Source organism: Pipistrellus hanaki (genome assembly GCF_964339955.1).
Source record: "Pipistrellus hanaki genome assembly, chromosome: 4".
In the NCBI taxonomy this organism is placed as follows: Eukaryota; Metazoa; Chordata; class Mammalia; order Chiroptera; family Vespertilionidae; genus Pipistrellus; species Pipistrellus hanaki.
This window is the reverse complement of record NC_140506.1, coordinates 74,765,234-75,053,591: the sequence shown is the minus strand read 5'-3', so window position 1 is coordinate 75,053,591 and position 288,358 is coordinate 74,765,234. Positions and strand designations below refer to the sequence as shown.

Below are 288,358 nucleotides of genomic sequence, written 5' to 3'. Positions count from 1 at the left end.
CTTTGCCCTTGTGAGATATCCTCTGGACTATGGTGATCAGTTCTGGGCACTGAGTTTAAGAGAAAAGTAAGGTCCGAAGTGGGGCTCCTGAGGAATATTGGATGGTGCAAACCGCATCCCAACTATGGAGCTACTTGCCAAGTTGCAGCTTGTGAACTGGCCAGCCCTTGGCATAATACAGCTAGAAGCCCAGAAAGATGGCAGAGTTGGAGGTGTGTTGGTGAGTTACCAGCAAACATCACAGGTTCAGGATTGTCTGGCCATGACCATATCCAAAGGCTCAGGTTTGCAGAGTCCTGAAGGCTGGCAGGAGCTGGTGAAGAGAGAATCATAGTCACTAGGACTCAGGAGAAGGACTCTGGCTCTTGCAAGAAGAGGATGGTAGGTGGTGGGGGGCATGGCATAGAGCTAAAAACCCTGGAATTTTCAACAGAGAACAATCACAGGGACTGGGAACTGTGAGGCAGGAAGTGAGATAAGACAGGGAACCAGATATAGGGCAGGAGAACAAGGAGGTCCCTGGGTTTTAGAATTGAGCCTGGGGTCATAGTGAGTCTATAGCTTGTCAACAATGGATGCAGAATTTCTTCTTGTTCGCTATGTGGAGCTAAGCCTAGTTGCAAGGATATTCAGAAATATCAACAGTGGGTATAAGGTCAAACTGTTGCTTTGATTCTTGCTGCAAGACTTAATTAGCCTTTGCATTTCTCAATTTTACCTTTAATGTTTCCCCTTCCAAACCCACACCTTTGTGAGTTTTGGAATCTGCATTTCTATTCATTCCTGCTTACAAACCCACTCCTGTGTTACTCACACAAATGAATCCAATAGAAATTAACACACAAGTTTTGTCTTGCAACTTCTCTCTCTCAAGATACAAGATATTACCTGAATTCTAGGTCATAGCAGGTTTTACCACATATTTCAGCCCTGCATAAGAGGGGTTGCCATCCTTCCAGCATCCAGTCATGGTTTCCTTACTGGAGCCCCCATGAATCCTAAGATAACTCACATACTTGAGGTTTGTGTTATGGCAGCACCTCAAAGGTACCAGTCGGTGTCCAATCAGAATAGATAGATGATTTGAAGTAGCAAGTAAATATGAAATTTTAGTGGATATTTATTTCTTGTTCATACAGTGGATCTCCTAATGAGGAGTGGGGAACTTGGCTCTCTATCCTCCCATTCAAGGCCTCAGATGGATGGAGGCCTTATCCCCATGTTGCCAGGTTTTCAAGTCAGGAAAAGAGGAATATGGTAAACACACTTGCTCTTAGAGTTCCTGTCTGGAAATGATTGCCTACATCTCATTGATGAAAGTAAGTCTCATGCTGTCTTACCTTTTCAGGGGCAATTCTCCTGTGGACCAGGAACCTGGTAGACACAGAGCAAGAAATATTTGTTGAACAGTGCTAATGATGGCTATAATAATAATAGCTGTTTTTTTAATTAATTGCTATGCACCTTTTTCAGTATGTATTAACAGATTTAACTCTCATAACCCTGTGAGCTAAGTACCATCCTATATGATAAAGAGCTAATATCCTAATTAGACTGAACAGCAGAAAGACCATCCAGATGAGCTTCCAGATGAAGCTGAGGCTGCGAGGGCTGAGCCTCTTGCATTAATTTTGTGCACCGGGCTTCTAGTAATAAATAATCTTGCTTAATAGATGAAAAGACTGAGGTACAGATAGGTTAAGAAACTTGTTTAAAGTCACAATCTTGCTAGGTGGTAGAATTATACTTTTAACTCTACTGTTCAGTGCCTCTTTAAGGTGCTGCTGTTGATCTGAGACCATCTTTTCTGAACTTGCCTGGGTACCAAAATGCCATTTACTGCTGCCTGCAAGTAAGAGGTAAATGACCCCAAATCATGAGATCTAAAGGGAGAGAGTTCTGGGGCAGAGGTTCAGCAGAATGAACATGAGAAAAGCAACTATTGTCCAGGCTCATGTGCTCTGATTGCTGCACTTTTCCTGTTTAGCAGGGCGCTCTGTGCATTTTTGCCTCCAGGTGTTTTTGAACCTTTGAGATTGAAGGCAGAGGCTGGCTCCTGCTCCTGGAAATGAAAATGTCATTCATTTCAGAGGCTCATTGCAGTGGTTCCAGACAAACAGGTGATGCCAGCAAGTCCCAGTGCAAGCATCAGCACAAGGAGGCCCTTGATTCTGTAAGACCTCCAGTGCCCTGCTTTGCCACTGGTAATTGAGCTGCCTGACCTCCATGGGAGCCTCCCTTCTCCTCCTCCGAGAATGATAATTGATTTGTCAAGCATATATGCATATTTCTCCACTTGGGCAGATTCATTCTCTCTGTAAGCTACACATCACGCTTTCAAAGTCAAGCACTGAATCCTGCTACAGGCAATCCTGAGGATTGTAGAACTCCCTACTTCTTTTCTTTCTGACATCCCTAAAATGTCAAGATATAAGTTATTTATTTATTGAACTGAAGGTTGGCTAAAAAGAGCATATATATATATATCAGGGTAGTCTAGAACCCCTGGTAGCCACTCAGCACCCTAAAATTAATAGCCTGAAGGGCCTTTGTTAATGTCCACACCCTAATGCAAATCTGGGATCCTTGCAACTCCTAAGGGGGCTGGCAGAGTACCTGACTTTCCCCACCCAACTAGTAATGAATACATTGCACCCTGTTCTACAGATAGCAGCCCCACAAATGTCACCTCTTTGGGTACTAGATGCCCTAAACATATACCCCGTTTTAGAAAACATTTTAATGAAGAAAAATAGATGGACAGAAAACTGCATAAGTCATAAGTAAACACCATGTTGAATTGTCACCAGCTGGGCACACCTGTTTCCTTGAGCACCCAACTCAAGAGACAGAACCTTACCAGAAGCCCAGAAATATCCCCTCCTGTCCCCCTCCTTAGAAATATTCTCCATCAAATGTAACCACTAATTGACAGAGATACCCTGTTGATTTAACCCTTAACAACCTTACCCTTGCTTGTCTATTTATGTCCCCATGGTATGCTCCCCACGTGACAGTTTAGAAGGAGGGACTGGGTTCCCTCCTTGACTCAGTAATCTGTCACAATAAACATTCTCCTTTGATTGCTCACCAGAGAGCTAGCCTTTTTCACTCTTGGAACATCATTAATTTGGGTCATGTAAAAAGCAAGCACCAAGATGGAAGTAGACATCCAAGAAATTTATTGAAGGATAAGGGAAGAGTGAGCAAGAATAGGTTTGGAGCCTTCAGACCAATGCTGGCCTGGTACCTATGAAAGGACTGGGGGAAGGAAGGAGGATGCAATTGAATAGGAGAAGCCTTGGCTTGGAGGCAGGTTGTCTATCAGAGGGGACCTGCTTCATCAGATAGGAATAGCTTGGCTTTAGTAATGGCTCAATGGTCTTGGTCATTGGCTAGGAGTATCCTGGGGAGAATGTGTCCTCAGAGCCAAAGCTGCAGAGGAGTTGATGGTGTGGTCATTGGACTCATCCCATCTCATAAAGGGGGATCTGAGTGGTGCACCCCATGACCACCCAAATGGGCTGTTTTATGGTGGATATATTGACTTCTCCATTTATCTAGCAGTTCTGCAAAGCTCATTGTCATTGCACACATTTCTCTATAACCCATTAAACAGGTTAAAGTACCCAGAGAGTGGAAAATTAAACTGATGTGGAGTGGAGTTGAGCTTAGCTTTTTTATTTCCTTAGCAGTGCTGACACTCCTCTGAGCCACAGTTGCCCCATCTATAAAATGGGGAAAATTGTTCTCACCTCATGAGGTTGCTATTTGGACAACAGCAGATTATTTTAAGTCAAGTACTGTTTGTGATGTGAAGTAGAGGGTCCCATAAAGTCAGTTCCCTTTATTCCTTCCCTTGTAGGCTCTTCATTCCCCAAAACTAGTGGGCAGAGTATACACCCTACATTGAGTATCACTTTTCTCTTGGGTTGAGCATATGCTGCAACGCCAGGTCCTTGTGCTCCAGGCTCTTCGGCGACACTGCAGCCATGGACCTTACAGGCTGGGTAGCTGATAGACCCCTTCTCAGAATAACATTTCTAAAGAATAAAATAAAATAAATTGGATTGAAGAATAAACCAATTATGTTTAAACTGTTTAGCACAATATTGTAAAAACAAATTGGTGACATTTTAATGGGCCCATTTCTTTATTAACATGTCAGGTAACACATTCTGGCTGTGGGGCTAATAATAAGCTTAATTTGAAGTCATGACCAACATAACTGATATTTTGTGGTATCTGTACAAGTGTTGTATGATATGAAAATACCTGTGAGTTTAATAGGGATAAAATCTCAGCTACTTACTGAAAATTCTATCACAGATTGTTGCTGCATCTCCGGTGGAAGGAAATGTTTGATTTCAGTTAGAAGTAAGAGAAGATTACAGATGTAATTGTTTTTCCTCCATCCAAAATGATGACAAACCCAGCTAAAGACATCCCGACTAGAAGGGTGGCTCCTGTCACTCACTTTGGAACCCTTAATTCCCAGTGGTGGGGATGCCCCCATGTGTCCTCATGTGACCTCTCCTAACAGGTTCTCCAGGTACCACATGCTTACAGGTGTCCATAGTGCATTGCCAAGGCAGTCCAGAGCCCTTCCTTAGTGAGCTGTGCACACTCAGCCATCTCATTTTGTCCCCCCAGGTTGGTAGGAGTAGAGGAACCCTGCACATATATGGGTAATTCTAATGCCCTGGAGTTCCTTTCCCACTTATCTTTAGAATGTGGTATTCATATTTATTCATTTTTCTCCCTCCCTTCTTTCCTCTCTTTTACTCAATGAAGACAGCATGTTTCCCACCATTCTTACTCAAGTTCTAGATCAGATTTGCTTTGAAATCTACCCAGTGGGTCTAGTGTGAGTTCAGGGCTTAACCATCCCCTTCCCTCCCACACCCATATACATCTGTAAGATAGCTGAGAATCCTATAATGGAGGGGAGGGGGGAAGTTTTCATACCAATGGGAAATGCTATACTAAAAGCTGATCACAGTTGGCAAGCACAGATTATATTGTGCCAAAGGCAATACGCTAGGTGTGTTTCATATGTTTTATCACTTAATTCCATGAGGAATCACTTTTTTCATGTTTCAAAGAACAAACTGGAATCAGAGAGTTTAATAACACTCATAAAGTAGCACACTGAAGACTTGAATTGGGAAGGAGCTCTAACTTTTTCCAAATCATTGAAAAGAATATACCAGCCCTTGTTCACAAAGTCTTCTAAATAGGCTCAGGTATAAAAAATGAAGTAAAAAAACTTGAGAAATCAAGTATGAAAATAAACATATCAGTTTTATTTCCAGGCTGTGTTTAAATCCTACATTTTCCAATTACCAGCACTGTGAATTTGGACAAGTTACTTAATTTCTCTGTGCCTCAGCTTCCCCACTTATTAAACAGATAAGTGGTATCCAAAGGAGTTGTCAAAAATTAAAACATGTATAGCATAGAGAACAATGCCTGACTCATTGAAACTTTCTCAACCAGAACCCTTTTGAAATTTGGTGTGATCACTCTTGATTATACACCAGGAGCTTAGCATCTTTGGCCTTATCTTCGGTCATTGTACCACCTCACCTTTTCCACATGCCTCCTGGAAGGTGGAGACCAGCCCTGACTAGTTGAGATCTAAGGCTCAATGGTTTTCAAAATTTAGCATGCAACTGAATCGCCTGGAGGCATGTTAAAACACAGATGGCTGAGCTCTCACACCAAAGGTTTTGATTGAATAGGTCTGGATGAAGCTCCAGAATTTAGCATTTTTAATAAGGTCCCATGTGATGGAAACCTAAGTAGTTCATTATTATTTGCTCTCCCCCTCCCTCCCTACCCTGCAATGAAATATAAAGGAACCTTCCTACCTTGGATAGGACTTTGGCCCCTCCCTGTGAAAAGTTGCCCAAATAATCCAAGAATATTTGGCATCACCCTGTCCCTCAGACTCTGCCCAGGTCCCAGGAGATTCTGGCAGTGAGGTTCCTACTATGTCTAGTTCTGCTGAATTTTCTGTGGTTTTGAACTCTTTCTTTTGAACACTCAGATGAAGAGCAATTACTGCCTCACTTGGCACTTCTTTGTGTCCGTTTAATCTCCCTGTTTTGTTTCTGACATCTGCAGTAATCGGACTCTGCCCTCCCTATGCCTACAGCAGTCAGCTCAGGGAGCAGCTCCTGAGGGTGCAGGTTTATTTGCCACATGCTTAAGGCCCAGGATCTTGTCTGAGCTCTGCTGTGGAATGGCACTAGAAAGAAGAGATGCTGATAATGGCTTCTCTCTGCATTCCTTTCTTTGTTCCTCACCATCTGAGTGTCTGTAGGGAATTAAAAAATGATTAGCGGGAGGCAGCTGGATGTTTATATGGCAGAAAGACAAACTCAGAGCCAGAGAGAGAATTGTTTAAAACAGGCTCAACTCAAACCACAACCAAACAGGACAATTTGGACACCTAGCCTTGAGTGAGCCTGAGCCAGCTCATTTTTAAAGGCCCACGTGTGTTCATTACATTTATAATAGTAATGGCTCCATTTACGAGTGAAGACTTTGTGCAAGGCAGGTTCTAAGGACTCCATGGGCATGATTAAAAATCAATCTTTATTGGAGTGCAATGAGGTTGGTGACATTATTGTGCCCATTTGACAGGTGATAAAACTGAGACTAAGAGATGTCATATCTCCATGAAAAGAGCCATCTGAGATTCAGATTTGCTCTAAGTGATTCCAAAGTTCATCTTCTTAAAACAAAATTAGCAGATAGTGTGGATGCTGGTTAACTCATTTTCTTATTGAAAATGGCCATGATGTCCTTCCAGTTAATAAACAGAGGCTCATGCATTATGTCTGTGTATGAGAGAGAGAGAGAGAGAGAGAGAGAGAGAGAGAGAGAGAGAGAGAGATGGAGAGAGAGGTGGGTGATGGAGGTAGAGAGAGGAGTTGATATTAATTTACTAAGCTTATTTCAACCATATAAATGATATGTGGGGAAATGATGACACATTAACTTTGGCATTCTTAAATATATTTAGATTAGGATAAAAGTAATTATAATGTTAATGTTTGCTTTTGAAAAGTCCATGGAGTTCCAAAGTGAATCTAATAAAGGGCAGAGAGTGTGACGGACAGATAGAGGATATGGGACTATTTGAAGTGGGTTGGTGGGTGCAACAGCTATACATGGAATTGTCTGCTCAGCAGCCCTATCCTCCAGATGCCCTCCCCACCCCTCCATGAGATATTCCACAGAGCTGTTGTATTCAGTTCATAATGCTGTTTACAGATCTCCACAAACCTAATGGCCTAAAAATACCTTTTATTAGCTCACAACATTGCAGGTTAGAAGTCTGGGTGGAGTCATTTCTTTGTATCCCACTGGCTGCAATGATGATGTTGGCCCAGCTGGGGTTTCACGGAGAGGGCTAAAGAAGAATCTGCTTCCAGATTCTTTCAGGTTGTTGCAGAATTCAGTGGGTCATTCTTGACTCTCTCTGATTCCCCTTTCTGCTAAAACCCGGAGAAGGCTCCCTCTTTCAAGGGTTCATCTGATTGAGTCAGGACGACGCAGATAATGTCTATTTCAGGGTTAACTGACTTGGGACTTTAATTGCACTGAAAAAATCCTGCCACAGCTGTCCTAGATTAATGGTTGATTTAATAATCAAGGGACAGGAATCTTTAGTAAAAGGTGATTTATGTGATATGAAGAGAAACCAGAGAATTGGGGAATCCTTAGAATTGCGCCAACTGCAGGTGCTTTCTCTATAAATGACTGTGTCCTCTCACAAGACCAATAATTGTCTTCTGATCCAAAGCAGGCCAGTTAGTTTATTTCCTGGGATATTTGAAAGTACCCCACTCTGCCTTGAGAAATTGGGGGGGGGGCGGCTTTTATAAGCAATGGGAAGCTTTGGTAAAGCTTTGAGGCAGGAACTAAGATCATGGAAGGAGATGTGTCTGGGGAGAAGATGAGTTCTCTGTAGGAAGTGTTCGGTGAACAAGTGTAAATGTGAGTCTGAGACTTGGTGGAAAGGAGGGATCTGGGGCTGTGGTTTGGGGTCGTTGTGTACTATAGGAGGCTGAAATCCTGATGATGAGTGACCTTGGTGGTGGAGGAGGGGTTCAGAGCAGGATGATCTCCAAAGTGAGCAGGGTGGAGAGAGAAAAGGAATCAAGAAAGCAGAGAGCAAGGAGAGAGGACACATTACTCTTACCCTTTAAAGTAGTGACTTAATGTACAATACTTTGCATTGGCTAGCCTCTGGTACCCCTTCTCTTCCACAGAACCACAGATGCTTCTTTTTTGGTGGTTGTTGTTGGTTTTTAATTGTGGTAAAGTATACAGAAGATCAAATTTACCATCTTAGACATTGTTAAGTACATTCATGTTGTTGTGCAACTATCATCATCATCCATCTCCATACTATTTTCATGGCGCAAAACTGAAACTCTGTGTCCATGAAACACTAACTCTCATCCCCTAAGCCCAGGAAACTACCATTCCACTTTCTGTCTCTATGAGTTTGAAGATATCATATAAGTGTCTCATATAAGTGGAATCACACAGCCTTCGTCTTTTTGTGACTGATTTATTTCACATGGCATAATGTCCTCAAGGTTCATCCAAGTTGTAGCATCTGTCGGAATTCCCTTCCTTTTTAAGGTTGAATAATATCCCATTGTATGTACACATTTGGCCTATCCATTTCTCCATCAATGGATATTTGGGTTGCTTCCACCTTTCGGCTATTGTGAATAGTGCTGTTATAAACATGGGTGCACAAATATCTCTGTAGGGTCTTGAAGTGGGATTGCAGATCATATGATAGTTCACTTTTAATTTTTGGAGAAGCCCCCATCCAGTTTTCCACGATGGCTACATCATTTTGCGTTCTCACCAAGAGTGCATACAGGCTTCAATTTCTCCAAATCCTTGTCGACACCTATCCACTGTGTTGTTTTGTTTGTTTGTTTAATAGTAGCCATTTTAATGGGTGTGAGGTGGCTCATAAGTTTCTTTGTGTTTTTTTTTTGACTGAACATTAGTTTGTGTTGTCATTTTGTGTGATCAAGCATGGTGCGTCCTCATTCAGAGCATCTTCACCTAGACCAGGTGTATCTCAGAGAGCCCAGACCCAAGAGAGCCAATGGATGAGTTGATCACAGTGAAGGGAAAGTGAGGCACTCGTGAATGTTCATAGAATTTGTTGAATCTGAGACTTAGGTCAGCATCTGGTTGTATCCTGTGTGTGGATTTGCCCTAGAAACTTTTCTTCATTCACAAGGTTAAGAGGCAGCGTGAAAAGGACATAAACCCTTAATGGACAATTCAGGATAAATACAATACTGACCAGATAGACATGGGGCACATTATTTCCTTTGCTGAATTAATTCCCTCCAAGGTAATTGCCATACCTGGAAAATTCTACTTCTCACAGGGCTCCAAAGTGAACACAAACAGTTGGGTGAAAGTTTTTATCAATTAACAAAGAATTTGCTAATTCAGGTTCCATGTGTTATCTACCTGCTTAACTTTTATTCTGCACTAACAGCATTTCCAAAAATATATTTCCCGAATTACCTGCCTTCACTTTCAGTAAATGACTGTAAGGTCATTTAAAATTTCAGGCTCTAGATTCTCTCATGTTATCCCAGATGCCATTTCTGATAGAGGATGATTGCTTACCACTTTGAGTCAAATGGAGACAGAGGAATGGTTCAATAACACTTTCTGCCTCTTTAAGAAGTACTTCAAAAGGAGAGGCAGAGATGGGAAATGGGCAAAAATCCCCTCATCTTGGTGTTTAACTATAGAAACCAGGGTGGCCCTGATCCAGAAATGCAATTAATTGTTAAGTTCATCTGTTCATTCATTCCCTCCCTCATTCATTCCAATGCCATTCTGATTTATTGCCTGACAAAGGGTGGGCTTGTTGAAGATCATTGACGTCCTGGAGAGATGGTCTAAGAAGCACTGAGCTGACTGCTAATTTTCAGATGCTCCCCTCCAGTATCAGGTGGGACCCAGCAATCTGTACACTTGGCCTCCATTCCTCTGGATGCACACAGAAATGCCAGCGACTTCACATTATGTTTTTGGCTTTCACTGGGGGAACAAAATGCTGGCCAGAAGAACACTGCTGCACTTTTACGGTAAAACAAAGGACATTGCTGCACCTTTTTTGGTAAAGCAATGTTCTTCTCAGCTCAGGACACCATTATTTTTGGATGATATCATTTCAACAGGCTCATAATTGGCCACTGTGCCTCCATTCTTGTCCCTTCCTCCACCATCATTTTCCACACCGAGTAATCATTCTAATCATTCTCAAATGCATATTTCATCACATCGCTCCTCATGATTACAATGCGTCAGCGGCTCTCCCTTGGTTACAGGATGAATTCCTGGCTCTGCTGCATATCCCCCCAGGCCCTCCATGGCCTGTTCCCAGACTGCTGTGTCCCTCACACTCTAAACTCCAGTAAGACCAGCAGTCAAGCTTCCCCTTACACATTCGCTCTCCCTTTCCACTTCCTCCAGCCTGTTCTTCCCTCCTATTCCCTCCTGCTTTGCCTAACACCATTTCTGCTTCACAGGTGGACTCTCTATGGAAATAATCTCTCTTCTCCGCCCCCCCCCACCCTGCCTTGTCTCCAGTTATCAGTCTGGATCACAAGCTGCTCTGTGCGCCCCTGTAAACCCTCTCCCATCTCTTGCCCTTGACCTTTATCACACACTTGTCTGCTTACTTGTGCTTTCCCTCCAGGCTGTGAGCATCAGGCAGGGCTGTCTTCTCTGCTTCTTTGTGTCCCCTGTGTCTGGAATAGGCAGACATTGAGTAGCCTTGCAATAAATGTTCAACATAGAAACCCCTACTGTCTTCTGTGCCACAAATATGTGCCTCTTTATCTCATTGCGAGAGTCACCCTATGATGAAAGTGTTTGTCCCTGTTGGCAGTGAAAGAGACACTCACAATAGAACCTCCCTGATTATGGCCCCTGCTGCAGTCCCAGAAGCCCATGCTGCTCAGCGGGGGAGTGAGGAAAAGAAAGTTTCCTGATGGGCTTTCATCAGTAACAGCCTCCTTTCTTTTTGGGCTACTGCCTTTCACTTCCTGAAGGTGTGGTCAATCCAGCAATCTCCTGGGCCATTCCTTCGGATTCAATCCTCCTCATCCCTAGTAAAGACTAGATAGGCACATGATCTGAGTGCAGCTATTTGGAAACTCTATCCTGGGGCTTTCAGTCATTGAAATGAAGGAATGGGGAGAAGAAACAGTCCAGCTGGCCCTTGAGCTGATGGGGAAGAGAAGAGTGGAGAAATCAGGTGCATGAGTTAGCGTTTGCCTGTTTATGACAAAAACAAAACAAAACAAAACAAAACAAAACAAAACCCCTTTTCTCACCCCACAAAAAACACCACAAACAAAACCAAATATCTTAATGAGATGAAAGTATATTTATCTCTCATGTAAATGAAGTCCAGAAATAAGCAGCCCATGAGTAATAAAGCCAATACAAGAAGATATCAGAGACCCAGACTCCTTTCACTCTTTGTTCCCAGGCTGTGAGCCTGTCCTTATAAGCCAACACGGCTGCTACAGTGCCAGCATTCACATTGTGTCCCAGGCAATGAGGTGGGGGAAGTGGAAGAAAAGGGAATGCCTCCCTCATTTTTAAAAAAAGAGGTTTCCTGCCAAAACCGGTTTGGCTCAGTGGTGGAGCGCCGGTCTGGTCTACGGACTGAAGAGTCCCAGGTTCGTTTCCGGTTAAGGGCATATGCATTGGTTGAGGGCACATCCCCGGTAGGGGGTGTGCAGGAGGCAGCTGGTCGATGTTTCTCTCTCATCGATGTTTCTAGCTCTTTATCTCCCTCCCTTCCTCTCTGTAAAAAGTCAATAAAATATATTAATAAAAAAAAGAGGTTTCCTGGAAGTTTCACACCACCTTTATTTATATCTGATTGATCAAAACGTAGTCAAGTCTACATGTAGCTGCAAGGGAGGTGTGGAATGTACTCTTTTAAGTGGGTGACAATATTGCTGGTGGGAAACCATGATTCCATTACTAAAGAAGAGGATGATGCATATTAGGAGTTAAACATTTTTTGTTGTTGTTATTTCCAGAGGAGTCAGGAGTACAAGGATTGTTTCAAGGTAAGTTTGAATGGGTCTTCATGTATGTACACTATTTAACTCTATTACCATCCACATTATACAGATGATGAAGCTTGTCCATGACTGTACATGCTAGAGCTGGGGTTGGAGCCTGACCTGACTTGAAAGCTCCCCTTCCTTCCCCTTCCTCATCTGGGTGCCTGGTCTGTGACATCACAGAAAACCACTTTGCTGTGAAGTGCTAAGAAGTCCTGCTTGCCTGGACACTAGCAGGCAAATGCCCTATCCAGGATGGAGGCCAGTGGTGGATCCTCAGTCCTGATGCATGGGCCAGGCTATTTCATCATTGATGAGTGGTGAACTCATTTAATTTCTGGAATTATAATAAAACTAGAGGCCTATTGAACATTTTGTGCAATAGGTCTTCCTTTCCCTGGCTGCCAGAACCAGTTTTCCTCAGGCACCCAGGACCTAAGCCTTTGCTCTGGCCACTGCCTTCCATCTTTGATCAGGCAGTCAGGCAGGAGTCTTCAGTCTTTGCTCTAGCTTGAGCACTGCTCCTGTAGCATGTGCCCCCCTCCTACCTCCCCCTACCTCCCCCCCCCACTCCTCCTCATAGCAGGCATCCTGCCCTGCTGGGTCTCTCAGTGCCTGCATATGTGCTGCCCAGAGGCCTGGAGCGGCTGGGGGCAGGCCAGCACCATCTTTGTTGGGTTAGTTTGCATACTCACTCTGATTGGCTGGTGGGCATCATGAAGTGACAGTCAATTTGTATGTTTCTCTTTTATTACTGTAGATAATAATATAGCTTTTATCTGAGAACCATTCATTGACTGTTTGCTCCACCTTTCAAAATGATGACTGATATCCTAAGAACTTATGGTGCCCAGTTTGGGAAGCTCAGAGTGAGTGTTGAACAGGCAATGGTTTACGTATTTAACATTATCAAGAATTTAGTCCTTTCCTTCTTACAGGGGAAAAGTTACTTAAAGGAAAAACTGCATGGAAAGTCATATGAAAATAAATCAGGTGTGTACATACACATGTTCCCTGATGAGAAGAAATAACCAGTTCAAAATGATACTGGATAACTGTGTGTGTGTGTGTGTGTGTGTGTGTGTGTGTGGTTTATAGAGGAGGATGTCAGACAGAAGAGAATAGAATTTTATTGGGTGAACTTACTGAGTTAACACAGTTTAAAAATGTACTGACTCAAGCTGGTTGGAATTGATACTAATAATTAAAGGAAACCGGCAGCTAAAAACAAGGTCATGGCTTAGATTTGCCAAGCCTGGCAGAAATGCATTGAAAATCCATATGACAAGAGAGGCACGTGATAGGGATGAAGTGATTCTGATATTGGCAGGTTTCCAATTTTTAGCCTAAGTTGCCCAGCGGAGACGTGTGGGCGCCACACAGTGACAGCTGACAAAATAAATGTATTGATGGAATGATCGGCCAGTTCCCTGCAGAGTGACAGAGGGATGCCAGAGAGATTAGAGGTCTTTGGCCAATTATCTGAATTGGTCATCATCCAAGCTAGTCATCATTTTCACCATTGAACTAAACTATCTTCTATTGCAGCTTTTAAAGGGAAGTTCTTTGAGAGCTGAACACAACTCTCCAGTCCATTAATTTCTACAGTATTAAGGCCAGGACATGCCCTCTGAGAATAGCATCCTATAATATAGGGCATTGTATGCAAGGTGTGGGGCTCAGAGGACTGAGCAGGAGGGAATGTCTTGTTCGATTTAAAGCAGGGAAAGCAGAATCCCAGGCACCCAGGAAACCTGGCTTCCTTTCCCGCTGGCATGCACAGTCAGGATTTTACCAATGCCAGAGTAAGCATCTACTGTGTGGTTATAACTTGCTGCAAAGTGAGGTGTGAAGAGACTGCAGGCCGGATACCGAAGGGTTGGGCTTGTGCTGGATGGAGAGAAGAGAATGGGCATGAGAGAAGCTGGCAGAGAACTCAGGGTGCTCATTGGGGACAGGGTCCAGGACGGCTGTGTGCTGGAGGGAGAAGCAAATGTATCGATACTACCAAGTCCCGTCTGCTTGCCTAGCATGGTCTCTGCATCTGCATGTGTTTTACTCATATGATGCTCAGTGAACAGAAACACTATATAACATGTGTCACACTTCTTAATAAAACTTCATAGTAAGAGAGATTTTCAATAATTTAGATATTCTTTGTAGTACCAATAGAGACTTATGCTTCTTAGTGATATTTCAAAAAGCTAATTATATGGAGGAATTTAAAAATAGCATGTGGAGTCAGAACAAGAAGAATAGAGCCATCTCTCCCTTCCTTCCTTCCTCCCTCCCTTCCTTCCTCCCCTCCTTCCTTCCTTCCTTCCTTCCTTCCTTCCTTCCTTCCTTTTTTCCTTCCTTCCTTCCTCCCTCCCTCCCTCCGTCCCTCCCTCCCTCCCTCCCTCCCTCCTTTCCTTCCTTCCTTCCTTCCTTCCTTCCTTCCTTCCTTCCTTCCTTCCTTCCTTCCTTCCTTCCTTCCTTCCTTCCCTGAAAAAGATTCACCTCAGTAAGAACATATGGCAAATTCATCTGACAAATTTAAAATAGAAATCTAAGCACATTCTGCCCTTAAGAAGCCTATGTGAGCAGGAGATTATTTGCTTTATGAAAGCATTTGCCATATGACTTGTCCATGGAAGAAATGTCCTTGGTAAACTTAGTTATCCTGTGTGCCTGCCTGCACACTGCTTCAAACTATGCACACATAGTTTACAAATGCATTTCCTTAAAAAGCTCACACGGGGTCCAAACAGTCCTGCCAATAAAAAGACAAAGGTCATGCCTTGCATTTCCCAGGTGGGAGAAAAGTCCCCTGAAATGTTCAGTGGTGTGACCAACCCTGGAAGAAGCAGGAAATCTAACTTCCAGCCCAGTGGTCGCTCTGTGTTCTCATATAGTCTATTAGGTAAATCTGCTTCAATTTGGCACCTTGTGGCTTACATCTTCACACACATTACTTCAATTACCTTCGCAGCAATCCTTTGATACAGTAAATTACATCATCATGAATATCATCACCTACAGGCTCACAGAGGGAAGGATCTTCCTCGAAATGGAACCAGTGAAAAGCAGCACATAGTGGGTGGAATTAGTCAGCTGCAGATGCAGTATATTCTAAGAGCCTTTTAAATGTGTTGCTAAGGAGATCTGGGGAAATACCAGATAATTCCATCAGACTGGCACCTCTTTCGGTCTAACCGGGGTGGCCAGGGTGCTCAGGATGAGCCGGTAAAGGAAAGACAGCTTCAGCCTGACCCGTCACTCCAAGTTAACCCAGACAAGGACTCTAATGGTAGACAGAAGGCATTTGCATCCAGTCTAGAAAAGGGAAGTGAGTTAAAAAAGATGTCAGAGCTAATGAAAGACAGTGCTCTGTCCAGTCACAAGAGCTCTGCTGGCTGGCTGATGAATTTCTTCTTAGAGTTAAGTTAGAGACCCCAGGCTGCCAAATTGGGTGACTTTGGCTTTAAGGTCACCCCAGGCTCTGATTGGCTATAGGTGCCCTATGTGACCTCAGGTGGGAGAATGACTTCCCTTGGACTCTTGCCTTGAGGAGAGAGAATGGGATGATGATGAGCAGAAATGCTTTTGTGATGCTCCACCAAAGAAAGAGGTGTGCTGGTTTACCCACTGACCCTCCTATGAGTTTGGTTAGTGGTTGTTAGGACCTCTGACAGCCTAACAAAATGGAGCTCCTCGTCCTCAAATTGAGTCGATTCTGAACTCCGCTGGCCTGGCCACAGGCAGTCGCTGGAGGCAGGTGGGCAGGTTGCACCTGGATGTCTTTTCCGCACAGCGGTTAAGCGTATCAACTTTGGAATAAAGATAGCTGAGTTTCAATCTGCATCCTGCCACTTAGTACCTATGAGACTTGAGCAAATCATTTCTCATTTATGAATCCCGATTTCCTAATCTGTAATATGGGGGTGAAAATATTCCTGTGTCCTCTCCATTTCTCTCAAGAATGACTTGTGTGGATGAGAAATATGATACATGGGAGTAGGTGCAGAGCGTTGGGAGCCTCTGATAGTGTTATCCAGCATCCCATATGGGAGCATAGGCAGGGAGTTCATCTGGTCATCGATAGCAATAGAGTCAATGAATAGACCAAGCAGGTTAGAAGTGTCAAAATGGTTCTATATAAAGGGGGTCTATTGGGAGATACAGGCAAATATACCTGTACTGAATGATTCTTAGCTTCCTTTACTTCTTCCTGACTTTGGTGGAGAGACTACTGATGGACAGAAAGGGGCCTTGAGCTTATCTGGAGCATGAGCCTGAAACCAGGGTCCACGAGCCTGGGCAAGCAGAGTTTAGCACAGTATCTGGCACAGCAGATCCTGAAATGCTCCTGGGAAGGAAGGGGGAGCCATGGCCCATGCTGGTGCTAGGGTTTGGGGTGAGAAGAGATTCAGGAGTTGGACTGAATGTTCGTTTCCCCCCTGAATTCCTATGTTGAAATCTAACCCCAAACGTGATGGTGTTAGAAGGTGGGGCCTTTGAGGGATTAGGTCATAAGGATGGAGCCCTTGTGATTGAGATTAGTGCCCTTATAGAAGGGACCACAGAGAGCTCCCTTCCCCTTCTGCCTTGTGAGGACACGGTGAGAAGACAGTTGTTTATGAATCAGGAAGTGGACCCTCACCAGACACCAGATTTCCTAGTTAGTGCCTTCATTTGGGACTTTCTAGTCTCCAGAACTATGGGAAATAAATTTCATTTTTTTGTAAGCTACCCACAATGTGGTACTTTGTTATAGTAGGTCAAACTGCTCAAGACACCACAGGAAGTTCCCAAAATACAAACAGTTACCAGGAGAGGACATATAGAAGCCAGGCAGAGTTTTGCTGGACACCCCAACCTGCTGCCAACTTCTATTCCTATTCCCTCCCTAGTGAGATGGTGTTGTCCCCAAATGCCTTAAACACACTGCCTGCCTTCTGACAGGAAGCCCAACCAGAGGAAAGCTAACGCTGATGTCTGTGAGGGTTATGCATGTCTCCAGTCCCCACATGCACCCCCAGAACTTCCCTCTCAGCTCCATTCCTTAGCCTCTGTCCTTGACCATTTACAGCCACGTGGCCTCCAATGAAAGACTAGAGCCCAGACCTCTTCCCATCACTGTGAAGAGGTTTAAAGGGGGCTCAGGGGGCTCAGGTGTGTACTGCTCACCATCTGGGTGAAGGCACAGAGAGAGGGAAGGCAGCGTGTGTGCTGATAAAAATTATTATGGGGACAGGGTAATAGAAATTATTATGGGGAGAAGGTGGTGTGAGCACAGGACCAGAAGGATAGAAAATTAGAAAATAAACTACATGTGGCATCAATATGCAAAAATGGGAGCGTGCCTGTTGGAAGAAATTACAGGTCTACCAGCTTAATATTAATTAAATATAGGAGAATGCAAGCTTCCTGTTGTACATGTGGTGTGATTAAATCAGGGAATTGCACTAAGACTGGCTTCAGGAGAGCCTCAGGAATTGATAGCAGATCCTGAGGTGACTTTAGCCCAAGCCTGGAGCTGGGGCCTGTACAGAAACCATCTCACTGTCATGGGTATGGGGCCAGCCTCTTACTGAGTATATATTTACCTTAGTTCTCCTTTCTTTTTTTGTCCATCTAATACACAGGCCCAATTGTCCTCCCTCTATTTTAGGACAGAGGTACATGAAAAGCCCAGATTCTGGATTCTAGGGGATAAAATGTGCCTGTTTTTGCAACTGGAAATTGAGAAACCCCATGAATGAGGCACGAGCTGAATTCCAGCTCATCATGGCCCTCTCTGTGCAATGCTGTGAAGCAGTAGAAGTCAAGGTGAGCAGCCCTGGCACTGAGACAGCGGGGTGGGGATTGGGGGGGGGGGGGTGATGTTGCAAAGGGAGGAGGCAACATTATTCAGGTTGGATGTTTTGGCTTCTTTGGCTTCTCTTGTTTTATGGATGGTAATCTGGACCCTGGACAAACCATACCTCTGTCTGAGAGCCTTAAAGGATGCCGGAGCTTGGTTAGTGTAATTGCCTTTGCTCCAGCGTCTGTTTCTGGCAGTTCTTCCATGTCCCTGGCTGCATTTTCCTTGCCTCTAAAGACTTGACTTCTGGCAATGCTGGGTGCGAATCCCATATTTAGAGTGTTTATATTGCTTAATGCAACAGCCAATAACTTGCATCATTAGGTCCTGGAGTTACAGTTCTATCTACTGTTCTGCCCGCTGGGATACTCACAAGTCCCCTATTTCACAACTTCCTACCAACGGCTTACTCTGTGTGGGTCCTAATGGAGAGTCTGGAGATTTAGAATTAAATAAGACATAGTCCCTGCTCCTCAGGTTAAGTGCCCATGTGGAGTTAGATACGGTGGGAAGCAGTCACAGTGTAGCAGCTGCAATCACTACAGTAGCCTCCTCTTATTAACAGTTTTGTTTTATGTGGTTTCAGTTACCTGTAGTCAATGGTCTGAAAATATTAAGTTAAAAATTCTAGAATTAAGCAATTTAACTATTGAGGATCTAAACTACCAAGTCATCTGTTCTTGACATCCAAGCATCCACGTTGCCTGGCTCAGTGATACAGGAGCATAAGCATATGGTCATCACTCTGACATATTGTCAGAAGGTCAATAGCAAACTCACACTACATCACAGTTCCTATGTCATTCACCTCATTTTATCTCATCACGTGGGCACTGTGTCATCTCACATCACCTCAAGAAGGGTGAGTACAGTCGAATAAGATATTTTGAGAAAGAAAGAAACTACATTAACACAACTTTTATTCAATATATTGTTATAATTGTTCTACTTTATTATTATTGTTGTTCATCTCTTACAGTGTCTGATTTATAAAGTAAGCTCTATCATAGGTATTTATGTATAGGAAAAAAAACACAGTATATATAGGGTTTGGTACTACCCATGATTTCAGTCTTCAGATGTGTCTTGGAACATATCCTCCATTGATGGGTTGGGGGGGGTATTGTATTCCCATTTGACATATGAGTAAAGTGAGACTCAGAAAGTTTAAAAGCTTGCTCAGAACCTAGGCTCAATGCCATAGATTCTAGGACTTCATGCTCTGTGGTGTCTATTCCCACCTCACCGGCTTTGCTGGGTGTTCCTCTCTTTTCCAGTCAAACTTTCACCTTAGGGCCTGTGAACTGGCTGTTTCCAATGCCCGGGGCAGAGCTCTTCTAGAGAACTGCACGACTAACCCTTCACCGTCAGTAAGGTGCTTTTCACTGGGGAGCTGCGCTCACCCCAGCACTCCCAATCCACCTGCCTCTGTTTTATATTGTAGGATAGCTATCCCCTTCCAATATAGTTCACCGAATTATTACTTTTCTTAGAAAATGTCTTTTTTCTTTTACCAGAAAGTAAACTCAAGAGGGCAGGGTGTTTTGTTTTGTTTTGTTTTGTTTTGTTTTGGTATGTTTTTATTCACAGTTGTAGTCTAGGCATTTACAGCCATACCTGGTATACAGAGGGTAGGTACTCAACAAATATAGCTGGTTGCATGAACCAATTAATGAGCACTGTGAAATAAAGCTACGTAAAGATGTTCAGTCTTAACTTGAACCCCTGCTCAAAGTTTACTCCAAGAAGTAGATTTTTATTGTAATGTTGTTGGGAAACTTGGCTTCTGTCTAAAATTCTTGGCCTGGTACTGGCAGCCTGCTTATCACTTGGGCAGACATTCAGCTGTTCAACACCCACCAAACACGGTGGGTGCCCATGACCATCATCCAGCCCAATTGGCTGGTGCTGGTGCTATCCTAGTGGTCCGAGGTTTTGGATCTGACACATATTAACTCCTCTAGGAATGGACCCTTCTGTTTATTAGCTCTGCCTCTCTTTTAATTTATCTGATCATTCTGTATTGTTAGCTATCCGAATTACCACCTTCCTGTGTTCTGCCCAGATGGGGCCATGGGATCCATGCTGTATTCCGTTCGGCTGGCTATGGAGCTTCCTGGTTGTTATCCTAAGTGAAAATGGATTTCCTTGCTGGGCAGGAACAAAACTGCCATGATTCTTCCTAGTAACTCCATTAAACAACCCTCCGGATAGCATTAGCTCAGGGGTTGTTAATGTGCAATCAATTTTGTATGGGCTTTCAAAGGACCCAGCTCCGTCTCTGGCATGTAATGTGTCCTGATGAATGCTGGTGGCTTTCCTTTTCTTCCAGCTTCCCTTCAGCTTGTCTCAGCTGCTGTGCTCCTCTCTCCAGAGGCTCTGCCCTGAAGGAATACATATTTCGGCCCTTGTTGCAGAGGTTTTAAATAGCAGGGAGCAGGTGGCAGCAGGCTCCCTCCCTTCCCCTGGTGGATACTACTCCACACTGGCAGCTTCTACATGGGTTTCATGTGAAACATAAAAACCCGCTTGGGGGTTTTCCCATGTAACCTTGTTGTTGATTAAATGAACTAATGCATGTAAAGCACTTAGAATAGTACCTGACAATTGGGGGAAATTACTCAAAAAGGGCTTATTAAAAGAATGCTTCTAGGTAATGTTTCTTGGGGACATCGATGACAAAGGTCCCGGTTCCCACAGATGTAAGGACTTCCTATCAAGAGGGATTGGCCTGCAGATTGGTTTTCAGCCTATGCTTGCCTCCACCATACCAGCAGGATCAGTCTGGGTCCTTCTCCTGGATATTCCTCAGGGTCAGTGGAATGTTTCCTTTCACTATAGTTGTCACTAATATGTTAGTATCCAGAGTTGCAAAGACTTCCAGTCGAACCCCCTCCCCCAATCCAGTGGAGGCAAGTAGACCCGTTTCATATAGGAGGAGGTGTCATGCAGTCTGGTACACCAGCTAGCATAATCTTAGGCACCAGAGCTCCTCTGTGTAGTTGGGGGAACTTGGACAACTGCCTACGCTCCTGATAGTCTCCTCATCTCCTCATTGACATATAATGCTTTACCCAGGCTTGTTTATCCCCCACATACTATAAATAATGCTTATAAGCCCCAGGGTTTAAAATAGTCCTGGATGATTATAAAGTTACTAGTAGCCTTGAGCACGAATCCAAGTGCCAGTAGCTCCCTGACGCCCTACAGTAGCTCTCCGCCCACTGCCTTGCCCTCCTGTAGTTCCCCCTGCCCCCTCCTCTTGCTACCTGCTCATAGCTGCTGCCCTGTACCCTCCTATAGCTCTCCATCTGCTGCCCCGCCATCCTGTAGCTCCCTCTGTCCCCCAACCATTACACTTTATAGCATGACGACCGTTTGCATATTACATCTTTATTATATAGGATATCCAAAGTGAACTTCCTAGAGCCACCTTCCCAAACCATGTCCCTTTTCTCTAGCATATTTCCATCACAGCTCATTATCTTTCTAACTCATTACATCACTCGCATACTTAAAACCTTCATTGGTTTTCTAATCTGGCTTCCAAAAGCCTTTATAATCTAGTATCTTGCTTCTGTTCTCATCCTAACATACCACCACTTCTGCACCTTCCCTTTCCTCAAAACCAATGCCTTTTTCATGTTGAACCACTCTGGTTCCCCCAGCATGCCTTGCTTTTTCATGCTACCCAGTCTTTGCAAGTGCTGGCCCTCAGTCTAGTCTGCATCTCACCACTTTAAGCCCCCCACCCCACTCCTCCCAGAACTCCTGTGCTTCCACGGGAACTTGATCTAAATGTCATTCCATGAAAGAAGTATGTCTTCTCAAGGAAGAAGCATGACCTTCCTTGATCTCTCCCACTCCAATAATAATTCCATCTTCCTTGGTAACCTATATATTTCTTTAGCTCTTATGCTATATCTGTTGGGAATATGTATGGCCATATATCCAAGTAACAGAGAGCTAGATGAATAAAGGACTAAAACAAAAAAAGCATTTTTTTTCTTATGTAACCATACATCCAAGTATTAAGGGTAATTGGTATCAACTCAGCTTTTTAGTGTTGTCATCAAGAAGCTGGTCCCTTTCTGCTTTTGTGTTTTGCCATTCTTTGCTCGTTCTCACTCATTACCTCATGATTGCAAAGTGGCTACTCCTGCACCAGGCATCACCTCTGTGTTTAATGCAAAAGGTGGGAGTTAGGGCAGCAATAGCCATATTTGTCCTCTTTATTCAAGAGAGCAAGAGCCATCCCAGAATCGCCCAGAAGAATTCTGCTTATTATTTTATTGTTCAGAATTCTGTCCCTAGCCTACTCCTAGATGCAAAGGAAGCCTATCAAATGAGTATAGGGTTGGGCATATCATTGTCTTAAACACAATTGGCAGGCATTTGCAAGAAAAACAGGGGAAGGGATTGACTATTGGATAAATGATAACAACATCAGCCACATACGACATTATAATTCTTTTGTTGACTGTTTTTCTCCTTACTCGACAGTGAGCTCCTTGAAGACCAATGCACGGCTCACTGCCCTCTCCCTGAGACCACCAGTGCCTGACACAGAAGGGGCTCGTGTAAACATTAACTGAATAAATAAATGGGATTTACACAAATCCCCCAAATCCCATCAGCTTATATACCGCATTAAAGGCCAGTTTGATTTCTGCCCAGAAAAGAGTCAGGTGTGTGGCTCAGTTCATACCACCACTTGTTTTGACATCAAGTGCTTGCTGCTGAAGCTTCCCGTTGGGGCTTATATAGCTTTCCCCTGGGGAATGCATGTAATGTCTCGGGTTGCCAGTTCCCAGAAGCTGAAATTTGGTTCTAATAATACAACACTGTGAAGTTTTTAACTCAGGAAGCTGCCAGCTTGCAAAAATAGCATTATATTAATTGTCTGTTTAATAAAGCACCCTGGAACCCTCCACACGGGGTGCGTGTGCCTGCCTGGAGATAGAAGAAACACGAGGCAGCAGTTCACTTAAGGCGGGAGGACACGCTAGATAAAGGGAATCTAATTGGAAGTGTACAATATGCTTATCATGTCGCTGCTGATAAAACATTACTGCTCCCCCCCCCACCCTTGCACAGTACAAAAGATAACATCAGAGCCACTAAATCAAAATCATATTTAACCATATCCTTTAGTCCAGGGCTGTGTCCCTCTGTGTTTTGTAAGGGATTGCCGTGTGAAAGGGGAGCTTTGCAGAGCTCCTTGCTGAAGGGGCTGCAAGGAGGCCTAATTGTGGGCTCCTAGGAAGGAGGCAGGGATGTTTAAAGCAACTCCCGGCCAGAGGGAGATAGCAATCTCTAATTTGTGTGAAGGCTGAGGTTCAAAGTTTACTTGTTATAACTCCAAGGAATCTTTTAATTTGGCTTAAAGAATGCATGTAATTTATTCTTAATGTAATGAGCTAAAACAGATTGTGGTTAGATTATATATCCAGATTCCCTCTATGGGATTTTTTGGCCACTAAACTGAAAACGTGGCTTAAAAAAATGTTTTCATTGATTTCAGAGAGAGGAAGGGAGAGGGATAGAGAGATAGAAACATTGATGAGAGAGACATGGATTGGCTGCCTCCTGCACGCCTCCCACTGGGTATGGAGCCCTCAACCTGTGCCCCGACTAGAATTGAACCAGTGAACTCCTGGTTCATGGGTCAATGCTCAGCCACAGAGGCACACTGGCTGGACTTTTTTGTTTTGTTTTATTTGTTTGTTTCTTTTTAGTGGTAGTTATAATCAGGACTAATCTGAGAGGGATGTACTGACTAGAATGTGTCTTTTCTTTTGTCCTCACCTCTTCCCACTGCTGATGGAACATAAAGAAAAATATAGCTTCCCCCCACCACAACCAATGGAATGAAGGGGGAACTGTGGCCTGCCCTTTCTCCTTATGTCAGGCACACCCAGCAAGGTCCCCTCCAGCCCCTTGGAAACAGTGCTGGTTGAGGTTGGATGGAAAGTTTTCTGTGACCAACAGGAGGCTGGAGTGGGTCCTGGAACCTCATTTTAGGGTTGTTGATCAATCATATTTGTTCAAGGTAATTAATACCCTGCCCGTCTCTTGTCTCAGTGGAATTGGTCATCTTTTTTTTTTTTTTTTTATCTGGCCCTTGAGGTCAGAGAAAAGAGAGCTTTTTAATTTTTTTTTTTAAATTACTTAGTTTTAACATTCAAACTGACCATTAGCAATTCTAAATGCCAACAGATTTGTACTCCACATTAACATTTTTACCTTCAACATTGAAAATTGTAAGGTTTGTCATAAATACATGGTGAGTGAGGAGGAAGAACAAAAAGAGAGGGATAAATTGAAATTGAGGATATTTAAAATTGTTTTTGTCCCTATTCAGAGAGCAGTCTGTGGCTAGAGATGAAATTTAACTACCTCTATTCATCATTTCTTTCTTACTCAAAGGAAATCTCAAAATCACTACTTTTTGCTATGAATAAAGATTATTCTAGAGAAGACCAACTTTTACCAGGTTCTCCAAATTAACAGTTTTCAATAGCAGCTGTAATTTCAGCAGCTTTATTTTATTTGGAGGTAGAGCTCAGTTTTTATTGCTAAGATTTGTGAATAGCTACTCTCCTGTAGAATTGGGGTTATAACTCTTAGTCTCAGCTCCTGAAGGCATGGACCATTTCTTAATAAGCTTTCCAATAAAATCTACTTTATTTCATTGACTAATATCTACGGAAAATATACAGTGATTTCCTATATGCCAGAGGGTTTTGTAGGTGCTTAATAAGTTTGCTTAGTTACCCCTCATAATAACCCAATGAGGTAGTTGTTATTATTATCTCTGAATCATAAATGAGGAAACTGAGATGGAGAGAATTTAAGTGCAAACTCACATGACTTCTAACTGGGGGTGTTGGAATTGGACCTTTTCAAGTAAAACTTCATTCTTAGCCACTGTCTTCTGCAGCTGTGACATAGCACTGTGCACAGTGTCTTGTGTAAGTGCTGGGGACATCTGCATCTAGTAAATGAGCCCAAGACTCACTTCTGAACTGGGGTTTACTGTCTGGGTCCATACATGGCTTTAAAGTCAACCTTGGATGACTCAGCAAAGTTGTATCAGTAATAAGATGCTTGCGTGCAGGGTAGGACATACAGTGGGTGCTCACTAAGTGCTTACTAAATGTAATGTTTTCAGAACAAAAGTTTTCTGTTTTTAATGTGTTACTTCTTTTCCTGTTCTATTTCCATTGCCTTGCATTCACATAGGCATTTCCTCGGGTACAGCCACCTCTGATAGTTCATGTCCCACTGTGCATTGTCTTTCCTCTACTTGGACTGTTCTTTACCCACCCTACTTGCCCAGAAACCCCTATTCATCCTTCAGGACACAGCTCAGAGTTAATTCCCTAACCCTTGTGTTCCTATGGGCTTCTATTCTAATGTCTCTGCTCTATGGAATCCCATTTCTGTGTCTATGGTTCAGTCTGTCTGCACACCCACCTTCTTCATGATGTGTGGCTATTTGAATGCAGAGACTGTGCCCCAATTCACTTTAATATACCTGGTACCCTGCATCCGATACTCTTAGTGATGCATAATGATTCAACGAATGAAAGGAGAAAAACAGGAAACCAGAATGCAAGATTGCTGGCATTTCACTATGATGCCCTGAAAATTCTAAATAATTTAGGGCTCTTCATAGTGGAAAACTATAAATAAGGAAAACATCAAATATATTTGAGGTCAGTACAAAAGGTAGCATCTGGGTGGAATTTGCAAGGTCAACCTATTTCATTAGAAATTACCTCATTTGCATTTCAATAAAATAAACCACAATCAAATTAGTCTTCCCACCCTCACATTCTATCCAAGGACATCCTTTCCCCTGGATCCCAGGTAAACTAGTGAACAACTTTCCTCCTAAATGGCACCAAAGTAAAGATTATGTAAAGCCAGGCCCATTTCTAACATATTTTCTCCCCTGCAAGATGCAATCTAAAAACTACTTGCTATTATGGTTTGGAATAAGATATGTTAGTAAGTGAATGACAGAAAAACAAGAAGACATCCATCAAAGTGTCTATTTCATTCCTATATACAGAGCTTTGCTATACCCAGAGGGCGTCAAGGCACAAATCATGGGTAACAATATCTTAAGTAGAAGGAATAAGAAATACAAGAAAAGACTCTTATAAATTGTGTCCTCTTGCTCTCAACTTAATTGTTTCTCCTTTGGCATTGTCTTTAAGAGGAGAAAATGAATAGTTTCCCATGGCAGGGAGAAATTAAGTATTTTGAGACTGATGCTCAGCATTGTACAAATGAGTGATAGCAAGGAGCCAGATCTAGCATGGCCACGAACTCGAGGTCCCCCAGGATCTGCTACCCTCATCAGGAAATGCCACAGGGCAACATGCATCTCATCAGAAGGCTTACTGGGAAGAGAAGAGAGAGGCTGGGAGTCAAGCTCTATCTAGCAAATATCTATTGGAAAGGGATGGTAGCTATCTCAATTCCCCTTCTCTAACAAGTACACAACAGCAGGTGTGAGAGAGAAGAAAAACAAATGTTGCACAAATGAAAATTCTCCCCTTTCTAACAGTTAAGGCTATTGAAAAAGTAGATTTCAGAGTAGCCCAGAGATCCAAACATGCCTCCTGAGGATGTCCTGAGATGACAAAGCTGACTGCAGTAGGACCAAATTGAGACCCACATTCGAGGTAGGTAAAAGCTGGGATCCAAGAACACCTTCAGCCTCTCTGTGTGTACTCAAGAGCAACTATAATTTTGGATTCTGGTTGCTTAGGAAATATAGCTTCCACATAGCATAGGCTGACATACTTTTTGTGTTAAGAAAACTTTTTAATAACCTTGAAGTAAAAATCCCAGCAAACTCATTAGGAAGGTCCTATTTGCTCTATGTTTAAGATATTCCTGGGATAGTGGGAATGGAGGGCAGTGATGGAGGAGATATACAAGAAATATGGGAATGCTAGCATATGAAAGATTCCTCGAAGCAATTACCAGGGAAGTCACGGAAGGTTTCATAGTAGAGATGGCACATTTAAATTTTAATCCTGCTTATTTCCAAAAGGAACTTGAAGGTTACTATCAATGTTGGTTGTTTATTGGGTGCCTAGTATGCACTAAGCTCTAGACCAAGCAATTCATAGATATAGTTACATGGTCTTCTTTAAGGCTCTCAACAATTCTATAAAGTAGGTATTATATATTATATTATTGATCTTAAAAATAAAAGTCAGCCGAAGCCGGTTTGGCTCAGTGGTAGAGCGTCGGTCTGCGGACTGAAAGGTCCCAGGTTCGATTCCGGTCAAGGGCATGTACATTGGTTGCGGGCACATCCCCGGTAGGGGGTGTGCAAGAGGCAGCTGGTCGATGTTTCTCTCTCATTGATGTTTCTAGCTCTCTATCTCTCTCCCTTCCTCTCTGTAAAAAATCAATAAAAATATATTAAAAAAAAAAAAGTCATTTTACCTACAAAAATGGGTTTGATCAGGAATAGCAGAGAATTACAATTCAGGACATGTGAGATATTGCTAAACCATAGGAAAGTCCTGAGGAAAAAATGATAAGAATTTTCTTTTATAGAGAAGGGAAGTTTGGAGGGGCTGTTATAATCAAAGTCCATTGGAGAAAACTGAGAGTTCAAAGTGTAGTGGCTTTTCATTGGCTAGGTTGTGACAGTCTCTCATTGGCTGGGTCATTGCTGGGGGAGGAAGATATTCCTTCTCCCTGTTGGGGTAGTAGAGTAGAAAACTTCTTTCTATTTGAGATGCAAGGCTCTTCTCTTCCTATTTGGGGTAATGGGAGAATGAGTGGTAGTGGGTAAGAGTTCCCCCTATAAGCCCTCCTGACTCTAATTTGGTTAAAGTCTATTTTATTAATTTTCACACCATTTTCATTTTATTAGAGGAGGTGACTGAGCTTAGAGAGATGCGTGGACTTGCTAAGTAGAAGAGCTGAGACTTGCACCCAAATGAGCTTTACACAGTCCTGGCACTTCTGCACTGCTCTGTAGGAAGTGTCAAGCCTCTAGGTTTAGGAAGGGGTGGCCTTCAAATTGTATAACTAAATATTTCTTCTTCTTTGTCTTCCTTTTCCTTTTGTTCTTTCTTTCCTCCTCTTTTTGTTCCTCCTCCTGCTTTCTTCATCTTCCTAGGATTTGGTGTTTTTCTTTTCCAATAATTATTTAAGAATTATGATATGGTGATTTATAATATTGCTTTTTGTCCATTTCTGACACAGAGCTCCTAAAACCTTCGGGATATTCTAAGCTATGAGCACACATGGGTGTATTTTTGTTGTTATTGTTAACAGATTGGTTGCCAGGAGAATCAATCATGTGATTTCAGGTTTAGAATTCTCAAAGTTTTCTTTTTCCCCATCTCTGCTGACCTTGGGGAAGTGGGGAGAAGGGCTGGAGGTCGATTTAATTGTCAATGGTCAATGACTTAGTCATTTATGACTATGTTATGAAGCTTCCATAAACCCCTAAAAGGATGGAGTTTGGAGAGCTTTGGGTTGGTGAGCACATGAGGATTCAGGGAGAGTGGCATGTTCAGCGAACTTGTAAGCTCCATACCCTTTCCCTGATCCTAGCACTATGGGTCTGTTTTATCTGTCTGTTCCTGAATTGTATCCTTTATAATAAACCAGGATTCCAGTAAGTAAAATGGTTGAATTCTGTGTGCTGTTCTAGCAAATTAATTGAACCCAAGAAGGGGGTCTTGGAAACCTTCAATCTATAACTAGTCTGTCAGAAGCACAGGTAACAACCTGGGTTTGAGATTGGTATCTGAAGTATGGGGGAAACAGAAGGGCAGCTTTGTTGAATTGAGCCCTTAACCTGTGGGATATGATGCTATCTCCAGGTAGATAACTTCAGAATTGAGATGAGTTGTAGGTGTCCAGCTGGTGTCAGAGAATTGTGTGGTGGTGTGGGAAAACAGCCACACATCCCTGCACAGTGTAAATGGGAGCAAAAATTGTTAATCATATTTTATGTCCTAGGCATAGCAGAGAGAATATAAAAATTAATACAATGGTGCTACACATTCAAGGACTATTTATTTTGGTAGGAGAGATGGATATATAAACAATTTACTGTAAGATGATAGCTACTAAGTATTAGATCATATGGAGGAGGAAGAAATGATTAATAAAAAATGAAGGATCTGGTAACATTTTATATGTGAGGAACATATGGAAATGGAAAGGTAAGAAGGATTCCTTCATATTGCAAATCTGGAGTAGAAAATGAGAGATACTCCATTTTCTTTGGAAAAAATTGACCCAATGAAAAACTACAGGTGCAAAGGAACTAGAATTAGAATTGTGTTCATAGAGCAAGTTCAGTGGGCATGAGGAGGAAGTGAAGTAAAAAGACAAAAAGTTGAAAAGAGAGAGGAAGTTAGATTGAAGCTACAAGATGAAGTTTTAGCCGTAAGTGGTTGAAGAGCTTTATAAAAGTGTTAAGCTAGAGATTTTAGGTGATTGAAGCCAGGATATTGGATGGGTTCTTAAATGATTTTAAAATTGTCCCGTACAATTGGAAGTGGGAATGGGGCAAGACAGAGCAAAGAGGAAAATTATGATCTAGCCCTCTAGAAACAGGGGAGTATGTTGTAAGCTCATAGAATGTGAAAAGTATCTTGAGGTTAGTAAGAACAGATAATAGCAAAGCATGGATACTAGTACTTGCTCTTCTGGAACAATTGTCTGGATATGGTGGGAGTGGGTCAGTATATTGCCTGTCTTTTTTCCTGCTCCAGTATGGAAGGTGTGGCATAGAAAGCCTCCCTCAATCAAGAAGGCTGGGGCAGCATAAGTTTCTCAAGGTTCCAATTAAGGCAAAGACATTAATGAAACAATCCAGGAAAAAGTAACTCATACAACAGTGTCTTGACAATATAATGGGCACTTCAGAGGGTACAGGGCTGGGATTAGGGGAAGGGATGTTGATGAGGGTGGGCTAAGGGAAGGCAAGGACCAAACTGGTGGGACATCATGTGTAAGGGAGGTAGCTAGCCAGAGGTTCTAGAAACAGAAAATGAAATTCAGGCAAAGAGCTGGTGTCTCTAGATCCTTGCAGAATGCATGCTAATGGTACTATATAGAAATAGTATGACTCAAAATGCAGATTGCTGGCATTTTGATCACTGGAAGTAAGGAAACCAGAAGATAGCACTAGGATGTGAGCTATACTAACTACATCATTAAAATGTACCTCTGTATTGAAATTGCTTTCAAGGTAAGATGACTGCTTTAGCTGTAGATGTGTACCATGGCATTAGAAGTGTCCCATAGCCAAAGGGGATGTTCATAAAACTCATAACCTGGGCCCAGGAGGTCCCGTGGTTGAGCACAGAGCAAGCTTAGACAATCACAGTGCATGTGGGGAGGAGGAATGTGGCATTCAGAAAAAGAAGACAGAGGATGGTGGTGCTGAATGGGGTGTCAGCAGTCACTAGCAATTGGTCAGGTGAATGAGGATATGTGGGAAAAGGCAAGCAGGGAAAAGTGACAAGAGTGTAAGAAAAGGCAGAATCACATGGGGCCAGCCTGGGTGCTCTTTCCTGGGCCCTGTGAAGGTTTGGATGGTAGGGTGGGATTTGGCAGTGAAGCCTGACACTGTAAGCTTTCCCATGACTGTCTTCCCCTGTTTCTGCATTCAGTATCATAATGTAATGTCAGAGGTGTTTTTAAATATATTCTAATATGCTTTTTTATTGGGATACAATTGGCATTTTACATGGTGTGAGTTTAGTATATAACATTTATTTGATACATTTATATTACAATAGGATTGTCATTATAGCTCTAGCTAACACCTCTATCACATCATGTCACTTAATTATAATTTCTCCTAGTGGAGGGAACAATTAAGATCTAGTCTCTTAGCAAGTTAGATGTTTATAATACAGTTTTGTTGTCTTTAATCAGTGTACTGTATATTAGACCTCCAGGATTTACCAACTAGTTGCAAAAATGTACCCTTAAACAGCACTCCCCTTTCCCCATTCCCAGACCCTAGTAACACTATTCTTTTCTCTGTTGTTATTTTTTTTAATTTAATATATTTTTACTGATTTCAGAGAGGAAGGGAGAAGGAGAGATAGAAATAGCAATGATGAGAGAAAATCATTGATTGGCTGCCTCCTCCATACCCCCTACTGGGAATCTGGGAATCCAGCCTACAACCCTGACCAGGTATCAAACCATGTCCTTCTGGTTTATAAGTCAATGCTCAACCACTGGGCAATGCTGGACTTCTCTCTCTCTCTCTCTCTCTCTCTCTCTCTCTCTCTCTCTCTCTCTCTCTGGTTTTTTTTTTTTTTTTTTGAGTTTGTTTTTTTTTTAGATTCCACATATAAGGGATTTCATACAGTATTTGTGTTTCACTTATATAATACCCTCAAATCCTCATACAATATTTGTATTTCTTTGTCTGATTTATCTCACTTTGATAATGTCCTCAAGATTCGTCCATGTTGTCACAAATGGAAGGATTTCTTTTTTTTCTCATGGCTAAATAGAATTCCAGTGTGAGTGTGTGAGAGTGTGTGTGTGTGTGTGTGTGTGTGTGTGTGTGTGAGACATAATCTTCTTTATCAATTTTTCCATTAATGGACATTTAGACACTTAGATAGTTTCCATATTTTGACTACTGTGAGTATCGCTGCACCAGACATGGGAGTGCATATCTGTCTTCAATAACCAGTTTTCATTTCCTTTGAATAAATACCCAGAAGTTGGATTGCTGGATCTTATGTTAAATCTATTTCTAATCTTTTGAGGAACCTCCATACTCTTTTCCATAGTCCCACCAACAGTGTATGAGGGTTCCCTTTTCTCCACATCCTTGCCACCACTTATCTCTTGCCTTCTTGATGACAGCCATTCTGACAGCTGTGAGGTGACATTTCATTGTTTTATGGTTTTGATGATTAGTGTTGATGAGCACCATATGTTTAAAAAATCTTAAATTTTGTGTGATCTTTAGGGCTGTGTGTGTGTGTAGTAATCAAAGGAGAAACTGAAAGAAACCCTGTCAGCTAAAAACCTGAGAAGAAGGGTAATGAGGCTTTCCTATGGACTTGTTTCGAGTGCCAGAAAATACCAAATTAAAGAGGAGCTTAAGAAATTTATTTTATAAAACTTCCAAGCTCAGCCTTTGTAGGTCCCTGTGCTCACAGAAACAAGACTCTTCATCTGAATTTCATCAGAGAGTAGACATCACTGCTTCAGAGTGTTGGTAAGAACGAACTCAGTAGGAGCGATACTTTGGTCCTCACCAGTGGTGGCAGCCAGTGTGACTGAGGCTGCCTTGATTCCCACCAACTAAGTAGGTGGGCGTTGACTGCTATTTTCTACCTGTAAGATACCAAATCACCCATGTGTCAGAGTTTTTCCCTTTCCAGCTAGAACTTTGGTGTGATATATAGTATATCAGTTATAAACTAGAATGAGTTTTCATGTCAAATAGTTCAGAAATGATAACTTCAGTAGGATTACATTTTGGTATTTATCAACCACCACCTTTGTGTCAGATTCTGTTAAATGTTTTCACATAGTTCTGAATGTTAATATTTATGCAACCTGTCATGTGGGTTTTTTTTTTTTTTTAATCTCCATTGCACAGATAAGAACATTAAGGCTCGAAGAGATGAAGAGATATGTAGGAGATGGCACCTCCGAGCCGGAGCCTAACCCTTAACCCACAAGCCTTCTCTCCTTGTCTGGCAATAACTAAAATCCAACAACAAATGGCCTTCCCAACACATGCAGCTGGTTTTTTCCACTGTGCTGTGTTTATGGCTTGAGTTTCAAATTAAAATGACTTGAATGCGGAAAATGAGATGGTTGCGGGAGAGCCGGCTTTTCTCCCAGGAGGCTATGAATAATGAGGGGTGTTCTTGCTTATCTGGTTCCATCATCATTTCACTTCCATATATAATAAGGGATATCGTTACTCTGACTCACTTGGAGTGTTTGTGGATGGGGATGGAGTGACTGCCATTGATGACAGCCAGCATGACAGACGTCAGTGGGCACGACAGTTCTGCTGTGGGGCAAAGATCCTGGCTCTCCCATGCCACACAGAGGCCAGGCCGGCTGATGTGCTAGCCAACTACTATCCATGAGTTTCCTGTTAAGAGAGGCTCTGGAATTCTTTTGGGTTGTTTCCCCCTACCCCATTTCTATGTTTAGGGGGAAAAAGTGACTCATACATTAAAGCTAAATTTACTTTAAAAAAATTCAAGTCAGTGTCTACTCTCCCCTGTTATTATCAGGGAAGGAGTTTGTAAAAAGTTAACGCAGGCAGTTTTGCATAAATCCATCCCAGCTTAGCAAATTCCCCGGCTGGTCGTCTGTGCTTAATGCAGCACGTCTCATCAAAACTAGCCTGTTCCAACAGTCTTAACTAAAGGCTGCTGCTCACGATCTGAGGGGGCTGAGAATTCATTCTCATCTACTCAGAAGTGGAACTACAGACGCTTGGATAAATATTTCACGCTACTCAACAATGCTTCATTACCTTTTCATCTGTTCTTGGGTGAATTTATGAATGCAAGTAAATGGTGATCACATCTTTAACCCAAGTAAATGGAAGGTTTTCAAATAAATTCCAACATGTTAGAAATCCTATTTAAATCATATATACAGGGTGTCCCCAAAATGTATACACACTTTGAATAATTATTAATTCCAGTGGGTTAAATCTGAAAATAAAGAAACATCAATTGAGCTATTAATTGTTAGAGTGAATATACATTTTTTGGAATATATATATATATATATATATATATATATATATATGCAATGATATAAGCAATGAATTGTCCCCTTTATATAAGTGTGTTTAATATGTTTTTGATTCTATTAGATCCATGGTATTATGCCAGGCATGTTACAGTTATACTAGCCCTTGGCATTGGAGGACTATGACTTTTGTGATTTTGAATACTTTCCACTGAGCCTGATGCACCACGATGGCGAGGCTTGGATTTGTATATTGCATTCTGTGAATGAGCAGGAATGGAGCAATTCATCCAGCTAGTGAGTGCCTCTGGCCCTTAGCACCAGCATCAGCGGCACCAGCACCAGCAGCACCAGCACCAGCACCAGCAGCACCAGCAGCACCAGCAGCACCAGCACCATCACCATCACCAGCACCAGCACCAGCACCAGTACTAGCACCAGCACTAGCAGCACCAGCACCAGGACCAGCACTTCCCTGTAGCTTTGCTATTCTTTCCTCCCTTTACCATATACTGGTAACTGTGTCCTGCAACATTTTTTTTTAATTTTATTTTTTCAATTATAGTTTGCATTCAATATTATTTTATATTAGTTTCAGGTGTACAACGAAGTGGTCAGACAATCACTTTTACGAAGTGATTCCCCCCATGTTTCAAGTACCCACTTAGCACTGCACAGTTATTATAGTGTTACTGACTATATTCCCCATGCTGTACTTTACGTCACAGGCACTATTTTGTGACTAGCATTTTGACCCTTTTAAACTTGTCCCCTTTTTCACCACTCTCCGAACTCCCACTCTTCTGGAAAGCACCATTCTATTCTCTCTGTATCTATAAGTTTGTTTCTATTTTGTTTGTTAGAAACCTGAAATATTTTGTAAAATATTTTTGTGGGGGAAAAAAATGGTCCTGAAAAAAATGTTACCATTTTTCGTGGTACAAATAGTATGCCATCGATAAATGGCCAATTGTGACATTGGCCAATTGAGGAATTGGTAGAGCCTCTAGCATCGCCACCTGAGCTTTTCAAGGGTTTGAAGATTTTCATCTAAAATATGTCTAAACTTATAAATAAAAAGTACACATATCCATCTCAAGATTTTAACTGTGAGAACCACATATTCACTATTTTCATTACTGTTCCTATCTAGTCATCCAACCATTTGTTCATTCAACACATATTTGTTCAGCTAGCAGGGGAATTGAGATCTGTTGCAATTACAACAATGGTGACTATTATTTATGATTACTGAAAATGAAATAGGTCCTGTGTGGATGCTTTCAATGCATCATCTCATTTTTAATCAACACATCAGCATGTGGCATAAAATGGTGTTTTGGGACTTCAGGAGAGATATAGGTTATTGGCCAGTGCGGTGAGGACCAGCTTTGAAAGACAGAGCCTCTTATCTTGAGGTGGCTAAGCTGTCAGGCACATTGGGAGTTCAGCAGAAGGTGGAAGAGAGGAATGGGAACTAGGGAGCAAGCAGGGCTGGAGCTAGGATCACTCTCTGCAAGAGGTGACCCCTGTCATCTAAAAGGGGCTTCCGGTAACCTGCTGTCTACCCTGCTGATTAGAGAAGGAAGGCACTGACAAGTAGGAGATGAATATATTAGGGAATGCAGGATGTTATTTATTCTAGGCAGAGGAAACCACGCAATAGAAGCTCAGGGATGGGAAGGCATAGAGAGTATTTATGGGAAGGAATATCAACCAGTTTATTTGGAATGCATGGTTCAAGCAAGAAGGTGGGAGGGTTGACTCAGGTTGCAGAGGGTAGCTTGATTTCCAGCAAATAAGATTAATTTCTTAATAGTCCACAAACATGTTTGAGTAAAGAAATGGCTGGATCTAAGTGAGATTTTCAGATCCTTTCTCTGGTAGGAATTTTTCCCTTAATAACTGAGCCCAGGATTGAAAAGTAATAAGCTTCACCATTCATCTGGTGGTGAGTGCTTTTGTATGGTTTCAAACAAAAAGATAGAGATAGAGATAGACAGCACCCTTCTTCTTTTTGGGTGCACACCTGCATTTTAATGTGGGTGGGGGTTGCTTATCACTCACTCTCTCTCTTGAATGACAGGGGTGAGTATGTAACTCAGTTGGGTTAATCGCAATATTTTATTGCCATGGTCATAGTCATTAGTCTGAGCAGTGAGCAAATGATCCAAACCAGGATATTCTAAATCCTTCCCTGGGGAAAGAAAATACTGTGGGAGGTAAGCCCCTGTCTCTAGAGCACAAAAGACATGGCACAGAGTGACTGGTGCCATATGTATTTTGTGTAGTAGGGAGAGATGGGAGAGGAGAGAGACAGAGATAGAGAGCTAGACACAGAGAAAGACAGAGACAGAGAGGGACAGAAAGCTATTGACTTCTGATGCTCTTTGGATCTTGGAACTGGCCCTCTCTAAGCCAGCATTAATCACCCTGGCCTGCGTGTAGTTTTGGTAAATAAGTCAATGCAATCTTTCCCTTCTGCTTAAGGAAGTTTGAATTGGTTTCCATCATTAACAAGATGGCACATTTTATTCGCTTGGAAAATTGTCTTGAGAATTAACATTCACACACACAACAGTAAGAGAGAGAAGGGCAACATTATGGAGCCTGGTCACACCTCTTTCACTGGAGAGTGAAGGGGCATCTTTAGACTCCTTGTCTCATGATCTCTAGATCCTAACCTGGTGTGGGTGGCACACGGGAGTGGATGTCACGCAGGGGACTTCTGGTGCCAAGGAAGTGTCTCAGGGGCAGGGAAAAAGAAGATGGGTAGAGCAGATAGTAGCCGAGTGGTGAGGGCCAAGCACCAATATTCTCTCTGGGCTTTGAAAAAGCTATGTGCTTTTGCTTTGTTTTCCCTGGGTGAAGAGCTTGAGCAGTTGAAAGGCATGAGGGAATTAGAAATGAGTTTTTAAAGTTTATAGTGAGTTATGCCTTATGAATTCTTCCAGTTTCCTTAAGAGAAGCATGTAGAGGTTGAAATCTAATGAATATCTTTGGCTTCTGAACTATGTCTCTTTGAGCAGGACGGCATATAGAAATGGGCCATGGGACTCATTTGGTCACCTGTTAGTTGTCACAGAAAGGATCCTGATTAATGCCACTGCATAATGCAACTAATGTAACTCTTTAAAAGTATTGGCTTTGAGTTAGCTTCCAATTGATCTTTACCATTTTAATTTATTAGACCTCACCCTTCTCTGTGCTGTCCCAGAAGTCAGTACGAGACAGTCAGTAGGAGAACATAGAGAAAATTGGAATGTAATTATCAGGACAGAGCGATCCTTCCTGAGTCTGCATCTGTACTTCTGTGTGCTCACCCTCAGCCTGTGGACGGTGCCAACAACAGCATCTGCTTGGCCATGCCAACATCACTTAGGACTGAAAGTTTGACCCTAGTCGCTGCCTGCTTTGCATTCAGCCTTTTAATGTCTTCCTGCATTTTCCTGCTTCCTAGACTCTTGCTTTATCTTCTGTTTTGAGCCTGCCCTAATCCTGGAACAAGGCAGCATGGTGCAGGGTGAAGGTCAGCTAGAGGCCGCATGGTTTCATGGGACAGGCAGGAACTTGAAGCGGCACAGTCATTAAACAAGAATTTACTCTGTACGCAACACACTGATCACTGTTTGGAGAATTTGAATTCCCACACTGCACTTTTAGCTCTGTGAGATTCCACGCTACTTCAGCTCTCCGAGTCTCAGTTTACTCATCTGTAAAATGGGGTGATAACTCTCTTGTACAGGTTATTGCAAAGTTTAATGTGACAACATAAGTTAAGTACTTGACATGGACCCTGGTCCCATGGTAAGCAGCAAGGGATGGGCTTTATAATCAATCTGTTTTGAATGCTGCATGTTTTCTGCTGGATTTTGGAATATGTCTCTCTCCCGGTTTTTGTCTTTGGAGGACTTCGAGCTGCGACAGGTAATCACCCAGCATGCCCAGATGTGGAGTAACTCTGCACAGTGGGCACTTCTGGGGTTGCCCTAGCTCTCTGTGAAAGGAGCTGGGTTTTCCTTTTGCTGTTGCTGTTAATGAGTCATCGCTGTGGGAGAGGGAAGGGATGTAAGAGAAATAATAGATCGCCTCCCCTAAGAGCCTTCATTGAATGAAGGACAACACACGTGCACGCGCGCGCGCGCACACACACACACACACACACACACACACACACACACACCACATGCATTGAACAGCAATATACTGTTTCAAAGGAAGCCTACTGCAAGGTCCACTGGATGGAAGCACGAATGGTTCTAATTGGCTGGTGTGTGACTTTGGTTCCCTTGACTAGCCATCTACAAGCAGAGCCAAAGGCAGCAGCTCTTAACCACTGTGATGTGTACCAGCAGAGGGATGAGGGGATATTTAGTTAAAACATAGGGTTTTATCACCATTACATTTGCTCCCTCAATTCCAATGTGCACTTAAATATAATGTGCTTATTTCTGTTGATGCTTAAGCTTAGATTATCCATGGGCATTTACTCAAGGGATCCATTCTACTCCACCATTCACGGTGTTGGGTGTGCTCCTTCCTGCCGGCTCATTTGCCAGGGACCCGTCACATTTCTGGCCTTCCCTTCGTCTGCTGTGCCACAGCCCTGTGACTGGCAATGACTGGGAAGGAGGGATGATCGTGTCTCCATCACAAAGCTCACTTGGCATAAAGCCAGCAAAGACTAACGCCAGCTAGTGGGCACATCCTTGGGAGATTTGAGCTGCCCTGGTTCCTTATTTGCAAGGCACAAAAACAATTTTAAAATCTGCTTTATTTCCTTTCTCTACCACAACCACCATAAAATAAAAATATTGCTCGGCAAGGCTTCAGATGGCAGGTTAAGAACTGCTAGTCACAAAGGCAGTGCTATGACGAGCAGTCCCAGGGAGAGGGCAATTCCCCATCTTGACAACTTGAGAAGTTGTTTTCGGGCTGGTTCTAGAATCTTTTTGCCCTGTTGCATAGGTGAGTACAGTTGAAGTAACTAACAAAAACAATAATAAGCATTTATTGAGCAAATATTTTTATATAAAGGCCCTTTCAGGTAAATCCTCAAATATTATCAATTGAATCTTCACAACAGTGGTCTGAGTTAAGTGTCATTTCTATTAAAAAATATAGTAGAGCCGAGGCTGGTTTGGCTCAGTGGATGGAGCGTCGGCCTGTGGACTGCGGGGTCCCGGGTTCGATTTCGATCGGGGGCATGTGCTTTGGTTGCGGGCATGTCCCCGGTGGGGGGTGTGCAGGAGGAAGCTGATCAATGTTTCTCTCTCATCGATGTTTCTAACTCTGTCCCTCTCTCTTCCTCTCTGTTGAGAAATCAATAAAATATATTTTAAAAAATTAAAAAGAGAAAGATAGTAGAGCATCATGTTAGGAGAGCAGGGTCCTCAAACTTTTTAAAGTGGGGGCCAGATCACGGTCCCTCAGAGAGCTGGAGGGCCGGACTATATGAACTACTAATTCCTACTGTAACACCTTGGCTGCGCTCACTGCCCAAAAAACCTGGCGGGCAGGATCAGACTCCCCTGGGGGCTGTATGTGGCCCGAGGGCCGTAGTTTGAAGACCCCTGGATAGACTATCCAGTATTGAGCTCATGGTCTCTCAATGAATAGACACGGGCTGGGGAAATGCCATAACCTTCTGTGCTTTAGCTCCTTCATCACTAATGTGTTGGACAAACTATATGCCAGGTACCTCACTAGGCCGGTGTGAGGATTAAGCAATCTAATAATGTTAATATTAGCTATACATATTAGTTATTACCATCAATGTTGTATGACAAAGATGAACCTCAGAGAAGTTATTTGACTTTCCCAAGATCACACAGCTAGTGAGACACAGAATCAAAATTCATCCCAGCTCCATTGGCTCTAATGAATGGCTGCTCAACTTGGTGAAGGAAGATCTTTGGTAGTGGTAGTGGGGTGGGGGTGGGGAGTGGTCTGGCTAGAGGAGGTGAATGTCAGCAAGAGATGGCGCACCCTAGGCTCTTTAACAGGGATCTTCTGAAATGGCCCCATCCTCTCTCGCAAGGGCTATTCCTCTGTCATTGTAGAGCAGATCCCCTCCGAAGGAAGCCTGTGTGGAGTGAAATAATTGATGCGAGGCCACGTGTCCCTGTGGTTACCATAATAACACATTGTGTCTGCAGAGAAGTCCGGAAAGCCATTTCCACAGAGCAGCCCATTAAGCAATTGTGACAGGGAGCAAAGTGCAGCTGTCCACAAGCTGGGCCCTGCTGCCAGAGTGGTGCCGGACCAGGGAATTGCTAATGGTTCTGCAGGTGATTAGCAGCTGGAGGCATAAAAGAGGGGCTGCTTTTTCCTGTTCTCCCCACTGCACAGAATCCTGTTCCTACCGTCCCCACTGGGCTCAGCAGGGCAGGCTGCTTGGTCTAGGGTTTCACCCCTCATTCCTTTCTTTCTTTCTTTCTTTCTTTCTTTCTTTCTTTCTTTCTTTCTTTCTTCCTTTTTTTCTTTTTTTTCAATTGAATTAAGTTTATTATGGTGATATTGCTCAATAATATTATACAAGTTCCCGATGAATAATTCTATAATATAGCATCTGTATATTGCATTGTGTGTTTACCATGCAAATTCAAATCTCCTGTCACTGTATGTTTAACTTAACCTTTTAACCTTTACTACCCACCACACACCCCTTCCCTCCTGGTAACCACCATACTACTGTCTCTAGTCTATAAGTTTTTGTTTGTTTGTTTTTCTTATTTGTTCATTTGTTGCTTTCAGTTTTATATCCCACATATGAGTGAAATATATGGTTCTTGACTTTGCTGTCTGATTTCACTTAGCATGATATTCTCAAGATCCAGCCATGTTTGTTGTTGCAAATGGAAATATTTCATCTTTTCCTATGTCTGAGTAGTATTCCCTTGTTTGTATATATGTACCACATCTTCTTTATCCAAGCATCCCATAGAAGGACATCTCAGTTGTTTCCATGTCCTGGCCACCATTAATAGTGCTGCAAGGAACACAGGGGTCCATATGTCTTCACAAATATATGTTTTCAAATTTTCCCTGTAGATACCTAGAGAATGGTTTCTGTGTCATATGGTAATTATATTCTTAATTTTTTGAGGAACCTCTATAAAATTGTAGCTGTCCCAGTTTACATTTTTCATAATGTTGGTACCAGTATACATTCCCACGAGCGGTGAATGAGGGTTCCTTTTTCTCTACAACCACTCCAATGCTTGATATTACTTATTTCTTGTAATTCCATTTCATTACAGTGAAATGTGGGTGGCAAAGGGTGTCAATACCAATCACCAGCTAGCAGCAGCCCTCATAAAACCTTCATCTCTAGGCCACGCTAGCTTCCCCATTTTGGTCCCCAAAACAGGCAGAGGACTGTTTCAAAAAGCTGCAAAAATGGGCGTTTTTCTTCCTTCCTGGGGAACGAGCACAGTGAGGCACTTTTTAAGATAACTTGTCAATATTACTATGCACAAAGTAGAAATATTTTTTATGGAACCCAAATAAATTGTAAACAAGCAGAAGAAAACTTTTATTAGCTATAATCTCGTGATCTAAAGATAAGCATACTAATGTTTTGCTACCTACATGTGCAGAATGCTTATCTATGCATATATTGTCTTTTTAAAGAAAATGTAAATGCAGTCATTCTATGTTTATCTGTAGTCGGTTTATTTCACTTGCTGGTATGCCGAGGGTGCTTTTCTATGTTATTAAGTGTTCTTCCTCATTATCATTTAAAGTAAGTGAATAGTGATTTATTGCATGGTTATCCCTTAATTGCAGGGCTAGTCCTCTGTTGAACAATATTTAGGTTGTTTTTAGGGTTTCACTCTTTGCTCCAGAATAAAAGAACAATATTTGACTTCTGTATTCCCAAACTGAATTGTAGACTCGTGGTAACAACACTGTTGGAAAGAGGCTGTTTGATTCTGGCGCAGTGAATTAAAGGAACTGGTATGTGGAAGTCAGGCTGATTAGACAATGTTCCGATCTCTTGCCCAGTCACCCTCATGAAGTTTATCATTCCTGGTGGCAGGTGTTTCCTGCCCAAATGGCAGCCTAAAGTTGACTCCCGGTGTCCTCCAGATGGGAAAGACTTAATGGCAGTAGGACACACATGGCTTCTTGGTGTGCCACGTCAGGCTGCAATTATTCTTTCCTTTATTCATATAGTTAGCAAGCACATTCAGAGCCTGCAAGATGCTAGGCCCTGGGAATTTAGAGAGAAACACAAAGAATATTTTTATTTCAAGAGAAACTTGGGGTCATGTTTGGGTGACACATTCCTTTTCTTGAGGAGTTGCTGACTGCTTGTTCATAACATTGGAACATCTAATGTGGCCCAGACCAACATTCACCTCTGTTGTCACGGAGTAGCTTGCCTCAGACCAAGAATAACTGTAACAGATGACAAAATACCAAAAGCAAACAATCAAGCAAAAGCCCCCAAAGCTGTTTGAAGGCATTGGAGAGGACCAAGGAAGCATGACCAGAGGGAAGCAAAACCCATTTCCTGCTGTTTCTCTCCTTGAGGTATACGCCCATTTCAGAGTGACTATTTTGTCAAAATACTCCAAACCCATTTGCACAAAAAAAGAGCTGCTAGGCCATGTTTCTTCACATACCATCTTCTCAGACATCCCTGACAGGTCTAAGGTTTAGAAACAAATAGAGAATATGATGAAACACATTAAAAAATTTCCCCTCACTGTTTGGACTAATTCACCAGAAACTTTCAAAATATTGCTTGCAAAGTATTTCTAACAGTTGGTAATGGCCATTACATATTCAGAATCAATTTGTGATCATTTTAATCCATTTTTGTTTTTTGTGAAGAAAAATGATCAATTTAAGTTTTTTTCCTCACTTAATAGACTAGAGCAGCCTTAACATTTCTTTCACAAGCCACAGAGGGGATGTGCTCAGCACGGCACCAATCAATCTGTCCCATGGTGCCCTGTTATTGCACACCAAACCATGGCCAGGTCAGTCATTTCTTTTTCTTGCAACAAACTTTAGGGTACTAGAAATGTAGGTTTTTGTCTAAATACTGAAGTTACGGGAAAATAAAAAACAGATTATTTTTTATGTGTAATTCTAAATCTCAGCCACATAAAAAACAAATGACTTCCCAGTTTTTCTTATCTGCCCACCTCCCCATTCTGTGGAGTTAAAATGTTGACTCCTGACACTGTATCTTCATGGAGTCTAATAGCCTAATTTTTAGACTGCACAAATCACCAATCAGCGTGTCCCAATGTCCTGTTTTCTGGGAGGCATTTTTGCTTTATGTCTTTTTTCTGGTAATAATTATTAATAGTGTCCTCTCTATCAAATATGTGTATTTTGCTGATAAGTTACATAAACAGTTAATGAAAATGAAAATAGCTTTTCTTCTTTAAAAGAAGAGCCCTGAGAGACTGATGCTTCACTACCATGTTGATGGAATCTATAATAATAAAAGTGTAATATGCTAATTAGACCCCACATCCTTCCAGATGTCCTTCTGGATGAAGCTGGGGCTGTGAGGGAAGCCCGGGGCCCGGGTGCCAGAGGGAAGCCCGTGTTGGCAGCCGGAGGAAGGAAGGCCTACTCTTGCATGAATTTCGTTCATCGGGCCTCTGGTTCTATACAAAAGCCATAGACTGCATTGAATGCACTTTATCAGCTCCTTCTGTGTTTACTTTGTATTTTTAATTTAATTTACTGGGGTGATATTGGTTAATAAAATTATACAGGTTTCAGGTATACAATTCTACAATACATCATCTGTATATTATATTGTGTGTTTACCGCCCCAAGTCTTCTTTCCTTCACCATTTGTCCCCCCTTTATCTTCTACCTCTCTGCATCTGCCTCCCTTTGGCAATCACCATATTGTTGTTTGTGACGATGAGTCTTTCTTTTTCCCCCTTTGCTTAATGAGTCAGTCTCTTCTCTGTATCCATGAGCTTGTTTCTTTTTTATTTTTTTTAATATATTTTTTATTGATTTTTTTTTTTTAACAGAGAGGGAGAGGGATAGAGAGTTAGAAGCATCGACCAGCTGCCTCCTGTACACCCCCTACTGGGGATGTGCCTGCCACCAGGGTACCTGCCTTTGACTGGAATCAAACCAGGGACCTTTCATTCCACAGGCTGACGCTCTATCCACTGAGCCAAACCGGTTTCAGCATGAGCTTGTTTCTTTTGGGCAGTTCTGATGGCCTCAGGGAGTATTCAGATTGCATGGTGTTAATCAGGGTGGGATCCGGGTGTGGCTATATTGGTTGCCTGGAGACTGGAGGGTGGGGCTATCTCTTAGGAGAAAATGGCGACTGGGGACCTGATGTGACTCAGCACCAGAAGGCTTCCACCTCTCCTGGACCTTCCGCCGCCCACTCTCCCCAGACTCCACAACGCCCCCGCTTCTCCTGCACCTCAGCCACGGGTGAGTGTCTGTATCCAAAAGGTCCTCCGAACCAGGTTCAGTGGAGAAAGACGAGGCCGCAGCGCCAGGAGGGACCGCGGCTTAGTCTACAGGCGCCTCTCTCGCCAGCACTGCGCGGCCCGGCAGCTAGCTCTTCGGGGCTGCCTTTCAGCTCATATCCTTAATCCAGACTCCAAGGTCTAAAATCCACTACCTTGCCGAAACCGGTGTTGCTCAGTGGATAGAGCGTAGGCCTGTGGACTGAAAGGTCTCGGGTTCCATTCCGGTCAAGGGCATGTACCTTGGTTGCGGGCACATCCCCGGTAAGGGGTGTGCAGGAGGCAGCTGGTCGATGTTTCTCTCTCATCGATGTTTCTCTCTCACTGATGTTTCTAGCTCTCTATCCCTCTCTCTTCCTCTCTGAAAAAAATCAATAAAATATATTTTTTAAAATCCATTACCTCCTGCAGTCCCGTGGACCCTTCTTCCCATAGTCAGATGCTTTGCCTGTCCTCAGCAATGCGGTTTTAGCACCTTGTAGTCTCCCCTTACCCCCCCCCCCCCTCCCTCACACACACACACACACACACACACACACACACACACACACACCCCTTCTGGACTTAGAGATCTGGCAGATTCTATTGCCCAGATCCCCGATTTTACCCTTTTCCCAAGAGATCTCTGCCCTTCCCAGTTGCAAACTGTCTCACCATCTGCGTCTCCTTTGCCAATTCGGGCTGGATTCCTCTCATTTTCCCTGCTCTCTCTATCTGCTCCGGGACAAGGCTCAGGACACGTCTGCCTACTCAGCCGCCATCTTGTCTCTTGCCTCCATGAGCTTGTTTCCATTTTGTTTAGTTTATTTTGTTCATTAGATTTTACATATAAATGAAATCATAGGGTACTTGTCTTTCTCTGACTGGCTTATTTTACTTAGCATCATGCTCTCTGGGCCCATCCATGCTGTCTCCAAAGAGGACATACAGATGGCCAATAGGCATGTGAAAGAATGCTCAATGTCACTAATAATCAGAGAGATGCAAACTAAAACGACAAGGAGATATCATCTCATACCTGCCAGAATAGCTACTATCAATAAATTGGCAAACAAGTATTGGCGAGGATGTGGAGAAAAGGGAACCAACCCTTGTTCTCTGTCGGTGGGAATGGAGACTGGTTCAGCCCCTGTGGAAAGCAGCATGGAGTTTCCTCAGAAAAATTAAAACTGGAACTGCCTTACGACCCAGCAATCCTGCTTCTGGGAATATATCCAAAGAAACATTAATTTAAAAAAAGATATGCACACCTATGTTCATTGTAGCGTTATTTATCATAGCCAAGATTTGGAAGCAGCCCAAGTGCCTATCAGCCCCTTATGTGTCCAAATAATTGGATTTTTCATTTTCCAGTTTGGCAGTTACTTGTGTCCTTATTTGATTAATCCCTCAACTGGATTAGAAGCTCTAAGAGAAGAGGCAGCACATCTATTTCTGAACACAAGTTCTATAGCTAGCACAGTGCTGATCAATAGAAATACTTGATATTTAATTGTATACTTAATGAATAAGTAACTTTTTAAAAAATATATATTTTATTGATTTTTTACAGAGAGGAAGAGTGAGATAGAGAGTTAGAAACACCGATGAGAGAGAAACATCTATCAGCTGCCTCCTGCACACCCCCTACTGGGGATGTGCCCTCAACCAAGGTACATGCCCTTGACCAAAATCGAACCTGGGACCTTTCAGTCCACAGGCCGATGCTCTATCCACTTTTGAGCCAAACTGGTTTTGGCAATAAGTAACTCTTTATTGGGTTTTCAATTTTTCAAGGAACATTATATCATTTGATTCTTCATCTACATTTTTAAGTCTGTTAAGGGTTAGTAGTATCAGCTTTGTTTACCAAATGTTGAAAATGTAACCTGTATCCTGTGGTATTTAATGACTTATCTATTATTGTTTACAAAGCTGGAGGCAGAACTGAGAGTCTGTTTTAGGAATTCTGGTCTTTAGATGAGTACATACACAGCTGCAGTCTATAAAGCTTCACCTAATAGTGGGTTAAATTACAAGAACAATTATTGTTTACTTAACAAGAAGTTTAAAGGTTGGCAGTTTCAGAGTGTTGTAAGTTACTCTTTGGACATCTCTATCATTTTGGTCTCTTCCCCCATGGTGGCAAGGTAGCTGCTTTAGTTTCTTACATCATATTTTGTACCAACATCCCAGGCCCAAAGAAAGAGGATGACTAATACAAGAACAACAACAACAAAACTATGTTACTCTAGCGATGCCAAATGTTATGGGTTAAACCGAGTCCTGCAAAAATGAAAATGTAATCTTTTTTTTTTTTTTAACACTTCTTTTTTAATTTTTTTTATTTAATATATTTTATTGATTTTGTACAGAGAGGAAGGGAGAGAGATAGAGAGTCAGAAACATCGATGAGAGAGAGTCATTGATCAGCTGCCTCTTGCACACCCCCTACTGGGGATATGCTCGCAACCAAGGTACATGCCCTTGATCGGAATCGAACCTAGGACCTTTCAGTCCCCAAGCCGATGCTCTATCCACTGAGCCAAACCGGTCCCGGGGAAAATGTAATCTTAACCCCCAGTAACTCAAAGTGTGACCTTACGGAGATAGGTTCATTACCAAAGTAATTAAGTTAAAAAAGAGGTCATTAGGGTGGACCCTAATCCATATGACTGGTGTCCTTATGCAAGGGGAAATTTGGACACAGAGACAGACATGAACAGAGAGAAGACAATTTGAAGAAACGAAGGGGAAGACAGCATCTACAAGCCAAGAAGGGAGCCCTCTGAGGGAATCCACTGTGCTGACACCTCAGTTTTGGACTCTGTTGTTTCAACGTTAAGTCTGCGGGACTTCATTGTAGCAGTCTTAGCAAACTAATATGCACCCCGAAGGTGCAGATTTTTCCACTATGTCTTCTTAGATGAAAGACTTACAAAGGGTTTCGGAGAAATGCAAGTCTGTCATAAAGGAATGAGATAGCCATACGGTGGAGTTGGTTACCTCTGGGTTGAACAAACATCTCCTGGGTTTGGAAAGATCATTATCCTGAAGAGAACCTCATTTCTATTGGCAATAAAGAAAGGCATTATGACTATAAACAATGCATCAATGTGTCTGCCACAGCCTGGTCCACTTACAGCAGCATGTAAATCACATGAGATTGGTTATTAAGAAAAAAAAAAAAGTGACAACTATATGCACTGTTTGGCATAGCTAGATTAACAAACCATCCCCAAATCTTAGTGATTTATACAACAAAATTTTGATTTCTAATTCATGCTACATGCCCCACATAGATTGAAAGATTCTGCTTACACTCTTGAGGATATAGGTCGAGGCTTGAATGCTGGGCTCCCTTGGTTGTCACTGCAAGAAAAAAGACCACTGAAGGCTCACACGCTTGCAATTAAATGCTTGACTCAGAAGTGACACATGCCCTATACACTCATTGAGCAGTATAGTCACATGACCCCACCTAACTCCAAGGCAGCAGGACAGTAAAGAAAAGCCAGATACAGGTAAGCACCAAAAGACTAGTGCAAAATGCTAGCGATGCACCTACACTACCATGTATTAAAGTACAACTATCTTCATCAGTTAGAAATGCTTTGGGCTGCAAGTAACAGAAAACCTTGCCAGCAGTAGACTCAGTTGTAAAGATATTTAACTTTCTCACAGAACAAGAATGGTGCACAGTTTCAGGATGGGTGTAGCTGCTCCACCATATCATCAAGGACACATGATCACTTTTCATTCTCAAGATAGTTTTTTTTTATGAGCTTAAGAAGGATGCTGCAGCTCCAAGCGGTAGGTACTCACTCAGTCTGCTCATTGCAGGATGAAGGGACAGGTGGAAAAGCAAAGCGTCTCCTTTCCTCAAAGAGGATAATTCGTTCTAGGCATCTCACCTGACATTCTTTTATGTCTCAATGGCCAGTATAAGGACCACTCTTCGAAATCATATAGCTGCCGCCCTGCCCCCAAATATAGGATAGTATTTCTTGTCCTAGACTAATCACAATTCACCATTGGAGCTGCCGTGCCACCCCATTTGAAGTTAAGAGTTCTAGCAACAAGGAAGGAAGAGTGCTTTCGTATCTTGGCTAGGGTAAATAATAGTGCAACACACGGGTATGTAAAATGCCCATTTGATAGTCAAATGGAAAAAGAAGATTTGGTGCATACACACAATGGAATAGTACATGGCCATAAAAAGAATGAAATCTTACTATTTGCAACATGGATAGACCTAGAGGATATTATGTTAAGTGAAATAAATCAGACAGAAAGACAAATATAATATTTCACTTACATGTGGAATCTAAAAAACAAACAACAAAACAGAAACAAACTCATAGATACAGAGAACAGACTGATGGTTGCCAGATGGTAAGGGGTTTGGGGCCTGGGTGAAAAAGGCAAAGGGATTGAGAAGTACAGATTGGCGATTACAAAATAGTCATGGGTATGTAAAATGCAGCTCACAGAATATAGTCAATAATATTGTAATAACAATGTCTGGTGTCAGGTGACTTATTGGTAGGATCACTTAATAAGTTAAATAAATATTTAACCACTGTGCTGTCCACATGTAACTAAAACATACCAATGCAAACTCTTAATTTAAAAAAAAATTAAAGGAAGAGTGGATGTCTCTAGGCAGTGGTTCTCAACCTTTCTAATGCTGCGACTCTTTAATACAGTTCCTCATGTGGAGACCCACAACCATAAAATTACTTTCATTGCTACTTAATAACTGTAATTTTGCTATTGTTATAAATCGTAATGTAAATATCTGTGTTTTCCAATGGTCTTAGGCGACCCTGCTAGGGGTTCTTAACCTTTGGGTCATGACCCACAGTTTGAGAACCGCTGCTGTAGAGCCTAAGACCATTGGAAAACACAGATATTTACATTACGATTGTCTTGGGTGTAAGATTGGTGGTTGCCTCAGGAGTATGACCGGCCCCACAGAGCCATTGGTACAATGAATCCCTGGACATTCAAGTCAAATTCATCTGCCATCTATCTTCTCCATGGCTATTGGGCACAATCTACCTCTCCTCTGGATACACCTTAGGTATGGTTGGGAATCCCATTGGATTGGACACACATGCTGTCAATAAACAGAAAACTTTAGGGGCAGAGCCGGGACATAATTTGCAGCAGTGCACTGTCAGCTGTTGCAGGGACCTATTTTCCCTCCATGTTCTCTCAGTAATAACAATAATAAAATGATATGCCAACATGGTCCTGCAAGATGCTCTTATCTATTAATATATCTCCAATCAGAACTGGTATCACATCACATTCTGAATGTCTTCGGGGGCTGACAAAGGAAGCGCTGTCTGTAAGACATGAGTCCCTGACCCTCATATCAAAACCTCAGGAGCAGATGCTTGTTCTGGTCTAAATTTGATAACGATGTTGGAGCTCCATTTTGTTTCTCCCTCGCGCAGCACTGCTTTGGCAAGATGAATGAGCTGAGCTCAACTTATATTAAAAATAATGACAAGGCAGAGGTTATTTCTTCCCTCATCAAATCTGAAGCATCTGGAATTCTAGCTGCCATGGAAGAATTTTCATATTTAGTCTGCAGTGCAACATGGTGACTCTGGTTAATGCCAAAAACAGTTTAATCAGTGAAAGTTTTAATGAAAAAGATCTTAATGAAAAAGATAGAGATATCTGTGGCTTTGGTGTGTATTGTGCATTTAACTTTTTAAAACCAATTTTACACACTTCTATTTAATGTGACATGACCAACACACTAATATATAATTAGTAGAGATATTTTTCTATATAATTTGTACTCACCATTGAATTGAATAGTCTGTATCATAGTATCAGGAGTTGTTCCAACTTGAACCCAACAAAGGCTTCCAAACCACATCCGAGGACACATGAGAGGTACAGATTTGGAAACATGATCAGATTTTGTTTACAAAAGATTAGTGATTTCTGTTTGGGAAATAAAATAGGAGGCAGCAGAGAAACAGGCACCTGAATCAAGGAAGTGTAAGTGGAAGGATGGTTACAGAGAGACAGGAGAGATGGACAGAGATGTGGGTTAACAGGTGTAGTATGAGGTTCATTGTTATATCCAGGTGGTGGGTACATGGCTGTTCAAGGCATAGTGTTTTTAACTTTTTCTGTTTTTAGAAATAAAAGAAATGAATAAGAAGCATGGATATGAGTAGACCAGTTAGGGCATTAACAGTAGCCTAGGAAACAAATGAAAGGTTTAGTTTATGTTTTAAAAATGGTAAAAATTTAAACCAAGAGGTAACAAGGGTGGCAAGAGATGAGTTGGACTAAATTAACTTGTGACAGCTGCAAATCATTCCCTTTCTGGCCATCCAGAGGACATGTGCATCTTGCTTTAATGCCACAATCCCTTGATTGTTTGATTTTTGACTCTTCTCATTTCAATCTCAATATGTATTCTTTCCCCCCACTTTCCCCGCTCCTATTCCCAAATATACGTAGGGAATAAAAGAAACAACTCTTTATAAATAGACTAGAGGCCCAGTGCATGAAATTCATGCATGGGGGAGGGGAATCCCTCAGTTTGGCCTGCACCCTCTCTAATCCAGGACTGCTGGCTCCTAACCGCTTGCCTGCCTGCCTGATCACCCCTAACCACCTCTGCCTGCCCACCTGATGCCCCTAACTGCTCCTCTGCCAGCCTGATCACCCCCAACTGCCTTCCCCTGCCAGCCTGATTACCCCTACTGCCATCCTCTGCTGGCCTGATCGCCCCCTACTGCTCTCCCCTGCTGGTCTGATTGCCCCCTAATACTCCCCCCTGCCAGCCTGATCACCCCTAACCGCCTCTGCCTCGACCCCTGCCACCATGGCTTTGTCTGGAAGAACATCCGGAAGATGTCCGGTCTAATTAGCATATTACCCTTTTATTAGTATAGATGCTTTTTTTCTTTAGGCCAGTGGTTATCACATTTTTAAAAAAGATATCAGGCTTCAAAAAGCCAAGAAAATATTCTTGGAACTCACCAGATAAATGCATATATGTACTTATAAGAAAATTTGCATACCCTGGGGGCTCTGGGCTTTTGGGAACCCTTCATTCTCACTATACAGGGACTTAGGTTGAGAACTCCTGCCGAGGTCTGAAGGAACGTGGGACAGGTCATCCACCTGCAGACATCATTGTGGTTCCTCCCTGCCTGGGGTATCTGTGCAGGCTGCTGCCTGATACAGAATGCTTTGTGAGCAATGAAAGAATAAGTAGAGCAAGGCAAGTGCAGGGGCTTCTGTCATTTCATCTCAGGAAATGGCACCATCCCGCAAGCCTGAAGGTAGCCCAATTAGCATACAGTAATTAGAATCACAGCAATAATGCCGCCTGCTCATTTTCTTTTGTGGGTACCATGGAGGTAATGGAGGCTTTGCAGACTGGGCTGTGAGAGGCAGCAGATAAAGCTGTCTGCTTGCACCCCTTATCTGGATGATGCATGGAGAGACTAGAGATCAGCTTCTGTGAGAACAGACTGAGATAGAATGAGGCTGGGAGGGAGGAAAGGCAGGAAGCAAATGTTAGCAGGAGAGGGCTGTGCCAAGCACGAAGGGGGCTCTGCTCTGCTCTCCTCTGGAGTTTACTTTGCTACCTCCTCTGTTATGTAAATAGAACAACAAACAACCTTAACCTTCTTCCCTTGGAGCTATAGTGTGGTCTCCAAAAGGACAGGGCCAGGAGGTCAAGCAGTGTGTAGGAGGGGAGCAGAGGTGGGCGGGGATGTGGAGGTGGGGCCTTGGGCATGTCCTTTCTAGAAGGTGCTTTTGTTTTGGCTTTCTCCTTACCCAGAACAGAAGCAAATGTCCTCTGAAGTAGACACAAAGTCTAAGTGACATTGACATGAGAATAGACAGCTGGTGCGCGTGTAGGTGTTGAAGGGGGAGGTTTCAGACACCAACACATCCCGGAAGGAATGAGCTAACAAAACCAATTGAAATAAGACATGTGGCTTAGATTGCCTGTATCCTAACGGCATGACCGAGGTTGGGTTCTACATGTGATCTTTCTTGGTTATGACTTGGGAAAGCTTGTATTCAGGGCTTGGCAAACTGCCATCCAGGTGAGCCTCTTGTGCGGCCTCTTACTAAATGGGCTGGCAGCATTCCAGAATCCGGGACTCATCCTCTCACCTCAGCCCTCAGATATTATGTGCTTTGTTTTCATTGCCTACACAGTGGCTTAGCAGGTTTGGTAAATCGCTGGTGCCAACAGTTGCTAATGGATTATCTGCAGCTATAGTGCTTCTAACATGTGTGTTGTAAGAGAAGATTTAATGTCTTAACCCCCAAAACACGATGTGTGAACGTGTGCTGCTAAAACAAAACAAAGACATAAAACCCTTGGGTAGCTCCTATTGATTTGTGTGTTTTATATTTCAATTTCCTTAACAGGACATTTGGGACCCTGGGTGACAAGCATTGGAGGCCCATCTTTCCCAGCTTTTCCCCTATGTGATCTCTCATGCATCTTATACCCACCTGCTGAGGAATCCTTTGCTGCTCTGCACATTCTTCCCATTGCATCTTTCCTCCTTGTGTCTGCTGCTATAGGGCCCTTCTTCACCTTCTCTGGCTCCTGAAATTCTACTTTTTCTTAAAGACTCTCCTTTTCCAGCACCTCCTTGATCAGACACCTCAACGACTCTTCATTCCAGGTGTCAGTGGTGACCTTTTTCTCTTTTGTTAATCTCTTTCTTACAATGCCTCCTTTATTCATCCATCCATCCATCCATCCATCAAACTGTTCACTCATCCACCCACTCATCATCTACCCATCATCCCTCTATTTATCCATTCATTCATCCATCTATCCATCCACCCATCCATCCATTTGTCCAGTCATTGAGAAAATAAATGCCATGTTAAGCCGGGTTCTGGGGATAAACCGACAATCAGACACAGCTCCTGCCTCCATATAGTGCTTATAGTCTAGTGAGGGGTGGGAAAAGGGAAAACAAAAGTAATTAGATTGTCATGCAAAGACATCATACTTAAAATTGAAGATAAAGAGACAATTAAACTATGCCTTTGACCTCAAAGAGATCCAAATCTGATGGGGCCAATGTGTTGAGGGGAGAGACCAGAGGTTTGCTGTGGCTGGGGATGGGGAGTGTGAGTACAGGTGCTGTTTGCTCAGTCTGACCATCAGTCAGCATCTCTCCTTCAGTCCATGTCCCAGTTTGTCCTGACATCTAGTATTTGTGCTGACTGTGTCAGCCAGCTCTGCCATGGGGTTGGAGGTCCCCTCTGGCCAGTTTGAGTTTGATTCTGGAGGCTGCCTGAGTCCTTCCCATGCACTGGGGGCACTGAGCATTGCTACTGCAGCCCTGTCACCCACACCTTCACGGTGAGGTCCTTTCTGTGGAGCCGCACAGCTTTGGGCAGTGAAACAGCTTCTAATGTGCGTGGAGCGTCTGTTGGCTGTTTGTCTCCATTGCCTTTTTTGTGGGGGGACACGGAAACTGTTCTGATGACCTGGAGTGTGAGATCAAGAAAAGTGGCTAGATTCTCAACAGTGCACTTGCAAAGCCTGAGCCACATGTTGGGGTCCTGCAGTTTAGAGGGCCTGCCACCAAATGGGCTGATCCCATCCAAAGTGGTCCATTTTTGACAGGTGGAGCAGAAAGCTTTTATTCCAATGTGAATGATTTTTAGACAAAAATCTATGTTTTAGGAAGTACACACTGATTTAAAGGGCTAGACTGAGGCATTTTTTGTAGTAATATGGGTCTATGCTGGAGGAAGAGAGTGGAAGGACACATGCCTGGTCAGTATTGATTGAAAAGAGCAGTGGCTGTTTCCTTATATAACCCAGTGAAAGAGCAGGTAGGAAAAAAAAAAAAATCAAGTGCATTATCCCACAGCTAGCCTTGCTGTTATTTTTGTTACTTTTCAGAATATCTGTTCTGAAATTAGTCCTGAGGGGAAATCTCGTCTTACACCATTGTCCCTTTCTCCCTCTTGAAGTCTAAGAATGCTGCCTTGTAATGACCAAAAGATTAATTACAGTGGTTCAGACGCTGGCTAAGCTATAAGCATTTCCGTATATTATCTCATTTAGTCATCATAGCAATGCGAGAAGGTAGGGGCTAATGCTATCCTGTTAATAGCAACTGGTCTAAGAGGTCACATTGCATATAGGGATTTGCCTGTAATTTCCAGTTTAGTTCTATCCTTTGACAAATAAATAAAGAGGCTGCTTTCTCCAGCTAAGACATGCCATTGAATAGTTGAAGACAGACATCACAGGCCTGCCTAGTTTCTCGTTAAGTTCATTTTGGTCTTGGCCCCTATTGTCAAATAGTTCATATTTAGCTAGGTTGTCCCTTTCTTCTGGATGTTAAGGATCTTCTCCCTTATTCTGAGTATCATGCTCCTATTCATGCAGCCATACCTGCAGTTTAGCAGTCTTGTCACTAACAGGGAAGGGTTGCAATATAGGGATTTCTGGTAGGAGGGAAGAAGAGGGTTTCCAGGAGCTTGGCTGTCTGGACTGCGGCTGCCTGTGTCTGCTAGCTGCTCTTCTCACAATCAGGGAGTCCATCGTGCCCTGACTTTCCTGGGGAATGTCTGTGGACTATGGATTGTGGAAGCTCTGAATGGCTCTACCCTTTACTAAGCCATGGATGTGGGCAAGTTTAAACCTCAGCTATTTGCTTTGTGTTACATTTGGTCAGTCTTGGGTAAGGATGTTGGTTCAAGTGTATAAAACCCTGACAAATTGCCAGCTGCAGAGTAGGTATTTGACAAAGCATGAAAATAGTTACCATTCATTCTTTTCTTGGTTCAGAATGGGCGAGAGACATATGACCTTTGATTCAAGGGTCAAAACAGCTAATGGCATGGCCTTTGGTGACTTAGTATCCAAGGGGAGTGAAGCCAATCCTCTCGCTGGATCCTTGTCATGTGGGAAGGCAAGTGTACTGTGGTGAGGGCAGTTGGGCAATGCATTTCCCCTGGAGGGAGTGTGAATAGTGACTTCGGTCTTAGCCAGGAGAGCAGAGCATGCAAAGCAATGCAAACGTGCTCTGTAAACTGTAAAGTGCAGGGCACATGTTTATTGTTACTTTCACACGGGTCCCTCTCTCTATCATATAAGAACCTATTAGATTAATACTAAGAATTTCTTATAGAAGGCTATCTTATGCTGGCCAGGATGCCAGAAGCAATAGAGACATTTTTCTCAGGAAAAAAAAAAAAAAAAAAGTGGCTGAAATCCCATGGTCTTTATTGATTTACATTTGCAAGCCATAACTCCTTATCTCTTTTGTACTCCTGATATAATGATGGTCGTTTGTGTAATATACTAGTCTGGCTAGCATTGATGCCAAGTCCTAAATAACTGGAGAGAGAGTGTTGATTTGTGTTGAAAAGCCGGTTGGGAATGCAGCTTATTGGGTTCAGTCTCCCTTTTCACCGTCCCTGCAGAGAAAGAGAGGACAGCCTTGCTTCTCTGTGGGGGCCCAAGGATGAATCATTTGTGCTATCAAAGTTCTTTGCGATCCTTGGATACTACATAAATGCGAAGCATAATTATTATGAATTATAACTGAAGCAGACGGAGGTTTTAAATTAAATAGCACCATTGTGTTATTTTTCATCAGGATTCAGAGCAGCTGACCTTCCCAGCAGAAGTAACTTAGATAATTTGATTCTCTCACTTAACCAGGACTGATCACTGCAGGGATAGAAATTAATTTCTTGAAAAACAGCTGTGGGTTTTCCTCCCCACCAGTCTCTCTGTGAGCTCTGCAGATGCGGTCATAATGAGATCTTGGTGGAGGTGCCACTGGACGACTTGTTAATTCAACAGGAGCCTGATAAGTAGTTCTCCAATTTTTGGTTTACCTGGAAAATGGTCATGTGAGTGTCCTGTGACAATGACCATCGCAATCATGTCTGCTCACATCAGCTTGAATCTTTAATGGGAATAGCTGTGCACAAACCAAATGCTTTGGAGCTTTAGTGAAAGGAGACTCAGTCTAGCTGATGATTTGTCTAAATTCAAGTCTTCCAATGACCCTGGAATGGGATAGATTTGGCACTGCCAGGACCCACTGTTTAGCCACTTGCCAGGGAAATTGAAAGGAGGGTATGTGTGAGTTGAGCTAAACGTTTACACTTCTGTTGCTAGTTTCAATGGCAGCTTGGCATTGCAGAATTGGTTGCCAGGCTGGATAAAAAGCAGAAGATATGAACCAGGACAGAGAGAAGTCTGGACAGATCCAGGGAAGATAGACATTAATATTTGCTGAATACACAGCCTATGCTGGGAACATCCTATGGTTTGCTCATCTTTGGGTTCTGCCACTCATTGGATGTGCATCTCAGGAAAGTCACTTAACTCCTCTGAGCCACAGTTTCCTCATCTATCAGATAAAGGCATTGGAGTAGGTGACTGCAAAGATACTCTTTGCCCCTAGAATTGTCTAACGCAGTCTGCAGGTTTTATTCAAGAAGAAGGAGGGGTCTGAAGTTCTTCCAAAGGCTGAACTGTGCACATCAATCAGCCTCAGTTCCTGTTGGGTTCTGGCTATTAAAATCAGGCCTCCTTGCACATTTCTGGGTTCCTAGATCTCAGGGCTCCAAGCATTAAGCTAGAAATCAGATGTTCTCAAACAGGGATGAATTTGAAAAGTAAAATGAAAAATAGCATTAGTGGCTAGATGAGTGGGGAATTTCCCCCCAAATTCAAAATTTAGGCCTGCCTTTACTTCTGGCTCTCAGAGAAGTAGGTCAGAAGGCAGCTTATAAATAAGTTGCTCTGTCAACTCTAGCCATGAGGTACAGTCACATGAAAACAATTAAACATTAAGGTTAATAAACCTCAATTCCTTCAATCTGCCTCCAAACACCTGTGCACAAAACAAATACTGTACATGGTCATATGGTCCTTCCTTATGTGATGTCTTCCCACATTCCAGATTTCCTTGAAGTGAGTGCTCCATATCTGAATATGATATTTTGGTACAGTTTTGTGGGGTAAAGGAGAGAGGGTGTGGCAGAGATAATTAACTTTCCCACCAACATTTGTATTTCTTCTACCAGGACGAAGAGTTGTTCCTGGGAAGTGACTTCCCAGAAGGGCTACATGGCCCAGCCTGAGTGTCTTGGTGTTGCCATAAGGTGAATCTAGCTCCCCAATAAAATGTGAACAGAGGTGACTGATGTCACATAAGAAACAGATGCACATTCTCAAATGCATTCTTTCCTTTTCTGCTGGTTGGATATGAATGATGACAGGAACTTAGGAATTGGAAGAACCACAAGGTACTAGGAGCCTGGCTCCCTGAATCACAGCATGGAGGAAAGCCACTGGCCAACCAGGAACATCTGTCAAAAATAAATTTATTTTTATTAAACTATGAAAAAAACATTTATTTTTCTGCTGCAGTAGCCAGCAGTAACCTAACTAAATCCAAAGTGTGATTTGTCTCGAGTCTTATGAAAAAGAGAGGTTCTATTCCCCCCACCACCACCTTGTTAACTGAAAAAATGGACATGTTAAGTATGATCCCAAATAAGTCTAATTTTCTTTCTAATCTTGTTTTCTTGCATTTATACTTGGAGCAAATGCGTTTTCAGCTTGCCATTGCTTCTTTGGGGAAGTAGCCAGTTGGATAAGATTGTAAAGTCCATAGGAATAGGGACAGTGTCTTTTTGGTGTTCATCCATATTGTCAGCAAGCCAACACCCAATGGGCCTTCAATAAATATTTGTTGAATGGATGATGTATCAAAGTTCCAACTATATTTGACATACAGGCACTCCACAATTTGGTCCTGATGTCTATTTCCAACCATGTTTGCCTGTACGGCTCCCTTCCCAGGAAGACTACTCTGCTCAGAGAGTCCATTAGGTGTGGTGGCTAAGAGGCTGGCTGTGGCATCCACCTGCCTGTGTGCACTTGTGGCTCTACCTCCCTTACTTTACCACCAGATGTGGGACTTGGGCAATCTGTTAATTAGTTTGTGCCTCCTTTCACATATAATATGAGAATAAAGATATCTATTTATCTATGCCATAGGGTTGGAGCGAGGTTAAAATGCAAAGCCTTAGAATACATTGGAATAGTACTTTCTGAGTAATAAGCCATTGATCAGTGGTTTTCTTTCCTCTTGTCCTATCTTTGCTTATGTTCTTCTTTAATGGTTTATTTTATATTTCACTTTGACTGGGCCATGGCATGGCCAGCTTTCTGGTTAAACATGATTTCTGGCTATGTCTTTGAGGGTGTTTCCAGAAGAGATTCGTATTTGGATAGTGGATTGAGTAAAGCACATGGCTCTCCCTAATGTGGGTGAGTGTCATGCAATTCATTAAGGGCCTGAATAGAATTAAAAGGCAGAGGAAAGATTAATTTGCTACCTGTCTGCCTGCTTGAGCTTTGTACATCGATCTTCTCTTACCCTGGGCACTTCTGGTTCCAAGCCCTAGGAATCAGGTGGAATCTCTGCCGTTAGCTCTCTGGCTCTCAGGTCTTTGAACTACACTACTGGCTCTCCTGGTTCTCGAGCTTAGAGATGGTAGGTCACTGGACTTCTCTGCTTTCATGACCACTGGCTCTAATTCATATACATATATACATATATATATATATATATATATATATATATATATGTGTGTGTGTGTGTGTGTGTGTGTGTGTGTGTGTGTGTGTGTGTGTTACCTATTGTTTCTTTTTTTTCTGGAAAAACCTGATTAATATACCTCATTTTATTAAATTTGGAGTGCTTCCTTCAAGGCTGTTTTCAGATTTCACCATCTACATGAAAACTCTGCTTGTCAGCTCCTCTATAAAAGAATTTTCTTTCTTCTGAACCCATTTTGTATTTATCATCTACCTAGATTCTGTGAGTTTGACCCTCTACTCGCAGTACCTGGACTATCCTTTCCTGTGCAGTGCCTTCTTGTTTCTCCCGTGCTGGACCCTTTATCCTCACCCACAAGGCTCATTTCCTTTGAAGTCACAGCATCTCGCCAAGTGGAGCAAGAAGCATTAGTTATAATAACATCCTTAGGAGCCCCAAAAGCAAACCCTAACTTAAAAGACTGTGTGCACATGATTTATTGGGGACAAGATCCTGGGGAATTCAGTAAGGGAACAGGAGCACCAGAGCAGAGCAGAGGAAAGAATCACACCAGGGTGTGATTTCAAGCAAAGTCCCATCCTGATTCTTCAGGGGAGCTCTGGAGTATAAAATATACCTGACTTTGCCCTGACTTGAAGTTTTGTGATAAATTTTAATAATGAGCCTTTAATTGCATTCATTTGAAGCAAGACAAACTGTTAACTTAGCATGCAACCTTTCCCAGTGCCCTCACACTTCTATCATGCTAGATGAATAAATGAATATGCACATTGAATTGTTCTGACATTATGTGGGCCCAGACTTAGGCTTTTCAAAGGTTCTGTTAGCACGGGGGATTTTGAAGCTGTCTGGGAACATGGCTTTTCTGATTCTTCCTTCCTGGTTTATAGTTATAATTTGGCAAAGAATCCTATTTCAGTTTGTTAGAGCACGAAGTACTAGATGGTAATGGAGGCAGGAAGCTGATTCAGGTGGGGACTCAGAGCCAATGTTTAACCCTAGAAGGAATGTCTTTCAAGTGGAGATTTTAACATGTAGCCACCTGTGCCAACAACAGGATGCCCTTGTCTTTGACCTGCATGCTATCTGTCCCTTACAGCCACTGATATCTCTGAAGATAAAATTTCTTGGCTGATCCCTTGGTTTTTACAGGCAATTAGCCTGGAAAAGAACTATGGACACTTACAGCTTGACCAAGACTTTCTACTACTCTTTCTGTCTTTGCGTTCTTGATCTACTCCACTTTCTCCTTTTAAGATGCTTTAAAGACAGGCTTTGCTAAAATAATAGCCTGTCTTAAGGAGTGAGGTGTCATACCTGGAGCTGAGTAATGGGACTGTGCTATACAGAGAGAAGATGAATGATGTGGATTGTAGGGCACAGGGGACTATGACAGGTCACTGAAGCTCAATCAGGTGGGATCAGAGGGGTTGGAGATGGCAGAGCAGAACACTCTGAGGTTAAGGAGAAAGTAATGAAAGGCAACTTGGAAGACTAAGTGAGAAACAAAGCATTCAATTGAAATGGGCACCTTTTGAAAGTCCATTCCTTTATTTCTCTACTTTGTAATACACTCATTGCCCCCCCTCAGCCCCGTGCCCCCCCCGCCCTCCCCCCCCCCCCCCCCGGCTCCAATCCTGCCAATTTTTGACACTCTTCCTATTGAGAAATGGGATCTAAGTCCCCTTACCATGACTCTAGAAATGTTTATGCAACCAAGACATTACTTCAACCAACAGGATGCAGTGGCAATGATACTGTAAACTTCTGAGGCTAGCTCACAAAAGGCCAAGAAGTTTCTGCCTGGTTCTCTGAAGAAAACCATCTGTCACATAAGAAGTCTGACTACACTGAGACCCTCATGCCAGAGAGGCCATGTGCAGGCATTTAGGTCAATGGCCCCCATTGTGACTCCAGTGGCCATTGGCATCAGCCATCAGCCACATGTGTGCGCCATCTTGAATTTACAGCCTAAGCAAGCCTTTTATGACAGCGGCCTCAGTCAGCATCTGACTGCAACAGCATGAGAAGTCCCAAGCAAGAACTTTTTAGTTGAACCTTCCCCAAATTCTTGATCCTCAAACTTAAGAGCAGAATAAAATGATTGTTTTAAGCTGTTGATTTTTGGGGTAATTTGTTACTCAGCAATGATAATCAAAACACAGAAAGTGACATCAAATATTGTAGTGGTGAGGTAGAACCCTTAGGTAGAATAGACATCCTCTAAGGTGTCTCACAGGAGAGGGTATTCTGTGCTTAATGTTCTCTTCGTGCCTAGCCAGGAGGTGAGCACTGACCTTCTCCTATCTGGGTGACCTTGGTAGTTGTGATTTAGATTTTTCTCCTATTGGCATCTGCACTTGAGGTTAGGTTTAAGAGGTTTGATTGACATCTTGTTTATTTCCACTACAAAATAAGCTAATTTCTTTAGTCTCACACAAAATCTCTCTGAAAAAAAAGTTATTGATTGTCACAATTCTCTAGACTGGGCAATCAATGCACACCTGTTTAAAGGAAAAGGAATGATGGATGGGGATACCATTGAGTGCTATTCTACTTGACAATATGCTGTGATAATTCAGCTTTCAGAAAGCTGTGCTTTGCTAAGAAACCAAATGCAAAAGCATTAGGGGATTTAGTGTCAAGATGAGTGGTGATGTGTTTGTGGGTTGACATTTGAAGCTTCTTATTACAAGAGGCACTGGTAAACAGAAGACCTGCTGTGAGAGAAGACCAGGGTTCTATTCTTGTGGAGTCTTGGCCAAGAAACTTAACCTCTTTGCTCTTAATTTTCCTTGATGGTTGGTTATTGCCAAGGATAAAATGAGGAAGAGCACACTGGAATTCTAGAATATCTAAGTTAGACGGCACATTTGAAGTTATCATCCACATCATTTAGGAACAGAGCTGGATGCAGATAACGCAAATGTCCAACATTCGAGTGCCTTGAGCAAACTAGAATGTTTTTTCTTATACGTAAAGGTAGTCTAAATATGGGAGTCGGGACTGGAGTGTCAGGTTCTCCAAGTTATGAGGCTCCAGACTCCTCTTGCTACCTCTAATCTGTGATCATTTTCCTCATGTTCTGATATGGCAGCCAGAGCTTCAGATATCACATCTGCATTGTAGATAACACAATGAAAACGTAGGTTCTTAGGAAAGAAGAAGGAGAGAAAGGATATTGGGAGCCATCCGGAAGCTTCTGCCACCAGAAAGTAACAGAAAGCCAAACATCCAATTTGATTTTTGAGTTACCGAAACAGCTTAAAAAACTTTAAATATCTGGGATTCAGAAAGAGTGTAGGAAGTTATATGGTATGTTAACTGAACTCTGAAATCTTGTGTGCTCCTGAAAAAAATAAGCATTCTTTCAATGAAAATGTTTAATTTGGTTAAAGTGACAGAGCCTATTAAAAATAGCAATGGAATGAATTCAGAATACTAGCTACCAACTGAACTCATTTGCAAAAGTAATTTAAGACTCTTCAGGTTACTTTGTACCAATTGATATAACTGCGATTCCTAAATTTAATTTCTATTTTGACCATTACAGGAATGAAGTGTCAACTCTCTCCTTGTTGGTTAATAATGACCACTGGCATGATTCTAGAATAATCTACTTGGTAGTGTATGTGTACCTGGAGTGGGGTAGGGTTCCCTGGGAATGACTCAGAATCACCTAGAAATTTTACAAAAAAGCGATTATCTCTGTATAAATCTCTCAAATTGGGTTATATTGGAAACAGTGGGGGTAGGAAACCCATAGTTTGAGAATGCTTGCTAGAATAGTCTCATGGACCTCTTTGAGTTCTTGCCTCTCATATAAGATCTGCTGATGTAGAATAAAGAATCAGCAGATGTAGAATCATAAACACATTAATACTTTAATAGTTCTCATGAGGCTGATGTGCCATCATGGCCACTGTCCAATAATAGGGATTAACTGGATGGAGAGGAGACTTGGGTTTCATGGCTCTGGGCCCCACAGAGCAATCAGATGGTTCCATCTAGACATATGTTATTACAGTTGCCAAAAACAGGGCATGCAGCAATGGATGGTCTGTGTCCCTTGAGAAAAATAACCTACCAATTACAAGTTTTTATTAAGCCCCTGTTAAGTCAGATACTAAGAAAGAATAAAGAAAAGCAGGGCCAAGCACCTGTCCTCAGGGAGCTTTCATCTCAGGCCCAGGCAGGTGGGCAATTAATAGGGCAGCAGTTCACTAGCACTGGGTTGTCCTTAAACAACACAAGGCTTATTTCTAACTATATTCTACTTGCTTTACACTGGGGTCCTAAGAAAGATGGTGACCCCAGAGGTTCTGGAGAAAGCACTTGACCACACTGTTTCCTGACAGTCCCCACCTTCTGTGTGTGGTTGAGGCACATATACTATTGGCTGGCAAAGTCCATATTCCCTCTTGTATGCTTATCTTTGCTCTCATTAGCAGGGTTCATGTGGGGTGACACTCACAGCTGGGCTTTGTTTAAGAGTGGGTGACCAGATCTCTCTGTACTTTTCCTGGTTGGAAACTCTGGGAGTGGGAGGTGGGAGGAGGAGGAATCTCTGATAACTGCATTTGGAGAAAAGGCTGAGTATGTGAGAACTTCCCCCAACTCCCAGGGCTTTTGAGAACATTCTGTGAACTCTCTGATTTCTGTAAGGAAAATCTATCCACATGGGAGAAACTGCCCTACTTAGTGAAGTCAACAGCAGATCCACAAATGTAAGCACGCTCTGGTGCCCCTTCACCTGTGAGGACCTTGGCTATGAGCTCAGAAGCTAGCAATTTCTAAAGACCTTGGTTCTGGAGTCACATGACCTGCCTTTTAATCCTGGCTCTGCCCCATAATTAAGAGCAATTGTGTTACCTAACTTCCCCATGCCTCGGGTTGCTCATTGGTAAAACTAGGATAGTATTAATATCCTAGTGGGAGGATATTAATATTGGTGGGAGGCATGTTTCTTACAACAGTAAATGGTTCTCAATAAAACTTGGCTCTTAATATTACTAGGTTCCTACCTGGGTGGTGGGTACTGCTATGAACAGTGATAGAAAACTCAGGGGGAGATTTGGATGGGAAATGGGTTGGCAGGGAGAAATGCAAATGTTGGGTTTGGATTTTTTTTTTTTTTTTTAAGAAGTTTTATGGTTCACTTAAGAAAGGAAATAGACCTTACATAATAGGTGAGAGTAAAGCGCAGTGAAGCATGGTCCAGGCAGTTGATATATGGTAATGTGGTTGTGGTAGTCAGAATTCCAAGGAGGTTCTCCAAGATTTTCACCCTCTGGTACAAAATTCCCTCTCTTTGGTATATAATTCCCTCCTCTTCAGTGTGGGTGGAACTTGAGTGTGATGGGGTATCGGTCCCACAATTATGCTACTTTATCTGGCAAAGGGGTTTTGCAGATGTAATTTGGACTCCTACTCAGCTAAGTTCAAGTTAATCAGGAGGAGGATTGTTTGGGTGGGCCTGACCTAATTTGGTGAGCCCTTCCAGAAGTGAGAAGAATTCCGTGCCAGGCAGCTTCTCTGTTGCTGGCATTGATGAAGGAAGGGGCCATAGCAAGGAGTGCAGGTGGCCCCCAGGAGCTGAGTGTGGCCCTCGGCAGCCAGTTAGTGAGGAAATGAGAATCTCAGTCCTACAACTGTCAGGATCTGGGCATCAGCCAACAACCTGAGTGAGCTGGACTGTAGATTCTTTTCTAGAGCTCCCAGAAAGGAACAGAGTCAGCCAACACCTTGTTTGACCTTATAAAATCCTGAGCAGAGAACCCAACCATGCTGTGCCTAGTCTTGTGACCTAAAACAAACAAACAAACAAGCGAGCAAAACCTGGGAGCTAATGCAGTTGTGCTATTTTCAGGCTGCCAAGTTTGTGGTAACTTGTCATGCAGTCATACAAAACTAACGGTGGTCATAACGAATGGAACAAGACTTTAACTTCGATGGTGATTTTAGTCTCCTGTGGCTGCTGTGACAAGTCATCATAAACTTAGTAACTTCAAAACAGAAATTTATTATCTTACCATTTTGGAGGTCAGTGTCCAGAATGGGTCTTCAGTCAGGTATCTGCTGAGCTTTGCTCCTTCTGGAGGCCTCAGGAGAGAAACGGTTTTCTTGCCTTTTCCAGATTTCAGAGGCTACCTGCCTTCCTTTCCTCCATCTTCAATGCCAGAAATGGCTGATTGAGTCTTTCTCACCTCTTATCACTCTGACATTGACTCTTCTGCTCCCCTCTTCTGTATCTCAGGGCCATGTGATTTTATAGGACTCACTTGGATAAATCATATCAATGTCCTTCTCTGAAGGGCATCTCATTTGCAGCCTTAATTCTATCTGCTTTCTACATTTCCCTTTGCTACCGGAATATAGTCGCAGGTTTCAGGGACTAGCATGTGTATATCTTTGAGGGACATTATTCTGTCTAACACAATAATCAGGGGTTAAAAAACTCAGTTCAGCCATTTATTGACTGTGCCATCCGGTGCAAATTGTTTAACTTCCCTGAACCTAGTTTCCTTATCTATAAAGTCAGAACATTGAAAGTTACTTGTATACTCCAGTCAATTAGAGATCAATTATAAGTGGTCTAGCCTAGTGCATGATGATCACTGCCATTTATTTTATTTTTACTTATTTTTAGAGGGAGAGGAAGAGAGAGGGAGAAAGATAGAGGAACATTGCTATGAGGGAGAAACATCAGTTGGCTACCTCCTGCACAGCCCCCCCCCCCCCCCCATGAGGGATCAAGCCTGAAACCTGGGCATATGTCCTGACTGGACAGCAATCTTGGTGCATGAGGCAACATCCAAGCAACTGAGTCACACCAGCCAGGATGATCACTACCATTTATTGAGTGGTTACTCCAATGGCCCTCAACTTTCTATGACAATGGGTAACTTTAGGTAATAATTCTTTGTTTTATCTTGGAATAAAATTCTATTCTAGATAGATAGTGTTTGTAAAGGGAGGGTAAAATCCTTGCACATTCTTCTTTTAAAATGACACGTGGTCTCAAATGACCACATCATCTGGGGAAGTTTCTACCATCCATCTGCATATCCTGCATCAGTTGGTATAACAGCCATATAAAAGGCCAATTGATTTTTGTCTTTCAGGTTTTCTCCAACCCCTCCCTGCTAGTGGGGGCAAGCCAGCTCAAACTGTGGGTGCCTGGGCTGAGCTACAGCCCAACGGCTCTGGTCTCTGGGCCAGGCTGCCTTGTGTATTTATTCAGGCTTGGTGTTGTGAACACTGTGGGCATTGTTGAGGTTAATGACTGAAGGATAAGCACCTGGGAACAGGATTGCACTAAAGAGTGTGTTGACTGCTTCAGTGATGAATGTGGACAGGGTCCTGGAGAGATATGTCAAACATCTCTGAGTGGCTGCCCTGCTACCGCTTGGTGATAAGGAACAGGATTTGGGAAATACTGTCCATCATTGGGAGAAGAATGGAGAGATTTCTATGGAGATTTACTTTGATGAAGAGTGCAGATGTTCAATGTGTGAAATCCAGACACACTTCATAGCTCTGTCAAACATAGTGAGGACATCGTGTGTGTGTGTGTGTGTGTGTGTGTGTGTGTGTGTGTGTGTGTATGTGTGTGTGTTAGAAAGTAGAAAGAAGCTCTGGGTCACTACACGCTAAGGTAGGAAAGTTTCACCAATTGTGGTGGGTGAATCAGACTCAAAGAGACTATTGTTTTCCCATTGGCCATTTTAGTGATGGCATCTTACCCCAGGGGCTGGCACAGATAGGCCACCATGAACAGTGATGTCCTTGTGGCTGGCTCACTGTCACCCAGAGGCTCTTGCTCTCATCTCCATGGTTCCAGACTCTGGCTTTCAAATCTTGCCCCTGGCCCCTGGATTGGAAGCCCTTTCTGCATTCTTTTCTGGCTTCCTTAACGGGCACACTTGCTTTCTTCTGCTCATTCTTCTTTTCTCCTTTTCCCCCTGCAGTGTTCTGTAAGAAATTGCCTTTTCGAACTTGGATGCAGGTAACTCACTGCCGCCTGCACTAGCCTTAACTTCACTCTAGAAGTGACCATGAATGGACCCAGCCCTAAAATTAGGTTTCTTTATCAGACAAAACTAGCACCAGAAAAAGCTAGATCCATTAGCAGTCACAAAGTTCAGTTCCTCTGATAGGATATAGATATATGTAAAATACACATTATGATGGCTCAGACAATAATTGGTTGAAAATCTAAAGTTTTCCAAATAAGTGGCTAGAGAAAAAAATGGGAAATCTAGTAGCAAGAACTGTAAGTGATCCAAGCAGGGTCTGTATTGTATCTTATCATTGATATCACACCATATCACCATTTATTATCCTATATAGTAAAGATGTAATATGCAAATGTTTATTACACCATGAAGCATAAGGACCCACCATGTAAAGACTGGATCACGGATCAGCAGGAGAGTAGGGCAGTGAGCTACCAGAGGGCAACGGAGAGCTACAGCAGGGGCCGTGGCAGCAAGCTATGCAGGGAAGGTGGGGGGAGGGGGACAGGGGAAGCTACAGGAAGGCAGGGCAGTGGGGGAAGAGCTATTGGAGTATGGCAGTGGGGTACTGGTGAGCTACGGTGCATGGATTCGTGTGCAGGGCTACTACATATAATGTGGTCATTTTCTCATTTATTATTTTTTCACTTACTTGGTACTTTTGATTTTCAGGATGGGACTTCTGTTCCTGGTTAGAACTGGAGTGGGACACTTGCCTAACAGGAAAGAGCAGGGGTGCCCCTTCCATCTCCCCATCCTTGAGAAAGGGTGTTATTGGGTTGCTTATGGATAGTTAAGGCAGTTCTTGAGGTTAAATTGGGGAGGGGATTCCTGTGCCTGCAAAATCTGACCCTGTTTCTCCAGTCAAGTTTATTTCTGGAACCTTGGTGTTTGAGGTCTGCACTGATGGCCAGCCAGCCTCTGTGGTGGGGAGAGTCTGGCTTCAGAGTGTGGGACTTTGGCCAGACCTGGCAAGGAGCGAATGTGGAGCTAGCATGTTGAATTGCATTCTTCACGTCACCAACCATATGTCAGGGCAAAATCTCTCCATCCTATTGGGAATGGCAATGCTCTATCATTTAAGTTGGTGAACTGGCCTCACCATGAAGAGGTAAAATGGTGATAAGTGCTTTCTGATATGTATTTTGCAAAAAATAGTAACGGCCCTATACTACCCACAGGGTTCTTGCTTATGTGGCTAGAGCTACATATTTTTCTTTTGTCTTGAGGTCAGGTAGGAGTTTGGAAGGACTTCAGGGATGTGGGGACGGACTATGGGGAGGGGCTGCAGTTTTGTGGTTTGATGTCCTAATTGGGGAGGAAACTGGGTATTGGAGTCATAGTGGGGATGGCACTTGGTCACTTGTCGTCTCAGTGATGTTTTATAACAAGCCAGCTGAAATGAAAAAGCAAACGAAACTCTCATGATGTGGCTCACCCCGTTATCCCACAGAGAGGCAGTTACACCCATGGGGCACCAGAGCAAACCCCTGAAAGGTGAAGAATTGATTCTTTTAGGAGGGGGTGGAATAAAATAAATTAAAAATCACAGGAAAGAAAACTCCGTTCTTTGAAAAATTGGTGAGCATGCAGAGTTGTGAGTGAGTGTGCCTGAGAATGTGTGTGGATTATGTCTAGATGAACAACAGTTGAAGAGGGAGAAATTGGCTTATACCATTGTTTGTCAGGAGCTGGGAGAAATAGCAGAATGCTCTGAGGCTCCCATGAACGACACAGCACCTCCAAGGCATTTGCCAGAAAATTTGAGATTTATGTGAGGGAGAGGGGGAATGGAGAGTGGGAAGGGAGGGGAGAGAAGGGGAGCCAGGAGGGAGCATGATGTCACTCCTCCATCTTCGGCTTAGTCTTCTCAGACTGCCATAACAACATACCACAGACTTGTCGGCTTAAACAACAAGTATTTCTTTCTTACCGCTCAGGGGTCTGGGAAGGCCAAGACCAGGAAGCTGGAAGAGAGAGAGAGAGTGGAAGAGCTCTCTGTGCATCTTAAAGGCACTAATCCCATCCTGGGGGCTTCTCTTTGTGCCTCATGTAATTACCCCCACCGACCCCACCTCCTAATCCAGGCATATTGGGTGTCTGGGGCTTCAATATGTACATTCTAAGGGGGACACAGACATCCAGTCCATAACACCCTCCAACCCTCCAAGTTGAAAGCCACTGTTCCACGTGGGCTGGGTGGATGTTTTACTTTCGCACTGAATTGACTAAACCATTCATGGTTTGGCTGCTTGTAGACAGAGCCTGGGCTTGCTTTCTAAGTGGAGCAAGTGGCTTCATCTCACCTCTCAGGGGCTGCAAGGCACCGAGTTCAGAGGTTTCCGGCAGTGATTCCCACATGGGAACTTTAAAACATTATTTACAATTCAGAACAGGCCATACTATTAGGAACTGACTTCTAAATTTCAAGATGATTCATGTAATTTGAAACAGTATTCTTTCAAATCACGTTAAAACAAACAAACAAACAAAAAAAAAACAACAACAGCAACCCACAACGGGTGGCTGTTAGTGTGAAAACATGGTTTGCTTTCTTCTGGAAGGCGACAGAACTTTAGAACATGGTGGCTGCCCATTCAGGGCAGAGGGAGGACACGGGAGTTTGCTGAGATGATACAGGTTTGGGGCAACCAGGCCGGCTCACCTTGACCTCCACATACTTTATATTCAGTTCTCTGTAGGTGTAGGGCACATGTGTCAAACACAAGGCCCGCGGGCCAAATCCAGCCCGCCAGGCCTTGCAATGTGGCCCGCACCGCGCTGTCATCACTGCACTCCGCTGTCAGTTTATGACATTGTCAGTTTATGACTGTTCAGTAAACCATTCGGCCCGCGATTCAGGCTGGATTTTAGATTTTGGCCCCTTCTCTGATTGAGTTCGACACCCCTAGTGTAGGGTGTCTCTAGGATCCTGTGAATCCACTGCAGGAGGGTGTTATTAGAATGAAGATACTTGAAAGGGAGGAAAGGTATACAGGATGATGGGTGGAGGGTTTATCTGACTTTTTATTGGCAATGAGATGGTGACAGAGGTGTCAATCAAACATGCTCTGTCCTTTGGCACATCTTCCTTTTAAGTGTCTGGGTTATATTCTGTTTTTTTTGGCTGGTTTGCATTTTGTATATTTGAAATGCTAGAGGTAGGGCTGAGTAAGGATAGTGGCACCTTCATGGCAGGATGAAAGAACTAGGAACTGATGGGCTCCAACTTAGTGCTCGTGCCATCCCCCCCGTCACAGTTCACAACATGCCAAGTGCCTTTTCGGCCGTGTCTAGATACACCAGAGCCAGAGATGGTCTCTGTTTTAGGACTGGTCCTCCACCAGGGGTGCCTTTAAAAACCACCAGGAGAGCATTTCCAAAGATTCATACCTCCGTCGCACCCTTGAGGATTGGAATTAATGTTTGAGTGGAAAATCCACAGCCATAAAGGATTGGCCACTGGAGGCAATTGATCACAGGAGGCAATTTGCTGCAATCTGAGAGGCTATCATTACTCTGAATGATGTGGGTGGTTCCGGGGTGATGGCCGAGTCTAACCCTCTACTTGAAGAGTAAATTATTTCTAAAGCATCGCTGCCATGGGCTTGCCTCGCATCTGCATGAATATGTATGCACTGAAGAGGAACACGGTGTCAGGAGGAAATTCAGTCCTTGGCGTGAGAGGAGAAAACTTCCTCCATGTGGACCTGGTCTCCTGTATGTAACCTACATCCACCTGCAGGAGTGGCGACATATGTGTGGAGTTCAGTGCAAAATGAAAATAGGGGGCCTTTTGTTCAAAATCCTTTAGAGCACATGTGTCAAACACAAGGCCCGCGGGCCAAATCCAGCCCGCCAGGCCTTGCAATGTGGCCCGCACCGCGCTGTCATCACTGCACTCCGCTGTCAGTTTATGACATTGTCAGTTTATGACTGTTCAGTAAACCATTCGGCCCGCGATTTAGGCTGGATTTTAGATTTTGGCCCCTTCTCTGATTGAGTTCGACACCCCTACTAGAGTCTCAAAACAGTGACAGCAGAGCGTCCAACTAAGGCCCGCTCTGCAGCGCCTCAGGTTGCAGGCTCGTGAAGCTGGGGCTGCCCGCTGGTTCCAATCCTGTCCATCCTTCAGATCCAGGTTCCCTTCTCCTGTCTTTTAAGCTTCTTCCTACAGCATCGGTGTCATACAGCAACGGGTTGTGTTCCCTTTAAGAAGCAGGAGGCGTAACTGGAAGTCAATGCGGTAGTACAGCTTTCCAGTTAGAACATGAGTATTTAGTAGGTAGACTGCGTATAATCACTGTATCCGTCAGGTAGACTAGGTAGACTGTGTATAATCACTGTACCTGTCAGGTAGTGTTGGTTTGGGAATTCAAGTAGCTAATTTTTTTAAAGTCACCGAGAACTGTGCATGGTACCTAGCAAGTGCGCAATAAGTGTCAGCTGTTTCCACTCAATGGGAACCATTTCTATTTTATTCAGTGGTTTATGGCATCCCCCATCTCCAATCTTTTGTTAATAGATTTTTATTCATTTCAGAGAGGAAGGGAGAGGGAGAGAGAGATAGAAACATCAATGATGAGAGAGAATCATTGATCGGCTGCCTTCTGCATGCTCCACACTGGGAATTGAGCCCATAATCCCAGGCATGTGCCCTGACTGGGAATTGAACCCTGATATCCTGGTTCAAAGGTCATTGCTCAACCACTGAGCCATGCCAACCAGGCCACCATCTTTAATCTTTAAAAGCTAAGCTCTGATGGTACTCACCCATTTCCATAGTTTTAGAGTTACCCATCCTTCATAATCTTGCAAGGTATCCAACTGGTGCCACCCCTCCTCTCTCACTCTGCTCCTGTCTGTTCTTTTCATAGCAGCCAGAGTAAACTTTACAAAGTGAACACCAGACTATGTCTGTCCCCACTTCAAACTGCTTTCCTTCCAGACAAAGCCAACCTTCCTCAGCTGGCCCATGGATTTGGACTCCAATACCCTCCAATGTTGTCTTGCCCTCTTGCTATTTGCTCACTCATTTAGTATTTATTTATTGAACACTTTCTAGCAAAAATTTGTATCAATGTTAGCTATTATTTTTGTTGTTGCTGTTGTTGTTATTCAATAGCAGGTATGTATCGGGCACTGAGGATGCAGAGGTGAATGAGAGCAGAGATTCTGCCCTATAGCTCTTGCTGCATAGAGAGAAAGACAGACATTTAGCACGTTTTCTGAGCCAATTAATTCTGCAAACAGGCATGGTCGTGTTGTTATGGTCCCAGATTCCCCAGACCACATGCTGTTTTATCTGGGGGATTACTCTCTCCCACGATTTATCTTACCTGCTAAATCGACTTCCAGCTGTTTTCAGCTGGAATGGGAAGCCCTTCCTGATGCCATAAGTGCCAGGTAAGGTGCTGCTTCTCTGCGGCTCTGCCTCCTGGGACCTCTGCTCAGTTACAGATCAGTTTCCATCTGAGACTGTCAGCTGCTCACCGGGGCCCTAAGTCTCAGTGTATCTGGGTCCTCAGCACTGAGCTACGTGAACAGACTCCACTACCTGTCAGAGACGCTTGGAAATGTGAATGTCCTAGAAGAAGCCCGTGTGTGTCTGCGCTCCCACATCTCTTGTGCTTTGGCTCTTCCCTTTTCTGCCTGATAATTATTCTCCTCTTCCAATGAATAACTGTGGGACCTGGGACGTTGTCTCCCTGAGGCCCAGTCGTTCCATCTTTAAAATGGGCTAATAACACGTCCCTGCCTGTTTCGTGAGGCCCTGGTGGGGACTGGGTGGAGACATTTGTGGAAAGAGCTGGTTTGAGGCAGAATGGCAGAAGCACTGACAGGAGATGGAAGCAGATTGCAATCAGGTCCATCTCAGTCTCTCCGGCATCTGCCATGCTGCTCCTTGCACCGCCTGTAGGAGACACACTTTCCACGTTGTTCTGACACCTCAGATACACGCCCTTTCCTCCCTCCTCCCTGAGCTCACATGGGAGTCCTGTAACCACACAAACCCATCTTTATTTGACATTTCTTTTCCCCCTCATGGGCATCTTTCAAAGGTGAGTAAATCACCATCTTTAGAGCCCCCTGAGCCCCTTGCAACACATTTCATTGCAGAATCTCTCAAGCTTTTGCTGTTATACTCCCATTCCTGTCCCCCCCACCCACTCACCCCAGTCTAAGTCTTTTGAAATCTATGTTCTAGAATCGCAGGTACTCTCTTAATGTGACATATAATGAAACCAATTTTCCCCATAGGCTAAAACTGCTATAAACAAGAGTTAAATTCCTACGCATCTCATCAGATGACCTGCTGTACACACCTGACTCTCCTCAGCCCACTTTGCCAGGTGGTGGAGGACTGGAGCATGACATGGGAACTGTGTGCCAAGGCCCAGTGTTGGCACCAAGGATCAATGGTAGTGAAATTGGGTCTAGGGCAGCAGTTTCAATTCTTATTTATTTATTTATTTATTTATTTTTTTTAACCTTCCTCGGCCAGATAAACTTGGATTATCTATCAATAAAAGATAAATAAATAGTTTCAGTGTTTGAACTCTGATTTGCCCTTTTTACAGACTGCATATTTACCCTAAGAAGAGTGCAGGATGGGGAATTAGTCACTGATTTAGTCATTCAGTCAAAATGTACGAAATGCCTGTGTGCCAGGGAGTCTGAGGTAGTAACAGTCGCAGACACATCTGGCTCTTATCATATGCTGTGCCACGCCAGCCACAGATTACCCCATTCGGTACTCAGAGAATCCCTGTGAGGCACCTTATTCTTTCTGTCCCCATTTCACAGGTGGATAAACTTAGACAGAGAGAGGCTAACTTGCTTCAGGTGAATGGGCCATTCAGTGAATCTAAAGCCACACAGTTTTAACTCTACTTCCTCTCTCCATGTATCATTACATCCCACAGCCCTGAAGGCCATAGGGCAAGACAGAGAAAGTCCCTGTTCTACTGCATCTGTCATTTCTGGAGGTGAAGAGGGTCACAGACCAGAGCAATGAATACAGACAAACTGGCCAATCCCAGATAGTGGCAAGGAAATGGAGACACATAAGAAAATATGCCATAACCAGTTTGGCTCAGTGGATAGAGCATTGGCCTGCAGACTGAAGGGTCCTGGGTTCGATTCTGGTCAGGGGCATATACCTTGGTTGCAGGCACATCCCCAGTAGGAGGTGTGCAGGAGGCAGCTGATCGATGTTTCTCTCTCATCAATGTTTCTAACTCTCTATTCCTCTCCCTTCCTCTCTGTAAAAAATAAATAAAATACATTTTTAAAAAAGAAAACACTATATAAAATAAGACGGGATTGATGGGGCTGGGAGGGGTCTGGTAGCTGGTCTAGTAAGACCTCACTAAGGAGATGACATTTGAGGCAGGACCTGTTGAGAACGGGGCGGGGGGGGGGGGGAAATATGCTAAGCGGAAGGGATGCAAATGTGAGATCCTATAGAGGCAAAGGTTTACTATGTATCGAGAACAGAAAGGTGGGCAAAGTGTCCGGAGCAGGCTGCAGGGGAAGCATGGGTGCAGGAGGTGAGATGGTGAGGTGGGTCATTGAGGCATCCAGGGCCATGAGCAGGACTGGATTCTAGTCTCCGTGTGATGATAAACGCGAAAGGTTTGGAGCAGGAGACTGATTTGCTTGAAGATGTATTCAGAGCCTGGGGTGAAGAATGAACTATCAATAACTAAGAGGAGAAGCAGTTAGGAGGCAAGTGCACTGAGCCAGGAGAGATATTGCTTGAACTATGGAGATGAAGGTGGAGGAGGTGAGACGCCGCAGGCCACAGGAGGTTGTTGCTTGGGAATGAAGGGGTTAGCACTTGCTGATAGATGAATGCAGGAGGTGAAGAAAAGTGAGAAGTAAAGGATGACTCCGGTGTATGTCCTAAGCAATGGGGTGAATTCTGCTTTCACATTTGGAGACCAGGGTCTGACCCCTGACCTGGCTCCAGATGTCCCCTCTGAGGGACCTTATCCATTAAATTGAGCTTTTGAATCCATGATCTCTGGAGTGCATTAAATGGGGCCTCTCAAAAACTATGTGGAAGTTCTAACACCTGGACCCTGGGAATGTTACTCTATGTAGAAAAAAGAGTCTTTGCAGATGTAATTAAATTCAGGGCCTTGCAAGGAGATCGCCTTGGATTACCCAGGGGGCACTAAACCCAATGACAGGTGTCCCTATAAGGTGGAGGCAGAGACAGTTAGACAGATGGAAGAGGAGGAGGCAATATGAAGACAGAGGCAGCAGAGTGATGTGGCCACAGGCCAAGGAACAATGGTCTGGAGCCCCCAGAGCTGGAAGAGTTGAGGAATATATTCTCCTGTTGAGCCTCAGAGGGAGCAGTGTGTCTGCCAACACCTACATTTTGGATGTCTGGCCCCAGAACTTCGAGAGAATAAGTGTCTGTTGTTTGTGGTTTGTGGTCATTTGTTATGACAGCCCTAGGACACAAATACCATCTCCAAAATCACTTTCAGATGAAATATTCCAGGGCAGCTGGGAAAGTGCTGCTGTCGCCAAGCCCAAGCCCCCTACTCTGAGCCCACGTGCAGCGCCCGTGGAGAGTCTGTGTGTGATGACATCCTCCCACTTCAGCACGCTCAGCTCTTAGGTGCTGTCCCCGGGGCCCTGGGGGCTTGTCTGTTCTGCACCTGGGCAGCCCATGGATGCCAGGCATTTGGCACCTGCAGGGACAACCCTCCACTAGCGAGAAACGAGACTTTGAGTAGATAAACACCCAGCTTTGGTGGGTAGATATTACTTGGCAGGCTGATTCTGAGGAGTGTTCTAGGTGGCCTCTTAGAAGGTCATGGCTATACTGAGCCCAGGCAGCCCTCAGAGGCAACCTGCTCAGGAGTATGCGCTTCACTGGCTTTTCTCTGCTGCCTACCTCCCTTTACTTGTCCCCACAGTTGTTTCCCGGAGACTTCCAAACAAAGGGGCTGCCTCCAACTCCTTGTTTCGGAATCTTCTTTGGGGGTGGAGCGGGGGGTGGGGAGTGAATCCTAACAAAGACCCCGGCCACCATTATTCTTAACAACTCCAATGAAGGTACAGATTAGTAAGGTGCATACTTAAGGCGCCTATGAATGTGTGTGGCATTATGTTCTCATACACAATCTGTGATAATGGAGACAAATAACCACGTGGAAAGTACATTAGCTTTATTCCCTCCTCTCTCTCTAAGCAGAGCAACATTGTTCACCCATTTGGAATTCTAGGAAAATGATTTGGACCGAAGACAGATCATTCCAGGCCCTTTTGGCAGAAATATTAATGCTTATAGCCAAAATGCAAGTAATGGAAACTTTGAGACTTAAAATAACCAAAGTTCCATGTGATAAACGTTTCAAAGTGCCCATCCAGTTAATTTACGAGGCTTTCTGAGATAATCAGCTTTAAACATCAACCTAGAGAACTGGACACTCTCTGGAGACACTGCAGAGCTATCCGCTCGAGCATCCCATTAGTAGTTTGCACTCTATCAGAGGCCTGGGAATCGGAGGGCTAAGATCCCAGGGGCTGTGAGAATAGACTCCTTTGAAGGCTAAGCCAGATGTGTCTCCAGAGAGAAAGGTGCCGCTCCCACAGGCTGGCAGATGAGAAAACTAAGCTGCCTATGGTAACAAATGGGGTGAATGAGTTACTCAAGTGCAGACTTCAAGATCAGGTCACGCTAGCTTATTGAAATAGGAAGTGAGCCCAGCCAAGTCTCAGAAACCATTTGTGGTTTACTCACAAAAACTAGGTATTCGAAATTGAGAAAGCAGATTCCTGCCTCTCTTTAGTTTCCACCAATCGTTTATTTTCCTGCGTTTTAATGGCTCATGTGTTGAGCCTATAAAGTACCAAACAGAACCTGGGATTGGGCACAGGGAGAAGACTCCCTCCTGCACATGAGCAGCCCCTGATCCTATTCGACCTGCAGACATGGATTCCCTGCAGTTCAGAGTCCTGAGTCATCACTGGGGCTGAGTCTTTGCAGCACCTCTTATCTGACTCCCAGTTCTGCAGGGGAAATCTCTGAGGATGTTTGCTTGGTAGAGCTGGGCTTTAGTCTTTGACTGCAAATCACTTAACCTCCAACACCTCTAACCCCCTCCTGATAGGAAGGATGGATATACTTTCTATCCAAGAGAAAAGCACTAATTCCATGGGGGTAATAGCTGTGAGATGGTTTGGAAGCACCTACCTAAAGCACCACAACCACAACATAGATGACCTTAAATATCTTATTTTCACGTTGAGGATTATGTTGTTGTTGTTGTTGCTGCTGCTGTTGTTACTCCACAGCACCTCCAGGATACCTGTGATTGACTGATGTCTCCATGTGTGTTGTGAAGAAACACACATTTTATTTAACTTCTCGGCATTTAAAAGGGGTGACAGAATGAAATGTATGTAAATAAAAAATCACTCTTTGCTGTAGAAATTGCGAATGTGGTCTGACAAGACAGACAGCCGTCACTAGCTATGTGTCAAAATCAGTAGCATGGGTGAGTGGAGTGGGAGGAAGTGATTGGTATTTTTTAGACTAAGTGGCCTGGCTACTTCAGGGGGTGTCCCTCTCACTTCTACCAGCAGCTTCCCCCACCCCCCCAACCCTTTCTGCCTGGAGAAGTCTTTTCCTGATGCTGGGATCCAGGCCCTTACATCCACTCCCTCTCTCTCCCTCGCCCCTCTGCAGAGGACTTGATACTTTATCTCCAGCTAGAAATGCTGGTCAAGCAAGACGTGTCAGGCCCTAAAGTATTAGCACTTAATGGAGGTTAGCATGCAGGCTGAGAGAATGAATCTTTGGTGTACATTCAGGCAAAGCCCCGGAGAAGCCTTTGCTTTTGGTCCATTTGTCTGGCGGGTGAGACAGGCCAGCAGCACCGCACAGAAGGGACCACACCCCCTGGCTGCTTCGATTAGAATTTGTGCATCGCTTTCCCATCAAATCCTTACCGGAATCACTCTCCGAATGGGACTTGGTCTATGGCTCTCCCACGGACAAATCAAACACACGGTCAAAGAGAATCGCTTGCCGATGTTATCTGGGGCTGCATGCATCACAGGAATGAGAGGGACTAAACTGTTTTACAGTCTGGGAACTCCCAGAAGCCTGACTCATGGTCATGAATTCTCGATTGCCTTGTTGGCAGTTCCATAGCTCAGCCGGCGGGAGCAGCTGTTCGGGGCTTAACGAAGATGAATGGCGTTCATCTGAGGATGCGGAGGTGATGGGAACCTGTGGGGAGGTGACCACGCCGCCTTGTCGTTTGTAATGGCGAAGGCACGGAGGCGCTTGCTGGGGCGTATGGCGGGCTCAGGAGAGCAGGTTTCAATAAACCTTAAGAAATGACAGGCAGGAGTTAATGACCAAAACCTCTGCGAGTGGTTTTATTGTGAAGTATGGCAATCACAGAGGTGACCGCTCCTACTGAGAGGGAAGTGGGGGAGTCGTTTGACAGGATTAATGTTTTTTCTCCGGGCATCCCTTCATTGTTCCATAGCTTATCTATTCATTTCGTCTAGGAAATACTTAGCTAATGATACACAGATGTGGGGTCTGCTTCTCCAAATGGGAGTCTGGTTAGCATCATGTGGACCCAGTGGCTGGCCACACACTGCATAGAAGTGGAAGGACCTAAAACGTGTGACAGGTTCTTTACCTTCGTTATCCATTTATTTCTGGAAACAGTGCTGAGGGAGGGGGTCCTTACCCCCCAGCATTTTGTAAATGAGGAAACTAGGGTTCCACGTGATTAAGTGGCTTGCTGAGAACAAAACAGATAGAGACATCAACACATATGCCTTTGAAGTTCCATCCGTTTTCTGGTGTCCCAGTGTCTATGGGTGAGCTATGCCCGGAGAGGCATCCCTTACTGCACCCAGCCCTTCTGGCTGTCACTCGGCCTGAGGAGGCTGACGGGTCCTGGCTTCCTCCTTTCCTGGTCACAGTCAGTGTGGCTGCTGCTTACTGCTGCCACCTTCTCTGCTCTCCAGTGCACAAGCCATGGCTACCCAGGGCAGGCGGCTATTGCTTTACTCTAAATAGCTTGAGAGATGGTGTTATTTGTACTGGCACTGATGTTTGTTAGTGGCACAGGTTTCAAAGTCCAAAGACTCCAGTTCAAGTCCTGACTATGCCACTGTGAGTTGTGTGACCTTGGGTACATTGCTGAACCTCTCCGAGGCACAGGATTCTTTTTTTTTTTGTGCAAAATGGGGTTGAAACATAAATGTACCTCTCAGGGTTGCTGGGAAGATTAAATAAGGTAATGTATGTAACAAGGTTACCACAGCACCTACACCAGAGTAATTGCTCACTAGACAGACGTTATCATTATCCTCATTAATATTATCAGTTGTCCAGTACTCCATATCTGTGTCTAGATGCAGAAGAGCAGGGACAAAGCTTACTCACGGAGAAAACGGTGGACAGGATGAAGAAATTTTGTACCCTGTCATGTGTACCTTTGGGAATGTTTGTAAGAAATTATTTCACTAAAATTCAAATGTGATCATCTAACCTTTTCTTGTGGTCACTCAGGGCTGAATCAGAACCATGGGGAGAGAAGCCTTACAAAAGCAAATCTAGGTCAACAGCACTTCAGCTGTGGGAGAGTTTACAAGATAATAGTTGACCTTGTAGAACTAAGATAACAATGGACCCCAGCTCCCTGGGTTCCTCAGGGATTTGGTGGGGAGCAGATAGAGGCTCCTGCCACTTTGCTATTGCTTAGGAAATGTTAGCTGCTGTGATCATTAGGTGTGCCATGCTTTAAATTTTATTAAATGGCCTGAAGTGAAGTGCTGGGCTGTTGGAGCAGGGATGCTGAGGTGTTGTGAAGATGGTTGGCCCAACAATCCCTCCTGAGGATACCACAACCGGGGCATTGACAGTGAGCCCTCTAGAGAAAACTACTGGAGTTCCCTGGCATTTTCTCTTTCCTCCTTATGATAGCTGAGTGAAGGGCCATCACTTTGAGAGAGATTGACCTGCGTCCTCAGATAGTGAGAAACAAAGGGCCTGGCATGTGATTCCTACCCACAGAGGCTGAAGGCACCATGCCATGGCTGGCACTGCCCCCCCCTGTATCTTCTCTGAAGTCAGGGCAAAGATGAAGGTATGCCATGAATTCTAGAGCCAAAAGGAAGCCTGAGCTCGGTGTGGCCAGACATGGGCTAACGGGAGGGGTGAAGAGGTCCTAACAGTGAGAATCTTAGAGAAGGCAGCCAGAGGTTGAGGGACTGGGGGAGAACTGGAAATTGCCCCAGGAAAGGCTCATCTCTGAGGAGGGAGCTAAGGTCCACAGTGGTGAAGCTCTGAAAAAACAAAACAAAATAAAACAAAACATAAAACCTCAAGACAAGTCAGCACTGGGCATCCTGCACCTGCAGAGAGCCAATACCACAGCATAGCTGGAGCTGCCTCTAAGACATTCCAATCCCCTTTCTTTCTGGGCTGGACACCAAACAGGTCAGAAGTGAGGTGACCATATTGCTTATTGTCTAAACTGGCACATATAATAGTTTGAGAGATGAGGGGCATTAAAAAAAAAGTCTGGCCAACCCACATAAATTGGGGCTCTTCTGGGCAAGCTGGGCAAACAGCACAGGAGACAGAGGGAGGAGGAGGCGCTAGGAGGTTTATACTTTGGCTACTACTCCTATGTATGTATCCAGGTTTAAAACAGGCCACCACCTTCCCAGGGAGGAGGGGAGAAGCTTCTGATAAATAAAACACAGAATCTTATTATGCTAAAATGCTGTTCTCATGACTAATATTGTTCAGTCCAGAAAAGCATGGGAGCCTCCTGAGATTTTTATCCATTGATAGGAAAGATTAATTCTGGGAGGGGGTGGATGCAGAGAAATGTAGGGAAAAAGTTGCTTTATGAATTCACCGTATCAAGAATAGAACCTTCAAAAAAAAATAAAAAAATAAAAGAAGTATGGTGTTTGATTACCATACCGATGGCGTCCACTCCATAGACGAGGTTACATGGGAGAAGACTAAGAGGTTCCAGCACCTGTGTTCTTCCTGCCATGCGTACAGCTTCAGTTTCCCATCAATCCCAGCTGCCATTCGGTAAGTACTCCAGTGCACAGGTGCTGTCCAGGCTCGGAGACAGGTACCAGGATCTGCTTGAAAGGGATGTCAGGGAGACAAGCCAGCCCCGAGTGGAAGATTGGCTTGGTCTGTGCTGATGGTTTCCATCCACTTATCACTGGATCAGTTGCTTTCATTATCCCCAGTTCTCAAACAGCCCTAGGAAGCAGATATTATGATCTCTTTTGTAGATAAAAGGATTTGAGGCCAAGAGATAGTAAGTGTGCCCATGAGCCAGCTTCCACAGCAGCAGGCCTGGAAAGTGAACCCATATCTTTAGATTAGGAAATCCATGGACTTTTCATTCCTCTGTCAGGCCTCTCTGCATTAACCTTTAGAGTCTCTTCCAGTTCTCTGTGAATGTGGTTTTGAAGGAGACATGTTTAGGGTAGCCAATGTTCTACTGGCCCAACACCATTTGTTGAAATGCTTTAAAGCCAACTGTCTTTGTCACCAAAGGAAAGTAGGCAGCTGGGAGTGCTTGGAGGGTCGGGGACACGTGTCATTTGCTTTGCTAATGAGGCTGCTATATTCTGGGGACTGCTTCACCCTGAAATAATAGACAAGAGATTGAAATTGATGTCTAACCCAACACTGTTCAGGGAACATCTCTGAACTGACTTTTGGGATCTGAGCTCTCTTGTCTAATTCTGCAGAGAGGCTGGGTGTCATTTAAAAATATGTCAACACGTTTGTCCTTGGTAGTTTAACCCACTTAACAAAAATCTCAAGGTCAATATAGGCGATGGGGTGCTCAGTTTCTGAAGAAACCCATGCCGCCACTCTGACCAAATTAATAGGAGCACAGTGCCAGGGAGGTGGTGTCAGCTGGACTCATGAGCCCACTTTAGCTGGTGGCCACTTGAAGATGTGAACAAAATAAAGTTCATTTAGAAGAGTGTAACCAGTATTGCAAAGAGTCTGGAATTTGAGAGGTATGATAAATGTTTGAAAGTTAATTAATGAGTTTCCATTGGGGAGGAAAGAAGATCAAGAGTGTTTTCTTCAACGTTTGGAAGGATAGTCTAGGTGCATCCTGGATTCCACGTACTTCTCGCCATCTCTTTTGCCTCTGTCCTCATTCATACCACCTTCATCTCTGGGCCTGGATTACTGGAAAAACACGATCATGTCCCTCTCCTGCTGAAGCAGGAAACAGTGTGCTTAAAACTGGCTCTCTCTCTTGGGCTTGCCCTGCAGTGCTCCTCAGGAGCACACCTTGTTGACTCTTCCATCTGAATCTTCTTCCCTCCCCCCCCTCTCCCTCCACATCTCCAGCTGCTCTGCATGCCTTTCCGGCTTTTGCTTCCTGTTGTCTCTGGAAGTCACCACTTGCTTTTCCTTTGTGTGTGCCACCTCCTCCCTTGGTGCGTGCCTTTCCTCTTTTTGTCTGACTCAGTTCTATTGCTCAGTATTCAGGTATCCCTGTGAAACTCACTTTCAATTTTTTCCTCAGCTAATGTGTATTGAACATTTACTGTAGATAGCGGAGTGGTTAGCCTCTTATATGGATTATCTCATTTTATTCTCCGGGATCTAAAGAGATGGGAGCTATTGTTATTTTTACTTTACATATGTAGAAACTTGACACATAGCTCATGTGGATGGTAAGTGGCACATCCAGAATCAAACCCAGGTCTGTCATCAAGCCCTGTCCTGAACACTCTGGTAGATTACCGCGCCTCCCAGGAAGCTCTCTGCTACTTCTTCTTCCATAGGCTTTCTGCTAGGTGTTTGCGATGTGACCCCGAGGCGTCCTGATGCATTGCTCCCTCTGTCAGACATCTTCATACTCCCTGGGTCCCGATGGGCTCCTTCCACCCCTGCTAGTCAGCATCATGCAACCTCTGGTTCTCAAAGCATCCTGCCCTGTTACAGAGCTGTCTTTGGAGATCAGACAGCCTGGAATTTTACCTGCATCCCACTATTTACTGTGACATTAGGCAATTACTTAATCTCTCTATGAAGTGTAAAATGAAGCCTAATGCTATCTTTTTATACTAAGTCATTATGAAGAATCAATCAAGTAATGCTATCCACTGAGTGTTTGTTCCCCTCCCCTTGGGCACACCTCACCACTAACGTGATGGTATTGGGTAGTGGGACCTTTAGGAAGTGATTAGCCTTTATGAATGACACAAGTGCTGTCCCTGTCCCTCTGCAATGTGAGGATACAAGAAGGCAAGGAGAAGGCAGCCATTTGAAAGGCAGGAGGCAGGCTCTGACCAGACAGCCCATCTGTCTGCTCCTTGATCTTGGACTCCCCAGCCTTCAGATCTGTGAGAAATAAGTGTTTGTTGTTTAAAGCCACCAAGTCTGTTACGGCAGCCTGAACTGACCTAGACAAGTAATAAATGTAAAGCATCTGATACAGCACCCAGTTCTTGGTAAGTTCTCCAAGGTTAGTGGCTGTTATTTTCCCTGTTATTATTATAACCAGGGGCCACAGTGCCTCTAATGCTCTTGTGCAGTGATTCATTTACATGCCCGTCTTTGTCAATAGGCTGTTGTCTTCCTGAAGGCAGGCACCACGTGAAGCCAGCTTTGGTTCTCAGGCCATAGTGGACTGCTGCATAGCAGTTTGTGGGAGGAACAGACAGTGACTTGTCAACCCTGAAGCCCTTTCTAAAGGAGAAGGAGCTGAAAGTCAGGTTGAGAGGAGATGAGCGGCACAGGTTGACTTGACTCGGGAAAGGTCACAGCTGGAAAGCCCAGCCATTTGGACCTCTTCCCTGTGTGGCTGGCTCTGCGTTTGCTCTGATTTCCAGAACAACAAACGAGCAACTTCTTTCCGGCAAAAGGTCTTGGAGGGTGTTCAGGCCATTACTCTGAGAGGCAGAGATGAAGGTGTACTGGTAAATTGCATTTTCTGTGCCTGTGCCATTGTTCAGTTGTCTGAGAGAGCCTGTCTGTGAGACGGCTTACAATGCAGTGGTTAGGCACTGGACTCCAGAAGTCCACGGTTCAATCTGAATTCCACTGCAAAGCACCCACGTGACCCAGGGCTAGCTATTTAACAACTTTCAGCCTCGGTTTCCTCCATTAAGGAGGGCTAATTATTGTTATTGGGACTAATTATCATCATTATAGAACCTCGTTCCTGGAGGTATTGTGAGAATTAAAAGAAATGTCTGAAAAGCACTTCGCACAATTTTTAGCTGGTAAAATTTATGAAATGACGCCAGTTGTTTTCATGACCTGTAACCTCCTTCTAAAAGGGTTTCTCAGTCTGAATGTTAGGGCACAAGCCAAGAGATTAGCGTCAGGCTAATCACTCATTCATTCTGATTTTAACCAATTATTCAGTAATTGCAAGGCCTTGCACTAAATTCTTTAGGGGTTTGAGTCAAATAAGAATGACACCCTCAATAAGCTTCCACTTTTACCCAAGAAGATAAGACAGATTCATATATGAGAGCAGATGACTAAGCCTGCCTGGACCATATTGTTTCACTTATGAAATGGAAGACTGACCAAGAGCTAAAACTCATTGAACAGAGCTACAGTGTTTAGAGGATGCAGGTAACAGTGACAGATGGCTAGAAAGGGGATGGTTTGAAGTAAATGAAGTAGAATTCTAGAGAGTGGAGAATGTTGAAAGATGATGACAGCTGAAACTGGTTTGGCTCTGTGGATGGGTTGTCAGCCTGCGGATTGAAGGGTCCTAGGTTCAATTCCGGTCAAGGGCATGTAGCTTGGTTGTGGGCACATCCCCAGTAGGGGTGTGCAGGAGGCAGCTGATTGATGATTCTCTCTCATGGATGTTTCTGGCTCTCTATCCCTCTCTCTTCCTCTCTGTTTAAAAAAAGGAAGAAAAAAGAAAGAAAGATGATGACAGAGCAGCTCTCCATCATATCACTCTTAGAGGCTTTGCACATGCTATACCCTCCCCAGTGGAATGCATCCCCCTTTGAACTTCTGTCGCTTTCTACATTATAACTTCTGTTTACCCTATAGGTCTCAACCCAAGCATTATTTCCACTGGGGAGGTCTTCCCTGATCTACCTGTACTTTATTTTTATCAGCCTTTTGTGCATACCTCTAATTATAGAAGTTACTATTCAGTACTTTAATTTTCTGCTGATAGCCAGACTTTGAATTCTTCAAGAACCAAAATTGTCTTATTCATTAGTTTTTTCCTGACACCTGACAGGCAGGTATTTAATATTTAAGTAAAGGACTAAATGTTATCTCAATGAACTAATAAATAACTGAATGGAAGAAGTATTCCATCATAAACTGCCCTTTTAGTTGAGGAGTAGATGTCTGCTGTTTGGAGCTTCTAGATATCTATTCCTCCTTCCCTTTGTGACAGCGTGCTGTTTTCACGTGTGTGTGTGTGTGTGTGTGTGTGTGTGTGTGTGTGTATGTGTATGATACACCATCTTCCCCCCCCCCCCCCATGTGACCCATGTCTTCTAGGATAAAAAATGACACCATGCTCTTCTGCGTTAGTTACTGAGTAAAATCCCACCCCATACGAGCAGAGAACTGGTTTAGGAAAAGACATGTGACTGCAGTTGTCTGTCCAACCAGACTACATCTCAGGACATTTGATGGAGGAAGTGTTCTTAGTTGGATTAAGAAGACCATGGAAGGACAAGGTTGCAGCTCAAGTTCGGTGATCACTGGAGCCAGGGATTCAAATTGTGTCAGATTTCTCCTGTCTGTCATCTTTGTTTTTCTCTGCTGTTCACTTTGTTCTCTCAGATCAGCTTTTTGCACACGTCAGGAGACATGGTGACCACCGACCTTGTGCTTCCCACCTAGAGGAAGGAATCAAAGTGCTGGGCTGCAGCCTCGCAGCTGCAAGACAGCTGGTCTGAATGAAGTATTCCAGGCCTTCTTGTCTAGGAGGAGTCTAGAGAAATGTATTAATTTTATCTTGTTTAGCCAAATAGGGGAGTTAAAATTTTGAGGATGGCCACTAAACAATTAGAAACTGAATATGTCACTTTTAAGCAGTAGAGGGAAATAAAGTTATAAAGGAAAAGGTATAAATTAAAATTAATCCAAGGTCAAAGGAAAGAAAACATAAAAAAAAAAACAACCCATAAAACTAATGGTGAGAAAGCACAAAATAGAATGATAAAAATGAATACATAAAATTAGTTTTCACACTTGATGGAAATGAACTCAACTCATAAATTGAAAGGCATATATTGTGAGATTGATTGAAAAAAGAAGCACTCCATCTCAGTGCACATTACAAGTGGCATATTCAAAACCTTAATGCACACAGAGGTTGAAAGTATTAGATGAAAAAGTTAGACGAGGCATCTACTGACTAAGATAAAGCTGTTATATTAACATTGGACAAATGCTTTCTAAGGAAGGGGACTACTCAGGCATAATGATGGAATCTATATGATGATAAAGCAACAATTTTAGACATATGCAACAATTTTAAACTTTAAGTAGTGTTATAGGCTCAAAATTACATGAAAGCAAAATATGACTGAATTATAAGGAGAATTGGACAAATCCATAATGATTACAGGGGATTTTACATCACTAACAGTATTAGATGGAGCAGCCAAACATTCATAAGGACATAGGTTATTTAAATACCTTGTAAAGTGCTCTAAGATAAAAAAAGGCATACTCTTTATCCAATAATTGGCAAGTTTATTTATTTTTAGCATACGTGTCACATTTGCAAAAAGGACCATGTATTAGGCTGTAAAATAAATTTCAGAAAATATCAAATATCAAATAGATCACATTCTCTGCCTATAGTACAATTATTAGATAACAGTTTTTAAAACTTGAAGAAATTCCATGCATTTGCATTTTAAAATGGTACTTTGAAATATTTCATGGGTCAAAGAAGAAATCTTAGTGGAAATTAGGATATATTTAGAACTGACCGATCGCACAATTATTATATGCAAACACTTGTGGATTCAATTTGGGGAAAACTGGGTACAGGTACATGGGCTATATCTGTTCTATCTTTACAATGTCCTGCGAATCTATAATTATTTCAATATAAAAAGTTCAAGAGTAGCTCAGTACATACACTTCTTGTGTCCACATGCTCTCAATGTGACACTTTTGTGGGATGTAAATTTGTATTTTTTACCTGAATGTGAGGCATCTCAGGTTCATGACTTGACGGATGCAGGGAAACAACCACAGGGAGTCAAGAGAAGGGGAAGGCCTAACACCTCTCTTGTGAGAAGAGACTTCTCACAGTAAGTATGTCCAACAACAAGGGTCAGGCGAATGCAGCTCCCTAAACTTCACTGAGACTCAGTGTCCTCAGCTGTGACAGAGATTGCTTGGCACAACTCATTTGGTTGTTGCCAGATCTAAGGAGAATAAGGTTTATTCAAATATCTAGCATGTAGTAGATGCTCAGCACACTGCAGACTGCCTCCCCTTCCCCTGCCATGACCACACTCCATGCTAGATTATCAGGGCCCATTCCCCAGAGTCCCTCAGTCCTCTCAGCCCCCCAGCCACCCAGGGCTGGCCTGAGGTGCAGGCAAGCCTTGGATGGTGGCTGCCCAGCTGCTCAGGGCCTCCCGAGGCTCAGGTAACCAGGGCCAGCCGAGGCTTGTGCTGCAGGCAGTGGCAGCAGCAGAGGGGTGATGGGGGCATGGCTTTCCCCTGATCACCGGGTCACCTCCCACCTCTGAGGGCTCCCAGACTGTGAGAGGGAGCAGGCCGGGCTGAGGGACACTTCAATGTATGAATTTTCATGCACTGGGCCTCTAGTTTTAAATAATTTGTAAAGATGAAGTCCACAAAAACAATTTGATGCCACCTTGTCACCAAGGTTGTCTAGCACCATTTGGAAGGAATCTGAATAGGAGGCAGGACCTGGAACATGAAGTCCAGTGTAGGAAGCACAGAAGGGTTTTCTCTGGCCTGGAGGCTGGAGGTGTTGCAGGAAAGCTGGCCTTACTTTTCCTTGGGGGAAGGGACAAGGCAATGCTGAACTAGCTGCTGCAGGGCCCAGGATTCAGGACTTGCTGAAAAATGAAAGCCTTGAGCAGCTTCCCTTCCACAGAGGCATGAAGCTGAGTAATTATAGCAAAGTGGTTTAAAAAAATGAAGCCTTAATTTTAACTCATCATGTAAAGATACTTTATTTTCATGCATAATATCACCTATCACTATGCACAAGCTGACATGCTCTGAGAAGATGTGTTACTGGAAAAGTGAGGTTTTGTGATCCCAGTTTTATGATTTGTGTGTGTGTAAAATTGTACTTTCCTTACAGCTTTGCATTTCCACCAAGCAGGGTGTGCTTTATATGCGTAAATCTCCACTCTTGGGCGGAGGTTCATGGGCTTTGCTGGGTTTTCCTAAAGCTCAGGGAAAGGAAAAATGATTTATTTGATCATGGATGAAGCCAAATATTTGCACACCTTGCAGTTCACCTATTGCTCACCTGGTGGTTTGGCCACGACTGAGGAAGCCTGCAGCCCATGGGGAGTAGATTAGCTGAGCCAGCCTGGTGAGCCAGTTCAACTCCACCACTGTTCAAACATCTCTGACCTCCGGGGGCCCTGGAGAGATTAATGAAAGTCAGCACAGATCATTTCACCAAGCACAATGCTTCTGTGGCTGCCGCTGCTCCGGGCCCAGCTCATGGCTGTTGGCACTTTTCCCTGCCCACCCTGTCAGGCAGCTGCCAGGGCGCTGCAGGTAATTGCTTGATGCCTCCAGCCCAGGGTGAAAGGTGGGAGCTCAATCAGCCCTCGGCAGCAGGCGGGGCCAGTGTTTGCTACTTGGTGATTCCTGAAAGGAAGGAAGCCCTGCATTTCTGGCAGCATGAGGCACGCAATTTGGAATTCAATAATACGGGTGATTGGAAAGCTGGCTGACGGCATACTGCTTCACTAGCTTATACAAGCAGACAATGTTTTTCTTTTGGAGGTGTCAAAGAAAGGTGGAAGCCCTGGTTTAGAAGCATAGACATTTAGAGTAGAAAGGACCATGAAACCCAAGCACTTGGTCAAGGTCAAAGCCAGGTGCACAACCTAACTGAGAGAAAAAAAACCTTGTCTGTCTGTACCCAGTTCACATGGTGCCCTTCCCTGTACTCCAGCCTGTTCTCCAGTATCACTTCGATTTCAAGGCACAGCTGGGTTGAACTCTGCCAACCTGCAGCCTCCCAGACATAACCGGGCTGTCACTGGGCTCCCCAGCCCTCAGGTCTGGACAAGAGTGCTTCTCCCTCCTGGTTCCAGCTTTGGGAAAATCGAAAGCCTTTCTAGGATTTTCGTGACTTCTCTGAGACTTGGACTCTTCTGGTCCCCTCTGTTTCCAAGATTCTGGAATTGTGAGGACTATCTTTGTACCTAAAATGTAGTCTTTTCACTGGTTTCTCACACAATAAAAAAAAAAAATCATGTATGCTGTCAATGACCTCGGTATATTGTGATGAATCTTGGAGGCCAAAGGTTGGGGCAAAATTGAGCAGAAAGAGTTCCCGTATATCCCCCTACCTCCACCCTACACACATGTAGCCGCCCCCATGATGAACATCCCCCACCAGAGTGGTACATTTATTGCAGTTGACGAATGGACATTGGCACATCATTATCACCCAAGTTCCATAGTTTACATTATAGTTCACTCTTCGTATTGTACATTCTATGGGTTTAGATAGATGTGTAATGACATCTACCTATCACTGCAGTATTGTAAAGCAGAGTTTCACTGCCTTAAAAATCTTCTGTGCTCGGCCTATTCATCTCCAGTCCCCACCAAAATCTCACAACCATAGATCTTTGTACTGTTTCCTTTCGTAGCCTCTTCCAGAATGTTGTATATTGAAATCATATAGTTTATAGCTTTTTAGATTGGCTGCTTTCACTTAGTAATACTAATATGTTTTTAAGTTTTCTCCAAGTAGTATCAATTCTTTAAATGTCCTTTGGCCTACTCCTCAGACTTACTGCAGCATATAGATTCCTTGTCCTCATTCCCACTCTCATCTCAGGACCCAAGAGTTTCTCATTATTTCCCTTCTGTGGTGCAGAGCAGCTCTGTCTACCCTCTGGTCTTCCTACCAGTTTGTTTGTGCGTGTTCTCTGCAGCACCTCATCTAGTGTCTGTGGGCTCACTGAGATCTTCCAATGACACCTTCCTACTCTGTGCTGGTGCCATATGTCAGCTGAGGTGAGCCCACCTTCCATCTCTTCGTACTCTCTAAAGCTGCTCTATGAGCGGCCAGCAAAGATTCTGGAAAAGATGAGACTTTTATTTGAATTAGAGCCAGGCTGAGCTTCTCAAGAGAGGTGGTTGGGCTGCCTGTCCCCAGAGCTGTGGGAAAAGGCACTATTTCTAAATTAAAGTGAAGACATGACTGGAACTAAGCCCACCAACCATGACCTCTCCTAGAGTCCCTTTGCTTCCCGCACTTCCATGATGCTCACTCCCTGACCATGTGTCTACAATGTTTTCTGGCTGGTTTTTCCCCTCCGGCTCCATCCGTGTAACTTCCTCTAAGGTCCCGTGAATGGCACCCATTCCTTCTCTTGCAACACTCTTACAATTGTGTTCAATCCCAAAGCATCTGCTGCCTTGCAGTATGTTCCAGCCCCACTCTCCTCTCTATTTGGGCCCAGACACATCTCCTGGTCATTCCCAAAGAGTCGGAATCTCAGTATCTGGCAAAATAAATTCACAGTCTTCCCACACAACTCAGTCTTCTTTCAGACTTCCCCTTTGTATGCCAACAAGTATTTGATCCTTTGTCTCACTTTTATGTTTCTTGCCTCCATATGTTGTCACAGCCTAGTCCTGTTGATTCTTGATTCTGTATTTTGACCTCCATTTTCTTGGCTGCTCCTTGAGTTTCAAATCTTACGCTCCCTCACCAGGCCACTTAAAGAGATCTTTGTAGCTGTTACCTCCTTCCCATGTTTCTGCTTCATCCTCCCAAACATAGCTCCTGGATTAAACTTCTAAAGAAAATTTTTATCAGACCTGCTCCTTCTCCCACCACCCTTGCCCCGTGATCTTCAATAGCTCTATTGAAAAAAAGCATTGCCTATTGAAAAAAAAAAAATCCTTATTTAGGCCTTTCAGGCACTTCATCATAGGGTTTCAGCCAACCTTGCTAACCCATCCATTGCTTCTTTTTGGGAGCAGGAAATAATTAGAGCATATACTGTTAGCTCTGGTGGGTGATATAAGGTAAGTGAATAAATTTACCTTGGCAGGGGGGCATTTCCAGGGAAAGAGGAGATAGTGATAGCATCTTTCTCCAGTTTTACAATGTTGCCTCTAGCTGGTCCCAAGTGGACATGGGTAGGGCTCAGATAGAGCATGTGTTGTATTGGATTATTCATTACACTCAGAACAATAGGGAATTCTGCTGGGGAGAGCAGGAGAGTCTGCTGGAAGCCTGTGTTACTGCTCATAATATTACATCCAAGTCTTTTGTGAAATGTAACCCATTATCATATCCCTTGGGTGGCTCAAAGTCACAGAATCATAGAATGGAAGGAAATTCAAAGAGGATCTTGTCAAATCTCCCAGTTTTATGGGTAGAGAAATTCAGACCCAGAAAGGTTAAATAACTCTCTCAAGGTTACACAGAGGTAATAACAGAGCCAGGAAGAGAACTCAAGGGAGAAAAGAATAAACGTTTATCAAGTGCCTACTCTGTGCTGGTGCCATATGTCAGCTGAGGTGAGCCCCCCTTTCCTACTTGCAGGCAAGGAAGTTGCAGCTCAGAAAAGAGAAATATCACAGGTAAGTGATGGACCCATGATTTGGTTGCAGAATCCGACTGACTTCGAAGAGATGGTCTTTTACTATTTGTGTCCCTTATTACAAGATAAGTAGATGAAAGGGAGTACTCGGGGGTTCTTCCTAAGGATCCTGAGAGGCAATCATTATTTCCCTCATGTTGCTGAAGAGTAAATATAAAGTTAGAATGGCCATGGTTGTCCTTCTCATGAGCTATGAGCATTGTCTTTTTAAGATCTGTGCTGGAAGGAGGGGGAAGCATTGCTGGGGACCATGATTTCTTTCTTGGATAGGAAACTGAGGACCAGGAGGTGGTGTTTTCAAGAATTATTTTTATTGATAAATGAGCACCAGGGGAAAGGAGGATGTGGATACTGTCTAGGCATGTGGCGTCCATGACTATAATTTGGGTTTATGGCTCATTCTGAAGGCCTCTTGGCTTGGCATGGAGAACATTCCATGACGATTTCATAAGGGCTGATGAAGACTCCATGTAAATGAATGTGGAGGGGGTGGGAGGGAGGAAAACTACAGTGAATATTATTCTCATGGAAACATTAATTTTGGCCTTGGATCTTGAGCATACATAGGTAATTAAGTGAATTTGAAGTTAAAATACAATCTCACATATATCAATTGATGAGTGGGAAGGAGGTGGTGTTTTCAGAATTAGAATGTGGTCATGGCATAGATGTAATAAAAAAGATAAACACTGTGTGAACTAGATGAGTTCTAAGGCTACTTTGAGAGTCAGTTATTCTTAAACCCTTCCCTAGGATTTCCCATCTCTTAACACAAATACACAACCCCAGTGTGTTCACTGAGTTTTGCCAAACTCCCCATTTATCTGCTGATGAGTATTGGGTATAATTGATTTCTCACACCCCAGATTTTTCTCGCTAACTAGAGAATGGATCATATGCACTCTCTTAAAACTAACAGACACCAGCTATTTAGAACTTTTGGTTTGATTTACAAGTAGCTTCCTGGTTGGGGTCTGGGGCATTGTTCTGTATGCCAACCCTCAGATCACTTCTGAAAGAAAACTAAAATTGATATACCCACTTTCAAACCAAACTGATATAAAAAAAAAAATGTAAGTTACATGAAACTGAAAATACTTGCTATAAAATGCCCATCTACCACCATTTTAAAATATGTAATTTGGACTTTGAATTCAGCTGGTATAAAACTGATCTCAATCACATTGTTGAACTAGAATGGTGAGTAGAAATCCACCATTAGTGGGTTCTAGTTCTAACTGGTTCAAATGGTACAAATTAAAAAACACACACAAAAATAGAAATTTAAAAAAATCTGTCTGAATGAATTGATTGGCAAAATGTGAACAAATTCTACTTTCTGAGCTTCCATTTTTGAAAAATATGTAAGTTTTTACATCTTCTGTAGAAGCCACAAAGACCTTGATTGTAATAAGAATTTCATTAGTGAATGCTATTTATGGAAACATGCACAAGTGAAAACAAGCTTCTGAGTTTCCAGGGATGTTTTTGAGACTTGCATTTCCTGGTTTTCAGAATGTCTTTTTTGATTTAAAAAATAGGTATTTTTATTTTATTTTATTTTAATGTGGCTTGGGTCTCCCTGAGCCCTAAAAAGGATGTTCCATTTGAAAGCTGACAGGTATGTTTTGGCTCAAGACACCCTGTCCCCAACATCTCTCTTCCTGAACCAGCTTTGGCTCCCCACCACCCTCTATCCCTTTTTAGTAGAATATTGCCTACAGCCTTCAGGCTTCCTCCCACATCTTCCCCCATTACATTTACATACTGTTTATAGGAAGAGTTGCTTCTAAATTCAGACAAAAAAACACAAGCTGCTCAACTTCCTTGACATTATAACAGCAGCAGAGCATGTAAGAACTAAAAATGCTCAGCCTCCTTACCTTTCCTCCTTTTTGTCTGATTCTCATCCCATCATTGTCATTGTCCGTACTGATCTTGACTGCTCATCCCAGGTTGCCCTCATTTATTAAATATTCTGCCTGGAGTCACACCATGCAGCCATGCGTTGTTTAGGCTGTGCAATTTTTTAGACATGGAGCTATATCAATAGAATTTCAAATTTAAGACTTTTCTTTTAAACATATGAAGGTTTGGTTCCTCATTGTTAGCCCTTACTTGTGGACTAACTTCTTAGCATCTGTGTAGTAAAGAAACATGGTAAAACAGACTCTGAGAACCAAATGCCTGGGTGTGAATCCTGGTCTGCCCCTGCTAGCTGTGTGACTTGGAAAAAAGTTCTTTAAACATTCCCATGACTCAGTTTCCTCATCTGTAAAATGGGATGATTTTTGTAACTATCATACAGGTTTGTTAAGATCTAGTTCTAGAGTCGTCCCTGGTTTTGCTGGCCCCCTTACCCACTTCCCTGGTCTGTGTTTGGGGAAAGTATTTTCCCTCCATGTAGCCCATGAAGATTGTGATTGAAGTGAATATGTATGGAATGCATAGAATATATTGAAAATCCTTTTGACTTCCTGTGACAAAGTTATAAAGGAGTTATTTTTATTTATTTATTTTTGGTGATGGTGCGGGGGGGGGGGGACTTTGAGAAATTGAGGAGTAATTTGGTGTTGGCAGAATTAAGATGGAAAGTGATCAGCACCTACTTTGAATTTATTCAAAGGCCAAATACTCAGCTGCTTCCTGTGTCTGCCTCACACACTCTCACTTCCACTATTTCCTACTAATCAGATAAAATAGCAGGCTGCCTATGTAGCAGGCACTGTGCGGAAAGCTCTACAGTCTCAGGAGTGTAAGTCAATCTCCTGTGGTGAGTGGGCATTATGGAGGAGAAGCCTGCCAGCCCCTGAAATTGTGCTTCTTGGACTGTGGAGGCTGCCACCACCACAGCTGTGACTTTGACGAGCACACAGTCAAGTGGAGGCTGCATGTTTGAAAACGTAGAAAAAACGGGTCTGGCTGGGCTCTGTCTGACACTTAGGAAGTTATAGGAGTGGGCAAGGTCAACCAAATATGCCCAAAGACAAGATGTCTGCCCATCACCCTCCCTTCTAGTCCTGTCTCCACTCCTTTATGGTCCTCCATGATTTCCTCTCAGATTTCTGGCGCCTCGGTAGGAATCTCTCACTTGTGTTACTGTGCTCAGCACAGGATCAGATCCCTGCCTCACCTCTCTCAGAATGAATACGTTTCAGGAGGTCTTGCTGTCCACCTCAGGTCTCTCATTGTGGAACTGAAGTGTGTCCTCCGTGGAAAACAATTCCAGGCTCCCAAGGACAGGATGTGGTGCAATCATTGGAGAGGGGCCCTCTCAGGTCCCTCCAGGATCCAGAACACACACCAAGTGGGGGCTATTTACTTCCTCTAGAAGGAAGAGGGACCTCTTCCTCCCTTCCTGCCAAAATTCATTTCCCCTTTTCATTTCCTACCCTACATCCTCCTTCTATGGGCTCTTGAGTTTCCAGCTCCTCCCAAGACTGGCCTTGAGCTTGGAGTAGGGTGAGGAATGGAGTGATTAAAACCCTCAGTGTGGAAGCCAGACAATCAGGTGTTCATTCTCTCATGGCACCGGAATACAGAAATACGACATTCATATGTTTTAAATTTGCAGAGAATTTCACTTTAATATAATTATTTCTGAAAGATTCTTCATCGGAAAGGTTAAATAAGAGCAACATAGGTTAATAACAGCACCAAAGCAGCCAATATCCTGTGATAATTGACCTTATTGATGTGTAGAGTGCCCTGTGCTTCACCTTGGGATGTGTGGCCACTCTCCCCAGTCAACTACTGCCTTCTCTGCAGTTCCCTCCCTCCTCCTCAAGTCAGGACCATGGAAAAGTGAAGCAAAGGGAGGTGACATTTATTAAGCACGTCCCATTTGTTGGCCTGGGCTGACTTTTTGACACGCCTGCATCTGTTTAGACCTTATAGCCAGTCAATCTGTAGAGAGGATATGTTTGTCCCACTTTAAAGATGGGGAAATGGAGGTGTTGAGAAGAAAAGTGACCTGCTAAAGTTACAGTTGGAAGCAACTTTGCTGCTTACTGATTTCAGCCTCTGCTGAGGCAGCTGCCTCTCCACCAGGTGGCTGTTAGTGCCCCAGGAAACCTCGGGGCCACAGAGGAGGAGGTGAGGACAGGCCTCTTGGGTCACCATCAGATACTGGGTTCCGAGTGGTGCATCTCGAAGATGGGTGGAGGCAGATGCTGAGATGCAGGGCTGCTGGCTTTCCCAAAGGATCCTAACATTGTCCACGGAAATCCATCTAAAATCCGAGCATCAGCCTTGACTTCTTGCTACCTCCTTTGGCCCTGAATCTGATCTTCTTTGTGAACACTGGTGCTGACAGCCTGACAGGCCCCAAGTGGCTGGTGGGGTACAATTGGTCTGCCCTACACAAAGCAGGGTGCATGACAAAGTGATGACACTAAGCAAAATCACCACCACTGCCTGCCCAGTTTGCATCTTGGAAATTGACCCCCAAGAACTCTTAGACCTCAGTTATCAATTTATAACAATGGGTTACTGATCAGGACCTCGGTAACGAACCTACTGAAGAGAGTACCAGGGCTCCCAGGCCTGTCTGTCCCCCATTGCAGGGGGAGATCAGGGAGCCTGGTTGAGATTACAGGGGTACTCTCTCTTCTCATTTCTGGACCTGGCAGGAGGCAGAGAGATGTCCATGTCTTGGGTCCTGTAAGGGAGAAGAGCAATTTTTTACTAATTAAAACATTTTAGAGTCAATTTAGTACAAATCCAGGTGACCTGTAACCTTGGAGGCAGGGATGGGCTGGTAGGAGGGGTTGCTCTTAGGAATGGAATGCTTGTTTTCTCCTTCCTGGCCTCTGAAATGGGTGTTCACTAGCTTGACCTTCACCCCTCTACTACCATGGTCAGTTAGTTCACCAGTGTTTACTTAGCACCTGTATGGGTGTGGTATAGGGAGACATCAGGAAAGAGGAGGCCAGGTGTGTGAAAACCATGTCAGACTGGGCCCCAGATACTAAGTTGTTATCCTGAATGTCACATTTTTCATCTGTGTGAGTTGGAACAAATTACTTCATCTCAAGAGTTGATCAAAATAAATACATCTAATATTCAAGAAAGGGCTTCACACATGCTGGTTAAATACCTTTCTTGCTTTTGAAGTTTCTAATTTCTAAGTTTGGGAAATAATCTAATTAAGAACCTCCTCCCCCTCATTATTCATATATTATTAAAATGACAGAAAAAAAAGGAGGGCATAGATTGATTCAAAATAGTGTAACATTTGATAAAGCTGAGATTATAGACTGGTTAGTTTGGGGACGATCGTTCAAATAGACTTCCTGGAAGAGGTGAGTTTAAAAAACAATAGAAGCTTAGACTGATGAAGAGGTAAAGTTTCTTGGGAAGGCAGTTGGTGGCTAAACTCCCTGTGAGTTTTTCGGTTGATAAGTCTTCTCTAAAGACAGGAGCCTTCCTCTCCCCAAGCTGGTGCAAAGCAGAGCATCTGAGTGTACACTCAGGCAGCTTGCACTGCACATTTCTAAACTGCCGAACCCTGTTCCTCCCCATTCTCCCCATTCCTGGACACCCGCCCGGATTGGGGGGTGTCACCTCATTCCCACTAACAGTGGAAACACTCCACCAGGGATCAGATGTTAAATGAGGCTATTGCTAACTAGATGGCCTGATTTGATTAAAATAAGAACATCATATGGATTTGGGGGGAGGGGCGGATAGGGTTTGCTGCTGCTGCCATGGACCTACAGTTATTCCAATGCTACTGTGAAAATAAAAACCACAGAACATGGGAGAGAGGGTTAGTGTCCAGGGGTATTTCCAAAATCATGTTCTCTAACTGACGTGGGGCAGGCTAAATTCAGGCTTTGAGGGTAAAATATCTCACTGGTTCAGATCACTGGGCCTGCTCATGCCCCCATGAGCCTGAGGCCCTGTCTCTGTGTCATTGCAGTTCCCCTGGGCATGGGGACGATCCGGCTCTGTAACTGCTGCGAAGCTTAGATTTGGTTTAACTGTACAATGAAGGTGTGCGTTCATCCCATGCCTAATAAAGTTGCTGCTGAATATGCTCTTCATGCTTCATCCCCTGGGAGGCTTTTGCTGCCATGAAAGTGTCTTATGCTAGCCCTGAAGTCCATGGTGGGTATTTGGGGCAGGTGAGGTTTGTGCCCAAGGTCAACATGGCATGACTCCATCCCTGTACTGATGTAGTTGCTGAGGCTGGGATGGAGGGGAAGCTCAGGAAGATTTGATTGGTCTAGCAGTGGCAGTGGGCAGCTGTCATATAATTAGAAATATATGTTTGGCCTCTTGCTGTGGTTCCTGGCACACAGCTTCTAAAACCTTGTCGTTTGCTGAGTGTTAGAGGTCATAGGCTCCTATCCTTATTATAATATTTGGTTGTAGACCTTGGTTCCTGACATAAGACCCTTGGGATCTTTGGAGTGACAAGTGTTTTTCATATGCTAATGAGACGACAAATGCCTGGTGTCCCTAGATAGCTTCAGGATGAGGGTTAGTCATCAGAAAGACCAAGAAGTGATTAGAGGGTTGGAACTTTCAGCCCCTCCTCCTTAACCTCTGGGTATGGGCGAGGGGCTGGAGATTGATTTAATCACCGATGGTTAATGATTTAATCAATCATGCCTAAACCATGGGGTTTGGAGACCTTCAGGAATGTTGGATATATTGAGATTCTGGGAGGGTGGTGCTCCCAGAGAGGACCCCAAAGCTCCATGCACCCCCAATCCCATACCTTTCCCTAAGCATCTCTTCCATTTGGCTGTTCCTTAGTTGTATCTGTTATAATCCAGCATCGGTACCTAAAGTGTTTCCCTGAGTTCTGTGAGCCATTATTGCCAATTATCAAACATCAGAAGAGTGTCATGGGCATTTCAATTTGTAGCCAAGCCAGACAAAAGTGTGGGTAACCTGGGGCCCACACTTATAATTGTAGGGTGGCGATCTTAGGGGCCGGAGCCTTTAACCTATGGGCTCGCACTAACTCTAGGTAGTTAGTGTCAGAATGGCTACTGTGAGGGGGAAACCCACACATGTGGTGTCAGGGTCAGGAGTGCTGTGAGTAGAGGAAAGGTTTTTCCTTTGAGCAGGAAGCAGCGTGCTCCATGTGGACTCTTGCATCCAAGCTTTGCACTTGCTGTGCCATTATCTGGAATTCTCTTTCTCAGTGCTTAAGTCTTAGCCCAAATTTTACTTCCTCACAGAGAGCTTCCCTAACTATCCTAACTAATTCCACCTTGCTCCTATCTAGCGTATTATTCTGGTTTATTGTCCTGAGCAAGCTTCACTATTTGAGTGTATTTATTTACTTTCCTATTCACTGAGTTGTCTATAGATATAGTGACTATTTCTCTGATTGGAATGGAAGCTCCACGAGAACAGAAGTTTGTAGTCGTTAACCCCCCATAATATCAGTTTCTCTGTGATCAGCAAACCATTAGCCTTTGACTCAGCCCTTCCCCTTTGCCCCCTCCCATGCTAGCTATTACACTCCCAAGTCCTGGGGCTGGGCAGGCTGCTCTTACTTCACTGGGACAAATGTGCATTGTGCTGGCATAGGTTTGGAAAGGAAGCAGCTGTGTTTGTGCAATTCCTGCAGAAGCAATTGGCTTTGACTATTTGGATGGATTTTGATGCTTTTTCAAAAACCTGTTAGAGACTCCTTTTACTCAGATAAGCCCAAAAGACAAAAATAACACTAGCTTAAGATCTACATAATATATGCTAGTGGTGGAATTAATTATCATAAGGTGAGTAATTAAAAAAAAAATTACTGAGGTGAAATTCACCTAACATAAAATTAAACACTTGAAAGTGGATAGTTTAATGGTAATAAGTACATTCACAGTGTTATGAAACCACCACTTCTATCTAGTTCCAAAACATTTCTATCACTCCAAAGTAAAAACCTGTACTTATTAAGCAAAGTTTTTCTTACCCCATTCCCTTCCTCCCTTAATTCCCTGGCACTATCAATCTATTTTCTGCTTCTATGGATGTATCTATTCTCAATGTATATGTAGTACATGTACATGGAATTGTATAATATGTGACATCTGTCACTTAGCATGATGTTTAAAAGTTCACTCATATTCTAACATGTATCAATACTTTATTCCTTTTTTTTAAAAAAATACTTTGTTCCTTTTTATGGCTGCAAAATATTCTATTACAAGGATTTGCCACCATTTGTTTAGACACTCATCTGTTGATAGACACTTGGGCTATTTCCACCTCTTGGCCATTGTGAATATGCCTGTGCATGTATTGGTTTGAGTATCTGTTTTCAATTCTTTTTTTTTAAACTGTTATGTATGTAGGAGTGGAATTGCTAAGTCGTATGTGATTCTATGTTTAACTTTTTAAGGAGCTTCCAAAATGTTGTCCACAGAAGAATGAAACATTTTTGTTTGTTTGTTTCCATCAGTTGTGTACAAAGGGTTCCAATTTCCCCATACTCTTACCAACATTTGTTATTTTCTATTATTTATTTATTTATTATTATTACTACTACTGCTACTACTACTCCTACTGCCATCCTACTGGGTGTGACATGGTTTTGATTTGCATTTCTTACCTATTGCTTAATTGAGCAAACTCGCATTTGAATTATTTTCAGCTGGTTAGAAGTACTATTTTTAAGGCAGATGTTGATAATACTACATAGCTAACTTGTTGTCTAGTAGAAAAATAAGCTTCCATTTTGCTACCATAGCAGAACTAGATCTGAGGGTGATGCTAGGGAGCAGGAAATGGTGGGTATTTGTTTATTTGTTTAGTCAGTTAATAGACATTAACTGAGCACATCAGGTACTCATGGCTTTGTGCTAGGCCCTGGGCGTGCAAACGGTAAGTTATGGTCCCTGACCTCAAGGTGTTGAAAGTCTAGTGAAAGGATTAAGCTGTGAGCTGAGGCCAAACTGCAGAGAAGAGTGGTGTATGTCCCACGCCTCCCAGGCCTCAGACTGAGACTCATGCAATCCCATCTGATGATTTCTGGTTCCCTCTTCGACTCCAAGAGTCAGGATAGACCATGTAGAAGCCCTCAATTTAGAGTTGAAAGATGGGATCCATGCAGGCAGGACTGAAGACCATCGATCGCACTCTGGGCTGGAAGAGTCTGAATTCCTATGACAAGTGTCGAAGGCAGCGTGAGGAACTGAGGGTGAGTTTAACTAGCTTTGCTCTCTGGTTCTGAAAAGATCACATCTAGTGGGTAGAGCGTGGCGAGAGATGCTAGGTCGTTGGAGGAAAGGAACATTACATTTTCAGTCAGAGAGAGGTGCTAGCACCTGGGAGACAGGTGGGACAAAGTCTGGTCCCAGAACAGAGGGGTGACAAACCAAGTTACCATGGCAGGATTTTAGCGCTGTCTACAGCTCAGAGCAGGGCTTTTCAGTCCCAGCAGAGAACTACTGTGTAAGCCACAAAACAAGGAGGAAGTTACTGCTCAGAGGACAGGGTGGGTTCTGAGATGCTGCCTGGGGTCAACCTCTTGGTGCTTCAAGCTTCAACCTTGGGTATGGGAAAGATGAGCAAAGAGCTACATAAAAGCAGGAGTTATTCACTCTGTTGCTTTCAATGTGTATTGGGTTGTATGGGTGCCTTGAGGTTTTTAAATGTTAGCCACCTTTAAATCAAGCTGGGCACCTTATAAATCAAAATGATAAATGATTGATAAATAAACCGTCATTGCTACAATTAGATTTTCCATTACACTTGTATGCTATAATTTAAAATGTAATTTCCCTTGAAGCTCATAAGGCACTGTAGTAATAGGGTGTCACAATGTATTAGGGGCATGTGCAAGCATGGTGGCTGAGCACGCACCTCGAAGTGCAGAATTGAGCTGTAGGGTTTAATGCAGAAGCACATGTTCTGCTTCGGGTTCAGGAGCAGATTATATGACATTCAAGGAACTGAGTGTTTCAGTTAGACAAGCAGGAGATTTAAGAGGGAAGAAATCCTTCAAATGGACAAATAAAACGAGTTCGCACAGGAAAGAGCATTGGAGTGGCGGTCGAAGATCTCACTTCCAATCAGGGCTCAGTCTTGAACCAGATGCATCATTTTACATGCACTTTTACCCTTTCTTTCTCAACAAGAATGTAATAGGATTTATCGTGAAAGATAAATATATTTTTCACAACTCAGTTCCCCCAACTGAGCTGTGAGAGGTCTGATCTACTGATGACTCACTAAACACATCTTTGGAAATGGGGTTTTAGAATCTGTTCTGATAAATGTCCCCAGTGGTTCAGATGCAGCCACATCTACACAGTCTTCAAACATTGGGAAGAGCTGATATAATAGTTTAGAATATTAAGATGAATTCTACAAAGAGAAGGCTCAATGACTTTGTCTCCAAATGAACTTATATTTGAATATCCATGAAAACATTTAGTCCTGACTAGGAGATAGATTTTCCCTCCTTACACTCAAAAGGGTTGTGACTTCCCTTAATCATTAACACGGAGAAGCACAATGTGTCAATACACACATAGAGACCATTTCTGTCTTCTGGTTCCTCAGGCACTTTCCTCTGGTCACTTCCCCAAAGTGACTCCATGGATAATTCCCAAATCTTCATGAGGACCATCCACTCATGCCTCCATCAGTTATGAATGTCGGAGTACCTAGAGTGTTATTTCTAAATCAGGATGGATGTTTCACAATTGAAAATGGAGCCCTGGCCTGTCAGAAAATGGTTAGGCTCTACAAACACATTAAATCTCGATTTTCCTTCTCACAGCTTATTAGTGCCACATCTCCACATTACATGTCCACCCACGGAGTAAACTGAATGGATGTCACCAGGCTGGTATTAAATCAACAGTCCCTGTGCTCACAGAGCCCTGTTGACCTGAGCTTTCTGGAATGACCCGAGATCATTATAGACTTAGTCGAGTGTGGCTGTGAGGGTCTGGTTTGTGTCAGAAACCCTGTGGCCATTTATAATTCCTCATGTAGTTCTTTCCTTGTCCCCAAATTGGCCATCAAGAGGTTCAATTGACCTTGAAATGTAGATTGTAAATTGTGATTTGAGAAAACTAGAGATTCCAAAGTGATTTTCGCCCCAATTTGGCCTTAACATGCCATGCATTTATTTTTTATTTTGTAAATTTTTTTGGTTTCATAAAGACTTTTTTCCCTGTTCAGAAGGATGCATGGTATCTTACTCAGGAAGGCCTCATTAGCAAGTGTTCTTGTTCAGAGTGTTCTAGCAACTCATTAAATTTAATGACTCCAGCTTCCTAGATTTTGATGAAAAGTGCATACTGTGCAAGAGAAAGTTGATCAGAATTGTTATTGGAATGGGAGAATTTTCTTAACCTCCCCAGAGTGGTAAAAACCTATGGGTGATATATTCCCTAGACTCATCAGCAGGTACATTTTGTGAGGCTGAAGACAGTGGTCGGCAAACTCATTAGTCAACAGAGCCAAATATCAATAGTACAATGATTGAAATTTCTTTTGAGAGCCAAATTTTTTAAGCTTAAACTTCTCCTAATGCCACTTCTTCAAAATAGACTCACCCAGGCAGTGGTATTTTGTGGAAGAGCCACACTCAAGAGGCCAAAGAGCCGCATGTGGCTTGTGAGCTGCAGTTTCCTGACAATGGGTACAGGGAGACATTAGGAAAGAGGAGGCTAGACTGGGCCCCAGATACCTGAGTTGTTATCCTCCATGTGTTATCCTCCATGAGCAGCAGTTTGCCGACCACTGACCCAGGACAGTGAATTAGTTAACACTTGAGCAGAGCTAATACTATGTTTAAGGTTTTTAGTAGACTGTGCCAAACCTCCCTACCCTTTACCATGCCATTCATTGTCTTCCTTGATGCAAGAATTAGCTCAGACACCTTGGCCAGGTGGCTCAGTTGGTTGGAACATTGTCCCATACACCAAAAGGTTATGGGTTTGATCCCCAGTTGGGGAGCATCAGGAGGCAACTGATTGATATTTCTTTCTTACATCGGTGTTTTTCTCTTTCTTTCTCTCAAATCAATAATAATAATAATAATAATAATAATAATAATAAAGTAACTAGTTCAGATGTTTTCTGAAGTACTTTGTTATCACCTAGATAAAGATAGAGAATTGGGGGCAAATTCTATTGAATGGAGACACCCGAAGGGCATTCAGTTCTTCTGGATTAATCTAAAAGACTGAAAATAACAAATAGAAACTTGAATAATGATTCATTGATTCCTGGGCCTGAAAAATCCAGAGAAGAGATTTAGCCCTGCCTCATCATGTTGTAGGTAAAAAGACTGATGCATACAGTAGAGATATTATTTGCCCAAGGCCTCATGAGTTGATGTCATGACGGCCTATTGATCTAGTTCTTTCTCCATCTTTTAATTTAATGTATGAATCCCATGACATTGTGATTTGAACCCTGAAGCACTGAAGTTTACAAATTCAGGCAACTTGTAATTCAACAGAGATACTGGAAAAATCTCGTTATACTTGTACTTGATTTTTTAAAATTATTTTTTGCATTGAATTTAAAGATAGTTTTCTGCTCAGCTGAGGGAGGGAAAGGGTTATAGATCCCGGCCACTGGGACTGGGCAAAGTGCCAAGTTCCCTGGAAGTATTCAGCAAATACTTATTAGTGCTGCTGTAGCTGCTGGTCCAGAAAATTCAGATCCACCTCCAGAAAATTTCAGAACCAGCATATATTAAGAAGTTCTTTATGCAAAATGCTTTACTGAGGCTTCTCTCCTGGATTCATAATTTTTTCCTTCCTTGCATTCTGGATGTCTTAGGCCAGCATATTCTCCTGAGGATATCTGTCTGGCTTCATCACATCCAAAGACCATGAAATGTGGCAAAACTCATGCCATGTGTGCATGGGCAGAACCACTCACCCAGGAGTGATGGCAGGACCTATGTGTAAATGGATCAGGCAGATGTAAAATTATTAGCAATTTTCTCAGTTCCAAACTCCCAGTGGCCTGATATGAAACTCTTTCCTTTATTTGTGCTGGAGTCTCTTCCTTCTTTTCTTTCCTCTTCCCCATCTTCTACTCCTCAATATCATCCACTTCACCTACAATATATTCTATTCCACACTCTCCCCCATGACAGTGGACTCAAAACTAACAGTGCTTCAAGGTGAAATGAACTGGGCCTGGGATGATGCAGACCATGTGATGCCAATATCCACTATATCAGGGCAGACCTGCATGAGCCATTCAATAACATCCAGTAATGGTTGGGTGCTTACTGGGTGAGGACCACATTGAGAAGGGCATGGTCTGGTCATGCTGGCATTCATTTAAAGATTCCAATCAGGGAACAATTTGATGGAAACTATGGGCTGAATAATGGATGGTTGACTGTATTTTTTACATTCTTTGAAACACACTGTGCTCCAACTCTTTAAAACATGTGCATGCTGCTGGGTTTTCTCTAGTTTCTAAGTATGGTTTCAGTGTGCAACCTGCTAGAAAACATGCCATTGCATGATTGTTCTATCATTTAGAGTTTAATTGTTTCTTTTATTCATTAAGAGCTTATTCATTAAGGGAAAGAGTAGCCTTTGATCTATGGACTCAATTGCTTTTCAAAAAGCAGAAACTCTCTGTGACTTGGAGTGCATCTTTAAGTGATTTGGAGCAGAGCTATCTCTGCACTGAACTGGTAATGCACCTGCAAATGGTTGAGGGCTCTGCCCCTTTGGCCTGTGCCTGTTGGTTTATTTAGTCTTTGATCATCTCTACTGCTCTGATGCTGAGTTCTACTAAGGCCGGCAGCACAACAAGATGCTCTTACAGGGATGCAAACTTCCAGGAACATTCTTCTATAGGGATATTTTTCCTTGGATTGTTTAACAGAGATTCTCAAATCTTGTCCAGGCCCTAGAGAAAACTCATCTTACAAGGAGCTGTAAATACAGAAGTCTGCCCTTCTCAGAACCAGGTGCCAAGCGCAGGGATGGGGAGGCTGGAGGGGTGCATCTGGGCTCTTGGGCTCTGCAGGGTTATAGAGGAAGGGAGGCCAGCACCAGGTGAGCATCAGGGATAAAGTTTAGAAGCCAAGCTTAGATCCCAGGGAGAGCTGGGGAGAACTGAGCAGAGTCCTATGTAGACAGGTTGGGCCAATGGACTTTTAAAGACAGAAAATCCAGGCAGGCAAGCAAGCAGAAATGCTCAGCAAGGCAGTCATAAGCTGTCACCTACCAAGAGAGTAAACCGTGTTCAGAGCAGAACTAGATGTCCATTGGCAAGATGCTCAACTGCTGTGCCAGGTTTATAATTCCCTGAGTTTCCTCTGACCCAGAGCAGGTCTGGTTCTCAAACCTGAATTAGTGTAGAGTAGGACATTGATTTTTAAGCTTGTTTATGATGCTAAATATATATTTGAGAGATGTGGAGAAAGGGAAGGACGACGAGGGTACTAATTATTGAGTATCTGTCATGATCCACACACTGGTTTTAAATACATGTCCTCTTTTACTCTTGCAAAGACCTGCAAGCTGTGTGCTATTGTTCCTATGGAATAAATAAGTAAACAGAGGCTCAGAGAAGCTAAATGACTTGCTGAAGGTCACAGACAGTGAAGGATAGAGTTGGGATGTTCTTTTCAACATTTCATCCTTTCAACAAACAATAACATAAAATAAAAAGTAGATATAAAAAGGCATGACTTTTTCCTGATCTTGTGGTGGTGACAATAACTAATTTATCTTGAGCACATACAGTATTCCAGGAATTGTGCTAACCTCTTTCTATACTTTATTTAATTTTACCATAACTCATGGCCAGAGGCAAACCAGGACTGGAACCCAAACAACCCAACTCAAGAGCTCAGATTCCTAAACACCATGCAATAAGCACACATTTATTGTATGTTTACTGTGATAAATACAAAGATAAATACTTGCTTTTGAGAGCTCACAACCAGTCAAAGGGAAGGGCATGCAACATGTTACAATTATATCCTTTCTATATGTATGTCCAGTTTTTTCAACATCACTTATTTACAAAACCATATTTTCCTTAGAGATTTGAAATTTGTCTTTATCATTTACTGAATTTCCATATGTACCCGGTTTTATTTATAGGCTTTTTATTCTGGTGTATTGACCTGTATATTTATTTGTGAGAACCATGCCGTTTTAACACACAAGCCTTGCATTATGTTTTAATATAACATAGTCATTCTGAGCTAAAATTAGGTTAGGTGATTAGGAAAGGTGCCTCTAAAGAGTGTGTTATTTAACTTGAATTATGAATAGAAAAAATGAGTCAGACACATGAAGAACATTCTATACAGAAGGAAGAGATGGTGTAGATAGGAAGAAGAGAAAAAGCTCAGAAATGATAGCAGGGTTGAAGCCATGGTCAAATATTCTAGGGACTTGGAGACCTGCACAGAGTTTATTAGTAGATTTTATTTCAAATTCAAGAAGTCATTTGAATGTTTTAAACAAGGGAGTTGGGTTAGGAAAGGAGGTGGGGAGTGATTCAACCTAACTTATGTTTCTAAAAAGTCCTTTAGGTTAAAGGCTGAGAATGGACTCTAGGAAAGATAAGATCAGGGAAGCCAGTGAGGAAGCCATTGCCATAGTCCCTGGTGGGACTGGGACAAAGGATTCAGCATTGGAAATGAGGATGTATGGCAGACAGACAGAAGGGCACTGTAGTGGATATGGGGCATGAGAAAAAGAGAGGAACTGAGGATGGCTCCTAGTTTTTTTGGTTGAGCAACTAGGGAAGATGAGGGGAGAGCAGGTTTGAGAATAAAAATCAAGACTTCTGTTTTTATTATGCAGAAGTGGAAATCTCAAGTGGGCAGTGGGGAACACATGTTTTGAACTTAAAGGGAAGAGCATGAAAACATAAATTTGGAAGTCATGGTCATCATGTAAATGAAATTTGAGCCATGAGGTGTGAGTTTACCTAGGGAGACTTTAGAAGTTGGAAGCTATTTTAATGTTCTTATTGATATAGCCCAAGACCATTTAACTAAATAGTCAACCCATTCATTCAACATAATTCAACGTATTTTAATGGGGTATAGATTTTTCAGCAAATATTTATTTAAAACCTACTTTTTAAGAGACTGTATGTATTCCTAAATGTCTGGTACTCTGCTAACCCTTGAGAGCAGGAGTAGAATGAAGATACAAAAGAATTTTAAATATGTATTCCTATCTTTAAGAACTTATATTCTATTTTTTAAAATGTAAAAAAAAAAAAAAAAGATATGGAAAAGCTCAGTAACAGTGTCTTTTTCTATGTAAGTTCAGTGCTTAGAAAAATATTATAATAAGTTCTAGATACAGAGGAACATGTCTTGCCCCAACTCTTGAGTTTGCCTAGGCAAGTCCACATGTGCAAACCATTCCCATAGTTATAATATAGTCAAGGGTCTCAGAAGTGGCTTCCTGTCCTGGGTTAATGAGCTGCCCTGACTCACTCAGTTCAAGCAAGAGGCATTCAGCCCTGTAGTGGGAGGAATGATTCAATTGAGTATGTGTCAACATGTAGACTAAACAATGCTTAGTTTCAGGACAAAACATTGTTGAGTTCCAGGATTGTGTTCTTGGCTCCAAATTTTATTTTCCCTCTGTGATTGCAATCCATTCTCATGGTTTTCATTATTCTCTGTACAGAAATGATTCTCCGCGTGCAACCTATACATGACTAAATGAATCATCACCTTCCGAATGAACAATCTGTCTACCTCCTCAACTCCAAGATTTAGTTTGTGTAGTCACCAGCTACTCTTGCCATGGACAAAGCCTGGAGTCCTACCTCACTATCCCATATCCAATTATCACCAAGCCCTGACAATTTTTATCCCCTAGACATTTTTTGAATTTTTGGATTCTATTGCTCACTCTGAATTTGCATCACTGATGTAATTTAAGCTTTTATGACTCTTACTTGGTCTATTGTTGTCACTGACTAACTGGTTTTCTGATGTTAATTTTGTTGCCTTTAAACCCATTCTTCCCACTGTAGCTAGAGGGAATGGTCTCAATTTCAATTTTGATCACGTACTCCTCTGCACAATGCCTTTTGTGACTGTCCATTTTGCTCAAGATCATCCCTAGGCTTTTTGGCATAGGATTCAAGACCTCACTGTTAGGTTCCTGCCTGCCACTCTTGACTCATATTTTGTCTGTTCACAGTAACACCAAATAGTTTGATGACTGCCTTGAACACATCATGCTTGCACACTGATGCCGTTCCTTCTGCTGCAACCTGCTCCCCACCTTCCTCCCAAGCTCATGCCCATCTTCTGTGACTAGATGGGCCAGGGGGAAACCAGTTTTGGAAGTTACCTAGAGCTACTGGACTCAACTTGTTACACTATTTGTATCTTAGCCATCTGCCATAATGTGTTGAAATTTGCCTTTCATATGCCTTGTGAACTCCTGTAGACCTGTGCTGTCCAACGCATAACGCATGCCTCACAGCCATTTTAATGGTCTGGTAACCACATTTTAAAGATAAAAAAGAAAAAATTGGAATTAATTTCAGTGGTATGTTTTATTTAACCAAATAGATCGAAATATTATTTCAACATGTGTTATCAGCCACATTTCAAGTGCTGACTAACTGTTATTGCGTGGGACAGCTCAGCTCTAGATAGGAAATTCACAAGTGCTGGCATGTAGTCTCTTCATCTTAGTGCCCTAGATTCTAGGGACAATATTTTCCACTTGCACTTCCCTGACTACCTGCTTCAGAATGACTTCCTCAATCAGCTTCCCAAATGTTTTAAAAATGCTGATACCTGCATCACAGCCCACACCTACTGAATCTAAAGCCCTAGCAGTGAGGTATGGAAGTGTGTTCTTTAAACTAGCAAGTCAAGATTCTGCTGCACACCCGGATTTGAGAGCCATAGATCTTTTGAGCTATAAGTTTATGGGTTGGAGTTCTCGCTTAGCTTTTGATCTTTGAGGCTCAGAGGTGAAGTGACTTGTCCAGTTTACTCAAAACAGGGATAATATTTGCTCAGCTTGTCTCAAGAGATTATTGTGAAGATTAAGGGAGGCAGTTGGATATGAAAGCTCTTTGTATGGTACAGAGTATTTTGTTAAAGGTAGTCTTCTGAGACTGCCAGCTCCTAGCAGCAGAAGTTTAGCACTTGCTATTGATTTACCCCATGCGTGAGCCTATTGTGAAGATAAAAGAAAAGGTAGGATGGCAAGTGAGTGGTATTTTGTGTGCCAACTCCCCATAAAGGGTCTTTCCACAATTTTTTGAGGTTTCCTGTTTCTTGGGACCTGAGGGCACACCTTGCACCATGTGGGCTGCCCTCAGGTCAGTAGCTGCTGTCCTCTGTCCTTTGAGGACTGGGTTTCACCAGCTTCCTCTAGTCCAGAGTCTTAGTCCTGTGGTAGTGCAGTGGGGACAGCAGAGATGCTGAGTTGCTGCCACCGGATGACAAGCTCAGAGTGCGTAGCACTCAGCAGGGCTGGCAATCTGCCAGCTCCTGGTTCCCTGTGTTTTGTGTTCCTCACTCATAACTGTTTATTGTGACAGGTAAACACTTGTTTTGAAAGCTTGCAGGCATACTATTAAAATACAAGTGTTCTTGACACAGTCAAGCTGGGCTGTAAAATGTTTATCTTTCTGAATGACAAATGCTGACTTTTCTTCTTTCTTTGCTTTCTTCTCTCCTTTATCTTTTTCCTTTCCCTCTTCTCCCCCTTCTACCTTTTCTTCTCTGCTTGATCTATTTCCCTTTTCTCTCTCCATGCCTTCCCTCCTCCGGAGGGGTGGCGACTGGCAAGATGTTTGGGTCTGTGACTCTGGACCTCCCCCCCAGGTTGCTGTGTGTGTGTGTGTGTGTGTGTGTGTGTGTGTGTGTGTGTGTGTTTAGAATCAAGGGGTTCTTTAAAGCACCTCCTCTTGAAAGGGAAGCGGATATGGCAGAAGGCTCTCTTTTCTGTAAATGGGACTTTAAAGGAAGAATGTTCATGGGTCTTTCTCATTGAATGTGTTACTTCCATGCCACCCTCCCCTCCGAATTCCACTTGGCAGATTCCTCTAAGTCCCACTTAGTTAGGGATTAGCTTTCTGGTTTCATAGGTGAAAGTTGTTTGTGAAACAAATCTGTGCAAATGTGTGAGTAGGAACTAAAGCTTTTTAGGTGTTATCCTTTTCAGATAATCATTAACAGGACACCTCTGGCAAAGCTGGTCTTATCCTGGAAGAATGACATGAATGGTGATGACTTCAAGGAACTAGAAAACGACTGGGGACGTATTTAAAGCAGGCAAGTCCTAATGAGACTCCAGTCTTTTTTATATAGAGCCAAATGGCCCATTGGCTGACATCCATCACCCATCTCAGCTTTAATTTCTGTAGATTGATTTCATCTCACTTTCACATGACAACCCTTGAAATATGAGAAGACCGCTCCAAAGCCCCATTCACATCTCTGTTTCTCCAGACTAAATATTTCCACACCAGTTCCTCAAGGTGAGAAATCTTGTCATTCTCCTTGGTTTTAGCTTCTGTTAATCGATGTCCTTCTTAAACTATGGTGCCCCAAATTGAGGAGAATGATTGTGCAAATGTTGCCTGGCTAGTCTGGATATAAACAGGCCACCTTGTTCTGGATGAGCCTTGTTTGTTCTATACAAGCTCTTTTGGCAGCCATCTAACACTGTCACTCAGGTGTGACTCCAACCCCTCAGAATCACACCTATCCACTTTACATAGGGCCCTGTTAAATTTTACCTTGTAAGATGTCATCCCTTGCTCCAAACTTTTGTAATGCCTTTCCATTATATTTCATGGAATTTAATTATGGGACTTCATTGTGGTAGTAACTGTAGGAGTAATTAGTAGAACATAATTTAAATAAGACAATAGTATGCCATTATTTCTCTCATGTAGTAGAGCAATGCATCATTGTGTGTGTGTAATTGACCCAAAATAACTGAGTACATTTCTTGTTTGTTTGTGTTTTGGCTTAACACAGCAGAGATTTATTCTCTCATAATTCTGGAGGCTGGAAGTCTGAAACCAAGGTGTTGTCATGGAAGCCTCCCCATGAAGGATTTAGGGGAGTGTCTATTCCCTACCCTTTTCTTAGCTCTGGGGTTGCTGCAGCCCTCGGCCTTTGTTGGCTTGCAGATGTATTGCTCTAACCTCTGCCTCCTTTGTCATTTGCTCTTCTCCCATGTGCATGCCTATCTGGGCGTTTCTTTGCCTCTTTGCCCCCCAAAAGATGTTCAAGTCCTAACTCATAATCTCAGAACGTGATTTTATTTGGATATTGATTCATTGTAGATGTAGTGATTTAAGATGAGGTCTTATTGCTCAAACCAGTTTGGCTCAGTGGATAGAGCGTCAGCCTATGGACTCAAGGGTCCCAGGTTCCATTCCAGGCACATATCCAGTAGGGAGTATGTAGGAAGCAGCTAATCGATGTTTCTCTCTCATCGATGTTTCTAACTCTCTATCTCTCTCCCTTCCTCTCTGTAAAAAAATCAATAAAATATATTTTTTCAAAAAGATGAGGTCTTACTAAAGTAGAGGATGGTCAATATTATTGATGTTCTTGTTAGAAAAGTTCATTATTTCATTAAAAAACTTAAACATTCTTCTGATAAATTAGATTTCTAAAACTTTAGATTCAATTAATGTCAAGTCTTTTTGAACTTATTTTATTTTTAATTTATCTTTACTGTTGAAAGTATTACAAGTGTCCCCTTTTTTCCCATTAACCCTCTCATACTGCACCCCTTCGCCCTCCATGCCTTTGTCTGTTATCCATGGGCTATACATATAAGTTTCCCAGTATTTATATTTTAAATATTTATAAATACACAGGAAGATGTAAAACATAGTATGGAGGGGTTTCATGTACCCACTTTCCCCCAATGGTAGCATCTCACAGGACTAGGGCATCATATCACAATCAGAAAACTGACATTAAAACAGGCCTTATTAAGATTTCACCAATTTTACATGCAAGCATTTGTGTACATGTGTAAAAAGTGAAATGTTTTTACACTTGATATTAGGTTGAGTGTGGATACCTTTCAGATGTTAGCTCTGCCTGATATGATGGCATCCTGGTGTTACAATCTCACCAGGACTTGCTGTGAATGACCTCATCTGTAAAATAACCATCATTCCATTGGCTCTGAGTTTTCACAGGGCTGGGATCATGACTAGAAGAGCACGTTGTAAAATGTGAAGCTCAGTATACAATTAGTCCTTATTACTAGACTATATCCTCTTAAAAGACACACCTTCTCTTCACATCACACATAATACATTATACTTGTATTTAGTGTAAGCGAGCTTGTCACATTTGATGCTGCTGTGAAAGCAATAGCATTTTCAGCCCGTTTTTCCATTTTCTTTCATGTACAAAAGCCTTCATCTGGTAATTAAAATAAAACACTCAAAGGAATAGAAAATAAAAGTGCCCTGTTAACATTAAAGAGTAACATGAAGAAGTTCAGGCAAGGTAGAGTTCTGAAGCTCTTGTTAAGATGAATAAAGCCTTTATGGTGGAGATGTTCTCATAGCAATTAAACTAGAATATCAAGTCGGGTTCAATGTCCACTCTAGGGAGACAATAGGAAGAAATCTCTCCAATATTGCATTTTGATTTGATAATGTCTTTTCATATTAGACATTCTGTTGGATGAGAGGAGTAATTAGAGGTAAGTCAGAAGGGGGAGCTGAAAAGGACCTGCTCTGAATGGGATAAGGTTCTCCTTCTGCTTATAATGGAGGAACGGGGCTCAAGTTAGGGCCTGGTGAAAGGGTCTTCAAAGTTGCTGGCACTTTGAGACATTGTTGGACTCTGTTGAAGTCCCAAGATGGAATTATTTGGCTAAGGACTTTGTATAGTAGTCCAAACTACCTTCATAATTAATTGTCTTCTGAGAAATATGACCACATTAGAGGTTGAAGTAAAATGAGCTTCAAGAAAAGGTTTAGATACACTAATAAATAATAGATATAGTACATGCTATTAAGGAGAATTTTCAGAGTGCTATCTTTGAGGTTGACAGGACCCCCCTCCCCCCACCCCGTACCCCACCAGAGAAGTTGTGTGAGAACATGCAGTAGTAACTTGATCACAAGCCCCCATTCTGTGGCATGGCAGGGATGTAATCAATTCACCTTTATCCCAGTCAATTCTAGGATGTGTGTATGTGAAGAGGGTCCTTGGAGGTGCCAGCCCTGGTGGTGGAGGACCTTGTTTGTTATCTATCTAGACTGGAAACCTTGAAATCATCCCTCTGTGGAGAGTGGCTGCAGCGTTTGGACAGGTTCAAGTCTGAGACTAAAGAGAGGGCACGATCCTCTTGTGGCAAAGCCTTGTGTAAGTCCCAGCACAATTATAGCCAAAGGCTATAGTTGTAAGCTTGACCTTATGGTCCAAACCTATGGCCCCAGATGGCTGAGTGATAGGGCTGGGGGAGGTGCAGCAAATAAACAAAGATGATCAGGCACATGTAACTGAGGAGATTTGTAACCATTCCCTTACTTTGCCTAATGGAATCTGGCTATAAAATACAGATCAGCTTACAGGCCGTGGTGCTGTCTCTCAATCAGAGAGGGCAGTGTCCCACCTAAGACCCAGCTTTCTTCTCTTGTCTGTCTGTTCTTAATCCTTCACCACCTCCTCTCAGGTTCACCCATGGCTTGCTGGCTTGGCACATCCCTCTATATGTCTGGACTTTGATATTTGGTTCTTATAGGTCACTCTATAGCATCTCCTTATCTAAACTATACAGAGCCTGCATGTTGAGAATCCCCAAGATTAATCTTCGGTTCAATAGTTCACTGACAATACTCAGAATATAGCTGTTCTCATAGCTATGATTTATTATAGTGAATGAATACAAGGCACAAGTATCTAAAGGCAAATGGGGCAAATTCTAAGGAAACCAAACTCAGGATTCCAAGAACCTTTCTCAATGGACTCTCACAGAACATGTTTATTTCTTCCAACAACAAGTTATGATAGCACATGTGAAATGCTGTAAACCAGGACACCTCACAGAGACTCAGTGTCTAAGGTTTTTGTTGGGGGCTAGCCATGTAGGCACTCTCTGCTTACAACATAACAAAATTCCATACTCTTGGAAGGAAAGCAAGGGGTTAGCATAAACCACATTGTACAAACATCGTAGGTATATTGAGCTACTCTTGCTAATTAAAGAGTGGTGAGAATCCTCCCCAAATCCAAGTTCCCAGATGCCAGCCAAGGCCAACCTTGCAAGGAAGCCTTGCTAAGGAAAGCCATCTCAGGCCTGCTAGGTTAATTCTTTTCTGTACAGCCTCTTAATGTCTCAGAGCATTTTGTACCAAGTTTGTGCTGCTGTTGGACACCCAGGAAACATACCCTTCATGTAAAAGGTTCTGAGAGGTGGGAAAGCCACAAGGCTACTTTGACCCATGGGCCAGTTACATCATATAGCCGTTTGTTTGCTTTGGTCTTGTTGGTGTTCTGAGCTCTGCCTGGGACTGGGCAGCCAAGGTCTCTGATTCCCTAATCCACCTGCTGATTTTGTTGTTGATCTTATTCCATTTCTGGTATGTGGTCAAGGGAGAAAGATTGCAGAGCTCTCTCCTAGGAACCCACCAATGTCAAAGGGTTCTTTCCACCCCTCAGCTATGCTCTTTTTCTTGTTTATATATATATATATATATATATATATATATATATATATATATATATATATATTAAAATCCAGGAATAGCAATGACCAGTACTACAAAGGAAGAATTAGGGAAGGTTTCCTCTTTACCTCCAGCACTATTCCATTATCTCCTTCCCAGCATCTGACAGCATAGGCAGTTGCAGAGGAGCATGTGAGGTGGAGAAAGTGCTACTTTTGAAAACTGCCTGTGGAAGATGATCAGATAGGAGAAGAAGCAACAGGCTAGATTTTCCAATACCAGGATCTCTCCCCTCTCTGACTCTCTCTGGAACCTTCACTCTCATGCCTCAGGCTTTGCAGAATACTAGTACATTTTGCAACCCACTGTTCTCGTTCACTTATCTTCGAGGAGGGAGTGGGCATGGAGAAGACAATTTCCCTTGAAAACCCAAAGCAAAAAATCTGCAAATGACATTGTGTGCTCATACACACACACACACACACACACACACACACACACACACCAAAACAAAAAAACAACACACATACACAAAACAAAACAAAAAAGCAAAACACACATACACACACACACACATACACACACACACCTACCTCTTTTCAGAGGTTGTACAGAGAGAGCCTTACCTTGGGGGAAGTCTCATCTAGAATTCAGTGTTTCATCTTCTCATTATTACATTGGAAACTTAGATAAATTAAAGCAGCTTGAAGACATGGTCCCTGGATTTGCTCCTCAAATACCCTTTTGATTCCGCTGATAGCATGCATAAGATGTTGACAAGGAAAACTAGTGAAATGTGTCCCCATATTGGTAAACATCAAGGTGCAGAATGATGATGCTTCTACAAATACCATGGTTTGATTTGATGGGAAAATAACTCAGTTTTAGAATTTGGTATGCATATGAGAATATGGAATAAAATATCCATGTCTGAGCATGATAAACTATAGTTTGGCATGATTATCAGGGACATTAAACATGTGATGGATATTTAATTTATTGATTAAAAATCCTCTCAACCTTGTAAACATATTTCTTGAAGCATGGGTATTTTGAATTCTTTACCATGTTTTAGATTAAATTTTTATTTTTAATTAAATGATATTTTTTTCCATTGCTTTAGCTCAGTATTTTCATTTTTAAAGGAGTCCATGGCAAGGGTAAATTGCATGATAGTTGCTGAAAAACAGAACAGCTGTGATTAATTCAAGTTGGTTTGTTCAAGCACAGCATATTCATGGTCTTCATCAGAATGTGGTGAATCTTGTAGCAAAACTTCAGTAAAGATGAAAGTATTGCCTCTTTCCTTGAATGCTGTTAAAGATTTAGAAAACATAATAACCAAGATCAGATACCTCAAGCCACAAGGTACCATATTCGAGGTAGCTGGATCTTTCAAGTTTGATAAACGTAAGAGCTGGCGTTTATTAAACACTTGTGTGGGTCATGTCCCAAGCACTGGATATGACAATAATCTGCCTTCCCACACCATTCTCATTCCTTGTGACATGGGCCAGATTCTGAGGAAATCAGAAGAACTCTACTATACCCAATTAGGACCAATAATGCCAGTGGCTCTGGGACTATAGTGATAAGAACTGGAGCCAAATTAGGATCATACCAGTCCAGAGAAAGTTTGGGGGGACCAAACACTTGTGTTGTGTCTTATTCTAGCCACTCCCAATCTCTACCTTCTGTCTGTGTGAAAGCTGCAATTCTCTGAGCATGAGAGCCACAGGTGACCAAACCATCAAGTGGTTAGCATGCACCCACTGATGTCCTCCTTTCTGTCTATGACTCAGTCTTTGGCATCTATCTGTGATCAGGGCTTGCTCTGAGCTGTGCATATACCCATATCATTTTTGTATATGCATGTGTACATGGATGCATGTCTTTTAAGTTGGAAGAAATACCATCCCAGAGATGGAGGCAAAAAACACAGCAAAGAAAAAATAACCTTCATGGCAAATTGTGACATTGAATAAATTATCCCTAGTGATCTCAGATATATTTTAATTCTTCCTCTTTAGAGTCATAAAGATCTTACACAAGTCATTTGAATATTAGTATGAATTTTAGTCCCCAGGAAGTACCTACAATTCCAGTTACAATGGTCACAACTCCCCCTTTCTCTTTTACTCAAGAAAGCAAGTAGGATGGCTAAAGAGCAGAGATATTATCACAGAGATAGTTCATTTAATTCATATTTTTTAAAGCATAATAATTCCTGAGTTTTAAATTTATTTTAAATAACAAATTACCTGCAACTGAACTCATAGTTCATCAGAACACACCAACATGTTGGGCAGTTGCCGAGGAGACTGCTGGTTTAGAGTGTAAAACATAGGGGTCAAGGTCCTGAGACCCAATTTTAAGTGTCCTGGTAAGAGCCACTGGGTTGAGTTTCTTCCTTCACAAAATAAGATAGCTGGACTGTTGAGTTACTTTAGTTAGAGGAGTATAGGACTCTGGTAAGGACCAGAATGATGGCAATCCTAGGTATCTGTGCATACATTGCATTTGCCACTTGCCATGGAGAGTGAATTTCACTGCAGAATGTCCTGGTGATTCTCCATGGTTGTAGAGCCTCAGCCTGGCTTCCAGGCATTTAAACCAGCAGGTTGCCCGGTAGGCATGTCCTCAAAGAGGAGCCCAAGGGATGGTTTGTTGACTGTGAGTTCTTTTCCTTCTTTTGTGGATCAATCTTATCAAAGACATAGCATCTTGGAGCTGTCAAAGAAATGGGCAGACCATATTCTAGATCAGCAGTCACCAACCTTTCAGACCTCATGGACCACCAGTGGTTGGCAATCGCTATTCCAGATAATTGGTTATACCTTTGAGCCTAAACACATTTATTTTCCCTTTCCCAACCAATGGGACAATGTCAAAACCAAAGTCACAAGGCCACAGCAAAAGCAAATTATGCCTCAGCAATTCTGTCAACATGCTGGGTTAATTGCTTTTGCAGACCTCTGTTTGATGCAGAGCAAAAGGAGAAAAAAATGATTTAGACTTTCAGTAATCTCTTGGGGGTGACGCCTTCAGCCACTTAAAGAGTATAAAAAAAATTCTAGAAATTTAGGTCTCTTTTTAAATTCTTCCCAGGCTTGCTCCATCTATCATCCAAGCTGAAACTGCTCTTATGATATATTGTAGATGGAAACCACACTACATCATCGGAGTTCTGACATTGCCACGGTTCTGTAGTAGGTTATAATGTAACGTAACAAATTACAATGGTGGACAGTGACAAATTCAGTTTTTGGGGAGTTTAAATTAATTTTGAGCTGCTTCAAGTTGGTTTAGAAAGTAATTTTTAAATAAATCAGAGGTGGATGGTGGAAAGAGAGCTTCAAAGACTAACATGTGCATAGGAAGTTCAGGGCCAAATCTTGCATTAGTCCTTAAGAGGAGCGGAAGCATCAATTAGACCGAGACACCTTGCCTTCTGTTCTAAGAACAGAGCCAGCAGAGGGAGGAAGGGTTGACCTTACAGGCAAGATGTCAACGTCAAATAATGGAGTTTCCTCTAGAATCCTATTGGCAGCATTAGTACATCTCACTTTCTGGAGACAAAATTATATTTCTTGGAGTGCACTCAACAGAATTCTATAGCATAGTGTCTGAAATAGTAGATAATCCTGAAAATAACACAGTTTTTGAGTGCATGACAGATCATGGAAGTGGTATGGTAAAGTAGGAAGAGCACAGAATCACTCCTGCTTTTATGTGAACCTGATATTTCTGGGCCTCCATTTCTTCACCCCCTACAGAGGAGAATAAATTAAGTGTCCTATGTGCTTCACGGGACTCTTAGAAAGATGCAGAAATGCCTGTGAAATGCATTGTCCTTTTGAAACCACACAGAGAGCAAGGCATTATTAGTATTTAGGTTGTTGTAATTACTTTTGGTATATTTTAGAAGGTGAGCCACTCTGGTTGGATTAGAATTGTGCTAGAGCGATGTAAAAATATATATCCATAACCCCCAATTTTGTGCTGAACAAGCAATGGTGGGAGCAGTGACTGGGTGTATTATTGGGGGGAAAGGAAGATGCTGAGATGGAACCCAGTGGGACATTCTCACAGGAATAACTGAATGGATTCCATAGTTCCCTAAAAAGGGGAAAGATTGTTCACCATCTTGGAGAGATGCTGCTCCTTTTACAAAAACAGAGCAAAGAGAATCCAAATCAAGGAAGCTTTTTATTCCCCACAAAGAAATGCTAATTTCTCAGAGCATGGGGCAATCAATTAGCCACAGTGCCATGTTCAGGTAGACTTTAGATTAGCTTGAGACCACTCCACTATAGATAATTAACCTTCGTACCCAAATTAGCAACGAAATAAGCCAGTTATTAGTTTTCATAATGAACAAAATTGAGTATTTGGGAAAGTTAAACCCCTAGAGCTTAAATTAAAATAAGCATCTGAGAGAAATCCCTAAAGTATACTTCAATTCATTAATACTACAAATTCCACAGTAGATTGAACTGACAATGTGCCTTCTCTAAAGGAAATTGAGTCTCTCAAATAATCATTTGAATTGACCTCAGAGAGTGATTCTACTTGATGCCTGGAATGTCAAAGACCAGCTGAATCACTGAGCTGATGTCCTTTTCTTGCTAAGAGGCAAGCAGCAGGCAGAGAAGGAGAGAAGCTACGTGTGGGACTAAAACAAATAAATGGTATTATTAAAGGTCTAAAAGGAAATCGTCCTAACTTCAGCCCAGAGGACATGCTCTTGTTGACTTGCCTTTCACTGTGAGAGTCAGTAGACGATGGATCATTGGGCTAAGCGTCAGAAGGATCAGTGCTCTTGCTTATGGGCTGTGACTTTGGAAAAGCCACTGAACTTCTCCATGTCTCAATTGCCTCCTCGATAAACTGGGAGCAGTAATGACTGCCTTAGTCATCTCACAGTTTTGAGGATCAATGTACACAAAACTCTGAAAATGCAGAGTTGCTATGAACATTAACCTAGTCTTCCCTTTTAGCTGGAAAAACTGTATTTATTCCCCATCCCATCCTCCTAGAAAAATATGTTAAAATAATCAAGGTCTTAGATTTTAATAAATGTGTAAATAAAATATTTGCTACATACTTCACATGAATTATATTTTTAATCCTTACAAAATCCTGTCTTTCCTATTATGCTCATTGCCCACCTAAGACTATTCAGAAATTTGAACCCAGGCAGTCCCACTCCAGAAGCAAGTGCCTCACCCCAGATTCATGTCTGTGTGCAGACTGGCCTCCCCCAAGTCCAGGATGCCTAGAGAATTCTCTCCTCTGGTGAAAATCCCACAAAATCACCAGCTACAATCCCAAAAATCCGAAAGTCATTACCAGATCAGAAGCCAGACACCATGATGAAAAAACATCCTCTCATTTCATTGCAAAACAATCTAGTCACATGGTATCACTGCATTTTACAAAATAGGATGTGGCAGTTCAGGGAAATTGAATAACTTGCCCCAGACTATGCAGCTAGGAGAGGTGGAGCCTTTGCAAACACAAGGTTCGTGGTGCTTCTTGATCTTTTAGCCACCCAGTTAAGGGCTCTGGGGATCCTCCCAGTTGTCCTGGTGAGGGTTTCCCTGATACCATGCCATAGAGAAATGCTCTTCAGTTGAGATAAGGACAAGAAAATTTCCCCTTACCTTCAGTCCTATGTGGACTGACAAATGATGAAACCCCCCTTTTGGCATCTTTGGATTGCTTGGGGTCTTGTGGAGAGTGAGTGGGGTTTGCCTTAGGGGTAATGCCTGACATTTGAACAATGCTTACATTTTCTCTTCCAAGTACGTTATACTATGTAATATTAATATTACCTTTTGTATTTTTTAAAATTGATTTTAGAAAGGGAGAAGGCGACAGAGATATAAACATGAATGAAGAGAGAGAATCAATGATTGGCTGCCTCCTGCATGCCCATATTGAGGATAGAGCCTACAACCCAGGCATATGCTCTTGACCAGAATTAAATCCTAGGCTTTTCAGTCTGCAGGCCGATGCTCTATCCACTGAACCAAACCAGCTAGGGCTATCGAATGGTCCTGGGTGTATAAACAGGTTTCCCCATCAGCCTCGGGCTTATGAAACCCATTTTGAGACTGGAAAGTTCTTGGTGTAGACATGATGCCTGGGGCCACAAGGGGCCAATCCACCATTCTGCTCAGCTTTGAAGTCAGTCTTCTTGATGTGAGCAAAAAGAGGCTGGAGTTGCCCTGGCTGATGTCACTCAGTGGTTGAGCTTTGACCTCTGAACCAGGAGATCATGGTTCAATTTCTGGTTAGGGCATATGCCGGCTTGTGGACTTGAGTCCCAATAGGAGGTGTGCAGGAGGCAGCAGATCAACTATTTCTCTCATCATTGATGTTTCTATCTCTCTCCCTTTTTCTCTGACAAATATATTTTTAAAAAAGAAATGGGTGAGTTTGTGAGGCAGGTAACGTTGTGTGGCACAGGCTTCTGGGGGCTGGAAAGCCTGAGGGATCTATGCTTGGGCAGTTGCCTTGTTCCCCATAGTTACTCACTCAGGAATTCGATCAGCACAGACAAGGAAAGAACAAAGTTAGCAAGCTTTTCTGTAGGCTGTGTAGTGCATTAATATCAGATAGCGGCAAAAGTATGCAGACTATAGAAAACAGTCAAGGTGAGGTGGCACTGGAGATGAAGATAAATTCAGAGGGATTTTGCATGCACATGCAAAGCCTGGAATTCAGTAAGGAGACATGGTGGCCTCCAAGAGGAGACAGGATAATTTATTGCAAGAGGAGGAAAACAATGCTACGGAAATTCAATGAATATTTACCTGAGTGTTCAAAAGGAGGCTGTAAGCAGATGCTTGGATTGAACACACATTCTCAAGGGAGAAAGCACTACAGAAAGAAATCAAGACCAAATCGGAAAAAGATGATGAAGAAATTAGAAATTCTAAAGACAAACAGGACTCGGACACTCATAGAATCTGGATGAGAATCCAGTGTCCGGGAAAAGGACAAGAATGGAAGTTCTTCCCCCTGTGACAGGCTGGCGGCTGGTCCTCCAGACTGGATTGAGGTGTAGGTTCCAATTAGCTCTCATTTCAGTGTGTGAAGTCAGGGGCAGACAGGAGCCAGAGGCTGGCAGGAGGCTTTAGGACCATGTCCAGCCTGGAAGACCAAAGAGGCCACACAGAGTGCAGGGCAACTTGCACAAGGCAAGACAGAGATCACAAAACCAGGTGTTTGCCAGAGGGATTTGACCTTTGATTTAGGAGTGCGCCCAAATTCATTAGTAAGGTCAGGTCAGGTCAGAACAAACAAATGGCATTATTCATGGCCAATTTCTGCTTTGCTGAGGGCCCTTTAGGAAAGCGCAGAGAACCAAAAAAGTGGTCCATAGCTGTGATCCTCATATGGTTGAGAACAAAAAAAATGGAAGCTGACGTCTATAAAAGCCACTTCTAGTAGTCTCTCTCAAACTGTGGGAATTGTGGTTCTGCCCATCCAGTCCCCAACGTCGCCACCATGGCTGACTTACAGTGGAGGGTTCTAAATCTCACGGGAAATGTAGATCAAGATCAGTAGCAAGCATCTGAAAGTCCCTGGGAACATGTTTTTAAAAAGGAAAAAAAAAAATAGCATTTTGAATATAGAAAATAACAATCTAATTTTATGTCATAATTTAGCAGTATTGCACTGTTTCATTTATCACCCTTCTGTGTCCTAGAAATGTATTACACTCTCCCTTCTTTACACTCTTAAATGAATTTGCTTTGCTTTGCTGCAGTGAATGTACATGCTAAAAGGGACTTACTCTGAATCTGATCCTCCACCCAAGGATTCAATGTGTTTCCGATTTTTCTCTCTTTGATTCTATCTTCTTGGCTCTCACCGTAGCCCCCTGAGTCAGTTGGATGCTTGAGATAGGCAACATTTTGTCCAAAGCTTTTTAAGGTTTTCTAAAACCCTCTCTCCTCATATGCAGGCTTACATGGCAACTTGGAGCCAAAACACCAGCTGGCAGGCCCTTTATTCCCATCTCAGCTCATTCTCCCCTGCAAGACAGCATTTCTAAAGCCTGGGTTTATTTCCTCTCCATTTTCTCTATGTCTTGCTCAGATTATTGCCACACACTCCACAGCTTCCACGCCATCTGCTTTGCTACACAGCTCTGTTCTGGCCTTCAGTGTTCTCATTTTGAGTTCTCTCCAGTGTAAATCGTTATTATACAGTGTTCCTGGGTATGGACTTTTGAAACAGACAGACTTGGTTTGAATCCTGGATCTTCATTCCAATAGATATTTGTCTTGGCTTCTCAGCACCCCACCTGCCATATTAGCTCTCTATGGCTGCTATAACAAATCACCACAAATTTATTATCTTACCTTTCTGGAGGTCAGAAGTGCAAATTGGGTCTCACTAGGTTAAATCAGGGTCAGTAGGCATGTGTTCATTCGTGTAGACCCTACAGACAAATCTGTTTCTTGTCTTTTCCAGCTTCAGAGGCCACCCACTTTCTTTGGCTTGTGGCCCCTTCCTCCATGTTTGAGACCAGCAATGGCCAATTGAGCCTTCCTCACACTCCATCACTCTGACACTGACTTTTCTGTATTCCTCTTCCATGTATGAGGACCCCTTGAACAATCCACGATGACCTATCTATTTCAAGGTCAACTGATTGTAATCTTAATTCCATCTGCTGCCTTAATTTCCCTTTGCCATATAACCTAACATATTCATAGGTTCTATGGACATATTTGGGATGAAGGACATTTTTCTGCCTTCCACAATTGCTTATATTTCAGAAAGTTCTACTCCTGAGACTTGGTGATGTTCAAAGACTGCCTTCTACTCCAAGGGCTGAAAATGCTGGACGCTTGTTTTCTCAGACTTGGTCCAGTCCATCAGAGGTACACACACTGGTCTTGGTCTTGGGACACACAAGAACAAATGAGGGAACTTCTGAGTGAAGCACTGGGCATTCTCCCAGCTGCATAGACTCAAGACTGGTGCTTCCACCCTCTCAATTATTCTGTTTGCCTCCCAACATTGTTCCCTAAATTATTTTCTGATATTTTTTCAATATATTTTTAATCAATCCTTTTTCTGTTCACTCACAGTAGTCATTAGGTGCTTAAAACTAAGTCTCAAGTGATACAATCCTACTAGCTGTGTGACATTGGGCAAGACTCTGACCTTCTCTGGTGCCATTTTCTTCATGCAACACCTACCTCAAGAGTTTTGGGAAGTGTAAATTAGGGTGTAAAGATTTTGGTACAGGGCTTGGCACCTGAAATCATCTAATATTGGGTCGGCAGCTAAGTAATTGCGGATTTTTTAAAGAAAATCAAAGACAATTTTTTCATGGAACTAAATAACTTTATTCTGTAATGTATTGCCCATTTTGATCAATGACCTTTTGCCATCTTTCAGGAAGCATCATAATCCCACGTTCAAAAAACTTCTGGTTTTTATTAGCAAAAAACTGAATCAGGTACGATTTGACATCATCATCATTATTGAAATTTTTACCATTCAAGGAGTTTTGTAAAGATCGAAACAAAAAGTAATCAGATGGTGCAAGGTCAGGACTATATGGTGGATGTGGCAAAACATCCCAACCAAGCTCCATTAATTTTTGCCGAGTGACCAAAGATGTGTGTGGCCTTGCATTGTCATGATGGAATACAACACCTTTTCGATTTGTCAATTCGGGCCGCTTTTCTTCAACTGCATTGTTTAATTTCGTTAGTTGTTCAATGTAGACATCAGAATTGATCGTTCGGTTGGGTGGTAAGAGTTCAAAGTAGACAATTCCTTTGTAATCCCACCAAACTGATAACAAAACCTTCTTTTGATGAATATCAGCTTTTGATGTTGTTTGAGTTGGTTCACCTGGCCTGCTCCACGATCTTTTCCGCTTGATATTGTTGTAAACAACCCATTTTTCATCGCCAGTTATCAGTCGTTTTAAAAATGGATCATTTTCATTACGTTTCTTTAGCAAATCGCAGCTGCTAATGCGTTGCGTTAACTGTGATTCTTTCAGTTCGTGAGGAACCCATGTATCGAGTTTTTAAACATAGCCAAGTTGTTTTAAGTGATTTTCAATGCATGTATGTGATACATGAAGCTTCTCTGCAATCTCACGTGTTGTACTGTGACAGTCCGAATTGATTATTGCTTTGATTAGAGCGTCATCAACTTCAACTGGACGACCAGAGCGTTTTTCATCTTTGAGTGAAAAATCACCAGAACGAAATTTGGCAAACCAATTTTGACACTGCCGTTCTTTTAAGGCTTCGTCACCATAAACAGCACATAACTTTTTATGATCTTGAGATGCGTTTTTCCCTTTGAGGAAATAAAAAAGCAAAATATGCCGAAAATGTTCCTTTTGATTTTCCATTTTTCAACGAATGCCAAACGAAAACTACAAAACAGATCAAAAAACTTTTTTTACTGATTAACAGCTGAATAGCCAACTATCAAATAACAAAATGTGTTTTACATTTGTACTACGTCTGCAAACCTAAAAATTCAACTGAAGCCATATGTGTGTGAAACCGCAATTACTTAGTTGCCGACCCAATAAATAGTGGGAAAAGAAGGAGAATGAAATAATTTCTATGTCCTGCATTGAGGAATTAAAATCTAAAAATGGCCAAATGCATACAGAACTAAATTGGCACATGAAAGCAGCAATAGAACATTTCATTTCTGAGTTGTTCATATATTTGGAAAGCACAAAGTGCCATTCAGAAGTTATATACAAACTCTTGCTATAAAGACAACTGATTGAGACACAGCTGTAAAACACATAAACCTAGTCAGTTGAGACTTAGTGAAATACGCCCAACAGACAGGTTACTGTCATGTAGACAAAGAGTCTGGGGAGAGCTCATGGGATTTCTGCCTCTTTGGGGACCACAGTGCAGATAATCTGGAGAACCCGTCCCAGTGGAGCCAGGGCTCCTCAAACACCTGATTCTCATACAAGCCGAGTGCCATCTGGAGAAAGAAACACTAGAGAGTGGTCCGGGTATTTTTGGCTATGACTGACACACAGATCAGATAATGTGGCTGTCAAGAGGTCTCCTTTGAGATTGCATCGTGTAAAATCTTTGACCAGTAGAGAAAAGTTAGTTTAGTTGGTTAATCACTTAACAATACTGCTTCAACTCTTCCAAACACAAAGCAGGATAAGGATACAACAATAGCTAATATTTATTGAGTACTTACTATGGGCCAACTCTGTGCTAAGTACCTCATCTACATGAACTTCTCGAGGTCCTTCCAGTTAAGTACTATTAGCGGGTAGGCTCCTGAGCTCTTTGTAAGCAAATGCTGAGATAGAATTAGGAATGCAAAAGGTTTAGAGGGAGAGCACCTGTGAAAGGTAAAGTGGAAGGAAGCAGGATGGGCAAGGGAAGCTGTGGAGACAAGGCAGAGGTGATACAGTCTCCACCAGCCCAGTGGGGGGTTCCAGGGCACAGATGACCCTAGGAGTCCTTCATGGGGTGGAAGTGGCCTAGCCTGAGTCCTATGCCTTACTTAACCATTGGTCAACCGAGAACAGTGTGACCGCAGCCCCCTAAGCTGAGGGGGACCCTGGAGGCATTAATAACTGGAGGCTGTCAGCTAAGCAACTATACTCTTCACTGCATAGCCCAGTCTACCACAGTGCTGTTATTCCCCTTGTCCAGGTGATGCCAGGGATGGGTGTATTAGTTAAGGAACTTACCTGTAGGTGCCTAGTCAGGAGTAGAAGAGTCTAACCCTCAGGCCCTTAACCACCTACTGTACCTGTAGTCCCCTCAAGAATTTCAGAGAGGCCTCACAAAGATGAAATAAGATAAGGTATTCCAAAGTTCTTTGAAAAGAAAAAAGCCCATCATGTTCAAAGAATTAAATGAGTGGATATTAAAGAACAATAACCAATATCCAATTTATTAATTTTCCTCAATTTTCCCTGCCTGCTTTTTGAAACGTTTTGCTCCAGTTCCCAGAGAGGTATGAAGAAAGACTTTTTTTTTTTCAGTATATGAAAAATATTAATAATTTGGCATGGTCTTAATTCATTTCATGATTCAGTTCTGCCGATTCTACAGAGACTGCTTCCAGCCTAGCAATTATAAAGGTGCTTCCAAATCAGTTCTGACTTGATCTTACACTGTTTGATCATTTTATTATTCCATTTTACTTTATTATTCAGTTTGATTTGGTTCTGTTAAGAAACCTAAGGCTGCATAAACTGTATATTTTATGTCTTTAAAAGTTCTCTTGAGATAAAATTCCATATAAAAAGGCTCTAATGATAAATCAATGTCATTTATTTTTAAATGCAAATATATTGCTCCAAGAGCAGAAATATTTGATACCTGTTATAGGAACACATGTCCATACTGTACATACAATGGGCATGATTGAATTTGAGTTATGTTTTTAATCACAGATAAATGAATCAGCAATTCTCAAAACATAGGTTACTTTGTGCTGATGTCAAATTTGTGTCTAAGATACAAGTTTGTTCTATAGCTGTTTTATATATATATATATATATATATATATATATATATATATATATATATATTATTGATTTTTCACAGAGAGGAAGAGAGAGGGATAGAGAGCCAGAAACACCGATGAGAGAGAATCATCGATCAGCTGCCTCCTGCATATCCCCCATTGGGGATGTGCCCGCAACCAAGGTACATGTCCCTGACCAGAATCAAACCTGGGACCCCTCAGTCTGCAGGCCGACACTCTATCCACTGAGCCAAAGCGGTTTTGGCCAGAAATACTATTTTTAATTGCTGATATGGGCCCAGATGAAATTCACACTGGGTCACCTGGAGCTGCAGATGTTCCCATTAACCACCATCCTCTCCTGCCTTTGATGAGTAAAGATACCACCAGAGATGTCTTGCAACTGACTGAATAGTCAAATAATATTTTAAAAATAGATTGACATATCAGGTCATTTTACTGGTTCTGTTAAGAAGCCTAAGGCTACATAAACTGTATATTTATGTCTCTAAAAGTTCTCTTGAGATAAATTCTCTTTATTCTAAAGCAAGAATGTCTTAGCAGCTCTGCAACACATACATGAGCATGTGCGTGCATGCACTCGCGCGCGCGCACGCACACACACACACACACACACACACACACACACACACATTTGTTGCCATTGCATCACTAGCGGTCCTGGTTCATCTGGAAGTCACATGAGAACTATTCACTCATTCCATCATTCATTTATTCATTCCTTCAATAGTGTAGAAAACTGTTTGAGTTCATCCAGTCTACAAAATATAATGCTGAGTACTATAAGGAACAGAGGTAGGTAAGACCTATTTTTTGCCTTCAAGGTAATTATAAACAAACTAAGAAATAATTCAATACATTTTACAATCTGATATCTTTCAGTCTAATAAGTACTTAACAAATTTAGTCTATCCACTTCAAAATAACAGGGGTCAGTTAGGCCCATTAGGTCAAGTCACCATTTGAATTACATAATTCTACTGAATGAGGTTAAGTCAAACGCAGGTCAGTTAAAACTGCCATCAGTGATTAGACTTGGAGTTGCAGTGAAGGGGGAGGGAGAGGCAGAGAGGTTGATGTTTACAAAAGCTATTTGAGAACCAGCCACACTTTCTTTCTGAATGCTCTGTGTGTGAATAAGCCTCTGCTCTGATAACAAAAGAAGTCTTGATATCATTATGACAAGAAAGGCTCAGTGTTTTGAATTCTGTATTAGTACATGTACATATTTGGATACCTGCTCAAGCACCTGTACTCTTGGAAAATACCTCTAATGTTTGATAGTATACTGACAATAGAGTACTTATTTTAAAAAAATAAATAAGCATTTCCAAAGCTTCTTCCAATTCATAAATGCATTTGCATCTCAAAACACTCCCATGCAGATATTATGTTCTTATTTGGTAAACAGGTAACGGCACTCAAGGAGGTAAGCAAATTTCTCAAGGTAGTAACTGTTTTTGGTGGAGCCACCACTAAACTCCCAGTTTTCAGTCTCTGCCCTCTGGTCATTTCCCTTATAATACTCTAATATAAAGCTGATTTATCAACTAGACCAGTGTTTCCCAAACTTTTGACATATGTGTACCCCTTCTATAATTTTCGTAACTCTGAGTACCCCTCGTACTCATGAGAACATAGAATTAGGCGGAGCTAAGCACGGTGCAGTGCATATCCCCACCAAACTCCGGTGCAACGTGTACCCCCACCAAACTCTTCCCGTACACCTGGGGGTACGCGTACCACACTTTGGGTAACACTGAACTAGACCAATCTTCATAAACAAAAGTCAATTAGATGGAATTCAGAGTAGATAGCTCTGACCAGGAATGGCAAGTACATATGGACATGTCTCCCTTACCTATGCCCAGGGCAAAGTGCACTAATTAACCCGTCTCTCTCTTCCGCTGAATATAGATGCAGCCTCAGAAACCCTCTCAGTATTGGGGTCCAGGCAGCCACCACTGACTGGGGCTGAGCCACTGATCTTCTTTCTGGGAATGTTCAAGCAGAGACTGGATGCCCGTTGGTCACTCAAGTTATGTAGGGGATTTGTGCCTTGAGGAGGTGGTTTAGGATACCAGTGGTACCCAAATATGCTTGTTCCACAGAATCTTCTGGTGGCATTCATAAAGATATATATATATATATATATATATATATATATATATATATATATATATATATATATATTTTTTTTTTTTTTTGAGATATCAGAGATCCAACTAAAACCTGTGAAATCAGGATCTCTGAGGATGCAACCAAGGAAACTACCATTTGTAAATTGTCTTGAGCTGATTATAATGCTACAGGTCCATGAGCCATTGCTTAGGGACAGGACTAAATGACCTATAAGATCAATTCTGAATTTAAAATCTGAATTTCATGACCACACACCAGCACTGGGGATTTGATGCATTGTGAGCACCATATCATAGGCATGGAGTTTCTAAATCACACCGAAAACAATTAGCCAGAGCAGGTGAAAGTACCAACTAGTCTGCCATCTGCATATTAGTGGCAAATTAAACTTCCCCCGTTAGCCGTGTTCTTGGCGATATTAGTGTTACAAGCCCTAATGTATTGTATTTTATACTTCAGAGAGCTGGAAGAGAGTGCTAATTACATGCAAGTTTTCCAAGATTTCAGCTGGGAGTATTTCACATAAAAGTTAATTGTTCTTTTGGGGTTTTACTACTGGTTTATCCAATTAGCGTGGAGTTTGCCTATATATCATGGTTTTGCTTACGGAAGGGAAACCATGCTATTCGCTTGGATAAAATGGAGCTTGTTCTGAGGGTATTTTGAAATCAGCTGGAGAGCTTCTGGATCAAATACACAGCGTGTTCACCTGCGGCCTCCTGAGCAGAACAGCGAGCAGAACAGCAAAGCGGCGGATGAAACATCGCGATAAAGAGGCCAAGCAGATTTGCTTCCAGGGCTTTCCCCTTATTGTAATCTCTATAAACTTGGAAAAGGCCTTAGGTCAAGTGCAGGAATAGTACAAACAATCCTCCACTGATATTATATACTATTCAGCTCACAGACAGTTTGTGCTTTCAACTCCTCTTACCTCAGAGAAGACTGTGCAGCAGGCATTATTACACCCAGATCTCTGTGTACTCAGTATTTACCCATGTTTGTCCTTGTGGATTTGGCCTCATATTTTTTAGAGAACTCCAGGCATTGGTGTACTGTATTTTCTTTTAAATGGCCCTATTGTTTCTCAGAGAGAGTAGTGAGTATGGTTGGTATGGAGTTGAGATTGAGGTTACCCATCTTACCAATTCTATCTCTGGTTGGCTGTAGTCAGAACTGTGAATCTGCCCAATTCTCTTTTTCTTTATGGAGGCTTTTGCACCAGGGTGGGCATCAGGAAGAGTTCAAAGTTAGAGTTAACAGGGTCAGGACTAGTTATCCATCCATTCAAGCACATCCATTCCACCATCTGAGTATAGGATCAAGGCTAAGATTAAGGGAAGGGAAACCAGGAGGCTAAGCATTGAGAACTGGGGGTTACTATAGCATCTCATGACAAGAATCTATGGTCATTCCTGGGAGAGTCAACCCAGTTCTTCATGTGGGATTCCTTCTTGCCCAAACTGTTTTTATTGCATAAGCATTACTCACCATCTGATACCTTCAGGGAGGTCTAGGTGAGGGTCAGGGAGATCCAGGTGGGGATGTGCAGTGATAATGCCCTGAAAGGGAGAATTGTTGATAGCATTAGCCCCAGGAGCCTCCAGTTGTGTCTTGTCTGCTGAGCACCATTCTCAATTCATATTCCGCCAGCTGTAAACATCTGTGATTCTGCAGGTCAGGTATCGAGGTATCAGTGGGTGTGAGTGGGAGTCCTGAATGGTGTGGTAATAGTTAAGTTCTTGCTGTTCACCTCCAAACTCACCCTGTGATCTTTTTTGCCACGTTGGGGCTGGGACTCTGCTACCACACATTTCTTTGCCAGTTGACTCCATGTGAGGTCTGCCAGTAGGGGGCACTGCAGGGAGATTGGAAACCTCAGCAGGAGCAGTAGGGTCTGTTGCCTCCTCCTTGTTTTCCTGTTGTTCCTGCCAGGAATGTCACGACTTTCTAAGGAATTGCTAAGGAAGTAATATCCTCTCTGGCCTCTCGTGGAGTCATGAGCTTTGAGAGGGAGCAGTGATGCTCAGCAAGAGCACTGAGCTGGATACATGAACTCCTGTGGTACCTCCTCCAGGGCACCCCTCCTGGGCCTCAAACACTTCCATAGGGACCACTGTCACCCTGGGATACTGAGGTCCACTGGCACATGTCAGGGTTTTGGGGCAGTGCTAGTGGCATAAATATGATAGAGGCTTTTATAGCTGGTCCTTCCTTTGTTGGTAAGTGGTCCCACCACCATTCAGTTATGAAAGCTGATAATCTGAGTCTTAACTCTCTCCTGTCCCTCTTGCTCCATCTGTGAACAATTAACAGACAATTCTAACACAAATAAACCCATGCATCTGGTCACGTCTGCCCACTAACAGCCATCTCTGCTGCCTTCGTCCTGCTGCAGCCACAGTGTTGGGAATGACCGTTCCAGGTCAAGCTGATCACTTTTTCTCTCAGATCTTCAGCGTCCCTTGGAGTCGGCCTCTGTATATAAGCCCCCATCACACTGAATGACATTTATTTGTTTCTATTTTTGACTCTGCAGCTGTGCTTCTCCGTCCCATCTTTGGCTCTGTCCAAATGATAGAAGGGCAAACACTACTGCCTTTCTCCTGGTGAATTGCTTTGCGCTCGCTCAGGGCAGAGACAATCTTATTTTGCCAATTCCTCCGGGTCCTGCCAATGTTGGGTGCATGGTGAGTGCTGGATCAGTGCCTGAAGGATTGGACACAATGAAGCAGAGTGGTGAGGTCTGATGCACAGCAGTGCAGAAGGCCGTGGAGGAAGGGGCCCGTTGGAGTTGCCCTGGTAGGCTCTGGGCCTGAGGGAAAGAGGTGCAGGGCTCGTCATCCTTAGACATGCAGTCTCATCCAAGTTTGGTTATGAGCTGTGATTAACGACCTCTTAGTTTAGGGTAATTTTACAGGAGTGCTAGGAGGGAGCTGCCTAGATTTCTCTTAGCACCAGGCCTTTCTGGGCAGAGCAGCTGCCTAACTCTTTTGAGTCCTTGAAAGACCCTGTATCACAGGAAAGTTCCCACCCTTCTAAGGCCTTGGCTTTCCTCCTAAATTCTTTACTGCTAGACTGCAGTGTGCATCGATGATAAACAGATCACACAATCATCCTTAACATCAGAAGCCCAGATAGCACCAAAGGTTAACTTTTCTTTTGAACCATGTTCCATCCTCATTTAGCCAGGAAAGGGTCCCAATGGCTGGTGTTATCTCCTCTCTAGAGCCTGGATGGCCGGAGGGTCTCTCTGGGAGGATGACAACAGCAGAGACTGTTGCTGCGATTTTGGAAGTCACCACGAAGAAGTCGGTGTTTGCCAACAAGAACCGGCTGTTCATTATCAGACTGACTGAAAGCCAGCTTCCACTTTGTGACTGCCAGTGGGAGGGACGGGCAGAGACGGATAAAGGGAGGGTCAGGGGAAGCAAGGATGCTTTCTCAACCTCCTCATAAAGGTTTTCTTCCATGTTTGGCAAGGAATGAGGGGCATGGTGGCCGAGACAGTGCTGGGCACATGGTTTGCCATTGTGTTACTGATGCATAACTTGGGAATAATTCAAACTGTCAGCTCCATAAATGTGGCTGCAAAGTGCCAACAACAGGTTTAATTTGGGAGATTCTGTTCTTGCCACAGCCATTGTAGTCTGATGAGGACCTCGAGGCCTGATACTAACCCCCAGTTGTCTGCATAAAACCAGCTGGTTTCAAAGACCCCTATTGCTTTCGCTTTTTCAGTAGATTTGATGCTCAGCTGGGAGAAATGACACACTGGGCTCCATGGCATCGCTGCCCTTGTTCCAACAACATACATCTCAGTTCCCTGGAGGCGCCTTCCACATGTGTCAGGCCGATGGTGTAAGGAAGCAAAGATAGAGTGTTAGAACTTGGGGGGATGTTAATCTAGTCCCTTTCCTTTACAAAGGAAGAGAGGAAGTACTTGAAAGGCTAACCAACTTAGCTAATGCCACACTGGTTTTGGTAACATTTCCAACACTCCACAGCTCAATTTTACACCATCAGCAGAAGATCCCCCTCTCAATTGTGTGAATATGTGGCTAGGTTTAGAAATAAAAGGGAGAAAGTGCTCAAAAATGATATTATCTGTTTTGAATAAGCCTAACACAGAGCCTAGAATTATCATTACATTTTAATAACACGCATTGTTTGTTATTATTATAAAGACATTTTCCCATTGTTAGATATTTGAGGAATACAGAAAAAGTATAAAGGAGAAATGAAATGTCCCCTGGAATTTCATCATTAAGAGATAAACACTGTTAACCTTTAATGTCTTTCTTCCTAGTCTGATCCCCTAATGCTTATGGGGCACAATATCATCCTCATCTGACAGAGGGTCAGGTGAGAGCTAAAAGGCTAAGGACACAGAGAGCACATTGTGGCACAAAGACTAGAAATGGTTTCCTGGATTCTCATTTGTTTTGTTTCTGATCGACTAGGCTGCATAGAAGATCTTTCAGACTCTCCTCTGACCTGGGCAGGGAGTAACAAGGAAGAGGCCCAGGTTTTCTCCTGTATCTGTTGGACCTGCCAGTGATGGAGTTTTGCAAAGGGCTGCAAAGGTGAGGCTACCCCTCTCAGATCCCAGGTACCTCCCCTACATTATGCAACACTAGGCTCTGGGCTAGCAGGATGGACAAATCAGACAGAGGCAAGTTGTGCAGAGCTCACATGGAAATGTGTGTGTGTATGTGTAAGAGAGAGAGACAGAGAGAGAGAGAGAGAGAGAGAGAGAGAGAGAGAGAGAGAGAGAGACACCATGTTCTTCTGGTATATGCACCTCCTTTCCTCCTGACCTACCTTTTCCTGTGCACCTGGAAGAATGCAGCAGGTACAAGATCTGCTGGGAACGGAGCCAGGTGGAGCATTTGTGTGTATACTCTGGCCTCTTCCCTTCCGTCCCTGGCTATGATAAAGTGGAGCCACAATGGGAAGTGTTAGCTGAAAGGTTTTTGCGATGATGATCTAGGTCAATCCTTTTGTTTCTCAGGTAAGGAAACCACAACCCACAGCCTCCTCACTAAGTGACTTACCTAGAGAGAGGGCAACATAGACAAGCCTAGAACTTGATGCCTTTTGATGTTCTTACAATTCTTGAATCAGGGCAAGCAAATAAGTTATGACTGTGCTATTAGCAAAGGAGGTCAGCGAGCTGTGTCTGAATAATAAAAACTGGTGGGTATTGAGGGCGTCCAGTGTGTCAGGCACTGTTGCCAATGTCTTACATTAAATAATCCATTTCGCACAATTGAGGCAAGCCCACTATCATCCTCATCTTGCAAACGAAGTACACATGGTGCTCAGAGGGTTAAGGCAGCCACACAGGTCACTCCGGAGGGGTCAGATGTGGAAGTCAGGGGCCTATGTTAAACCATGAGCTTACCTTTCAAAAGATAAGCTCACAGCAGCAGAGAAAAGGCTTAGAACACTGTTTCTGAACCATGTGGACACCAGTTCAGAGGGACTTGTTTACTCTTTATCCTCCCCCACCAGCAGGCCTGTTGGGAGGCTAGAGGCAAGTAGCCATGTGGGCATAGAGTTACCAGTGTTTACAGTGATATTGAGATCAAAGTAGCACAAGGTCATTCACATTCCTCCACAATAATTAAAAAAGACGATTAAAAAAAAATGGATGGAGACTGGACCTAGAATGCTATAAAAAGGGAGATTCAAGTGGCCAATACACAGATGAATAGGTGCTCATACTTATTAGTGATCAGAAATACAAATTAAAACTATTATGTCATTTCCCTAAACATCCACCAGAATGGCTACAATGTAAAGAACAAGTTCTGGCAAGGATTTCGAGCACCTGAAAAAACCACACACATTTCTGGTGGGAATGTAAATTGGTTCATCCACTTTGAAAATCTGTTTGGCAGTGTCTACTAACATCATACTGAATATACGCACATCTTATTAACCAGACATTCCATGCCTAGGTAATTAACCAACAGAAATGCATACATATATTCACAAAAGTCAGCCAGACAGAGAGATGGGTTGTTTGCCAATAAGCAGAGTCCCAGTGGTACCCAGAAATAGTCAGAAAGGCCAGACAAGGATATGTGTTATCAGAGTCCAGTGAGAGGGTACAGGCCCCCTGTGAAGAGTTGGGTAAAGCAACTTACTCAGGTACTACTAGTCCTGGATTAACATAGCTGTGAACAGGTCCTCGACACATCAAATTGTACCTGAGCCCTGCACTCCTGGGAAACAGCAAGGATTAAGGGATGTGCTCAGCCTATGTGTTCTGGAAAACATCCACCTGCAGAGAACCACTGGTCTCCATATGCCTTAGATATGACCCAAAGATGCCCTCCTTGCTTACTTGTGACAAGGCCAGACACAGACCTTCCAAATTCCCATTCCTTGCCCCATAATCGATTAGCTGAACTGTATTTTCCACACTGATCAATTGGAACAAAATGCATGTTCCCCAAATTTGCTTAAGCTTCTCTCCTTCCTCCAGGGCCCTGATCTTTGACCCACCCTCAGCCTGAGCCAGCAGGCAGCCCCTCCTGAGAGCAGGCTAGCAGGCTGGCCTCCAGGTAAAACAGTCTCTGATTTACTGTACAGTCATGTACACACCCCCACATCTGGTTCTTTCTGGCCTTGCCTACTCCTCTCTATTAAAGAAAGTCCCATTCCGCCTAACTCTGAGCTATTGCAGATGTTAGGGTCAGAGTCCAGATTTGCTTTTGTTGGACAGGCCTTGAATATCGGGGCATCTGAGAAGGCTGAGGCGGGTTCATCAACGAGAAAGGCCGGGGACAGATTTTTCTTTGCTTCTATTTGCTGGGAAAAGCTGAGTCCCTGGTCTCCCACGTGGTCAGTGCTCTCCTGTGACTCTTCTGTTTCCTAAAGACCCATGGGCGTGGAGGGGAAATTGGCACAAGGCCTTTGAATGGCCTCGATGGTTATAAAGCGCTAGCACTGTAGAGCCCAAATTTCCACAGAGCTGCTGCTGTGGGTACAAGAGCCCTTTCTGCCAAACAGTTGGGGACCTGGGTAAGCAAGGTTAGCCAGCCCCCTCCCCTGCAGGATTTTCCATGGGCATTTTGTGAAACTCAAGAATACCACAGGATATATGCACAGCTTCCCTAAATTATTTGACCACAAAAGGCTTTTGTTTGCCCAACACTTAAGAATATCGAGTCGAACAGCTTGAGAAATGCTGTTTTAAAGCCTTTCAGATCTTTTCCTGCAGTTGCCCAGAGCTCTGCGTGGAAAATAAGCTTTGCTTGGAGCTACTGGCTCGTAGAGGGCTGGCCACAGATGCAGCTGGCGTCACGTGCGTCTGAGTGTTAGGTAGGAGGTGTCCTAAGTAGCGTTTGTCCTGGAGGAAACACGGTGAGTGGGTAGATTTCCCAACAGGATGCTGCTGTGCTTAAGACACGTTTGATTTACAGCAGCTTTTGCTGCGACCTTGGCTTTCCAGTTTGCAAGTCATGTCACCAGGGTATCTGACTAATGCGTGATTGTAAATTTTTCATGGCAAGGCGTGTATTTGTGCTATTGGCCTCCTGGGCAAGGGGAAAAAGCATGGCATGTCAAAAGCAACATAAATTGTTAGGAAATCTTTATTCCCCCCAGACCTCCCTGCGAAGTTCCCATTATCTGTGTCCCACTCAACCGTTGTTCATTCATTCACAGACATTTATTGAGCAGTTTCCACTTCTAAGGACTGTGGTGGCGCAGAGGCGTGGAAACTGAGGAGCAGACGTAAGCGTGCTGGCAGCAGGTGTGAAGGTGCAGAGAAGTAAAAAGGGCTTTGAGTGTGGATTCCTCATTCGAGTGAGTAGTCAGGCCTCTTGAGAGCTTGCAATGAACATGCTTATCTTGTAAATCTAAGTCTTTTCACTCTTGTAAGATCCACCCCGAGGGATCAAAGGCCAGGTGTTTTGTTGGGTTCAGATCCCAGGTATGTCACCTTAAGTGAGTCTCTGAAAGCTTTAGGATTTTCCCTTTTTATGTAAAAGGAGGTGGTTGAACAGATAATTCATAAAGTTTCTTCAACTCACAAAAATATAGAGATATGGATACATACATATTCAAGATAGAATATAATATACATATGATGCATACACACACACACACACACACATATGTGCATATTTAAACATTGAGATAATAGAGGGCTGGAGTGTGTAGGTTAGACTTGGTGCTGTTGAAAGACAGGCCTTCATGTGGACTTTTAAAGAGGAACAAGTGTTGGATTTGAAGAGGAGGAAATGATAGAGTGGCTCCATTCAGGTTGAAGTACAGGCTCAAAAGCACTGGGGCAGGAAGGAGTGGAGGACAAGTCAGGGTGTCTGCTAGGTGAGGGTGCAGGGTTACAGCTGAGGACCAGCTGCTGAGGCTGGAGGCTGGATCCTAGGGGACCTTGATGTCTTGGCAGCAGAGCCAACTCCCCCTGCTCAGCGGGCTCCCTTCCTCAGGCTGTTTGCTTCACTGTCTGCCTGCTTGCTCTTCCTCATCTCCTGGCTTGAACGTCCTCTGAAGCCTCCAGGTGCCCTCCCTCACAAGAGAGTCCCTCAGAGCCCTCCCTATCCCTGCCTACCACACACCCGGTATCTGTTTATCCCCTCCAGTGTGCTTCTCGATATTTATAATAACCTCGTCACCACCTTCTTTGTCATCTGTGTCCTTGGGAATGGAAGCAGCAGGAGGCAGGGACGGTGCTTGCCTAGTTTATTTTAGGGTTCCCAGTGCCCAGCACCGGGCTGGCATGTGCTCAACAAACCCTGAATGAGTGAATAAATGAATGTGCTGAAATTCACACAGTTGTAAAACACAGGGACATCTGGACTCTCTATTTCTCCACTGTACAGAACTTATATGTGCTCAGTGGAATAGTAGTCAGCTATAAATAAGAAGGTGATTCTGCTGTCTACAACAACAGGAATGGACTTTGAGGACATTATGTTAAGTGAAAAGAATCAGACAGAAAAAGACAAATACTTATAATTTCATATACACGTGAAATCTAAAAAAAAAAAACTGGACTCATAGGAACAGAAAACAGATTGGTGGTTGTCAGAGGCAGAAGGTGGGGGTATTACCTCACATAGTTACAAGGAAAGAAATTGTAACTATGTGAGGTAATGGATGCTAATTAAACTTATTGTGGCGATCATTTATATATATACCTATCAGTGCACTGGTGGGGATGTAGCCTGTAGGGATAGATACTGCTCATCTAGGTCAGCCAAGCGGCTGTGGATAGGCCCTCTGAGCAGCTGCTCCTTGGTCCGGCATCTTCTGTGGAGCTGGAGCATTTGTCTCTCCGGGGGATCCAGTCAAGGCTGGGCCTAGGGAAAAGAGCACTGAGATGCGGTGGAGTAGGCCTCAGTCCCTCTGCAACCATGAACCTGCCTCCCAACCTCCGGGGTCAACTCTGTGAGCCCAGCTACAGCTCTGTGTGGCCTGCAGGCATCTGGAGGAGGTGGCAGGGAGCAAGGAGGAAGAGCCTGGGGTTAGAAGGCTATGATTGCAGATTGCAGCCTGGGTTTCTTCCTGTGGGCCCAGGGTTTGCAGCAGGAGTAGCTGCTCAAACCAGTCAGCCAAGCGATGCTCCTATTGTGGTAGCGCACTAACCATCAGGAGGCAGCTTCTGCATTGAGTGTCTGCACCCCTGGTAGTCAGTGTATGTCATAGTGACTGGTTGACCAATCGTTCTAGTTGTTGTACCGTTTGGTAGCTGGGCTTTTAATATATATATATATATATATATATATATATATATATATAGAGAGAGAGAGAGAGAGAGAGAGAGAGAGAGAGAGAGAGAGAGAGAGAGAGTCATTATGCTGTATCCTGTAAAAATATACAATGTTATATATTAATTGCATATCAATAAAACTGGGCAAAAAGGGGTTCAGAATGATTTAAGATAGTGTCTGTAGAGCCTTTTGGTCTGACAAGAGGGCTTCTAGGAATTTTAAGGGTGTGGCCTTAAAGCAGACTCCCCTGTAGCCCAAGGTAGGCAGAGACCGCACTCGGAATAATTATGGGGCAGGGAGTCAACTGCCATCAGATTCATAGGAATGACATCAAGTTTTCAGGACTGTTGTATTGGTCGCTGGCAGTGAACTGGGACATGAACCAAGTTTTCTTCTATAAAAAATAACTGATATATATACTAAGCGCTTGCCTATGCCAGGGCCGGTGCTAAGCATTTGACACAGATTGCTGCATTTCATCCTCACACCACTGCATCGCCGTGAGGCAGGTACCACTGCTGTTTCTGTTTTATGCCTCAGGAATCAGGCTCAGGGGGTTGTCTGCCCAATGGCACCAGCTGGGAAGTGGCAGCTCCAGCTTGAAGCCAGTGGTCCACACAGTGCTACTTGTTTGGCTCTCACTGGAATTCCACTCCACTAACAGGTGCTGGAGAAAAGTTAAGACTCACCTCCTCCATCAGCCAAGAGTGATAAGCTCCCCTGGGTCTCCCGTGTGCGTGTGCTGTTGTCCTCACCTCCTGGGTGCCCTCCAACTCCTGATGCAAATTTCAGACAGCTTTTTTTTTTTTTCCACCTTCCTGGCTTCTGTGAGCATCTAAAAAAAGGCACGCTTGGCTGGTTTACAGCACCCTGTTCAGACCTGTTAACTGTCTTCGTGCCCTAACCAGCCCCTGCCAATAATAGTTGTGTGTGATTCAAATGGTGTGAAAGACCTCGTGTGTTTGAGAGGATAATTTGTCCCTGTGAAATTGAACTCTCTCTCACCCTCAGGGTTTCGGCGTCAAACTGCCTTTCTGTTGTTGTTGGTTGTTTTTTATTTTTCCCCCTTTCTTCTATATACTGAGGTGGTATTATTTGCTTGTTTTTTTTTTTTTGTTTGTTTGTTTTCTCTTCCCTGGGGAATAGAAACTTGAATTGCTTTGTATAGCAAAGCAAATTATTGAATTACAAAACCATCCCCAAACTATTACTCCTTCAGAACGAAGACAAATGTACAGCTTGTGGTATAATACATCAATTTGAGTAGTAAATACAGAAAACAGAAATGATCTTTATATAGAGGGAAGGAATAGAGATATCACATGACCATAAAGAACAATAAAGATGAGGAAGCCAGGCGGAGGATATATCTGATAAAATTAAACCTGGGCCAGGCCAGTCCAACTCAGGGACCGGATGGGTGAATTTCTACATGATAGGAATGGAGAGCTTTGGGGTTTGTGCTTCTGCTCAGCACCATCAGTCACTCAGTCATTTCAGTGCATGGAATTCAACTCCTGGAAACTCAGTCCTTTAGACAAAGTTTTTCCAATTTATTCAGCACTTATGACGGAAGAAATTTATATATATTTTGAATTTAATCTTCACAACAGGCTAAGGAAGTGGGTACTATTATCGTCACAACTATTTTGTTGATGCGAAAAAAAATGCACAGAGAAGTAAAGTGACTTGTCCAAAGTCACACAGCAGAAAATGCCTTAACCATAATACTTCTATGAGTGTCAACTGGCGCTCTCTCTGGCTCCTCACAGACATGTGCTTAGCAGAGACATAGAAGGGCATGTTCACATGCATGGGCAGGGCACAGTCCTTGAATCCCACAGGAGAGTGATCATGAGGACCACCAAGTACTAACTTCTCCAAATTTACCATATTGTCTAATATTGACTGGGTGTAGAGGATGCCAGGTTCAGACAGAAACTAATTTTTAAAAAAATATATTTTATTGATTTTATACCGAGAGGAATTGAGAGGGACAGAGAGTTAGAAAGGTCAATGAGAGAGAAACATCAACCAGCTGCCTCTTGCACACCCCCACTGGGGATGTGCCCGCAACCAAGGTACATGCCCTTGACCGGAATCGAACCCGGGACCTTTCAGTCTGCAGGCCGACGCTCTACCACTGAGCCAAACCGGTCCCGGCAGAAACTAATTTTTGAAGACACTCTGGAAGACCTGCATCTGATCTACTAAACTATGGCTGCAGATCACCCCACTCTGACCACTGCATGTCAGGGACTGAAGGCATCTGATTATTTAAAGCATTCTTTTTCCTGCTTGGTGTCTATAAAAGGAAGAGGACAGTATTGTTGGGACTTTGGCAGGAATCATTTTACTGGGGCCCGGGCCCAGAGAAAGATAAGGACTGAGATTCCCTGTGGGCTGCAAAAGCACATCATTGCCCTCAGAGGAACTAACCCAGGCGGGAAGTCCTGGAGATGGAGGCAGACTTTGTCTGAAGATGAATGGGGCTTCTCCCTGTGCTCCTTCGTGAGTCCCTCACCAGCTACTGTAATTGAAACCTTCCTGCCTTGTCCTTTAAGACTTCAATGTCTGACCCCTGGCATTGGCTTTTGCTGCTCTGTCCTTGCACATCTGCTTCATCCCTCCAGTCTTGCTGGAGACCCTGGACACCCATTCTGTCTTTTCCCACCCTGTAGAAGCTCTTACACTGGGTTGACACCAGATTGTTTAGGCCAATTTGTGAAATGGATGTGATTACCTACCTCAGACCCCACCCACCTCCTTCCTTCCCTCGACGGTGCTTTATGGAGCTCCTCTGGCCGCCCATTCCAGATGTTAACTTCCACCTTCCTGACCCTTTTCTCTCTCATATGAACGGAACCATCCTGTACCACATCCCTTTGGGGAGATATGTCGATGCTTTCCAAGTGGACAGTTTCTAAAAAAAACACCAAACAAACAAACAAAAAAACCAATAAGTATCTGTACTGATAGAATGACCCTTGGATGGTTTTACAGTGGCCTCTGGATACACTGTAGGTTTGTGATCAGCACCTCTCCTGGTTTATTAGTTGGACTTCTGGACCTTGTATAAGGAATCTATGTCAGAATTCCTTATGCTTCACTCATGCACACATTACTCATACATCTACCAAACATTTACTCCACTTTGTTAGTTGCTGAGTTTGATTGCATATTTGTTTATCAGACTCAACAGATTATGAACTCCTTAAAGGGTGGGATTATGTCTTCAAATCTCTGTAGGGTAGAGATAGTACAGTAACTTGCTTGTCCTTAGTAGGTGATCAATAAAATATCTAACTGTCAAATTTTCATAAACTACTGAAATGTCAACTAGAAGTGAAAGGGCAATGTGTCCATGCTAACTCTGTGCAGCAAGTGGCCACATGCTCCTGAGGGAAAGGCAGGGTCTTGAATTGTGGAGTCCTGCATTGACTGTGAAGTAAGCTAGGCATGAGCATGTCTCTGAAAGAAGTAGAGAAGACAGGAAAAGAAAGGCCATTACAGGCAGGAGGAATTGTGCTAATAAACATATCTAGGAAGGAACCCGTGCATCACTCACCACCATTCTCAGTTGCACCCATTTTTTTTTTAAAAGGTTTTTAATTGATTTTTAGAGAGAGGGGAAGGGAGAGGGAGAGAAACATCAACGAGAGAGTAAAACATTGATCAGCCAACTCCCATATGCCCCCCACTGGGGATTGAGCCCCAAACAAAGGTATGTGCTCTGATGGGGAGTTGAACCCTCAATCTTTCAGTGCATGGACAACACTGAGCCACACTGGCCAGGACAGTTGCATTCATTATTGACTCTCAGCCAGCTGCCTGGCTCCCTCCCTGAGACCACCACATCTCTGAGTCTGGGATCAGTTCTGAGGGGCTAGGATAATGCTTGGGATGGAATACAGTTGAGGTGTGGAGTGAGAGAAACTGGCATGCACAGAGCATAGGGAAAAAAATAAAACCTTGTCATTTTAATGACTTTTTGTTCCAACTGCATTAAATAGTTGCCAAGACAAAATGGTAGGATCAAAATCGCACCTCCATGGTAACCGAGCCTCCCCTGGCAGAAGGCAGCGTGCCTTACATGTGGAAGACACTCATGTTTGCCAGACGAATTACTCCTCCTTTATTATGAAGTTTTGATCCCTATGTTCTTAAAAAGCTTTGATTTGTAATTAATAAAGCTCCTGTTAAAATAGAATATGGACATTGCAGGAAGCTGTAGAATCTGACTAGTCCAACCATCCCATTTTGTAGATGGGGTCCAGAGGGTGTGCCCACGAGTCGTTGAGAGCAGGTGGCTGTGTGCTACTCCCAATCCCCATCACATTTCTGGCCTGGACAGCCAGGGGTGATGGGGTTGATGGCTGATTTGGTGCTGTTTGTTTGGAGACAGATGCCAGCTCAGAGGGATGAAGGAGCCAACAGAATCCTTCTCTCCTACTGTGTTTTTCACTATTGCATTCACCCATACAAATGGCCTCTTGGAATGGTACATTTTTGCATATGGTGACTTGTATGTCAACAGCAAGTTGTTTCCCTCATGCCCGTGCCAGAGAAATTGACTATCTCAGCAGTAATGTTTCGGAACCCACCTCTGGTGCCAAGAAATCCTCAAATGGGCTCACCATTCAGCTGTCCAAATGCAGTGTGATTAATCTGGCCTGCTGGGGAGAAGAAAGAGGGTTAGGACTATGGGAAGGGACAACAGGGAAATTGCTATGTTACCATGCCAATGACTGCCCAATAAGCTTCAAATATGAAATAAGTCCTGCACTGGCCCCTACCGACAGAGGCATAGTTATGCTCAGTCAGTGTTGGAATTTGGAGACATCCTGCTCTAAAGCCCCTTTCTAGGGAAATTGTGGCTTACTTTGCAAGCAGAAGGGCTAGACGGGGCCTTCCTAAAACTTTTCCCTGTGGCCCAGAATGTAAAAAGTCTCACTGGTACCAAACATAACATTAGATATGTAGTTATGAGAAGGGCTCATTTGCCACAGGCAGAAATCAGTCTAGTTTCATTGCTCTTGTCAGTCCTTGGGGTCTAAAGTGAGCCACTGCTTAAGAACTGAGAAATGAGAGAAATAGGATTTCTTCTGAGCGATAAACTTTAATATAGATACATAATAGATCAGAGCAGAAGACCTTAAAGAGACGGTAAGAATAGGTCACCACCTTACAGCTATTCACATATGCAAAGAAAGACCTTGGCAGTCAGGAGAATCCCTACACAAATGTAGGTCTCCTCAGGGGAAGGACTCTTAGTGAAGGTATTTAAATGTTTCTGGTGCTGGAGAAATGGGCACCACCAACATGGGATAGATGTGAAAGTTTGGGTTAACCAACTCCAAGTGTTTTGGTCCCATTTTTAAGGCTAACTGTGCTTTATCATAAGGCTCTCAAACAGTCCATCAAACAAATTCTTTTCGCTCTGATGAGATGTTCTTCAAATATTCTTTTCATGTGGCGGTTACATTTTTTCACTGTAAAATGAGAAACCACTCTTTGGTGTTGACATCAGGCCTACAAGCTAGGTTAATGTGCGTTTTCCCCTGGGAGAGGAACATGCTCTGCATGAACTAACAGTACCACATTTCTGGGCAGCAGGGCAGCAGAGCAGAAGGGCAGAAGGGCAAAGGCAAGGTCTTGGGTGGTGGTATATGAAACAAGGTCAGGATAGCCAAGTCAAGGGGCACTGCATGGAGGAGATCCACCTTGGCTTCCACAGGATGGAGCATATTCCAACCCATTCCATTGGAGGCAAAGAGTGCAACATCTTTTACCTTTTAAAGCCTTGCCTTATAGCAATATACCCAAAGATATTCTTTGAAGGGGCAGCTGTGGTGAAATGCATGTAAAAAGTGCTGAGGAACTTCTAAGTTGAACCCAACTAGAGATAGCTCAGTGCAGTCTGGGGATGGATGAAGGCGAGCTCTGGAGGCAAGGGCTCAGCACCACCTCTGAGAGGACGCTCATCCTGGGCCCACGTGTTAGTTAGTAGAGGCAAATCCACATCATTTCATTTCCCCTAGAAGGCAAGAGTGATTTAAAAGTGAAACCTGCCAAGCTGCTAAATTGCATGGTTCTATGGTTCTATTCAATGGCAAGTGATAAAAGCCAAAGGAAAATAATACACATCCCTCTCTACCCGAGACCAGAATAGAATGATCCTTTATGTTATAAAAATTACAGGGTTAGCTCTTTCTACAACCTGCTCCTTGTTTGGCAGGCATGTCAGCTGCTCAGGGCTAGCACTGTAGTTGTGTGGGGTCATCAGAAACCAAGTACTTTGGTTTAGCTGTGGACTCAATACGGCCCGGCATGCCCCCTCCCAGCTTCCTTCTTTGTCCATGTTCCAGGTAGAAAGAAAGAAGAAGGGTGAGATGAGATGGTGTGTCTCAGCTGAATGAGCCCTTTTAAGGAACTTCCAGAAAGTGCCACTGGACACATGTCTCGTTGGTTGGAATGGTGTTGCACAATTACCTGTATCCACAGGGAATTCTGGGAATTTGTTTTAATATGAGCACAAAGTAGCAGGGTGTCTGATGGGAATGAAAAAAAGGAGAATGAAGAAGTGCTGGTGAGTGGAGATTTATACTACTGTGCTCCCTGGCTACAAACCTGGAAGTTCATCTGGGCTCCTCTATTTCCTCACCTTTTCCATTCAAGCAACCAACAATTCACTCTGACACACCAGCAAGTCACTCACATATCTCTGCTCCTGTCTATTCCTACTGGGCTTGCCTCAGTTTAGGTCCCATTGTGTTTCACACAAACTATTATGTAAGAATATCTGCTGGTTCCACTGTACTTGGGCTCATCCTCAAGTCAGCACTCCTCTGCTCTCAGCCCTTCAATGGCTCCCCATTGTCCTCAGAGTAAAGAATAAAGTTCTCATGCCCAGTTTTCCTCGTGCTCTGTACTTTGTCTATGTCTTCAGCTTTGTGTTCCTCTTGTTCTGTCCTATAGTGAACAGAACTATGTGCTGATGATCAGTGTTGACTTCTTACTTTCAGACCCCACATCTGATCCATCCATATATTCTATTGGCTCCACCATCAAAACGTATGCAGAATGTGATCTTCTTCAATAATACTTGTTGAGTGAACGAACTCTGGAAACATGATAAGTGCTCCACAAATATGAATTCACTTAAAGGTAGCATGATACATGGTGGGGATATTAATCACGGCTAGCACTTTTATGTTTATTTAGTGCCAGGAGTGGCATATATATTATGTCTAATCCTCATAATAATACTTCAAAGTAGATTTTTAAACTTATGATAATAATAACTCATAATCGTTAACACTTCTTTAATGCTTACTATGGAGCAGACACTAAACTAAGTGCTTGACACGTGCTACCTTGTTTAATGCTCACTATCACCCGATGAGGCAAGACTTGGTTCTTACTCCTGCTTCTTTAGATGAGGAAACAGAAGCTAAGCGAGGTTTAATGACTTGTCTAAAATCACAGATGGGTTGGAAAATGCTTCTGATTTGCTGCAAGTATAATATATCTTATGGATGGGGGCTGGAAATTATTGGCTGACAAATTTCCTAGGCTTCTGCTATGAAGCAGGCATTTGGGGATCTCCAGTGATTCTTCAGGTTGTGGTGGATCATTTCATGTCCTCTTCCCCTGGGGATTTATATTTTCTCTGTAAAAACAAATAAAGTCTTAGTGAATACCAGAAGTTTAAAACTTGGGAAGGAGACAAGGAAATTAGTTATAATCATCTTAAATAAGAATGTCTAGATGTTTCTTCTCAGGCTTTTTTCTAGTCCCCAAAGGAGTCAGACAGTACAGGGCAATAATCATGACAGTGGACACTGGAGTCAGACCATCTGATTTCAAATTCTGGTTCTATTTCCTGACCTTGGCAATGCCACTTATCTTCTCTGTGCTTCAGTTTCCTAAATGTGCAGGAGATAATACTGCTTCTCTCCGAGGTTGTTTTAAGGCAAATTTGTTGTTGTTGTTGTTAATCCTCACCGGAGGATATTTTCCCATTGATTCTTAAAGAGAGTGGTAGGGAAGGGGAGGGACACAGAGAAACATTGATGTGAGACACATTGATTGGTTGCCTTCTACAGGAGCTCTGACTGGGGCCAGGGATCAAGCCTTGCCTGGAATTGAACCCAGAACCCTTCAGTCTGACACTCTATCCACTGAGCTAAATTGGCTAGGGCAAAGGACAAAATTTTAAGTGCTTATGACAGCATCTGGTATAGTGGCAACAGTGGCAGCCATGGTGGCTACTATTGTCTTGCACTAGTAATATTATAGTATTCACCAGGAGATATTTCTAATAATTTTTAAAATGTTTTTAAATTGATTTCAGAGAGAGGAAGGGAGAGTGAGAAATATCATTAATGATGATAACGGTGTCCTGCATGCCCGCTATTGGGGATGGAGCCTGCAACTCAGGCATGTGCTCTGACTGGAAATCAAACTATGATCTCCTTGGGTCATGAGGTGACACTCAACCACCGTACAACACCGGCGTGGCATATTTCTATCCTGGCCTTTTTTGACCTCTATCAGAAGCTATATGGTTAATTTTGAGATTAAAGAAGATTTTTGTCACTGTGACCATTTCCCTGCATCAGAGGGAAAACTGGGCACGCACAGTGTGAGTTGTTAATTTCAGGAGGATCAGGCTCTGTTTCAGGTAGTCAATATTTACTTGTTGCTGGTCCCTCAAAATCCAGTCCTTTTTCTTCTTTTGGTAGCGGTAGGCAGAACTTCCTTTGGGAATGTGAAAAAATGCAAATTCTTAGGCCTCCCCGTGGACCTACTATGTCAGCAATTCTGGGGGTGGGGCCTGGCAAGCTAACAAGGTTTTCCAGGTGATTCTGATGCACTCTAAACTAGTCTTAGGCCCACCACGCTGAGGCCTTGCTATTTCAAGTGTGGCTGGTCAGAGCCCAGGAACTTCTTAAAATGCAGAATGCCAGGCCCTTTCCCAGAGTGACAGACTCCGAGTCTGCATTTTAACCATATCTCCAGGGATATTCACATTTGAAAACACTGATCTGGGCCACTGGTTCTCAAACTTGACTGAAAATTGAACTTTAAGAACTACTGAATGGGACTCACTCCCAGAGATTCTGGTGTTTTTGATCTGGGGAGCAGCTTAGATAATGGGATTTTTTTCCTCACTCTCCAGGTAACTCCAATATGTAGCAAAATTTGAGGACCACTGAGCTAGGGGCAGGGTTCTCAAAGTGTGGTCCCTGGTCCAGCAGCACCAGTCTCTCTGGGGAACTTGTTAAAAATGTAAATTCCTAGGCCCCACCTCAGACCTACTGAATCAGACACTCTGGACAGGGGCCCTGCAATCAGACACTCTGGGCAGGGTGTTTTCACAAACCCTGCAGGTGATGGTGATGTTTGCCAGAGTGTGGGAACTATGATCCAGGGCCTGGGAGCCTCTCTGTATAGCTGGCAGGTGACGAGGGCAGGGAACCACTAGGATGACTAAACGTTGTTGTTTGCCAGGCACTGAAAGATTTCCCAGGATGCAGAGCTTTTCAAGCTAAAATGGGAACAATCCTGGGCAAATCTGGATGATCGGTCACCATAGATCTTGGAAGATTCCATGTTAATGGAAGTGGCACATAGCCCATTCCATTAACCAAAACTCAGTTATTGGCTACACCTTACTGCAGGGAATGCGGACACTAATGTGGTCTGACTGTAGGACCAAGAGAAGGAGCAAAGTGTGTTGGTGATGAGCTAGCCAGTCTCTGCCGGAGCTCGAAATCACTCAGTAATGATCTCATTCTTTAAGTATGCACAGGGGTTGCAACAGTCTAGAGATACCTCTAAAGCGTGCTTGTTAGGGAAGGGTAGGTTCTTGCTCTCTGGGGATGCTCTGCTTGCTGCTGACTTTTCTCTGCCACTTCTTGGATTGTGACATCAGCATCTGGCATTAGCAGTTCAACAGGAAGGAAAAAACACACACCAAAGTTTCCCTTAGCAAGTCTGCTCCCTGTTCGCAGGAGGGCTGCAGCTGGGATGTGATAGAGTGAGCATATGGCTTTAGGGAGGCCCATTTGGTTCACTTAGCAGAGTTCTGTGGCCTGTGAATGTTCAACACATTTTAACATTAAAGTCGTCAGGCAGCTGGCCCAATTCCTGCCTCCCTGCGCTGCCTCTGAGGCTGGCTGTGCGGAAACGGAGGCGTCGGCCAGATGATCTCCAGCGAGGCTGATGGACAGGAACAGAGCAAGGGGCTTTCTGAATGCATCGCCAGCTTCAGAGCATCTCAATTCAGGCTTTATGCAAACGTTATGTCATTGCTGAGGCAGGGAGTTTGCACTCCTTTGAATAGGAGAACCGGCCCCGTTAGGTCAGGGGGCTCCTTTGAGGCAGAGAGAAATTAGGACACATGCCAGGCAGACCTGGGTCTGCAATGAGGGAGAAAAGACAAGCTCTGGAATACATTTGAGTGGAATGTGCAGGTGGTAATACATTGGGTCTCTCTGGTTGGAAAAGTTTTAGTGTCATTTTTTTTTCTTCTTAGATCGAGCCTCAAAGCATCCTGATCCTTCTGGCCTGTAGACAGGGAGCCATGGTAGGTGGTGGACAGATCATGGGACAAGGACCTAGAAGACATGGGCTCCAAATGTTGCCTCCCACCACCACTAATGGATGTAGCTCAGGTGTCACAGGGGGTTCTGATTCCCTTTGTGTTACCAGGTTTTAGGCAGTCACCAGGAGTAGAGGGGGTGTGTGGGTAGCATCAGCGTCTGGAGGCAGCTTCCTGGGCCCCTGATCGCTTCCATGAATCACTCCAACCTCTTGCTTCCATCGTCATATCTCCTACTTCCTCCTTTGACCTCCTTGCCTCCCTCATGTAAGCACCTTGTCATCTCATTGGACTCACCTGGATAATCTGGGCAAATCTTCACATCCCAAGATCCTTAACTTAATCACATCTGTAAATCCTCCTTGCTGTAAAAGAGACTGTGCACACATTCTGGGGATTAAGACATGAATACATTTTGAGCAGCTATTATTCCGTCCACCATACCATTCTTTCTTCTTTTCATTCACAAATACTCACTGGGGCCTTTTTATGTGTCAGGCCTTGTGCCTGATGCTGGGGCTTCAGTGATGAGCAGAAACAGACACCATCCCTGCCATCTGAGCTTACACGTTAGAAAGAAAGACATAAATCAGAGTCACACCTGTACACATAAAATGACATAATCATGGAAATGGCACAGAGGGCTACAAGACTGTTATACAGAGGTTTGCTTGATTTAGTCTGGGGTGGGGAGTTCAGGGACCGGTAAGTGGTTTCTAAAGGTTCTACAGAATGCCACCAGATCCTGTTGGGAATTTTGGTCTTTTCCCAAGAACAAAATGGAGCTATTGCAGTGTTTTAAGGAAGTGAGCATAATGACAAGATTTACATTCAAAAGCTCAAGGTAGCTACTGTGTGGAGAATAGGCTGGAGGCAGGCTTTTGCAGTTGTCTGGTTAGAGCTGAGGGTGGCCTGGATGAGCTGTTGGCACTGGGAATGCACGCAGCTGGGAGATGGGTACCTGAGAGACACTTAGTCTCTCTCTTCTCTCTCTCTCTCTCTCTCTCTCTCTCTCTCTCTCTCTCTCTCTCTCTCTCTCTCTCTCTCTCTCTCTCATGCATACACAGGCACTAATAGATTATCTCAAGGTAGGGTGAAGAGGATTATTATAAAATTGAACACATTTATATGAATGCACTTTGAATATTAACTAAGACCTCTGTGACAACTGACAGGATGGCTAGACAGGGACTGCTCAATCTCCAGCAAGGGAGCCAGTTCTAGCATCTATAGAGCGAGCCCAGGAATGCACTGATTCAGAGCTGGTCTGGAAGAAAGTGGTCTGGTAGTCCACATTGTTCAGAAGAGATGAAAACTTCAGGTAAGATTAGAGACTAGGAGAGAATTAAGTTATCTAACATGAGTTTCAAGAGCATACAACAATGACCAAACATATATAAATACCTAGGAATAATTTTAAATGTCAGGCATAATTTAAATAGAAGCCCAGTAGATGTGGAGGGTAGAATGGACACTCATCACACAGAGCCAATGTGATGGACATTATAAAGAACTCAAAGTGTAAAAGGTATAGCTGAGAGAAAAGGAGACTTGGGCATAATCTATACCTCTATTCAAATAAGTATTGCCACATGAAAGAAGGAATAGAACTATTTTGTGTGCCTCCAGAAAATGACCCAAGACAAATTGATGAGCATACTAAGATTTTAAGTCAAAAGAAGAGAAAATACAAAATCTTATCTAACAATAGGATAGTTTAGGGGGAAATCTTTGGAGAAAAACCACATCATTTGTCAGAGTTATTTATTCAGATAATTGGGCTCCTAGGGTAAGGCAAACACTGTTGGAGATACAGAGGTGAGGAAAACATAATTCCTGTTCTTGGTATGTAACTTTGTAAGTCAAATTAGACCTATCGTCATAATTATGGCAGAGTATTTTGCATAAAGAAAGTTTAAATAAGTTACTTCAAGGCCTTGGAGGTGTGTCAGTTGTGTTATATTGACTTGGGGCTTAGGACAGAACAATGAAATTTGGGTACCAGTCTGAGCCTTGGAAGCAGCTTGGGAATGTTCATTCCTTAGGGAGGAACATATCATCAAATTCTTGTGAATGGGGATGTGCAGGATATAGTCAGAACACTGAATTGTCTTCTGCAACCATGGAAACAATGTTGAGAGGGCCTGCATGTGGGTTGTGAGGGGCTGTAGTGAATACACCTCATTTCATTCCCCAGTCCTGCTATGCTAACATTCTGGAAGTGTTGCCTTCTGAGAGTTAAGTCATATAGCAACATCTACACTAATAAAAGAGAAACATGAAAATTAACCATCTCTCCAATATACCCACAAGCCACGCCCACCAGCCAATCAAGAGCAAGTATGCAAATTAACCCAACCAAGATGGCGGCCGGCCACAGAACTGGAGCAAGCAGGAGGCTTGGGTTGCCCCAGCAATGGAGGAAGCCAAACTTCCCGCCTGTCCTGGCCAGCTCTGGCCTCCACTCAAGGCTACAAAGTTTTAATTATTAGAAGATAAATAAATCCTAGATACCAGCTTCCAGCCGGCCCTGGCCTGTGCTCAAGGAGGTGCTGAAAATAAAAAAGAGAAAAAAAAAAAAAGAGGGGCCGGGACCTTGGGTTGCCTGGAAGGGTGTGTGTGTGTGTGTGTGTGTGTGTGTGTGTGTGTGTGTGTGAGATCAGGCCAGGATGGGATGGCAGGTGCTGTTGGGGTAAGCAGACCAGCAGGGGGGCCATTTGGGAGTGAGCAGGCCATCAGTTGGAGGTGATTAGGACAGTGGGGGGAAGTTGGGAGTGAGCAGGCCAGTGGGGAGGGAGAGTGGGGGTGAGCAGGCAAGCAGGCAGAGTGATTAGGGGCACTCAGGCAGGTAGGAAGGCAGGTGAGCAGCTGGATCCAGCAGTCCCAGATTGTAAGAGGGATGTCTGACTGCCGGTTTAGGCTTGATCCTTGTAAACTGGCAGTAGGACATCCTTCAAGGGGTCCCAGATTGGAGAGGGTGCAAGCCAGACTGAGGAACACCCCCCTACCCAGTGCATGAATTTTGTGCACCAGGCCACTAGTATAATGAATAAAAGCAAAGGTGTGTCTTCTCAAAGAGGAAGAATGTTCCCCAGGCCAGATTAAGATGTGATTGATTATGTTATTCTATTTAAATAAAGAGTTGTCCATTAGCCAGTCATGAGGGGTTAGTCACTAAGCAAATGCCTACACTGTTTCTGTCAGCACAGTTCTGTGGAGAGGGCTTTGATCCAAAGATAATATGGATTTGGTTTTGATTGGATGTATATCCTTACTGTGGAGATGATCGCTAAGCCTTTGGGAACCTACTGCCTGAAAATGTACTGATGATAAAACAAATGCCCCTAGTCTGCCTCTCCGCTCCAAAGAGTCTGGATGATTTGGATTCCCTTGCAGTTTTCATAAAGGGAACTAATGTTCAGGCCTCCCAATAGCTCATCAGCTATCCAGTTACTCTGGTGTATGATGCATCAACTTTTTAGATGAATTTCATCAGAGTGAATGTTCATAGAAGCAATAATTTGTGGTCAGAGGGCAACTCTGGGTTGTAGCTCTGAGGACCAAATCTTGCACTGTACTGAGTTCACTGAGGCTCTGTCACTCTCTGTGGGTTCTTGATGGCCATGTAGTTGAACTTTTTCTAGTGGCAACAACCTTTCCTTATGGCCATCTGTGCCAGTCATTTGCTTATATGCTTTCAGACCCATTAAATACCCTCTCTTACTCTGTAACATGCAACAAAACTACAGTTCCCAGGCTCCCTTGCCACCTGGCTTCTATTGTAGCTAGGCTAGGCCAGTGTGTGTGTGTGTGTGTGGGGGGGGGGGGGGGGGGCGAACGGAGGGGAAGGGAGGGAGAGTTTGGCAGAGGGGGGCCCTTAGTGGAAGATTGGAGGGTAGAGGGAAGGAGAAGCCTTAGTTGCCCACTATTGCTCCTCTATCACGCCACCACAGCCCACTGTGGTTTCCAAGCTTTTGTGGGATGGACCTCAGCTTCAGGGTTCTAGTGCTCTGCCTGCTCCCTTTGTCTCCATCCTGGGTGGTTGGTGATGGGGGAGGGTAGCTGATTCCTGCTGTGTCAATCTCTCAGCTGTCTCCCTGTCCCCTCTTGATATCTTAGTTCTTCCATCCCCTTTGTAATCGATTTCCTGTGTAAAATTCCTTCTTTTTATGTTACCTGGACTGTCTACTGTCTTTCTGATTGTGCCCTGGCTAAATCAACTTCAAGTAAACTTCTAGGTTGCCTATACCATGGACTTTCAAATGCTAGACTGAAAAGTTTGGAATTTAACCCATGAGTTCATCCTTATCATTTTGGAGCACCAAACAACCATTGTCCATTTTCTTGGGTCATCTATTTCACCTGTAGATTTGGGACAAACAAAATAGCTGTGATTTTTATTACTAAGACAAACATGGGTTCAATGTAGTGCAAAAGTCACATGATTTAAAAATAAATCAGAAACTTTAAAGTATTTTTTTCACTTGTCAGAAGTCTTTTGTGTCAAAGTACTACCATGACAAGAGATTGGAAAACTTTTTCCTCTAAAGAGCCAGATAGTAAATATTTTATGCTTTGTGGGCCATGCAATCTCTGTTGCAACTATTCTGGTTAGTGGTTGAAACACCAAAGCAGCCATAGACCTTACATGCATGAATGAGGATGGCTGTGTGCCAATAAAACTTTATTATAAGAACTGGCAACAGGCTGGACCTCACCCTGACCCTTATAAAAAGGCAGTGGTGGGTTTATAGGCTGTTTAAGATTCCTAACAGGTTGAAACTGTGATAGGGGAAGGTTGATTGCCGTGAGCATGTTTACTTGGAAAAGAGAGATGCCAGAAGCAGGGGTTCAGTTAAATGACCACCTTGGTATGGCTGACAAATTTAAACCAGGTGCAGGCCATCAGGTTAGGAGATGTGGACTCATTAACCCAATGATAACTAGAATTTCCCCTCCTTTCCATGAGGGAACCCTTAGGCTGTTATGACTGCATTCTTTTTCCCTTGGTTCTTGCAACCTTTGCCAGAACCGCTCTGTTGACTCACTCTGCTCTCTGGTACACCACGTGGATTAAGCCTGGGCTCGGAGCCACTGACCTTCCTGTTGGATTGATAGAGTGGCTCAGGGCTTCTCTTCCACTCCTCAGTGCCTGCTGCATTCCACCTGGGGCCTCCCTGAACAAATGCAACTAATTAATACTTGCAAAGTGATTCCTGTGGTGGAGGTGAGAGCCACCCTGAAGGGCCAGATATAATCACTATTATATCTGTGGCTCACACAATGCGGGGTCCACCCCGGAATGATTTTTTAAGCCTTGGTAATTGGCGAATTAGAGTGTGAGTGCTGAAAACCAGCTGTGGTTTTAAGTGCCTCGTCCATTTCTGTAGGTGGTATAGAGCTGGGCGTAATGTTGATGGATGTGTTAGGGAAATTACAGTCCAGGTTCCCGTGCAGCTGCGATGAGGGAAAATCAGACAAAGGACATTTCTAAGCAGATACACGGTTAGCAATTAGATGATTTAAAACGTCGTCAAATCAATATTTAAAGCTATATAAGGGAAGGATAGTCCTTGCACTTCAGTGATCTGAGTGAAATGGGGACACCAATCTGAGCTGCCTGCATTAAGCTCTGGGTCTCAGAGTTACAGGAAGCAGGAGGAGCAAACCAGAAGTCACAATGTCTTGCACCGCTAGATAGGTGCTTAATAAGAGTTTGTGAATGGGTGAATGATACTACTGAGCCCCTATTTATTACCAACATCTCTTGCTAGGGAAAAAAGTTTTCACTGAGGAGTATTAGACACCAGCAGGGCTCCCTCACTGACTGGATGCTTGTAGATTATCAACTTCAACAACTCCAAGGCTTTTAAGAGGTCCTTTTGCCTGACTTGTTGGGGGACAGCTCCTTAACTACCATTGTCTGCATAGCACAAGTGAACTCTTCAGAGCAAAGGAACCTTATCTGCTCCTGTATGAGCCAGGAATGGTGCTGGGCTCATGACAGAAGAGCTCCTGTAACCTGATAACAGAGCGGGAAGCGAATGCTCAGAAGGCAAAGTGATGTTTCCAAAGCCAGGTGGCTCCTAAGTGTCAGAGTTGAGGATCAAAGCCCAGGTATCTGTCACACTAAACAGGTTTTCGCCACTACCCACGAACTGCTAACTAGCAGCCTCTGTAACGTGGTCTGTGGGTGGTTTTTTTCTGGATAGTAACTCGTATTCAACTTGAATTTGAAAGCCTTTTGGAGGGGTGTACAGTCCTCACTTCTGGGTCCTACCACATGTTATTTTACAAAGTTTCATTTCCTACACTGGCTGTTTCTATCCAGCCCTGAAGGTATCTTTGACCTTCTATGGAATACAATATATAAGCTTTTCACTTTCCACACAGACCTTCCTCCCCACCCCGGTGCCTTCTCTGCACACAATGGAGGAATTTTCTGTCCTCCCAGGGCCTTTTCTAAGACCTCTCTTCGAGGCCAGTGTGTCTAATAGCACCGTGAGCAGTGGGCAGGAACCTTAACCATCCACACTCCATATTTACGAAGAAAAATGATTATCCCTCAAATTAAATGGACATGGTGTTCAATCCAGTATACAACTGGGGCTGCAGTGCCAAGATATCCATCAATGCGAGAAATAAAACATTTGTTCAAGGAAAGCCAGCCAATCGAGAGTGGGCTGGGGGTGGAGGTGGGGGCCAGGAACCTGACAGGGTGAAAAAAGGATGTTGATGGATGTGACTTGTAAAGAGATGGAGAGGCAATGAGCCTGAATTTCCAGCTGGACTGTGCCAGACAGCTGGGCTCCTGACAGCACGTCCCCTGTATTCTCCCCCAGCCCTCCCTCGGGGCAGGGAGGCTGGTGCCCAGAGCTTTGACAGGTGCTGGGAAAGGGCAAGCAATGCTGGAGTTGAAGGAGAGAGCTAGCTTTTTTGGCTTGTTGGCAGTCCACACTTGGATGATTCTTGAGTTTCATGAATAAGGCAGGCTGACACTTCACATGGAATTGAAAGCCATTCACGGGCTCTCTCCTTTGGAAGGCACCATCAAGAGGACGCAATGGGAACAAACTGACAGTGTAATCATAGACCCTCTTGGCTTCTAGTCCTTGGATGTTTCTTCCCCACAAAGTGTGGTTCAGCCTTGCACTTACTCGTTCACCTGAACTATTCAGGAGCCCCCGAATAAAGCCCTGGTTAAGAGAATCAGTTTTGTTCTCTATGCAGACATTCTGGCTTAGGGCTGGACATGGACTAATGCCCATGGCAGGACAGGACAATGATGACATTCATGAGCCAGCCTCAGTTCAGTACTGCTGCTGTCAAGGCTCATTATTTGTTGCTTTAGAGAGAGATGCTTGCCTGCAGCAAAGCCGCCTACACTCTCCGTAAAGGGACATGCATGTGGATTTGCCTTGTGTGTTTGTGTTTTACCTCCTGCATTTCTTGGCAGTCTAGGCTGTAAGAATGGGGGCAGGGACTCAACCACAATGCAGCCATCTGCTGCCAAGGCAGGTGCCGAGCCCTTGCCTCAATCTGTAGAAGCAGGTACCTTCCTGTCCTCTCTTAGCCACACCAAGGAGGCTGCTTGGAGCTCAGGCAGAGAGGACACTGGTCCGGAGTCCTCATGGCTCCCGGTGCTGGCAGGAACCATTAAGGACACATCCAGCAGCACCAACATTCTTGACCTTGTAAAACAGGGTTCTGACCAGTGCGATCTTTCTAAGAACAATTTTGCAAGAAGTGTCAGATACATTTCCAATGTCAGGGCACTTGGATCCTTCAATCTAATGTCTATTAGGTAAAAAAAAGCCAAAGCTTCTTTCAAGGTGCAAGGAGGGGCGGGGGGGCCTGCTGAGTCTGCTGATCCTTTTTAGTTAATCTGTACTCTTACATTTCACAGCCGGGAGTGGTTGGCAGCACAGCCAACCTTGTGAGGTGGGTACAGCACAAGGGTTTCTTTAGCAAAAATACCAACAGTTAAGTATCCAGGTGGACTTCAAAGAGAGCTTTACCAATTTGATTTTGTAATTGCTCTTCCTCATTATCAGAAATCTCTGGTACAAAATTCTCACATCCAATCAACGAAATAAAATAAGTATTCATCAAAACCACTCTTTCCCTGTTCTATACAAGCTAGGAAAACAAAAACAATAGCAACAATCAATATAGCTGGTTCCCCTGTGATTCATGACCAAGAACAGTGCGTTCATCAATGCGTGCGCATTCAACTGGCTTTGTTCTTGAGCAGCACCCTTTTGCAGAGGGAAACATTGAGGCAGAAGAATGGCAGGCAGATCCCTGGGGCCCAGATCTGCGAAAACAACATGGGAAAGATGGAAGTCCAGGCCTCTTTGGCTCCGATCTTGGCAAACAGTTGTTTGTCAGGTGTTTACATTCTGTAGGGCCTGGAGAAACTTGAGCAATTAAAAACAAAAGCCTCTTTCCATCCGTAGCATTACTGGGGCTTAGCTGGTTTTCAGCTTATAATGTGTTATTTATTTTTGGTTTTAATTGCTGGCAGTCCCAGAAACATTAATGTTATATATAGTGCTGGGCTCAGCAGGAGTAATTAAAAGGCGGGGGCCCTCATGGTTGGTAGTAAAATACCAAGTGCAGGCTGTTTAAGAAAAAATGTGCCATTGATTTGCCATCAGCAAAACACAGGGTGGTAGGGGAGGAGAGAGGAGAGACGCCAGGCAGAAAAATCACACTGAACGGAAAGGGTTTATACACAGGCCAATGTGTGCTGAGTTTAGGGGAAAAAAATAACTGATTTGGATCAACCTTCTAAGTAGCACCATTGCTAGAAAGAAGAGCCAATGTTTATTGAATGCAATGTCAGGTACTTAAATCTACATAATCTCATTTAATACTCATGAGACCCTGTCCCGGCTGGTGTTCGCATTCCTCTTCATCTCCATAACACCAGGCACAGACCCCCAGGTCAAAGAGAAAATACAGCACCATATTTTTAGTGACCCTTTCAGGGAGGTGGGTCATGGGTGAATTTTTTTCTTCTGCTTTTGCTCTGATGCACTGGGGAGAGAGAGAGGGAAAAGAAGGGAAACCGGAGGATGAGGATGATAGAGAACGGGAGTTTGTGTAGAGACCCAGAAAGGGAGGGAAGAGCTGGCAGACACACTAAATGAATCGTCTTGTGAAGTTATTGGCCATTTCACAAATGTAGAGGTTGAGCTCAAAGAGCTCAAAAGGAGCTTTGCATAGTGTAAGAAATACGGTCCCATTTCCCTGCCCAGGTGTGATCTGTCCTGTGTATACATGACTCCACTACTGGCACTAAGGCAAAGTAGGAAGGTCTGACCCATATTCCCCACTTAAAATTATTTTGTGACTTCCAAAACTCTAATTTTGAACAACTTTCAACCACACAGGAATACTGAGGGCACATAGTTGGGCTTTAAGTATCCCTTGTTATAAAACATCTTTCATTGGATAAATATAATAACAGTTAATATTTAACAGGTAATGCGTGCTAAGTGCTAAATATTGACTGGGAACAGATACTGTTTAAGAGCTTTTCATGTGCTTAGTTAAAACTCCAAAGAATTGTGGTGAATATTACTATCCTCGCTTTATAGAGGAGATAACTGAGGCAAATATTGCTTAAAAAACTTGCTTGAGTTTGTACAACTAGAACAGGATAGAGCATAAATTGCTACGTAGTTTGGTTGCAGAACAAGGTTCTTGACCACTATATGGTATTGATTATGCACAAGTATTAACAACCTTTCCAGGATCCTGAATCTTAGCATCTTAGAGGACCAGTAGCAAGTCAGCGTGGTGGGCTTGCCCATGGGTGATGATGTTCTTCAGATAGGCCTGCCCAGGGAAGGCAATAGCTAACTGCTGAGTGGAATCCAAGGTCATTTTGGAGGCCAGGGACATCCTATTCATGGACTTAGCCATAGCAAATGTCTGAGAGAGTCTAAAAGAAGACAAGAGGGCCAGCTGTTCCCAGAAACAGGACCACTGCTTATGGTTGAACAAGTTCTCACTTGTATAAGGACACCTGGCTTAGGGGTGAGAGAAACTGAAGTCCAGTCCAGGCCCCGCTTCCTAAGGCATGTGCTTGTGTGTCTATGCTAAAGAAATCCAAAGAATGAGAGTCTGCTCAAGCTGTGGACCCTTGGAGTTCTATCTGCCTGGAGGGGGCGCCTTTTCTAGTTTGCATAATGGATCTCATGGACTAGCCCTCAGCCCACACAAACCAAAGAGAATAGTGTTCCTAACACCTATGAATTCTTTTCCCTTGATCTTGACAATTGGCTCAATCCTTCTCTAATAGTAGTTTAAGAGCCTGGCCTTGAGCCAGTGATAGACTCCTAAATAGAGCTGCGGGCATAATGGGAGAACTAAAGAGAGAGAGACTTAAAATTTGCCTAGAATTAAAAAAAAATTTTTTTTAAATTAAAAAATATATATATATGATATATATATGATATATATATGATATATATATGATGAGATTCATATATATATATCATATATAGAGAGAGATTCAACACATATATATCATATGTTGAATCTCTCTAAAGCTTGGTGACCTGTGGGAAACGCACAAAGCAGGCTTAGAGTTGGCTCCACCCAGGATCCTGAATATTAGCAAGATATACAAGCAGGTAAACATTAAGGCACTAGCACCAACTCAGCGCATCAGCAAAATAGGAATCAAATGTGCAGCCATCATATGTCAGGAAACAGGTCTCCCTACATGTTGATACAGTGCCTCAGGGGTTCCAAGGTCAGAGGCCTGCTTCTTAAAGGCCAATTCCTCAAAGAATTTAAGTGAATGGAGACCTGGATTTTAGGATTTTAGCTGGGTGGAGCACTTACTCCCCTAGCATGAGTTCTGTGTCTGTTTCATCTCTGTATCCTTTCCTTCTCTTCTTTCTCCAGCCAGTGCTTAGCTCTCTCTCACTGCCTGCTGGCTGGCTGTCTGTGGATTGTTGGTCTGTAATAATAGCCTTTTAGGGATCCACTGTTTTTGGGTCTCCCCAGTGCCAGCCCAGAAAGTGAGAGGTTTGACCAGGAAGAGCTTTGTCCACAGTTGAATATTCAAGGTTTGTTAATCTGGGTCTTTAACAACCCAGTGTGGAAAAAGCAAATGTAATTTCTCCTCTTGGTTTTGCCTCAAATGTATCACAAATTGGAATAACTTCGTGTCTGAAGGCTCATTAGAAAATGTTTCTGAAAAGCAATGCAGCCCATTAAGGCTCATTCTGAAGAGCGATTTCATGTTCTTCACATTTGTGTCTATATTTGTTAAAGATCAAGTTCAATTTTTTGAAATTGCCAGATGTCTTGGTTCAGCTACAGATCTAAGTCAGAGCTCTTAGGAGATAGCCCACTTGGTATTAGTAAGTTTCCCTCCCCTTTTAAAAGCCCACCATTTTAGCCAAGGGAATCATCAGTGCTGCTTATAAACCAGAATTGCAGATTGAATTAATTTCATCAAAATCATTTTCTGTAAAATGACTGATCTCAAATTTCAGTGACTTTTACTATCTCAGCTGCATCATTTGGTACTGTGGTAACAGGGTGACTTTCTGGATGTATGCTAATTCTTAGGGCTTATCATTGCAGTTCTCTCCTTCTTCCTCCTCCTCACCTCCCTCCCTTCCTCTTCATCACTTTCAATCACGGGTTTTTTTGTTTCGAGTTGTAAATCTCAGAGATTTGATCTTTCAAACAAACTAAGATGATACATTACAGTGTCCATTTTTTTCTATGAGGAAACTAAAGCAGAGTTAAGAAATAAGCCAAGTCCTCCTTAAGTCCATTAAGTCCTCACCTCTCTTGTAATGGGCTAGGTCAGATTCTCAGGCCTGGTACAAGTGGTCTCCTGGGGGTCTAAGGCCACAAGAGGGTGTGTGGCTGCTTGGAATGGTCAGAGGAGATGAAGCCAAGGGGTCAAGTGGAAATTGTGTGCAAGAAACAGTTCTGAGGGTCAGAAATATAGAGGGGTAAGGCATGCTCAGGACAAATGGCAGGTGAGAGTCTGGGGAAGGATTACCCAGCCAAGACAGCTCAGAAAACAAAACTAGCACCGGAAGGAAGAGAGGGATGCAAGGAGTAGGATAAAACATTGCCTTCTGTGTAAGGATGTTGGGCTAGAACTGTGTGAGGGTATCCACAGCAATTTTTTTTTTTCCAGTCCTGGCTTTGGTGATGGGTCTGCCTGGTTTAAATGCTCTTGCTAGATGACAGGCATCACAGTTATAGCATTCAGAATAGAAATGAGACTTTCAGGCCCTTAAAGTTTGGGTGCTATAGAGCAGTGATAGCATATATTATATATGAACTATTCTCCAGTGTTTCATTCAGTTGGTGGATGTATCTATTTGCTATTAGCAGTTGAAATTTCCAAGAAAGGTAATCCCAGAGGCCTTTGAATCAAACCAACCAAATAAATGAACAAGTGAACAAAGAAAAGGAACAAGCAACATTGCCCGTTTTGTGAACAGAAATTCTAAGTATCATAGAGTGTAATTGGGCCTGTAGAAATTACTTCCTCCAATTAAGCTCATTTTAATCAATGGAAGTAACCAAGAGACTCAGTGACACCAGCCAATTGGTGATGCTTCCTGGACCCAAGACAAGCTCTGCTGCCTATTTTAGATTTCTCAATCGCTGCCTCTTTTAACACAGTTTTAACCCTTATGCCCCTTACATTCTGATGGCATTTGTTTTCAACGAAAGTCTCAGTGAAAATGCTCATCGGAAATTCTGTACATTTGGAACACTATTCTGTAACCACCTGTGACGCAGGCAGAATGACCCTTCCTATCCTTTCCAAGTCACAGTCTGAATGCTCACCTGCGTTTGCATGTACCTTCCTTGGAGTTTGGATCTGGTGCCAGAAATGTGTGCCTGAGCTAAATAGAGCAGAAGGGCCCAGTGGGCGGCGGTCTTAGAGACAGCTATTTCTTGGCTACATATTTGAGATGTGGCTGACCCCTTTTGTGAACTATGGATGATTTTCGTAACCTTTCTTCAGTCAGTGCAATATAAGGAAACAGTCAGTGACCACATCTAAGTGTTTGGGAGAGGTTTCAATGTAAAACATGCAAAAATCCCTGTCAATGTGACTGGTACCTAACGACTGTTTAGAAGTATTGACTAATCCATGTTGTTGTTGTGATTTGTTCAATGGGGGACATTTAAATTTAAGAATTAGTGAGAATATGAAAAAATTGTTTCAAAGTGGTTTCCTTGGAAGGCAAAGTTGCAATAGCACCTCATTTGTTCACAGCTTGCTAGCTGCATAACTTAAGCAAATGTCTTATTCTATCTGAGCCTCAGTTTTCTCAACAGTACAATAGGGAAAAGGCTTTCTCTAGATGGTGAGAAGTTTCAATGCTTACTCTGGAGACACAAGAGTTTTCCTCCCTCCCTTACCTCCTTAAACTCCAAAAATGATTCCCCAAGTGATTTCCAACCCCCATGACCTCAAAAGATCCCCTCCTAGAAATTTGTCTTTCTCCCTCCCTACTAATGGCCCTGACTTCAGGACAGCCCTATCTGTCTGCTTCATGACCTCTTGCCTTCTGGGTTGGTCCAGGTTGTTCTCCTCTGCTGTGGCCCAGACCCGCTATCTTTTGGGAGAGACCCCAGGAAAGCATTGCTATCCCATTACTGAATGGGGTGAGGTGGTGGTAGCCTTGGGACTTCTGTAAAAGGGGTAGTCAGGGATGGCCTCATGGATGGGTGATACACAGAAAGGGCTCTCAATTGATATAATGTTCCATTGACAATGTCTTTAAATGCTTAACAATGTTTAACTTATATTACATGTTTAATATATTTAGGACAAGGGTGTCCACATTTTCATTTTGAACTGGGCCCACAAATTATGTAGCTGATCCTGGGGTAGGTGCAATGTGAAAACTAGATCCTGCTGAATTATTTCATCACTCCCTGCTTGAGTGGCCTATGCACAGAGATGGATTTGTTGAGGGGCAAATCACGTTTGCTGCTCTGTTGACTAATGAGTTTGCCGACAACTGTTTTAGACCATAGTTTTCTGAATCTCAGTTAATGACCACTTCATTCTTTTATTTGCTTTGGAAATAAGAAAGAGAAAAACAACCGTTTACATACTCCACTGGTAAGTCCTATTAACTCTGCCTTAAAATTGCCGCCAGAATCAATCAGTTCCCCACAGTCCTTTGCTATCTATCATCCTGAACCAAGTCACCTGCATTTTTTTTTTCTTCTGGATCATTTTATTAGCCTCCTAAATGACCTCCCTGCTTCCATTTCTGCTCCTCAATAATCTATTCTCAACATAGCACCCAGAGTGGCCCAGGTGAAACAGAACTCAGATCATATCATGTCTGCCCACCACTCCATCGGCTTCCTGTCTCATTCAGGGCCAAAGCTGGAGTCTTCAGAATAGCCCCAGAGCTCTGCATGAAGTGGCCCCTAGGACTTCTGTGTCTGACATCTGTTGCTCCCCTCTTTATTCACTTTAGCCTTGGCACTGCCTGCTCCCTTTGCCTGGAATTTTCTCCTCCAGATAGCCATATCACCCTCACCTCCTTCAGATCTCCGCTTTCTCTGTCAACTAGCAATGTCCCCTCCCCAGGCAGTCCTTTCCCACTACACTGCCATATTTTCCCCATGCTTTGCGTAGTGACCTGATATGTGGCTTATTTGTTTGTCTGTTTCATCTCACCATATGGAAACGCTGGGAGGGTAAGAACTTTAGCTATTTTGTTCATTGTGGATGCTCTAACACTCAGGACATCGCCTGGCACGTAATAGGAGATTGTTAAATGAATGACTAAGTAAGTGAATGACTGCACAGAGAAACAATATTTCCTGCCCTTGTGTTTTATATGAACTCGATTATAGCATAGCGATGCTTCTACAACTTGCTATTTTTTTCTGTTTAATAATAGATTTTGATGATCTTTCCATGACAGTACATAGAGAAACACACTATTCTCTTTTAATGGCAGTAATAGGATTTCCCAGTACTGCTATAACGAAACGTGTTCAACCAGTTTTCTACTGATGGACGCGTTTGCAATTTTTCTCTATTACTAACAATGCTGACTCTGTGTACATTCAGAATATTTCTCAGAAGTGAAATTGCTTGGTGAAAGAGGTGAAGTGAATTTTGACAACCTCATTTGCATTTCTATTCTGTTTCCCCTCCTAGGTGAGAATGTTTATAATCCTCTACTTCTTCCTTCTTGCCTTTTATCCCCCTTATCCTTCCTTGGTTGGGAGAAAATGTCAGTAACTTGCTTGTGGCAGTACAATTGGTGAGAGCACACTATTTTCATCTGCTATCTACATGTGAGGCATGAGTTTTGCAGAATTAGCTGTGATGAATTTTCTCCTTCTCTCAACTCCTTTGACATTTAAAATCTGTACTGCCCAAATTGGGGCTTGATTGTACATTCTCACATATTGTTCCATGGAAGTAATCTCATTCTTCAACAAGATGATTATCTCTTTGATGGCAGAAGCAGTGTCTGCTGCTCTTCGAACTTTTGCATTCCCCTCTGGATCTAACTCAGTGCTAATCATGCTGACAGTATTCACTGGACACTCAAACAATTGTGTCATCAATACAAATAAAGCTCTGGAACAGAGTCTTGAGGGAAGAATTGAAGATTTCCAGATAATTAAATCAGGGTAAAATGTTCCAAACAGAGGGAAAAGAATTTTCAAGCCTGTAGAGTTGAGAACAAGCATGGTGAGGTTGGGGAAACCACAGTGAACTCCACAATAAAAGCTTAAGTGGCAGGTAAGGGACTGGCTAGCAATGAGTTGGGAGGAGAAGACTGAAGCCTGCTATTATTATTAATATCATCATCATCATCATCATCATCATCACTATTTACCTCTAGGAACCAATGACCAACATAGAAAGTTTAGCAATCTCTCTATGTGAGAATAAATACTGTGATAACACTTTTCATAAACCTTGATTGGCCATGTATATTAAAAATACCTCAAAAATCATATGTGCTTCTCCTTTTTCTTTTTCCAACTGATAGTCTTAAACCTTAACTTATAATCATTCAGGACTTGTACAACTTTACGATTTTTCTCCCTTTCACAGCCAATTTTTCAAAAGAGGTTTAAATATGTAATAACTGACTCTCTAAGAGAATAGCATCTGAGTTTTCCAGTTTCTATGGTGTAAATATTCTCACCATGGCCAATTTCAAGTTCTTTCAATGATGTTTCTGATCACAGAGTTGGGAAGAGAGGAACACAATCCCCTGTGCGAACCGGCTCCAGCACACTTACTGGTTGTATAAAGCCTGCTTCTGATAAACTGTAACACAATGATAATTAGTGAGGACACTTTTGATCACAGTGCCAGACACCCAGTGCATCTGGCTGAAGTGAAATAAAAAAGTTACTTATCCATATAATCCGGAATGGCTGGAGAACAACTGGAATATCTGGATGCTGGGGCTCTAGGCCACCAAAGCCCTCTTTCCAATTCCTATCAATTTCTCAGCTTTATTCTCATCATATAAAAACTCTGTCTTGTCCCAGATTCAGGTAAATGGGTTGCAGGGAAAGAACTGACCTTGGATCATTCTCTTTGTCCATTGTTAGGGGGCTAGGTCATGAATCTTTTATTTGAGGCCTACATTTTTTTTTTGTTTGTTTTTAAATATTTTATTGATTATTCACAGAGAGGAAGAGAGAGGGATAGAGAGTTAGAAACATTGATGAGAGAGAAACACCAATCAGCTGCCTCTTGCACACCCCATCTGGGGATGTGCCTGCAACCAACGTACATGTCCTTGACAGGAATTGAACCTGGGACTCCTCAGTCTGCAGGCCAATGATCTATCCACTGAGCCAAACCGGTTTTGACCACATTTTTGTTGGAGGAAGAAGTTTCTCAAATCAAAGAGGACAAACAATGCAACCTATGAAGATCCCTAATGTTGGGTATGCTATAATTGATGATGAAAAGATTTGGCTTTCCTTCAGTGTTTTGAAGTGAAGATGCAGAAGGTCCTAACTTCTTATTCTTCCCTAGAGGACCCCAACAGCTCTAAACACTGATATTTGCAAAAATGAAGCAATTCATGAAAAAGAAGCTTTTCAGTTTCCGAATCACTAAATTAAAAGCCATTTGATATTACTTGACATTATTTTGGATTATGGAGAACTACTTCTGCCTCTGAGATGTAGGTTAGGTCTTTCTCTTTCTTACAAAGCAATTCTTCTGCCCTAGTGTTAAAGTAGGCAGCTAGTTAGATATTAACAAAAGAGAAGGGAGTGGGCATCTAATTAAGCAGGACTAACATGGAAGAAGCAGCTTCAATCATTCTAAGCAGTGGAGTGGACAGGAAAGACAGGCTTTCCAATCTTCTCAGGGACCAACTGGCCTGCTTCCCAGATTAACTGGGGGTGTCTGTGGGGGGGTGGTGGTGGAATAAGCAAGGAGGGAGAAATTCTTCTGCTGAGGTGTGTGCTGTGGGAGCCTGGTGACTAAGCAAAACTATGAGGCATGCACAATAGGAGCCACATGGCGGCCATAAAGGGGAGGAGTCTAGCCTGGGAAAATAAGTGTTATGCTGACAAGGAAGGTGCTGAAATCACCCATTAATAATTAGTCTTATCTTGTAGATTGGGAAAGAGTGTGATAGTACTTGAAGATCTTTGACTGCAGTAACCTCATGCCATCCTAATAAAATCTTGCGTGGAAAGCGGAGAAGCTGGTATCCACATTTTGTAGACAAGGCAGCATGTGAGAATTGCTTATAGCACCTTTGTTTCATTGCCTTTTACATCTGACCTGCTTAAAAGATAACTCAGTGCCCCGAAGTGTCACAGCTCCCTAGCAGCAAAATCAGTGCAGGAAGTCAGGTTTCTATCCCACATCCAGGGCATTGCATCACTGAATGCTGATGCCTTGTGGCCAATGTCTCAAGAGTTAGAAGTCAACGCCCATTGAAAGACCTGTATCTTTGGCAGGGCAGAGGGGCACAAGGAGGCAGGAGGGCGATGGTGGAACACAGCTGCCAGCTGCTGAGTTAAAAAAATAAAAAATGAAATAAGTGACAGCAGAGAACATAATGAAGTATATAAACCTGGGTAAAGCAGTGCAATGGGTAATAAAAAGTGAAATAGGGTGGAGGGGGTGAGCGGATTGCAGTCACATATATCACCAGTGCATTAAGCTGAGTCGGGGAGGCAGGAGGAGGGAGGGAGGCCATCTCCAGGAACTCATTAAAGGAGTTTCCAAGCACTCCTGGGGGGAGCCTATGGCCTGACTGTGGTGAAAGGCTGGGCAGGTTGGCCTTTCTGCTGTTTTCACAAAGCTCTCCGTGCCCTCAGGACGAAGACGAACGCCTGGCTTTATATTAAGGCTGTGTAGACATTACTTGATGTCATGGTTACTGCCAATTTGTCTGAGCTTGCTGTGCCTCCCAAGGAGGCCTCTTGGTACCCTCCACCCCGGGCCTCCATGAAACCCCAGGCATTTCCTGTGACATTAATAAGCACCAGCACACTGGGCTTAAATTTCTTGGACGTCTCAAATTTGGTACCACACAGAGTTCAACCCAAAGGCCATTTTTCAGTAGTTATTTTTAATGGTTTTTTTTGGGGGGGGAAATAATCTTTAACCAGAAGACAAAGAGCTCGCACATAAATCTTACTAAAGCAAACCCCGTGTAAAGTACTGATGCACTTTATAAGCTGTAAACTGGGCTTTTATTAGCCATTTATGAGCCATTTTTTATGATGCAAGTTTAATATTAAACTATAAAGTTCACAATGCACTTATAAAGACAGATAGACTCATTCACTTTATAATTCTTGACTTGGATGCCTGGCAGAAGCTGAGCATGTCATGTCATTTCAGCAAGCCGGCCCAGTTGGGACTTTGGAAACTGGTGTAGGATTAGGCCTGGGAATTGATAGGCACTGGGGTATGTTGTAGGCTGGAGTGGGAGGGAGCAATCAACTGCAGCCATAAAAATAAATGCACAAGCTGGGAGGTAATTTTTCTTCTGACTTTTCTGGAGCGTGGGGCCTTTATAGCCATTTAGGAAAGGAGTATTCTCTAGAGTAGCAATTCTTCTTTAGAGCAGCGGCGATATATTGCCACTTGATTTTGTGCAACCTACCTTTTTCCTAATAGATCAGCATGCCTGGTGTTTCTTAATTCAATGTGATGAAAATGAAGTTTTTTCTGAGAGCTCAATGCCATGTAACTGAAAGGATAGAACATAACTGAAAGTGGGATCAATTTAGGATTGCAAATTTTATTTTCCCTAGGAAAGGAATGTTTGGTGTATGGGAAACAGATGGCCCTTCGTGTACCTCATGCTGAATATATGAATTATCAGTGGAGGATTATTCTAATCACAGGCCACACACCGTATTAAATCTCCAGCTTCCTGTCTTTAAGCCATACTTTTGAATACTGGACAGCTTTGGAGGGGAGGAGTGGAGCATACTTAAAAGGATCAAAGACTCAAAATGACACCCAACAAATTAGCAGTAATTATAGCACTTTCACTCCCAGAAAACCACTCGATCCCTCTAGACTATTAAGTTTCCACATTGCTTCACAGTATATGTGGTGGCCCCTCCCTACTGGGTGACTTTATAACCAGAGTTTATACTTCCAACCTCTCTTGAGGTCAAGTTTTCACATATTTTAGTACCCTGCAATTTTCATTCATTCATTCATCCTTGAGCTTCTACCATGTGCCAGACTCTCTTTGAGGTACTGGAGATATATTGGGGAACTTAAATTTTTGTCTTTGTCATAATTTACTAGAAACCTTTTCTCTTAGAAGCCTGCGCTCTGCTGTGCCCAGTGTCAAATTCTGCATTCATTTTCTCACTGGACTAATACTGTGGAGGATTATTCTAATCACAATGCACATGGTCACTTACGGGAAAACTTAATTGTACCCGTTGATACGAACACAATAGCATGCTCAGCCTCTTCTCATAGACTATGGACTTTAGCCTATATTGGTTAAACACTGGACTATGTCCTATATTGATTACCTCCATATTTAAGAAGCTCTGGGGACTACTCTCGTCCTGTCTCACATTCCTGTGGCTCCTGAAAAACCAAGCTCCCCAGACATCCATCATCTCTTGGTTCTTATTTCCATATTATCCTGTGCAACTTATAATTCTCCCCATTTCCTCATGCCTCCCCCAGTTTTCTGAATTGTTTTCTGGAACACACATTGAGTGAAGGCTGATATCTGTTTGATCCTCAGTGGTGAATATGTCTACCTCCACACCATTTCTCTTGGGAAGCTCCTGCAATCTGATCAGACTCCTTCCAACCAAGCTCTCACTACCCACCATGCCCTCCCTCCCTTCTTCACTGCCTCCTTCCCAGTCAATTATTCTTGAGCATCTGATTCATTGTTTTCTTCTCATTCCTACTCTGGTCATCATTATCAGGACAACATGTCCCCCTGGAGGGTGAGTGGTCTGATTATTTGGAATCTTGGGAGCTGATTTCCTCACAAGCAATTATCCTTTCCTTCACCACACTGTAGCCACTCTCCCATGTTTGTTTATTTTTCATTAACAACGTACCACCTCCAAAATCTCAATGTCAAGGATCTGTTCCTGTACTCTAGTAACAGCTGCATTGAGAATGCCAATTCATTAATTCTAACACTCTTTTTCATGTTCTAATTCTCTGCTCTCTGGAATCTTCCTTTTCTACCAACCAAGCACGCGCACACACACACACATATATGCCTAAGCAACCGAATGACTGGTCACTATGATGCGCACTGACCACCAGGAGGCAGACACTCAATGCAGGAGTTGCCCCCTCATGGTCAGTGTTTCTCCCACAGCCAACCTCCCAAGGCTGACCAAAATACCATGGTTCCTCCCCCATCCAGCCAGCCCTGATCAATCCAATTGGGACTGGGTGAGATGGCCCTAATTGGCCCTGATGGCTGGCCAGGCCGAGGGACCCCACCCATGCATGAATTCGTGCACTGGACCTCTAGTCTATATATATAAAAGGCTAAGTGTCCATCCATCTGACTGGTAGCTATGATGCCAGGGGGGGCAGATGCTCAATGCAGGAGCTGCCATGACTCATACTGGCCATTTTAAAATAAATAAAACCATGCATCTGGTGCTGTCAAACCAACATTCTGCTTTCCCCAATTGGGACACAGGCCAGTCACCACCCCAGAATAACACCCCACCAAATCGCAGCCAGTGCTACCAAGACCCCATGGTGCAAAATGTGGCCCCCAGCCCAGCCCAACCCAGAAACGGTCTCTGTGGGCGCTGGGCAGTAACATCACATAGAAACACCCAGCTTCCTCTCCCTAGTGACTGGCCTCCTTGGAATTTTTCAGCCCAGGAACCTGACTTGCTTTATAACCATGTGCAAACAATGCTCTATCCACTGAGCCAATCCCGCTAGGGCAATTTTATATGTTTTTAACACGACAAGAGACTAAATGAAAGCACACACATATATATTTATATAGTTTGTTATATTAACCTTCATATTTAAGTTTTGGTCCTCCTCATAAGTTCCTATGGTTTTTAGAGTTACTATCTAGGATTATTTTCTTACTCAAGTACAACTTTACTCCCATCCACAACTTTTGTGCTTTTATTGCAAATATATAAAGTATCTATATGTTATAGGTCCAACAATAAATTACATGCATATTTTATACAATTGCTTTTAAAATCAGTTAAGAGAATCTATTACCTCCACAGTAGGTGGCCGCTGGTCTAGTCTCAGTTACTAAAAGTTTGTTGAATAAGTGAATAAATAAACATGCAAAAATGTCATCACTACCTAATAATTACCTTTCCCAGTGGCTTCTGTGTGTGTGTGTGTGTGTGTGTGTGTGTGTGCATGTCTGGATTACTTGCTTCCATTCTGAAGAACTCCCTTTAATATTTCTTACAAATGAGGTGGCTTAGCAACAAACTCTCTGTCTTTTGATTACCTGTAGTGTTTTTATTTATCTTTTCTTTTATAAAGATTGTCTTGTTGATATAAAATTCTTGTTTGACAGTTTTTATTTTTCTCTCTCAGTACTTTGTCTCTGGCCTTCACGATTTCTGATGAGATGTCAGCTGGGTATGATGAGTCAATTTCCTCTTCCTACTCTCAAGATTTTCTTTGTTTTTGTCTTTCTACATTTTCTCCTGTGACATGTCTGGGTGTAGATTACTTTATCATTATCCTACTTAGCGTTCTTGAAAGTTAGAATAATGGTTTCTTCAAATTTTGGAAATTCTTATCCATTACTCCTCTAAATCATGTTGCTGTTTCTTTATTAATATTTTCTATTTGATGATATATTTTCATCATGCCTTTCTTTACTCCTTTAATTATATTTTCTTTTAGTTCTTGGAACATATTTATCAAAACTAATTTTTATCTTTGCCTTTGATCCGTCTGGGACCTCTCAAAAGCTAATTCTGTTACTTGCTTATTCCCCCTGTGTATGGGTTGTACTTCCCTTTTTCTTTGTATGGCTCATAATTTTTTGTTGAAAATTGGACATTTAAATGATTGTAATAATATATTATGACAACTTTAGACTCTGATATTTCCACCCTTTCCTTCGGGCTTGTTATTTTTGTTCTTTGGGTCTTTATTTAATTTTGTGACTTAACTGGACTATTTGAGTACAATCTATTACCTCCACAGTAGGTGGCCGCTGGTCTAGTCTCAGTTACTAAAAGTTTGTTGAATAAGTGAATAAATAAAATATATTCACAACTTCTATTTGTAATTATTGTTAGAAGAAATCTCTCTTTAGATTGTACACACAAGGGGCAAAAGAAGTTTTACAGTTGTTCATATAGAACATAATACAATAATTAATAAATAACAATGCATTAATAAGCTGTTTCATGTACTCACACTGTAAACCTACTTTTGCCCAATCCTGTATATTTACTTACATTCAGATATCTTTTTTGTTTGTTTAATATGAGTTCATTAATTTGAAAATGCAGAATTGTGTGAAAGCTAAGAGATGGGATAGATGGCAGCACTATATCCTGCTCCAGTTCTAACAGAGTCTAAACTATCCTGTTTAACATTTAGCTTCATTGAAATTTTTTTTCTTCAAGGTGTATATAGTTTAGCTTTAAAAACACTATACTACCAGGTGAAAAACCTGTTTCAAATTCTGCCTCTTGAATTTATTATGTGAGTGGGGTACTAGTTGATTTATCAGCAACATAGCATAATCATATTTTTTTCTTTATGCATGCCTTAAAAGAATTTTAAGTGCTTAAAATGATGCCATCAATATACTTTGAACATATTGAAAATATATCTATATGTAAAACATATTACTATTGTTATTAATTAGTAAGTGTTAAATGTTAAATGTTAAATGTTAAAATAATAGCAATCATGTTTTTTGGATCCAAATGTAAACAAACACACATTAAAGAAAGTATCTGTCAAGAAGGATCATGACTTTCTTCTATAATTGGAATCTATACCCATATCTATTGAATCTGGGTCCTAAACAAGCCATTCATGCATGTATTGGACATTCCTAAAGTTAAAATTCATCTTTTGCCAGAAGTCTTCATTGAGATAAAGTATAATGAAAAGATACGTATTTTAGAAATTAGTAGTAATTTGAAACTAAATCCTAATCCTCCCAATCTATTCTGCCTGATCTTTCCCCAGTCACTTAATTTCTAAACTTCTCAGTCTCATTACCAGTTCAATCGGCATCTTCTTTCATGATGTTGTGAAAGAGATTAAGCAAAAAACTTCTCATTGTCATCCTGGAACATAGTCAGTGCTCACTGTTCACCATAGTTCTCATCTCTTGACATTTACCAAGGTCCTTCCTTGTGAGATAATGCATGCAGTTCATTTTCAGATTTCCCATGATTCCTAGCATATTTTGTTAATCAGCTTAATAATAACCCACAACCTTCTGACCAACTTCCTAGCATATTTTGAATAAAGACACTGATCTCAAAGATTGGTTGAATTTTATTGTATTCTCCTGATACCTTCATTGTGTTTGTGAGAATAACTAGTAGAGAACAGGACTCTAAGCATATGGCATTCTGGAATGTTAAGTATTGAAGAGAAAAATGTATGCATAATGGGGAGCCATCAGAAGGAGCAAGTTGTAAGGGGTTCCTTTGAACATTAGAGATGTTCTGAACATACTGGATATTTGAAAGTAAGTTGGGGATAAACAACAAGAATGGCACCCTAGGGGAGCAAGATAGGACTACAGGAAGTTTTGTGAAAAAGTGAGTTTTCTGATTTATTATCCAGCATCGGATCTGCTCCAGTGGTCCCTATCTGCATGGCATCAAGATGCTGTTTTGTTATTTCCTGCTTTAGAAATTATGTCTTGAAAAATGCTATCTACTAAGCATAGTACATCTAAGTGATTTATATTTTCATCATATATATATATATATATATATATATATATATATATTCATTCAGTTGCCAAAGAGAATTTCTTGTCTTTATGAGATTAAAATGTAAATGACTTCTCCATAAATGCTCCCTCTTTTCTGCCTTCCCACAGCACCCGCTCCCTCTCTTCTTTTGGAGTTTGCCTCCTTTTAACTGATCCCCATTAAAGCTGTGTTTATGAACACACTGTGCAAGGGACAGTCATTAAATGCTACTCTATCCTACTTCTCTGCCACTGGTGAGTGGTTGGCTCATGTTCTGTATCTACAGCACAGTCAATCAGCTGTGTTACTGCACCCATGAGGCTTGTGTTGTTTGTCGTGGGCAGGCACTGCTCACTGCTGGCTTCTCAATGAAGGCGGTGCTCTACACACATTAAATAATTACTGACACTGTCATTAAGGTGGTGATTTATGTGCCTCTGAGAAGAAAAATAGAGTGAATTTGGAGGGCAGTGTGCCTTCTTTTACATACATCATCATGTTGGAAGATACTTCTTTCTAAAATAAATGTTGCTATATAATCTGCAACTCTCACAATGAAGCTGTGCAGGATCATGCGACTTTCTGAGTGAAGATGAGGTATGAGTTGTGTTTTTCTCTTAGGTAGTATTTGTCCAGTAAAATGGGGAAAATGTCATCACATAAAAATGCTCTGTTGGTCATTGCTTTCATTAGCTCCTGTCAAGTGGAGTCAAAATTTTGCATAAGGAGCCTCAACTTGATCTCATCTCTGAGTTGTCTATGACTAAACTGTGGAGGGCCTCGATGGTTGGGTCTAGAATTAAAGTAACTTATGCTTCTGAGATGGGTTCTAGTCTCAAGTAATTTTTTAGCCACGTCTATTACAATGCAATTCTGATTATTTATGGTAAAATGATATTTATCACAGAGTGATTAAATAATTCACCAAAGCTCACATAGCTTGGAAAAAGAAAGAGCTGAAAGTAAAACTACAGTCTGCATGATTTCAAAGCCCATTTCTACTTTATACCTTTTCATCTACACTCTATCCTGTCTCAATTTCTCTACCATAGAGGTCCCCAAAGAGTCTAGAGCCCTAGTTGCTTATCCATTTAGCTGGAACAATAATATTCTAAGTTACAGCTGGTTCCCCGTCTTTCAAGAGTCCCTTGGGTTCTTTAACTGCATAACAGTGGCATCTGAGACCGATTTGGGTCCTGCTGCAAATAGACTCTAATTGACAAATTCTGTATATATAATAAATATATGATATGTGCATAAATATAATAAATAGATATTATATGTACTATTTTCTTCCAGTGTGTGGCTATCATTTTATTAAAAAAACAATGTTTCCTTCTGAGGCATGTTTATGGCCCAGCATGTAGTCTGATAAGTGACCCATTTGACTTGTAAAGAAAGTGTACCCTGAGGTTGTTGGATATAGTGATAACATAAACTGATGAACAAAAATAGACCCAGACACAAATAGCAGGGGAGGTAGGAGAGGTGGTTAGAGATCAACCAAAGGACTTGTATGCTTGCATATTAGCATAACCAATGGGGAGGTGGGGGCTTGCCCTCAGGGGGGTAGGGATGACTGGGAGGGGTCAATCATGGTGTACTCTGAGGTTGTTGGATGTAGTGCTCTATTGGTATCAATTAAGTCAAGGTGGTTGATAATGTTGATTTAATTATTGATATGATTAAGTATGGATTTGCCATTTTACTTTCAATTTTTTGTTTCCTTATTTTTGTTGTTGTTTTTATTTATTATTCTTTTCCTGTCATTTGGGGGAGGAGGAATATACTTTAGTTATTTTTAGAATCCCACTTTTATTTTCCCATGTCTTTTAGCTTTACGTTTTGCATTACATTATAGTGGTCCATTTAGAGATTGCAATCTAAATCCCTAAGTTTTAACACTTCTTTCACAGTTAATATTGTACTATTTTATGGAAAGTAGGTCAACTTAGCCACCATAAAGGTCCATTTTGGGTCTTATGTTTATACTACCTACATATATTACAAAGCCACAAGTTTATAATTTTTTAAAGAGTTATATGTATTGCAATAAGATTATAAGGAAAATGGTAAAAATAGTTTGCTATATATAAAAATATTTACCACTTCTAATGTTATTTCTTTCTTTCTGAGAATTTGAGTTTCAATCTGGTATAATTTCCCTTCTGTCTGAAGAGTATCCTTTAGTAATTCTTGTTCTAGTAGATCTGTTTTTATCAAATTCTCTTAAGTCTCTTTTTACCTTATTGTGACTTTATTTCCCCTTTATTTATTTTTTAAATATATGTTTGTAATGCTTTTAGAGAGTAAGGAAGGGAGAGGGATAGAAAGACCTCAGGGACATGCCTTTGCCAGGAATTGAACCAGTGACCTCTTAGTTCAGTGGATCAATGCTCAACTACTGAGCCACACCTGTGGCTCAGTATTTTAAAAGAACATTTTAAAAGAACATTTTCAGTAAAAGTAGAATTTTCCACTGACAAATTTTTCCTTTAGAATTTTAATTAAAAAATATATATGTGTATATATATATAATATATTACTTTCGTCTGGCCTCTGTGGTTTGTGACAAGGAGTTAGCTGTTAATAAAGCAATTGGCTTTCAACTATTCCACTATAATATGTGTCATATTTTTATCCTTCTTAGTGTTTTCTGAACATTTTAAATCTGTAAAAGTATGTCTTTCATCAAATTGGAATGTTTTTGCATTTTTTTCTGCCACATTTGTTGGGTGCTCTCATTTTGAGACTTCAGTTACACATTGTTAGACAGGTATATGTTACTTACTAGGTTCTATAAATCTTTTTCATTCATTTCTCTTTTTGTTCTTAACATTGAGTAATTTTTATTGATTTTTTTTCTCAAGTTCACTTACTCTTTCTTATGTCCTTGGCATTCTTTTAAATCCATCCAGTGATTGTGTAAATTTCAGATATTTTATTTTTTAAGTACAGACTTACCATTTGCTTTTTAATTGTTCTATTTGCCTACTGTCACTTCCTGTGTTTTTGTTCATCACCAGCATGTTTCCTTTTATTTCTCTAAGTATAGTTATAATAGTTGTTTTAAAATTCATTTTGCACCCTAGCTACCGTAGTTTGGCTCAGTGCATAGAGCATAGGCCTGAGGACCCAAGGATCTGGAGCTGGATTTGGTCAAGGGCACCTACCTTGTTTGCAGGCTCCTCCCTGGCCCAGGCCTTGTTCAAGGCTTTTGCAGGAGACAACCAATTGATGTGTTTCTCTCACATCAATGTTTCTCTCCATCTTTCTCTCTCTCTCTAAAAATCAATTAAAAATATCCTTGGGTGAGGATTAAAAATATAAAATAATTAAAAGTAAAATTCATTTTGCTAATTCTAATATATGAGATGTATTGAAGTTGATTTACAGGTCAATTTTCTCTTAAAAATATTTCACGTTCCTGTTTTTCTTATATTTTGAATAAATTTTGTTTTATATTCTAGACATTATGGATATTCAGTTGTGGAGACATTGAGTTATTTTATTTCTCTGATAAATGTTTGTTGGTTTTGTTTCGGTGGCAATGAACTTAGTTGGACTTGAACTGCAAACTTGATTGGTAGCGCTTTAGTTCAGGTCTTTCCTTTTTTAGTTCACTCGCTTTTATTATTTTCCATGCATACATTATTTGGAGGTGAGCCAGGGTTATGGGGAGATGGGTCTTTTTGAGTTCATCTCTGGTGTTTTGCCTTTCTCTCAGATTGCAACATTGCATTTGTCAGTGCAAAAAAAGAAAAACCCAGGTTGGATGGTTTCCCCAGACAGAAAGCTGTGGTTTTTCAAACACGGCTCACTTCAGATTGCCAGCAGTTTGACCTCAAGCTACAAGTTGTGAAAATGGAAAATAGCTCTGTACAACTCTCCTCTGGACGTTGACCCCTCAATGGAATATGCCTGCTTCTGTGTACTCTGGGAGGCTTATTGTTTTGTCTGATATCCACAGTTTATAGTTATAATCTCAGGTGGGCTTCTCTGGTTGGATCTTATTCAGCCATTAACCTCCACAAACATACTTTTTTCATATCAGGTTTGTGCTTGACAGGGCTATACTCAATGCCTTATAAATGAAATTATAATGATCTTTCCAAATTTTTGATAGACATCATTGGCAAGAAAATTTATTCACATTAGTTGGTGATGAAAATTTAAAACCATTTTTACAGCTCCCCAAACTTTGCAGTAGGTAAAAGTGTGTTTAAAGGAGCTCACAGCTTTTCTTTTTTGCACTGACAAATATAATGTTGAAATTTCTTGTGATGAGGCAAATGGGTTTCAAATCCAAGGGAATGTTTTCATATCAAGTACTTCAAAATAATGATGATGTTCTAATTAGTAGAAAACACATGCATTGTTAGAGCAATCACCCTGCAGCTAGCCTGGATGCCACTAAAAAGGCATATTAGCTGCCAAAGCATTGGATATGTGTGATGGCAGAGAGATTCAGGCCCCCTGGAGCTGCTCTGCCAGGAACACCTGGTGATACCAGCCTTTTTAACTCCAACTGCTGTTCTTTTGTCTGTGCACCTGACTGCTTAGGTATTTGGAATAAAAACTGCACTAGTGGGTCTATGGACCCCTCATTAAAAGTGTGTTGAAGTATACCATACAGCTGGCTACAATTTAGATGTTGAAGATATAGACAAGCTCATTGGCAGCTCTTAGAGAATTGTGGTCAGAACAGGTATAATTAACATGGTCAGTGCTCGCTGAGCTATTGGGATCTATTGTCAGACTTACATCTACTCAGCTCACCTTCTTAGGAACACTAGATTCATCTTTTCATGCTTCCGTAAACGGGTTTTGGGTCTCTGTTGACCTGAAGCTGCACTTGGACGCTAAAAAGGCTCAAGGGTTTGTGCCAATATAGAATGCATCTGTAACCCATTCATAGTGTTTTAGTATACTCAGAAGTTAATCTTCAGTTTATGAGTATTTACAATTGATGTTGTTGTTGAAATAGTGAAATACTTGCACAGGACTCTTATAGTAAAAGAAGATTTTTTTAATGTTGGATTAAAAAAAAGCCATGTTTTTTTTTAATCCAACATCCTAACTCCACCCCCTACTGCCCAGCCCTTTCCTGGAATCCCCCTTATGTTCCTCCTTCTGTGTGCTTATTACTAACTAGAGGCTAGTGCACAAAATTCATGCAAGGGGTTAGTGTGTGTCCCTCAGCCCAGCCTGCACCCTCTTCAATCTGGGACCCCTCGAGGGATGTCTCACTGCTCATTTAGACCCGATCCTATACCTGAACCAGGTAGGATCAGGCCTAAACGGGTGGTTGGACATCCCTCTCACAATCCAGGCCTGCTGGCTCCCAGCTGCTCACCTACCTGCCTTCCTGATTGCCCCTAACCACTTCTGCCTGCCAGCCTGATCACCCCCTAACCACTCCCCTGATAGCTTGATTGATTCCTAACTGCTCCCCTGTCAGCCAATTTGCCCCTAACTGTCCTCCCCTGCAGGCCTGAGTCCCCCTCAACTGCCCTTCCCTGCAGGCCCAGTTGCCCCTAACTTCTCTCCTCTGCCAGTCTGGTAATCCCTAACTTCTCTTCCCTGCAGGCCTGGTTCCCCTCCCTCATCCCCCCCCCCCCCCCATCTGCTCTCCCCTGCAGGCCTGGGTTCCCCCCAACTGCCCTTCTCTGCAGGCCCAGTTAAATCCAACTTCCCTCCTCTGCCAGCCTGATCACCCTCAACTGCCCCCCCCCCTCCCCGCAGACCTAGGTCCCCCCATAACTGCCCTTCCCTGATGGCCATCTTGTGGTGGCCATCTTGTGTCCACATGGGTGCAGCCATCTTGTGTGTTGGAGTGATGGTCAATTTGCATATTACTCTTTTATTAGATAGGATAGAGGCCTGGTGCACAGGTGGGGGCAGCTGGTTTGCCCTGAGGGATGTCCCAGATCAGGGTAGGGGTTTCCTTGGGGCGTGGGGTGGCCTGAGTGAGGGGTCTGTGGTGGTTTGCAGGCCAGCTACACCCCCTGGTGATCCAAGCGGAGGCCCTGGTATCTGGGATTTATTTATCTTCTATAATTGAAACTTTGTAGCCTTAAGTTGAGGCCAAGGCAGGCCAGAGCAGGTGGAAAGCTTGGCTTCCTCTATTGCCAGGGAAACCCAAGCCTCCTGTTCTCTCAGTGGCCACAGCCAACTTGGTTAATTTGCATACTCGCTCCTCATTGGCTGGTGGTCACCGCTTGTGGGTGTAGCAGAGGTGCGGTCAATTTACATATTGCTCTTTTACTAGATAGGCTACATTTTGAGTTGTGAAATCTTTCAGTGTTTCTCAAATTCAATGTGCATACTAAACTTTTGAAACCTGTTGTAAAGCAGATTGTTATGATTGGGGGATTGGAGGAGTCAAGAAGAGATTCTGAATTTTTAACAAGTATCTGGTAATGCTGAAGCCGCTGTTCAGTGGATCACTGTTAGAGTAACAGGGATATATTTTGAATATCACCACTGAATATACTACAAAGACACCATCGGAAAAGTTCTGAAATAACCTAGTGTTGGGAGTGTGGGAGATGGGACTTGACTACCTGGGTAGGCAGATTGGAGGTAGAGATGTAGAATAGTAAAGAGAGAAGAGAGGTGTAGTGATGCCTCCGACAAAGCAGGAACTGTAAAGACTTTGGCTTCTCATCTCATGAAGTTGGGGCCATTGGAAAGTTTAAATTAAAGTATGAACATGATATGGCATTCATTTTGTAAAGAGAATTCTAGATCTGTTTGGAAAGTAAAATGAAAAGGCAAAGGTGGAGGCAGGAAGACCAATTACAATGCAGAGATGATGATGATGACTCAGATCAGGTAGTAAGGAAAGGTCAGATTCTGGACATAATGAAGAGGTAGAGTCAACAGAATTTGCAAATAGTATGTTTGTGGGATGGGAGAGAAATCTAATATGTCATCAAGATTTTTGACCTGTGTGTATGATACCAATTGAAATGGAGAAGAATTCAGGTAGAATGGTTGAGGTGGGAGAGTCAGAGTCCAGCGTGAATCTATGATTATATCCAAGTAGAAATGTTGAGTAACAGTTGTATTTACAACTATGGAGTTCTTCAGTGGTAGGGATTTTTGAGTTGTTGATACATACATGGTAGTTAGAGCTCTGAGGCTGAAAAAAAAAATGTAGATAAAAGAGAGCAAAGACTGAGATTTGGTTGTGGGATACTCTAATCTTAAGAGTTTTGAAAGAAAAAGAATCCAAATCAAAGGAACCTAGAGAGTCTGGTATCCTGGAAGCCAACTGAAGAAAGTGAATTGATGAGGAGGAAGTAAATAACTGTGATAAATGCTATTGACTCAAAAAGTAGAATGTCGACTTGAGAATGGGCCATTGAATTTAGCAAGTGGAGGTTGTTAATGACTTGAACAGATTTCTGCAAAACAAGAGAGGTGGAAGCCCAATTGGGATAAGTATAAAGAGAGAAATGGCGGTGAGAAATTGCAGCCATGGAGTAAGATCAACATTTTAGGGGAGTAAGGTCAACATTTTAGGGGATAATTTGGAAGAGAGAATTCACAGTTGTGTGTATGACTTTTGGGCTCTTGATTCTCTGAGCTTATTCTGGGACATACCTGGGCCCATGGACATCATTCCACCAGGTCCAAAGAAACTCTATGGGGATCACAAGCCCCTGGATGCCCAGAAGTATCCTACAGCTAGAGTATCCTTGTCTGGGGTCTTGCTGTCTATCTATAGCAGAAACCATCCTGAGAATAAGAGAATTCATGCTACATAATGGGGGTCTTGCAAAGCGTAACTATCTATAAAGTAAGCAGATAACTTTCTAAATAAATAGCAGCCTTCTATTTAAAAACCGTTCTTCTGTGGTTGACTGATATTGGACAAACCTATTTGTAATTAGCATCGAGTCTATCAAATTTATCACAATCTTTCTGAAAACGTATTAAGCACTTGTTCTGTATAGCATTTTTTTTTAGAGAAACAAATTGCATCTGTTTATTATTGACTGTACAGTGGTGCCTCACACAACGAACTTAATTCGTTCCAGGAGCAAGTTTGTTATGCGAAAAGCTCGTTATGTGAAACGCGTTTTCCCATAACAATACATGTTAAAAAAAATAATTCGTTCTGTAGCATAAAATATGCTAAGATGACATAAAAAAAGATAAATTTTTTGTTATTATTTTTATTTAGATACATCTAAAAACATAATTTTTTAAAAAAAAAAACACACATTTTTTTAATTTTAAGACAGACTAAGTAGAGTCTACCGAATCTTGCACATCTTCATCCATTTTCTGCTTTTTGGCTGATGGTTTCATGAAAAACCTGTCCAAAGTCGTTTGTTTTTCTCTTTTCTCCAACATCTGCCGGAAATAACGGACAAGAGTATCGTAGTAAAGATCGTTGATCCTGTTTGCTTCAGCTGAATCCGGATACAGTGTATTGAGTTTAACTTAAAAGGACGACTGCCGTGATACGTGCGTGATTTAATTCGTAATGAAGAACGATTGCCGCGATACGTGCTTAAGTTAAGCGCAGTGACTAACGACTGCCTGCAGTGCCTGCGCGGAAGGATGCAATACATCGGCAGCGATCGTGGAAGCTCGGGCAAAGCGGTTGTGGAAGCTCGGGCGACTTCGTTGTGTGAAACGAAGTTCGTTGTATGAATCATGAAATGAAGTTCGTTGTGTGCAGCGTTCGCTGTGCGAGGCGTTCTTTATGCGAGGCACCACTGTATAAAGAAGTGTTGGGTTTATTTCTGAGGCCTAAGATTTTCTGGCTCCCATTTGAAAACTGGAAAGAAAAGGTGGGGATAGCTGATTTTATACTTCAGTGAATATTTCCACAATCATTCTGTGAGGCTGAGATACAGAGATTCTAGGAAGCGCCACGCTCTTTGTTCTTTGATGCATTGTTGTGAAAGGTTTCCTTCCAACAGAACATGTTGCTAACTTGGTGTGTCTATTTCCACTCTATCTCTGGAGACAGGTTGGACAAGAACTGGTTGTGAGATCAATTTTTCTGATATGACAAACAAGGTTTGTGATAAATTCTGAGATCTCTAAGAATTTGCTGAAAACAGTAATTCTGATTTTGTCCTTTTGTTTTAGACTGTTGGATGATGTCTTAAAGATACCCATTCTTCTGATGGTGAGTTAACCCTACAAAAGTAGGCCTTTCTGATCAGAGGTGGCTATTTCCCTAGCTCTACTATTTTTGGTGCTTTCAAATCTGAATATACTTTAAGGGGATTATTGGTGTAATCCGTCAGTCTATCCTTCCTCTGCACACCCCCAGCTCCTGGGTACTGTTTCACTATGAGTCAATGCTTTGTTTTGGTGTCTCTTTCTAATCTCCTGACCACGAAATCTGGGAGGTCAAGGTCAGTGACTTAATTTTTACTCATTGCTTCCAGCATCTTGTTTACTCAGAGTTCAATCCTTAAACTGTCTCAACAAATGCATGATAATAGCAGCCACTACTTTACTATGGACAAGTGAGATACTTTTTAAAAGAAAACCATGGATGTCTAAGTTGTTCAGTTTAGCGAGACTTTTATCACTTGTATGTCACATGCTATCCATCGATTCAGAATATACACCAATACTTTAGACTCTAATTGAATAGGGCTATCCAATAAGCAGTTTCTGAGAGGAGGGTTAAGGATGCATAGTTTATTTTGGAGTTGCAGAGACATGGCAGGTTAATGGGTAGGTAAAATGAGGGAAAATAGTCAAAAATCCCAGCAACCACTGTAGACAGCTAAGAAGGCATGAGGAAATGCTGTAAAATACATACTTCAGAATTATCCTAGACAAGGGGCAAAGAAACTGGGATGGTTATATTCCTTCACCCATCAGTCATTGCTTAAGGGGTGTAACCATCCTGGGAAGATGTTAATTTCCAGTCATTTCTATAATGCCTTATGTATGAGCCAAGTAGGTTCTGGCAGCCTAAGGCCAGCCAGCCAACAACCATGATGTTCTAGCTCTCAAAAGTCAGAGTAGGATACACAGAAATGGCAATGGCAAAGGGATCGGAGGGAATGTAGGAAAAGCATAGACAGGGACTGCCACAAAGACCACACAGTGCCAATTCATAAATGATCATTTGTTTTGTTTGTCCTTACTCTCAAGACCAATCTCTATTAATGTAGAAAAATGCCCTTCAATGTGTTGGGTAGCATATGTAAAAGCATCTTAGAATGCATCGTATAGACTCTAAAGTGTGATACAAGTATGTTGTTATTAACATTATTATAATCATTATTATTATGGGATTTGATTAAGTTATCAGCACTTGAAAGTGTTAGTTGAATGCATTTCTGAGAAGAAAAGTGAACTATTTAAATACAATTCCAGTTACACATGATCAATAACTGTCCAAACTAAAGCCCAGTGCCTTCAATCAATTTGGAAATGAGAGCAGAAAGTCATACATTTGTTGATTGTTTCTCCCATGGAGGAAAGTGGTTAGTCTGACCTTTGCCAGGGGCTTATAGGTATATAAAATATTTTTAATGTTGTGGTCTTGGGAAAGAAGCCATTAGATCTGAGTTTGACAATTAGCTCTTTACCTTTTTTTTCTTTAAACCTCTCTGATCCTGCTTTGCATATTTAGTCTTATTTGAATCCAAACATTGACCTCTGAACCATGGTTTTGACTTCCACTCAATGTTGAATATAACTACTATCTAGGATTATGCTTTCCTCTTTGACCCACTCATTTTCAGTTAAACCATTCAAAAAAACATGCTGGTTTTGGATTCAGTTATCTCAAATCTGTGACTTTTAGTGACTTAAACTAGTAGCACCCCATCTCTGAAAAATTTTACCTAAATGAGTTTCTGAAGCTCAAAGGGTGTAACCATCCGGGGAAAATGTTAATTACCATCTATTGCCATAATTTGTTCTTTCCTATCCACTGGAAACTCCCAAGATGCCTTTCTGTCAGGGCTGCCCACCTCTGATGGTTCTTGCTGGAATAAAGAAATGGCAGAGGAAAGGAGAAGATAAGGTGAATATAAAAGCTATGTGGGTGATAGAATTATCAGGATTTGTGATTGATTGGACATGGACGTGAGAGGGAGGTGTCAAAGATGATGGATTAGGTTGACTGCTGGTCAACCTGAGATAGAACATATTAGGAGAGAACAAGTCAGAGCAGAAAGATACCTAGAGAAACAAATGGATCCTGTCCCCCCTCTCCCCCGCCCTCCACTATTGAGTAAAATGTAGCCAAATAGCAGTTGTGGGTAAAACTGAACCTTATTATTAAGTTGCTTAAATTGATTAAAGCACAATTATGGATGAGTGATTATTACTTTTCCTGGTCATTCTGCTAATAGAGCTTAAATTTAGTAATAGTCAAATAACTAATAGAGTACATTTCCTATTGATAACATGCCTAGAGTCTTGAGAGGATTCTCATTTGGTGAAAGGCTCGGGGGAATCATTTCATTGTTGTGAACCAAACCCTATTTAATTATGAACAATATAACCTCATTGTTGAGCAGAAAAAAATACCTAGAAGTATTAGATTGGGTATAATTCAGCCCCATTTCCAAGAACTGAGCCAGGAGACTCACGGAAGGATGTCTGGTGATGCATGCTTTCCATACTAATGGCGCTGGCATTGCTGAGTCAATTTGGATTTAATTTGATTTCTGGCTTGATCCTCTGGATGGCCCATAACTGAAAACCTGGATATTTGTTCATATTACTATTGTCCTCAGACAAAGACCTCTCAAATTCAAGAGCAATCTATAATGTAGCTATCCCTTTCCTATCTGCTCAGCGTGTACCTTAACTGGCAGCTATTCAGGCATTTATTTTAGATAGCAGTGCTTGTTATGACCGAGGGCTCCTTTGAATCTGGGTTTTTGAGATCCAAATTGCTAGCCTTGGAAATTTATTACTCGACAAAGGTCTGTTTAGGGCTCTTCTCATCTGGAAGAAGAGGAAGAAAAAAGAAAGATGCACAAAACCCTCTTTTATCTACAGAATTGCTAAAAATGTTCTTGGAAGAATGGCCTGTGCAGGCTCACCTGACACTTCACTGGTATAAGTAATTTCTGATTATTTCTAGTCTCTCTGTTTGAATCAGTGTGTGACCCAACAGAATCATTTTCCACGGACTGGAGATGATGTGATTTCAAGTGAGATAACAAAAAGGGAAAATGAATACATCAGCTAAGCGCTTCAAAGAATCATCAATTCTGTCTTTGGAAAGGGCAGCTCAGGATGAGGGCAATGGCAGTGAAGACACAATCTTCAGCTATAAATGGCCAGAAAGCTGCGTGCACCATAGCTTTGAGATTAATAGCAGTGCACATTCACAGAGGGATGAATTTGTGCCAGACACAGTTGTAAGTACTCTGTCTTATGCCATGTAATGATTTATATCTTTTTATTTCAAATTTATAAACAGTATTATTAGTTGGGGTTCTTCAATTGATGTATGTGATTACGAAGGCTGAGAAATCCCAAGATCTATATAGTTGGCAAGCTGGAGCTCCAAGACAATTGATCGCAGAGTTCCAGTCTGAGGCAGAAAACCCATGCCCCAGCTTGAAGACAGTCAGGCAGGGAGGCGTGGAGACCCCTTATCCAGCCTTTTGTTTTACTCTTGCCTTCAACTGATCGGATGAGCCCACCCATGTTTGGGGAAAGCAATCTGTTTGACTCAGTCTACCAATTCAAATGGCAATTTCATCCAGAAACATCCTCATTGACAATGCAATGTCTGGGCCGAGTCAAGTTGATACATAAATTTAACCACCACAGATAGGGAAACTGGGGTAAGTAATAGAGGGGTAAGTAACTTGACTAAGGTAATATAGCAGCCACATAACCACGTATTTGAACCCAGGCTGTCTGACTCAGGTCCGAGGCTTTCACTATCATGAGACATCATTTCTCTATGCCAAGATCTAGAACACGTTCCAGAGGATATCAGACATCTCATTTTCCTCAACCCTCAATACAGGACATGGAATTGGAAACAAAAAATCTAGGAAAAGAGGAAGGCTTGGGTAACACCACAAAAATGTGAAGTGTAAAAATGGGGGAAAAATTGATCTAGTATTTAAGTATGGCAAAGTGTTTAATCAATATTTGTCAATTAATGCTTTTTGAGAGAGCAAATGTAATTACTATTGGTAACTTGTTATATTATTACTATAAAAATGCCCAACTTCCACAAATAGATGACCCGTGGGCTAAGAATCTATCTCATATTTATCTGTATTTCCAAGGCTTACATGGTTTATAGGGATTATGGAAGGAGCTCAATAAATATTGGTTGACATAGTTATATTGGTGACTAAAGGTGTTAATCAACTGATTAGTTATTACAAAGGTTAATAAGTATGCATGTTATTTTTTAAGAACAAGAAGGTATAGAAAAGATATTCAATAAATATTCTTATCAAATCAAATTTAAGTAGTTTGCAATGGAAAACATTATTTCTTTTTTTATAGCAGAAAAAAAAAGGAAGGGGAAAATGGGTTTCCTAAAATTTCATCCTGATTATGGGGATGGAGATGGGCTGAGCCAAAGCAGAATGTAATGAGGAGAATGACTTAAATGGTAGAATGGTCGGCTCTTGTCTACAGGTTTACAGAAATGAAATTAAACTTGGGCTTTCTATTGCAAAACAATAAGCAAATTGAAGGCTAATTATACCAGCTCATCAAAAAAAGCTGGCAAACTGAAGAGGATTTTGCATTTCTGAGTAGAACGAGTTTTCAGATGAAAGAATTTATTATAAGAAATTGAGAACATCTGGGCCATCAAAGGCAGAATGCAGTGAATAATTGGACAATCACAGACTAGCATCCATTTGAATAAGAGGCACTTCCTCAGTTCCCTCTAGAGGAAGTGTTCAAAGTTCCTCATCTAGGGGGAAATGAGGCTCAGCTTTTGAAATGTGATTATCCTACCTGGTTGTTATTTGGTTATGAAAGAAATCTATTTTGGAAACCTCAGTTCCAGGAAGTTATTCTTGTGATCAAAATTAGGGTAGAATGGCAGGGAAGTGGCTGGCTCCATTCCCTGTATTTCACCTACTAGCTTAAATCTTATCACCCTCATCTGGTCCTGGCAGGCAAACATCATATTCATAAGACATAACACTCTGTCTTTCCCCATTCTCTGTTTTCTCTCTCTCTGATGTCTCTGTAGCCAGGGGTTACCATGCTGGCATCATTCTGCTGCCAGACAGGGTTCTAATGAAGGGGTTCTTGATGGGGTGAGCCTCTGGGCTGTTGACAGGAGTGGGGATAAGCCAAGTTAGTCCCCATTCTACTCAGAGCAATGCTTTCTCCTTACGTGTGATAGCAGTAATGTCCTATGTTAGTACATCCTACTTTAGGTTAAACACTGAGTGAGGTATTTTACACACATACATTATTTCCATTCATTCTAATAGACTTTCTAGAGCAGGAATGGAGAAACTCTTTTCTGCCCAGGGCCAGATATTTATAATATCTTTCATTGGCCATACAAAATTATCACTTAAAAATTAGCCTACTATATTTGGTCAAACATTTAATTAACTTAACCCTAATGCCTTGGAAGGGCCAGGTCAAATTATTTCTCCAGCCTTATACAGCCAGTGGGCCAGATGTTCCCTACCTCTGCTCTAAGTAGTAGCAATTACTCAATTTTATGGTCAGGGAAACTGAAGATCAAAAAGATTATAAGATCAGTCAGATAATATAGTCCAGATTATATTGTGTATTGACAATACTCAGTGGCTTAAAACCACAAACATTTACTTTTTATTCATGGTCCATGTCCACTATGAGTGAGCAGGGGACTCTGCTCATTACAGTCATCTGGAAACTCAGGTTGGTTGAGCAACTTCCATCTCCAATAATGCCGATCTCAGTGCTTGGGGGCCTTGTGAGAGGGTCTCCCATCACAGTTAACTTACCCCCCACCTTCACCCCGCCCCCCCCCCCAAAAAAAAAAAAAAGAAAAAAAAGAACATGCAATACCTATGCTTACAGTTCATTGGCCAGGACTGGTAAGGGTGGGGGTAGAGGGAGGGATAGAAAATGCAATCATAATCTGCATGCCCAAGTTCAGAGAACTAGAAGAATTCATTGAACAGCACTGGTGAGAGAGGCATATGACATGGTGATTAAGACTAGGTTTAAATTGTGGTTCTACCAAGAACTTATTTGCTTAGCTATGGAACCTTTGACCAACTGCTGAATCTCTCCAAGCTTCAGCTCCCTCACTTCTTTAAATGAAGAAATAGTGATACCTTTATTAAGGAGCTGTTAAAAGGATCCAATAAGATAATGCACACACAGACTTAGCTAAGTAAACTTAGATACCATGAGGCCAGCCCAAATCCTGCATGCCCAGAGACCATTTGTTCATAGTTTTTGGAAATGCAATAGCCAAAACTGTGCCTGTGGAAGAATGCAGGAGGTGCTTATCTAGGTATGTCCAGGAGAACACGCTGTCCAGAGAAGAGTCAAACCTTGTTATGAAGTGGCAGTGCAGGAGAGATGGCCAAGAAGAGGAGAGGGGCAATTTTAAAACACGGCCACAAATTCTTCCATACTCTTTGTTGACTCCTCTTGAATCTGGGAAGGCCTATAACTGCTTTGATCCATAGCAGTGGAAGTACAATGGAATGACATATGTTTCTTCAATGCTAGGCCAAGTTGCTCCTAGCTTATTTGCTGAAACACTTGCTTTTGAATGTCTGAGCCACTGCTTACTACCCTGAAGTCACCATGCTGTGAGGAAGTCCAAGTACATGAGAGTCCCCAGGTGGATCCACAGATCCCACTGAAACTTGTTGGAGTCATCCAGACAAGGCACTGTGAGTGAAGAAGCTGCAGATGATTCCAGCCCCCAGACGTCACCCTCAGTCCACTGAGTCTTCTCAAGTGAGGCCCTACACATCATGGTGTAGGCATAAACCATTCCCACGGTGCTCTGCTATATTCGTGACCCACAGAATCTATGACCATAATGAAATAGTTATTGTATGTATTTTGGCATGGATCGTTATGCAGCAATAGATAACCAGAAGCATGAAAGTAAGGGAAGGGTGATTGTAGGTGAATGGGTGCTAGAAATAAAAGACTGGGTGTTTACTGGAACCTAATAATGTGCTTTTCCGGAAAAAAAAAATGGGTCCATGTAAAAGATCAAGGGCAGAGTGTCCATTTCCTTTTGACTTTGGATTTGGTCACTAAGCTGAGCTTGCTTACGCACTGTGCTGATTTGGCAGCTTCATTCATAAACCTGCCCATACCTCTGCCTGCTCTCTAACAAAATCAGAAACCTGATGTTGATAGCCTGCGGGTGTTTTTCTGCTCATAATCCGGTTTCAGCTTTTGATGGTCTCATTGTGCTAACTTGGCATAGCTGGCATAAATGTTCTCTTTCCCCTTTGCTCCCCATCCTTGTCCTCCTTTGTTTCCGAGTTGGCATCCCACAAAGCATTCACTGAACTTTCTCAATGCTACCTCTGTCACAGCCAAAGTTTTTTTCAGAATACCCAGGGAATCAGGAATATGTTTACAATCTACACTAGCACCACCCAAGTGCAACCTTCTGAGCAGCTTGGAGGCCTCCCTTCCAGGTTAAGAGAGGAGAGTTGCCTCTTCTCACAATGAAGCACATTTCTTCTCCTAAGCCTGGGGAAGCCCCTCTTCTGACTCATGAGAACATCAAAGGTTGAAACCAGAGGGTGAGCAGAAGAGCGTGGACCAGGCACATATGACTTATCATCAATGAGTGTGACCTACCACAAAGGCATGACACTCCTCTTATAAGTCATCCTCAGTAAGTGAAGGGCTATTTTTTTCCATTTTGTAGGTGATTAAGTCCTGATCTTAATATGGCATCACTATGTTATTTTCCCTCAATTCTCTCCCAGATGTAGTTTGGTTGTCAAAAGACTCAGGACTTTTCTAAAAGCTGAGCTTTCCAAGGATATGTCTATTTAATACCTGTTTCTTAATGATTTTGCCATTTTTACCACTACCTCCATGCTTGTGATAATTTCCCCACTGCATTTCCTTTTTTCCTAAAAGTCCATTTTCTCACTCCCCATCTCTCTTGAGAGTTCACACTGCATTGGGAACTCCTGGCTTCTTTCTTTATTCACTCTAAATAATATGATACCTCTTATGCAGACACTCGTAAAATGTTGCTAACCTCTGTTGAATAGTTTGCTAAATGTGATCCTCCCTAAAAGAAAAGAAAGACAAAAACTTCACTTGCATGTTTCATTAGATTCCACAACACCTGACACTTTCCTTTCTGGATAGCAACTGCTTTGATTGGGTTAAGTCAATTGAAAATCTTTCAGAAGTTATGCATCTTGCATTCTCTCTAAGCCTGTTTCTTCTACTGTACACTAGTCACTTTAAACGTGTGTTTAAATGAGAGGTTTCATGTAAAGTACAGCTATTGCATGGCATGAAGTTATCAAGAAATGCTGATTATTATTGATTGCTCCCCTAAGGACAAACAACCTGCCCTCCTTCCCTGAAGGCCTCAAAGTACCCTTGATTGTTTGGCATTATCTGAAAGTCTTCAAAAGCCATAAACTAAATTCTAAGCCCTGAAGTGACAACTGAAACTTTGTAGGGGTTGACACAGGGTGTGACATTAGGGTGGGTCTGTTTTCAAATAGAAAAATGGCCTGAGGTAGCTTCCAGAAGTTAGGTCAGGAGACACTTTTACATCTTCCTTTCTGGTGATGGGGCTGTTGTTAACCTTGTGAGAGGCTCCAGTTCAGGTGGCGTCAGCAGATTCACCAGGGGCACGTTGGAGGCTTGGGAGAATCAGCAGTTTTGCTGCACCAGAGTTTCTCTAAGAGTCTGCTTTTGGCTCATTTCACCCGAGTTCACTGGAACAGGATAATTTCAAGGAAACAGCAATTTAGACTCTTGAGTTTCTCATGGCCTTTGGACTAAATCATGAATCAACTTCTGCTCACTTGAAATGGAGCCTCCACCTACATTTTCCAGAAACTTCAGAAGAGTGTAGCAGACACTGATTAGGCCTGTGAAATTTCCAGACAGGCTGTTAGTTTCCTGCTTCTCCTTTCTCATTTAATACAGGTTAGTGAAGGCTGGGAATAATGAGGCCCTTTATATATCTGTACTTTAGAAGTGAGAAAACTGAGGTTTAGGGAAATGAATTAACTCACTTAAAATTTTAAAAATCTGTTATTGCAGTGGTCAGACCACAACCCAGATCATTTAGCTTGTCTTCCATCTTGCCATGCTTCCATTCTTTCAGTAAATACTAATGTTGCATATTATGTTACCAAGTACAGGGACTTGGAGTCTGATGGCGACAATGGAAAAACCAGAATTTAAAAATGTATATTAGAGACATATGGTTAAATAATCCCTATTTGATCAAAATAAAAGAGTTAGTACTGGATGAAGACTTGAAGGCTGTTGGGTCAAGCAGGTTGGTTCAGGCATAGGGTATAGGGACAGAAGGCAGGAAGGGAATGACAGTGAGGCTGATCAGGTGCACACAAATGGACAACATGACCAATTTCTTCGTAATGAATTGTGACAGTCTTAATGTCAGGTAATTTTTATGATCTTAATATAATATTTCCTTCAGGTAACATGGGAATCAGCTCAGGTGATTGATAGTCACTACCCTCACCAAATGCCTGTCTGTTACTATGGTTCCTCTTCTGGTTCACCTACCAGCTGCCTAGCAGCTAAAAGGTTAATATCTGGCACAGGAGGAAATGTCCAGGACCTCTTTCAGTGCTAAAAGTAGCATCTTATAGGAACGTTACCTTTTAGTATACTATTTCAATATGTGTTTTCCTTATGCTGCTTCAAGTTCCTTGTAGGATAGGGTTGTATACTAATAAATAAATAAAAATATTTTTGTCCAATTATTTCAAATTATTTCATGTAGATTATATGCTTTGGTGTAAAATACAGAAACATTAGAACCTATCATAGTCATCATCATGTCAAAAGATGTAGAAAAAGATTTTCATTACACAAATTTGGTATTTAGTTACTGTTTCTTTAACAATTACTGATAATTAAACAGCCACTCACCCTACCTTCTGCAATTCCCTCCCCCCTATTTAATTAATAAAAAGGATCAAATACTTGGAACTATTCATTGTATAGATTACACTCTAGATATCATCTATGATTTAAATATAAAGCAATTTAAGCAGAAAACATCAGACTCTTTTCATTTCAGACTCTATTCATTATCAAAGACTGATTGTGAGCACACTGTTTTTAGGGAATCTGCAATGTTACAGGGGTGGGAACCTTTTCTCGGCCAAGAGCCATTTGGTTATTTGTAACATCATTCTCACGCCATACAAAATTATTAACTTAAAAATTAGCCTGCTATATTTGGTCAAACATTTACCTAACTCTCCCAGATGCCCGGCAGGGCCAGACCAAATGATTTATCTGGCCTTTATAGCCCATGGGCTAGATGTTTCCCAATGACTAAAAGAATACAACTATCTGCTTTTTTTGTGGCTCTCAAACTGAGTGGGCATCAAAATCACCTGGAGGGCTATTAGAACACAGATTGCTGCTCCCCATCCCCAGAGTTTCTTATCAATAAGTTTGGAATGGGCCCTAAGAATTAGTGTATTTTCAACCAGAGATACAGAAACTGCTGATCCTGGGACAAAACTCGGAGAACCATTGGTTTACAGAAATGTCACTCCTGGGTGAGTTCCTTGATGGGAAATAGAAAAATCAAGTGTACCTTGAAAGGTGGAGTCTTTATTGTGGGATAGTGTGAAGATTTCTTTATTGAGGTTTTGGCCAAAGTCCAAAGTTCAGAGGAATGGTAATAAATCTAAGGGCATCTGGACAATTCTGATCCAAGTAGAGCTGGACTTCAGTGTAATACAGGTTAGCGAAGGCTGGGAATAATGAGGCCCTTTATATATCTGTATCAGGGAAAATCTAGAGGTCTAACCTGCTATCAGAGGTCAGATGTGGAAGGTAGTCACGTGTGCAACTTAGGAGAGCTATAGGCATTTGGCCCTCCTTGTTGAACACCACCACCATCCTATAACACCACAATCTTCTGGTTTCCCCTTTGGCTATACCTGGGATGTTGCCTTCTCAATCTTGTTTTAGGTTTATTCCCTAAGGATAGGTGTTTTATGGTTTAAATCATCAGTCTTTCTTATTTACTTTCATGTATTCAGTTATCACCTACCAGTAATCTCACTCTTGAACTTCAGAACAGTTTTTTCTAAGTTATTCAAATATATTTTCTTTAGGCACTAAAACTTTTATGTATCCAGTAATTAAAATGTTTAACCCACAATGTATCTTAGTTAATGGTCAGTTTATCTACCAAACTGCTCAAGCAAAAATGCTAGGCAACCTTTTGAATTATGTCCTCTCCATCCTTATGTACCATCCACCAATTCTCCAGAACCTGATAACTCAGCAATTTAATTATCTTCTGCCTCTGTCGCCTCTTCTCCAATTCCACAGCCATACCTAGCATTTAGACCCTTCTCAGTGCCTTCCTAGACTACTGAAATAACCTCTCAGCTTCTTGAGTCACCCCACCACTCTGTCTTCTATAACAGCCACACAACTGCTATCTATACTAACAAAAGGGTAATATTCTAATTAGACCAGGTAGACGAGACATCTTCCTGATGTCCAACTTCCTTCCTGACAGTTAGGGGTGACCAGGCCAGCAGGGAGGCAGTTAGGGGGCAATCAGGCCAGCAGGGGGATAGTTAGCGGGCAACCAGGCCAGCAGGGAAGCATTTAGTGGGGGGCCCAGGACAGCAGGGGACAGTTAGGGGGCGACCAGGCTGACAGAGGGGCAGTTAGGAGGCAACCAGGCCAGCAGGGGACCAGTTAGGGGGTAATCAGGCCAGCAAGCAGAGGCAGTTAGGGGCGATCAGGCAGGCAGGTGAGTGGTTAGGAGCCAGCAGTCCTGGATTGCAAGAGGGATGTCCCACTGGTGCTTTAGGCCCCATCCCACAGGCTCCAACTGGCAGTCGGACATCCTTTGAGGTCCAGATTAGAGAGGGTTCAGGCCAGGCTGAGAGGGCCATCCCCCCCACCCTGTGCATAAATTTTGTGCACCTGGCTTCGAGTTTTTATTATAAAAACACAAGCAGCCAAGTGCACAAAATTCATGCACAGATAGGGTCCCTAGGCCTGGCCAGCAATAAGGGCTGATCTGTGGGGTGACCTGCAGGGTGATTGGGGCCCCTGCTTGTTCCCACCTTGGCTGGCCTGGCACCCCCTGCTTGCCAGCCCCACCCCTGCCACCATGACAAGTCAGGGCCTGTGGGATGGAGGCAGCTCCTGCATTGAGCATCTGCCCCCTGCTGGTTAGTGTGCATCATAATGATTGGTTGTTCTGCCAGTCATTCTGCCTTTGGTTGATTTGCATATTAGGGTTTTATATAGATAGATACTGACAGCTGTCAGAGGGGAGGAGTGTTGGAGGACTGGATGAAAGATGATGAAGGGAGTAAGCAAAAAAAAAAAAAAAAAAAAAAAATATATATATATATATATATATATATATATATATATATATATATATATATATATGATATAGATAAGACTGTGGTGATAGCCAGATAGAAAGTGGGTGAGGGGTAAGTGGTTGTGGGCAAAGGTGGGGAGAATGGGGATTTTGCTTAGGGCAATGGGCACACTATGGTTATGCAGATGAGTTGTATACTTGAACCCTGTATGGTTTTGTGACCCCAATGTCTCCCAATAAATTTAATAAAAAACACACATACTTTTCATTTTTTTATCTCAAAAATTTTTCCATAACTCCTTCATGATAAACCCAAAGTTCCTTAGCAAGGCATAAAAGACCTTGCATGACATATAAACCCAAACTATTTTACCAGCCTCCTCTTCCTCATTCCACATGCCCCTAAGTTTCAGTCATAATGAACTAATATTGTTGCCAAATTTGCCATATTTTTCCATTTTACTTGCTTTGACCAGTTGATTTTTCTGCATGGAATGTCTTTCCTATCCTTATCTGCTCCATAAATCTTATTTTCCCTTTCATACCCAGCTGGCTTATCATTGCCTCTATAAACATTTCCTTAACTATGTTATGTTTACTTGGTTATTCTCCCCTCTTTGGTTTCTTGGCAAATCAGAAGTGGTTTGACTATTTTTTATGAATGCCTGTAGGGCAGTGTCCTCAGCTATTCTGTCCCCAGCATCTAGTATAATTTCTGGCATAGAGTAGATGTCAATAAATGTTGAAGGAATGCTTTCAATTTCATGTTCTAAGAAATACAAACCAAAGGGATGTCAATATTATGCCACAATAATTCTTTCTGTGAGTGAGAGACAATTCAATATATAATTTTCATGTTTTTCAGTAGCATAAAATAAGCAACGTTTGGGCATTACCTAGGAAATGTATTCAATTTTTCTCTTGTCTGGATCATTTCCAACATGTATTTGTGTCAAATAGTCCTCTTGTGTATAATCCTCCTCTTGGAATAAGATGTTCATTTCATAATTTTATTGCATGCTTGTCATGAGTTGTAAGCCCCATAAAATAAGCTCCCTGCATTTATCATAAAAATGGAAGCTGTAATTAGGAAATGCACACATGCATGTGGATAGAACCCAAGCAGGTGACCACCAAGACGCAAAATTGAGGACCTGAAGGGCATTTTGGTATGAAAGGGAAACAGACATTTCCATCTTATAGGTAGGTGGGCTCTAGCAGACAAGGGCCACTGTAAAGAACCATGGAAGACCCTAGACTGGAACTAGGTATTTATCTATAGGTAAACTTACAAACCAACCTACCTTCTTTGTGCATGACCTCTAACAAAGTAAAGACATTCTTCACAGCACCAGTACAATGAACTTTCTCAGGCATTAGATGCCTGTTACCAAAGGCTTAAAAGATGGCCAAGCAAGCAGGAATAAAGTATTTTATGACTATCTTGAGCCTAGGGGTCAACATTAAAATAAATGATTGAAATTTATTGGGAGACTAGAGGCCCCGTGCACAGAATTCGTGCATGGGGGAGGGAGAGTGTTCCTCAGCCCAGCCTGCACCCTCTCCATTCTGGGACATCCCTCTCATAACCCAGGACGGCTGGCTCCCAACAGCTTGCCCACCTGCCTTTCTGATTGCCCGTAACCGCTTCTACCTGCCAGCCTGATCATCCCCTAACTACTCCCTTGCCAGCCTGATTGATGCCTAACTGCTCCTCTGCCAGCCTGTTTGCTCATAACTTCCCTCCCCTGTAGGCCTGGTCACCCCTAACTGCCCTCCCCTGCAGGCCTGGTCTCCCCCAACTGCTCTTTCCCACAGGCCTGGGTTCCCCCAACTTCCCTCCTCTGCCAGCCTCATCACCCCTGACTGCCCTCCCCTCCAGGCTTGATTGCCCACAACTGCCCTCCCTTGCATGCCTGGTCCCTCCCAACTGCCCTCCCCTGCTAGCCATCTTGTGGTGGCCATCTTGTGTCCACATGGGGGCAGCTATTTTCGACCACATGGGGGCAGCCATCTTGTGTGTTGGAGTGATGGTCAATTTGCATATTACTCTTGTATTAGATAGGATAAGATCTGGGCTCAAGTAGGGAAGATTTTTCTGAAAACTAAACCAATTAAACTCTGCTCTGTTAGGATGCTCCCATGATTGAGAGGTAGCCCGGATGGTGATTTGACACGAATAATGTAAAGGTGACTTACATTTGGGAGGAATAAAAAGGGGGTGACCTGGAGTTTTAGGAGGCAGGTCATGCTGTACAATCCTGATCTCCTTACCCAATTTCTTTGCTTTCAGAAAAATTGTCACTTTCTGAAAGAAATAGGATGGCTGCTGACCATTTTTTGGGTAACACCATTTTGAATCATGAGCTACTATGGCAAGTCTTCCCCTTTCTCTCTCTTATATAAGGCTTTGTGTGGGTGTTACAGGGATGAGCCTCTTGTAAGAATTCTCGGCAGAGATTTGAGGGAGGCGGATTCAAAGAGCAGCAGAAATGTTCAGTTTTGTTCTGATTTTCATGGCTTGTTGCACAGCCATTCACATGTTTCTTTGTATAAGCAATATAATAACCGGCTTTCAAAAGGACAGACAGTATAATGAATGGATGGTAAAACATGCTCATAAAAACAGCAGAGTGTGTCTAGAAATGTGTGTTATCTGCTTTTGATTTACTGTGCACCCTGTTTTGCATTTCACATCATTTTGCAAGTTTTCTATTAAAAATAAGCATTTAATGGTCATGTAATTAATTTTAATTTTTCTCCCCCCCCCCAGGTTATAAAAAAAAGTATGTATGTGTGTGAGGGTGCAGTGGGGGGAGTATTTAACAGTCATGACAGAACATTGATATTATAGGCATAGAGTTCATTACAGGGTAATTAATGCATGTTAAGTATCTTGTAAATATTATGTGGTAATAGCTCTAAATAAATACACACTACACTTGGAAAGATCTGCTCCACCCCTGCCACAGGGACTGCGATGTTCCTAATTAATGCCTTTAGAAGAGGAGCCTGTGTCACCTTGAATAGTCTTGGGAAATTACAGCTTTAGTTTGTGAAAGGCAACAGTGAATGGTTAATTATGGAAATTTGACATGCCCGGTGCCTATCCCACCTGGGCTATGTGGGTTGGACAGGCCCACCTGGTTTGCTCTCTTCCTCAGCAGCCTTTGTTAGAAAGCAGGATGCACAGCTATAGTTGTATTGCTGGAAGTCATTCCAGTCCCAAGAAGAAAAGCTTTCTGGGAAAACCTGCTGGCAAGTGCTGGTTCTCCTTGGACTCTTTGCTGAGTTCCTTAAGGCAGGGCCTGTGGCTGTCTGGTAAATAAGAGGCACTGCTGTTGGTGGTATTCATAGGTGTGGGTGTAAATTATATTTCCAGTTTGACCTTCTGCTTGGTTTGCAGATGGGTTTGCAGATGGCCTCTTCCAGGTGTTGGTGTGTGGAACTTGAGATCTCTTAGCACTTGGCTGCAGTTATCATAATCAGGCCTCTAAGTGTTTCCATGGTCATTTCCCCAGAGACCTTCAGAGGATAGGAAAGTGACAGAAAGGCTCTTGCTCCTCTGATGCATTTCTTTTTTCAAGTCAGCTGGGCTCAGGCTGATGGGTCATAGACCAACGTCATGGTATCATGATAGTCCTTGGGGTAAAATTTTTAACATAAATGAATTCTTGTTTATACCTAACCACTTCTGCACAGTACATAGTGACTCCCCTTTTCCAAATGTGTTCATATCTTGACTTGTCCAACTATGACTTCTCCACTCATAGCTCTCTAATAGCACAGTAATCAGTGGTAATCACCCATACAGTGTATGTATTGGAGATCAGGTTATCACGATGGAGTGGACTTTTAAATGCCCTGGCAAGGCTTTTCTCTCCTTTCAAATAATACCTCCCCTAAACCTCTCATCTGGTACTTGGAATTCCTAAAGAAGGAAACCCAGCCTCCACACCCTCAATGAGAGAGATGGTTTCAAATGTGAACCTCTGGAGTTGAGATTCACACCTATGTAAATGCAGGCATGAAACCTGTTCTTTAGCCACAGTTCAACAGTAACGAGATCCTGAAGGCTTGGGATTCTGGGAAGCATGATACTTAGAATAGGAAATAGAAACCTGCTGGCATGGCTGACAGGACCCAAGAAAAACTTGACCCACTTCAAGTTGAGGAAGTCCAAGTGCTATGACATCGTGGACATGGATATTCACTTAGCAAGAAATGGTGATGAGTTCTCTGAGTACCGATCTCAACAGAGAAACCAAATGAGGATATTGAACTCAAGTTGCAGGCAGGCTCTCCTAAAATTCTGGGTAGAAGTATAGGGCAAGGAGATCATCCTTGTACAGTACTTAGGGCAGAGTCGGGTAAAAGTGAACATTCAATATATACTAGATTGTCATGATTAAGGAAGGTGCCCTCTTCTTCCAGTATGGTAGCGATGCTAGAAAAAGCCACACCTCTTTCTCTGATGGAAACATAAAGGAAACCTCATGGAGACAAGCAAGGGCAGATATTTTGGAGTATTGTTAAAGAAAAATCATTCTGATGCTGTTTAAAACAGCAAGAAATACTTTATTTAAAACAATTGCAATAAAGGAGAGAGATTGACCTCAACTCCAAACAGGAACAGGAATAAATGGGGATGTATAGACAATGGACTGGGTGTGGGAATGGCTGGAAAATTATTAGGAAGAACTTAATTAGGTGTCAAGAGTGAACATCTTATGCTGTGGGTGTGTTTTTTAATACAAATTAAAGTGACCATAGTCTCTGAGTCCACTGAGATGGCATCATCCAGTGATATGGGCAGGTACCTGCCAAGATGGGTCTGCACATGGAATTCCTGCTCTAGGCAAGAGGCTTGATAGCACCTCTCCCACACAAACCTCTTCTCTTGGTCTCTGGCCTGTGTAAAGAAAGCATACCATTCCACAGTGTGCATTTGCATCCCCTCCCACTCAGCTACTCACACCTACAATTGAATTGCCAAGCAATCTGAACCCCTGCTGATTCCACACAATGCAGGCAAAGCACATGGGAGCCCTTCCAAGAGCCAGACATGCTACAATCAAGCCACTCCACGCACAGGTCTCTAATAGTACAGTAATCAGTGGTAATCACCCATACAGTTTATGTACAGGAGGGCCTAATAAGATTCATGCCTCTGTGGTGAATACATTTTCATTTATAGGACTAAATGCAGGCATACATTACCTGTTTAATTAAAAACAAAATTCTCCAGCTAACAATTTGTTCCCTCTCCTGGGTATATGCTATATACATTACCGATGTTTCCTTTAAATCTACTGATTACATATGCCTCAAGTAATGTGTCATTGTGTGTGACTGCCTACCATTTGCTCCTGGTTTCTCTTTATTGAGAAATCAGGGCCCTGTTTATGTTCCCTGTGTGCAAATAAATGATGGAGGTTCAGATAGGTAGACTGGTGCTGACTCCTTCGAAGTGTATATATGTACAGAGGATGCCAGAGGGCAGTAGCTTCTAGGGCAAGCCATAACAATCACGGGCAGCTCACTATTTATAGGAGCTTTTTCATAACTCTTTCTTTTTCTCTGGTTCTCCTCTTTTTTTGTTTTTTGCCTCATCCTGGGTCCACATAGCTGCCAATGTGAGTAAGTTTGGAAGGATTCTCTTATCTAAGGAGAACAGGTCCCTCAAATGAATGGATAACTTATTGTCAGTCTTGCTGAACCCCATGCACTTGAGAAGATGGACCAGGGTTGAAGGGATTAAATTGAAAGCAGGGTCAGGTGAAGAAAATGACATCACCAGATGTCATCTGCTATCACCAAACCTTAAACCCTCCCCTACATGCTCCTCCATGTTTTCAGGGCTGTCAACTGCACTGTGTTTCTGATCGGGCCTAAACAGGCAATCGGACATCCCTCTCACAATCCAATACTGCTGACTCCAAACTGCTCGCCTGCCTACCTTCCTGATTGCCCCTAACCACTTCTGCCTGCCAACCTGATCACCCCCTAACCACTCCCCTGCCAATCTGATTGATGCGTAACTGCTCCATTGCCAGCCTATTTGCCCCTAACTGCCCTCCCCTGTAAGCCCAGTTGTCCCCAGCTTCCCTCCTCTGCTGGCCTGGTCACTGCTAACTGCCCTCTGCTGCAGGATCAATCATCCCCAACTGCCCTTCCCTGCAGGCCTGGTCCCTCCCAACTGCCTTCCTCTACTGGCCATCTAGTGGCGGCTATCTTGTGTTCATATAGGGACAGCCATCATTGGCCACATGAGGGAAGCCATCGTGTATGCTGGAGTGATGGTCAATTTGCATATTACTCTTTTATTAGATAAGATCATAGCCATTAGTATGACTATATGCTGAGTCTTATCACTGCTTCTAGTAAATCAGTGAGCCTGGAGATGGTCTTAGGGACCTTTTCCCCCAAAGTCAACTAGAATACCCTTCACCTATTTGCTCTGAGAAGGGGTGGCACAGCAAATATCAACTGTCAACTATTGGCTTTTGAGTCTCAAAAGTCTAGATTAAGAGGAGCAGGTGCATTAAATGACAAACATTCATGATCAGCCCCTTTCCCCTCCACCAAATTAATACTCAAATGTATTTCTAGAAAAAAAGGCAGAGAATAATGAAAAAGTAGACACTGAGATTAGAGTCGCTGAGGGTGCCCCTCATTTCCTGCCCTCCCTCCAAATGAGCCCTTGCTGGCAGGCAATGAGAAAACAAGTACAGTTTTGTGAGATCTGGAAGTAAAGGGACATGGGAAACCCTTCATAGAACCTGAGGAGATGCCAAAACCCAGGACAGGCTTGGGAGAATGGGAGCTTATGCAGTCTGTCCTGATGCAGTCTGGACTGAGGAAGCCTTGTGTCTGGATTGGTGACTGAAAATAACAACAAAAAAATGATTTCTTAATTGGATACCAGTTGGGACAGATGGCAGAGATCCCAACCCCAGCTCAGGCTATCTGCTAATGCTTTGGTACCAAGCAAGCCCCTCACAACAATCATAATCCTGGGGAAGCAGAGAAGACACAGTAATAAGGAACATTGTGTCTTGTGCACAGCTGAGTTTGTAGCATACAAACTTGTTGCTACTACAACATTAACTCAGTAGGTTATTTTGAATATTAGGCAGGCCTAAGGAACTAAAACAAAACCTGTTGCATTGTAAACACAACAAATGTTTACCATATTCTTCACATTAAAGAAAAGACTCAATGAACTTCAGCAAATGATAGCTGTTACAACAATGATGGCAAGCCATAGTGTTGCTGGCCCTTCCAGATCGAGGGCCCAAATGAAGGTTCTTCTGCCCAGTGCTGTTCATGCCAATACAATGGACTGAGTTCAGTAAAGCAGAGCAGAAACTTTATTCTTTGATCAAGGAATGGAGAAGGGTGAGTTTAATCACTCACTGCCTATAAATACAGAAAGTTCCTTCTCAGCCTTGTTTCTGTATTTTCTGTATTTATAGGCAATGGAGTGGGGTGATTAAGTTATTTTAAGCATGCGTGGTTTTTCTGCGTTGCACTTGGGCATTTTGCACATGGTCCGTTTTGCACAGGATGCCCCATTGCCATCTTGGTTTTTGCACTTGGCACCTTGGTCTTTTGCTCTGCACTTTGGTCTGTGTGCTTGGCCCTTCTCATTTTGGAGTCTATATCCTTTTAAGTTCTTGTAAGCAGCATAACTTGTGACATAATTTAGATATTGAGAAACGTTAGCATCTTTTGGGTGATAGCTCATTGATAGTATAATTGCTCACATGTGCCTCGATGGGATTTCAGTGTCCTTGGCAGCGCATGGAAGGGAGAATCTGATTAGCTTAAACATCTACTGGGTTCATTAACAAGTTGCACTGCAATGTTAAAGCTGTTCCTGACACTAATAAATGAAAGACATTTCTCAAAAAGATCTTCATGAAGGTAGCCCTGTTCAAAAATACGACTTCTTATAAACATATTATATCATTAGGAAACTCTTCATTGTGTCACTTGTTAGGTTCTCTTAGACCTACCAATCTTATAGACAGCAAAATTCACGTCACTGATCTGGGAAGTAGGGATGTGAGTGGATGACAGAAAAGCAAGCTAGCATTTATGCTTCTGATGATAAACTCTGTAGTGAAATTATGCCGAGGTCCTGGGAGAACAAAATGAAGTATTTAGTTTAGGCTTGGATGGTGAGAAAGTTAGGAAAGGCTTCCTGGAGAGGGTAGCTAAGTTGTGAAGGAAAAATGGGGATTATCAAGGTAGATGATTCACAGGAGAGGAAAAAATAGAAAATTGAGCAGTTTCTCCAGAGGTGACATTTATTGAATAAATATCTAGTGTGTGCCAGGCATGTGCTAATTTCTAGTGATCTAGAGGTAAATAAGATGAATTCAATTTCAAATATCTCCAAATATAAGGAGAGAGTTAGTCCTACTCAGAGATGGTGGGACAGGAACCTTTGGAGAGGAAAGGTGGCAGAGAGATGGTGATAGACAGGATTCATAACACAGAAGGCCCTGAGTGCTGGAAGAAGGAGTTTGATTAAAAGGGGGCCACTGGAAGAGAGTGATCAAGTGTGCAAAGAGTTCACTTTGGCATCTATATATAGAATGACTTCATGGGGGACAGGACTGAAAGTGGTGAAGAGTTCGAGGGTCTGATCAATGGCCACACTGATAGTGAGAAGGAGTAATATTTTAGAATGGTTAAAATGTAGATTTGACATTGATTGTTGCTAGATAGAATGGGTGTAAGGGAATGAAGATTTATTAGGTTTATTTACTGAATTACGGTTTGGATGGTCAACTGCATATATGGGGCTGCTATTGATGAAGATGCAAACACATGATCTGGTTTTGGGGGAAAATGATGAATTCAAAATGCATTAACTATATTGAGTTCCAGGTATCTCTGGGATGAGGTAATGTCAGCACAGGTGTAGAGCTCAGGGAAATGATTGAGGCTGGGAATTATTGAAATGGAAGCATTCAGAGTAAATCTGAAAGGTGAGCTTCAGCAAATGGTTATGCACTGCCAGGTCTTGAACCCACACCACTCAGAATTGATCTTTTATCTACCACTTACTCACTTTTATGGCATTGGACAGAATACGAATTTCTCTGTGCCTCTCGGTTTTCTCAGTTTGTAAAATAAGATATTGTTGGTAAATATGTACTTCTCAGGTTGAGGGTTAACACAGAAAAAGCTTTTAGAACAGTATCTCACTATCATCAAAGGTAAGTAAAGAAAGGTGAGCAAGAAATCAAATATGAACATTGGGAGTATCTTCGTCCTCAACACATGGGTGAAGGAAGGGGCAACCTAGAGTGTGAACAAGTGGCCATCTAAGAGATGATGAAACCCTGGGAGAGGGTAACACAGGAGCTAAGGAGTGAGAGAAAAAAATAAGAAGATTAAGGAAGCAAAAATAGTACCAGACATCTCAGACCAGAATAGCACATATTTATGGATTCACTGTACAAATATTCATTAACATCCAAGATGGTGGCACCGACCAAATAGACAAAAACCCCAGCTTTCATGGAGCTCACAGTCTCATCAAGGGATGCAAATGATAGAATAGAAAAGTGAATTGCATAATATGTTAGAAGTTGATAAGTGCTATGGAGACAAATAAATCAAGAGAGGGGGATGAGAATGCCCAGGAGTGAAGCAACTTGCTATTTTAAATTGCAGTAGGTTGGTATTCTAAATTGAGGGGTTAGGGAAGGTCTTCCTGAAAAGGTGGTGTTTGAGCAGGCTATTAGTGACCTTCGGTTGTAGCTCTTTTAGAGTAAATGAAAGCGAAAGACGTGAAAGCAGAAAGTGCAAAATACTATTTCCAAAACTGGACTCTAGAGAAAGAAAGAGCGATATTGAACTGTAGCTGGAAAGAGACTTGAGGTGGAAGAAGAATTTGTACTTCAGCATGAAAAGAGTTTAATTCATTTATTAAAATCCCCATTTTAGGATGAAAAATTTAGTAGGGAGATGAAATGATTTGCTCAAATATCCATTGAGCTAGGTAGTGATAGAGCCAGAATACAAAGCCAGGTCTGTAGGATACCAAAGCCTATTAGATTCAAGTGCACAACCACACCTGTTAATGTCTAAAAATGTATTGCTTTTAACCTTAGCTGAGGTGTGAATGTCATTCCACATCTTTCTCAAAGTCTGTTCAGCTACCTTTCTCATTCCCCAAGCAGTTACTCAAATCGGCACTTTTTTCTTCAAAATCATTTGTAGGGCTGTTGGAAGGCATGAATACAGAGTTAAGGAATTAGAATATATTGTCAGGAGAGGTTTTAAAGAAATGGCCCCTTGAGTGTGGGCATCATAGAGACAGTAGCACAGCCATATGCGTATGGAGGCAGTACAGGTCTCACTTGCAGTCAAGCTTGATCAAGGGCTTCTTAGAAGAGTTGGTATTAAATTGGACCATAAGGCAAAGGAAAGATATTGCTGAAATGAAATGATTAGGTAACTCTTTGCACTGTAGAGAAAGTTTTGAGCAATGGTGCAGAGGTATTAAACACTAAATTGGCATTAAGCTATTTTAGTTGCTCCCATTCTGTTTAAATTTCTCCAAAGCTTTCTCCCATTCATCATATTGCTACACCTCCATATTTTGCATCTCTAATTTCTTTTCTTCTCCTTCTTTGAGACCTGAAACTTGTCTCCTACATCTCACCTAGCCTATATCTTTAAATGTGAGGGGATTTCTTTTTCCCCCCCAACTTTAATCAGAATCAGTAAGAAGTGCCCCCAGAACTCCATTGGAATGAATGGTACAAGCTCATCTCTCCACCTGTCTGTTGGATCACATATGCAGACATAGCCTCTTTCCATTTGAACTTCATCTAAATACATCATCCTTTTTCCAAACAGAAGAGTACTGGGAAAAAACACAACTCATTAGACTAACTTAAAAAGATAAGTATAGAATTTATTTTGTTTTCTGCCATTGTAATTATTTTTTGGTTTTATGTTTGTAAGTATGTTGTTTTTTTTAACTAAAGCATCTTAATTGAACAGTTTTAAAGAATATATTTTTATTTCTAATCATAAAAGATGAAGAAACCAGAGTACCAATATTACCTTTTAACTTACTTCTTTTAGCTTTTGTTTTTTGGTTAACTATATAATTTCCAACTTGTCATTGTTTATAAAAATTTTGGATGCTTTATACTTAGTCCTGCATTACTTTGGAGTCAGTGTTTAACTCCAGTATTTTTGTCAACATTTTATTATTGCCCATTTCTTGGCTGAAGTTTATTCTGTGGCATCTTATTCAAGAAAGGCTCTTATTACCTAAGCTCTAGTAGGACCAAAGGTATTGGTGTTTTAAATACTTGAGTGGCAGTTTGGCTGGATATGGAATTCTTAAATTATACTCTGTTGATATTGCTCAAGTATTTTCTAGTGATGAATGATGGTATGGAATGATAGGAGGCCAGATGATATTTTTTTTATTTTATAAGAGAAATTTTGTATTTACCAGGTAGATTCAGGTGTTTCATTTCCTACAATTTTTCTTGAATTATTCCTTTATATTTTATGCTCTTTTGTTTAGTTCTCTTCTCTTGGGCACCAGGTGGTAATAATGAAAAGCAATGTAGCCACTTAGTAGCTACTATATGAACTTAGGCAAATTGCCTAATCTCTCAGTCCTCAGTTTCCTCGTCTGAAGTGTGGAGTACTAAACCTCAGAACGTGGTTGCAAAGATTAAATATGGTAATACATGTGAAGTGTCCAGAACTGTGTCTGGCATGTATTGTGTACTGTTATCTCTCTCTCTCTCTCTCTCTCTCTCTCTCTCTCTCTCTCTCTCTCTCACTCAGCCTGACTTCAATATCAATAATTTTCTATTTCATCCAATGGTAAATACTTTAGACCTAAATCCCAAACTGACAGTTAACAGGATATCCATTCTTGGTGGCCCCTGGACTGGACCCTAATTAATAAATAGATTCATTCTTTTTCTTTCTTTTGGCTTAATATGTATTTTCAGAAACTTTTTTTTTCCTATATGGCCCCCCAAAATTTATTCATCTTATAATTGTCAAACATCCTTCCCAGTTCAATCAACCAAGAGAGTTTATTGAGTACCTACTATGGTCCTACAATTATATTAGGTACTATTAAAAGATAAATTGACGCATATTAAAATATTTAAGAATTTATTTGAGCACAAATTGATTCAAATAAAGCAGCATCTGATCTAGCAGATAGAAAAGAATCCTGAAGAGCTGCACAAAATGACAGACTTACCAGGCAGAAGGGAACAGGAACAAGGAAACTGTATCAGGCAAGAAAAGTGTGTTGGTTATTGCAAGCTCACTTTCCTTTAGGCCTAAGCAGTGTTTCCCAAACTTTTGACATATGTGTACCCCTTCTATAATTTTCGTAACGCTGAGTACCCCTTGATCTCATGAGAACGTAGAATTAGGCGCAGCTAAGCACGGTGTGGTGCATATCCCCACCAAATCCGGTGCAACGCGTACCCCCACCAAACTCTTCCCGTACCCCTGGGGGTACACGTACCACACTTTGGGAAACACTGCTAGGGATGACAGAGGACTATCAGGCAGATTACCTAAGGAGTGGTGATCCAGTGATTCCTGATTGACTGGCTTAAGATTCCATTTCTAGGAGAATAAAACTGTAGTTAAGTCCATGTTAGGTGACATGGGGCTTAGCATAAGTGACTATTTTGGCCCTGTTGTCTTATTTCTTAAAATCACTTAAAGAGGATAAATAAGATGTAATCCCTGTTTTCAAGAAATTCTAAATCCTGTGAAGAGATATAAAGCAATAATAAATTATTATTTTAGATCATGATGCTACTCACTATAATTCAAACAAGAACATAGTTCGCCGAAACTGGTTTGGCTCAGTGGATAGAGCGTCAGTCTGCGGACTGAAAGGTCCCAGGTTCGATTCCGGTCAAGGGCATGTACATTAGTTGCGGGCACATCCCCAGTAGGTGTGTGCAGGAGGCAGCTGGTCGATGTTTCCCTCTCATTGACGTTTCTAGCTCTCTATCTCTCTCCCTTCCTCTCTGTGGAAAATCAATAAAATATATTAAAAAAAAAAAAAAGAACATAGTTGAAGAGAGAAGAGTGAGTGCAGCTTTATGGAAGCAGTAAATTAGAATTTGAACATGGAGTGTGGGTAAATGAGTAAAAGGAAAGGGAAAGAACCTTCCAGGTAAGTCACGATGAAGACAGTGAAAATACTTCTTGTATTAATTCAGCATTTGCATATGTTAAGGACACAGGGTTGGCTCTATGTGGACCATGGAGTAATATAGGAAACTTAAGAAACCAGACAAGCCAGGTAGGCAGTGGTGCCTGGTCTTCACTTGTGGACACAAGGCAAGGCAAACCTTTTTGGAACTTGCACATGAAAGAAATGAATGACAGAAAGTTCTAGATGTTGAATAAATAAGGCAGGATTGGTTCCTCAAGCTGCTACAGATGATGAAAGGCAGTAACTGAGTGACAAGAATCCTGATCATAGCAAGGAGAAGTGAGCTAAGGGCTAAGAGTTGAGGCTGTAATGAAAGTGGGAAAAGAAAAAGTTACACAGCTGGAAGGAACCAGTAGTTAAACACAAGGGGTTTATTGAGGAGAATAGATCAGAATTAGAGATAAATGTTGCATTTTCCTTTGATAACTAAGGATCAATTTTGTAGGATTTCACATATTCTTACTAAGAAAGGCATCAGGGCTGGAAATGTCACAGCAACAGCGAGTAGGGACCCACACAATCGCTCTTGCGGGATCCTCAGAAGCCACAGGTCTCCACACTACCTGCTGATTGCTGGACCGAGTTTGCAACCTAAGAACTGGTTCACTTGTTGGGATGGCATAGGTGCATTAATTGTGTTTGTTAATGAATTATTCCACTTACTTTTTTCCCCCCACTTGCTTTTGGGCACAAGTTTTCCTGGGCGATTTATTCTGAGGAATTCAAAGATGCTTTTTCTAGCTCAGCTCTCAGGCTAAGATCCACAGAGGAATCAGGAATGAGACAGGATTGAGTTCAAGGATTAGTATTATCCTTGTCTCATAGCTCTTTGCGCAGACACTGAAGGAAAATTCCTGTGGACAGATGGATTGAAAGGGAACCAATGCAAAATAAACAGTGCTTGTCATCCGCAGTCTGGTTTTTAAGGATTGTTTTTGAGATGAGAAGCCTGAGCTGATGACTTCTAGTAATTGAGGCAATACTTCAAGTGATATACGCATATTCCTACTTGATAGATCTTCCTCTCTAACTAGCCATCATCCTGTTTTATAATGTTATCATATTTTTAATTATAGTGTACATGCTTGTTTACAGCTACTTGCTATATATCCAGAGTGACAGTACAGCAAATTAGTTTTTACCTATTGCCTCTGACTGTTTTTTGCTTCAAACCAAACCATAAATACTGTACCTGAGAAAGGCTGTTCAGATTACTTGTCATGATGGCGTGTGACCACAATAGAAATGCCCTAAGGCAGAGTGTCTTGAGAGCTGAGCTACAGAAGCCCTGGGAAGGGAAATGTCTACATCCACACAGCAGCATCCCACACTAACACACACTCACAGAGCTGACTGCCTGCTCGACTATTTGGAAAGGAATTGGTTCTTCTGTGTCTTCATTGACTGTTGTGAGGTTGGGGTAGGTAGAGTGAAAAGCAGTTATGAAGCCAACAGCTCAGAAAATGAAAGTGAAAAGTACCCAGCATGATGGCTGGTGGATAGCAGATTTTAGAAAATGGGAACATCCCTTTTTCCTTCTGCATTGGCAGAAGGAATGGACCAGAAAGAGACAACGCCAGGATATTGAAATGCCTCGCCTGGACTGCGTCTTGGTGCAGCCAGAGTCTATGTTAAACACTCAGCTGGGCAGAAATCTAATTTTAATTCTCTGATTTTTCTAACTGTGGCTTCACTGTGTTAGGAACTGGACTCCTTCCTGTTCCACTGGGGCCAAGGCCCACTTTACAGCATCATTTATAATTATAAGAGCTGTTTGAATTTATTGAGTATGTTTTATGAGCCAGATGAGGTGCCAAGTGCTTTATATAAAACATGTCATGTAATCCTTATAGGAGTCTGTGTGGCTGAGACTTGGGAGGTGTTGGGTCTTTTCGCTCTAGGTCACCTGTGGAACCTGGATTAGAACCCACGTGGGAATGGCTCCAAACCCCATGCCTCTAACCACATATTACTCTTCCTGTTCTGGCTTTATTCCATGTCATAGAGTATCTGCCTGGAGATTGCCTTTCTATCCCTCAACGATAGTGTTGCTTTTCTGTTACCAATACCCATGGCTCCATCCTCAGCATTTGCAGTTTTCGCTTCCCTAGCATCCAAATGCTACTCTAGCGCTGGCATGGGGGTGAGAACACAAGAAAAGGGTGTCATGTAACTCATGTACTACTGAGAGGTGGCAGAAGGCTGCCTTATGACAGCCAAGTACGCTGGGATGATGCAACTTAGTAAAAGCATGAAAAAGAGAAACAGGGATTATAGCAATAGTAAAACTGGATGACTGGGGATCATGATTAGAGAAATGTAAATATTAGTTTCTGCCTTGGAAAAAGGAGACAGAATGAAGAGACAAAACTATATCCAGCGAGGATGTTAAAAGCCACATGGTTTAGGAGGGTTGACAACGGGGAGATCAGGAGGGATATCAGAAGCAAATGCAGGGCAGCCTATTACTTCTGGTGAATATCACGGCTCTGGCTTGGACTACTTTTATAGGACTAAGAATCTTCCCACTCATAAATGGGACAGTTTTAGGGACCCTCTCAGTATCTTAAACTCATGTAAACTGGAGGTCTGCATTATTGCCTTTTCTTGTCAAAATTTTTGAGAGCAAGAGCCTTCCACAGAGCTTACAATTACCCTAGGTGCATCGTAGGTGTTTAATAAATATGTAATTTTATGTGGATAAAGAATAGCACCGATTCCATGGTCTCTACCTCCCTCGACGGAAAATTATCAAAGGGATGTTTGAACATTTTAAGGGCTGATTTCAGATGCTCAGAGAAATCTGGTAATGCATTACTTCTCTGGCCCAGCAGTGTCTGTGATAGATTCACAGCAGGTCACCTCCTGCAAAACTCTGCCATCACCTGGGGTATGCTAGTTGAGGGAAGCAGGTAGAAATTCCAACAGAAGTTCTAGCAGAAGAGAAGTGTGGAATTCAGAAGCACTTGTTACTGAATCAAATCACACAGACAGGAAGCCACTGAAGGAAGATGCTGACCAATTACGGCAGCATCCAAGCTCAGAGATGTAGAGAGCTGGAAAGAGGCTCCTTCACACTCTTACAAAAGAAAATATCCTAAATACTGAAAATTAATTGCTTTTCTTGAACCCACCAGAATAGAGAGGTTGCAGGGCAAACTACTAATTTGAACTCTGGAGAGAGATGGATGTCTTAGGAAGAAATAGGATCTGAGCATTTGCTTAGCTGGGCAGATGTCACAAATGGGTAAGAAGATTCAGCTAGAAAATGTTGAGAACTTGATAAAACTTAGTTCAGGCTAGTGTGTGAATGGAACATGAACAATGACTCAGAAGTTTACTGATAGAAAATTGGCATTAAAAAATGACCAAGTTAACCTTTGTTTACAAGCCTTCAGCTTCTCTGATCCGTGAACCCATAAAGCAAAATTATTCACGATGTGGGACCTGAGCCACGTTTAAATCTTCATTAACCAAGTGAACCTCAGGAATACCTTAGCACGTGTAGAATTTTAATGGAATCCTCTATAAAGGCCTCCAAACTCAAAGCATTGGAGAGTGTGATGATGTTGGTTGCTAGCTTACAGCTCTGCTCTGAGTTGGTTTCACTGAACAGAAGGTTCTTCTTGGAGCTACGTTGCAATGATCAGAAAGTTGAAACTTTGACTAAAACTCTGTCAGGCCACAGACCACACCTGGATTCTTATAGGCACCTCACTGCTATGCTTCTGCATGGCTAGGTTAACTGAAGGGGTCTTTTTACTGGGGGAGCATGAGGCTTCTTTGTGTCTCTCACTTTCTGTTCTATTTTTCACTCCCCTTGCCCACCTCATCATCTGGAGCTCTAACCTCCATCAGGAAGGCAGGGTGATTAGTGGGAGCCTAGAGAATTTTCCCATCTTAATCTCCCCTTTTTAGAATCCTGGCTTGCCCTGTGCATGCTCCGTGGGACATTGAAGCATGTTAACCAGGTTGCAAGAGTGGCTTTGGAACTTGAGGATTGCAAATGTGTTTATAAGGCAGGAGCCTGATCAGATGAACACAGAGGTGGACATAGATGAACAAACAGACACATCAAGGGTAAAACTCTGCCTCACAATTACCTGTTCATACATTTTTTTTCTTCACTTGGAAGAAAATTAGTCCACAAGGGCAGAATCTGTCCTTTTTTTTTTTTTTTTTTTAAATATTTTCCCAGCTCTAGCACTTGCATAATGTTTTCTAAAGAACAAGGCTATAACAAATGGTTGTGGAATGAATATTAAATGCACTCACACATGCACACAAAGGCCACACTGCAGGGACTCTTCCTCCCAGTGGTTTAGCCCTACAGGAGGTGCGTGTGCTATTTGGCTGATTCAGCGAGCTTAGTGTAGCTATGAAGATTTGTTTATGTAGCACTCATTTTACACATTATTCTATGCATAACTTTGCTATCAAAACAAATAAAGAGCTGGGACAGCTCTTTCTCCAAAGGAGTGAACCAACTCTTCCTCTTCTTTGTCCATGTTTAGGACACGTCTAAAGTATCCTCTCGTTGTCAATCACCCCACCTGGAACTGGCTTTTCATTCTCCCGATAAAGGGCATCTGCCAGGTAAGAGGACTGAGGCTCTTTGTCACTCTTGGGCAATTGATGAAACCGTGGTCTGAAGCTTCAGTGTCACATACCTGAGGACAGATAAGCTGCAGGAGTGGTATAGCTCATCGATATGGTGGGACATCAGTGTTTAAGTTTGAAGATGGCGCCACTGCTTGAAATATTAACTTTGTGGAGTTGTTCCAGGAAGCCCCTTCTGTATTCCTACTGTGTAAATATCTGCAGTGCCACATTCTCTAGGAGGTTCACTTATTTTTAATATTGGATGCTCCTCCCTTCTTTATTGCCCCAGTGGCCATCCTCCATAATAGTAATAAACTACCTGGTTGGACCATTTCCTTTGGGACTGTGAGGCATTTGCTGTGGCAGCACATTTTATTTATTTATTTATTTATTTTTACCGAGTAGCAATGGCTGCTTTAACCCTCCTTAATGATGCTAATGCCTTGAGCTAGCTCCATAGAAGCAGGGAGGAGCCAGCTATACTGAAAAGGCTACTGCGTATAACTGGTCATTCTTGTGGCCAAAGGCATGAACCTGAATATGAGTGTGGCAGACTGCATTCATGTCACCAATCTTCATCCTTCTCTAGTGTCATGCCATTTGCCATGTGACTTTCTAGTTTGTCCCTTGAAGAGGCTGAATCTAGTCCTGGCCACTTGACTCCTGGTTTAAACTTGAGCTTTACTTTGGTCAATAGGGTGTTAGCACACATGACACAAGAGGAGGCTTTTTTAAAGTGCCTGTGTATTGCACTAAAACCTATACAGCCCTGCCATGCCCAGGAGAAGGCTATGCCTAGGCTAGCCTTCTGGTCCCAGGAGGAAGGGGAGAGTCCTGAGAGCACGGCCAAGGCATTCCATTTGAGCCCAGTTGGATGAGCCACAGATGTCAGGGAGCTCAGTCTGCAGGAGCCCACCCCTTTGTCACTCAAGTTTTAAATTGTGTATGGTTCTAAGCAGTGTGATAAAATCTTGTGCTGCTCCACTCTGTCCAGCCCAGGACTAGAGAACTGGTGTTTTAAGTCACTATATTTTGGGTTTGTTGGGTAGATAGCACCATTGTGACTTGCTATGGGCTGAATGTTTGTGACCTCCCCCCCCACCCCCAAAAAAATATTCCTATGTTAAATCCTAGTCCCAATGTGATGATGTTAGGAGGTGGGGTCTTTGGGGGAAATTATGTTATGAGGGTGAAGACTTCATGAATAGGATGAGAGCTCTTATAAAAGAGACCTCGGAGAGCTCCTTTCAATGTGTGAGGACATAGAAAACAGCCGTCTATGAACCAAAAGTGGGCCTTCATCAGACACTGAATCTTCTGGAGCCTTGATCTTGGACTTCCAGCCTCAAGAACTGTGAGAAGTACATGTTTATTATTTATAAGCCATCTTGCACTCAGTTATCATAGGCAGAATGGACTGAGACATAACCCTAGTTAACTGATACAATGAGGAATTTCAGAGCAAGTAAATGCCAAGATTAGGTCTGTAATTGGAATGTCTGAAGTCTATGGATCAACTTAGGTCTGTCTGCCTGACCAAGGTTCCCTCAGTCTGGTTACTCTGGGCATAGCGTTCATCTCTATTGCCTTATGCTGATCCAAACCATCACCATCTCATACCTGGATTTCCACAAGAGGCTCCTACCCAATCTAATCACTTTCAGGCTTGCCTTCTTATGACATGCTTACTGCACAACAACCAAAATGATCATTTAAAATCTAAAGCAGATCACGACATGTCTCTGCTTAAAATCTCTAATAAATGAATGAAACCCAAACTCCTACATAATCTGGCCTCCACCTCCCTCTTCTAATGTTCACTGACCTGGTTCTTTCCATTTGTTCCTTCTGCTGCAGGCCTTTGGCTTCCTACTTCCCACTTCCTTTCCTCGTGTGCCAAAGCAGATTTCTTCCTATTCCCCATTCTTGGAATACTCTTCTGCTAGATTTCTATCTTGCCAACTCTCCTGCCTCCATCAGTTTAAGTTCCCCTCCTCTGAATGTCCCTCCTAAACTACTTATCTATTTAACACCTCCCGACCCTCTGCCTGATAACTAGTTACTTGCTATCCTATAACACTGCTTTGGTTTCTTCAGTGTTTGCAGTAGTCCCCACTTATTTACAGTTTTGCTTTCTGTTGCATGCATCCATGGTCCGATAATAAAAATTTCAGAAGTGAACAATTCATAAGTTTTAAATTGTGTGTGTTCTAAGCAGTGTGATAAAATCTCATGCTGTTCCACTCTGTCCTGCCCAGAACATGAACCATTCCCTTGTCCAGCATCTCCACACTGTAGACTCTCACTGCCTATTAGTCACTTAATGGTGGTCTAGGTTGTTAAACTATCATAGTATTGCTATACTTGTGATCAGATAATTCTATCTTACTTAATAATATTTTACTTAAACTTTATCAAAGGCATGTATGTATAGGGGGAAAAAAACCACATAGCATATAGGGTTTGGTGGCTTTAGACATCCACGGGGGCTCTTGGAACATGTCCCCTGCAGATAAGGGGAACCGCTATCTATTTGTTTCTTATGTTTCTCCACCTGGACTATGTGTTCCTAAAAACCAGAAATCTTGTCTTGTCTTGTCTTTGTAAATTCAATGCCTAGAATAGTGTCTATTTAATGAATAAATAAAAGAAGGAATAAAACAAGAAGACAGAATTCGAATTTGGATTTGCTCTTAGCATCAAACTATGGACATTTGTTAAACATTTGTGTTGGGAAAAGCCTGAACCTGTGCCCAGAGTTTAAACAAAAGATGAGATAAGAGGGCTAAATAAAAGTTAGGTATTAATAAGCATTTCAAGCAACTTTAAGAAACTTGGGCCTTCTTTTTTAATTAAGATATAATTTACCTAATGTGCAATGCACAGATCTTAAATGTTCAATTTGATTATTGTATGTCACCCATACAAGAGGCAAAGCATTTTCATTATGCCAGAAAGTTCCCTTGATCCCCATTCTAGCCTATTTGTTACCCTTCACTGTGCCCCTTCCCAGAGTCAATTACTTGCTGATTCCCACAGACTCCTGTTCCCTGTTACTGGACTCCACGGAAACAGAATCATGCAATACACTTTCCTGAACCTTCTTATACTCAGCACAATGATATTGAAGTTCATTCAGGTCATTGCTTGTATCAAGTGTTTCTTATTGCTAAGTACTATTCCACAGTTCTGCTGTGGGTGGACGCTTATTCCCTTCCTCCTGGTTTGGAGTTATTATCTATACTAATAAAAGGGTAATATGCAAATTGGTCAGGACGCCCTCACAGTAACAGCCAAACAGCAGACTGTGTGAGGTGACCAGGCTGGCAGGGGTGTTAGTGAGAGACAACCAAACCACTTGACAGCAAGCTGTGTGAGATGACCACATTGGCAGGAGGGGCAGTGAACGGTGACCCAACGACTGAGCAGCAGGCTTTGTGGGGCGACCAGGCCAGCATGAGGGTTAGTGAAGGACGACCAAATGAATGAACAGCAGGCTGCGTGGGGTGACCAGGCTGCCAGGGAGTGGCTGTGAGGGACAACCAGGCCAGCAGGGGGCACAGTTAGGAGAAACCAGACTAGCAGGGGGGCATTTGGGGGCAACCATGCTGGAAGGGAGGCAATGAGGGGCGACCAGGCTGGTGGAGCAAGGCAGTGAGGGGCTACCAAGCCGGGGGGACGGGGAGCAGTTGGGGGTGACCAGGCCAGTTTAGGGGATCAGGCCTAAACCGGCAGTCAGACATCTCCCCAAAAGCAGTTAGGAGCCAGTGGTCTTGGATTGTGAGAGGGATGTCTGACTGCCGGTTTAGATCCGATCCCCTAAACCAGCCTAAACTGGCATTCGGACAATCCCCTGCCAGCTTGGTCACCACATGCACTCTGCTGTTCACTCGTTTGGTCGTCCTTCACTAATCCCCATGCCGGCCTGGTCACCCCATGCAGCCTGATGCTCACCCCTCACTGTCTCCCTGCCAACGTCATCACCCCACACAGCCTGCTGTTAAGTGGTTTGGTTGTCCCTCACTAACAGATTGGAGAGGGTGCAGGCTGGGCTGAGGGAACCCCCCATCCTCTTGCATGAATTTCATGCATCAGGCTTCTAGTATATAATAAATAAGGTTGCTATGACAATTTTGGTATGTCATTTTTGTGGTCATATGTTTTCTCTTTTTTTGGGTAATACCAGGAGTGAAATTGTTGAGTCATGGCCAAAAAATGTTTAACCTTTATATAATAACCAATTTAACAGTTCCTAAAAGTGATTCTACTATTAGCAATTCTACCATAGTTGCTTGAAACTAAATATGGATAAGGTTCATCCTTTTGTTAAATTTTAGTCATTCTAGCATGTGTGAAGTATCTCTGTATGTTTAATTTGCATTTCCCTGATGACTATAGACTGATTTGTCATTCTTTTATATATATATATAAAACTAGAGGCCCAGTGCACAAAATTCGTGCACTGGAGGTGTGTGTGGGGGGAATCCCTCGGCCCAGCTTGTGTTCTCTCACAGTTCGGGATCCCTTGCTCCTTACCACCCACCTGCTTCCTGCTCCTTACCACTCAGCTTGCTGCTCCTTAGTGCTGCCATGGAGGCTCCTATCACCACCACTGCACTTGCCAGCCACGAGCCCAGCTTCTGGCTGAGTGGCGAACCCCCTGTGGGAGCACACTGACCACCAGGGAGAAGCTTCTACATTGAGCATCTGCCCCCTGAAGGTCATTTATAGTGACCAGTCATTCCACCGTTCAGTCGATTTGCATATTAGGGTTTTACTATATAGGATGTTATTGATTTTTTACAGAGAGGAAGGGAGAGGAATAGAGAGAAACATTGATGAGAGAGAAACACCAATCAGCTGCCTCCTGCACACCCCCTACTGGGGATGTACATGCCCTTAACTGGAATCAAACTTGGGACCCTTGAGTCCGCTTCCGATGATCTATCCACTGAGCCAAACCCATTAGGGTTGATTGGTCATTTTTATGTCTTCCTTTGTAAAATATCTATTGAAGTCTTTTTCCCATCTCCTATTGGATTGGTTTTCGTTTCTGCTGATTTGCATTTTGGATCTGAGTAGTTTGTCAAATATGTTTTGCAAATATTCTCTCCCAGTCCATAGCTTGTTGTTATTTCATGTTTTTTAATGTCATCTTTTTATGAGCCTAATTTTTTATATTTTAATGAACTGTTACTTATAAAATCTTTCTATTATGTTTTTTGTTATCTAAGAAATCTGCCTTGCTGAAGTCATGAAGATATTCTTCTACTAAGGGAACAGCAACATTCCAGGCTATATCCACAATGTGTGTGCACAAAACATTTTATAAAAGGAGTTGCCTGGTGGGCTCCTCAGGGAATTTTCTTCACTGTCTGAGGCTTTGTTCAGAAATAAATACTTTCAATACCTACTTTGATTGAAACCACAGAGGATAAGAGACAAAGAAGAGCCTCCTAGGAGAGGGAAAAAAAAAACCAAAAAAAACACACAGGAGGAACACATTTAGGTGTGTAGTAAGTTGATTTGTTTCACTCCCAAAATATATATTCAAGTCCTAACATCTGGCACCTTAATGCAACCTTTGGTGGAAATAGGGTCTTTGCAGATGTAGTCAAGTTAGGAGGAGGTCATAGTGGATTAGGGAAAGCCATAAGTTCGATGACTGGTGTCCTTATCAGAAGAGAAGAGGACTCAGAAACACAGACACAAAAGGAGCATAGAGAGAAGAAGGCCATGTGAAGGTGGAGGGACAGATCAGAGTTATACAGCCACAAGCAAAGGGACACTGAGCAGTGCTAGAAGCCACCAGAGCTAAGAAGAGGCAAGGAAGGATTATTATTCCCCAGAGTCCTCAGAGGGGGCAAGGTCCTGTTAAATGTTGATTTCAGATTTGTCACTTCTAGAACTGTGAGAGAATAAATTTATGTTGGAGCAAGCCACTAAGTTGTTGATAATTTATGGCAGCCCAAGAAGTGGATACAAGGTGGCTTGTCCCAGAGAGAGCAGAACTAGAGTTGAAATTGTAGCCTCTTCTATAATGTACACAACTTTATTTTTTTAAACGAAGAGATCTGTTGTTTTTGAGATCTCTTTCTCTGTTCCCCAATTTTATCTGAATCTCTTTTTCCTTGCCCCAATTATCTCTGTCCTGTTTGAATTGGGTTTCACTCCCAGAAATTTCCCATCAGTAAGGAGTTTTGACCAGGAAGGGGTTTAGTTTTGAGAGTTCATCGGGCCCAACCTGCTCCAGTAGCTGCAGACCTAATCATAGGCTTCCTTCATGCACCCGTGAATTGGATCCTTACAAAACTCCCTCCACTTATAGGCATTGCTCTGAGATTAGTCTGTGGTACTTCTCAATATGTAATTGTATTTGATATTTTGAGTTTGTCCTTTTCTTGGAGTCATCTGAAGCTTTGTCACTCTATTTCTGCTTCATTTCACAAAGATGCTTAAATTATATTAGCCTGATGGCTGCCATTACTTGTATTTGGGGGGGGGCGCGGTTATGGGGGTGCTTTATCAAGGAGTCTTTAATTTGCCATCTTTAGCTGTTCTGTCTGTTTTTATGGGGGACTCGGGAATTTTAAAACTTATGTCACCACCACCACTATCTTCTCAGAATCGTTTCATGGCTTTAGATGATCAGTTTATAGAGGGGTCACTCCCTCTCGCACCACCCCGAACTCCATGGGATAAGATCACTTTCCAGCTCTGTTGATGTGGGGCTTGGCCAGGTATAATGTGCTTTGGCCAGTGCAACGTGAGTAGAGACATGACCTGGCAAGTCTGAGTGTAACTTTACATTTATGACAGTTTAACAGGCATTGCATGCTTTTTGTCACTCCTTTGGAATTCATCATGAGAGCATGCCCTAAGTAGTAGTCACTGCCTCTCTGGTTGGAATCCCAAAATGAGCCATGTGGCTCAGGGCCACCCTAGCCAATCCACAGTTTTGTGGGCATGAACACATATACCTATTGCTGCATGTCTTTGAGTTTTAGGATCATTTATTATATATGTTATTTTTGTAACTGTTGACTAACACACTCCCCTTAGTTTTGATGACTGGTGTGTGTATTACAAAATAGAAAAATGCTTGGCAAACTATAGTACCTGAACCAAACCCAATTGGCTGTCTCATTTCATAAGACCCTAAAGCTAAGAATACGTAACTCTTTACATTTTTAAAGGTTATTATTTTTAAAGAAAAATATATTGCATATGGCCCACAAAGCCTAGAATATTTTCTTCTGTCCCTTTAAAGAAAAAGTTTGCTTATCCCAGAAGCAGAGGAAAAAGCACCCAATCCATAGTGTGAGACCTGAGTTTTATGTGCACTGACTTAGCTTACTGTGTCTCAGATTCTCCTTATGCAAAATGAGCTGGTCAAACTACAGAATCCTTGCGATCCCTTCAGTTCCCAGATTTTTACATGAAATAGGAAAGATGGTTATATTTGAAATGTTTGTTTTGATGTTCTCAGCACCCTCACACTTGTGTAAACTCTAGCAATAATAATTACAGAGATGAGATAGGGTTCCTGTAATAAAAACAAAGCTCCCTGGAGGAGATGCGGTGGGAGCTGGGGGCTGGGAAGCGGGGTGAAGGGAGGGAAGCTGAGCCTGGAAAGAACCATGGGTGCTGGATACATACCATGCATTCATTAGCACCGTTCCCTGCCTGAGGGAGCTTTATGACTCAGACTACAAATTTCTCATATATGACTAACCAGCGAAGAAAGAAAGAAAGAAAGAAAAAAAACACAACACACACACACACACACACACACACACACACACACCCCATGGTGTGTATGGATGTACATGTAACATCTGATTGACTATAGCAGCAAGAAGTTGGTCTTTTGTGAATTGATGTGATTTCGCGACACCTAAAAAATTAAAGTATGGTTCTTCAGCAAGAGATGAATAAAATATCAGTATTTTATTGGAGTGGTGCTGTGCAGCTGAAAAATTATTGAGTTTTGGAAATGGAGAAATTACATCTTTCAGAGTGCCAGCCTGCCAGAGTGTACCCTGGAAGTATGCTATTTGGCTGCACTTCAGTTCCTATTAAGCATACCTAATATTTTCCTGTCTCCCCTACTCTGCTGTTGTGACTGGGAAAGGTAGTTGGGGAAAGCACTCACCAGCAGAGTTGGTGACTTGGCTCTCAGAGTAGAGCACATCCCATTTCGCCCTTGATGTGACTCCAAACATGTGATTCTATGTTCTCCCTTCCAGGAAGGGAAACTCAATCCATTTTAATTCTGTGTAAAATGTTGGATGATTGAAATGCTAGCACAGATCCTGCCCAACCAACGTGTTATATGAAGAACATCTGCGTGGATTTTTTTTTCCCCCTCCAGGTATTGAAGGGAACAAATGCCGCCTTCTCAGAGAACAAATGTTTCTTTTTGGAGAAGGTGAATAAATATGGAGATTATTAAGGAGGCTAAGGTACGTTTCCTCTTCCTGAGTGCATAACTGAGAGTAAAATTTTTTCCTCCTCTTACTGGCATTTTACATTTGTATCTGAAATAGTCAAAGTGTAATGTTCCGCGTCAAATCTGTGTGCCAACTAAATTTCTAGTGTAGAAATTACTCATACTAAGACTCAATTTTTAGTAAAAGAGCTCTTTCCAACCTACTTTTCTGATCTGGTCTAGGTCCTTTTTTGCAGCTGAGTAAGACACAATCTCATGTTATGAGGGAATAACATGTCAGAGTTACACAATGTCCCAATTATAAGTTGGGAAAGGAAAGGCATGGCCTTTTAGGGTTTCAAAGTCCCGCCGCAACTCTCCTCTCCAGTTATTTGGCTATTTCAGGAAGGGGGGAACATATTATAAATAACAACAAAAAAAAAATCTTCAATAGCACCAGACAGGCCATTTCCTTAGTGATGTTTTGGTAACTCATGGTGAACAAACAGAGACATCCTGGAGGGAATAAAAGGTGAGAGGAAATGTAATTTAAATCTGTGTCCCATGGAGAGGATGGATGAATAAAGGCTTTGCCAAGTCCTAGTCCCTTGCTCAGCCCTTCTGAGAATCGTATCATTTAGTCTGACCTCTGGTCACTCCCATGCTGCCGTCTTCAGTGAGCTGCGTTCCCACTGTGCTTGCCGCAGCCCCACAAACAGGACTCCGAAAATACAGGAGCAAGGGACATGCCTTTGAAATCTCAGTGTGGGAAGTTTAGGACCACAGACAGAAGTTCCACTTCACAGACTGAAGAACTCTACTCAAAAGAGGTAGAACTGGGGAGATACTTATAAATGTGCCTTTTATGTTTGGCTCAGGGCACTTTGCTGAGCTGGGGGCAAATTTTAAAGCAACTGAGCTTGGCTGGGCAACTTCAATAGTTGGATCATCAATATTATGGCTGGAAACAAGGAGTGGTTTCACATCCCTGCTAGCATAATACCACTTAAGGTGTGGGCTTGTGGTAGGCAGTTAGACAGGCATGAGCAGAGTAAGAACATAGGCCAGGTACAGAAGGTCAGCAGGGCAGAGAGCTGGGGTGCCTAACAAGGGGCAAAGCTACAAGCCCTTGCACGACCACTCCCTTAAGCATTAATCTCTGGAAGGTAACATCTAGGCTTCAAGCTGTGTTTCAGCTGCAGGCCCAGCAACGCAGCAAAATCAGATGGAGTGATGCCATGGGTGACATCAGGACACGCTGCATTGACTAATGAACCCTGGTGTTACCCAATCAATGGAGGCCACGAGGGGGCATGCCCCGAAAGCTGGTGAATATTCTATTGGGATTCCTCCCTAAGGCCTCCAGTTAAAAGCCCTCGGGATAGAGGACCCCACATGGCTCTCTCTACAGAGCAAACCCCTGCCTCTCCTCCCTCTTTCTCCTAAGCTCCGAGAGTCCTTCTACTACCTCTGTAATTTTCTAAGTAAACTTTCTCTTATGATTTGAGTTACTTGGCTCTGAATTATTATACACTCAAGCACTGAAGTTGCTGAATTAAGGTCGGCCTAACTTGTTACTAATGCCTGGTGCTGGTTTCCTACTGCCCACAGGCTGATTGAATTGATTCAGGAATTTTGTTGGTTGATGCATAATAGAAAACCCTTACCTACAAGAATATCCAAAATGATTAGAGAGGAAAATAGAGATTTTGCCCTCCAGAGCTGTGAGTCCTGAGGAAGTCACACAAAGACACAAAGACAATAGATACTGTACTCAGGGGATGAGAGAGCAGAGTTGAGAGAGCTTTGGTGGCATGGCAAGTGGCTAAAGGTGATGATACCAGGAGTGGTAGTAGTGAATGTCTAGGCTCAGACAAAAGTGTAGATAGAATCATCCTTTCCAATATAATCTTGGTAGACCTTGGCTGCCCTCCCTTTATCTCTGCTAATTTCTCCAAGCCTAGATCTCCAGCCTTCCAGAATTCTCTGGTTTTCCAATATCCACAATTTTTATTTCTCCTTAGGTTATTTGGAGTTGGTTTCTGTGCTCTGTAGTCATGAATCCTGACTGTTATGATACCAATTAGTGTTTAGGAATAAGAATTTGGCTATTTGTGTCAGGCAATGGCAAAGCACAACTATCACTTGTGGTCACCTAACCTAGGATATTTGGGTGACTAAACGGTTGCTACAGTGGATCCGTATGAAGAACCTGAGCAATTCAATGCTTTTTGGGAGGATGACTGCTTCTAACAACAACTTATTCCTCAAAGAGAACGTCAAGCTCAAGTCCCTAAATTCTTGGTTAAAGGACAGACTAAACAAAGGCTCCATAATGGCTGGGTTAAAGAAAAGTCAAAACAAAACCTCTAAACTCCTGCAGTTGTAGATTTAAGAGAGCCAAAAACTAGATACATATTAATTCTGTGGTTGCTGTAAGTCAGTGACATTTGAATTAATAGTCTCATGAGGTTTCTTAATGAAAGTTGCTCAATTCAGATTGGCAAGCCAAATACTGGAATATTAAATTTATGGGACAATTTGGAGTTTTCTGAGAATATGCATACTCTGTGCCCAAGCTTTCTGTCTCTGACACCCACAGAGGTCCTTTCCCCTAAGTTTGAAGAGGCTGTTCATCCTCTTAGTGATGACCCTGTAATCTCTTACTCAACTATCCTTTTTCAGTACAATAGAATCAGATCTCCCTGTGCCCTAAGGAACCAATTACAATGTCAGAACTTTAAGGAGAATGATCACACAGCAAAAGTATGACAGGAATTTGCCTCTTTATAAAAATAAAGTTGAAGAAAATATGTGCACAGAGATTCTAAGTTTGATCTATGAAGGTGGCCTGTGATATTAGATCAATCTGAATGTACTGACACAACTAAACTGGATTCAATTTGTTACTTCGAAAACCAGTCATAGTTCTAGTTTTTTTGTTCTTGTTTTTGTTGGTTGATTGAAATGTAGACCCAATATTTTCCCCTTCTGAGTGAGGTTCAGATGTGAGAAGCTACTTGATATAATGTAAAGGACTTCAGGGCATATAAATTTTGCAGTGAGTTTATCATACAGCTTCCAACTAACTCTCTAATGATATCACAAGCAAGAGAAATCTTACTTCTGGCCCTCCACAAGGAGACCTGCAACCATTTACCAAGATAAATGTGCTAGCTTTCTAGGTGTTATTAAACAGTGGCTTTGAGTTAGTACTAATCCTGGGGACATAGAATGCCAGCAGTTAGAGTGAAATTTTAACCCAAGTTCACCTTGCAAATGCTCACTGGGCTCCTAAAACGTTACTGAAGGTATTTTTTCCAATTCTTATGCGTTGGAATAGTTATCCACACATGTTGAGAAGAATTGTCTAAATAGAAGTGCCTGAAGTTTCTCTTATCTAACAAAATAGCAAATCATTTAAAAAATAAAAAAGAATAATGTCACTACCAATGCCATATAACTGTAGAGGTTTGGTATACACCAAGGACGGATGGGGTTCAAAGCATGGTGATAGATTATTATAAACTGAATCTGTTCATTCCAATTGTAGTTACTGACCCTGATGGAGTTTTCCTTGTGGACTAGCTATCGGTCTGGCAGATGTTTTATCTCTCTCTCATTAAGAAGATCTGAAGCACTTTTCTTCCCCGTGTTAGGGTCATTATGTATATCTTCATATCTTACCTCAGGTTTAAATGATCTATCTGAATCTGTGCTACACAATTTATTCTTCAAATATATTAATTATCTTACCAACTGGTTTTCTATTCTGATTAATTGAGATTGATGAAAAACTAAATACAAGGACATTTTCTTTACTAAGGCAATAAAAAAATCATTGGTAGAGTGTTCGAGGGCCTTAGAGGTGCTTGATAGTGACTGTAGGCCAGGGTGAGTAGTAGGGGAACTTGACTTCCTAATATAAAAAGGGACAATGTGATTGGGGCCATGGTTTGTTTTTCAATGGATTATTCATTTCATCTTTATTACAATGCTATGAGGTAGCATATTCTATTAGAGTCACTTTATAAGTGGGGAAAATAAGGCACAGAGTGTTTCTTAATTAAGGAATTTAGAAAATTCCCTAAGATCACACAGCTGGTGGTGCTAGATTTAAGCCCAGATACTTGGACTCTGAGCCCATGCTTGTCATTCATTACACCTGCACTTTGCTTCTCAAACTGAACATGGAGATGAATTACCTGGGGATCTTGCTAAAATTGTAAATTTTGGTTTTAACCTTTGTTACAATGTAGATGTGTGTGTGTGTGTGTGTGTGTGTGTGTGTGTGTGTGTATGCAGGCATGTGTGGGTGTACACCCAATAAAATTCAGATTCTGCATTTCTAACAAGCTTCTGGAAGAGGTTCATGGTGCTGGTCCATGGATCACACTTATGAGTAGAAGGGATCTATAGGATGAACTCTAAAGTCATATTTGCAGACATGGGTTCAGGACATTCAAACCAGCATCCAATATCGCCAGGTATTGCCTGCCACTCCTCTTTGTTTTACACCACCCATCACCAAGGTGAATTGTCATTCATACATATTTCAAACGGCTTGTGTGATTATTCCATCATGTTTTGTGCTTTTATGCATCCAAGCCTTTATCTTGCTCCTCTGCTTGAGAGGATACCATTCTCAAGATGTCACTGTGATAAATGCTTTCTGACCTTGCTCTATTCAGTGTTAGTAGTGCCTTTTTCGTTGCTCATAGAGCACCATGGACAGACTCTTGTTTTCAACACTGATCATTTTGTACTCTACTTATTTAATTGAATTTCTGCCTCTCCCACCAGATGGTAGGTATTCAAGGGCTAATACAATGTTTTATTTATCTACTTATCTTTAGTACACAGCAAGTGCTTGCCACATACAAGGTACTCAATAAATATTTGTAAAGGGAATAAATAAATGAAAGAATAATTGAATATATGAGTGAATGAACAGGCAAAAGATGTGAGACCATATCTTTTAGGCTATAACAATAATTTATAAATTTTTGGATTGTATACCCCTTCTAAAAAATGAGTATATATAATATATATAAGTATCCACATATTTTATATTATTTTTTGTTTTATTTATTTATTTATTTATTTATTTATTTATTTATTTATTATTTTTGTTTTTATTTTTATTTTTTGAGTAGAGAGGTAGGCTCAAGAGGTGAGCCTAGCCCCGAAGAGCCAAGCATAGCCCAAAACCTCTGAGCTAATCCCAAAGTCAAGTCTATCCTCGAGGACTGAGCCAAGCCCTAAGAGCTGAAGCTAGTCCTAAAGTCATGACCCTAATTCCAAAGAGCCGAGCTAACCCCAAAGAGCTGAGCCCAGCCCCAAAGATCTGAATCTAGCCCCAGAGGGCCATACCTAGCCCTAAGAGCCACACCTAGGCCCAAGAGCCTAGCCTAGTCCAAATGGCCTAGCATCTCTTACGTACATTTTAAAACAAACACAAATAATTTAAGAAAGGGCAAACTAAAATAAATAAAAGATTTATTCCAATGGAAGGCTTTGTGTGCCCTACGTTGGGGAGTATGTACCTCATCTCAGAGTCCCCTGTGCTAGAATAGTAAGTAAAGTTACTAAATGTACTAAGGGGTAGAACTCACTTTAATGGTACTCTAATAAATATGAATCAGAAGAAATAAAAAGGAATAAAAGAAATAGGTCTTTGTAAGTATAGGATTTTCAGGGCTTTTAGATTCCCCTAAGAAAGCCAAAAATTATACAGGGTCACCTAAAACCCAAAGTGAGACATTTCTGAGGCTTGATAGCTAAGGGCCTTTTCCCTGAGGACTAATGGCTGGATTAGGGCAGGGAAAGTAGAGGGATGCAAGGCACCAGGGGCCCAACAGAATAATTCACGACTCACCCAATATACTCTGGCTGAAGATTAAAACACTTTATTTAGATCAGATAATTTGAAGCCTGAGATTAATAAACCATCTTCTGTAGGTAGAAAGAGACTCCTTTCTTTCACTTTATTTTATTACTGAAATTAAGCATTTTAGTGTTAAAGATTTTTGTGTCTTTGTTGGATGAACAGTAAAACATGTCCAGGACAAGGTCCAACCCAAGAGCAGAAGCAGGAGCTCTTGATGCTGCTGAGGATGAGAAGCCAAGGCGTGGGGGCCCAATCAAAGGTTCACAGTGGAAATGAATAAGTTGTTGCTCCCCAAAGTGACTTTGCTTGCTCATGTATATTCCACATGACAGAACCTAGTTCTGTGCCTTGCCCCTTGGTAATCCACTATTTTGCTATAGTCATTCTCTCCTTCTCCCCTCCCCATTCCTCCAACTCTGGCTGTGCACCCTCTGGGAAACACATAGTTCTTTCTGGGATTATATGTACTTAACCCTGGTAAGCAGTAGCTCCTATCACAGCAGTAATTCTCTTTGGAGTACCTGTGGGTGAGTTCTTTAAAAAAAAATTAATATATATATATATATATATATATATATATATATATATATATATTGTTTAAAGTATTACAAATAGTAGTACATATGTCTCCTATCCCCTCCCCCCGCCTTTAACCTCACCCTGGCCTCCCCTACCCCCTAGCACATACCCCTCCCCCCCAGCATCTTGTGTGCATTGGTTATGCTTATATGCAGGCATACAAGTCCTTCTGTTGATCTCTCACCACCCCACCCCACCCCGCCCTGCCCCAACTCTCCATCGAACAGACTGTCAAACTACAATGGGAAGGCAAGGGAGGGTTGTGGGTAAGTTCTTGAGAAGCTATATCGTGTAGACTCCATAAGAAGGAATCCAAGGTCAACAGGTATACCTTGATTTGTTTGTGGGTCACTGAAAGAGGCTTCCCACAGGTGCCCAGTGATTGCCTTCCCCTAACCCACAGGCTTATGTATCCTTAGCTCTCTCCTAAACCAGGTCAGAAGATGCTAGACCTCTGGAAGTTTAGTCATACAAGCCCCTCTTGAAACCTTCCCTCATCCGGGAAAGCTGTGCCAGGTGGCCCAAGGTTCAGGTGTAATTTACATACTCTCTCTACTCTTTCACAGGCTGAACTGAAGGCCTGTACTTCTGCCCTCCATGTTACCTCCCTTCTCTTCCAACTCCCAGTGGGATTCTTTAAAATACATCTTTTTCTCAATGAGAGTGCTTGACTGTATCTTCTGAGCTCTTCAAGGAGGAATTGAGTTGTAATTAGTCAAAGTTAATTGTTCCAGTTAACTCTTGCTGGATTTCCCCTCTCACATTTATTTTCACACACCCCCTCCCCCATCTAATTTAGATGCCCCACTTCTGAGCTCCACAGCTCCAGAGCATACTGTGCTTCTAATAGCTGAGTGTGCTGATTAAGAGAACAAACTTGGGTTTATTCTAAAGCTTGGGTTCTAATTCTGCCCAAGCAGAATCAAAGAAACTTTAGGCAAGCTCTACATCTTCTCACCACCCTCACCCCCCAGCTCAGGTTTGTGTGTGTGTGTTTTTAAATTCATAAAATGGAGATAATAAAAATGACTGTCTTCCAGAACCATTGTGGGAATTAAGTGAGGTGTATATTAAAAGTGCTTAGGAAAGTGCCTGATAGAGAGGAAGCACTATAGTAAATATTGGCTAATGGTATAATGCTGGACACAAGGTCCTCTAGGCCTTTATTTGCTTCAGTGCCTCTCTGACCAGACCAGACTACAATTTTTCTAAGGCAGGAACTGTATCTTACGTATATTTGCATTTCCAGCCTGTGCACAGTGGCTGGCACAGAATAGATCTTCAATAAATGCTTGTGGAATAGATCAATGAAACCACAGATTGTTTAAGGAAAGGGGTCTTAAAGGAAATTTTACTTACATAGAGTAAAATATACTCTATAAGTAAATGTTATATACTTATCTGCTCTCCTCTAATCATGCCACAATTCTGATTGGTAATCAATATTAGTCATACTTACATTTCTCACAGCTAGCTTACAGATCAAATAATCTTACTTTGCTTCTTAGGTGTCTGTAAATATCCTCTAAGTTACAAAACGTTTTAAATTGCACTCCAGCTAGTGATTTTGAAGGCAAAACCAAAATGACCACTCTCCTTATTTCATTTTATCCCCATATCCTAACCCTCATATTATAGTTGTATTCAAAACTTAAAATTCCCAGGCTCTTGTCCTGCTGAGGGGTTGCGAGTCCATGGCTGTCCCATGAGTTTGGTTACCCACATTTCTCTTGCTGCTTACCCACGCTGTTTTTTTCTCTGTGTTTATCATCCATGGCTGACAACATCTTCTCAATTCTCTTCACACTTTTTCATTTCGTTATCACTTATAAAGAATGAGCACATTCTTACAGGGAAGGAGGGGCCAGGTGAACTCTCCTATGGAAACCAGGATAGACAGGATGCAGGAAAAAGTTGCAATACAACCAGGTCAACTCTATAAGCTGGAGCAGTGGGGCCACATTTCACAGGAAGATTTATATATTCAATGCGTGAGAGTCTACTACAGGATGAGGAAAACCTTCAATTTATGCAGTCAATTCCAAAGAAAAAAAATATTTAATGCTTAGAGGGTTTTTGTGTGTGTGTGTGTGTGTGTGTGTGTGTGTGTGTGTGTTTTAAGTTTCAGGACAGTGATGTTTTGTATCAATTAACTCCAAGTTAAATTACTTATGAACAAATCTATCAAATGGAAAGGTTCATTGTTTGAGTGAAAAAGTCAGTTCATTGTAATTATCCAATTCTGCTTAAAGAACATGATTAGGTACATTTTAATAGCAGTATCCAGAGGCCTGACTGTAAGCTTATTTCTCATTAACAAGACTTCATGCTTGGCTAGCAGGCCTTGAACTGTGATCATTTGCAGTAAAAACAAAACAAAACAAAAAATCCCACTGTTTTTAGATCTATTAAATCATCAAGACACCAAAATCTTAATTAGACATTTAAACTAAAGGGGGTGTTTAAACAATGAGGTTTCCCTTAACCCTTCTTATTTATTTATTTATTTATTTACTTATTTATTTATTTATTTATTTATTTTACCTATAAAACCAAGACATGATTTTTTTTTTTTTCCTCTCTCTTTTTTGCCTGAGTCAACACAAAAGGAAAAAAAGGAATTTGGAGAGAGATCTGGGTGGGGTCATTTAACTCCATCAATCTGTCTGCTATCTGCCAAACCACTGATAGAATTTAGACAAATTAAATTGATCATTAGCATCTGGCTGTTGATTGAGCAGTTTTCATTCTGTTGATCCATCAACTGACCATAAACCCCTCTTTTTTATCCTGGTTCTGCAGTATAATCCTCTGATTAAGGCACCCTTAAGGATGATCCAAGTGTTGTTTTATTTGTTGATTTTAGAGAAAGAGAGAAACATCAATTTGTTGTTCCACTTATTTATACACTAGCAGCCTGGTGCATGAAAATTGTGCAGGGTGGGGAGGGCACTCAGTCCAGCCTGCACCCTCTCCAATCAGGGACCCCTTGGGGGATCTATGATTCTCAGTTTCTATGACAGTCAGCCAGTCAATGTCAAAAGCTCCGCCTCCTATGCAGCCATTGACTCCTCACAGTTCACCCAGATTGGGTTCTGATTGGTCTGTTTTTATACCAGTCAGCATCAAAACCTCTGCCTCCTAGGAAGCCATTGATTCTTCACAGTTCACCCAGATTTGGTTCTGATTGGTCAGTTTCTATGCCAGGCAGCATCTCCGGGCCTATCTCTGGGCCTGATCAGAGAGGCAGGGCTGATCAACAGCCCCTGTGGAGACCTAGAGAGTCGTGGCTGTTGGCCAGGCCCAGAGAGAGAGAGAGAGAGAGGCAAGGGCTGATCAACAGCTGCCATGGAGGCTATGGATCAGACCCTGCTTCTTTCTCCAAGCCTCTCTTTGGGCCTGATCCACAGCCATGGCAACCCAGCACTGACTGCAGGACTGATTTCCCGTGTTCAGTCTAGCCTTGGGTTGTTACCGTCACTGCCTTTTTATATATATAAATTCACTGGTCGATTCTTATATCTTCCCTGACCTGGGATTGAACCCACAACCTTGGCATATCAGGATGATGCTCTAAACAACTGAACTACTTGTCGAGGACCAACCATAATCTTGAAAACTGAAAAACTGACCTAGTAGACTTCATAAAACCATCTATTCTTTTTATACATTTAGTAAGTATCTTATGTCACCACAGTACTCACAGATTTAATAGCAAGTCATATCTTTTTTAAATTTTGTTCTGATAGAGGAAAGTTACACAAATATTGGGATAAATTCCAAGTTTAGATTTCTTAATATTTCAGATAGGGTTTAAATTACACAAATCTAATAAAATCTATAGACACACATCTTTGCAAAATGTCTCCAAACTTAACTTTCTTTTCTCATATCAAATCTCCTTGTCTTGTTTAATTAATTTAACTAATATTTCAGGCAAATACTTAGATAACTTGTCTCTACACTATCCATTGTATGTATTTATGGGAAAAATTCTAGTGAGGGCATAAAGTTACCTGGGTTTTCTAATCACAAGATAAAAAGACATGAAAGCAAAGGGAGGAATTGTGACTAGCAGAATGGAAGACTGTTAAACTACATTCTTATAGAAGAAAATACGTGTGAGGGCTGAGAGAGAGAGAGTTATGAAAGCAAGCCAGTTCTTTCTAATGAACCCACAAAGCTTTGGAATGTGAAGTTACCAGGTGCCTCAAGAGCTGCCAGTGGGCTAGGAGAGAATCGTGTTCCTCACCCCATGGGACAGAAGAACCATATTCTGTGGAGAAACTGAATCAGAAAAGCTCTAGTATTGGATGCAGCTGTTATAGAGGAGGCATCTGGAGAACTAAGTAATCTCTAAGTAAATCCAATTGTTATCTCAATAATTTTCAGGAGGCTAGTAGCCTGACATGTAAGCCCCCAGCAAAGGAATAAGCTTCTTTCTCCAGGGAAATTGAACTTTCGCAGACAAAAAAGCCATACAGATACCAAAATGGGGAGAGGGGGATGTTTTGAACAAACATAAAAGCTGACCACTCAATGTAAAAGTCAACTAGTTGAAAAGTCTCATTCATGCTCATAGAACTTCTAATCTGCTTTCCAATCTCTCATCCTTAAGAACAGATGATCATGGATTGATAGATTTTTTTAGGGAAAGTTTACTATATGCAAAAGAGAAAAATGGGGAAAAAGGGAGGAATGAACATGCAGGGAGCAAATGAAAAGTCCAATATCACCAATGAGATGAAAAGATACAGTATCTTTGAAACCATACAAGGATGGTCTAATAAGGAACAATTAAAGAACCAAGAATGAGCTGGTAGAGATTAAAAATATAAGTAGATTTTAAAATTCTGTTTAAAAAAAGAGTTGAGCAATGTACTTTAGAGAATTCCAGGAAGGATTAAAGAAAAATAAAAAGAAAGAAAATAAGAAACAAAATATAAGAAAACAAGAAAATCAATTAGGAGATGAAATATTCAAGGCAATCAAAAAAGAAAGAATAAAGAAAACAGTGCAAGGGAAATGATTAAAGAAAAAATGTAGACAAATCTTCAGAATGTAGCGCAAATCACCATCAAGATTCAGAACAAAAAAAAAAGAGGAATATTTTTAAAGTGTCCATAAAGCAAATCAAATGTACAAGAACAAACAAAGGTACCAGACTTGTAACATGGCACCTTGGAAACTAAGAGACAATGGTATTATGCCTTCAAAAACTGGATAGAAAATTATATCCAACTTAGAATTCTATTATATATGTGGCCAAACTATTATTCAATTATGGATAACAGAGCACTCAACATGAGAGAGGTAAAGGACTTCCGGGAGAACAGCCAAGTTTAGGTCCACAATGACAGTGATGTAGGAAGTCTAAAGGAAAATGGGTTCAGTCTAGAGCTGAGGAGGCCCCAGAAGGGCTATCCCCCACCCTAACAAATGGAGCTGAGATGTTATCCAAGATGTGTAAACACTTGTTGAGAAATATATCTCAGAGGTGTAGAGTATGGAAAGACTGGACCTCAGGCTCAAGGAAAACCAAGCCAATGGCAAAAGAATAATTAAGTATGGAACAAGAGGAGTTGTTACAAGAAACACAGATGGTGACTATATACTACTCAGCTCAGCAGTGATAATTATAGACACAATAATAAAAGCACTGAATATGCATTTGGATTTCATAAAATTTTTACTATGTATTGGACAGATAAAAAGAGAATAAAGATCCTTATCTATGAAAATTGTAAGCTTTATGTTTTAAGATGAATTAATAAAGACTGATAGATATATCTTATTTAGAAAAAATTGAATTAATAAAAGAAATATTAAAAAATGTTAAAAATGGATGCTTTCATGGGGTAGAAGAGGGAAAGTTTGACAGGGATCTACCATCTACTGTTTTTAACATAAGGTTTTTAATTTTATGACTTTTAAAGCCATGCTTTACTTAATACTTTAAAACAACTTTTAAAACTTAAAAGATATAATAGTAAATGAGTATACAGTGACCCTTGTACAGTTTAGCTTCCAACTGCTTGGGTCTACTTATACATGGATTTTTATTTTTTTTTTAGTTGACTTTGATAGTTTAATTGACCTATGATATCAAATCCACCTTGTTCCAGAATCAACAGTAAATCAAAATTGTCAGGTTAAATTGGTGCTCCAGGAACACTTGTTATAATTATTCTGCAGATTCGCCCTCCTTGATGGCACATGACCAGATACAATTGGGGTCCACATACCCCAGTTTAAGAAGCTTGGTCTAGTCTTTCACAATGGGTAAATATATGGTTCCCATTCGATTTTTTGAAACACTGACAATGGCTGGAGAACACCCTTTTTGGCTCCTCAGACCCTTCTTCAATGCTAAGATGTTGTATCCTCTGTATTAATGATTCCAAGTATGGCCAGGAAGAGTCTGGAGAACCTAGAATTGATCTCATTACCCTTGTTTGTATTATACTTATAATGAAAGTGAGACTCAGGTGTGGTTAGCAATTTACTGATGTCATATGGCTAGTTCATTCCTATTCCTAGCTGGTCATTAAAGTGCTAGTTGCTATGCTGCTCGACTATAACCCAAGCCTGAGGTATATCTATTTATATGTTCTTAAAATTTTTTCTCAGCCAGACTGAGCCTATGGAGAGACTGTGGAGCACCAGCTGTCTATGGTTTATATTGTTAATTCATTAAACTTCATGCTTTATCCTCTCTGGAAATCACTGCCATCCTGCTTACCGGCAAACAATAACACTGAGAAGCTTGCTGTTGCAGTTGCTGACAATATCAATTATTTAGTTGTGTGTGTTTTTTTTTTTGCCAATTCCTATTAGACTTTTTTTTTTTTTTTTTTCTGGAGAATTTACACTGTGTTATTGAATTGAAAACAGTGGAAAGCTTTGGGGAATGTAAACTAATTAGCTAGCATTTGGAAACCCCTTTGTTAAAGATAATTTGTTTACATGACTAATTCAACCTTTTAATTATGGGGGCCTACACGGGCCATGAAAGGTGCCGCTGCAGCCATCCTTTGCTGGGCACAGGGATGCCAACATGGCAAAACTTACTCTTCTTTCTGATGAGGTATGATGCCCCAGCTCCCTGGCACCTAACCTTGCTTATAGTTACACTTGGGACCAGCTTTGTGCTTCCCAGGTTTCCAGTTGTGACTTTTTCTGAGCAATTTCTCATCTATGTTAGAAGGGCAGCTACTAACATACCTACTTCATCCATTCTCCACCCTTTTATTGTTCCTGCTCTCCCACCCCCATTTGCTCCTTTTAGATTTCTTTGTTTTTCAGAAGTCCTGATTGGATTCTTCAATGCTAAGATGTTTTAATGCTTTCTGTATTCATTATTCTACGTATGAACGATAATTATTTATTATCCAATCTTTGGGTACTCATCCCATGTTAACTTGGGGTAAATACAGCTGAATTTGCTCTGGTAAAGGGGAATAGAGCAGACTGACATCTATGTTTGTCACAGTGAACATGATAAGTTCTAGTATATCAAAAGTTAGAACATAACTAGGAAAATATTTATTGTTTCTTTCTGATCTTTTGATACTGGGATACTTAAATGCAACTTTCTTTTTTTAATTGATTTTTAGAGAGAGGAAGAGAGAAAGAGAAACATTGATTGGCTTCATCTCATACTCACCCTAATTGGGAATCGAACCCACAACCTTTTGATGTACTAAATAATATTCAAACTGACCCACACAGTCCAGGGCTAAATGCAGCTTTCTTGATAAGAATGGTTGTAATATGGACATGTATTTGTGAGAGTGATTATGAGAAATAATATCAATTTTTATGATAGCTGTATTTATTTTAATTGACTAGTAGTTAAGATTTAGGGACTGTCTTAACAAATAACTTTAACAAGAGCATTCCAAATATAACTAACTGCAGTTCATGTACATCTTGCATGAGTTTTCTTGGCTAGTGTCTACTCAGAAGCTAAACCCTGAAGAAAAGGTGAGTTGATAAATAGTTGGATGTGTAAATGAAATTTTTTTTATCTTTTTCCATTTGCTAGGTCCAATTAATAAATGATTGCTTTTAAGATATAAAGATACATCTATGCCAAGCATTTTAAAGCATTTTATGCATACTTATAGGTATGTTTTATCCTTTATTAAATAGGGACCCACCTAAGAGTTACTCAGCAACATTGTCTTCCAGGCAGCTATCTGCAAAGAGGCCATCTCCATTTTGTGGTATTTACACTGCAAGTTCTTTGTTCTGTGCTGAAGGTAGTTAAGGTCTTCTGTGTCATTCTGTAAAATGGTGGGGCTGGAAGTATGTGGAGGTCTTTAGTTAAAATTCAAGGAAGGTTCTGTTCCCTCTTCCTCCTGATCACATCCAGTGAGATTAATTTACACTTAGTTTCTGCATATTTGTGCTAATGTACACATGAGTGCTATCACTATAGCTAGCATATATGGCCTCCTTTATAGGTTTACATCATGTATTTTTCAATCATCCCTAATGGGCAGTGCAGCCAGAATTTCTGTCTGCTGCAAGGGACAAAAAGCAGCTCAAATTAATTTGAGTAAAAAGGCATTTGTGGTTCCCATAGTGGAAACATTTAGAGGTAGATTTGGCTTTAGATTTGCTGGAATCGGGTGCTCAAAAGTATTTGCATCACTGCAACTCTCAGCTGTACTTTCCTATAAATTAGCCCAATTTTGGGTAGGCTTTTTTTCTAAGGGGGAAAATAGCCCACACATAGAGGCAAAACATTGGCTGAATCCTCCTGTGAGCTGGGATTTTGTTTTGCTGTTTATTTCTATCTCCCCAGAACCTAGGGGATATAGTAGATACTTAATAATATTTATTAAATAAACAAAAAAATGGCTCTCCTTGGGTTTCATGCTCAACCTTAAAGCCTAGGGTTGGAGTAGGCTCCAACTTATTCATCTGACTAAATATGGGTGCTATGGACTGAATGTGTTTGCCCTTCCCCCAGGTAATATGTTGAAATCTATTTTCCCCCAATGTGATGGTATTTGGAAGGTGGACCTTTAGGGGATAGTCTCATGCCCTGAGCACTCTGAGAGCTCCCTTCCCCCTACCACCCTGTGAGGAGGTAGTACAAAGGCCCAGGAAGAGGGCCCTCACCAGACAGGGAATCTACTGGTGCCTTGATCTTAGACTTTGCAACCTCCAGAACAGTGTGAAATACATTTCTGTTGTTTATAAACCACCTAGTCCAGTGGTTAGCAAACTGCAGCTCGAGAGCCACATGCAGTTCTTTGGCCCCTTGAGTGTGGCTCTTCCACAAAATACCAAGTACCCTAATTAAGTTAATAACAGTGTACCTACCTATATAGTTTAAGTTTAAAAAATTTGGCTCTCAAAAGAAATTTCAATCATTGTACTATTGATATTTGGCTCTATTGACTAATGAGTTTGCCGACAACTGACCTAGTCTATGGCATTCTGTTACATCAGCCTGAACTGATTAATACAATGCAAACACATATTTCCTGAGGAAAAATCAGGAACTGTTGCCAGAATAAGGGAAAATGGATGCTGAACTGGAAGAGCATAATAGATGTCCACTTCACTCTGGTCAACAGCAATCTTCTATATGGAATTAGGGAAGCCACTAAAATATCTGGTGTCATACAATCCTGGGACTTCATTCCTCTTTTTGTATACACTGAGGAATAAGGGAGGGATGGTGCCTTAATTGAAAATCAAGGAACTGTATTATCTTCATTAGACTGAGATGCAAGCAAAAAATAAAAAGCCGTGTGTGTTCAGCCACGGACAGTTTGGGGATTATTTGAATCACCAGCTAGCATTAGTTCTTCCTGAATAATCCTATATAATAAAAGCGTAGTATGCATATTGTCCCCTCCACCGTGAGTTAGGGATTTCAGCCATGGGGTGGGGCTGGCCGGGGGAAAGGAGGGAGGTCCCGGCCAGCAGCTGCTAGGGGCCCTACCAGTGCATAAATTTCATGCACTGGGCCTCTAGTCTATATAATAAAAGCCTAAGCCACCATATAGTGGAATAACCAGAATGACCAGTGGCTATAATGCGCACTGACCACCAGAGGGCAGATGCTGAACACAGGAGCTGCTCCCTGATGGTCAATGCTCTATTAGGGGAGTGCTGCAAAGCCAGAAGTTCGGTTCATGGCTGGTGAGCACAGCAGTGGTAGTGGCAGGAGCCTCTCCCACTTTGTGGCAGCACTAAGGAGCAATGAGCCAAATGGTAAGGAGTGGGGGGGTCTCGGACTGTGAGAGGGCATGAATTTCATGCACCAAGCCTCTAGTCTATGACATAAAAGCAGAAATAGTGAGACTATACTGAGTGGCCAGATTATTATGATCTCTGAATGCATAATAATCTAGCCACTCAACATACTTCTCTTGAGTACCTCATTTATTTGATATCAATGATACTATAAATCATGCACCTGATCAGTTTTCCCCTTTGCACTGGATGATAGAAAGCTCAGGGCAAATAGGTGGTTGATCTCCAGCAAAAGTCTAGAATACTTTTGGTACAATTTGAGATACAAATACACTGAGTGGCCAGATTATTATGCATTCAGAGAACATAATAATCTGGCCACTCAGTGTAGTTTGAGGGATTTTGCCATCATGTGGACTAGAGGGGACCATGGCTAGAAAAAGCTGGTAGCACTAAAAGTGATAAAAAAAATTATTGGATTCTGAATATATTATGAAGAGAGCGCCATTAATATTTGCTGGAGGATTCAATGGGAGGATATAAGAGAAAGAGAAGCCTTAATGATGACTTGAAGATTGCTGGCCTCAGCGACTGGAAGGATGGAATTGACATTTACTTAAATGAAGAAGATTGTAAGGAAAGTAAATCTGAGGGATGGGAGAGACAAAGAAATCAGGAGTTCTATTTCAGACAGATATATTGACCTGGGCCTGTAAGTAGAGATGTCAAGGGGGTAGAGAGACATAAACTTGGAGTTCAGAAAAGATGGCTGAGCTGGAGATAAAATTTAAGGTTCATCAGTGTTTGGAAGTATTTTTCAGCCATGAACTCACTAAGGAAATGACTGTATATTGAGAAGAAAATCAGGTCTTACAGCTGAACTCTATGATAGGTGGGGAAAGTGAGGAAGAACGCACATACTTTTATTGTTATATAATGGTTTTTTAGCTTGAAAGACTTTTATTAAGTATCTTATTATTTTCCTCTGCAGCAAAAAATTGTACTGACATGCCTTGAAGCCAAAGGTCACCCAGAAAGCACCTGTAGTTGAGCTGAGTAGGTTGGGTTTACTGTTCATTGAAATGAGGGAGAACGCACACTGCGGGGACCCAGGGCCACCCTAGTGAGAGGGTTTTAGAGAGGATGTATTGTAAAATTTGAGCTTTGGTTAGGTAATTTAAGCACAGTTTATGGAAGCTTGGCTTTACTCTGGATTGAATATTGTCAGGAAGTGTGGACAATTCTATGGTTCCTTATCTTATTCCATCTTCTGTGGGAGGAATAAAGACAAGAGCACGGTGGAAGCTTAATGGTAAAGAACCAGCTGTTACTCATGTTGGCTGGGAGGGGTGGTGTTTCTGTGATTTATGCAGTGACTTTTTTTCATGCTTAGACAAAATTATGGAGTGATCTTGGTTAGTGTTTTACTCTCTCATGATCACAGAAGGCTTCATCTGATGGTGGTGCTTTCTGAGACTTGATATCCAGAGGCGAACACCATGGCCCACTCTGAGCACAGCCAGCCCCTGCCTAACACCCCCAGGGCCCAGCTAACTGGCAGACCTACCCCTGCATATCAGGATATGCTTTTATCTTTCTTGGTCCCCTGTGGTTTAAAGAACATGGGGTATTCATTCATGACATTAATTCATGACAAATTCATGAGAGTTTGTGCACCAAGATCAAGAGGGTGTCTCCTGAACCTCGGTAGTTACACTAAGGTCAACCCTCCTCCTCCTCCTTATAGAATGAATTATTGGATCATATATGTGACAATGGCTGCACAGGAATGTTTAAGACTCAGGACCTGATACATTGACCAAATGTAGCACTGGCAATTACCAGAAACCATATGATTATTAGTCCTTGTAACAGGTCTCCAAGCAACAGGCGTAGATTATAAAACCCAGGCAATGAAAACATATCCCAGAATTCAGTAGGGCCTGTTTCAGAGACCCAGGTGGCTTCTTTTGCCTGGGTTTAGGATTTTTTGCTCGCCCTATAGTATTTACATAGGTGTTGCAAGCTTAGAAGAAACCAAGTGCTATGTGATTGTCCCAGGCAATGCCAGCTAATGACTTGAAACTTGTTTATTGGGCTTTGGAGCAGATGTTGTATTATTTATGACATCTGCTAGGGTCCACTACAAGGTTCAGATCACTGTGGGAATTGCAACTTAAAGAATTCTCATGAAAAGGGCTTCATTTCTCCCTGCTGTCCTCTCCCCTGCTCGCCTTATTCCTGAGGATCCTGGGAGCAGTGGAAGTGTTAAATATCTGGGAGTCTCTAAGGATTATCCCCAAGCTTAATGGGTACATTAGTGTGAAGCAGGCCAGTATAGCCCTATAAGCACTCAAGCAGTGGAATTCGAGTGGGTACAGTGTTGGTTGGGAATGTAAGTATCATTTATCACAATAGCAGTGAGCCAATTCTATGCCCATTTTATAGGGGTTCCTGTCTTGGTCAGGAAACTTTGTTTGTTTGTTTTTAAGTCATTTAAAAGTCATGAATTAAATCCAAGCCACTTACTTCTTATAGTATACATATTTGTTCTATCACTTATGAGTTGGTAGGTATTTGGACACAGGCAATTAATTTAGGCATTTAAACTGATTGAATTTCTGCTCTGACCTAGTGGCTCAGTCGGTTGGAGTGTCATCCTGATATACCAGAAGGTTTGGGGTTTGATTCCCAGTCAGGGAACATACCTGGGTTGTGGGTTCAATTCTTAGTCAGGGCATGTATGGTTGGGGAAGGTATGGAAGGCAACCAATCAATGTTTCTGTTTCAGATCAATCCCCACCCCTTCTCTGCCACCTTCTCTCTCTAAAAATCAATTAAAAACATATTCTCAGGTAAGGATTAAACATAATAATAATAATAATAATAATAATAAGTAAACTGAATTTCTGTGGGAAGATTACATTTCAAGAGCAAATAGAAATTTGTATAACAGTCTCTTGGCAACCTTTGTTTATAAGTATGAACCATCAATAAATAATATTACTAGTATATAAGGAATATCCAAAGAAGTCTCTAGAAGCTCTGAAAAAGGTATGAATAGTTTTCTAACAGAAGTTTTTTTCCCCCTTCAGACAAAAGAGAAAACTAGAGTATAGAAAACCAAAAAACTGTTTAGCATTTTTATCATAAATACTCATATATCATTTTAATAATTTTGAAAGGAAAAATAAATGAAGAAATGTAAATATATATATATCATTAAAATTGTACAGTTTGTTAAGCTAATTTAAGAAGTAAGGATACATTTTGTTTTACATATATTTCTTTTTAAATTGATTTTTAGAGAGAGGAAGGGAGAGAAATAGAAAAATTGATGAGAAAGAAACATCATCGATCAGCTGCCTCCTGCACACCACCTGCTGTGGATTGAGCCAGCAACCCAGACATGTGCCCTGACCAGGAACTGAACCAGTGACCTCTTGGTGCATGGGTCAATGCTTACCCGCTGAGCCACACCTGCTGGGCTTATGTATGTTTCTTATTTAGAAACTGTTCAGGCATCCAAAGATCATTTATTAATTAATTTAAATATTTGTTTAAGGTCTTAAAGTTAATTATGGCTCTGATAATTATAATTTCACTGACACATTAAGTCCTTATGATTTGAAATATTATAAGAACTTCATAAAATTAAACCCTTTAAAAACAAACCCATGATTATCATTTCTTTTAGTGGGATATAATTTTATACATATAAAATCTTCTTTTTAAACAAGCCATGGAGATAGGGGAAACTTAGGTAACTCATAGAACCAATGTAGGCCATTTAGAAAACTTAAATGACGCATTTAATCCTGTACGTATACAAGAGAATTATGTTCCTCAGTATTTTTATAACGTTAACTAACTGAATCGTGTTCCCAACTCTTGTTTTCTCTTGGAGCTAAAGCCATTTTTTTTCTGACCTCAGCTATAGTAGCAAAGGCTGTTATATAAATATGTTTTTAGGATCCAGAAAAAGAAACATTGTTTAACAATTTTCTGTCTCTCTTCTTTTTTTAGACATTGCTGAGTGTTTATCTGGGCTAGATATTTATAGAGTGCTGACATAACAACTGAACTTTTAAAAACATCTTTAACCTCTCTTTCCCCAAGAAAGGAGCAGCAGGGTGGAGAGGCAGCAGGCTTTAGGCAAATATGAAATTACCGCTCTAAAAGGCTGATTGTATCTTATCTACACAATGAGAACAGTTTAGATGTAGAAAAACATTTTGACATACATGCTCACTAAAGAAAGGGGTGTGCAGCTGGTTTTGATACACACTTGATTTGTACACGCTTGACAGTTTTATCAGCCCAAACAATTAAAAAGTCAGCAATTGTTAATTCCCAGGTACTAAAACACAGGAGGAAATAGCTCCTGGGTTAAACAAAGTGTTCTCGTTTATAGACAAACAAGACAAGATAATGTACTCTTGGGGATATCTTCACTTTTTATTCAAAGGCACCTTTCAAATAAATACTCTCATTCCTCTCAAACGCTCCCCAAAGTAGCCACTGCAGTTTGGAAATGTCCCTAGTGAAAGTGTGCCAGTTCATGAGATAAGCACACAGTCAGCTTGATAGTGAGAAAACGGGGGGTGGGGTTGGGGGGGCCAGAGAGAAGAGAAGCAGCAGCATCTGGCCCAGTGGAGTCAGAGGAGAGCCTGGGAGAACGTCTATGGTCTTTGGAAGGTGCTCCTGCCAAGTCAAGGCTCTGGGTCCTGGCCAAGGGCCAGTCATCACCCAGCCATCCTCAGAGAGCAGGCAAAACCTTGTGACTCTAGGCAGACAAAAATAAACCGAGTTCTCAGGGACACCAAGACAAGACTTGGGGTACATCTTTAAAAGGTTGCAAAACGTTGAATCAAATCAAAGTTTGTCCAAAAGAAGGCCAGATTCAGGAGACACAATCAACTCATCCGGTCCCTGGGGCCTGGCTTGAGGACACATTTATCAGACCTGGTCCTCTCCTCTGCTCTGGATGGTTGATGTTCTGTGTCAACTGGCTAGTCTATAATCTAGTCCCCAGGTTATTCAGTCAAACAGGAATTATTGCTGTGATGATGTTTTGTAGATACGATTAAAGCCCATAAATTATAGATATGATTTACATCCATAATCACTTGTTTCATATACAGGAAATTATCTTAGATCAAGCATGTCAAACTCTTAAGGCTAATATGAGCCATATAAACAAAGTTTAAGTTTATGTGAGCCACAAAAAAACAAAAGCCTCGATTTTCATAGAAACGTAGTTTTATTTTGATAGAGACATGCTGAATACAAAGCGCTGAAATAAATGAGTAATCGTTAACATAAAGTAATAAAACATTTTATAAAAATTAACATTTTTTCTTGAACATTAACTTACCAGATACTGGATAACTACACAAATTAATAAGCGTAATGCAAATAAACCTATTTTTCTTGTTCTCCGAAAGCAAAATATTTCCTGTTGCGCACACCAAACGAGTCAGTTCAAGACTAATGAAGTGGCAATCGATTGCTAAAATATTCACTGCTAGTATTAGTGAAGAGGAATGGTGTGCCTGCGCGTAAGGAACGTAAAGGAAATGAATGCAATACTATTATAGTAATCAGCTATTAGTGAATGTTGTAGTTCATTTTTAACAGGATATTGTAAAAATTAAGTTACAAAATTTTTATTAAAACGTTTATTATATATTGGCTGGGCTGCAAAAATATCTATTGTGGGCTGCATGGGGCCATTAATTTGACATGATTGTCATAGACAATCTGAATGGTTCTGATGCAAAATGTTGAAAGGTGTCAAAAGCAGAGCTTAGACTTCCTTGAAGAAGAAATTCTGCCTGTGAGCAAAAGTTTTAGCTGTGCCTAAGAGTTCCAGCCTTCCTGAAGGCCAGTGGTTTTGGTTTGGAACTTGCCTAGCTAGCTGCCACAGTTGTATAAGCCAATTCATTGCAATAAATCTCTTAAAAGAGATAGCTCATACTGGTTCTGTTCCTCTGGTTCATTCTTCACTGATACATCTCTCTATGGATGTTTCCTGTTATAGACAAACAACACTCAGGACACCAGACAAGCAGACAGACCACAGGAGCAAGACTTAGAAGACTACTCAAAATTTTCATCAGAGCACACTATAAGTCTGATCAGATAAACAGAAATGTCAGATGGGAACATATTCCCAGGAACACAAAATAAAACCAATGCTGATGTATTTAACAGAATACTGAAACTTAATTTAGCATGAACTTCTCTCTCCATCACATGCAGAGAGCATATCCAACAACTAGAGACACAGATATGAACTCTAGTATTGGGTCCAGGGTTTACATCCAAGGCAATGAATGAGGTCTTCAAATGGATGAATCTTGGGGACATATCCCTTTCTGCCAAAGCCCTCCAGCCAAACACCACAGGAGCACATGATGAGATGAGAGCATAGTGAAAGCTGTAATTGATAATGAAGCAATAAGCACTCTTATTCACTAGGAGAGGATGCTGTCTGGTATTTCCATGGGTTTCACAATAAATTTGTGCTATAGATAGACTGTGTCCTCTCAAATTCTTAAACCCCAATGTGATGTTATTAAGAGGAACCTTTGGAGGGTGATTAGGTCATGAGGGTGGAGCTCTTATGAAAGGATTTGTGTCCTTATAAATGAGATCCTAGAGACCTCCCTCACCTCTCTGCCTTATCAGGATACAAGAAGATGGCTGTCTAGAAACTGAGAAGTGGGTCCTCACTAGACATCCAATCTGCCAGTCCTGTGATCTTCGACTTCTCAGAATTCAGAACTGTGAGAAACAAATGTTTAGCGTATAAGCCTTTCAGTTGGTAGTAGTTTTTGTTACAGCATCCTGAACTAAGACACCCTGTTTTTGTCTGTGCTTTGTCTTGTTTGTTATTTGTTGTTTTGCCTCATTCATCATAGTCACAGAACACAGAGCACCAGACCTTCAGTGTGACATCTGTGTCAGTGAGACTGTAGATACCCAACAGGAGGATACCACGATCTGGCTGTCAGCTCCATGCTGGCTCTTGATAACTCTAAGCCAGTTATAATTCCTAGGTGTCAGAAGTTGCTCCTCCCTCCCTTGATATTTAAATTTCAATTGTTTTTAATTATCTGTGACCCAAGTTTTATTTTTTTTTAATGTGGACTGAGCTACAAACAGAGTAATTATTATTATATCCAATTTACCCAAAAATATATATAATATAATGTGATCATTACTAAATATACTAGTAAGTATTTTACTAGAAATCACATCTCAATGATAAAAGGAAAATTTTCAATTAGATCATGCATCTATAAATAAATATTGCTTATTCCTTAAATGGAAATAGTTGGTATAAATTGTATTCCCACTTTCTATTTTTATTTAAGTGCTAAGAAAACTCATGTCCTTAAATGAGTAAGCGGGGGCAGAATTAAAAACAAAAAACTAAAACAAAATACGTCAAATTTTTAGGATATCTGCAAAACTCTCATCAAGAAACAATTTTAATGATCTGCCTGTTCACAATGTAATTGAGTCTCCAAATTGAAAGCAAATTGAAAAATGACCTGCTTTTCAAAAGGACTTGCTTTTCAGTTGTTAGATCTCATCTTTTCCTAACCCCAAGATGAAGGTTTTAAATTCTCCCTTGTTCAAAACCCCAGCAGATTGTTTTTACATAGTATGAGTGGGGATGGATGAGACATTTGTCTTCCTTTTGTAAAATGTGAGAAAGGTGAATATTTAAGGGGAAGTAGAGACTGAGGATCCATGTCCCCTCAACTGCCAGTGCGTTCTCAAGTAAAACAGTTTTAGCAAAAAAATACAAATGCGAGGTAAGCATCAGGAAACTGGTTTTCTGAAGCTGTCTATGCTGACTACCCTTTGAAAAGTCTGTAGGTATCCTCAGGATCCCCTGCACTCGCAAGACTCACCAACCAGACTGTAGAAATCCAGATGGTTTCCCTGGAAATATCTGCCGCACCAATATAATAGAAACATTATGGACCGTGATCATTTGGTTTATGGTTTAGTAATGCCGCTCTTAAGTCTCCTAGGGTGCCTAAAACATTGTCTTTGCACATAGGGGGTTCTCTGCAAATATTAGCGGCAGTGGAGGGGAGCTATTTTATTGCTTTAGGAAGGAAAACACAATTTAAAATGGCCAACTATTGTATACCGCAGAGTACTGGTGCCTGATGTAGTTGCTGCCAATTAAGAGGTAGCCTATGATTACTTATTTTACTGAATAATAATAGTTGTCATTTATGGAACACCTGCAGGGACCTGGCACTTAACATGAGAGTAGGGACACACACATACACACACAGACAATGAAATGGCCCTACAAGTTATTATTGCTATCTACGTTTTATAAATAAACATTTCAGAAAGGTCTTATAATTTTCTCAAGCCAGCGAGCTAATAGATGGTTGTGCCAAGATTATAACCAGTTCCAAAACACCTGTGGTGTTTTTTTTTTTTTATCATGACACAATTGCCTCTTCCTCACACCTGAACTTTCTCCCAGGTCTCCTGAAGAGGAGCAACAATATCTTGACATAAAATAAGTAAATAAATAAAGCATATCTCTTTTATTTTACACTTAAAATGAGGAAGAGCATGCCTGTCTTGTACTTGGGAAATAAAATATGTAAAATACCAACACAGTGCATGGCATACTTTAGGTATTTAGTAAATGCTGCTTCCATCTTTCATTTGAAAGGAATACATCTTTAGAACTCAAAATTGATACATTTTGCTTTTGACTTAATTTGATCACATTTTTGGTGAAACAAAATATTTTCCCAATTGACCAAGTCTCAAACCAAACAGACCAGCTACTGGGCTGTTTTAAAAGCCCTTCGTAATGCAAGCCCACTTTAAAACGATTCAGGAATGATGGGTTCAATCCATACTGCAAAGATTGGAAACGCCACAATTTTCTATCATTTCTAGAAGTAGAACACAACCTGAAAATGGAATATAATTGGGGCACAGAAGCATCTGTGGGCTGCCTATTTTATTCTCATTTCCTCGGGAAGTATTCATATTTGATCTCTCGGTGTGCGAATGGGAGTTAGACCTACCCACACCCTGCCTTTGAAATAGGCAAAGGGTATCAGCTGAATGAGATGCACATTGTTGAACCACATCAAACCAAATGGATGATCTGATGTTTAACAGTGAACAGCCCTGGTCTTTTTAAAGGCAGGAGAAATTCTATAACATGAAGACAAAAATGAAGGCAAGCTAACTCCATTCTCTAGAGAATTTCTTGCCTGAAGATTCAGTCTAGAGATCCTTATAGATCTGCCTACTTTTATTTACCGAAGTTAAAAATTTTGTGATGAGGTAGGCTTAAAACCTTGGGCATTCATGTATTCCAATATATCAAAACAGATCTCCAACCAAAAGAAAGCACGGATCTCAGAGGCAGCAGGCATCTGTCTGATGAGGCAAGTTGGCATTCTACAGAAGTCTGGGCATCAGAAAGGTGTGAAAAGGCCTGTCCTCTTCCCTCCCTGCCAGTGTTGAATGTTTGGTGACTAATGAAAAGATAGGGAACTCCAAAGCCTTCCTCTGTTAGCTTAGCCACATGCAGACCTTTATTCTCTGCCCTGTAAAGGGTTAAAAGAAGAAACCCTGGTGATGGGGGAAAATAGAATATATATTTTACCTCCAGTCCTGCCTGGTGTTCAATTAAAAGCTCCTCTTTTGGTGCTGCATACGGGTGTTGTGTGCTGTAAGTGGGCAAGATATTGGGAATGAAATGACATTAGCCACACAAGGCTTCCTGTTTACAAAACACTTAGATATTCTCCTGGATATGCCCCTGCCCCACTTTGAGATCTCCTGGTCCCTTTCCATTGAACAGTATTCTGAACGGAACTGTCTTCCTCAAGCTGACATCACGGCAGAAGTCTCAGTCACACACACTCGCAATTCTAAATCTGCCTGATGACACACAGATAAAAATTGGTGACAAAAAAACTTGCCATTGGCAATAATGGGGCTGGTATACTGTATTGTTCTCCTGCTGCTGCTGTAATAAAACAAGTGCAGTGTTTTAAAGCAACACAATTTAATTATTTTATAGTTCTGGAATTCAGAAAGTTGAAATGGGTCAGCAGAGCTGGCTCCGTTTAATGGAGGCTCTAGGGGACAATCTGTTTCCTTGCCTTTCTCGGGTTCTAGAAGCTTCCTATTTGGCTGGTGGCCTTGCATCACTCTCCACCATCACACCTTCTCTGATTCTGACCTTCCTGCCTCCCTCTTACAAGCAACCTTGTAATTACATTGGGCCCACCAAGATAATCCAGAGAATTTCCCTTTCTCAAGATTCTTAATCACATCTATAAAGCCCCTTTTACCACATAAAGTAACATACCAGTAAAGTAACTGAGTCTCAAGGTCAGGAAAGGCTTGTCACAGATTGGAGTGGATTAAGGAGACGTGACAAGCAAATGCAATGTGGGATTCTTAATTTGATCTTGGAACAGAAAAAGAGCATTGGTACAAAAAATGGGGAACTCTGAAATTTTACCTATTAGTATTATATTAGTGGCAATTTCTTAGGTTTGATCATTTTACTATGGTTATACAAAATGCTAGCATTGGGGGACGCTGCATGAAGGCTGTACTGAAACTGTTTCCTAAGTCTAAAATTATCCTAAGATAAATGGTCAAAGCTAAAACAGAGCAGGAAGGGAGTGCTAGCAATTTTTCTGTGGGATTCTAAGTGCTTAAATTGCTATTGTCCTTCAGAGGAAGGCATGATCTGTTTTTAAAGAGTAAGGAGTCTACTTCGCTTGACACTTGGAGTTCTTCAAGTCTTTTTACAATAATTTTCCCATTTGAGCCTCTCAACAGTGTGAGCCATACGTATGCAGAGATGCTATTTTTTATTTTTATTTACTTTTTTTAGATTAGAAAGCAGGTGCTTGGGGAGGACAAATGACTCAGATAAATAACCAGTGGTTAGAGTCCAGGTTTTCTAGTTTCAAGACCAGAGCTCTTACTATGCCAGGTGGCTTGCCAGTATTCCTATTATCCATGCTTTGTAGCCATTAAGGAATTACCATCTTGGATTTGAAATCTGACTGTTACTCTTCATTCTCTAAATAAATGCTAAAGCATCTGGCTTTCACATGGGTTAGATTTGCCATGGCCCAGACCCATGTATCTCTATACTCTCCCTAATAACTGTGCAATCATCAGAAAGGATGAGGGCATAGTCTTTACTTATTTGGATACTACAGTTTACAGATCTTCCAGAGTTCTGCACGTCTCACAGCCTTATTTGCATACACCCTAAAAAGCCTTAGCTCACGCTTTCAACTCTACTTGATCATCCCACTTAGCCATAACATGACAGGGTCGATTCAAGTTTTGAATTTATCGATGATTCAGGGTTTCGAAGTTTAAGAGGCACCTTTGATGATGGCAGCATTGTGGACAGAGTATATAGGCGTTGGAACAGATACGAATATCTGAAGGCTGGAGCTCAACCACCCATATTCATTCCCATGTTTTGATGTGGTGAGTTCACGTGCCACAGCTATCTACACATAATTAGATATAAGCAAGTCTATTGGCAGTCTGGGTAAAAAAAAAAAAAAAAAAAATTGTGCTGTCTAATTCGCTTTCTCAAAATGTGCCTAAAAGAATGAGGAGAAAAGTACGTGTATTAGTTGGTTAGGGCTGCTATGACAAAGTAGCATGCATTTGTGGAGAAGGGGTTTGGGGGGAGGTTGCTTAAACAACAAATGTTTGTCTTCTCATCGTTCTGCCCCTGGTAGAAACATGGAACAAGAAAATCATAGGTAACATCATGACACAGGGACAGCAAATCAGGCAGCGGGGGAGGAAGCTATCCCATCTCAAAACTTGGCATGAGCAGGGCAAATACTGAACTCTCAGGCCCTGGCACTGTACTGAGATCCAGGAGATGGCACTTCCTGAGAAGAGCAGAGCTGTTGCAGTACACGGACTGTGTGATGCTGTCAGCTCCCAAACTCATCTAAAAACTAGACACAGGAAGTACAGAGTGAAGTGTAGTCCCAGAACCCTGGGGCATGGAGCCATCAGGAAAAGGCCTCAGCTGACAAGGTTCTGAGTCAAGCTTTCTCTGGGTGCCAATACCCTGGGAGGATGGAGAGAGCTGGGAACACAAGTGTCCTGTGCAGAAGAGAGAGAGTCTGAGCATTACAGAAAGCTTCTGGACATGTGAGTGCCCAGAGATAGTCACACAGTTCATTCATAAATATCAATGAACACTGGCTATATCCTGGTTACTATACCCTGGGCACATAGTGATGAGCTAAACACACATGGTCCCTGCCTTTCATCACAGAGCCCTACACTCTCATGTAGAGAGCCTCCTAGCCTCAAATACCACCAGCTTGTAGGTGACCGCTCTTGATATCCTGACCTCTCACTGGGTTTGGGAGCATCACTTTTAGAAAGCCTAATATTTATTCCATTCAGCTGGGCCAGAGCTGGGGCCAGAGCAATGCTCTACTCACCAGGACTCACCAGATAATCGACTCTGAGCCCATCATTGTGCATACTTCACACCTCCCAACAACCCAGTGAAGTAAGATTACAATCCTGATTTATGGATAGAGGATTACTCGGTATGGGTGAGCAACTAGCCAAAGGTCACTCAGGAAACAAAAAAAATAATTGAAACCCAACTCCTCTTGACTTGAAAACTTGTGCTCTAAGTCGTTAGATATCTGGCAACGTGTTGTTAATATAAATGGAAGATAAATCTGAATTGTCAACCTGATTAAATCATCCCATTTGCTAATAGGTGTTACATCTAATTTTGAGGAGTGTAGATACATGCTTCTTAGTAGCATTTTGACTCATAGTTAATTAAATGATATGGATACACCCAAAAGATGAGTGTATAATTTCCAGTTTTTAAAATTTTAATGGATAATTAACAACTCTATTCTTTATTTATCTAGTTTAAAATGTTAATGAATAGCTCCCCTTCTAATTGCAAAGCTGAGCATTTAAGGGAACCTGACACTTCATAAATATCGAACTGTGAGGTTTCATGTGTTGGTTTTATATAAACATAGGAATTGAATAATTACCATCCCTGCTATTCATTAAAATTCAAAATTAGATAAACAATAAGCAGGAATGTTTTTGTTCATTATTATTCACAGCAAGTACTTTGCTTACAATACTCCTGCTTCTTTTCATGATTTCTTTTGTGCACTGTCCTTTCTCTGCAAGCACAAAGATGGTCCGTTGAGTGGAAAACTCTCTAATTTTCTTTGGGCTTGCTTTCATTTTTTTTTAAATTTTTTATTTTTGTCAACTGAATCATCATTTTATTTAGAAAGAAAGGCAGCATTAGAGAGAGAGATCTGGGCTCAGGGTTGTAAGACTCTTAGTCCTGGTCTCAGCTCAGTCATTAACTTGCAGTAGGTTCCTAGTGAGCTGGGCTAGAATGTCCTCATCTTTAAGATGAGGGATTTGCACTCGGTGCCCATTCATTCATTCATTCATTCATTCATTTTTTCTTAAACAAATATTTTTGTGTATCTATTTGCCCAGCTACATGAGGTTCTAGAGAGAAATAAGAAATGACTAAAGTTTCTGCGCTGATGGAGTTTTGTCAAACAACCACACAAATAATTACAAGATAACAATTATGATCATTGCTACAAAGGGGATTATACAATGTGTGAATCATTACAATCCAGGGTTTGGACACAGAAAGGTAAGGGGAAGCTGTCCAAGAAGAAGGGATGCTTAAAAAAAGAAGGATCTCTTCTACCCTTTGAGACAGCATGGAAGGACCTGGAGAGTATTAAGCTAAGCCAAATAAGCCAGTCAGAGAAAGACAAGTATCACATGATCTGACGCATATGAGGAATCTAATGAAAGAAAATTAAGGAACAAAACAGATTCAGAGACATAGAAACATGGAATAGACGGTTGAGTCTCAGAGGGAAGGTAGGGGTGGGTGGGTGAGTGGGAAGAGATCAACTGAAGAACATGTATGGATATATTCAGAACTCATGGACACAGACAATAGCTTGGTGAAGACCTGACGTGGGAACCAGGAGATGGAGATCGAATAGAAGAGGTCAGTAGGGAAAAAGGGGGGGACATACTTAATACTTTCAACAATAAAGTTTTGGTTTTTTTTAAAAAAATCTTATATCTCAAAAATGAACAGAAGTTAATTGTATGAAGAAGGAAAAAATGAAATTTTCAGGAGCTGGTAAGAGCTTGAGGAAATGCCATGGGGCAGGAGAGGCTAAAAAGGCCCATCTGTCTGAAAAGGAGAGAAGAGAATTAGACTATGAGATAACTTTGGAGAGATAATCTGGATTTTCTTCAGACAGGTCTCATAAAGGAGTCTGTCTGCACCCTAAAAGCAATGGTGGTGTGCATCAACATATATTTTAATCATATCCCCTTTGAAAGTGGTCTTATCAGATGGAGATTAGATCCACTTAGTCTGGGTTTCTTGCCTCCTTTTCCTGGATCTGCAGAGCCACCTGAGTGGTTTTGCTTGCAAAGCTCTCTTAGGGTGTAGAATCTAAGGAGACTTTGTAAATTTATCAGTAAGTATCAGGTCATAGGTGTGTGACAGTGGCAGACCCTAGAGCCTTCTCTTTGCTTGCAGTTACATGCCTCCTTCTGCTTTGCATGCAGGAAACCCCAGGGAAACACAGCTCGGCACGATCAAAGAATTGTCATGATGTATACTCTTCACAAAACAGCTTCATGAACCTGAATGTCAACAGTGATCCTCCCGGTCTATAATCTTACATACAGTAATCTGATTCTCCCAGAAATACATGAAGTTTCTAAGAGCACACCACTTCTTCCTTTATGTATAACAATATATGACTTAGATTTTAAGGTTCTGTACTTGATATAATCTGCTTACAATTTTTATTTAATTTCTTAAAAAGGAAAGGGATACAAAGCAGCGACTATGTCCCTGGCAGTCTCCCTGGGGGAAATAGTGCTGGTGCCACGAATCTTGATCACCAGCCTTTGACCAGAGAGGCTACTTCTCATACCATGGCAGTGGTGACAGCTCAAAGGGAGACTCACGGGACTTGTTTAGAAGTTGGTCATAAAACCTCTCCAAGCTCAAATGTTACTGAGGTTGGTGAGAAAACTAAGAATATCCCTGAGGCAATACATGTCTGTGTGCAATACAGCTGAGCTGGGAGGAAAAGCGGTCCCCAGATTATCAGAATCACTTGGAAACTATTTAAAAATGATATTAAATCTCATTTCTGTGTGTCTGTTTGGGTGAATCTGGAAGTGAGGGAGGTCAGGAATCAAATAGTTTTGCCAAGCTTCCCTAAGGGATTCAATTTGGAAACTTTTCTACTACCCCTGGTAAGAGCTATTTTAGTTTCCAGGATTGAAACTTTTCTTCTTCATGGCAAGAGGAAAGGGATGGTAGGAGACATTAAGGACAAGTGGACAAATTTACAGTGCTTGTCACAATCGAGAAGTTGGGAGCACTGTAGTCTATCCCCTCTCTCCCAGAGCACAGCCCCTATTTGTTTGTCAGACAAACACCTTCAAGGCCAAACATTATTCTGAAAGAGAGGGTTTATTGAGCCATATGTTATCCAGAAAAGGGATATAAAAGGTCATGGGGATGCAGTTTAAACCACCAACAGCGCCAAAACTGGTTTGGCTCAGTGGATAGAACATTGGCCCGTGGACTGAAAGGTCCCAGGTTTGATTCCTGTCAAGGGCATGTACCTTGGTTGCGGGCACGTCCCCTGTATGGAGTGTGCAAGAGGCAGCTGATTGACGTTTCTCTCTCATCTGTGTTTCTAATTCTCTATCCTCCTCTCTTCCTCTCTGTGAAAAATCAATAAAATATATTTTAAAAAAATAGAATGAAATAAAAATAAATAAATAAATGAACCACCAACAGCTGGGCTAGATGGAGAAGAACATGCCCATTATCTCTGAACGAGCTGGGCACTTTTATACAGTAAGTTTGGGGAAGAAAGGTGTAAGTTGTTTTGAAATCTTTGTATTGGCTTTGGACAAATTGGGCAGGAGAAGGTGAAGTGGGAGCAGGCCTGGCATAGACCATAGCCCATGCTGATTTGGGGGTGGTTACGAGCAACAGTCCAGAAAGGTCCTACACAAGCAGGATGGGGCGGTGTCTGGTGGCCAGCTGTCCTCTCTAGATAATCATGGAAATAGCCACCTGGAAGTTAATTCAAAGTTTAAAACATGCATTCAGGGGTGTGAGTTAATTGTGTATCTTTTGTTCATTTTGACCCACAGCTCTGTTAACAGATTAACTTCTGCTGTCTCCCCCTCCCACACTCTGGCCTGTTATAATTTAATTTAAGATATCACAGAATTTTTCTCTTGTCATCTTCTCCTTCCATCCAGAGTAAGCAGTCAATGGGCTCTCCCTTCTGGGAGATGCCGGCCTCCCACCGCCTCCTGAGGACCACACTGAAAGCTTCAGTCACGTCAACTGTTACAATCCTATGTTGGCTTCATCCTCCCAAATTATTTTTATATCAACTTTTTTGAGGCACAGTGTATAAACAATGAAATAAGCCATATTAAGTATGAATTTTGATGAGTTTTATCAAATTTATTACTTGCATAACCAGCAACAAAGTCATGATGGAGAACATTTTCATGTCACTCTAAAAAGTAATATCCTGGTTGCGGAAACCAGTTTGGCTCAGTGGATAGGGCGTCGGTCTGTAACTAAAAGATCTCAGGTTCGATTCTGGTCAAGAACATTTACCTTGGTTGCGGGCACATCCCCACTGGGAGGTGTGCAGGAGGCAGCTGATCGATGTTTCTTTCTCACTGATGTTTCTAACTATCTCCCTTCCTCTCTGTAAAAAATCAATAAAATATATATTTTTTTAAAAAGTAACCTCCTGGCCTTGGGTCATTACCATACTCAACACCCATCATTAGTCCACCTTCTGCCACAGGAGATGAGTTTGCCCATTCTAGAACTAATATAAATACAATTACTCAGAATATATTCCTTTACTTTTGGCTTTATTTTTCTGTGCCACCCAACATATGTTTTTTAAAATTCATGCACGTTTGCACGCATCAGGGCTGTTCTTTATTACTGAGTAGCATTCTCCTGGATGGATGCAGCAAGACCGCCTATTCATTCACTGGTTGATAGAGATGTAGGTTGGTCTCTGGCTATAAAGCTGCTAGGAACAGTCAAGTACAAATCTCCGAGTGGGCATGTGTTTTTATTCCTTTTGGGCAAGGACCCAGAGTGGAATTCTGGGTCACATGAGAAATATATGCTTCGTCCTATAAGAAATGACCAAAATGTTTTCCAGAGTGGCTGTACCATTTCGCATTCCCACCAGCAATGGGTGAACGTTCCCATTATATTGCTTTCTCACCACCATGTCCATCTTTTTCACTGGGGTCATTCTAGTGTGCGGTAGGAGAAAATTACTTTTAACTTACTTAAACTTTAATTTCCTCTCTCCAAAAACGAAATCCCTCACTAATAGCTGGTTTAGCGGTGATACAAGAAAGTTGATAGTATTTGTAGTATGCAGGACCTGGCATATCATAGGCACTCAAATAGTATTAGCCCCACTTACCAAGGCAGCAGTTCTCAACCCTACTTCACATTATCTCAACCAGGGAGCTTTTAAAGATACAGCTTCCAGGGGCTGGATCAATTAAACGAGAATCTCTGGGAATATTTGAGAGGCACAGCTGTGTGAGGATGCAGCCTTGTCTCTGCATAGGGCCCCGCCTGGGTCTGTTCAGCATTAAGCTGCAACAAGTCACTCTTTTGACCTTGAGTATTCAAGGTTTGCATGTGCGTGAATGAGTGAAGTGACAGTGGGGCCCGGTAGCTGCTGCAGTGACCTTTCCAGGCAGGCTGGCCCAAGACAGACATGTTTGCAATTTCCGAGGAATCTGTGGGATGGAAAGGGAATTTGCAATAATAAGGTCTCCAACACAACAGGCTGTGTCAGCAGGCACCGGCCGCAGGCGGAGTGGAGGAGATCACAGGCAATCAGGCGCAGCCGGCTCAAGAGGCAGCTGCAACCCACTTTGTCGCTTCTTAGGCCGGCTTTGTGTGGTTTAACGAGGCTTTTCTAGGCTCTCCTCTACAGCCAGCTGGCAAAGCAGTGGGATAAGCCGGAGGGTGTTGCCGAGGTTCCCTTTTGAGGACATATTTATGCTCAGAGCACATCCGCTCTCCACTGAGCATGATGTACAGGGAGGGGACAGGCTCACCCCTCCCCTCTATAGGAAGAGACCCCCCCAACGTGGCAAAATGGTAAAGTGGAAGGTGTGTCTGCCTTCCTGTGGCTCTAATTCTGGAAAGGCTTTCTATAATTCTAAACGGCTTAGCTAAGATTCAGGGAGACGGTGTATCCAGGACGGAGAAGGGTTTCCCCAGACTTGAAGTTACAGCATTTTCCTCATTTGTATATTTCCCTCCCACACCTAGCTTCCTGTTTCATGGATACTGGATACTTGTTAGGTGAATAAAACTGAGTTGAAATAAGGATTTCTAGAATATTTTATACCAAAAACTGCATGGAGCCTGATGTATTGGGATGATGATATTGACCTTGGCTACTGGCTGCATGATTTACTCCTTCCTATCCTATCACTGTGCTAGCCTGGTTTTCTCCTTCTGCACCCACAGACCAAGCCAGGCCTTCTGCTCCAGCATCAGCTGCCAGGGCCCTCCACTGAAGTGCTGCAGTCTTCATCCCTGGGTGCTGCTCTCTGCCTCCAGCCTCCTCTCCACTCAGCTGCTCACCCAAGTGCATCTGCCCTCAGTCCCATGGTCCCAAGCTTCTCATCCCCTGAGCAGTAAGATTCCTGGGCTTGAATCTTTTTTTGGGGGGTGGAGCGTGGGGTTTGGGGCAGCACTTTTTCAAGCACCCAAAAGACAGGAGGAAAAACTCTTTGGGGAAGGCTGAGAGAGGAATTTTATCATCTCCCTTGTGGTTACTACTGCTGTGCAGGCAACCGTCCCAAATTCAATAGCCTAAAATCACAGCCTTCTATTATGCTTTTAGGTCTGTGAGGCATACATTTGGGCAGATATGAGGAGGATGTCTTGTCTCTGCTCCATGATGTCTGGGCCTCAGCTGAGAGTCTCAGATGGCTGAGAGGGATTCCAAAGGTTGGGGGCTGTAATCATCTGGAGACTTCTGTATTCACGAGTCTGGTACCTGTGAAAGGATGACTCAAAGGCTGGGCTCAGCTGAGAGAGTCAACCAGAACACATGCATATGGCCTCTCCATGTGGCTTGGGCTTCCTAATGACAAGGTGGCCCATGCTGGTCCAACTTCTCACATGGCGTCTCAGAGTTCTAAGAGCAAGTTGAGGTCATCAGGAGACATGTAAGGTCACTTTTGCCATCCACTAGGAGCCAAAGCCTCTTCTCGATTCAAAGTGAGGGCCTGGACCTCACCTCTCAATAGGAGGAGGGTCATAGCATCCCTGTGTTTGAATAAGTTGTGCCTTAGAACCTTCGCTCGTTAAATCATACTCCACACGTTGAATGTTAGAACCTGGCAGTGAGTTCTAAAGATCTCCCTGTTCCTTGGTCCTCCTGTCCTACATGAAGGAGGGCAGTGAATGGAGCCTCCCTGGGACCACGCAGGCACAGCTCTCACTACATGTGCAGCTGGATTTCAGGGAGAGACGGAGAGGTTGGGCCTTCAACCCCACCATGAGGTATTTCCCTTTGTTTCTCTCCTTGGCAATTAGAAGGGCCTCCTGCAATGGAAACTTGGAGAAAATGATTTTCTGGGAAGACCGGAAGGGTGGCAGCGAGCTGAGTGGAGTGGGAGAGGGGTGATGGGCAGGGAGACAGATGAGATGAGATGAGATGACCACTAAAATAAGGCTCAGAACTGGGGTGGGAGCTGTGTACACAGAGTGGAGAGAAGGGCCATATCTCAGAGACCAAAGAATAAGAAAGAAAGATCATTTCGTAGACAGTCACATGGCCCGAGTGCTGAGCCAGGTTACTGAGCGTATGTAAACATTGGTACTCCTCCCCAACAAAGGGCTTTGAATAACAAACTGTAGCATCTCTGTCCCTTAGAAATTACATCAAAATGAGTCCGCTGTTCCAAGCTCCTACGGTGAATGAGCTGTGTGTGTGTGTGTGTAGGGGAGGAGTTTCTCACCCCTCACCTTCATTGTACAAGAAACATGCATTTTTAAACATATAGAAAGCACATTGTTTGTGATTACCATAAGACCTGTGAAAGGAAGCACGAACATAAATTGCGAAATGAATAGCCCAGCGCTGGAAGCCTGCCTCTCTGCTTGACTTCAATAACTTATCTCAATGAATCCCCAGCAGAAAGCATCTTACATACTCCAGTTCTTGAGAAGATGAGAAGTGAATGCTGGGGAATTAGAAGACAGAGGGGCTTTATTGCAACAGTGAACAAGCTGAAAATTACAAGGTAATGGAATCTCAGTAGGAGGTCCTCGTACCCTGCCATTAGCTAACCCAGACAATGATTGCTGTGGAATCGACTAGGGTTATACAAACAATGCACAGGTTTCTGCATTTTACTTCTTCATCTGGCTAAGCCCAGACAGAACCATACTTGAAGGCAGAAGGCACACTTCGCTGCCAGCAGCTTTGACCTCACAGGAAAAGTCTACAGCATTAACTGCCTTGGGAATTTCTATTCATTTGGAGATTATTTTATTTTGAGGCTTTGCGATGCCCTGGAGTTAACTAGTGTTCAGAAAAGGTGGAGCAGCTGGGTAGACCTGGGAGGAGATACTAATCTCGTAGGATGTATCTCTGCAGGCTCTGCCTCCTGCCCTTCTGTGGGATCATTGAACCAAATGACAGCCTAGGGCAGAGCCCACAGCTAAAGGAATCTGTTCTGTATTCTGTGCAGCGCAGCCGCGAAGAGGCAGCAGTGTAGGAAATACAGAGGCAAATGCAAGGCTCCTCCCTGCAACATGGAGCCTTTGGTGTCTGCCCAGTGGCCCATTTTCACTTTGTTCTGAGAAAGAGCAGGATTAGCTGATGTTCCACGCTCTGATTGTGGTATGTGCAACCCCAGGGACAAAGACAATAATACCATGAGAGGAGGTATTGGGCTAGTGTTCTTCATACCTTTTCTCTGACTCTTCCAACCGCCTCACCAGGGAGCTGATCTTAGCCCCACTGAAGAGAAAAAGAGAGAACTTCAATATCTACCCTGTTTCCCCGAAAACAAGACAGTGTCTCATATTAATTTTTTCTCCCAAAGTTGCGCTAGGTCTTATTTTCGGAGGATGTCTTATTTTCGGGGAAACACGGTAGTAGTGCATAAGGGAATTTGGATGCTGTTGGTCCCATGAAATACTGTTTCATAACATTTGGTTCTTTGAGGATCATCTTTATTATTTTTGCCTTATGAATGCACCATATTTTGGGGAGTCATTTACTTATTTATCTTTGAATCAATATGCCCATCTTGCCTCCTTTAGCTTAAACATAGCAGAAGGGTGGGCCACCAGCCCAGGAGGAGCTGGGCACTGGACTAGGTCCAGTCTCACTTGAGTGAGGCTGGCCCAGGAAGGAAGTAGAGTTTATCAGGGAATGCTGGCTCGGGGTGGTGGCCCATAATGAGATGTAGACTTTGTTTTTAGAACTGAAACAAGTCAGCAGTGAGCCTGGGACTCTACAGAAGCCCACTGGTCAGCTGCTTGAGGGCAGGCCCTGATCCAGAGCCAGAGTGCCCACGATCTCCCTGTTTCTTAGTCCTCCTTAATCTGGAGAAGTAACTGCAGGTGAGGCCTGCAGATCTGAGGCCTCCAAAGCAGGGAGAGGAACCTGGGAGGCCACGAGGCAGGCCTGGCTATCCTGGCTCCAGTGGAAGCAGCCTGTACTTTATTAGCCTGGGCCCCATGTTAAGAAAACAAAGGTTTCCTTTCACTCCCCAGTGGGGAAGAAATGCAGGTCGAGTGCCTGCGCAATGAGCCAACATTACTGAACCCGCCTCAGCGGAGCTCACCTTCCTCTGAGATTCGGAGCAACTGGAAATGAGAAACATTTCCAGTTTGTGCTCATAAGCTTATGCAAACAAGGGCTGGGCTGTCATCCTATGTCAGGGGTTAAAATGCAGCTAATTATGTAAATGGGACAAAAAAAAAATAACCAAAACACTAAGTCCAGAACCATTTAAATGGGAAGAAAGAAAGAGAGGGAGGCTTGGCAGTGGGAGGGCATCAGAAGGAGTCAGGGTCCATTCTGCCACTGGAGGCCTTTGGTGTCTGCCCTGTGGCCCCTTCTCACTTTGCTCTGTGGAAAAGCAGGTTAGCTTATGTCCAAGGTATGAAATTTAATCCAGTTTATTGACCATTTTATAGGAGCCCATTATGCATTGGAAAAGAGAGAGTGGGAGATGGGGGGGGGGGGGAGGGAGAGAGAGAGAGAGAGAGAGAGAGAGAGAGAGAGAGAGAGCCTAAGAGAGAGAGGGAGAGAGCCTAAGAGAGAGAGGGAGAGGGAGAAAGAGAGGGAGAAAGAGAAGGAGAGAAGAGGGGGAGGGTTGGAAGAAAGAAAGGAAGGAAAATTAAATTAAATAAATAAGTAGACCCCCAAAACAGAAATTGTGTCAACTACTTTGGATCTAATGCTCTTGTACATATTTTCTGTGTGTGACTGTTCTTCTGAGTGGACTTGATCTTCAGGATGAAGTGACTGGTGTTCAAATGTGTGCTATAAATCATCTCCTTCCTCCCCATTTTATTACATTTATTGAAATCTACTATGAGCCAGGAACTATGATAGATATTCAATATGTATTATCTGACTTGACTCTTGCATCAGACTGGTTAAGCTAAGTTATGCTGTGATAACAATTTCTGAACCTCAGTGGCTTAAACATTGAAAGCTTAATTCTCGTTTACTTGACATGTCCACTGCAAGTCAGCAGGTGGGCTCTGCTTCTTGTGAGACTTTCTTTTCCTTCCTCTCTCCCTCCCTTCTTCTCTTTCTTCCTTTCTACCTTCCTTCTAATCTCCCTTCTTCTTCTCCTCCCTCCCCTCCCCCTTCTTGAATGTCACTGGTGGCCATTCCAGGTAGAAAGATAGCTCTGGAGAACACACAGCAGTAAAGTGCTTTTGCCTGACAGCAACATATGCTCAGTTTCATTCACAACTCATTACATGGTAGTCAATCGGCCCCACTTTGCCCCAAGAGAGCCAGGGCACACAATCCTACTGTGTGCCCAGAAGGTAGAGTGGAAACTATTTGGTGAAAAGCACTAGTGGCTTTCATATTCTAGAATAATTCCTGGCTGTATTATTTCACTGTACAATTGAAGTTTCTGAAGCTAGAGGTAAGTGGCTGAAATTAAATGTCTCAGTTTGAAAGCTGATTGCCAGTCTCTCTCAGATGACAGCCACTTTGCAAGTTCTGCCCCCAGTGGCCAGCCATTTCACTGGTTTCTTTCCTGTGAACATCTTTTTACTACACAATTTAAAGTAGGTGAAGTTCCTCAGAAAGAGTCCCATAAAATGTTAATTCCATTAGATACTAAAAGGTGTTCCATTAAAAATACTTAGGAAAAAGTATAATTTGGAATATGCTGGTATACACAATGTTAAACGGATTTTATTGCTGCAGAAATTTTTTAAAGAATTGATTTTGCTAATATGCCTTGTAACTTCAAAATGGGGACTCTAGCTAGTAGTATACCCAAAATCTATTTGCTTTTGTTTTCTGGAAGATCTATTAAAAGGCAACACTGGATCAAGGTATTAATGAGTGATGATGATGGCCAGCGTGCAGCAGAGATTGAGAACCAGTGGTGTGGCACCTGCTTGGCCCCTGGGAAGAACCAGCCTCACTCTTAGCTCTTGAAGCTGTCACCTCCCAGTTGGAGAGTGAGATCACAACTCAGATGTAGAAATCAGACTCTTTGGAGAGAACTTCCCCCCCCCCCCCGTGTTTTAATTTCAAATTAATCAGTACTATCAAGAATCTTAAAAATGTCATGACTTGTCCTAAAACTAAGACTGGTGGCATTGCCATGAAATCTTCCCATTGGGACTGGGAAGGCATGGAAAAAACAGCACTTTTGATCATTTTTTTTTATTGGCACAGCTACATTATTATTAGAATCATTATGGTGACCTTTGTTTAACTTGAGAAATCTGAGTCGAATATTCATTTAAGTCAGTGAATCTCAATGGAGACAAATATGTGCATATAGCCGCCATTCTTAGATGCACTAATTGCTTGCCTGACTCACTAAATTCTAATTAAAATCATTCCACCAGATGATTTTATTTTATTTCTTTCAACTATAATTAAAGCATTTACTGGCCAGCTATCTGAAAGAAATGATTAAATTCTGCCTGAGTATTTGAACAAGACACTGGGATGAAGGCCCTTGAGATGGTGACTTGGTTGTTTGTGGTATAACAAGGTCACCTTCTTGTTGAGTGGAGATGATTTTAGGAGAAGGGTTGACTCTGCTTTGGGATATTCAATTCCGTTAGACTACAGTTCAGTTCAAGATTTCAATTCTTCGTGCACTTATTGAATACTAGGACATGACCATTAGCTGGACCCTTATGTGAATCTAGGGCTCACCAATCCAGGGATTTTTAAATGGCAAACCAAGCCACAGGTGGTGGCCTAAACTCTCAGACCTTTCTCAGAATGGTCTACTTTGGTCTTCTCTTCTTTGCTTTCATCTTCCTGATTTTGGTTGACTCTGAGTCCCTCTACTTTTTAGTGACTCCCACTTAATGTCTGTAATCACACCAGGCCCCCAGAGCTCTCTCAGATTACACTCACTGCTCTCTAAAGACTTAAACCATTACCAAATTAAAAATATAAATGGTCCATAATGTTTAAAATGCAGATTAAAGAAAGCATGAGGTATAGTAGTCTGCCCCCTATTTGCAGTTTCACTTTCTGTGGTTTCAGTTACCTGAGGTCAACTGCCATTAGAAATACAAAATGGCTAATTCAAGAAATAATTTTCAAGTTTTAAATTGTGTGTAGTTCTGAGTGGCATCATAAAATCTCGAGCCATCCCACTCTGTCCTACCCGGATGTGCCAGCAACTCAATGACTTTCCCCACTCGTTGGACATTTACAAGTAGAAGCTGCCTCGGTTATGAGATAAACTGTGTCAGTATCACAGTGCTTGTGTTCCAGTCATCCTTATTTTACTGAATAATGACCCCAAAGCATAAGAGTCGTGATGTTTGCAATTCAGAAATCACACACACACACACACAAAGCCGTAGTATGCTTTATTAAAGTGAAAAAGTATACCTACATACAAAAAATAGAGTATATGTAGGGTTCAGTACTATCCAGGGTGTCAGGCATCCACTGGGGGTCTTGGAACATATCCTCAGTGGATAAGGGGATACTATTACACTGTTTTTTTGCCATCAAAATAAGCAGAGGATAATCATAATTCATAATGCTGGTGAGAAAGCACATTTAAATGTGCAGGGAACAGTAGAAATTGGTGCCTGGTTCTCCCCTAACAAGGTCAGGGCCCAGGATAAGAGCATAACTGGAAGCCCACATACCACATGTCTACATATTTAAAAATTACAAACAAAGCTGACAAACTGTTAAATATTTTCAATATTCCTAACTTGAGAAATACACCTTCCTAATGAGTTGGATGAATTTATAATTCTTCGACTCTCAGGAGTCCTTTGATTAAACTTGGTAATCTAGGGAGAGTGAACTCCAGGCTCCCAGCCCCCAGTCTTCCCTACTACTCTTCCTACCCCTGGCTCCATCAGCACTATGAGGGGCTTTATGCAATGCATGTAGGCACCCTGACTGTATATCCCAGGTCTTCCCAGTGTCCACCCATCTCACAGAGAGGAATAGGGCTGTGCACAATGCAATTGAGGTCTACTCTTGAGAATATGGCCTCAGAAGAGACTGAAACCCTATAAGCATATGTGGCTCACTGAGGTAGGCAACTCCAAGACCTTGGGCACTTGCAGCATGATGTAGAAAGTCAGGGGTCATGGGTTCCCCCTTGACTCGTGGAATCCTTGACCTATAGAATTAGCCGTGGCTTGAGAAAGGCCAGAGAGGAACCCAAGAAAGTGGAACCAGGGCAGGACCCTTTTCACAAAGGTCAGTTGTAATAGGTATAATTTTTCTAGGAAACATTGAACAATGTGCTTCAATAATTTAAATGTTAATATTCTTTGACCCTGACATCTAGTCCCTAAAAATTAGAACTCTATATAGAAAATTGAACAAAAAAGTGAAATAATAGTTGCATATAAAATATAGTTTGATAATGTTATTTATCATATCCCCCCCAAAAAATCACAGCCTAAATGTCTAACAAGTCGCCTACTAAATTATTTATGGTATCATCCAAATATAGCCTATAATATTCAGTATCAAAAGAATAACAAATAATTTATAATGTTAAGTAAACGATTTAAGTGAAGTGTTTAATACATAATGGCAAGTGGTTAAAAAGCAAGATGTTCATTGATTGCTATTATTTTTATCATCATCATTGCTATCATTGCCATCATTGTCATCATCATTTGCCATCCTCATTATCATCTTCATCATTGTCATCATCATCACTGCCATCATTGTCATTGTCACTGTCATTGATATTGACATTATTATCATTGTTGTCACCATCAGGTGGAGTTTGCCAAGATGAGGAACTAGGTTCGGGGAGGACAGAAGTTATAGGAACTCAGCAAGAAGTCACCAGGGTGGAGTTCAGGATTGGTGCTGACAGCTGCCTCCTATGTTACCTGAGAATCGGATTTCCTCAACCTCCCTAAGCCTCAGTGAGGTTTCTGACTCAGAATCTGCCCATCCAGAATTGATAGGCCACAGTAAATACCTTCCTGAGGTAGTTAATTTGAAGGCAGCATCTTCCTAAGTTGTGGTTGCTGTGGAAACAGGTGCCCCGTAGGGACCAGGAAAATGCTGTCAGAGGTTTGGCTTCTTGGTTCCTGAAAACTAATTGTACTTTTTTTTCCAGTTCTTATTATTTCCAAGAAATGTTTGTCAAAAGAGCACATGCTGTGTGTCCCATCCTCACGTTTACCTTCGCTTTTTGGCTGCGGAGGATCATGCCTTCTGGCCTGTATCTGTGTTTTTGCAGCCCATGCCGGTGAGCTGGGTTAGGAATGGCACTGACTCTTAGATTTTTTGTTTTGATTTGTTTTGCTTTTGCCTAGCCTTGCATTTCTTTGAAAGCTCCCTCATATGTTTGGGAACTCCTCATAGGAGCACTGCCACCCATGTTTTACAAAAGTCCAAACTATTGGAGGCTTTAGCAACTCTCCAGGAAGGAAACTATCAAGGAAGGAAGCAATAGCTCACTGAAAAGCTCTATCCCTCGGGGTTTGTCTTCTTTTCAGGCCCGGGTTTCTGTTTGGATGCTCACTGCTGTTACCACTCTCTGAGAGGGAGTTGCATCCCCTTGAATTCACTGGTGTGTGGTTATATTTTTGTGTGGACACAAATCACTTTTATTTTCTTTAGAACAACTGAGAGAAGCTGAAATGTTAAAAATAAACAAAAAACCTAACCAAATAGCGAGAAGGAGCAAAAGAGAGAAAACAAACAAATAACAGAAGCTTAGGAACAGCCCAGAACTTATGGACAGAAAGCTATGCTCTCTAGTTCCAGGGTTTGGTCCTGCTGTGCAGGCTCCTTCTCAGCCCGTTATCTCCCGGGCCAGGCCTCCTCCCTCTCTGAGCCCACTGGTTACCTGGTCACCCCTTGAAGCAAAAGCTCAGAAGAAAAGTTTTATCTCTGCTATCCCCCAATCTCAGAGAGACAGAAAACATTCTAGAATAGAGCAGGTCAAGGAGAATATATTGTGTCTTAGTCATCTGGACCCAGAGTTCCCTTTCTCCCTCGTAAGTATTTCTGTAGAAGGGGACTTACCTCTTTGTGGTGAGACAAGATGAAGGAAGAGAAATATGATTATGTAGATCAACCTCATCTTATCTAGAACCTTTTCTGATTTGTAATTAGCCATATTTTCTCCCTCCCTTCCCTCCTTCGGCCTTCTTTCTTCCTTGCCACCATCTATCCATACAATAACTATTGAGTTCCAACTACGTGCAAAGTGCATTGGTCTGAGACACCAATTTAAAAATGTCTTTTTAATTTCGACCAAACATATTTTTGTTTTTAAAATTCTTGAGCTGAACAGCTCTATATATTGCAAATAATAAAACCTCTTTATAATGTCACCCTCCCTTTCTTGAATACACAACCTTCTGCCACTCTGTACATGTATGTGTTCACGGTGTGTGTGTGTGTGTGTGTGTGTGTGTGTGTGTGTGTGTGTGTGTGTTGGTGTTCAGTCAAACAATTATGCCAAAATGTGCATGCATGTGTGTGCCTGTGTTTGAAATCCAGCTCTTTATTCATGCTTGCTTTGTGGACACTGACCCAGATACTTTTTGAAGGTTGACTTTCCAAGCGCTTTTAGCTGGCCTTTTGTACCTCAAAAACCCTCACTCTCCAACACACCCTGCACCATCCCCTCACAGGGCAGGTTACACAATTTCTAGGCACCTAGGAAAAGAAGCTGACCGGCTGCCTAAGGATAGTGTAGTTCAGCTGCTGCTCATGATTCCAGAACAGGCCATGCGCCATGGGGAACTCTGGGTCAGCCAGGTAATGGGAGGGAGGCAGCAGATGGCATCTCTGCTTCTCCACTAAAACTTCCCCAAACTAAGCCTCACTTAGGCCCAACTCCTGTTTCCTCTCACTGTTCTGGAGTCTGTGTGCATATTAAAGAAAGCTTTCTGCCAGCTTTTCCTTTTGAGAAGGAGGGGCTTTCAATTAAGCAGCCACCTGAAAACTGCCTCTCTCTTCCCCTGTCTTTTCCCAATATTTACAGCACCAGCTGCCTGAATGCCAGGAGCAAAGACCCCAAGGGGTGATGAGAAGCATTCATTTGTATAGAGCACCTTTCTTCCAAAAATCTCCAAGTACCTTTTAGACAAGAATGTTCTTGTTCTAAATGGGGAAACTGAGGACTAAACAAATTTATCTTCTTCCTCAGAGAGACTTGAAGGATCCAGCTCATCGCCTTTGCTCATTTTCAACCCTTCCAAAAGAATGCAATTTGCAACCTGAGAAGTGGGGCTGACACAAAATTAGGAGCTCATTTTTTTTTTTCTTAGCAATTCCCTTTCCTTGTCTTCCCTCTGATGCTACCAGTTCATCATCCCCCTCCCAAGGGTCCTGCTCTCATGCAATGCCAGAAATTGAGCTCCAGAAATACAGAGCTGAGGACCATTAGAATATGTGAAGGCCAGGCTCACTGCCCCCTCCCCTGGAATTTGCTTCTACCTTAGCTTAGTTCATTCATTTTGAGTGTGAGTACATGTTTATTGTATAGGGACACATATAATCTCTCCCATGGGTCAGAGCCTACAGATACAATAGAAGACAACATCGATGTGGCCTCTGTCCCCAGAATCTTTCAGCGACCCCAGGGCTGATATTGTTGTCACCTCCCTCTGCACACTGGCAGAGCCAGAGAGAGGGTGGTCTCAATGTCTCTGATAAACCAAAGCACATAATTACTACTTCCACCCACAGAAAAGGTGTGAGTCAAAATTACAAAGAGCGTTTCTGTTTATGAAAAAGATCTCATTTGGGACATGAAGAACCCATTACAACGTTGATAGATTCCCTCCCCCCCCCCCCCCATAATGATGTCAACATTATAATAATAGTATTAACTATTCAAATAATAATAGCTAATATTTATGTACATTGAATAAATAGGGTGTCAAACTTCATTCTAAGCACTGTATGCACATTATCCTTTTTACTCCTCACGTTAATTTTCTGAGCCAGGAAATTATCCCCTTGTATATGAGAAAACTGAGGCACAGAAATGCTATCAAGTTTTCCCAACAGTTATTGAGCACCAAATATTGAACTTGGAACTTGAAATAAATGATCACAGTTTCTTTCTGCAAATCCGAGGAATATTCAGCTTTCCGTGGAGAAGGGGAGGCACAGAGACTAAGTCCATGGCTCAGGACACAGCCTGTGAGTTAAGGCAGGAGTGGAGCCAAGGCTGGCCCTCTGCACAGTTGTCATTCTGTATACCCCAGGCCCCTGGAGTGCCAGTTCATGGGGAACCTGTCCTTATTCTGCAGTATGCAGTGCCTAGAAAGCAGATATTCCAAAAACATGTGCTCATTCTTTTTATTAAGCTAATGAGCTCTAAATTAAATATTGATATTAAATTCTGTTATCCACATGCCTGGGAATCATTGCATTGGTAACTCATAAGAGTGAATAATTACTTCATCCTGAGAATTTGCTTTAAAAATGCAGTTATTTATTTATTTATGTTGAATACAGGTTTGCTATTTATGGGATTCATGTCACTTCTTTTTTTAAAATATATTTTATTGAATTTTTTACAGAAAGAAAGGGAGAGGGATAGAGAGTTAGAAACATCAATGGGAGAGAAACATCAATCAGCTGCCTCCTGCACACCTCCTACTGGGGATATGCATGCAATCAAGGTACATGCCCTTGACCAGAATCTACCTGGGACCCTTCAGTCCGAAGGCCAATGCTCTATTCACTGAGCCAAACCGGTTAGGGCTCATGTCACTTCTTAATAAGAAGGGTGTGGTATGATAGTCTGACTCAGGAGAACTTGAGAGTAAATATATCTTTCCCTGCCCAGGGTCCTGCTGTTCTCAACTCTCCAAGCGGGTAAAGGTATCATCTAATTTCTCACACACTGAGGTAACAGACTAGCCATCCAAGCCATTCTTGTCTTATGAGCAACTTTTCTTTGATTCACCTACAGAGTGGACCTGCAAAGTGATTTCCTTCTATCCATCCTCCCTCCCTCCCTCCCTCCCTCCCTTCCTTCTTCCCTCCCTTCTTTCTTTCCTTCCTCCCTCCCTTTTTTCTTTCCTCCCTCCTTTCCTTCCTTCCTTCCTCCCTCCTTTCCTTCCTTCCTTCCTTCCTTCCTTCCTTCCTTCCTTCCTTCCTTCCTTCCCTCCTTCCTTCTTTCCTTCCTTCCTTCCTTCTTTCTTTCCTTCCTTCCTTCCTCCCTTTCTCCCTTCTTTCCTTCCCTCCTTATTTCTTTTCTCCTTCCTTCTTTTCTTTCTTTAATTTTTTTTAATCCTTGTTAACATTCAAAAATGAGAAGATTTTTGCCTAGATTTCTGGCTTCTCCTGAAAAAATTATATCTGGCAAAATAGGCCCACATTTGCACTTGGCAGTAACGGAAGGCTCCTCTTTTAGGTGAGGCCTGTGTCCTCTACGTGGTCCCTCTCTTGTCCCCCTGACACGAAGGCTGAGTGGCAGTTGCCTCTAACTCTCATACTTACCCAATTGTTTCCTGACGCCCAACCAGTCCCATCCATCCCTGTTACAGATCTAGCAGCTGAAGGCATTTGAGTTCACGAGCTCTGTCTTAGGCGATGTCAATTGCCCAGCGTGTGTGGAAGAGCATGCACAATGTCACTCCAGCTCATCCCTGCCCCGCCTTCCTCGTATCTGTTCTCTGACAGGGCACCAGGAAAGCAGTATGAGATGGAATGGCTCTGCCCCTAGAGATAAGCCCATGGAACTTTCCAGCTTCTCTGAAAAAAACAAAAACAACAACAACAACAACAACAAAAACCCCAAAGAGATAAGCAAATATTAATTTTCAAAATTAACTGCCAAGGAGCTAACCCCTTCATTTCAAACTTTCTAACTAAGAAGACATCCTGTTTATTAAACCACTTAGTAGTAATTAGGTAGTCCTGTCCCAGATAATTTATTTGAGCTTCCGCAGCACTATTTTTTCTACTCTGATGTGATTACTACCTGACTTACCCTTTCTGTGATAAAAGCAACAATTGATGTCTTGTTTGAGATAAGGCTAAAGAACTTGAGAGCTCTGTCTTGCCAAAATGACCACAAGTTAGCAGATTTGGTTGTAAACCCTGTCAAAACATTTGACACACTTCTCTGCGAGAATTTTGGCAGATTTTTAGCTCTTTTCATGGATGTTGTGGAAGGTTGAATTAGTGTTCCCAACTCTTCCTTCTCGGAGGAGAACTCTCTTTTCCCTATAATTTTGCAGTTCCTTCCAGTAGAGTCTGGAGAGTGTATACTCTACCCATCTTTGAACTTGACCATGCAATTTGCTTTGATAATTGGAATGCAAGTAATGAGTGACGATGTGCCAATTCTAGCTGAGGGTTGATGAAGTCAAGCAAATTCCCACCAGCCCTGTTGAGTGCATGCCCTCTATAATGAGAAAAATATGCCCCAGGCAGCTGTTGCTCCTTAACCGTGGGCCTTGGAATGAAAACACAGAGAACAGTCCTGGATCCAACTGAGCTGAGCTGAGCCCAGCTGAGATGGACCAAACCATAGCCAAACTTCAACCCAGGCTGGAAACCACTATTTGTTGCTGCAAGCCACTGAGATTTGGTTGTCACACAACATTCTCATAGCAAAACGAACGAACAAACAAACAAAACAAACAAAACAAAACACACACACACACACACACACACACAAGAAAAAAACACACAAACCTGACTAATAGAGCTAGTAAATGGGAAAGAAAATATTACTTGTTCTAGTTTGCCAATTATTGAGAATTTTAATTATGCCATAGGATGTGTCATTATGATTTTTTCTATTTAGTACTCTGCAAATGTGCTTTTTCAAAGACTTGTTTGCCATTTCTAGAATGTTTCTGTGATGCATGGAAGCTTCATTGCACCATTTCACTAGACTGACATTGACACACAACTTTTGTAATAAGTGAAGATATCTGCCTGAAAGGAATAATTTAATAGGAACCACATGTTTAGATAGAGTAAAGAAGAGTGCAGTGCAAAAAAAAAAAAAAAAGAAAAGAAAAGAAAATACACGGAATAGGCATTTTGTAATCTTCCAAGAGCTAAGATAAGCACCTTATATTTCTAACTAAAAAAAAACCCTAGGTGTTTCAATCTACTTAACTCCACCAGCTTCCACTTTGCAGTCTACCTAACTAATCAGCTTCTGTTATCTTGATTCCAAGGGCAGCTTCAGGAGAACTAGTCCCATTGGTCCTCTTATCTGTTCATTTACAGTCATCTTGTTGGGGGTCACAGATAAGTACCCAACTCATTAGGCGCTGACCCCTACTGGAGTAATCATCATAAACCACCATGAGCTCTTCCCAGTTCAATTGATGTGTAAACTATTTAAGGACAAGATCAAGTGAACAGGAAAGATTTCCTGGTTTAGTTTAATTGCTTCTCAGGTGGCCTCTCATTTACCAAGCTCTGCTACAAGTAAGAACCAGAACTACCCTAGTGAAACTAATATAAAAGACCCAAGTACTTCGGGGAATGCAGCTTGATTCAGTAGATCCCAGGGAACTTTCATTGCCAGAGTGAAAAAAAAGTCTGCTTGGTGTGCTTGCTGGTGGTGGCCTTTCTCTGCATAGACAGAGTTTAGAATTGCATTCTCTCAGATTTAACGAGCAGATTATGTTGTCCACAAATGCCTTGCTCTTTATAAAAAATGATGGCTACTTCAGACATGAATCAACTTGATTCTATTGGGCTGTTTTCATGAGGATGCAGTTAGAGGGTATCAAGAAAAAGGTGCTTAAAATTGTAATAAAAATACAGTGGATTAGATGAAACAAGATTGGCAGACATTTCATGGTTGCTGAGGCAACATGGTGCTTCATTGTACCATTTTCTCTACTTTTGTATGTGTTTGAGATTTTTCATAATAAAAACGAAAGATTTTTTTAAGTCTGCAGTCACATCAGCTCAGATTTGAACCACATCTTATTTGGAGTCTTGCTTTGTGTCTATACTGGATCATTTCTCTCTCTCAAATGAAAAAATGGCTGTCAGGAGACCTCATTTCACAAGCACATTGGACTCTGATGTTCTTAAGCTTTCACTGTTTTGTTAAGATATGGAAACAACTGGCTCTGGAGTTTTAAGGACTGACTATCAATTATGCTCAGGTGAAATGGATCCACTTCTCTTTCAGGCTTCTTTGTGGTCACCACTCAGTAATCTTCCCTTCTTGCCTCAGTGTGGATGCAATCCAATAGAAATGGTGCTCTGTGCAGAATGAAGCCTCGGGTAAGCAGCAAAAGCTCTCTGCCCTTACCTGCTCAGGCTCTGCCTGGTGAAGTTCCTGGGCTCAGAATCTGATCCACAATTTGCCCCGGATCATGACCAGCCCGGACAGGAACAGGTTGCAGCGTAGGAGGTTGGGCTTCAATAACAGGAGTGGGCTTGCAGCCTTTGTGAATGCATCTAGTGTAACACTGTTGGGGGGAAGGGAGGCCTATGAATCTCTGTGCCCAGCCAGCTGCAGCTATCCCGTAGCCCTCCCAGTGCTTGCCAAGAGTATGTAAACTGGCTCCTATATTGTATCTGCTCGAGAATGGACCATGATTTCATTCCCAGCCTTCTGTGGGGGGGCCCTGATGCCCTATTGCTTATTGCCACCTCCATCTCCAGTCACTGGCTCAGGCCCTAATCCTGCCACTCTTTTGAGTCTTTTGGGAGGGAGACTTCAGTTTGATGGAAGGCAGAACTTTGTCCACAGGCAAAACTGAACTGCCTCGCATCTACATGAGCCTCGTGGCAGAAGCTGGCCAGCCACCTGAGCATGTCTGCTCCCCCTTCCCAATAGCACCTCCCAAGATTTGCGGCTCATACCCAGCCAGTTCTTCCTTGTTCCCTGGGAAAAGATTGCCAAACCCTTCAGTGGAACCCACATTCCATAGTGAACGAGAGAAAGCTTGGATTTTTAGAATCATACAAACCAGTACTAGAATCCCAGCTCAACTTACACTTATATGACAGTGGTATTTAATCTCTCCCAGGCATCTCTATTTGTAAAACTGGGACAATACTTAAAATCTCCCCCTGTGGTGAGAGCATTCAAGAAGGTAATATGTGTCTATGAAGTTCCTGACATCATTCTCCCAAGGCCACTGTGAACAGCTGCGCAGGTTGTACTTGCTCAAGGATGCCAGACCAGGGGGCAGTGTGGATGGAAACCCAGCTGGTGCTCAGATCCCAAGTCCTGCACCCTCACAGGGGCTACAGCCTGGGATGAAGCAGTGCCTCCTGGTAATTTATGCACTCAGACTAGACATCGTTTCCTATGTCTGAATGCCTTAGGTAGTCCCTGCCTTCTTTCCCATCCCCACCCTGGTCATTTCCTCTTCGGTGAACATGGGTCATAAAATTGATCACACTGACCCCCTCCAACGTTCCACGCTTGCTCGGCCCCATGTACTGGACTGCAACTGCTTCCAGGCAAATGAGAGGTGGAAGATTTCTTGTTACCTCCAGGGCCTTGACAAGAATTGGTTCTGTCTCTAAATGAAATACCCTTTAAATTGGCCTGAAATTGCATCGCTTGTCTTAGTTAAGTGAAATCCTATGGACTATAAATCTGACTTGAAAGAGCTCAGTTTAATTTGACTAAGATGTTACAAAGAGTTTACCAAAATTTAAAGCATTTGTCTATGGAAAATCAATTATGGCCCAATTCATCTCACTGATGATGAGAATGTTCTCATTTTTGGCTGACATAGTGCAGAGGCATGCATGCTCATGTATAGGCACATATACACATACACATGTACACACACATGCATGCACACATTTGGGGTGCAGTGGATGGAGGGCCATGTTATAGGAACTCAAGATGGGTTAGGTATAGCTTATTGATGAATGATAAGCAAGTTTTCAATTGCAGTAATGTTTGCCTCAATGTTTCTAGAATGCTAGATCCTAACACTTCAGCCATTTTAGCTTATTATGCACTGTTAGTAAAAAGACAGAAAATTGCTCCCCATTCCAGGTCCCTCCGTTTCCATTACCTTCCAGTGACATGGGCAGAAGGCCACCCAACTGGGTGAAATAAACACTTGGTTGCAGGCAAATTCGTAAATCACCCAAAGCTCAGTGTTCTAAAAGAGAAGCAAGTCTCCTCATATAGTGAGTTGCCAAGGCTGTGTCCAGCTGGCATGTAATTATGATGAATGGTTGAGAAGGTGGAAACATGAACCAAATGGATGAGGAAACTCTTACAAGACTGTGTCACCCTCACAGGTAAATTATGGAACTACTGCTTCTAAAGTGACCAGCAATGGGCTGGCCTGGAGCGGGAGACCAGGGAGAACTTAGAGCCCTGTCAGGGGCAGTGGAGCTGTCTACAGGAAGTGAAGTGGTAGGGGGTGCTCTGCATGCAAGTCTAAACAAAAAGAGGTAGAACCCCACACTCATATGAGAAATTAGTTGCAAGGAGGGGTGCCTGATCATAGTAGAAGTGGTAGTAATGATAGTGATAATAAATAACAATAATATAACTGACTTTTATCAGCCCCTACCATATGTCAGGAGCGTCCTAAGCACTTCACATTTATTATCTCATTGTCACACACACACACACACACACACACACACACACACACACACACAAAGTCATTCGAGGTAGGCAACATTATTTTCCTTGAACTAAGGACACTTAGCTATGTAATTAATGAAGTTTGAATTCTAACTGAAGCTTGTTTTCTTCATTATTATACATGATGGCTTTCAAAGACATAAATGAAAAATGCAAGCAATATGCAGAGATTGGGAGGATTAGAAGGATTCATAACCTGGTGGCAGGAAGCATCGGGCCCTCTCCTCCTCTCATTGCTAACACAGGGCAGAACTGAGGAGTCAGGGAAGAAAAGGGTGCATAAAGGCTCTCCTTCCCAAGTTGGAACAATTTCAGGACTTTTGAACGCTCTACATAAGTCTTCAGATTAAAGAGGAGACCCTTGTTGGGTCTGGGATGTCCAATGGTTCAAAGGATTATCAGACACTTCCCATGCGTCCCTTCCTCTAGGGCAGTGGTCAGCAAACTCATTAGTCAACAGAGCCAAATATCAGCAGTACAACAATTGAAATTTCTTCTGAGAGCCAAATTTTTTAAACTTAAACTATATAGGTAGGTACATTGTTATTAACTTAATTAGGGTACTCCTAAGCTGGCCTTTTTGAAACACTCAAGGGGCCAAAGAGCCTCAGTTTGCCGAGCACTGCTCTAGGGTCACAGCCTCACCCCTTGCTTCAGTGGGTCAACAGAGCATCATTAATACTAAAGAGAAGCAGAAGAAAAATTATGGAGTAAATATTATAGGTGTCAATCATTTCAGGGAAACAGCTGGGAAACCAGAAGGGTTGAGGGGAATGTGGAGTGCCAGGGTGTGCTTCTTGCCTGGTTTACCAGCTCCGCCCTCCCAGGACCACAGGCAAAGAGGACTGGGGCTGCACAACAGTCAAGAAACTAGAAAGGATCCGAGAGGAGACACATTTTGGCTCTTTCCATTTAGTTCAGAATCCTGCATTCCCACAATCCTTCAAGCTCTCAATGCCCCCTCCTAAGAGGGGCCTCCCACCCCCACACCACTCTGAAAGGATCAAAAGACGCAGCTGAGGAGAGGGCAGTCCTCACAGAGGCTGCTCAGAGCATTTGACTGGCATAGAATTTGTAACATTAGAAGAGGAGGTTTTTAATGGCATGAAAATGTCTTTAATCACAGGAACTAAGCTGCGTGCAGTGTAGGTTCAAGGTGATGCTCTTGTTCTACATCTGCATTTTCATCTCACTTAGATTAATTCATATTTTAATTGCTTCTCTCCCTGATTGAAGTACTAGAAAGGAGCATTTTCATTCCTTTGATCTCACGTTCTCTCAAGCATGGTCAAGGTCAGGTACAGGCACAGGAGCCTTGTGGGAAATTTTCTAGGAAGAGCACCAGGAGGCGGGCACCTCCTTGTGAGCAGAAGCTTTCATCAGAGGGAGGGGAGACTGGTGGGGACACACAAGGCAAAGCTGGCCCCACTTGGCCAGAGTTGGAGCATGTTGACTTTTTAAACCAGCTAGGGGCAGCAGAGAAGTGTAAAGGAATTGTGGAAAATAATCATTCATTCAACTCATTGTCACATATCCTATGCTTTAGACCCCTGTTTTATTCATTTTCCATTCATGACATTAATAAGAATGTAGCCCATACTGTCTATCACCTGGTAGAGTCCCCAAGTCTCTGGGCCCTGACTTGTCATCTTGCCCTTTAGTAGGGAAGAAATGTTCCTCTTACAAAATCTCTGGGATTCTGAAAGAGTTACATGTCCATGTTTTGTAGCCCTTTCTTGTTCCAATCTCCTGTCCTTGCCCAGGTCTTACCCCAGCAAGCATTCCCTTCTCTCTGCCTACAGAAAGCAAATAATCAATGCAGTGCTCAATTTCCCAACATGTAATTCTAAGTGTATTTGTGTGGAGTAGAAGATCCACTGAAAGTTAGTCTCATAGCAGACCCTCTAGAAGCGAGTGTTCGACAACACATTTCAGAAAAACTCGTGTGTCATTCCCACCAGCAGGGACTCTTCACAGGGCAGCTGCTCTTCTGGTTTGACAAGGGATGCCTGTTTGGGCAGACTGTTTCTTGTCTTCCTGTCCCAGGTCCCGGTATTAGTCTTTGAGGCTGCCATACAAATTACCACAGAGTAGGTGGCTTAACCAATAGGAATTTATTATCTCTAGAGGTCTGAGATCAAGTTGTTAACAGGGCTATTGTTTCTTCTAAAATCTGTAGGGGAGAATCCTTTCTTGCTTCTTCCTAGTTTCTGGCAGTGCCCTTCAATCCTTGGTTTTCCTTGACTTACAACTGTGTCACTTCAGTTCCTACCTCTGTCATGGCCTGGCATTCTGCTGCTGTCTCCTCTGGCTTTATATGGCCATGTTTCCTCTGTGTGCCCAATTTCTCTTGTCTTATAAAGACATCCGTCATTGGATTAGAGGCCAGCCTAATCCAATATGACTTCTTAACTTGATTAAATCTTCAAAGACCTTGCTTCCAAATAAGGCCACATTTATAGGTAGAGGGGATGAGTACTTTAATATACCTTTCAGGGACACGTTTTTCTCATTTTTGGCAATTTAAAATCCCTCCTTCCTTATGTGGCTGAGAAGTTAGTTTTTGTTTTACCTCAAATCCTTCAGAGCCATGTGAAAGTATGGGAGAGGGGAGCAGGGAACAGAAAAGAGGAGGTATCTTTCTTACTGACATCCAAAGAAGACAAAGTGTTTTCCCAAACAAAATCACTTCTCTCCCAAAGATGAATTCTACTCTACTATTCATCTTTTAAGATAAGTTTATTTTTCCACACTAATCAGCAACCATTATTTTTTAATGATCACCCACCATGTGTGAGGCATTTTTCATTTTATTAACTCTTCTACTTATTACCAAAACCCAGAAAGTTGGCTATTACTACTTTTCCCAAAAAAAGATTTGGGATTGAAGCTAAGAATGCCTAACATCATGGTAAATAGCAAACCAGAGATGGAATTCTAGTTCTTTAATCCCAAAGCTAATTTTCTAACATGCAGTTGGTTCCAGTTCTCTTGCTCATGGCTGCTGGGATATCTTCCCAGCACTGCCACACACTGGCTCTCCTGGTCAACCCCTCCTGGTTTTATATCTTGGGCACTGCAATGTCTGCCTATGGTAGTTTCCTGTGGCCGCTGTAACAAATCACCATGAAATGCTTAAACCAGCACACATTTATTCACTTACCGTTCTGAAAACCAAATATTAAATCAGTTTCATGGCACCAAAATTGAGGTGTTGGCAGGGCCATGCTCCCATGGGGGGCTCCAGAGAAGGACCCATTCCCTGTTTCTTCCAGCTTCTAGCTGCCAGCATCTCTTGGCTTGTGGTCACATCACTCCAGTCTCTGTCTCTGTGGTCACTTTGCCTTCTCTCTCTCTCTCTGTGTGTGTGTGTGTGTGTGTGTGTGTGTGTGTGTGTGTGTGTGATCCCTCTTTACTTCCCTCTTACAAGAATACATATGATTGTATTTAGGGTTCACCTATATAATTGAAGATAATGCTAACGTCCTCATTTCAGACTCCTTCATATACTCTCATTTGTAAAGATTCTTTTGCCATGAAAGGAAACACTTTGGGGGATTAGGACATGGATATATCTTTGGGGCCATGATTTAGCCTACCATCCCACCCTTAATGGTTATCTCCTGACTGCCCTCCATTTGGCTTGTGGCTTGCAGACACTGAGTTTCTTGCCCTCCTGGCCACTTCCAAGAGCAGGGGTGGGTAATGAGGAGGAAAGGCAAGGTTCTTTTGTATGCTCTGCTGAGGAGATTGTCACACTAGACCACCCCAAAGAGGCACCAGAGAGCCTTCCCTGCCTGGGTTTTATAAAGTGGTTGTAATAATGCTTGTTTGAAAAGGGGCTGGAGATTCTCTGCTGAAGATGAAAGTATAAGCTGTTGGAATGGTAGATAGCTGCTTTGAGCCTCCAAGATCACATAAATTGGAGGTCTTGCAAAGTCAAGATGAGAAAATGATTGTCCTGTTGGGGAAAAGAATTCTTCAGAGTAAGGAGGAGAGCGGGTATCTGTTCATTGACCAATGACAGGACTGAATTATATGGCTGCTACTTCAGGAGAGGGAATTGGCACCTCCCCACTTGAAACCTTACAGATGACAGTCATCATTGCAGATTGGCCACAAGTGCCTGGGTTAAGAAATCCCCATACATTTATCAGGCTTTTCCATAGCAATACCTGATGTTGAAGCCTTCCCTCCACGTTCTGTTTTAAGCATTTTATCTTAAACTGACTTCATCCACATTGGCCTCAAAGAAGAAAGCTTTGTTTCTTTGAATATGTTAGGGTATGTGGTACCCAGAGATCAATAGTCAAAGGTTAGTGTCAGCTCTCTCAATATGAAGCTCAGAGAGAGAGAATGAAGTGGGGTTTCTGATTTGGGATAATGGTTGCTAGTGCTCTACACAGCTGCCTAACTGCTTTGTATATGTGCATCTCACTCAAATGAGGTGGGCTGGACTTGATTGGCTTCAGCTAAGAAAAAAATAAAAGATTGTGAAAGGCTGCTGCATGCAGAGGCAGGAATGTGACTGTTCTCCTGAGTCTTTGGGAAACATTCACTCTGAATAGATGAGCATATAATTTTCAATGCACACTCTCTGACACTTCTGCAAATGAAGGGAGCATGGCTAATAAAATTGATATCCTAGGCATATATCTGGACAGTCTTGATTTACTCTCTACCTATGGAGAACTTGTACATCCATATGGCTGGCCTTGGACAAAACTATGAAGTAGGTTTGTGTACATTATGCTCTTCTCTCTTGCTCTATTCCTTTCTGACTCATACTCTGAAAGCTATCATTCTGAAGCTTCATGAGAACAATTTCTCACATCTTATTTTAGAATTAAAGAAGCTAAGAACTCAGTATATAGTGACTTTGGGTTACACAAGGACATGGGGTTAGAACTTGTCTCCCCTTTCTAGAAGAACATGCTGATTTAGTCCACAGCTATGCCTGGCCAGCATCTAGCACTGCCTGCCCACTCAGCCTGGCTCAGTGCAGCAACACCTTCTCTCTCATCTTCTCGGTGACATGACTGATGGTTATCTCATGAATCAGCAAACATCAGATGCTTTTGATCACCTTTTGGGGGATGTCTTACATTGTCATAAAAGGCTTCTGTAGACAGTGTCTTCACACAAAAGGTGAGATCTCAAATGTTGGTATTTCATTTACTGGTAGCAGGTCTATCAAGGAAAAATTTAGATATAAGACAACTCCTTGGCCCACACACATGGATAATTTTTATTATTCTTATGCAGAAAGGGAGAATAAGAGAAAGAGTCTAAGCATAAGTATATCTATGGTGGAGGAAAGGAATAAAGAGAAGGTACTGAAATAATAATTTTTAAAAAAAGTAAAGAGAAAGAAAGTGGGAAAAGAGGAGAAGGGAGGAGAAGAAAATGAGAAGGGAAGAGCGGGGGGGGGGGGGGGGGGATGAAAGGAAAAGAGGTAAGGGAGGGGGAAGGAGGGAAAGGAAAGGCAGGATTTGGGTATCCCCAGTAGCTCTGTAGACTAGTTCATGATGTGGTTGACATGCTCTGGAGAAGTAGGACATCTTTGGGATGGAGTACTCACTAAGATATCAGTGACAGTGTTATAATTCCAGCTCTGTGTACACATTCATTGTCAGCTCTGGAAATTACCTGGGAACCTCTGAAGCTAATTCTCTTGTTAAGAGGGACCTAAGGTACATAGGTAATTACTGGTCATGACCTCATGCAAGGTCTCTCAACTCCCAGCCTAGTGCTCTTCCCACATTACTTCACTGCCTCTTCAGTCAGAATAAGAATGAAGGAAAGAAACAAAGCCAACACCTCCTGTAGCTGTAGAAGTTATGCACATCAAGTCCTATCATCAACAAATAAAACCAAATACATCAAGAACCAAAGCAGAACCTGTTGCAGCCCAAGAGAGCCAAAAACAATGAGGTTTTCCTTGAGCATTTCCTGTATGGTCCAGACTCGCAACAAAACAAGCTTATCTCTAATTCTGCTATCTAAGGGCACATTGTAACGTTTGTGGACAGGATAAATGTGTCAGAAAACCACTTTCCGCTATAGATGGACTAATTTTAATATGGGTAATTTTGTGGGATTTTACTTTAAAGAGCTGTTATATTTCTTATTTGATAAGCGAGAAGTTCTTTGCAAATTAACTTAATGCCTGTCTCTGATTCTTCCTTTCAAAATAAGAATCCATAAAATTTCATTTCATGCCCCAAATAGGAGCTACATTTCTGGTGATTTTTCTCTAATCCTGTCCCCAAGATAAAAGATCCAGGTGGTCAAAAGCATCAGAGTCATTGTAGGCTCTTCCTTCACCTTTGCCTTTACAACTAATTGGTTATTCAGCCCTATTGTACTTTTTCTTCATTTCCCAGACTCAACCTTACTTTCTTGTTTCTTTGCTCTATCTTTGTTCCTGTCTTTTTTATAATTCTTCCCATTTCTCAGTGAGTATAACCTTCATCCTAGTCTCCCTTATGATGACTCCAAACAGTCTTTCCTGCAATTTGCTGCCAGAATAACACTCCTATGACATTATTCGCATTCTGTCATCACTTCCACTCTCAGAATATATTGCTTTAAGGAAGCAGTCCAAATTTATCACCACGGTATGCCATGCCTTCATGATCCAACCTTATGTTCCTTAAGTTCTGAAAGAATGGCTACCTTTCCACAAAGACCAACTTCACAAACAAATTGTGAAAACCCTGGTTAAAGCCTTCAGCCTCTCTCCCCTTTTTTTGTTCTTAACCTCATAGGTTCCTGTTTGCTTTTTTTAAATCATTATTCTTCCTCGACTATTGCTACTCAAAGTGAGGTCCAGGGTTGAGCAATATCTGGGTTACCTGGGAGCTGGTTAGGAAGGAAATGCCTGGGTTCTGTTCTGGACTCACTAAGTTAGAATTGCTAGGCTCAGGAACCTGAACTTTAACAAGTTGCCAGGTAATTCTTAGGCACACTAATATTTGAAATACACTGTTCTATACACCCTAACATATCTTAACATTCATTGGCAGTTTGGAATCTGCTGAAGTAATTTAACTGTTATTAATCATTTTGTGGCAGAGCTTGGTCTAGAACCCAGTGTTCCTATCTTTACTTTTCTTAATCACCTTGACTATTGCATTGCCCTGTAAATGCTAACTTAGGAGAAGTGACGCATGTGATCTGTTTCTCACTTGAACCCTCAGAGATGACTACAATCCTACCTAGCTCAGTGTGGCCCTGCCCTTGGGCACTGATGTGATGTGGCTCCACCTATCCTCTACCCCACAATATTATTCACCATCCATGGGACTGTGACATCTTCCTGCTGTGTGCCTTTGAGATCTAAGGTAGAGACACTGAATATGGAACCAGCAGGGACACTGGAAAATTTAGAAAACTCTGTCCAGGCCTTTGTGCTTTGACAAGCTTACACATGGACATGTCTATACCTGCTCTTTCTATACCCTCTGATTTCTATTCACTTTTAGCTTTATATTCCCTGCTCTGGATGAATTTGTCATTCCCATTTGGTTCCAGTTTCATTTCCTCTGAATTACCTCATTATCTTGGTTCAACGTATTTTGGTTTCCATCCAATATTCTTAATGGAGATCAGTCAAAGCTGACTTATCAGGGCTCCCTACATTAGCCAGTAACTTTCTGGGGCTCCATTTGTCTTGGTTCCATCTCTTATCTTCAACTAGTCTTGGCACATGCGCAAGACAATGACAGGCCTCATGTTACCACGAAGATGCAAGAAGATTTCCACCTGCAGAGGACAACCTCCACCATTGCAATGACACCATGTTCTCCACTCATTGTTTCTCACACCCCAATTTTGATAACATCAGATTCTCTAATTTATTGACTTTCCCCTTTTCTGTTTTTCTTCTTGCGTGTTTCCCTGGTCCAGCTTAGATTCCATGCTCCATCCTTATCATCCCTCCCTAGCACACATCTTTATGCCAACTCCTCCCTTATCCTAACTGCCTCTAACTCGACTTTCAATTTATCCTCTGTGCTCAGCCAAGATACATAGCCAGCAAAAACCATACAACAGAGTTGACAGCTCTCCCTTTACATTTGTGACTACAATTCTATCGAACCTCAGCACAGCCCAGGTGCCTTGTTGCAGTTATTCCCTCCTCTGCAGACTGGTCTAATATCATATTTCATTGAAAAAATAGAAGAAGTGGGAGAATAACCAGACCTTGCCACCACGTAATCTACTTGCTTGGTGGCATTTCACACACACTCCCTCCCTGCTTCCCCTCTTTATAGAGTGGGTGAAACCACTTGAAAACATTCCCATCCTGCAATTATTGTGTTCTTTTCATCATTCGTTTTCTCCCTGTTTCCAGAGGCATTACTATCAGCTTATGAAGGTATTTCATAACAGCTCATATCTTTTTTAAAATGCTCTCACTAGCTCTTCCACTCTCCTTCAGCTGTCACCCATGTCTCTGTTCCCTTTTGTAGCCAAACTTCTCAACAATATTGTCTCTGTGCTATCTCACTTATTTGTCTCCCAGTCTCTCTTCAACTCACAGCAATCAAGCTTTGTCTTCACCACCCATAGAAATTACCCTTGCCAAAGTCAGCAACAACCTTCATTCTGCCAGATTCAATCACCACTTCTCTCTGCTCATTTGACTCAAAGGTTCAGCAGCATGTGGCACAGTTACATGTACATTCTGTTTGGAATGGCTCTCTTCACTGGGGTTCTGGGGAGCTAACTGTGTTCTCCTGGTTTTACTCCAACCTCAGCATGGCTTCTTGGTCCTTTAAGTTTCAGCTTTGCCACCAAAAGCTTTGGTTTTCTGGAAGCTGCCCTGACGGTAAGGGGAATAACACTGCACCATCCACCAGTTGGCTTCATTTATTTTATTTGCATTTTTATTGAGATATAATTGACTTATAACATTATATTAATTTCAGTTTTATAACATAATGATTCAATATTTATGTATATTATGAATTGATCACCAGAAAAAGTCTACTTAACATCTATCACCATACATGGTACAATATTTTTTCTTGTGATGAGAACTTTAAAGATCTTTTAACATTTACTCTTAGCAACTCTTATATATAAGATACAGTATTATTAACTATAGTCACTTTATTAACTAATGTACCATATTGTACATTATATCTCCATGATTTATTTATTTTATTTTACAATTGATGTTTGTACCTTCTGACCCCCTTTATACATTACACCCACCCTCCACCTTCCATTTCTGGCAACCACCATACTATTGCCCCTCATTCTGTATTTATGAGTTTTGGTCTTATTTCATTTAGCATAATGTCCTCAAGTTCCATCCATGTTGTTACAAATGGCAAGGTCAGGACAGGTGGGATGGTCTTTGCTCTGCCTCTTATGCTGAGTTTTTAGGGTCTTTGTGTGTATTTCCAGGGCTCTCATGTTTTGTGGTTCTCTCCCTCACTTGATTATGGTCTTTACTCAAAGGTCATCATCTCAGAAACCTTGCCTGATTACCTTAATGAGATCAGCACCCTCAGGGCTCCCTGCCTTTCTCAATCTATTTTATTACCCTGATTCTTTTATCTTCAGAGCACCTTTATTACTTTACAGTGTATTACTAGTCAACTCCTCAGCAAGATTGTGAGCTCCCTGCAGGCAGGGACATTGTTTGTTCATAGTTGTATCTCTGGTACTCATGGTGGTGCCTGACTCATAGTTCTTGCTCAAAGAATGAAGGAATGAATGAATGAATGAATGAATGAATGAATCAGTGAATATGTGTCGTGGTGGTGACTTTGGCAGCATTTGGGAGGGGGTGGGCATGTGTATGGTTCCACATGTTTTCACGTTGAGGGACACAGAGTTCAGAATGCCTTCCCTGTGTCTTTCTTCTCCTTCCAAGCCTCAAGGCTTGGCATAAGCAACAGGACATGAGCTCAGTCAATAGTAGCTGTATGAGTAAATGAATGCGCGGATTTCAGAGAGTCCATTGGCAGTGATTTCAATTGCTTTTAGGCCTGATGACAAGATTTTACAAGCTCTGTATCAACTTGTATGTTCTGATCAATAAAAATGTTTTCATAGGGAAAATAAGGCAATATATTTGACATCAGAATGGCCTCTTACACTGAGGATGAGGGACTGTAATTTAAAGATGATCTTTTCTGTCCTGACCTTCCCCACATCAGCTTGTCCGACTCTAGATTTGCAGATTCTGCCTCAATTTGATTAGCAACAGATGCTATTATCTGAGGAAATCTAAATTGCTTCTTCCTGTGCTAATGAACTACTGTACCAAGTACGTGGGGATTTGAGAACAAGATAGATGTATTAATGAGCACCTAATTAAAGGGACAGTTCCAGAGTTGGGGGGGTTAGTGGCAGTGGGGGGAATATTTCTATTTCTTATAAAGATTGACACTTTTTTATGACAAAATGAAAATGTTTTACATCTAGTCTAAATTTTAAATGTCACAATTTAAAAACGGAATGTAGAGTTAAGTTTAATGAAATGCAATGACGCCCTCTTTCTGATTGAGAGTGGAGTCTGCGGGCCTTTCTGTCACAGCTCTCCCTCAGCCTCCCTGACAACCAGCCCTGCTGCTATCTGCTGCTTTGTTTTGTTTTGTGTGTGTTTTTAATCTAACACTGCCCTGAAGAAAAAATTCTGAAACATATGACTTTCTTTCATACTAAAAGGAAAGCCTGGATCTGAAGCTCTGGAAAGCACATGGCCTGTCGTGCACACATCATGTATTAATGACTTCCTGCCCCAACTCTCTGCACACAGTGCCTACTATCCATTGAGGAGTAGAGTCAAAAGGGGTTCCATGATTGAGCCTTATTCCCCTCCTGATTTTACTCCTTGGTGTAAAAATGCAAAGCAGGCTGGATGTAGCTGTGGTTAGACATTAAAAGGCATAAAGGCTGTTGGTGACATTCAGAAATGGAAGTTAATGGCTTGACTTGCTATCCCAAGCCAATCTAATCATCACTAAATGTATTGAAGGAATGACTGATTTCACGGAATGCAGAGGTACCCATTGAGCAGCAGGCAGGAATATGGGGGCCCCCATGCAAAAGAAGGGAAGAAGATGAAGGGACAGGTGCTCTGGTAATGGGTAGATGTACAGCAGCAGAATCAATGCTGAGCTCAGTACAGATTCTACTACTGCCAGCTCTCTTAACACCATATATTTTTTAAAAAATAATTTTTATTGATTTGAGAGAGAGAGAGAGAGAGAGAGAGAGAGAGAGAGACATCCCATAGCAGCCTACACCAAGGATCGAACCTACAACCTGAGTATGTGCCCAGACTGGAAATTGAACCAGTGATTTTTGGTGCACATGATAACACTTAACCAACTGAGCCACACCAGTCAGGGCTTGACACCATATCTTGATTTTTTACAAGCTCTGACATAATCTACACCTGCTGCTGACAGCCAACATCACTGAAAAACCCACAATGGTGACAATCATAGAGGCTCATGATGACAAGGTGGAGTGAAAAATATTTTTTTTAACCATGTGAGAGGGAAACTATAGCCTGGTTTGACTTCACCCAGGTCCCTAGAAAATACTACAGTTATACAAATCAGGTACATAGCAGAAATGTCTGTTAGTGTAGGGCTACAGTAGAGAAAAAGCCAAAATGAGGCTAAAACAATTTCTGCAATAAAGAAAATCCATTTATTTTTAAAAGATATTCTTTAAATTTTCTTAGTATCCCAGTTACCATGGATTGTGAGGAGTTTTGGGTTCTCTTTGCAACTCCATCCATGTGAAGGACTAGGAGGCTGGGTGAGGAAAAACATTATTCCTTAATTTTTGTGAACCAAAGATACTGTTTAAAGTAATTGGTTCATTTGAAGAGGCCCTGGAGTTAAATGTCCTTAGAAATATTTCCTTATTCTTTGAGGACTCACACAAAGATTTCTCATAAAATGTTGTGACTTGGATTAGATTTTTTTGTAATAGACCCAGAGAACAGAAGAGACATGTTTTCTAGCCATATGCATGAGAATAATTGTATCCATTTATATAATGAATAGTAATCTATTTTATGAAATGTTCCCAGTCAGTCCACTATGTATCCTTTTATAAAACAAATACACAGTAAAACCATCAGCTCCTCCATGCAGAATCCAGTGGAGGTTAAAATTGGTCTCCACTTAGTAAGAAATCATGGCTGCCTTCTTGTGCTGCTACACTGGAGAAGTTACACACCCTAGAGATGTCACATTTATGCTGGGCTTGCCAATAGCAAATACAATGTTAGCATTCTAGATTTCAAAAGGAGGGAAAAAGACAGGGACAAACCTGGCCAGGGGTCTACCAGAAAGAGGTACCAACAGTCCACATAAGTGTTTGAAGATCTGGGGTCGGCTCAGGCTTAGAGCAAACAATCTCCCTATGGACATAGTTCTGCTGTAGCGGGTGAGCCCTGAGACAGAGACCTCCAGACCTTGCAGATACCTGGGGTGGTATCAGGCAAGAGGCAGTGTCTGGCTTGGGCCAATAAACATGGCTGCGATACAG

General features: G+C 42.2%; 1 long non-coding RNA gene across 1 annotated transcript; it reads left to right on the top strand.

Annotated features, from left to right (window-relative positions):
* The first annotated feature begins 134,510 nt into the window (after window positions 1-134,510).
* On the top strand, window positions 134,511-258,182 carry LOC311620979. The gene is made up of 5 exons (XR_014794776.1): window positions 134,511-134,624; window positions 137,719-137,859; window positions 183,952-183,991; window positions 214,130-214,211; window positions 258,024-258,182. It is a non-coding gene; the product is annotated as an uncharacterized lncRNA (long non-coding RNA).
* Window positions 258,183-288,358: the final 30,176 nt, after the last annotated feature.